This window comes from Chroicocephalus ridibundus, chromosome 5 (assembly GCF_963924245.1).
Source record: "Chroicocephalus ridibundus chromosome 5, bChrRid1.1, whole genome shotgun sequence".
NCBI lineage: Eukaryota > Metazoa > Chordata > Aves > Charadriiformes > Laridae > Chroicocephalus > Chroicocephalus ridibundus.
The window spans coordinates 41,948,108-42,207,920 of NC_086288.1; the positions used below are offsets into that span (position 1 = coordinate 41,948,108).

General features: G+C 64.6%; 23 protein-coding genes across 47 annotated transcripts in view; 14 read left to right on the top strand and 9 right to left on the bottom strand.

The window, feature by feature from the left end:
• Positions 1–1,126: 1,126 nt before the first annotated feature.
• Positions 1,127–11,769, bottom strand: DOK1 (docking protein 1). 2 transcript variants are annotated; one of them, XM_063335169.1, is made up of 6 exons: positions 11,362–11,769; positions 8,949–9,048; positions 7,530–7,826; positions 4,734–4,845; positions 4,413–4,585; positions 1,127–2,669 (listed from the first exon to the last, which is right to left on the bottom strand). In XM_063335169.1, exons 1-6 carry the CDS (start codon positions 11,496–11,498, stop codon positions 1,557–1,559), a joined length of 1,932 nt encoding a protein of 643 aa, XP_063191239.1. In that variant the 5' UTR covers positions 11,499–11,769; the 3' UTR covers positions 1,127–1,556. The 2 variants fall into 2 exon arrangements, with proteins under 2 accessions (XP_063191239.1, XP_063191240.1); XM_063335170.1 differs by lacking the exons at positions 8,949–9,048; positions 11,362–11,769 and adding an exon at positions 8,202–8,934 and having other exon boundaries at positions 1,129–2,669.
• LOC134515796 (protein O-GlcNAcase-like) lies at positions 9,415–28,705 on the top strand. Of its 8 annotated transcripts, none has more exons than XM_063335163.1 (17): positions 9,415–10,367; positions 15,068–15,119; positions 18,374–18,471; positions 18,956–19,086; positions 19,637–19,808; positions 20,151–20,249; positions 20,431–20,715; positions 21,027–21,155; positions 21,664–23,015; positions 23,087–23,261; positions 23,549–23,605; positions 24,535–24,620; positions 24,865–24,969; positions 26,728–26,819; positions 27,141–27,333; positions 27,419–27,590; positions 27,971–28,705. In XM_063335163.1, exons 2-17 carry the CDS (start codon positions 15,091–15,093, stop codon positions 28,105–28,107), a joined length of 3,312 nt encoding a protein of 1,103 aa, XP_063191233.1. In that variant the 5' UTR covers positions 9,415–10,367; positions 15,068–15,090; the 3' UTR covers positions 28,108–28,705. The 8 variants fall into 8 exon arrangements, with proteins under 8 accessions (XP_063191233.1, XP_063191236.1, XP_063191235.1 ...); XM_063335166.1 differs by having other exon boundaries at positions 18,374–18,467; XM_063335165.1 differs by having other exon boundaries at positions 18,374–18,467; positions 18,956–19,082.
• Positions 28,706–29,564: 859 nt separating this feature from the next.
• On the top strand, positions 29,565–49,717 carry LOXL3 (lysyl oxidase like 3). 2 transcript variants are annotated; one of them, XM_063336630.1, is made up of 14 exons: positions 29,565–29,805; positions 37,640–37,961; positions 38,630–38,793; positions 39,958–40,169; positions 43,655–43,874; positions 44,160–44,340; positions 44,674–44,828; positions 45,655–45,828; positions 46,392–46,554; positions 46,906–47,149; positions 47,732–47,847; positions 48,002–48,138; positions 48,642–48,753; positions 49,016–49,717. In XM_063336630.1, exons 2-14 carry the CDS (start codon positions 37,652–37,654, stop codon positions 49,087–49,089), a joined length of 2,262 nt encoding a protein of 753 aa, XP_063192700.1. In that variant the 5' UTR covers positions 29,565–29,805; positions 37,640–37,651; the 3' UTR covers positions 49,090–49,717. The 2 variants fall into 2 exon arrangements, with proteins under 2 accessions (XP_063192700.1, XP_063192699.1); XM_063336629.1 differs by lacking the exon at positions 45,655–45,828 and adding an exon at positions 45,985–46,140 and having other exon boundaries at positions 29,641–29,805.
• Positions 49,718–51,677: 1,960 nt separating this feature from the next.
• HTRA2 (HtrA serine peptidase 2) lies at positions 51,678–59,899 on the bottom strand. The gene is made up of 8 exons (XM_063335959.1): positions 59,489–59,899; positions 57,418–57,622; positions 57,153–57,347; positions 56,847–56,879; positions 56,284–56,392; positions 55,367–55,436; positions 52,343–52,438; positions 51,678–52,056 (listed from the first exon to the last, which is right to left on the bottom strand). The coding sequence occupies exons 1-8, from the start codon at positions 59,830–59,832 to the stop codon at positions 51,891–51,893; spliced, it is 1,218 nt and encodes a 405-aa protein (XP_063192029.1). The 5' UTR covers positions 59,833–59,899; the 3' UTR covers positions 51,678–51,890.
• Positions 59,900–59,999: 100 nt separating this feature from the next.
• AUP1 (AUP1 lipid droplet regulating VLDL assembly factor) lies at positions 60,000–71,739 on the top strand. Of its 2 annotated transcripts, XM_063335957.1 has the most exons (12): positions 60,001–60,282; positions 60,668–60,805; positions 61,337–61,487; positions 62,420–62,607; positions 62,695–62,767; positions 65,712–65,785; positions 66,677–66,743; positions 67,321–67,426; positions 67,767–67,913; positions 68,089–68,252; positions 69,090–69,178; positions 71,596–71,739. In XM_063335957.1, the coding sequence occupies exons 1-12, from the start codon at positions 60,233–60,235 to the stop codon at positions 71,642–71,644; spliced, it is 1,296 nt and encodes a 431-aa protein (XP_063192027.1). In that variant the 5' UTR covers positions 60,001–60,232; the 3' UTR covers positions 71,645–71,739. The 2 variants fall into 2 exon arrangements, with proteins under 2 accessions (XP_063192028.1, XP_063192027.1); XM_063335958.1 differs by lacking the exon at positions 66,677–66,743 and having other exon boundaries at positions 60,000–60,282; positions 65,712–65,780.
• Positions 71,740–71,980: 241 nt separating this feature from the next.
• Positions 71,981–74,315, top strand: LOC134516078 (BCL2/adenovirus E1B 19 kDa protein-interacting protein 3-like). Its single transcript, XM_063335961.1, has 5 exons — positions 71,981–72,097; positions 72,784–72,910; positions 72,995–73,298; positions 73,463–73,584; positions 73,918–74,315. Exons 1-5 carry the CDS (start codon positions 72,076–72,078, stop codon positions 73,964–73,966), a joined length of 624 nt encoding a protein of 207 aa, XP_063192031.1. The 5' UTR covers positions 71,981–72,075; the 3' UTR covers positions 73,967–74,315.
• Positions 74,316–74,408: 93 nt separating this feature from the next.
• Positions 74,409–152,537, bottom strand: LOC134516074 (dedicator of cytokinesis protein 2-like). Of its 4 annotated transcripts, none has more exons than XM_063335952.1 (53): positions 152,434–152,537; positions 150,313–150,396; positions 150,067–150,107; positions 149,808–149,863; positions 149,609–149,702; positions 149,380–149,528; positions 148,791–148,926; positions 148,503–148,657; positions 147,599–147,680; positions 146,255–146,390; positions 144,965–145,040; positions 144,390–144,469; positions 143,949–144,074; positions 143,707–143,831; positions 143,005–143,103; positions 142,420–142,492; positions 141,410–141,513; positions 138,244–138,433; positions 135,561–135,658; positions 134,906–134,995; positions 134,200–134,300; positions 133,874–134,008; positions 127,383–127,494; positions 120,996–121,066; positions 120,253–120,359; positions 118,245–118,372; positions 117,430–117,501; positions 115,311–115,406; positions 88,333–88,431; positions 87,959–88,053; positions 87,253–87,331; positions 87,019–87,119; positions 86,737–86,795; positions 85,737–85,885; positions 84,235–84,320; positions 83,417–83,573; positions 83,086–83,126; positions 82,758–82,848; positions 82,549–82,668; positions 81,912–82,001; positions 81,654–81,758; positions 80,274–80,415; positions 80,006–80,087; positions 79,819–79,903; positions 79,485–79,571; positions 78,232–78,408; positions 78,004–78,087; positions 77,742–77,879; positions 77,325–77,410; positions 76,706–76,856; positions 76,230–76,341; positions 75,573–75,706; positions 74,409–75,503 (listed from the first exon to the last, which is right to left on the bottom strand). In XM_063335952.1, the coding sequence occupies exons 1-53, from the start codon at positions 152,474–152,476 to the stop codon at positions 75,414–75,416; spliced, it is 5,499 nt and encodes a 1,832-aa protein (XP_063192022.1). In that variant the 5' UTR covers positions 152,477–152,537; the 3' UTR covers positions 74,409–75,413. The 4 variants fall into 4 exon arrangements, with proteins under 4 accessions (XP_063192022.1, XP_063192021.1, XP_063192023.1 ...); XM_063335951.1 differs by having other exon boundaries at positions 149,606–149,702; XM_063335953.1 differs by lacking the exon at positions 79,485–79,571 and having other exon boundaries at positions 149,606–149,702.
• Positions 91,386–112,088, top strand: LOC134516075 (INSYN2B protein-like). Of its 2 annotated transcripts, XM_063335956.1 has the most exons (4): positions 91,386–91,532; positions 102,026–103,923; positions 108,212–108,286; positions 111,681–112,088. In XM_063335956.1, exons 2-4 carry the CDS (start codon positions 102,386–102,388, stop codon positions 111,877–111,879), a joined length of 1,812 nt encoding a protein of 603 aa, XP_063192026.1. In that variant the 5' UTR covers positions 91,386–91,532; positions 102,026–102,385; the 3' UTR covers positions 111,880–112,088. The 2 variants fall into 2 exon arrangements, with proteins under 2 accessions (XP_063192026.1, XP_063192025.1); XM_063335955.1 differs by lacking the exon at positions 91,386–91,532 and having other exon boundaries at positions 100,730–103,923.
• A 1,888-nt stretch (positions 152,538–154,425) lies between the features above and the next one.
• On the top strand, positions 154,426–162,334 carry DQX1 (DEAQ-box RNA dependent ATPase 1). Its single transcript, XM_063336848.1, has 12 exons — positions 154,426–154,484; positions 155,126–155,429; positions 157,895–158,088; positions 158,398–158,773; positions 159,074–159,313; positions 159,620–159,719; positions 159,901–160,059; positions 160,277–160,468; positions 160,598–160,723; positions 161,075–161,265; positions 161,352–161,542; positions 161,728–162,334. The coding sequence occupies exons 2-12, from the start codon at positions 155,148–155,150 to the stop codon at positions 161,906–161,908; spliced, it is 2,232 nt and encodes a 743-aa protein (XP_063192918.1). The 5' UTR covers positions 154,426–154,484; positions 155,126–155,147; the 3' UTR covers positions 161,909–162,334.
• Positions 162,335–164,490: 2,156 nt separating this feature from the next.
• Positions 164,491–166,719, top strand: LOC134515835 (interleukin-12 subunit beta-like). Its single transcript, XM_063335287.1, has 6 exons — positions 164,491–164,560; positions 164,959–165,180; positions 165,478–165,586; positions 165,664–165,845; positions 165,963–166,111; positions 166,558–166,719. Exons 1-6 carry the CDS (start codon positions 164,491–164,493, stop codon positions 166,717–166,719), a joined length of 894 nt encoding a protein of 297 aa, XP_063191357.1.
• A 1,081-nt stretch (positions 166,720–167,800) lies between these two features.
• LOC134515828 (alpha-internexin-like) lies at positions 167,801–169,095 on the bottom strand. The gene is made up of 3 exons (XM_063335253.1): positions 168,843–169,095; positions 168,314–168,438; positions 167,801–168,235 (listed from the first exon to the last, which is right to left on the bottom strand). The coding sequence occupies exons 1-3, from the start codon at positions 169,056–169,058 to the stop codon at positions 168,184–168,186; spliced, it is 393 nt and encodes a 130-aa protein (XP_063191323.1). The 5' UTR covers positions 169,059–169,095; the 3' UTR covers positions 167,801–168,183.
• A 376-nt stretch (positions 169,096–169,471) lies between these two features.
• On the bottom strand, positions 169,472–174,370 carry TLX2 (T cell leukemia homeobox 2). Its single transcript, XM_063336283.1, has 3 exons — positions 173,974–174,370; positions 171,252–171,489; positions 169,472–170,763 (listed from the first exon to the last, which is right to left on the bottom strand). The coding sequence occupies exons 1-3, from the start codon at positions 174,368–174,370 to the stop codon at positions 170,547–170,549; spliced, it is 852 nt and encodes a 283-aa protein (XP_063192353.1). The 3' UTR covers positions 169,472–170,546.
• A 9,656-nt stretch (positions 174,371–184,026) lies between these two features.
• On the top strand, positions 184,027–189,160 carry PCGF1 (polycomb group ring finger 1). 5 transcript variants are annotated; one of them, XM_063336936.1, is made up of 9 exons: positions 184,027–184,457; positions 185,259–185,364; positions 185,604–185,756; positions 187,035–187,106; positions 187,292–187,400; positions 188,002–188,035; positions 188,264–188,347; positions 188,437–188,517; positions 188,990–189,160. In XM_063336936.1, the coding sequence occupies exons 1-9, from the start codon at positions 184,362–184,364 to the stop codon at positions 189,035–189,037; spliced, it is 783 nt and encodes a 260-aa protein (XP_063193006.1). In that variant the 5' UTR covers positions 184,027–184,361; the 3' UTR covers positions 189,038–189,160. The 5 variants fall into 5 exon arrangements, with proteins under 5 accessions (XP_063193006.1, XP_063193002.1, XP_063193004.1 ...); XM_063336932.1 differs by having other exon boundaries at positions 184,233–184,457; positions 188,002–188,143; positions 188,261–188,347; XM_063336933.1 differs by having other exon boundaries at positions 184,239–184,457; positions 188,261–188,347.
• Positions 189,161–203,979: 14,819 nt separating this feature from the next.
• Positions 203,980–208,510, top strand: LBX2 (ladybird homeobox 2). Its single transcript, XM_063335252.1, has 2 exons — positions 203,980–204,467; positions 207,802–208,510. Exons 1-2 carry the CDS (start codon positions 204,143–204,145, stop codon positions 208,230–208,232), a joined length of 756 nt encoding a protein of 251 aa, XP_063191322.1. The 5' UTR covers positions 203,980–204,142; the 3' UTR covers positions 208,233–208,510.
• Positions 208,511–212,829: 4,319 nt separating this feature from the next.
• TTC31 (tetratricopeptide repeat domain 31) lies at positions 212,830–219,307 on the bottom strand. Of its 6 annotated transcripts, none has more exons than XM_063335247.1 (17): positions 218,969–219,303; positions 218,150–218,211; positions 217,972–218,041; positions 217,623–217,882; positions 217,330–217,413; positions 216,929–216,997; positions 216,584–216,751; positions 216,357–216,488; positions 216,206–216,269; positions 215,784–215,874; positions 215,555–215,696; positions 215,056–215,157; positions 214,884–214,974; positions 214,555–214,693; positions 214,293–214,367; positions 214,050–214,152; positions 212,830–213,840 (listed from the first exon to the last, which is right to left on the bottom strand). In XM_063335247.1, exons 1-17 carry the CDS (start codon positions 219,252–219,254, stop codon positions 213,715–213,717), a joined length of 2,064 nt encoding a protein of 687 aa, XP_063191317.1. In that variant the 5' UTR covers positions 219,255–219,303; the 3' UTR covers positions 212,830–213,714. The 6 variants fall into 6 exon arrangements, with proteins under 6 accessions (XP_063191317.1, XP_063191320.1, XP_063191316.1 ...); XM_063335250.1 differs by lacking the exon at positions 218,969–219,303 and adding an exon at positions 218,467–218,857; XM_063335246.1 differs by having other exon boundaries at positions 214,884–214,971; positions 217,972–218,211; positions 218,969–219,305.
• CCDC142 (coiled-coil domain containing 142) lies at positions 218,845–223,534 on the top strand. Its single transcript, XM_063335242.1, has 11 exons — positions 218,845–218,974; positions 219,318–219,432; positions 219,744–221,210; positions 221,308–221,394; positions 221,474–221,638; positions 221,763–221,920; positions 222,056–222,208; positions 222,375–222,489; positions 222,575–222,752; positions 222,835–223,046; positions 223,253–223,534. The coding sequence occupies exons 1-11, from the start codon at positions 218,927–218,929 to the stop codon at positions 223,507–223,509; spliced, it is 2,955 nt and encodes a 984-aa protein (XP_063191312.1). The 5' UTR covers positions 218,845–218,926; the 3' UTR covers positions 223,510–223,534.
• Positions 223,535–223,856: 322 nt separating this feature from the next.
• Positions 223,857–228,321, top strand: LOC134515825 (programmed cell death protein 4-like). The gene is made up of 11 exons (XM_063335251.1): positions 223,857–224,014; positions 224,381–224,657; positions 225,031–225,128; positions 225,246–225,359; positions 226,012–226,233; positions 226,878–226,975; positions 227,039–227,153; positions 227,435–227,542; positions 227,627–227,737; positions 227,842–227,981; positions 228,068–228,321. Exons 1-11 carry the CDS (start codon positions 223,961–223,963, stop codon positions 228,117–228,119), a joined length of 1,389 nt encoding a protein of 462 aa, XP_063191321.1. The 5' UTR covers positions 223,857–223,960; the 3' UTR covers positions 228,120–228,321.
• Positions 228,322–228,452: 131 nt separating this feature from the next.
• MOGS (mannosyl-oligosaccharide glucosidase) lies at positions 228,453–231,440 on the top strand. Its single transcript, XM_063335244.1, has 4 exons — positions 228,453–228,876; positions 229,017–229,237; positions 229,344–229,537; positions 229,617–231,440. The coding sequence occupies exons 1-4, from the start codon at positions 228,534–228,536 to the stop codon at positions 231,331–231,333; spliced, it is 2,475 nt and encodes an 824-aa protein (XP_063191314.1). The 5' UTR covers positions 228,453–228,533; the 3' UTR covers positions 231,334–231,440.
• Positions 231,441–231,660: 220 nt separating this feature from the next.
• Positions 231,661–233,879, bottom strand: WBP1 (WW domain binding protein 1). The gene is made up of 4 exons (XM_063336757.1): positions 233,635–233,879; positions 233,389–233,491; positions 233,114–233,275; positions 231,661–232,977 (listed from the first exon to the last, which is right to left on the bottom strand). The coding sequence occupies exons 1-4, from the start codon at positions 233,701–233,703 to the stop codon at positions 232,322–232,324; spliced, it is 990 nt and encodes a 329-aa protein (XP_063192827.1). The 5' UTR covers positions 233,704–233,879; the 3' UTR covers positions 231,661–232,321.
• Positions 233,880–234,543: 664 nt separating this feature from the next.
• Positions 234,544–236,594, bottom strand: INO80B (INO80 complex subunit B). The gene is made up of 5 exons (XM_063336756.1): positions 236,478–236,594; positions 236,153–236,354; positions 235,881–235,999; positions 235,347–235,528; positions 234,544–235,115 (listed from the first exon to the last, which is right to left on the bottom strand). The coding sequence occupies exons 1-5, from the start codon at positions 236,521–236,523 to the stop codon at positions 234,648–234,650; spliced, it is 1,017 nt and encodes a 338-aa protein (XP_063192826.1). The 5' UTR covers positions 236,524–236,594; the 3' UTR covers positions 234,544–234,647.
• A 303-nt stretch (positions 236,595–236,897) lies between these two features.
• Positions 236,898–247,134, top strand: RTKN (rhotekin). Its single transcript, XM_063336195.1, is given in 14 exon segments — positions 236,898–237,258; positions 242,114–242,313; positions 242,427–242,488; positions 242,668–242,721; positions 242,823–242,940; positions 243,135–243,273; positions 243,275–243,360; positions 243,437–243,531; positions 244,309–244,415; positions 244,790–244,921; positions 244,996–245,161; positions 245,646–245,750; positions 246,665–246,906; positions 246,908–247,134. Coding segments are annotated over 14 exon segments (1,722 nt in total). The 5' UTR covers positions 236,898–237,147; the 3' UTR covers positions 247,013–247,134.
• A 102-nt stretch (positions 247,135–247,236) lies between these two features.
• LOC134516234 (drebrin-like) lies at positions 247,237–254,817 on the bottom strand. Its single transcript, XM_063336194.1, has 14 exons — positions 254,689–254,817; positions 252,692–252,744; positions 252,482–252,594; positions 252,286–252,360; positions 251,594–251,734; positions 251,327–251,404; positions 250,990–251,141; positions 250,342–250,396; positions 250,169–250,243; positions 249,940–250,060; positions 248,900–249,799; positions 248,673–248,791; positions 248,195–248,252; positions 247,237–248,093 (listed from the first exon to the last, which is right to left on the bottom strand). Exons 1-14 carry the CDS (start codon positions 254,772–254,774, stop codon positions 247,993–247,995), a joined length of 2,127 nt encoding a protein of 708 aa, XP_063192264.1. The 5' UTR covers positions 254,775–254,817; the 3' UTR covers positions 247,237–247,992.
• Positions 254,818–257,120: 2,303 nt separating this feature from the next.
• LOC134516352 (rho-related BTB domain-containing protein 2-like) overlaps positions 257,121–259,813 on the top strand; it is a 6,392-nt gene continuing 3,699 nt past the window's right edge. Inside the window, exons 1-3 of one of the 2 annotated variants that reach the window (XM_063336445.1) lie at positions 257,121–257,486; positions 257,688–257,791; positions 259,650–259,813. The exon at positions 259,650–259,813 is cut by the window's right edge and continues 22 nt beyond it. In XM_063336445.1, the coding sequence (XP_063192515.1) occupies positions 257,295–257,486; positions 257,688–257,791; positions 259,650–259,813 (460 nt within the window). In that variant the 5' untranslated portion in view covers positions 257,121–257,294. The remainder of the gene's footprint in view (positions 257,487–257,687; positions 257,792–259,649) is intronic. The other variant, XM_063336447.1, reaches the window with a different exon arrangement.

Here is a 259,813-nt window from a genome sequence, read left to right on the forward strand (position 1 = left end):
ACCCAGCAACCAACCATGAGCAGCAGATGCCTGCTGCTCCTGCCTCTCATCCCAGACAGAAACCACCTCAGCCTCCCTCAGATTGCCAGCCCTTCGGCTTTTCCCCTTCTGCAGCAAATCCCCAGTGGGGAAGAGGACCCAGCACAAGAGAACAGCCACAAATTGGTCCTGGCTACAGCTGCGCTGTAATATTACAGGACTGGGGCTTCCCTCCTGCAACTTGGGCATCAAACAAATACCCAGTCAGCTCACCACCTTATCATTGTCTCACCAGTCTGGGGACCTGAACCTGATCCTCCAGACTTCCACAATGGTTTGTGGCTCCCCGGTCTGAGCTGGGGCTGCAGAAGTCATGCTTAGTCCTCTGCACAGCTACATCCTAGCACGGCTTGTCAGCTGGCTGTTTTCCTGCTGTCTGTACCATCGGGCTGGTAAACCGGCAGAAGTCATCGGTAGCGCCGTGCGGACTCGGGGACAGCCAATGCCAAGGTGCCTCGTCTAGTCCCATGCAGAAGGGACATAAAAATCTCTCAAAACCATTACCAGCACCAAAAGGACAACCTGGTTTTCCCCTGCATAGGTTTCTGCCCAAGGCTGGCCACACAGCAACCGCAGCCAAACCCCTGGCCTCAGACCACACAGCAGGGATCACGGTTTTTGCCATTAAGTCAATGGGATCAGACTGGGTCCATCCCAGGCCTTTCAAGAGCCTGGGAGAGAGGGAAATCAGCAGAGGGATCAGGCTGGGGAAGGAGACTAATCAACAGTCACTGAGCTGAAGCAGAGCTGGAGCCTGGCCCTGCCCAGCCTTACACTTGGAGGAGACACACACATTTTCAGGCCATCCCAACAGTTTGTGCCCTAATCAGCACATAAAGGTACCTGTGAGCCCGACCCTCGTATCCATTAATCCCCTGGCATCAGGGCATCCCAGCCACAGCTCAACCTTTCTTCACAGTTTCCTCTTGGCTCAGTAGCTCTGGCACAGACACGAATGTGCCACCATGTGAACACTGCTCAGCCGGGCCACCTGGCTCCGCAGCACTGTGCCAGCATCTCCCCATTGGTACACCTGACAGCCCAGACATGCCACAGGCAAACATTTCATTCTGAGACATAAAGATTTTAATATTAAAATAATCTTGTATAAAAATATTTTTGGAGACTGATGGCAAGCAGTCTTCCGTGCACCGCAACAGGCATCCCTGCCCTGCAGCCTGGTCAGAGAGGGACCCAGCGCCGAGCCAGAGCAACAGGCGCAGGGTAATAGGGCCAGCCCTCCTGTGGATCAGGAGGCAGCAGCCGAGCCAGCTCCAGAGCAGGAGAAGCACGCTGGCACCTGCTCCAGCCACAGCTCTCTTGCTCTCGCTGTGGAAAGGACCTCCAGGGAAAGGCAGCCCCCTAAGCGCTGGTGAGCAAGACGCACTCTGCCTGAGCCAGGACAGTCCCCAGCCCCAAGCCACCCCCGTGACCCGTGGAGGACAGCAGCCGGCAACTGCTCAGGAACGTGCCTGTGCCCCCCAGTCCCTCCCGGGCAGGTACAGAGCAGCAGCACGCTATATCTCTCCTAGGTCCTCGTAGACAGGCGACAAGCTGCACTCATCCACAGACTGCTCCCTCTTCTGCAGGGGCTGGGGCTTCACCACCTGGCTGTACAGCACCTCCACGTTGTTGTTGTTGCTGCTGTTGAGGCTGGGTTTGACAGCCACCTTCTCAGGAGCGGGGTTCCCCCGCCGCCTGCTAAGGTCCCCGCTCCTCTCGCCACCTTTGGGGATAAAGGCTGCCTGGGGCTTGGGGGCAGGTAGCGGCTTGGGGCCCTTGGCCTTGGCCTGGAAGGCAGGTACCGAGTAGTCGTCAGTGCTGGGGTTGTAAGGATACTCGTAGCCGCCCCTGCCATCGTGGCCCTGGGTGCGCCAGGCCTCGCCCGTGGGCCGCGCTTCGTCGTAGATGCAGGTGGGGGGTGGCAACGAGCGGGGAGCGCGACCCTCGGGCTCATCGTAGATGTGCTCCTTCCGCCCGGGCATGGCGGGGGCCTGGCTGCGCCCCTCAGCCCGGACCTGCTCGTATGTGCCCGAGTACAGTGGCGCCGGCAGCCGGAGCTTCGTCTCGTCCGAGGCACCGCTGGGCGCCTTGGTCCCGCTCGCAGGCTTGCTGTCTATGGGGTCCGAGTACAGCGGGTCCAGCCAGGGACGGAAGCCCTTCACCGAGTCCAGGGGCTCCGAGTACACGCTGGACGGGTCCTCGGCCGGCAGCACGGCACGGGGCGCCTTTGGCAGAGGGGAGCGCGGGGGTGTGCTCGGGACCGCCGGCTTGGGCTGTGGCACAGGGAGCTCTGGTAGAGTCCGGGTCTTCAGCAGAGACGTGGCGTCTCTCTCCTCTGCCGCCACACTGGGCCTGGGCACCAGCCCCACTTTGGGTGCCAGGGCGTCATCCCCCTCTGCGGGCAGCTCTAGGCTCAGGGAGTCGGCCAGGGCCTGGCGGATCAGCACCACGCTGGGGCTGTCCGAATCCAGCGAGTCACAGCTTTGCCGGTTCTCCTCCACCTGCGCTTTCTGCTCCCGGATGGAGGCTTCCACCAGGCGGAAGATCTCATTGCCCTGCTTGGTCTCAAAGGTGAAGTTCCCTGGGCCGGAGTCGCAGCGCCTGCCAGCTTCGAAGGAGAACATCACCTGGAGGGGAAGCGGAAGGGTCACATCCTGCCCAGCACCAGGCGGCCCAGCGCATTGTGCGGGCCGTGCTTCCTGCTGAAGGACGCACGGTTGCAGCGCTGATCCTGAGCATCCTGCAAGAGAGACTTCACCGAACATCCCGCTCCTTCTGCTCCCTGCGGCAAGGGCTGCAGCTTAGCAATCACCTCCCTAGGGGCACGCTGCTCTCAGCAGCTGCACAGCACCTGGTCAGGGGGAGGCTGTGAAATCAGAGCGCAGACATTACTGCGAGATGCTCCAGGGTCAGAGCTGCAGGTCCTGCTGGAGAACGGCTGCCTTACCTGAGCAGGGTCAACAACTGGCACCAGATAGTCTAGGAAATAACATGCAGTTAGCACTGAGAACAGAGTAGGGTGAGAAGATGAGTGACAGTTCAGCGGGGGAAACTATTATGGGCATCTTGGATAAGTCCGCATCAGTCAGCAGAAGGCAAGCGATCCAGAGGCAAGAGATAGAAGATGGAGGAAGAAAGCTTTCCACAGGAGAAAGCCAGAAGCAGCAGCTTGGCTACCAATGGTAAGCAAAGCATTTGCCTTATCAGCGTTACTCTGTTAATGGTATAAAGTACTTTAAAGAGAAGTCTTGAACCAAGGCCGTGTTCCTCAGGCCTGAACACACACTCATGCACACGTTCCCACCAGCAGACACCCACACCCTCCATGAACTTCAGTCCCCGAATCCAAGTAAGATTTTCTGCCCCACCGGTTCTCTCTCGCATGCAGCGGCAGTCTCTGGGGTTGCTGCAAAAGCCTCTGGGGCCAGACTTCCCTTTGTAAGTCAATGCTACCAAACACAAGCACAGCCAAGCCATCACTGCTTGGGGACCTGTGGGTGCAGCTGCCCGCTCCTCACACCACATAGCTTTCATCCTGACCCTGGCACGGACCCTGCGGACAAGCCAGATGCCTCCCCAAGAGCAGCTCGGTTTACACTTCTGTTTTGGTAAAGTGCCATAGAAAGCGCCATCAGCGGACTGCAGCTGACACCATCACTTCTTTAAGCAGCCCTGGGGTGACCACTTCCTCCCCATCCAGCGCATCAGGTACCTCTCGTGCTCAATTTAGCAGCAAGACAGATCAGGGACCCGCTGCTGGAGGACACTGCAGAGGTGACAGACCTACATAGGTCAGCCAGGCTAAGAGCAGTACACCCTGTAAGGTGAACACATCTCGAGTAACTGGTGTCTCAAAGAGCCCCTCCTGCTCCGGCCACCATCCTTCAGGAGGGATGGACTGAATCCAGGGCAGAGCCAGGACTACAGGGAGCCAAGGGAGAGCTTGCACGCAGCATGGAAGGACATGCCTGCCCACGGCATGGGCTGGGGAGTGCTGGGATAGAGAACGGGGGCAAGCCAGCTGCAGGGATGTCTGACAGAAGGGCCAGCAGGGGCTGCGATGGTCCCCATGGGAGCTGGGCAAGGACCACACAGAGCGGGGCTCTGCACAGCCATGCCCTCGGCAGGGACGGGTGTCCTGGAGCCCACGCTCCTGCATGGTGGCACAGGTGGAAGCTGAGGACAGATGGCATCACAGATGCCCCTGGGGACCCTGCTGTGGTCACCAAGGGCTGTAGCAGTTCTGGCATTTGGCAGGGTCTGCTGCACAGCTGTCACAGGCTGGTGGAGTACATCAGCTCCCTAACCTTTGGCAAGGGAAAGCCTGCAGGGAAACAGGCCTCAGCACGTGGCACGCAGGGTACCCCCACCTTGTCCCGGCCGTATCTCCGGAGCAGACGGTAGGGCCAGACGTAGAGGATCTCATTTGTCCGTGGGTCCTTCAGGACAAGGCTGTCACGCTCCGCCTTGAGCACGTAGGAGCCACGCAGCTCGCATCGCTCCGCAGCCTCGGTCCGTTGCACCGTCACCCAGAAGGTGTTCACTGTGGGGACAAGGATGCTCAGGGCAGGGCGGAGGAAGACATGTCCTCCAGGCAAGGCCTCACCCTGCCCACCAAAGCCCTTGATGGGGCAGTGGCAGGACAGGCCCCGCAGAAGGTGGCCCAAAGGCAGAGCAGCAGCAGGTCCCACCTTCATCTCTGGAGTAGTAGATGGAGTTCACGGCCATCTCCAGGGCCGGTGCCTCCCCGCTGCCTTCTCTGCCACGCCGGGCCGCCACGCCAGCATCGCTGGGGCCATTTCCCTGACAAGGAAGAGCAGATCAGCCCCAGTCCCCTCTTCCCACATCAGCCCCTGGGTCCCCTTGCAGCCACTGTCCCACCAGTCCCACATCACCAGCGCCCCCCAGCCCCACACAGCCATACCAAGCCCTTCCCTGCCCAGAGCCAGGACAGACCCCAGCCTTCCCCACCCCGAGGCAACATGAACACGGATGAGAGGGCCAGGAAGCGCAGAATGGGGTTCCGTGGAGCTCCTGGCACAAGCCAGCACTGAGACACAGCCTCCTGCAGGGCAGCACCTGGGGGTCCCACTTGCCCACTCTACTGCTGCTCGTCTCGTCTGGCCGCTATGGCTCAGCCATGCGGGTGATCTGGTGCTGAGGCAGGGAATGGCTTTGCCTCCTCAGCGATGTACTCCAGTGGAGGCGACATCGGTGCCCAAAGTATCGCAACGGGCCCAGGCACAGTCTCCCAGAGGTACGAGCAAGGGAGGGAGCTGACGGGATGACCCAGTAACGCAAGGGTCTGTGTCCTGCTTCTGCACAGGCAGGAAGGCGGTGCCAGCACCAGCGCACAGCCCGCAGAAGGGAAGCAAGAACTACTATTTTAGCGCATGCAGAACTGAAAGTGCAAAGCACGCACTCCGTCAGCCACCGTGTCCCTGCAGCAGGGTCCCCTGGGGGCCTGTGGCAGGGGGATGCACCCTCGCTGCAACCACCGAACAGTGAAGATCCTCCTTGCGGGAAGCCCCAGGCAAATCAAAGGCTCACAGATGCCCTGCAAGAGGTGCTTCAGCAGCTTCAACGGACCCTTCAGCACCGTTGCGTGAGGGTTTGGACAGGAGCTGGAAGCTGTTTCTCAGGGTCACGTGGGATGGGGTTGCAGCAGAGCATACGTCTTGCAGAAGGCAAGCTGTCACAGTTTCAGTTTAAAACCCAGCCACATGAGCTTCTTAACAAGAGGCAAGGCCCAAAAAGGGCCATCAGGCCCTTTTGTTTGCCTCCTAAATAGAACATGGACTGATAAAACCCAGTATCCTCAGAGCTGACAGCAGCAGCTCCTGCTCAGATAAAGCACCTAACGCAGCAGGGTTCCAGCCTGGGATCAGGAAGTCAATGGCCAGCCGATCTGACACAGCCTGTTTGACTGCACTTTCCCTCATCTTCAGAAGACAAATTCTGTTCTGAACTCCAAACGATCCCCGGCCCCAGTTCCCAAGCTATTGGACCCCGCTTACCCTCTGGGCAGCAGCAAACAACGTGACACAAAATCACGCTCTGCATGCCAATGACCAGAAGACACAGCTGAGGATCCTCAGCTTTTTACAGAGAGATCCCATGCAGCTCCTGCGCCTCTTGGTCCAGGCCAGGCCTTTCTAGAACACATGCCATCCTTGCAGCCTTTTGCTCACCACTTCCTAAACTGTCAGCTCACTTCTGGACGCCAAGCATACAACTGACAGCTGCCGTGTGAAGGAAGGTATGAGCACACCCCTGCTCTGAGCAGATCTTCCCCTTGCCTTGCCAATACCCTGCACCACTCCAAAGGCACATGCTGTGTCCCGAGCTCATCCCTGAAAGCCACTTACAGGACAAAAGCTGCACCAAACAGACACGGACATGGAGTCATTTCCAGTACTACACCAGTGCCTCTTGGCCTGGTCAGTAGGGCACTTGCTGCACAGACACATTTGGCTTGACAATGGATTGCAGGGAGACGCAAGCAGGGACAAAAAATGGCTTCAGTAAGTCATACTCAGCAAACACCCAGATCCTTGTGGGAAGACCCTGGGATTGTCAGCTGTGCAGCCAGCCATCCTGCGAGGCGGCCCTGCCCAGCACTCCAAGCCTGGAATCAGCTAGAGCACAACCCAGGGCTGCGCGAACATCTCCTAGGGGGACAGCAAGGGACCTGTGGGGTAGGGCAGGCGCAGGCTGCTCTTCAGAGCAGTGTGGATGACCATACTTGTAGGCCACCCACTGTCCAAACTGCCTTGGCAGGGAGGCATCGCGCCAACTGACCACCAGCCCCAGCAAAGGCTGCAGAGCTGCTACGGGGGCGCAGGCAGGGGACGGGGCGCTGGGGGGCTGTGCCGCAGGCACAACTCCAATGGGGTGCTCCCAGCAGCAGGGAGGAGCGAGCCCTGAGGCTGGTCAAGGGGGTGCACTGGCCCTGCAGCTGCTGACGCTGCCGGCCCCAGGAGCCAGGTGGGTCCCGGGGCCAGGCACCACAAGCTCTCAGGGCTCCGCTTCCGCCACTGCTGCGGCAGGAAAAAAGCAGCAGCGGTTGGGCCAAGAGGAAACTCTCCTCAGCCATTGCCCAGCCCCCGCCAGGCCTCTAGAGGGGGCGAGGATGGGCTCCATGCCAGGGGAGAAGAGCCCGACTTGAAATTTGGAATTGCAACCAAGAATTACTGACAGCATACCAAGGAGTCCCATAAACCACTTGGCTGCTGGCACGGCAGGAGCTATCAAGAAGGGACCAGAGTCCCAGGGCCAGGTGCTCTGACCACCTGGAACCACTCAAACATGCCTTGGGGTCCCTCTCCCTGTGCCCCCAGGCCGTCCTGCCATGTAGGAAGGGGTCACACCACCAGCACCACCCCACACACTCCGAGGTCCGCGCCCCCCACCCATGCACGGGCAGCCACAGCCAAGCCCTGGCCAAGGTAGCCAGGATGCCCCCTCCGCTCGCCCCCGGGGCTCACCGGGAAGGCGATCTCGCACAGCTTCGCCACCCACTCCTCGCTCTGCTGCTTCTCCGCCGCGAAGAGGTAGCTCTTGTCGCTGGTCTCCAGGCGGAAGACGGCCGTGCCGGGCCGGGGCCCGCTCTCGGCCACGGGCCCCACGCTGGTGCAGTCGGCCAGCCGCACCACCGTCTTGTCCAGCCGCCTGGTGCCCAGCCGCTCGGGCGGCGCCGCCGGCTCCTTGCAGTCGAAGAACTCCAGGCGGGCGACGCCGTGCTGGCTGGCCGGGTACAGCACGAACCAGCTCCGCTTCCACCTCTGCAAGGCAGCGGGGTCGGGGGGTCACACCGGGCCGCCGCCGGGCAGCAGCGGGGGGGGCGCCTGGGATGCTCCGCCAGCACGGCAGCTCAGCGGGGGCGGCCCCGGCGGTGTCCCCCCAGCCCCTACCCCGGGCGCACCATCCCACCGGAGCCGGCGAGCCGCCAAAGCCCCGGCCCCACTTCCCCAATCGCCGGGCGGCACCCGCGACCCGGCAGCGCGCCCAGCCGGGGCGGCGGCGAGCAGCGGGGACGGCGGGCCCGGCCCGGGCGGCGGTGCGGAGACCGCCCGGTCCCCGGGAGGGAGGAAGAGAGCCCGCCCGGCTCGAACCGACCCGTCCCCGTCCCGACCCCCGCCCGCCCCGCGGAGAGGCACCTTGGTGCCGAACTTGTGGCTGTGCTGCACCAGGAGCGGCCCCTCCTTGGCCGGCGGGTCCATCCCGCGCCGCGAATGCGCCGCCACACGCCGCGCGCTTCCGCCCGCCGCCGCCGCCGCCACCGGGGGGGCGGGGCCGGGGCGGGGCCGGGGCGGGGCCGCACGTGTCGGGGCGGGAGGGAGGGAAGGAGGGAGGGAGGCTGGAACGGGGGGCTCCGGGCGAGGCAGGGAGAGCTGGATCGTCCCCAGCCCCGGCTGCCTCGTGCCGGTGCGGGAGCTGCGGGAGGACGGGCGGCGGCCGAGCGTGCCCCGGGAGCGGCGGGAAAGCTGCGGCCTCTCGGGGAAGGAGCTGGCCCCTGCCGTGCATCCCACGGGAGAGGTCTCGGCTTCCAGGCCCGTTGCAGGACATGTCCCACACTGTTCTGAAGCCGGGAAGGGGAAGGAGCCTCGGCCTTATCCCCACTACCTCTTCCCCCGGCGTGGGGGCCCTCCTGCCCTGCAGCGTTCACATCTCCGGCGAGCAGCCGCTGAGCAAGGTCAAGCTGGGAGCGGGCGCTGGGGGCCACAGCTCCTGAGCAGAGTCGATAGGGTGCCCTGGGAGGTGGGCATCCAGGGCCATCACCCCCAGGACATCATGGTCCTCGCCCCATGTACTGGTGCTGTTATGCAAGTGCCGCAGGGAATGGGCAACTGCGGTGGGGGGTCTTTGTAGATGTCTAAAATGATGATCTGACTGGCATAACCCACCCTGGGGACTGGCCTGTGAAGTAGGGGGTGTAGCTTGTCAAGAAAGAGCCAACACAGAAGAGGAAGATGTTGCTGGGCATGCCCTAGATATGGACTGGCTCTGAGGGAAAAAAAAAAAAGGAAGTGAAGAGTTAGAGGCCACTTAGCTCAACTTCAAAGTCCAAGAAAACCATGGAACCAATAAGCAGGTGCTCCCAGAGACAAGAGGGATGGGGAAGAATCACAACAAACACACCTGTGTATGCACAGCCCTGCCTGACTTCCTTCTCTGACAGTCTTTGTGGACAGGGTAATGTCACCCACATCTCTACCTCTAACTGTGCCATGTGCCTGGGCACTGGGCTGCTCCCAGCACTGCCCCTGCCATAGCCAGCTGCTCCAGTCTGCCCCAACAGCCTTCTCAAGGGCCAGGCTCAAACTGAGCGTGCCCCAGCAGCAAAACTCAGCCGGGGCTGGTGCAGGCCGTGAGGCAAAGAGCAGGCATGAGCATGGCCTGTGCCCAGCAAGCCCCGGTGGTTGTTCACTGCATGTGAATAACCCAACCTGGTAGCTCCAAGCTGGCTTTCCTGCAGCATCATTTTCTGTCCTGCACCCAGCACAGAATTTTTATTGCTCTGTGTGTCTGGTTATGAGTTTTTATTGATGAGTCTGGTTTTATTGCTGTGTGTGAGTCTGGTTATGAGACCCCGGTTGAGGGGCTGAGGCTTTAAGTGCTACGGACTCTCCTTGCTTTGTGCAGCCTCCTCCATGCCATGCTGCTGAGCTTTGGGCAGACCTTGCTAGCCCTTAGTGCACTCTTCCCTGCCAGGTCACTGCTGGACAGTCGTTCTTGGGCTTCTTTGCTGCTTTGATGGCCCAGACACCATGACTCGGCTTCATAGCACTACATTAACCTGCAAAGGGAAGAGGGAGATTCCACAGATCCTGATTTTCTAGGCCTCTGATGGCCTCTTCTCCTGTGCAAGCCCATGCCTTTGGGCCAGATGAAATGGCTACAGGTGGTGCCATCTGCCGGGAGGGCACTTGGAAGTGCCTCCTGCAGGAGGAGTGCACCTCTGCTCTCTCCTGGCTCCATCCCTCACACTTGCATGGTAACAAAGTCGTGTACTTGCTCTCTGGGTTATGACACCATTTGGCTGGGAAAGGCTGTGGGGATGCTGCAGAACATGAGTCTACCTTACAATGAGACTGACAAACAGGAAAAGTGGTCAGAAAAAGCGCAGAGCAACTCAGTGACATCACAGTCCTGCATGTAGGCAGGTACCAGTGACTGTGCAGCTGCAGGATAGGGAACTAATGACGTGGCAGCACTTCTGCAAACCAGAACCTGTGGGACAGAGAAGATCACAAGCCAAACATGTGTTAACAGCTCAGAGCAGTGTGACAAAAGGCAAATAGCAGCCTGACATACGCAAGCAGGTGAGTCAAGTGCAAAACAGTCCTGATCTCATGGACCCGGCGAGCCAGAGAGGCATCACACCCTGGGCCCAGCATGAGGGTACCAGTGGGAAAGGTGCGGGCTCAGCGATGAATGCAAGGGGATAATGACACCCGACCACCGGGGAACAGCGCTGGGGCTGTCGGGTCCTGGGAAGCTGCAAAGGCAGGAGAAATAGCTGCCCTGGGCCTGCATGGGGAGAACACCCGCAGCCGGGGACACCGGGGGACACAGTGTGGGGGGCTGGCACGGGCACCAGGCTGGACCCCGTTGCCAGCAGCACCCCGGCGGCCGGGAGCGCCAGCAGCCCGGGCCGGCACCGGGCTGCGGGTCGGGACCAGACTCTGCACCGGGCCGGCCCCACCCGGTGACCAGGGCGGCGGCGGCTCCGGCCCGGCGGGGCTACCGAGGGACCGCCGAGGGCCCGCCCGGAGCCCCGGCCCCGCTCCAGCAGAAGGGCTCGGGCAGCTGCTCCCGGGGCGATCTACGGGGAGGGCTGAAACGCCCGGACCACCGCGGGGAGGTTTTGCCCGGGGGCTACGCGGAGTCGCCCCCCCCCCGCCCCGCCCCGCGCACTGGCCCCGCCGCGGCCCCACCCGCCGGGGCCGCCCCCTGCGCTGCGGCGGGCGCGTCTCCGCGGGGGAGGGCAGGCGGCGGAGCCGTTCCTCCGCCAGTCCCGCCCGCACCCCTCCATCCCTCCGCCCATCCCTCCGTCCCTCCGCGCATCCCTCTGTCCCTCCGCGCATCCCTCCGTCCCTCCGCGCATCCCTCTGTCCGTCCGCGCATCCCTCCGTCCCTCCGCGCATCCTTCCGTGCATCCCTCTGTCCCTCCACTCATCCTTCCGCGTATCCCTCTGTCCCTCCGTGCATCCCTCCGCACATTCCTCTGTCCCTCCTTGCATCCCTCCATCCCTCTGAGCATCCCTCTGCGCATCCCTCTGTCCCTCCGCGCATCCCTCCGTTCCCCCCGCGCACCCCTCCGCCCGCCCCAGCACCGGCAGGGCCGCTCCTGCGCGGGTATGGCGGGGCGGCCGCGCTTCCTCTGCGGCGTGGTGGAAGGTAGGTCCCTCCGGGGCCGCGGCCGGGGCCGGCACCCGCTTCCCCCCGGGCATTGCAGGGGCTGGCCCGGTCTACCCAGAGCGAAGAGGGGCCGGGAAGGGCCGCCGGGACCCGAGCCGCCCCCGGGATCCCGGGTATTGGGGAGGCAGGGATCCGGGCCCCTGCACAGCACCCTATCTCAGCCCAGGGGTACGGAACCAGCACCCCCCCATTGACGCTCCCCATCTCTTCCCCAGGGCACCGCTATACCCCACAACCATCCCAGCACAGCCAAGCCTCCCTTGCACTGGGGCATGGGGATGCGGTACTCTAGCCTCCAGCACTCTGCAGTGGTTTTTTTCCCCTGCCCTGGGCATGGGGGCAGCATCCCGGTGTGTGCTCCTCCTGCCTCCCTGCCCGCAGTGCAACGCTGCCTTGGGTCGTGCCCAGAGCTGGCCAAGAAGAGCCTGGTCTCTCGTGGCTGCTCCATATGGCTCAGCCCTGTCCTTCTGCTCCCCCCCACCCTCGCCCCCAGCTCTTGTTTCTGCAGTACGGCACCTCTGGAGCTGGGCCAGGCCTTGGCACCCACTAGGCAAAAGCATCTCTACTTTTCCTGGCAGCACAGTACCCCGCTGAAGCACACTGTCCACTGCCTTGCCTGGGAGGAAGCGAAAGCACCATGCAAATAAGCACAAAATAAATAGAAAGTGCAGGGATGGGGAAGTTGATAGTAAAAAGAAATACGAGTCGGAAAGAATCGTTGATATCGGAAAGCTGACGTGGGAAAGGGAAGGACACAGATGCTGCCAGCAGGGTGACTCCGGGAGGAGGAGGTCCCTAGAGAGAGGGAGGAAAGGTGTCCCTTACCCTGGTAGCACAGGAACATAGGCAGGGAACATAGGCTCGTCCTCGTCCTGCAGCGGGCAGGCTGCTGAGCAGGGTATGGCTGTAGCAGGGCCAAGGCAAGCCAGGGGTAGCGTGTCCTAGACAGAGCACCCTGCTCCCTCCTGTCACCCCGGATGTTGCTAACAGCAGCCAGAGTGCACGGACAGACTGATGTCTCTGGGTGACCTCTGGATCTGGATCACCCAGGACAGAGGAGGAGCTGGGGAACAGTTGGGGCTAGGGACTTTACTTCCCAATGCGTCCATCAGGACTGTGCTAACGGTTGTGAAGAAATTGCTGAGGGTCATCCCAGATGGCCCAGAGTTTGGCAAGTAATGGTGTTGACGGGTTACTGATGTAGTGATTTGGGCTATGGGAGAGCCGAGGTGCCAACGCACAGCGTCACTCATCGGTGCTCATCTGTCTTCAAAAAAACAGAGCACCAACGTCACTCCTTTGGAGATGCAGCTGCAGGTACAGACAGGATTTTGCTGGTACAATTTAAGCCAGTTTACTGGGCAGAATACACGAGGATGGCATTTTCAACAGAGCTGCTGCTGGCAGGGCATGTGTGGAGGGTGAGTGTCATGCTTGCAAGGCAGTGTCAGTTCACAGCAAAGTGTGAGTGAGGCACTGGCAGGCAGGTGCTGTACAGGCACTCCTGGACCTCCCTGTGAGCTGAGCAGGGCTTCCTATGGATTGGGAAATGGAAAATCTATTTATGATGGAAATACTTTCTTTGGGTGAAATGTTTGCTGGGATGCTTGAGTGGCCACAAATTTGGCCCCACGCATGTTGGGGCATGGCTAGCAAGGTGAATATATATTGTTTCAGAGTAGATGGAAAAAACATGTAGAAAAGTTCAGGCAGGGAGAAGATCTGCCTGCAAAGAAGATAATGTTCAGTGTGTGCTGTGGTGCAACCTGCCACACCATTGCCCCCCAGGTTGATGTTGAGGGCTGCAGGGGGGGCTCCTGCCAAAGGGAGCAGGGCATTGGGGTCCCCTCCCAGGCAGATGAGCTCCTATGCACTCAGGTGCTCTGGGGAAATGTGGGTGCTTTCTGGCCAATGCTGGTTTCGTGCCAGATGCTGAGAGCTGGTCCTTTCTCCCAAATTAACAGAGTCATTGCGTCTGCCCTTGTGCACCGCCCGGTTCAGTGAATGCATTCACTTCCCTGAGTATCTGCTCCTGTTGGCTTTGTCTGCCAGAAAGTGCATTGACTGATTTAAAAGTTTCCCATGATGCAGAGCCCATCCGAAACTAGGAAGCTGCCTTGATGGCTGATTGCCATCGCTGTTCAAGACGTAAAGTATTTTCTGTGAGACTTCACATTGTAGATGTGCAGATCTTGCAGAGAATTGAAGTGACTGAAGGTCCTTCTCTTGATAAATTTAATGTCTGGGTTGGAATACTTACAGGTTCCCCTCGACCTCCTCTTCAAGAAGCCGTCAAATCTGCATCTCTCCAAACCCACTTACCTGCCTATTCTCCCATTGCCCCCAAGTGAACTGGCTTGCTTTCCACTGGGTATTCTTTCTCGCTGCCTTTGCAGACGACTCTGCCCCTCCCAGGTCTTCCTACATGCTGAAATAGGAAGGGCCCTTCCTTGAAAGCGGTCCCAACAGGGGAATGGGTGCTGCATGTATCCGGTCACAGACTGGTTCCCTGCCATGCAGAGCGCAGGGCAGACTGTCAGCTGCTGCGGTGCTGCAGCCTCAAGCTTGCGTCAGATTCTGATGCCCAAAAACCACCCAACAACCACCTAAATCCTGCAAGCAGCAGAAGTGCAAACGTTAAGAAACACTTGGGAATTTGCTGACTCCAGATCTGTAGTTCCTGCATTTGGTTTTGTTGACGTGAACTTTCTGGAAGGGCAATGTCCTTGCGGCCAGCCTTTTTGCTCGTTGATGAGTGTCTTTGTTAGCAGACAACTGGTGAAGTTGCTCCCTGGTGTGCTCTCCCTCGCTGTATTTTCCCTTTGCAAGCTTGTGGGGATGGTGTTTTCCAGTGGGGGACAGACAAGGTGCCTGTGAAATGTCTTGTGGAGTCACAGTCCCCGCACTTGTGGGCATCCCCACAGGTTGGTTGTGTGTTCCTGATCTAAACGGCTTGCTGTGGGACAGGGATGCTGCCTCAAAGTCCTGCCCTGCTGCAGTGCAGGTTTGTGCTGGCAGGGCGTAGGGGAGAGCTGTGTCAGTGCAGCATTGGTGCCGTTTGAGCGGCGCAGTGATTAAGGCCAGAGAGAGCAGCTTTTATAGCCCATACAGGAGTGATGATGCTTTACTTGACAGAGCCTGACACTGCACAGACACAGAGAGATGCAGAGACACAGAGCAGGTCGCTGTAAAGAAGAAAATCCCCAGGCAGGAAACTCTAGGATAGATGTACAATAGCTCTGTGCTTTGGCACACCCCAAAATCATGCTAGAGTGCCTTAGAACCTAGCCAGCCCTCAGCCATCTCCTCTAGGCTTGGCTTTTACTGTGCCGGTTCCTCCTCCCAGGTTAAATGCGACCTTGTGCAATTCTTCACAGATGTCTCTTTCTGGGAAGGATGGAACCACAGACATTGTACCCACTTGTTTGATTACCAATGCTCAGCAAGACCATAGCAGGGCAACAGACATTTGGAGTGCCCCGAGGTGAACACCTGGTGGGTCTCTGGGTTTAAGAGCAGCCACTTAGGGATAGTACAGAGGACTCTGTTTTAAGGCAGTTACTGACGGCTGCATTTTGGTTGTTTTTTTTCCCTTTTACAGGTTTCTATGGGAGACCGTGGTCTATGGAACAGAGAAAACTTCTCTTTCAATGGCAAGTACCTGAACTTTCCTCTCTGAAAGTACTAGCCTGCGGCAGAGGGACAAGGTGGGAGCCAGAGTGCTGTTGAGGCAGGAGCTGTGAGGAAAACCTGCTGGAGGGAGGCTTCTGGTGCTGCCCTGACTTTAGAACACCGGGGTGATGGCAGCGAAGGCGGGTCAGACTTCTCCCAGTGCCCCTCTGTCCCAGTACTCCTAAACCCCCGGATCCAGCCTGGGGAAAGACACCCCCCCCGGCCCTGGGCCTGGATTTGGCGGCTGCGGGGTGGACAGGCAGCCCAAGGACGCCCGGACAAATGCGGGCTGTGCTGCCCTGTGCCAGCAGATGGTGCTGGGACTCTGCCACAGCCCAGCTGCAGACAGATGTGCCTGGCGGGGGCCTGGGGCAGGGCTGGGCTCTCCAAGGGTATGGGGTCGGGGGATGGGGCCTGGAAGAGGCTGGTCGGGCACCAGCCCCTGCATGCTGGCACTGCCCAGCTGGCACTGGTGCCCCAGTGAGGGTGCAGACCCACAGGGAGCTGTTGGTGGGACAGGGTCGGGCCCTGCTGTCTACGGCCATGGGAGGAGCAATGGCAGCTGGGAAGGGTTTGGAGAGGAGCGTGGGGGCTACGGGAGCCTGGCGATGCTGCCTCTGGAGGCACCAGAAAAGCTGCTCTGCCCCGACTGCAGCATGGCGTGGGTCGTCTATGGCAGCCCATGCGCAGGGGGGGTGTTGGGGAGCAGGCAGAGGGGCTGGGGCTAGCAATGGGAAGTCAGATCCGCATGAGAGAGAACATGGGAGTGTTCAGCAGGCTGGAAGCCCACCTTGGGTGCTGACCCGGCAGGACGAGCACCCATTGCCTCATCTCTGAACCGCGCAGGCATGGGCAGCGCCACGTGGCACCAGCCCCTGTGGGTGCGCTGGCCACAGGACAGCACGCTGCGTGCCTACTACCACTCACTACAAGCGGCCAGCTCGCCCTGCCTGCGGCCACTGTCCCTGCCATCCTGCGCTCCCAGCGAGGACACCAAGCAGGTGTTTCCAGTCAGCCCGGCCTCGCTGGAGCCAGGCTTATCATTGTGGAAACAGATGGCACAGCAAACCCGTATCACTCCACTGTGGACACAGGTGGGCCCTTTAGCCTGAGGCTGCCATCTCTGCCTGGTGTGGAGGGGGCCCCGTGTCCCTGTGAGTCCCCGTGTATGTCTGTATGTCACCATGTGTCCCTGTGACGGAAGGATGTGGGCAGGACCTGCCACCAACAGACTGGGGACACGCAGAGCCTCCTGTGGAGCATCTGGCATGGGCAGCACGCTGGTGATGGTCTGGGCAGCGCACTGGTCAGTGTGGGTACTGCCCTGGTGATGGCATGGGCGGCACGCTGGGGATAGGGTGGAGAGTGTGCTGGTCACAGCGTGGGCAGTGTGCTGGTGACAGTGTGGGCAGTGCACCAGTGATGGCCGGGCAGTGGGCCAGAGCAGGGCCGTGTGCTGGTGACTGTACTGGTGATGGCAGTGGCAGCCACGTACTGTGTGGGAAATGTGACAGTCACGCTGTGAGAGTGCACTGGTGACAGGGTGGGTGGTCACAAATGGAAGTAAGGACCATCGCACAGCAACCAGAGATGCAGAGACAGAAAAATGTAGCTTAGAAAATTTGGGGGAAATGTGCAGGAAGGAAAACAAGGTGCGATGTTTTAAAATATATTAGGAATGAGAAGGTCTAATGATGGCCTTGTCTGGTGCTGGACGGGGATGTATGTTCACGTCTGTACATGTGAGCAGTATGTTCATCCGTGTTTTTCTTCTCTGGAAAGAAACAAGATGAGGCACTTGTATCATGTGGTACACTAAGTGCTTCCCAGTCTGTTCATCGTGGGAAAATGTAAAACATCGTCTACTAAGGAGGATAAATAAAAATAAATGAATATATCAGATGGCTTTCATACAGGAGTGCCAAAAGAGCTGTCTAGGGAGGTGTCTGCCCCGTCCTGATAATTTCCAGTGAGTCCTGGATTGCTGGGGAGATTCTGGAAGGAGTTTGTGCTTTTTGAAGCCAGAAAGGGCCTTATGACGGTGCAATCTGAAGCAGGCAGGCCCTGATGTCTCTCAGACCTGCTTCCTCTCAGCTCTGACTGTAGTGGAGCATCTGGAGAGCTTTCCTCTCCTGTCTCGCCCATATGCCTGCCCCCATGAGTCACCTCTGGACCCCACCATGTCCCAGACTGCCGGGTGTGGCTTTTCTCTCCTCCAGAGCGCTGAGGAGATGAGCAGACTGGGCTCCAAGACTCTGTTGCTTGCAGTCTTTCCACCTCTGTGTGTGTGTGTATGTGGCTCCTTGACAGACTCACTCTAGTTTATCAGTGTTTTTCCCACGCTGTGGCCACTGCTCTGGCAGCATCTGCAGCCAGCACAGAGGTCACCGAATCTCCGTAGCCCTGCCTGACACTCTGCAGTGATTCATCCGAGGCTCTCTGTTATGCTGAGTTACCAGTGTCATTGCAGAGGACACTCATGTTCAACTAATTGCTTGTTATGTTAAGTTCAGACACCATATCTTCTGTATTCTTTTACCTAGGTAGGACTTTATGCTTGTCTGTGTTAAGAATTATACTGCTTCCTGAAGCCCTGCTTAACAGCCAGGTCAAATTGCTGCGTCTGAGTGCTCTATCTGCTCCTTTATTCTCCACTGACTTGGTCTTTGTCACCTGCAAACTGCACGGGTGCAGCATCCTGCAATGGGTTCACGCCTGCCCAGCTCTGCTGCCCACCCTGACAAAGCTCTGCTTCAGCAGTCACCGTTTTTCAGCACTCTGGGGGTTTCCAGACAGGTGACAGGCTGTTTAGGCTAAGCTGGTCCCTCCCACCTGCTTTTTCCGCAGCAAGGGTGTTAACTCAACCCAGCTCCCAGGCGGCAACAAGGATGTCTCTGAGGATGTCTTTCTCGTCCAGATGCACTATCTTTCTGGAGGTCCCTAAAGGGGGATCTTTGCGCTGAGCACTGGGAGCACTGGGTGAGATTTATGTCTTCGTGTGGCCGTCAAAAATACGCAGGGCAGGGCTCCCTGTGCAGAGGAGGAGCTGTGGCTCTGCAGTTTGTGGGGGAGCTCTGTGCGAGAAGAGGCTCGAAGCCTGCAGGACACAGTGCAGCTCCAGGGAAGGAGAGGGCTGAGGAGCTCTTGGTGTTGTGGTCTGGCAATTGCCCGGATGCCTCTTTGCAAAGAGCCTGTCTAGAGCCTTGGGTGACCCCTTCTTCTCCTTACTGCACAGGCTGAAACACCGGGGGCTGAACTGCTACATGTACGCGCCCAAGGATGAGCTGAAGCACCGACTGCTCTGGCGAGAGCCCTACACAGAGCATGAGGCAGGTAGCGGCTCTGCTGGGCCCCAGCACGGGTGGGCTGCAGGCGTCCCGGGTCCTTAAGGGTGAAGCGTGATCTGCATCTCAGCCAGTTCCTGCCAGGAACCTGCCCATTGCAGGGATCCCCACTGATCCCCCACTGCCCAGTGCAAGGAGACGCCCAGACCCTACCCAGTATAAGGAGCCTCCCCGGACTCTGCCCATCACAAGGAATCGCCTAGGAGCCCACCCAGCATGGGGAGCTCCTTGCATGGGTCTCTAGCAAGATGCTCAAATATGCCAGGGTCCACGGACCCTTGCGGAGAGCCCTCTCTGTCCCAAGGGACTGGGAACTCTCTCCCCTGGGCCTCCCCTCCAGAGGCTCTCTCATGCCTCCTGATGCCCTCAGCTCCTTCCTTGCAGGCCACTGTGGTTCCCCCTCCCTCTATCCCTTGTGTCTCTCCATCCCTTGCCTCCCAGCGCTCACAGCACCCCTTCTGCTCTGTCCCCAGCCCGCATGCGGTCTCTCATCGAAGCTGCCCAAGAACAGGGTGTGGAGTTTGTTTTCGCCATTTCTGCCGGCCAGGACATGGTGTTTTCGAGTGCCGGGGATCGGCTCCTGCTGCAGCAAAAACTCAGGCAGGTACCGTGGGGCCATTCCTTCATCCCACTGCTCCCAGGCGAGGGGCACGTGTGCTTGTGCGTGGTCCCCATGCCCACCCCAAAGGCTGGTGTGGGGCTGTAAACCCCTCCTGCTGCTGTGCATCAGGCAGCAGCCCTGTGGGGTGCCTGGTGGCAGAGAGCCGAGGGCTCCGTGGATGGCTGGCTGCTAGCGGGCAGCACTGGGGGCAGGAGGGGACCAGCCAAGCCCCAGGGCTTGCTGGGCAGCAGCAGAGGCTGGTTGCAGGCTGGTGATGAGCCCCCAGTCCCCAGGGAGGGTAAAGAGCCTCCAGCACAGTGGGTTTGCCCCGTGGGCTTGGAGTGGGGTGAATCATGGACGTGGGGCTGTGTGTGGCATCTGCTGGGCAGGCATGGGGGATGCAGCGAGGGCTGCTCTGCCTGCCCCATCTGTCCAGGTGCCCCAGACCTCTGCTGTCCTTACGGGGCCCAGGCGGCAGGAGCTTGTCCGGGGCTCGCTGCCTCCTTTCTCTCTGCTGCCCAGGGATCCTAGCAGCCCATGCCCATGCCCGCAGGTGGCTGCCATGGGGTGCCACTCCTTCGCGCTGCTCTTCGATGACATCGACCCCTGCATGTGCCAAGCCGACAGAGACGTCTTCCCCTCCCTGGCGCAGGCTCAGGCGTCTGTGGCCAACGAGGTGTACCGGGAGCTGGGCCAACCCTCCGTCTTCCTCTTCTGCCCTACAGGTACCAGCTGCAGCCATGCGGCCCCAGATACTTGGGAGCCCGGTGCTTGGCCAGCCGTGGTACCCCACAGCAGACCAGGGTGCCCTTTGGCTGGCTGTACCCAGCACCTGTGTCTGCTGACAGATGACTGCCCTGACAGCCTCTGTGGCTTCCCCCAGCCCCCTCATGCTCCTGTGGGAGGCCTGGAGATCTCAGGACTAGGACAGGACCAGGCTGCAGATGGGCTGGTGCTTCAACATCCCTGCACTGCGCATCTCCCTGGCCCCTGTCCATTGATCCCAGGCAGCCTCTCCCCTCCCGGTTTCTCTGCCCCTCAAGGGATGCTCTGTGCTTTCTCCCCAGAGTACTGCAGCTCTCTCTGCTCTCCCAGCCCCACCAAGTCCTGCTACTTGCTGACCCTCGGCCAGGAGCTGCTCCCAGGGATCGGTGTCATCTGGACAGGTGAGTGCCCAGCCTGGCTCTGTCGGCGTGTGCAGCCCCGGCCAGGCAGGCAGTGGGTCGGGCTGTGGGTCTGCACTCCTTCTGGCTGGGGAGTGTGGGTTGGGGTGACTTGACCCTCGCCTTAATGCTGAGTGCCCAGACGTGTGCATGTCCCTGTTGTGAGTGCGCTGTGATGCTCCAGGCCCAAAGGTGGTGTCACAGGAGCTCTCAGCCACACTGCTGGAGGAGGTGGAGGGTGTCCTGCGGCGCCGCCCTGTCATCTGGGACAACCTGTATGCCAACGACTATGACTGCCGACGCGTCTTCCTGGGCCCCTACACAGGACGTGCCCCTGGCCTCATGCCCAGGCTCCGTGGGCTGCTCCTCAACCCCAACTGCGAACTCCAGGCCAACTTCATCCCCATACACACACTGGGCAGCTGGTTTCAGAGCGAGCTGAGGAGCTGTGCCCACACTGATCACGCAGGTACCTGTCCCCGGCGCCCCAGGCAGCTCTGTGTGTGGGGCCCCAGCACTGGCAGTGGGCTTGTGCACGAAGGACAAGGCCCTGGCCATCACTGCCTATCTTTGCCGTGGCCCTGCAGGCTTTCCTGCACGGCAGCCTGGGTGAGGAGTCTCACCTGGCTGGACACGACCTGACATCCTGGGCCGTGGGATCTGTCCTGGGGACATCTTCTTGGGGCAGGGAGGGGGGTCTGCCCGCCCTTGGTGTTGCATGGGATAGCTCCATCAAGCAAAGAGTGGGGCTGCCCAGGCTGATGAGCTCCGGTTCCTTAGGGATGGAGAGTGCCGCAGCCCTGGGGGACAGCCAAGGCATGCAGGAGGGGAGCTACAGCCCCCAGGAGGCCTTGGAGCTGGCACTGCTTGACTGGGTGGCTGAGATAAACCGTCAGGCTTTGGAGCCCGGTAGGTGATGAACTCACACGGTGCAGCATCCCTCACCCTCCCCTGCCCCCGGAGCACTGGACCAGCTCTTCTGGGAGCTCGGTGGGGTGAGGGAGCCCCATGTCCTGCCCGTTTGGATGGGGCGCTGTGGCTGGTGCTGCCACGGGGTCTGTGTGTCATGGTGGGCAGGCGTGCGTGTCCACTGTGCCATGCTGCCCTGTGGGTGCTCCTGCCCTGGCTGCATCCCAGAGGGGATCGCCTTGTCTGGCAGCATGGGAGCCTGGGCCATGATACGTCTCTGGAAGAGGGGGTTCAGCCCGGTGCGTGCTTGGTGTTTCGCAGAGTTTGCCTCTGCAAAGCCTGTGGCCTCCCCAGCCACGGAGGCCCAAACTTCAGAGTACAGTACTCTGGTCCCTGCCAGCTCGGAGATGGGGCTTCCTGGCATGGCTGTCCCTTGGGCTGTCCTGCCCCACAGGCAGAATTTCCAGGCAGGTGCCAGAGGGGCTGCCCCCTTCATCCTTTCCACCAGGAGGAAGGACCCCAGGACACCCCAGCGTCAGCCTCAAGGGAGGAACAAGGCTGCAGCCCGGCACAGCAGGAGGACAGGAGATTGTGCCCGACCCCAAGCCCCACAACTCTGTTCCCAGTGAGGCAGACCAGCATGGCCCTGAGCCCTGCAGCATGGCACCAGGGGAGGCAAGGAGGAAGGTGACCTCGGAGCCCAAGAAGGGCAGTGGGAGCAGGACCTCTGGTGGTGGTCGGCAAAGCCCCACAGGGGAGGAGGACCAGCTCACCATGGGGAGTGGAGAGAGCTGTGAGTCCTCCTCTGCTCTGCCCAGCCCAGCTGGGAGTGCCCAGTCCACAGGAACCCAAGTGGCTACCGAGACTCCCCACAGCCCAGACCCCACAATGTGCTGCAGCAATGGGGCGAACACCAGCCAGAACCTTCCCCTACCCATGCCAGGGGATGCCATGACAGGGAGTGACAGCCTCCCCCAGCCCCCCAGCGGCACCCAGCCTGAGGCCAGCAGGGCTGACATGCCCCAGACACCCCCAGGGACTGGGGCTGGTGCCAGCCCTGGCCACCCAGCACCACTCACTGATGGGGCTGGCGCCAGCCCTGGGCCCATGGCTCTGCTCACTGATGGGGCTGGCGCCAGCCCTGGCCCCTCTGCACTGCTCACCGATGAGGTTGGTGCTAGCCCTGGTCCCACGGCACCATTGACCCCAGAGGAGGCTGGGTCCAGCCCCACAGCACCGGTGACCCTAGAGGAGGCTGGGTCTGGCCCCATGGTACCACTGACCCCCAAGGAGGCCAGGACCAGCCCCACAGCGCCGGTGACCCCAGAGGAGGCCAGGTCCAGCCCCACAGCTCCAGTGACCCCAGAGGAGGCCAGGTCCAGCCCCACAGCTCCAGTGACCCCAGAGGAGGCTGGGTCCAGCCCCACAGCACTGGTGACCCTAGAGGAGGCTGGGTCTGGCCCCATGGTACCACTGACCCCCAAGGAGGCCAGGACCAGCCCCACAGCACCGGTGACCCCAGAGGAGGCCAGGTCCAGCCCCACAGCTCCAGTGACCTCAGAGGAGGCCAGGTCCAGCCCCACAGCTCCAGTGACCCCAGAGGAGGCCAGGCCCATCCCCATGGCACCACTGAGCCCAGAGGAGGCTGGGTCCATCCCTACGGCACTGATGGCCATCAAGGAGGCCAGGTCCGACACCACAGCACAGCTGACTCTGGAGGAGGTGCGGATGCTGGTGGAGCTGTTCTACCTGCCCTACCATCATGGGCCACAGGCACAGCATCTCCTGGAGCACTTCCGGTGGCTCCGGGCAAACAGCCTCAGCGTGGGCATCCCAGCCACGGCACCCGATGCCTGTGAGGTAAGGCTGCTCCAGGCGCTGCTGCAGGACGGTGCCTGTCATGGTAGTGCTGACACCTGGTCCGTCCCCAGGGCACGCGGTGGCGCAGCCGAGCCCAGTCCTTCCAGCTGCTCTGCGCTCAGACATGCCGCCTGCACAGCCGCTTCGTCAGCAGTGCCGGACGGGCGCTGCTCTACGACCTCCACCCTTACCTCTGGGACATCCGCAACATGCTGCTGGCCGCCAGTGCCTTCGTCCGCTGGCTGGGTAGGTGGCTGATGCCAGCCCTGAGCCAGCCCCTGTGACCTCATAGCATGTATTTGCACCCTGGCCAAATCCAGCCATGTTGAAGTGTAGAGGCCCCCGACCACTGTGGCACACCCGGGGCATCTGAAGCTTGTTCTGTGGTGATCCACTGTTTCTCTCCCTAAAGAGGTGAAGGTGCCCTGGGACCCTCTCCCAGAGGTCTGAGGTCCCTATGTCCAGCCAGGGGTGAACACCCTTGACACCTTCCCCACCACTGACCCTTGCTCACCATCTCACCTCCCTTGCAGATGGCCATCTCCTCTGCGACCCTGACCCCAAGGGCACCTGGGGAAGCTGCTTTGGCTGTAAGTACCAGTGCTGCCCTGGCTCACCCGCCTGGGCGGTGGGGCCCTGGCTGCTGCCCTCCATCACCTCCAGCCCCACAGCAGCAGCCAGCAGTTGCCATCGGGCTGCCCTTTCCCGCGCCCTGCCTGCCGAGCAGAGTGGGAATGGCTGTGGAAAGCCTGGCAGCCCTGGGTGCCCTGAGACGCCGAGGCAGGATGGGGCGCTGCTGCTGGGGACAGAGCGGTCATCAGAGTAGCTCTTCACCATCTCTCACAGTCTAGAGGGAATGCCTATTTCTAAGGCATGTTCCTCAGCCCTTTTAATCCAAGGACCTCTTAGCCTTTCTGGTAAAAGGGATCAATGGGCCATTTGGAGCAGTAATGCCCTGGGAGACAGAGGTGAGGTTGGATTTTTGAATGCCTGTGCATCACTTTGTGAGACCCCGTTCCTCTCATTTAGGATTGCCTGGTTGCTCTGTGAGCCTCATGACCTCTTACAAACCATGAAGTGTTACCAGATGACAACCTGAGAGGGTCTCCAAGTCCAGTGTGGGATGGGGCTGGGTGTCTTGAACCAATTCCACAGGGAAGCAGCCGCACGCAGGGCAAGTTCCCACAGGCACAGGTGCTGCTGTCTGTGCCAGGCTGCAGCTTCCCAGCTGTAGCCAGGGGCCGTGTCTTTACCTTAAACCTTTCATGGAGGAAAGCCCATACCTTTCCCCATTCTCCCATTTCAAGCCCTGTTTCGGAGGGCATGCTGCGACCCCAGTGCATGGGGCTGGCTGCCTGAGCCCAGGCAGGGTCCTGTGCCCAGGCTGCACAGCTGTGGGGGCAGGTCCTTGGAGCTGTGGCCAGTGTGATCGTGATGTGGCTGTGTGGTGGAGGCTGATCTTCCCCTGGCCAGGAGGTTTTTGTTCACCTCACATTTGTCTGTCTCCTGCTGCCTACAGGGTGCCAGAGCATCACTGCCCCGATGCTGCTGGGGGGAGATGCTGAGCCCTGGGCGCGTCGGGGGGGCCTCTTTGGAGAGCTGCAGGTGAGAGCATGCCCATATCTGGAGGGGGTGAAGGAGCCTTTGGGAAACCAGGATCCCAGCTGCTGCTGCTGGCCCTGTCATTGTGCTGCTGCAAGCTTGGGAAGGCAGAGCTGCCGTGGGCCCCTGCGCCTTGGCTGCAGCTCCTGGGGTTTAGGGTGCCTCAGAGGGACACTCCTCCTGCTGCCTTCAGGACAAGGTTTGGAGCCAGGACAACCTGCTCCTTGATGGACTGTATCTCTTCCAGGCACTGCTGCCTGTGGGGAACAGCTGTGATCTCTTCTACCACCCACCTCCGCTCTTTCCGTCCAGCCAGCTGTACCTCCTGCGCCCACTGCTGCCTCTGGACAAGGTGAGAGTCACGGCCCGAAGGGGTGGCCCGCATCACTCAGGCCAGAGCTACCTTTGCATGGCCTGTGCTGAATGTGCGCTAACAAGATACCCGCTTGTCTACTGCTGACCCCCAAGGCTGAGCTTGCAGTGTAGGACGATACAGATGGGAAGAGACCTCTGGGGCCTGGACCCTGCTCAGAGCAGGTGGGGCAGGTCACCCAGGGCTGTGTCCAGCAGCGTGTCAGCCCCATGGGCCAGAGAGGAGGTGTTGTGGCCAGTGGCCTTGGCAGGGACCATCACCTGCCTCCCTGCGACGAGCGCCTTGGCGGAGCCCCTCCTGGCAGGCAGCAGCAGGAGAGGGAGACCTGGCTCAGAAGTGAGCAGCAGACATAGCCACAGATCAACTGGCACAGACTTGGGGTCACCATGTTGCGAGGGCAATCTCCAGAGAATCCCCAGCACTGATCTCCAGCAGTGGCCGCAAGGATGCCAGGAAAGATCCAGAACAGGACAAGTCTGGATGGCGACCTCCTGCAGCATTCATCAGTCTGCAGCTCTGGTTGAGCCTCTTGAGGTTCGTCTTCAAATCAGTCCCTTCTTCAAACATTCATCCAGTTTACAGGATCATTCCCTGCTGGAGAGGCTCTGGTCAGCCTGCTTGCTGCCAGTGCCCCCCACCTCCCCAGCTCTGTTTGACATCCCAGCAGTTCCATGGGATGGGGAGGGAAAGGGAGAATTTGGAAGTGGGTGAACACAGATGTTTAACTGCTGCCAAATCCAGCAGAGCCCTGGGCTCCCCACGTACCACCGAGTCTGCAGCGAACACCCTGCTCCCTCAGCCTGCTGCCTCTCCTAGCTAAAGGAAATGCTAACGCTGCAAATCCAGCCATCACGGACACAACTGCACATCCCTGCTAAATACAGTACCCGGCAATGCCCAGCTGCAGCACTTGTAAATAACAGAGGAGGAGTTGCAAGCACATGAGAGCAGATTATAATATCAGACTGCGGCTGCCAGCAATTCTCGTTGCAAGAGCTTGTTTTCAATTGCCTCTTGTCAGATTTCATCTGATCAGGCTAAACTTGAACAAGCTGAACCTCTGTGTCCACTGAAACTTCGAGAGAAAAATCCAACTAAGCCCTTCAGCCCGTTCTGGGAATGGCGTTCAGAAGGGCACTGTCCTGCCCTTCCCGGTCAGTGTTCAGGGCAGCCTTTCCTTTGAGAAGCAATGCTTTTATCGGGATGTTCTTTTCGCCGATCCCCATGAGCAGCAGCAAACTCAAATCTGACCAAAACGGAGAAATTTTGAGATGTCCACTTTGCACATGCTCCGTGGAGACTTGAGTTTCAGTATTGGTTTCGCTGCTGTTCTGGCTGCTCTGAGCATGCTCCATCCTGGGACTGAGCAGCGTTTCCTCGGCTGCTGCTGCTCTGGGATGCCTGACTGGAATGGCAATTTCTCATTTTGAAGTGTTGCTGTCCTGTGGCAACAAGCCTCGGAGGCCAGCAGAAGGTGGTGCATGGTGTATCACTTGGCATGGAGGCCAGCACCCTTGGACAGCTGAAGCACAGACCTTCATACCTTCCCCTGGCCAGGACACGCTGGAGGCCACAGCCCTGGTTATGGTCCTTCTTTATGGTCAACTGGGGCAGCTGCTGGTACACGGTGCTGCGGTAGAGCCAGTGGCAGGGCAGCAGGCAGCCGAGGGGCAGCAGTGGGGCAGGAATTGGGCAGGGCAGGCAGAGACAGGGCTGAGGTGGGTCTGGTTCTTCCAGGGAGAGCTTTACCGAATGTGCCAGGAGAGTTTGGACTGTGACCCCAAAGTTGCAGAGATCCTTGCAGCCCACCCTGATCTCCTCGGTGACAGGTGAGACGTGGTTCCTCGGGGGCTCCCTCTTGCCAGGCACAGGCTGAGCCCAGCCGTGTGCAGGGCGATGCAGCGCCATGGTGTGAGGCAGCGGCTTCTTTCCTCACATCCCTGCGGGGACCAGCTCTGCCTGCACCATGGCTGGTGGCGGGCAAGAAGGCTGAGGGCTTCAACTGGGGGGGGTCTCAAAGGAATGGTCCAATGGGTGGTGGAGTGCTGTCCCACCGGGGCAGGAAGGAGGAATCTGGCTGGTCTGAGCTTTCCCGGGGGCAGGCTGGGCTTGGGGCGGCAGCTCAGCGCTGCTCCTGCTCTGGCTGGCAGGCTGCTGGGCAGCTTCCTGAGCCTGAGCCCCGAGTACACGTTTGTGCTGGAGGATGAGGGTGGTCCGTGCGGCTACGCAGCCGGAGCACTCTGCGCTGAAGGCTTCCTGCAACAGCGAGACAGCAGCTGGCTGCCGGCCATACGGCACAAGTACCCCCGAGACCTGGGCGCAGGTGCCTCAGCTCTGGGACAGGTGAGGGGGCACCTGGAGCAGAAGGGAAGCGGGTATGGGGGACGAGGGTGGAGGGGGTTCCCTCACTTGTGTTTGTCCCCTGCAGGATGCCCTGGAGGAAGCACTGCTCTTCTTCCACGCAGAGCCACCGGCTGTGCCCCTGCCTGTGCTGCGGCGCTTCCCCTCCCTGGTGCAGCTGGGCACGGCCCCCCGAGTGCTGGACGTGGGGGCCAGCCGCAGCCTGGCCATCTGCCTGCTGAGCGCGCTCAGGGCCAACGGTGAGCATGACCTCCCCGTGCTGGGGGGGGCGGGGGCCCCCTTGATCCAGCACAACCCCATCCTGACTGTTCCTTGCCCACCCCAGAGCCGGGGGCTGGCTCCACCTGAACCCCAGCTCCCGGCACAGGGCTGGGGTAGCCCTCACCGGGGCTCCCCGTCCCCTCTCTGATGCAGTCTGGCCCCAGCTCCCATGCACCGTGCCCTCCCCTTGCACCAGGAGACACGTGGACCTGTGTCTCAGGGCATGGTGAAGGCACCCAGTGACAAAGGGCAGCGGAGAGGCTGACTCCCTTGGGGAGGGGGTCCCAGCCACTGTCCCCCAGCCCCAGCGCTGGGTTTCTGGTGCCAGGGGCCTGACGTCTTCTCACCTCCCTTCCAGGGTCACGGGGAGTGTTTTGCCAGGTCAGTGCCGCTGACCGGCAGCAGCTGAGCTTCTACAGCAAGCTGGGCTTCGTCGCCCTGCCGGTGGCCTGGGGCAACTCCCCTGACGCTCGGCTCCTGGGACGTCTCCTCTGAGCGCACTGCGTCGGGTGCGGGCACGGGGAGGCAGCGCCACGGGACAGGCTGCCTCCCCATCCCGCACAGCATCGGCCTGAGGGAGCAGGAGCAGAGGGGCACCTTGAGCAGGGCAGATACACGTGATGGGGGACACGGCCTGTGTGGGGACACTGGGATACGTGCAGGGCACGAGGCTGTGAGGGTCCTTGGGCGACAGAGAAGTATTTCTGCCATCTCAGGTGATTTGGGCATCAGGGCCTCTCCACTCCTTCCCCAACTGTTCCTGCGTGCTGAGCACCCTCCACGTTTGCTGGGGAGCCAGCAACACCCCCAGGCTGCCTGCAGACCCCCACGGGCAGTATCTAGGGTAGTGGTCTCAGAGCGTGTTAGCGCTAAGGGAGCATCCCTGCCCCACAGGCTGGGCTGTCCACCTCTCTCCATCCTCTGTGTAGCCTTAGCCTGGGCAGCTGGTGCTGGGGCTGGCTCTTGGCACCCAGGACCTTCTTGTCTGTATGGACCAATCCGGTATGGGACACGGTGAGGCAGCCACCATCACTGCTGCCCAGGGGCTGAGGGAAGTGCTGTCCTTGGCAATAAAGCATTTGGTGGACTCTCATCATGGTTCATCTCTTGGGGGAAAGTGTTGGGGTACCAGCGTGTCCCCCTCACACCCTCATGCCCACCTGCCGCGCAGCCCTGTCCGTCTGCCTCACACTGGCTGTCGTTACAGCCGGTCCTGTGTAACCCCAAACGAGGCAGCTCCCCACACATCTGCCTCTCCAGCTGCATCCCTTGCACTGAGCGCCAGGAAGGAGCTCCAGGAGCTGGCAGCGTGTGCTCCCAGCAAGGCTCCCCCCCGAGATAGGGCTCTCTTGAGGGATGGGACCCCCCGGGGCCTGGGCCTTCCCTGTAGTCACGGCTGCCTTGTGGGTCTGGGGGCCGCTGCACATCCAGGACGGCCAGGAGGACCACGGGGGAAGGCGTCTGTCCAGCCCTGCTGCTGCAGCCTCTGGAAAAGTGCTGGGAGGGAAGGGTGGAAGGAGAAAACCATCATTGAAGGTTTCTCTTCCGTGCCCTCCAGAGCCGGCTGGCCCCAGAGGTGAGGAGGAGGTGGGGGCAGGGGTGGCCAAGAGACCAGAAGCGGGGGGGCCCCTTGCCAGGACTATGGCTTGCCGTGCCCCGAGAGCCGCTCGGAAGGGTGGCAGCAGCCCTGTCCCTGTACACGGGGCTGCCGCGGGTCACCCAGACTGGACGGGGAGCTCGGTGCTCCGGGGCCGGTGGAACCCAGTGCCCACGGCCACGCAAGGCTCGGGGACCCCCCACGAGCGGGCGGGGAGGGCTGGGCTGTGCGCAGGAAGGCCCGGGGCTGCCCCCCCCGCAGGGTACAGCCCCCCTTCCCCCCGCCCCAGAATCTCACTCCCGGGGGGCCGGGGCCGGCCCTGAAGCGGAGCCCAGTCGGGACGGGGGCCCCGGTGGGGCCAGCCCCATGCCGGGGCGTGGGACGGGGGCGCGAGGCCCGTCCTCGCCCTAGCGGTTGCGGGGCCGGGCCGGGGCCGCTGGGCGCGGGCCGGCCCCGGACACTTGGGCACGGCGCGGGGCGGGCCGGGGCGGAGAGGGGCGGCTCGGCACGGCTCGGCTGGGCTCGGCTCCCGCCGGTACTCGGCTGGAGGGTCTCGCTCGGCGCCGCCGGAGCCGCGCAGCCCGCGGGGACGAGAGGTACCGCCCGGGGCATCCGAGCGGGACCGGCGGGGAGCGCGGCTGGCACCGTCCCGGCGGCGGCGGGGCTGGGTGCGCCGAGCCGGTCACGGCACCCGCGGGGCCCGTCTGGCCGTGCCGGGACGCGGGCGGGGGTGGGAACGGGGGCGGCCGGGTGCGGGGGTGCCGCCGTGGCAGCGTGGGGCTGGGGGGGAGCGGGGCCGGGTGCGCGGGGTCTGGGTGTCTCCTGTGCGCGGCCGCGGGGCCGGGGCGGGCTGCGTGGGGCCGTGGGAGTGTGCGGGGGGCGCCGGTTTCACCGCCCGACCGCCCCCCCCCGCCCCCGCCTTGGTTGTCGGAGCGTGTCGGGGCCGTGTCTGTGGGGTGCGGGCTTCAGCTTCCCGCGGCTGTGGGGAGGGTGCCCGGCGTTCGCTGCAGAAAGCTCGCTTTGTGCGCTCCGCCGGCGGCGGGGAGCTGTGCTCGCTCTGCCGCCTGCCCCTGCGTGGGAGAGGGTGCGGGCATCCTGCCTTTCCCGCCCCCTCGGCGGGAAGGGGCGCCCAGCAGACCCAGCAGGTCTGTGGGGTGCCGCGTCGGGGCTTGGTGCAGCCACGCCGTACCCCCGAGCGGGCTTCGGGAGGCTTGTTTGCCGAGCTGTGGTTTGCAAAGGTCGGTGGAGACTCAGGGTTTCCATGAAGATGGAATTTGCCGTGGCCCTTGGAAGAGAGGATGGATGAAGGGATGTGAGGCGTGAGGGTTGGGGGTGCGTTTCCTCTTCACTGCTGGCCCTGCATCTTCCCAGCTGCTCTCCAGAGGAGCAGGCAGGCAGCTGAGCCTATAGCTCCCAGAAGCTCCAAGCAGGCTGCCGCTCTGCTGTGGGGTGCCTGGGCACCTCAGACCCCACCGCCTGCCCCTCAGCCTGTCTGGGCTCTCAAGACCCTGTGGCTGATGGCTGCAGCGTCTGCACATTCCTCTGGGGTCTTTCCCTCCCACCTCCAGCTGGTTCCTCCCAGGGCTGCCCCTCCGGAGCCCAGGGCAGCCCTAGAGCAGAGCAGGCAGCCCCTGGCAGAGCTGGTGGCCCTGCTGTGTCCTGGGGAAACTGGGTGGTGTTAGGAACTGCAAAGAGCTGTACTGTGACCTGCCCTGGCTTAGCAGGTGACAGCAGGACAGGGGGACATCAGGTAGCCCAATGGAGCACAGCGCCAGTGTGCAGTCAGTGCTCTGCCCCAGCTGACACCCTGGGCAGCCCCAGGAGCTGGGGTGTACTGTCCACAGCAGTGTCACTGTCGGGGATGGGGCCACACAGCGGGACAGTGTGGACAGGCACCCCACCTTCTCAGCAGTGTGGGGCAGCGAGGTCCCAGCCAGCAGGAGGTGTTGGGAGGTGTCTCCAAGCCTGCCAATGTGGCCAGGCTCCTGCAGCCCTGGGCTGCTCCATGGTACTTCTGGGACCAGTTCAGCTGCGGAGCCCTGCTGCCCTCCAGACTTTGGTTGTGCTCACCCCAGAGCTCTGATCCCATGGGGTCCTGGCAGGCAGGGAGCCAGCCGGTCCTGGCCCAAGCAAGGTGGGGGTGTCAGGGCTCCCCCAGTTTGTGCACACACACTCCTGGCTCCGCAGGGCTGCCGGGAAGCAGGAATAGCGGAGCAGGCCCATCCAGGCAGCCGGAATTGCGAAAGGGACGTTGCTGGGCTGTGCGTCCTGGGGCCCTGGGGAGAAGGGGAGGGATGGAGACCAGCGCCTGAAGCCATGGGACCCACCAGACCTTCTCCTGCCCCGAGTGCTGGGGACGCGACCCACGCTCTCAGGGATGTCCTGGTGTGGGCCTCAGCAGAGTGTGGCTGTGTCATCCCTTAAGCTTCCCAAAGAAAGATAAACAGAGGGAGCTTCTTCCTTCTTGTGCTGGCGAGTTTCCCAGGTCTTCGGTCACTTGTGCTGCTCTTCCCTGAGTCCTTCCAGTTGTCAGTGCCTGGGTTGCTCCATGTCCCTGTGCGTGTGTCCAAAGCTGCTGCTAAGAGAGCATGTTGCTGCTGCATGCAGCACCTGCCATGGCCCTGCTGCTGTGGCCTGGGATGTCATCCCTGTGCTGCAAGGATGCCCTGCGCTTGGCTGCCCTAACACACGCTGATCAAACACGCCAACTTGCTGGGGGCCCCAGTTCATGAGGAGCTGCCCCTTCCCGAGGTCTGTTTGCCCTTCACTGGGGTTTTGCCGGGGCAGACCGATATCCCTCTGAGTCCCTGGTGGATACCAAATGGCACATCAGGTTTGAACAGCCCTTGGGAGCCAGGAGACCCCCCAGGCTCTGTGCACCCCTCATCAGCACCACTCAGCCTCTCTGGCACAGCCGAACCTCTCTGGGAGGTGCAGCCCCTGTGCAAGACGCAGTCAGGGACGCAGAGCCATGGGGGGTCCTGGGGGAGCACAGGAGCCCCCATCGTCCATTGGGACAGGCAGAGCTGGTGGAGCTGGTGTGGGAGCAGGTCAAGCAGTGCTGTGGCCCCTGCTGCCACACAGGGCTGCCCTCGGCACTGAAGGGTCCCTGTGCCCGTGCTGGCCTCGGCAGCATGGCATGGTGCCGAGGCCAGGGGAGCGAGGGGAGCCCCGCGGTTTCAGCCCCGCAGGGCTCTCGGATGCCCGGCTGCCAGCACCAACTGCGCCGTAGGCCAGGATGTGGCTCGGGGCCCTGTGCACGCCCGGCCGGGACATTCCTGAGGTTTCCTGGGCAGCGGGGAGGACCTGGGCTGCTCTCCGGCTCCCACGCCCAGCGTTCGCTCAGGGCCAGCCCGTCCTCCCGAGCCCTTTCCACTTTGTAGCGTGAGGGCTGCTGTGCCTCTGAGCCCGCTCGTGTGCCGAGGTGGGCACGTTCAGCACGGCACAGCACAGGCCAGAGGCTCTGGCAGCAGCCCCAGTCCAAGAGGAGACTGTTCCTGGCTGGAGCAGGCAGCTGGCAGCAGGACGGCCGGGGCGCTGGGGCAGGCATGGCCGGGCAGGACTGTGCCCGGCTCCTGTTAAAGCGTGTGGCGGCAGCAGCCAGGGGACACACCTGGACACCATGTCCCTGTTGATTCCCAGCCCTCTGCCCCTCCGCAGGTGCTGGCTGGCCACCTCTGCCTTTCACCCTCTCCAGGGGATGTGTGTGGCTCCTGCAGATTCCTGGTCTTCTGAAGGCACCAGTGCTCACGTCCTCCCGCTGTGCTGGTGCATAGCTGTTCCATGACAGGGTGGGAGCTGTCACCCTTGTGGGGACCTTTGCTCTCAGCAGGAGTAGCCCAGAATTTGCCAGGCTGGGCAAAGTGGTGCACCTTCCCCTGGCCGAATATGGGAAGGAGATGGGAAATCCCTCTTGGAACTCTTGTGCTGGTTGATCAGCCCTTCCAGGGTGGAGGGACCCCCTCCACCCCCGGTTTGTCTGTCCCAGTCGAAGAGCCCCAGCCGTGTCATGGATCTTGTGCCTTCCTGCCGTGCCAGGACTGCCGTCTCGTAGGGCTGTGCCAGGGCTGGAGGAAAGGGGCTCCAGGTGTGAAACCAGGAAATGCTGCGCAGGGATCAGCCCCGTCCGCCAACCTGCGAAGCTGTGCCGCTGCTCCCTGGGACGGCCCCAACGGGGCTGGGGGTGGGCTCCCCCCCGGAGCCAGGCCTGGCAGCAGAGCGGGGAAGTCGGGCAGCGCCACATGGCTGGAGAAGAGCAAATGCACTCAACGCTGCTTGCGTTTCAGACCGTGGAAAAAGTGATGTGGACAATGAGAGCCCTGTTAGCCTGACCTCCCTGGCACATGGACTCGGAGCACGTTCAGAGAGGGAGATAGTACAGAAACGGGGAAACAGCTCGTGCTGCGCCCCGGGGAGCTGACACTGCCAGCCCCACAGCTATCGGAGGTTATCCTGGGTGCGGGAAGTGCTGTTGGCCCCTGCAGACCTCAGCAGGGCATTTCACTAGAAAATTGTGAGATGAGCAGCAAGAGCTGAGGACAGGCTGAGCTGCGAGGGCAGAGGCAGGGCGGTGGGGAAGAGGGACGCTGGAGCCTGAGCAGAGGAAAGCCATGACCGGGGAGAAGAGTGCTAAGTGTGGCAGCAAGCTGGGGTTTATGCAGGAATGGATGGCAGAAGTTTGAGCAGGTCCACAAGCAACGGAAGGACTGTGAGGAAGAGAAGTTCATGGTGGGCTTTTAAATACAGAGGCCGACGCAGCTGAGCTGGGCGTGCCAGAGTGGGGCTGCAGCAGGATGTCCCTGCCCTGTCCCAGGGCACCTCCTGCCCCGGCTGTAGGGGTTGGAGCCATACGACTCTTGCACCAACCACCACATTCTCGGGACGTGGACATCCTCCCAGCATCAGCTCTTCTGCCTGCGCCCCATGCTCAGCAGGACATGGGGCCAGGTGTTCGTCTGGCAGGGCCGTGAGACTGCAGGCACATGTGGGGCTGCCCCATGTTGCTGCAGGGCTGGGTCTGAGACCTGTCATCAAGCCAAGTGGTCTCACCGACACCGATGATTTCGGTCATCCTGTTCAGTCTGAGCATACCAGATCCTGGAGGTCACACTGCTGGGGCTTGGTGGGGACTGGGGCTCCATTGGGACTTGGTGCTTTGCCGCACAAAGCCCAAGCGCTTTCTCAGGTGCCGTGTTCTGGTCTCAGGTCCTACATGCTTTTTTCCTAAATGCAAAGGCTTAAATTTTTCTTGTAGTGGGGGATATAGGCTACATGATGCCATTTTACCAGGCTGTCCAGGTCTGTTCCCATCACAGGCACGCTCCTGCCCATTTCTGTCTTTGCAGACTGCACCAGGAGAGGACTTTTTTCCTCTTCCAGACATGGTTTTGCTTTGAAAAGCATGTGATCCTCACCAGAAAGCCCACTGAACGGTGACTTCCCAGTTGTAGCCACATGTTAGTTCCAGCAGGTGACCAGTTTTAATCCACTTAGTAGAAGGTGCACTGATTTTGTTGAGTGATAATTATTCATTAAAAGGTGGTGCAAGATGAATTGAATGCCTTCCAGTCTCAGCCTGTTATATCAACACAGTTACTCCGATTAACCAAACCTGTGATCTCATAAAAGGTCACACCAGCTTTCTGACACAGGTTATTTCTGCAGAACCGCGGAGATTGGCATTAATTGTGCTGCTGTCCTTCAGCGTTGTGTTGACCCCGTTGCAAAACAGCCCGGAGCCTGCCTGCAGCCCGCGGCAGCAGAGGTCATCCTGCTCATTCAGTGCAAGTGCCGGTGAAGCTTTTAGTCCTTACACGCTTCCAGCTTTCCCAGTCTTCCAAGGAGTGTTACAATTGGCACCGAGAGGGCCCAAACTTGTGTGTCATTCAAAGTGGTATGGCTCTGAAGATTTATAATGCCTCTTTTGGGCAGGGAGGATGTCCCTTCCGTGACTGATGGGCAGAATAAGAAGTGTTTTATTGCTGCTGTGAGATGGTAAGCCCATCCCTTCGCTGCTTTCCAGCCAGAGCAGAGATGTGGTCAGGGCGTTCCTGCCCTGCCTCCTCCTGGCAAGCCCAGAGACCCCCTTCCCCGAGCTGCTGGCAGGGCTGGGGTGGCCTTTTGCACCTGCCCTCCTCTTTCTCCTGCCATAACAGGCTGATTAAATGGTTCAGCTAAGCGTTTCCCTGCTGCCTGCCCACAAATATGCGTCCTGCTGGGCTTTGTTTTGTTCTCGCAGTGCCAAAGCAGGCAGCTGAGGTGCGGGGAGCCCAGAGCCAGCTCCCACCAACCCCAGGGCTCCTGGGCTGCGCTGAGCCGGGGCGCACTCCAGCAGCACTTGGGTGTCCTCCATGCCCCAGGCTGTGATACAGGAGAGCTGGACCTGGTGCTGATGAGATTGCCCTGAGGGGGTTGATGTGCTTCCCCCCATGATCTCTTGCACCGTCCTGGACCGGTGTTGTTGGTCATTGTTAGCCCTACCCCTTTTCCCTGAGCATCTGCGGCCACCAGGCACTCATCCCAAAGGACTTACTGCTCTTGGTGGCACCTCCGATGTGGCGCATGCCCGAAGGGGCAGGCAGGCAGCAGGGCTGGGCAATGTCTTCAGGAGGTTTTGTTGGTGTGATGGGCATGGAAAAGGGGCTGTCTCTGGTCACTGTCCTGGTTCGTCCTTGCCTTGGGTCCAGGAGGCATCCCCACAGGCTGGAGGAGTGACCTGGCCTCCATCATCTGGAAGAGTGAACAGAGCAGGAACGGGGCCAATTCCTGCTAGCGGAGCTCTGTGGAAACCCTGCCCTGAGAGCTGGTGGGGCAGTGGGTCGATTATGCCGGCCCCCAGCCCTGTGTTAGTGGCCAGGCTGATGGTGAGGCCCCAGAGAGGCTGTGCTGTCCAAGGGCGGACTCCCCAGCCCCTTTGCTCTGTGAGAGCCCCTTTGCTTTGTGAGGACCCCTTTCCCAAAGCAAGGTCCATCTTGCTGTCACCCTGCAGGTGCCGGGGGACCAGGAACAAAGGGGCAACAGGTGGACAGGCCTTAGACCAGGGAAAGGGGCTCCTACAGCGCGGCACCTAGAGAGCAGCCAGGGTCCCCAAAGATGCCCCAATACACCCTTGCACTCCCACTGAACTGGCACGTAGGCAGCGAGTCATAAGAAAGTGGGGATGAAGGCTCGCAGGGCAGCGTGCTGGCTAAGGAAGTGTCCTGGCACCATGGGGAGGGTCTGCGAGAAAGGTCCCGGGGGCACAGCCCCACGCCGGGACCATGTGCGGGGTTTGCATTTGTTTTCCTTCCTCTGTAACCCTGCAGCTAAATGTTGGAGTCTTAAATCACCCCTACTTGTGTGTGAGCCAGACCTTATTCTTTTTAACACTGTCTAACGACAAACCGTGTGACACAATCTGCGTGAGTGCAGCGTGCCGGATCTGCTCTTGGGGTGGGGGATGTAGGACGCAGAGATGTATTTCTGGTGGGCCTGTCCTAGAGGGACTCCCAGGTTTGGGGGTGTGCTTTCCCAGCTGTGGAAGGGACTGGCTGGAAGGGTGACGTGAGGCTGTGGTGGCAGGAGGCAGGCGGGTCACCGTGCCGGTGGTGCTGGGTGGGCATCAGCTTTGCCATCAAAAGCACAGCGAGCCCAGCCTAGAGCAGGGCTGACGCTGCCCTTGCAGAAATGCTGTTCTTGGGCTGCAGCGGCACCCGTGGGGTTAAAGTGGTCCCTGATGGGATAAATGGGAATAGAGCATGGGAAGGCGGTTCACAGAGAAGTGTTTTCACCATTGTTTGCCGGTGGGGCTGGTGCAGGAATACCACATCTCCCTCAGGTATTCAAGGAGCCACAGATGTTATTGGAGGGCTGGAGAAATGCCGCACAGAGTGGAATGTGAAAGGCTCCGGCTGCCCTGCTCCTCACAGCGGGCAGGAGCGTGGGCTGGCAGCCCCTCACCGCCAGTGGCCACCGCGCTGCTCGTGGTGGATCAAGCTCCTGGCTGGTCCAGCTGGGCTTTCCCCGGGCCCTGGTCCCGTTCCAGCTCCCTCTGCTCTGGCAGCCGATCCCCTCCTTTCCGACTGACCCTCCTGGGGGTGACGCACACCCCTTTGCCTGTCTGCCCTCACTGCCCTTTGGCGCAGGAGGTGCGACCTGGCAGTGTGGTGGGATTTCAGTAGCGGCTGTTGGCGGAGGGGTGCGAGGTGCCGGGGAGGCGTCGGGCAGAGCCCTGGCTGGTGGCAGCCCCGGGGGTGCAGGGGTGGTGCAGGGGACTGCAGGCAAGAGCCAGCTGGCTCCATCCGGGGACGAGACTGAGCGTGTGAGCCGGGCGTTTACCCATCTGGATGAGGGGAGCTGGTGTTTCGGGGGTTTACCCAGCTGGATGAGGGGAGCTGGTGTTTCGGCACGGCTCCTCCATCCCACATACCCTGACCCTTTCTGCCCCTGCAGAGCCAGGCTGCCATGGGAAGCTGCGGCGCGTGGGCACGGCAGGAGCTGCTGGTGCTGCTGAGCAGCGTGTGGCTGTGGGTTGGCAGTGCCCAGCCCACCCCCCCAGGCCCCACGCACACCCCCGGACCTCAGCTGAAGTTCCGCCTGGCTGGCTACCCGCGCAAGCACAACGAGGGCCGCGTCGAGGTCTTTTACAACGACGAGTGGGGCACCATCTGCGATGACGACTTCACGCTGGCCAACGCGCATGTGCTGTGCCGGCACCTCGGCTTCGTGGCTGCCACTGGCTGGGCCCACAGCGCCAAGTACGGCAAAGGCGTCGGTAAGAGAGGGGCGGTGGGCACAGCCCCCCCCCATACTGCATGTGCCGGGGCTGTCAGCCCGCTGCCATGGGGTGGTATGCCTGCCACAGCAGGTTTGCATGCAGTGGTGGGGGGGACAGGGGGACAGGCAGGTCTTGTGTTTGCCAGGTGCCCAGCAGTGTGTGTGTGCGTGTGTGTGCGCACGCATGTGTGTGTGTTGCACATGCAAAGCGGGCTGGGAAACTCTGTGTGTTTGCGTGTGAGCGGCTGTGTGTGTACCCAGGGTGGCTGCAGGCACTACAGCCGTGGGGCTGCTCGTGCCCCTGGGGGCTGCAGGGGGGCTGCAGGTCCGGGCTGGTGTGGGCATGTGGTGCTGGGGTGTCATGGGTTGTCCTGCGGGTGAGATGCTGTACAGACCCCGCCGTGCACATTGCATGGGGGCTTTAAGTCTGGCAGAGCAGCCCCTTGGGGAGGTGGAAGCTCCCCATCTGCAGATGCCCCACTCAGGGCTTTACTCTTGGTTTTTCCCCGGCCTTATCTTTGTGCCGTGGGAGGGCTGCCCCCACCTCAACATCCACACTTCTGTTGAACACCTGTGTGGTCCCCGGCTGTGCTCCACGGGCACCTTCCCTGCTCCCGGGGGAAGCTGCATGGGCTTGGCCCCCCCCTCACCCCCGATGTCCGGCAGGGCGGATCTGGCTGGACAACGTGAATTGTGCCGGAGGTGAGAAGAGCATTGGGGACTGCAAACACCGGGGCTGGGGGAACAGCGACTGCAGCCACGAGGAAGATGCGGGTGTCATCTGCAAGGACGAGCGCATCCCAGGCTTCAAGGACTCCAACGTCATCGAGGTGAGGAAGCTGCTGGCCAGGGTGGGCAGAGATCCCGCAGAGCCAGCTGCCGGGAGCCCTGCCGTGGGGCAGCCCAGCCTGGCCTCAGTCCTCCCTGAAGAGTTGGGAGGCAGCATCCCCACTGCACACTGTCAGGCTCCCATGTGCAGGACCAGGGGACTCTGTTGGTGCCTTCCCTGAGCCCTAGCACATGGGCTGTCCCCATGTCCCCAGGGCTTCCCCGCTGCCCTGGCCCCCCAGACCCTGAGTCACGTAAGCACCTATTTCCCTGGGGTGCGCCCAGTCCAGCCAGGCTCTGGGGCCATAGGGAGCAGTCGGCACTGTGGTGGGCCACCCTGCAGCAGGCGTATCCCTCCCCTGCCCTGCATGGGAGCACAGCACTTCCATGGCCTCCCCTGAGCATCCCGAGCTGCTACTTCCCCCAGCAGCTTCTCTGGGCCAGGGGGTCTGTCTCACACCCCTGCAGCCTGTTTTCTTCTTTCTCCCGCCTGCCAGACACCCTTACTCCCAGACTTGCTCCTCCACACTGCACTCCTCCGGCATGCTCGGCTTCTCCCGCCCTCTCTTACAGGCTCTCTGTCTCTCAGACCAACTTTCATGGCTGCCTCTGTCTTTCTGGCTGGGGCCCCTGTCCCCCCCCGCCAGCCACAGTACCTGTGGAGGACAAAGCTCTGCTCAGGATGTGGCTTGAATGTGGGGACATGGCACAGCTCTGGGTATGGGATGGCAGGTCTCCTGCAAGGTATGGACAGCTGGGGCTGTGTCCTGCAGGCTGTGCCCAGTGTCCCGGCACTCCCTGCTTCTGTCCTGCTCTGGGTGGGTGCCTGGGCATGGGGCAGTCTGGGCACCCTGCTTCTGGGTGCAGGGTCCCGAGTCAACGGGACGGCAGCGCTGGCTCTCCTGACCGCTCACAGGAGATGTATCTGGGGGGGCAGGGGGAGGTGGAGCATTGGCTGCACGGGATGGGATTAAGTCCTTGGCTCCCCAGGGCTATCAGATGTGGCCTGCAGGGATGCAGGACCTGGCTGTCCCTGTTCCTCACCTGGAACTTGGGACCCCATCTCCTGTGGGTGCCTGCATCCTTGGGGCATCCCTCGGAAAGGGCTGGCAGGGATCTGGGACGGCGGGGTGCAGTGGAAGCCTGTGCTGACCTGTGCCCTGCAGACGGAGCAGAGCCACGTGGAGGAGGTCCGCCTGCGGTCGGTGGTGTCCGGGGCCCGGAGGCAGCTACCGGTGACAGAGGGCATTGTGGAAGTGCGCTACAAGGATGGCTGGGCACAGATCTGCGACGAGGGCTGGAGCAGCCAGAACAGCCGTGTCGTCTGCGGCATGATGGGCTTCCCTGCTGAGAAGAAGGTGAACAGGAACTTCTACAAGTGAGTGAGGCCAGCAGGGAGCCCACGGGGCTGGGGTGTTGGAGCAGAACTGGGTACAGTGCCAGGGACACGGAGCAATGCTGGGGGGACAGCAGGGGTGTGTGCTGTTGGGCATCGTGGCTCTCCAGCATCCCTCCCATCCCTGTTGCTCACCAGTTCTAGCCCCAGCTGGCCATATGGACACCCGCTAACTGAGCTGGGGGTCCATGGCATGGCTTGGGGAGCCATGGTTGCCCACCTGCCCCATGCACCACTGCAGAGGCTGCTCCAAGAGGGCAGCTTTTGCTCCCTGGCAGTGGTGCACCTCCACATTTCCCCCCAGCGCGGAGTGTGGGGTCCCTGTGACGAGAGGAGGTTTGCAGCTGAGCCAGGCAGGGATGCTCCAGCAGCACCATGGCTGGAGCGAGGGGCCCAGGGGTGTGGGCATGGGCATGACGCCCACGGCGTGGTGCCCGGTGCTGCACCCACCCCTGACTGGGCAGCCGCGGTGTTGCTCCCACAGGCGGTTGAAGCGTGCAGCCAGGATGAAGGGCCGGCGCCTGAAGCCAGGCAGCAGGTAAGGGGCCGGGGTGCCCCATCTGCTGAGCCCTTGGCAGAGCTGGGCTGTCCGTCCCCACCGGTCTCTGCTGTTGGAATGGATCCTGGCGCAAATGGATCCGAAAGGAGCAGACCGGGGGCTGTGCTGGGCAGGCAGGACAAACCCCACCCCGGTGGGACCTGCCTGTCCACACCGGGGTCCCCTGTCCACCATGAGAGACAATCTTTCTCCCAGGCCAGCCATGCCCCAGGTGGAGCAGCCCCCATCCCACATACCAGGCAGGAGTCCTGGCACAGGGATCTGGGACTGCAGAGCAGACCCACTGTAGGCCAGATGCCTTGGGAGGTGCAGAGGGGGCTTCAGCGTCCTGTGCTGTGGCCCCACAGGGACCTGGAGGCCTTGGAAGAGAGCTGTCTCTCCTGGCGGATGGGGAGGGAGGGCTGTGGAAATGGGCTGCTTTCGGCAGAAAGCGGCAATGGGGAAGCTGGAAAGGCTGCGCACCCCTCCATTCCCCGCAGGGTGGGCTGGCGCCAGCATGAGAGCACTTGCTCAGCAGCGCTAGCAGTGCTGGTCACCAGGGTGATGGGCACAGGAGTGCTAGTGGTGCTGGGCACCGGTGCGATGGGCACGATGTGGCAGGTCTTGTCAGGAGTGTTGCATCTGCTCGGGATCTCTTGCACCCTCTGCCCACTCGTTCTTGCTGCCTTTCTGCCAGTCCCAGGGATGGTCTGACTGTCCTTTCCCTCCATCCCTGAACCCCGCTTCCCAATTTGATGGTGGGTGCAGGGAGCCAGAGCCCATCCTCTCTGGACTATGGCATGGCACCTCTTGCCTGAGCCCACTGCTGCACGGAGACATTGCTCTGCCCCCAGCACACGACCTTGCCCCAGTCCCACCGCCTTCCCTGGTGCCGAAGGTGCCCCACACTCTGGACCCATCCCAAGCTCTTCGTTGGGACACTTCCCAGTTTTGTGTCCCCAACGGGCATCCTCGCCAGCTCCTGCAGCCGTGCCTGAGCTGGTGATGGAAATCCAGACAGGGTCAGCCCATGGGATCTCCTCAAACCACCCCCCCCCAACAGGTCCTGCTCACTGCAGTGTGCTGTAATTCATCTGGTTTGGTGCTGGCTGCCCCTTCTCCAATGGGCAGGTATTTCCCCTGCAGCACTGTATGAAATGCTTTGCGAAGTCCATGAGCCTGCAGTCCGTTCCCTTCCCTCTGCCCCCAGCAGGAGCTGTCTCCTGAAAGCCACGCGCTGGTTTGCTGGGGCTGATCAATTTGGGGCTGCACGGCTGCAGTCGTACGTGGGGTCACGGGCTGATCCAGGCTGGAAGGGACCCCGGGGAGTCCTGGTCCGACCCCCTGCATGGAGCAGGGCCAGCTGTTGTCAGCCCAGACTTCATCCAGTTGCCTTTTGAAAACCTCCGAGGATGGAGAGGCCTCGTGGCCTCTGCTCCAAAGCTGAGCAGCCCTCAACGGGGAGAAAGTTTTCCTTACACCAAGTCTGAACCTCACATTGCTGGTCGGGCCGGTTTTCTCTCGTGCTCTTCCCTCCCGTGGCTAGAAGAGCCGTTGTCCCTCACAGCCCCTTGCAGGTCCAGGTCCAGCCATCTCAGCCCCTCTCTGGAACAGCCCCGTGCCCCCATCTCCCCTCCAGCCCTGATTGCCCCGGTGGCCATCCCCAGAGCTCGCACTGCTGAGCTGATGGCTTTCTTGCACTGGGGATCCAGAACTGGGTGCAGGATCCAGACGTGGTTTCATGAGTGCGAATGAGCACTGATGTCCTCCATCCAACCATTTGACTCCTGGTTCCTTGTCAGCTGCCGTGTCCTGGGGCTCGCTGGGCTGTGTGGGCTGACACGGACCTGCTGGCCAGTGGGGTCAGTTGCCGGGCTTGGTTTTGCCTTCTTTCTGGGAGGGGGAGTGTCAGTCCCCTCTGCTCTTCACCCCTTCACAGGGGTTTTGGCCCTGCTCAGCATCTTCCTCCCCGCGTGAAGCAAAGTATTTGAGCCTGTTGGGACTGTACCTACATCACGCGTGTGCCAGGCCCCGGGCAGCCTCCTCTTCCCCGCACCGCTCAGCATGCACCCGGGGAGCTCCCCGCACTAGCTGTGGGTCCTTGCAAGCCTGCAGCCAGTGTCACCGTGCCCCCCATGGCACTGGGGACAGGACCCGCCTCCCGCGCTGCTTGCTTGGTGCTGTGCTTGCTGGGCATCCCGCTCCCCTCGGAGCGCAGCGCAGTGACGTTGTCTGGTGTCTGGATGAGGACGTGGGCACACCTCACTTGCACCCCACAGATCAAATCGTTGCCGGCTGGTGTTTGATCTTTTGCCGTGTGACAAGGCAGCGCAGGATGTTGCTGCATCCGGCACAGTTTCCTGGTGGGATGTGGGCAGGAAACCGCATCATTGCTGTGGAGGGCAGTTCTGTCACATTGCTGGCAGCAGATGATGCCGTTGCACCCATGTGTGACACGAAGGGGACGTGCATGAGTCTCCCTGGGAGGCCAACGTGCCCCGTTCAGTCTTCAGTGACAACCGGGGCAGGCTGTGCTCCCTGCGTCACTGCAGCTGGCGGAGGTGACAGCCTGAGGCCCCAGGCTCCTTGACGGTTGTTTTCTGTTTTCCAGGCTGGCCACCAAATCTCAGCCTAAACAAAAGCGCAGGGAGGACGTAGGGCCCAAGAAGAGGTAAATGGCTCCAGTGGAGAGCCTGAGTGCCAGGAGCCCCGCTCAGTGCCACCGGTGCCATGCATGTCCCCATGCTGCCGGGGGTGTGGGGCAGGCAGACGGCGAGGGGTGGGCGCCCTGCAGGCACAGAGCATCTCTCCCTTGGGGACAGTGCAAGGGACATGAACAGCGAGTGTAGCCGCAGGCAGGGTGGCCATCGACACCTCCGCTGCCGGTTGGCCGTGCCGGTCCTCTCTCAGGGCTCCTCTCTCCTTGCAGGCTTTTCACGGAGCGGCAGCAGCTCAACTACCGCCTGCACTCTGTGTCCTGCACGGGGACGGAGGTCCACCTCTCCATGTGCGCCTTCGAGTTCTACCGGGGCAACACCTCGACCGCCTGCGGGGCTGGCATGCCCGCCGTCGTCAGCTGTGTGCCTGGGCCCCTCTTTGCCACTGGCAATGGCCACAAGAAGAAGCAGCGTCAACAGCAGCAGGGCCAGGTGAGCCCCGCAGGGAGGGGGATGAGTCCTGCGGTGGCCCACAGCTGGCTACTTCAGGGCTCTGTCCCTGGGCTGCACCCAAGTGCAGGTGTGCGGGTCCCTGGGTGACATGGAGCAGGAGGTGGGGGCAGTGTCCGGTCCCTGCACATCCCAGGTGTCATGGCCAGCAACCTCTGTGCCACACCATGCCGTGCCATGCTGCACTGTGCCATACCGTGCTGTCCCATACCGTGCTGTCCCTTACCATGCTGTCCCACACCGTGCCCTGACCCTGCTCCCCGGCAGCCACGGATCCGGCTGAAGGGTGGTGCGAAGGTCGGCGAGGGCCGCGTCGAGGTGCTCAAGAGCAGCGAGTGGGGCACCATCTGTGACGACCGCTGGAACCTGCTGTCAGCCAGCGTGGTGTGCCGAGAGCTGGGCTTTGGCAGCGCCAAGGAGGCCCTCACTGGGGCACGCATGGGCCAAGGTGAGGGTGCTGGGGTGGAGGGGCCAGGCATCGCCCTCCTGCCTGAGGATGAGGCGCTTGCCCAGGCGCAAGGCTCTGCTGGGCTGGGGGGAGCCATGGCTGCGCTTGTCCTGTGGGCTCCTGGCTGCCATTCGCACGTGGTGCAGGGCTTGCCACAAGCATCTCCAGGGGACAGTGGCCACTCAGCCGTGCTGCCCTGGGCAGCAGCAATGGGGGCCAGGAGTGTGCTGAGCTCCCTCGGTGCACGCTGAGGAGCAAGGGCAGCCATGGGGACAGCATGGCCATGGCTGTCCCTATGTCAATGGGCCCTGAGCCCTGCCGTCCCCCCGGCAGGGACGGGGCCCATCCACATCAACGAAGTGCAGTGCCTGGGCACCGAGAAGTCCCTTTGGAGCTGCCCCTTCAAGAACATCACGCAGGAGGACTGCAAGCACACGGAGGATGCGGCTGTCCGCTGCAACACCCCCTACATGGGCTACGAGAACCTGGTGCGCACCGTGGGGGGCTGCCTGCATCCATGGGGCCACGGTGCCTGGCAGATCCTGGCATCGGGGCCCCCAGAGTGGGCTGCTGGGGGAGGGCCCATGGGACGTGTTGTAGGGTGGCCCATCATCTCTCCTTCTCTGCACCCCATCGCACCCCACGCATTTGCCCCTGGTGTGAGGCAAGGGCTGCCCTGGGGGATTTTGCCGTGGGAGTCCCAAGCTGCCCCTGTGAGGAGAGGGGTGGAAGGAGGGCCATGGGGGGGTGTGGGTGCCCCGTGGTATCCCGCTGTGTGGGATGGTGTGGGGCAGCTGCTCCCTGCTGCTCTCCCTGCTGCCAGCCCATGCCAGCTCCCCGGCAGAAGCACCAGAAAAAAAAATCACTGTGGGCCAACCAAAAGAGATTTTTTTTTTTTTTTACTGATGATGAAATGAGCAAATGGAGCCGCATGTTCCTGTTTGCCCTGCCCTGTCATTTCATCTGCTTTGGGCTTTTTAATAATTTTTAACTTTCTCATACCTATCATTTCTGAAATGAGAATGCCATTTCAAAATGAACCATTTTCCCTGCTTTGGTGAGACAGTTCCCAAACTCACAAGCAAATTCTTGGCCCCAAACCCGCCATTTTTGGTGAGGTCCCTGCTGACCAAAGCTGTGCTTGGCTCCACTCAGCTCCTGGCTGCCACCTCCCTGCGTGCCCCAAAGCTCTGGGCTCAGCGCCCATCCAGGTGCGCAGCCAGGTGCTGGGCAGGACCATCCTGTGGGATGCAGCCCCAGCAGCGGGAGCATCAGTTGTGACGATGATGATGCTGCCACTGCCTCTCTCCGCAGATTCGGCTGAGCGGGGGCCGGAGCCGCTTCGAGGGGCGGGTCGAGGTGGCAGTGGGGGCTGGCGATGGGGACCAGCCCCGCTGGGGTCTGGTCTGCGGCGAAGGCTGGGGTACACTGGAGGCGATGGTGGCCTGTCGCCAGCTGGGTCTGGGATTCGCTAACCACGGCTTACAAGTAGGTGCCAGCGCCAGCTTGGCCAGGGCAGCGAGCCACCACCGCCACTGCTTCGCGGGGACAGGGACAGGGACAATACGGGACATGGGACAAGGGATGGGGTGGGAGGTGGCATGGTGTGGGGTCCCTGCTCACGGCCCCAGGGCTTCCCTGCAGATCCGCCTAGCCGGCGGGAGGACAACATTTGAGGGCCGCGTGGAGGTGAAGCGAGGCAGTAAGTGGGGCACGGTGTGCAGCGATGGCTGGACCACCAAGGAGGCAATGGTGGCCTGTCGCCAGCTCGGCCTGGGCTACTCCCTGCATGCGGTGACGGTAGGTGCCGGTGGGGAAGCCCCTGGTGACACCTCGGCAAGCACAGGCACCGGTGCTTCCCCGACGGCTGTGGGGCTCTATGAGGGCAAAGGGATGTGGCTGCTCCGTGCCGTAGGATTGGGACCCTTGTGGGCAGCCTGGGTACGTGGGCAGGGCTGTGCCCTGGCTGGGTGGTGGCTGTAGCCTGGGTGTGTGCGAGCCGGGTGCCCCATGGCGGCCAGCCCTGCCACCCAGCCTGTCTCGCCCTCCAGGAGACGTGGTACTGGGACGCCAGCAATGTGACGGAGATGGTGCTGAGCGGGGTGAAGTGCGCCGGCCACGAGATGTCCCTGAGCCACTGCCAGCACCATGGCACCAGCCTGAACTGCAGGAACACGGGCACGCGCTTCGCCGCAGGTGTCATCTGCTCCGAGAGTGAGCAGCGGGGGGGGAGCTGCGGGCAGTGGGGTGTGTGGGCAATGGGGTCTGCAGGCAGCGGGATCTGCAGGCAATGGGGGCTGTGGGCAATGGGGTGTGGAGGCGGTGGGGTCTGCAGGCAATGGGGCCGGGGGGTGCAGATAAAGGGGCTGTGAGCAATGGGGCTGCGGGCAATGGGGTTCGCAGGTGACAGGGCTGCAGGGTCAGCCTGTGCCCTGCCGGTGGGGAGGGCACGCATTCCCTCGGCTGGCTCAGCCCTCCCTGCCCGCGCTGGCTGCTCGCCCCGTCCCTGCCGCCTGCCAAGCAGCGGGGCAGCCGTCTGTCCCTGAGCAGCCGCCTGCTCCCCAGCCGCCTCCGACCTGCTGCTGCACGCCCCGCTGGTGCAGGAGACGGCCTACATCGAGGACCGGCCGCTGCACATGCTGTACTGCGCCGCCGAGGAGAACTGCCTCTCCAGCTCGGCCCGCCAGGCCAACTGGCCCTACGGGCACCGTCGCCTGCTCCGCTTCTCCTCCCAGATCCACAACAACGGCCGCGCCGACTTCCGCCCCAAGGCCGGCCGGCACTCCTGGGTCTGGCATGAGTGCCACCGGTGCGTGCGCGGCACGGGCAGGGACGGGCATGCAGGCAGGGGGACAGCCTGGGCTGGGGAGGCGGGGGGGGGGGGGGGTCAGGGTGGGGAGAGGGTGATGGTGCTGCTGGGCTGGGCTGGGTGATGGTGACACTGGGGTGATGGTGACGCCGGGTGAGGGTGACGCCAGGTGAGGGTGACATTGGGTGAGGCACCTTCTGCTGCCCAGTGTCCAGTTTTGCCTGCTTTGGCTCAGGGCTGTCCCTAGATGAGCAGTGTTGGGGCTGGGGGGCCTGGGGGGAGCAGGGATGGGGGCTGCAGGCTGTGCCCTGCAGCTGAGCCCCCCTGCTTGCCTGGGCCGTCCTGCTGGGGACAGCCATGTCCCCTCCTAGGGCACGACTGAGCTCTGCCCGACCTCGCGGGACTCAGATCAGGGGCTGTGGGGACCTCCCCCAACAGCGAGGGGCTGGGCAGGCGGCGGGGGTCCTGCTGCAGAGTTTCCCGTCTGCTCCGTGGGGCTCTTCCTCTGCCCCCAGTATCCGCCCAAGCTCCCCCGTGCCAGGGCACTGGTGCAGCTGGGATGCTGCGGGCTCCCTCTCGCAGGCACTACCACAGCATGGATATCTTCACCCACTACGACATCCTGACCCCCAACGGCACCAAGGTGGCGGAGGGACACAAGGCCAGCTTCTGCCTTGAGGACACCGAGTGTGAAGAAGGTGGGCGCTGTGGGGCTTTGCGGCACCGTCCCTGCCCGTGTTCCCACTGTGGGGCTGCCTGTCCCCAGCCACGGGGCCAGGCTGGGGGGGTGACACGGGGGCTGCGCAGAGAGGGCTGCAGCAGGGACGAGCCGCTCTCTCTTCCTCCCCACAGACGTGGCCAAGCGTTATGAGTGTGCCAACTTTGGGGAGCAGGGCATCACTGTGGGCTGCTGGGACCTGTACCGGCACGACATCGACTGCCAGTGGATCGACATCACTGACGTCAAGCCAGGCAACTACATCCTGCAGGTGCTGCAGCTGAGCCGCCCCCGGCCCCTCCTGCATCCCTCCCACCCTCTGCCCCTGCACCCCCAGCTCTCCCACCGCCCCCGCCACCTGGCCCTCTCTCCCGTGCTCTCTGAGTGGGTTTGGAGCATGGTGGGGCTGGTGGGATGTGTGCTGGTGAGGGACAGTGCCTGTCCTCCTGCCCGAAGATGTGCAGGGCTCATGCGGGAACTGCTCGGGCATGCTTCAGCCCGGGTTTCCCTGCTCTGAGCAACACTGCTCGTGGGCACATGGTGCACAGTGACAGGGCCGCCCCCACCACAGCGGCAGCCACTGGCTCTTCAGAGCCCTCCAGCATATCCCAGTGCAGCTGGGGAGACTGGTCCTGACAGGGCTGGGGTGCTGGGGGCCATGCCACAGGCAGCAGCTCCACCGAGGCCGCGAAGGCCAAGCTGACACAGCACAGGGCTGCAGCACTGCCGGGTGTGGGGCAGGGAGCTGCGACCCTCACTGACAGTGCCCCACAGGTTGTGATCAACCCCAACTTTGAGGTGGCAGAGAGCGACTTCACCAACAACGCCATGAAATGCAACTGCAAGTACGACGGGCACCGCATCTGGGTGCACAGCTGCCACATCGGTAACAGCCCCGGGATGCGTTGCGGGGATGAGGGGACGCCGGGGCAAGGGATGTCCTGGCAGGTGTGGCCCAGGAGGAGGGCAATGAGGGGGCTGCAGGAAGCAGTGGGGCTGGGGACAGGCTGTGGGGCTTGGGGCAGGATGGCCAGGCTGCCATGGGGAGGCAGGGGCTGGGGGCAGCTGGGGTGGGAACAGAGGGGCTGGGGGGACAGGCGATGATGTTCAGTGCTGGAGCCCACAGCTCTTGCCCTCTGCCCACCCAGGCGATGCGCTCAGTGAGGAGGCCAACAAGCGGTTTGAGCAGTATCCAGGTCAGCTCAACAACCAGATTTCATAGGGCCCTGGCCCCCGGGGAGACGGGCATCTCCCTCCCTCACCCCACACAGGTGGGGGAAGCTGCTGGGGGGCCGGCGGGGAGGCCTCATGCCTGGCACCGCCACCACCGTGCCCTGCTGGAGACTGCCCAGGACTCTCACCGTCACCAGCCGCCCTTCCCCGCCTCGGGGAGCTGGTGCTGGAGGCACCGCGCACCTGCACCTCCCAGCCTGGGGCTACCACCCCAACCACCGGCCAGAAGACTCTGCGCCCACGTCCCCTGGGCTGCGGCACATGGGTATGGGCCAGGAGGTCCTGTACCCCCCACCATGCCCCGCCTTTGCTCCCGGTCGCTGCCGTCCCAGCTGCACCCTCCTGCTCCCCCATTCTGCCCTGGTTCCTCTCACCCCCACGGCACTCCCCAGGGCTCTGCCCTCAGCTGGCCCCAGCAGAGCCCAGGACCCACCGCCCACGCAGGGACTCGCACCCCTGCACAGCACCCGCAGAGCCCCAGGGAGCCCCTTGTCCCCTGGGGGTGGCGTGGCCACCCCTGCCCTGGCAGCACTGCCTCCAGCTGCCCGGCAGCGGATCCCACACCCATTCTCTTAGTTGTAATTTTATTTTCTCTATAAAGTTGTCAGTTCTATTTCCCCAATGGCTGCCGGCTCTTCTCTAGGGTGAGACGAGGAGGCTGGCAGGACTGGGAGGCACAGCACATGGCTGGCTGGCATCCTCCAGCACAGAGCGCAGGAGCTGCCCCTCCACCATCTCCTGCACCCCCCTCCAACACCCACATGGAGCAAGGAAGCTCCCCCCAGCCCACACCGCCCTGGCTGGGCGAGGACCGGCCTCACAGCAGTTCCCCCTCACCTGGCTGCACCACCCTCAGCCAGTGCTGGGCTAGGGAAAGACAGCACTGGCCCTCTAGGGAGGGCGGGTGAGAGGAAGGGGCCAGCAGGAATCCGAGCACCGCTGCTCTGGCCTGAAGCACCCCCAGGGCACGGCCCTGGAGGGAACAGACGGGGCCACCCTAGCACGGCAGGGATGCGGTGAAGTGCTGGTTCCCCCACACCAGATGCAATGCAAATGGTATTGAGCAGAAATCCCACCACGGGGCTGTGACCCACGAGGGTTGCAGTCTTGCAGCAGAGATGGGCTGCCTCGACTGGCCTGAAGGGAGCAGAGCCCAGCAGAGCCAGGGACAGAGAACGAAGACATGACAGGAGGGCAAAGGCAGGGACACCCCACCTCCGCCAGTCGCTCTGGGCCCATCTGCAGCAGAGAGCAGCACAGAGAGGCAGCTTCAGCCACCTCTGCATCGCTGGGGGATAGACCGCTCCTCCCCGTGCCCGGGGAGGAAGAGAAGGGCAGCCGGCAGCTGGGCTGGGGCAGGCTCTGGCTCCGGGCAGTGGAAAGCACTGTGGTCAGCGCTGCCGGAGCAGCTATGCGAGAAACGCCGCCGGCGTCTCAGCTATTTCCCCTTCAAGCAGCCGGCTGGGGCTTGCTAGGGGAGCAAATTCCTCTGGCGAGGCCAGGGCCGCCTGAAAGGAGGTCTGTTCTCCGGGGCGGGAAGAGCGCAGGGAGGGAGCAGCGGCTCAGAGCCGCCCTTTGCCACAGCACCCCCAAGGAACTGTGCTTCTTTCACCTCCTAAAAATAACAGGCAGGGGCGAGGGCTCGGGAGTCCCGTCACAAGCGGGGTCTGGCTCGACACGCGCATTCCTCCCTGCTGGAGCAGGACCGGACACAGGCCCTCAAGGCAGCCCGCGCTGCAGAGCTGCCTGCCTCCCAAAGCCTCTGGCAGGGGCCAGAACGGAGCAGGAGCTCTTCCAGGAAGGCGAGGAACAGCCATAGCTGCTCCTTCCCAGAAGGGCTGGCCTGGCTCTTGGCCACCAGCTGCAGAGCACAGGGAGGGCCCCAACTGTCCCCAGGGGCCGTGCTGCATGCGTGGGAGAGCAGTGCTCCGGCATGGACAGATGCTGGGCTGGGGGAGGGACAGGCAGGGCCAATGAGGCATTGCCCCAGCCCCAGCACCGGCTCCCACCTTCAGCCTTCCTGAACATCAGGGCCAGCAAGATGCTGCCCCAGCCATCTCGGAGTCCAGCATCAACACCGCTTCCACCATGGCCCAGAAAGCTGCTTCATGGGTGCAGATGTGGATGCAGACCTTAGAGCAGTGCTCCCAGGGGAAGCACTTTGACGAGGCAGACATCTGCCACATCCCTCTGGCCTCGTGGACACAGCCACAACAGCGAGTGCTGCCAAGGGCCAGCTCAGCAGGCACACCAGTGAGGCAGGGAGGGCCGCCCTGGCAAAGCCTGCCCCAGAGCAGCTCCAGGGCCACTCTCACTTGTGGAGGAGGTGCCCTCACAAGCCCCGGCTCGAAGGGTGCCCATGTGTTACAGTCGGAGGAGTCAGATCAGAGCCTGTGTGGATGCTGAGCGGGTGGCAGGGCACCTCTAAAACCGAGGAGATCCCTGGAGGCACACACAGTGTGCTCCTCCCCAGCTGGAAGGACTCATGTGAGGACTGAGAGGAGGGGGCAGGGTCTCACACAGCACAGCCTCCCCTAGGCCACTGCCACGGGAAGGACGCCACACAGCACTGAGGGGTCCCTAGAAAAGTGCTTTATTTCAATACAGAGGGGAGCGGTTGCACCACGAGTCCACCGAAGCACCGGGTTGGTCCCCTCTGCCTGGCCCCTTCCAGTCCCTCACAAGCTCTCTGATTCTCCCTGACCGGCACAGTCACGGCTCAGTCCTGTGTCCTCGGCTCTCGGCCAGCACCGCCAGCCAGCGCCCGCAGCGGCCTGCGCAACAGCACCACTACTCCGTGACCTCAGGGACGACGCTCACCAGCAAAGTGTCGTAGCCACGCCGCACCAGCAAGGCCAGGCTCTGCTGCGTCCGTACTGCCTCATACACATCCTCCGCGTGGCGCGACGCCTGCCCATTGATCTCCAGCACGACGTCACCTGCCTTCATCCCTGCCCTGTGGGGAGAACGATGACAGGAACACACAGCAGGCGAAGCAGACACTCGGCTTCATCTGCCCAGAAGGAAGGGGACACCACACCAGGCATTCCTCCAGCCACACAGGCATCTTGGACAACAAGACACCAAGCCCTGGCAAGGGCCACCAGTTGGTTTCTGCTGCAGACTGACAGCTGTGGGGCCCAAGCCCTGCTGCTCTGGAGCAAAACACTCAGAGCTAAATGCATCCCATCCTGCATAGTTGCTCTCCCATGCCACCCCCCAAGGCACAGGGGGGCACTTACTGATGGGCCGGGGAGCCAATGATCACCTTGTGGATCAGCACTCCATAGGAGACGTCGGGGAAGCTGGGGTCACGCAGCTTCAGCTCAGTCAGGATGCTGCAGAGTGAAAATCAGCATCGTGGTAAGGAGCTGGGAGGCAGAGCAGGCTACATAGCACTAGAGCGGTTGCACCTGGCTGTAGTGGGTTGTTGACCCCTGCTGGCAGGAAGGTCCCCACCCAGTTGCTTGGTCACTCCCCCAGCAGGATGGGGGAGAGAATGAGAAGGGCAAAAGCAAGAAAACTTGTGGGTCTAGATGAAGATAGTTTAACGGGAGAAGAAAGAAAGAAAAGAAAAAAAAAAGAGAAAAAAAAAAGGCAAGTGATGCAAAGGCACTCACTGACCACCTCCCACCAGCAGACTGATGCTCAGCCAATCCCCAGGCAATGCCTACCTTGGAAAAACTTCCCCCCCAGTTTTATTGCTGAGCATGACATCATAGGACATGGTCAGTTGAGGTCAGCTGTCCTGGCCGCGTCCCCTCCCAGCCTCCTCCCTGGGTGCCAAGTGAGAAGCAGGGCAGGCCTTGATGCCATGGAAGCACTGTTCAGCAACGGCTAAAAACGCCTGCGTGTTACCAACAGTGCTGGTCACAGATCTACCACACAGCACCACCTGGGCTGCTATGAAGAAAAAACTCCATGCCAGCCAGACCCAGTCCACAGGTCAGTCACATGAGGGGTCCATCTTCCTTACCACCCTATCACCTACAATGCCAGCTGAAGATGAAACAGTTCCCCAGATGCCCATGGCCTCCAGCTGCCTGGCTCAAGAAGCTCCTGAGCTGCATCTCTGCATTTGGAAAGCCAGTAAGACTTTTCTTCTGTAAAGTTTTCTCGTTGCTCTTTTGAACCCTACAACATCAGCAAGTTCTATCACACAACGTATGAAGAACCAACTCATGTTTTGGACATCCGTCTAGTAACAGCCCTGACCAGCAACACACCCCAGCAGCCGTTTCATGTAGAACCCGTACCCAATAATCAGAGTCTTTCCCTTTGCTGTTTTCAAAGTCTTTTGCTCAGTCCCTACTTACTCCATGCTGCAAGATGACTGCAGAGGGCTGTGCTAGCCAGGGCCCTGACTTTTTGTGGCCAAGGCAAGGGTACCTACAAGCTCTACCACAGCTGAGCTCAAAGCCATTGGCACACCTCCATTCCCTTCAGGCAGCAGAGCAAAGGCCTGGTGTCTCGGGAATCTCCTGCCTGACAGACAATCTGTGCAGCACGACCAGGATGCCGAGGAGCTTGTACCCAACATGGAGCTTCACCTTCTTCCTGTGCTAGGGCAAGTTTCTGGCCTTTCAAATGAGCGTGTCCAGACAGTGTAATCACCCGATTCCAAGGCAAGCAATCCCTTGTTGGGAGATCTTCCCAGCAACTGGGAACAAACAAGACTTGCACTCAGATGGTTTCCAAGGACCAGCTGCCAGACTGCTCGCTGGCTGTGCTGAAGCTGGACCCGCTTCCTAGGAGCCAGGTCCTAAGCATTTCATGCTTCTTCCCTGACAGACTTCTTCCTGCATGCCTGTCCAGTGAAGCAGGAGGAAGCTGGGCTCCCGCCTCCCAGGGTTTTTCTGAGTACCAGCACCATCTACTGGGCATCTGGGCACCTACTGGGCATGCCAGCAATGCTGACAGTGTTCCCCCACCCACCCCACTGCCCCAAATCTCAGGAGGCACAGAGCATCTGCTCCTCCTTTTGTGTCCCAGGCTGGAATTCCAGAGACTGCTCTTGGTGTCCAGAGGCACAGGCAGCCTAAAAATCCAACCAACACGCAAGAGCCATGACAGTTTTGGCAAGGGCAGAACGCAGCCCTGAAAGGCGTTTCTGCCAAGCACATCACTACCACCAACCCCACTAGCACGCTGAGCCCCAAAAGTCAATTAAAAGACTCCTGAAAGAGGGCTGCAAGAGCCAAGGAACCAGAGCAGACACTCTGTCCTTGAAAAGGAGCACTGCTCTCAGAGGTGAGAGTGCAGGTCCAGCACACTCCTAACACATGCGCTTGCTGCACCTAGGAGGCTACAGGCAGGCGCTCAGGTATATATAATCCTGCAGCAATTCCCTGCCAGGGCTGGCAGCCCTGAGCAGAGCTCCGTGCAGGCCTGACCAGGGCTGTCCAGCCCTCAGCAGGGCACAACTGCCACTGCCTGCAGGGCACCTGTTTCAGAGTGCTTGGCTGGCTGGCAAGGCCACAGGCATGTCTTGGGGACCAGCAGAAGCAAGAGCAGCAGGTGATCTTTCCCCAATGCCCTTCCCAAGCCACAGCCATGAGGTTGAAGAGTCTGACACACAGGTCATCGTCTTCCCACTTGGCAGTGGTGTACTGGTCAGCACCATGATGACTTCTCTCCAGAGGCAGCATGCAGCCTTCCTCCTGAAACCCAGGAAGGAGTCTCACACCACCCTCTGGGTGGCAGCCACGCTGTGTGTGCCAACACAGACCGCTCTCCTACCTCTTTACCTCCTCCCTCAGTCGACTCTACTGCAGGGAAACTTGCCATTTCTTATTCTGCAAGTCCCATATTCTATAACTGTTTCCGCACCACAGCAATTCACCTGGTAGATCCCTCCTCCCAGACAGTACAACTTGCCCAGCCGTCTCATCATAACTTTCAATTGGTACATTGCCTACCTATTAATTACACAACGCTTCTGGTGGCTCTTCATTCATGCTGTGCTGCAAGGGCTCTGTATCAAATTCCCCCCTCAATGACAATTACAGACTGATGTGGTATGCTGGGGGGTAGGTTCAGGGACTTTTTATCTGCTTGCAGATTCTGCCACAAGTGTAGAAACTTTCTAATTTACCTCTGACACAGCCTAGAGTCTAAACACAACACGAGCACAAAGAGACTTGAGATGCTTAAGCTGTGAAGACAATCCTCCCCAAAACAGGCACTCATAGTTTGGAACGCCCCATCACACAGCCACCATGCTCCAACAAGACCAGCCTGTTGGCCCCCAACCTTAGAACACATACCTTGGTGTTAGAGTCAGCATCATCACTCCTATGTAACGGCGCTTTGTCTCCGTATTGCCAAACCAAGAGCCTGTCAAAGGAAAGGAGATCAAATGACAAGGCCGAAAACAGACAGGCACTCAATATAGGGCTGGGCTGAGCCAGCCGAGTCACAAAGCCCACACACCTCAAGGCAGACAGCATGCGCAGGGAGTCATTCTGATTCCCTACCGACAGCTTATTTAAGTTCCATTGACCAGTTACAACTTTATTGGTATTGCGTACTTCACTTTCCTGGTTTGAGTTGTCATTTTTTTGACTGAGAATATCACTCAGAGAATGTCAACGTGAGAACCAGATAGCAACAGCCTGCATTACATAAATTATCACAAATGCAAAGGAACAAAACCAGGCAGTATTCTGCAGGACTAAATTAACTACCTGTCCTCTATGATACAGCTGAATCCTGCACCTGCGTTTCCATTAGCACACACAAGGCTAAGTAGCTCCCAGTTTCCAGGTCATCCTTTCCCTTTGAACACCAACAAATGGTCCACTGATTTTCCCATATGTTGAGATTTAATAAAAAGTACCAATGAACAGAAAAAAAAATCCTCACCTACCTCTGGGGACTTAAGTGCAAGCTACCTGGGACACTTTAAAAGTCTTTGTCTGCAGCGGATGCAGGCCAGCATCCTCCTTGCAGTTTGTTAGGCCCCTGTGGGCAGGGAAGCGGCAGCACAGCTTTCCCACGGCAGAGGGGAGTTTCATGCCAGATGGAAGACATCTTCTTACCCTCAAAGACCCTTTCTCCTGCTCTGCTTGCACTTCTCTCAGAAGAAGGGCCTGGAGCCCAGCTGTGTCAGAGTTTCCCTCTTTCATCCTCCTCCTTCCGTGCTCCTTCCCCCAACACCCATGCAGGGAAGCAGCCAACTCACTTTTGCGCTGCTCCTCCTTTTGCAGGAACTTCCGCAGCCGGTCTGAGGGGATGGCAAAAGAGATGCCTGATGTCACCTTCATAGTGTTCACCCCAATCACTTCGCCATCCTGCAGGGGAAAGGGCACTGTGCTATCCAGCCTGCATCATTGTGGAGAGGAGGGGAACTACTGTGCAAGCCTGCAGTCCCGCCTGTGCTGCCCATCTCTTCTGAGCCTGCTGCTTCTGCAGCCTGCTCGACCCTGATGAGGTTGGCCAGAGACCGGTCCCATGGGCTGCAGACCATGTAGCCCCTCTCTCTGCCCTGCCAGCATCAGCCATGCTGGCCTCACCAGGCACGCCGGAGTCCCATCAGCTCAGGCTCCCCAAAACAGACACTGCATAGGGCTCCCACACCGGGCTGATCCCCTGCTCCTCCTCCTGGAGCACGCACAGTCCCTCCCTCCCGGCAGCTGCAGCACCCACAAGTGCTCCCAGTGAGGGACACCAAGCCCCAGGGGGCATAGACCAAAGGGCACCTGGCACACCTCTGCCCCAGCCAGCGAAGGGGCAAGCAGAACTTACCAAGTTGACGAGGGGGCCCCCGGAGTTCCCAAACTGCAGCAGGGGAGAGAGCAGTAAACAGGCCATGAAAGAGACATCCTTGCACAGCAGGACCCGCGTCAGGGAGGCAGAATCCAGAGAACAGGGTCAGGCTGAGAAATGCAGCCAGCGCCCGGGTGACAGGCCAGAATCCCTTTGTCTCCCAGTGCTCTTTGTCTAGCCTCCTCTGACCTCACGGCACCCACAGCCCTTCCCCAGCTCCCCCCTCCCCAAAGAGGGCAGCCAGGATGAGGTGCCAACCCGTTATGCACCGCAACCTCATCTTACATCAATAGCAGCATCAGTCTGGATGTACTCCATGTCAGAGGTGGTCAGGCCCAGCTCCCGGCTGCCCCGCTGGGCAGAGCTGACGATGCCAGAGGTGATGGTGTTCTGCAGGGCGAAGGGGCTGCCCATGGCCACCACGAACTCTCCCTGCCGCACCTCGGAGGAGCGCCCAAGGGGCAGGGTGGGCAGCGGGTGCTGGAAAAGAAGAGGACGGTGAGCGGATGGGAGGGAATGAAGAGAGCGTCTCCCCAGCCGTGCTGCACACCTTAGGCTTGATCTTGATGGTAGCGATGTCTGCAACCTGGTCCACATCCTGCACCACAGCGTCATACTGCTCGCCGCTGGCCAGCTTCACCCGCACGCGCCGCCGGTTTGCCACCACGTGTGCGTTGGTCACAATGAGCCCATCCGGAGAAACCAGGAAACCCGAGCCATTAGAGATGGGCACATCACGGCCTGAAAAGGGATGCCTGCAAGGTGGGCACAGGTCAGGGAGGGGTGGCAGGGACCCTGAGGGGGTGTGGCAGAGGCCAGGCAGGCTGGATGGCTCAGAGTGGCAGGCCCAGAAAGAAGCGTGGGATACTGAGCACGTCTGTGCAACAGAGGGAGACTCCTTCACTTCCCCATGAAAGGTCCCCATCTCAAGAGTCCACACAAACATGCATGCAACAGGGGAAGCAGCAGGAAAAATCAGGAGTCCGAACACAACTGGAAAGGTATGATCCCACTGGGACTACAGGGGCACGGTGGGAAGCCTACATGAGTGGAGAGCTGCAATGGATGGCGCAGGCTCTTGGGGAAAAAGTGGCAAGGAGGCAAGTAGGAAGGGTTGTGATCTGTGCAAGGAAATAGCCTGAACACACAGAGCCTTGTCTCAGAGCAGGTAATAACCATTTGGGTGGTGATGGGTACATCTTCTTTAGAGAGCTAAAGGAACACCCACGATTGCAGGCCCTGGTCCCCACAGGGGATGTCAGTCACCCTGACCTCTGCAGGAAGGCCTGGTGCTGAGTGAGGCAAGGGACCTAGTGACAAAAGACACAGAAAAAGCTGAGGTGTTCACTGCCTTTTTGCCTGGTTCCTTGGGCCTCCCAAGCCCTGTGCTCAGAGGCAGAGTCTGTGGGAATGCAGCATTACAGAGAAGATCAAGGGGAGGGATCACGGAAGCCAACTGGACACGAACAAGCGCATGGCACTAGACACGATACACACGATGGGAATGGCTGATGTCCCTGTGAGTGCTCAAATGTCATGGTGGTAAAGCGGGGCTCCTGATAGCTGGAAAAACGCAAATGTCACACTAGGCTGCAAGACTGCCAAGAAAAAGGGTCCTGAAAATAGCAGGTCAGTCATCTTCGCCCCTGCCTCTGGGAAGTTACAGAGCAAACACTCCCAGAAACACTTCCCAGCACACAAGAAGGGAACTGGAAGCAGCCAGCACAGACTTACCAATGGCAAATCATGCTCAACCAACCTAGCTGGCTTCTGCAGAGGTGAATGGCTGTGCAGATAAGGGGTGAGCAGCAGACATTGTCTACCTTAAGAAGGCTTTTAGTATGATCTCCTGTGGTACCCTTCTAGGCACTTAGGTGACATGAGGGCCGATAATCAGATAAGGTGGATGGAAAACTGGCTGGACCACCAAGGTCCAAGGCCAGTTGGTGGTCTGCTACTAACACCGTGCCCGAGGAACTGAGAGAAGGGCCAACACCATGTAACATCTTTATTCATGAACCAGAGGATGGGACACTGCACACACTCGGCAAGTCTGCAGGTGACACCACACTGGAGGGAGCAGTCAACAAGATGAAGGGCAGACCTACTACTCAGAGGCTGGAGGCACAGGATGGCCAGAACATTATGGAGTTCAAAGGTAAATGCAAAGTCGTGCTCCTGGGACAGAGCAATCCTGTGCTGGAGGACAGCCTGGGGCCGCTGCCTAGGAGGCAGCTTTGCCGAGGCAGTCCTGGAGGACAAGGTGGCGGTGCGGCAGTGGCGTGTCCCCGTGGCAAAGCCTGACCCCATGCCAGCTGCGTGCGCGGACAGCAGGGCAAGGGGACGGATCTGTCCCTGCCGCAGCACTGGTGGGACCCCACCCGGGTGCCGTGCCCGGTTCAGGCTGCCTAGGACACGAGGTGGCCGGGAGACGGCAGAGGGTGGGGGATCCCTCCCCGGCAGAGTGCGGGGAGGATAGGGCCAGACCCTTCTCGGAGGAGTAGGCCGGGAGGGGACCTGGACAGGGGCAAGAGGGAACCTGCCCCGTCGGGCAGCGGGGAAGCCGGCTCCGCGGGGGGAGGCTGAGGGCCGAGCCGGGGGGAGCCGCCCGGTGCTGGTACCTGCCCACGATCTCCACGTAGACCAGGGCGGGCGCCGTCTTCTCCACCACATCGGCGATGAAGTTGAAGGCGGCGCGGGGGGAGGCGGGCGGCGGCGGCGGGGCGGGCACAGCGGCGCGCAGGGCGGGCAAGGCGGGCCGCCGGCGCTCGCCCTCCCGGGCCCATAGCAGTACCAGCGCCGCTGTGCCGGCGCCCAGCGCCGCCGCCAAGGCACGGCCCCCGGCAGAGGGGGGAGGCGGCGGCGGTGGGGGCGGAGGGCCCTCAGAGACCCCGCTCAGAGCCCGGCACCAACGCGCGGCGCCCGGCCGCAGTGGGAGCCGGGCCCACCGCGCCAGCGCCGCCATGCTGCTACGGCGCCCGCCCGCGGGGCACGCTGGGAGCTGGAGTCTCGCCGCGGGGCACGCTGGGAGTCGTAGTCCTGAGGCGGACTCCTAGCGGAAGCTGTAGTCCCGCCGCGGGGCGCTCTGGGAGCTGTAGTCCGGCTGGCGAGACACGCCGGTAGCTGTCGCGCGGCCGCCGGTGGGGGAGGACAGGCAGAGTTTGCGGCGGGAACAGTGTCCCCGCCAGCCGCCGTCTCGCTGATCACCCAGGGCCCACGACAAGGCGGGGAGGCGGCGCGGTGGCGCGGTGCACGCCGGGAAGGCGCCGCATCTCCCAGGCTGCCCCGCGCGGGCCAGGCGCGTCGGCCGTGGGGGAAGATGGCGGCGGGTGACGGGCGGCCCTGAGGCACTGGTAGCGGCGGGGATGGAGCCTCCTGCAGCCCCGGGCCCTGAGCGGCTCTTCGACTCGCACCGGTGAGAGCCGTAGCGGTCTGAGGGACCGCGGGAGTGGGCCGCGGGCTCCCGGGGCGGGGACGGGGTGTCCTGTGGGAGGCCCGCGCAGGAAGCTAGAGGGTCTCCGGCGGGAGGCCTCGGGGGCCCAATGGGAGAAGAGGTATCCCATGGGACCTCCGTGGGGAAGGTCGTGGTGTCCCTTGGGGGGCGACCGGTAAGAGTCCCGGGTGTGCCCAGGAGGCCCGGGAAGGGCTGGGTATCTCGTTGTGGAGGCCGCGGAGGTCATGCAGAGTGGGGGACGCAGGGTGGTCCCTGGGGAGGGCCCGGGAGGGCAGCTGGGCGTCCGACCGTCCTCTGTGTGTCCCAGCCGTGCTCAGGCTGTCCATGCTGCTCTTTGGCCCTACAGGTTTCCGACTGATGGGTTCCTGCTTCTGGCCCTGCTGCTCTACGCACCCGTGGGGCTCTGCTTGCTCGTCCTGCGCCTCTTCATTGGCGTACACGTCTTTCTGGTCAGCTGTGCCCTGCCTGACAGCGTGCTGCGACGGTGCGTGAGCCTGGCTCTCCCCAGGGTGCAGAGTTGCCTGGGGTGGGGATGTGGTGTGCAGACACTGCTGTGGGGCAGCGTGGGGCGGGAGGGCTGCCCTCACCCATTTAGGATCCGTAGCTATGGTGGCTTGGTTCATGCAGAGGATTACGGGCAGCTGTGCTTTCAGGACTCTTTGTCCCCCTCAGGACCCTCGAAGGTGCCTTCTCTGCCAAGACCAAAGCTGGCAATTGCCTCTTGAGTGCTCGAGGACTGATCTGAGACACTTAGATTAGCCGGGTGTTCTGATAAGAAATTCTCTGTGTATCTCGCTGCCCCGTATTTCATGCAGCAGCTCTGCAGGCAGCCTTCAGCCCCAACTGCAGCCCCCTAACAATTCCTGTCCCAGATATCTGTCATATCATTTCTGTTTTGTACCAGTGTCCTTTTTTAAGTCACACGAATTCCTAAATCTGTGTTCTGTTTGTTGGATGTGAAAGCCAGCGATGGCTCAGACTGCAGGACTTGAGGAAACCACTTTCCCACCCCCAGGTTTATTGTACGTGTGATGTGCTCAGTGCTGGGCTTATTTGTGCGGCAAAGTGATCCCCGGCTTCGAGATGTCAACGTGAGGGTATATATCGCCAACCACGTGACACAATTTGATCACAATGTCATCAACCTCCTGACCTCATGTAATACGGTGAGTAACTTGGGAGCCAGAGCATGGCACATCTGGAAACACCTCTCACCAAGAAATGAGCACAGAGGGCTCATTCAGAGTTTAGGTGTAGCCCTGAGCCTCTTCAGTTCTTCCTTATTAACCCAGAATTGCACATGCTTTGGGATTTTTTTTCTGTGTTTTAGTGTCACGCTTTAGGCTCTGCACGTGAAATGGAAACAGGGTGAGGAGGAACAGGAAATGTTACAGTGGGTTTTGATTTTATGGAAAGAAAGTGGGTGAATCCTAGCATCTGTATCTTTTTCTGGCCTTTCAAATAGGTGGTGCCAGAAGCAGCGTTTGCTGTGGGGTTTTCCCACAGCATTGGGTGCCACTTTTGTGGGTGCGGACAGGCTGCTGTGCTGCGGAGGGGTGCTGCGTGGCGGGGCAGTGGTGCTTGGGTTATTGTGCCAGGCTGGTGGTTGTGTAACTTTCCTTGCACTCTTGTGAAATTCCTTATGTGTGGAGAATCAACAGGCTCTAAATGTGCCTGGGAGTGAGTTGGTTGGCCCTATATCCTGAACAGCAGTAGATTTGCTCCTTACCTGGAGAAAAGTAACTCCTGGAAGTAGCGTATCCTTTGCCAAACATGTCAGGAACTACTAGAGAGAACATGGGGAAACACGGTTGTCGCCCAGGACAAGGGGGCAGTTCGTTTCTCGGGCAGACAGAGTACAGTCTGAACTGGAGATTAGTAATCAAATTCCTAGGCAATTCGGGCCAGAGAAGTTACTGAAGCCTGGCAGTAACGTGTTCTCTGCTACTAGTGCTTTTAGCAGACGGGTTGCTCCCTCAGCCCCCGGAGGCATTTTTGTTAATAAGCAGGAACTTTGTCTCACACTGTCATCTGGGAAAGTAGGCCTTGAGGGGAGGACAGGGCAGCATTTCTTCCTTACTCTTGTTTTCCCTTGCAGCCTGCATTGAATGGTGCCCCTGGCTTCATCTGCTGGTCACGGGGATTCATGGAGCTGGGAGTAACAGGAAGCCGAGCAGAGCTGGTGGAGTCCCTGAAGGTGTATTCGTCCCACAGACAAAACCCACCACTGCTGCTGTTCCCAGAGGAGGCTGCGACTAATGGCCGGGCTGGCTTGCTCCGCTTCAGGTACTGGGAATGGGTATTCCTGTGGTGGGGCTGGCGTCACTTTGTGTTAGCTTTGGGGTCATTCACTGCTGAATTCTTCCTTTTCAGCTCTTGGCCGTTCTCAATCTTGGATGTGGTACAGCCAGTTGCCCTACAAGTTCAGAGGCCTTTGATCACTGTGGTGAGTCAGGGACGTAGGGCAAGGAGGATTTGTGGAGGCATGCACTGTGTGAGGAGCTTGGTGATGCTGTTAATTCTGCTTCTGCTTTGAAGCCTGTGGGTAGTGCAGCCTGGCCTTGTGTTCTGTCACCCTAAGGACTAGCTATGCTTCTGTTTTTCACGTGCCTTTCACAGGGAACTTCTGCTAAGTCAATACTCTTTTAGTTACACCAGCAATTTTGATAAACGTTTTAGTGGCTCAGCCACCTAACAATGTGCCGTCTGGCTTGCACGATCGTAGCATCGCTGTGTCTCACTTCCTCTTTGTTAGTCCACTTATTTCAAAGTGCTTTGGAAGAATAGCTCCAGTCACCTTGGAGAGTGGCTGATGTGCCAAAGGTTGTGCAAGGCTCTTTGGATTAGGTTCTCCAACTCATGTCTCCCAAATGCAGATATGTACCATGATGCAATATTAGCTTCAGAAAAGTGGCAAAGTTCATCATGATAATACTAGCGCAGCTAAGTAGATTGCAATAAAATTGTTCTTGGCTTATTTTCAGAGTGAGATTTTGTTGAATTTCCTGTTTCTTGATATGATTTATGGACCTACTTGATTAAAAGACACATTTTATGTTTGTCAGGTATTTTAGTTGATTCTCTGTTGTCTATCTTTTTAAGGTCGTAGGACACAGTGGATAGATTTAAAGCCACTTACCAGCAGGTAACAAAACATCACTGCCCATGCTAAAACATCAGTGTGCAGGTGTTTTTGAAGTGAGATTCTGTTAGGAATTAGTTCTTTGCCCAGTGCTATCTAGCGCTTTTATCGGTGCTGCAGATAATGATATTGAGATCCCTGCTGGTAAAGTTTGGGTTAGTGAATAACAAAGCAGCTAGATTATTGATTTTGATCCGGTGAACTACTGAGAGCTGCCAGTGAACAGCTGTTACTTGTAAGTTTAATGTGGCCTGTGGGTACATAACAAGAGGAATATCTGGTGGGGTGAGGAACACAGTGTTGGCTGCATGTGTGCAATGGTGAAAACTGCGGCTAAAATATTATGCGAAGCTCTGGTAACCCAAGAGCTGCCAAGAAAGTGGGACAGTAGTAGAGAGAGTTCAAGGAGGCCACAAGCATGATGCAGAATCCAGAGAGCAAAACTTAAAGGCACTCAGCTTAATCAGCTTATCACAGAATAGGCAGAGAGATTGTTGTGGATAGCTGCTTGCGTGTTGGAGAAGAGGCTTAAGAGTGGAGAATTATTTATTTTTTTTCTGACAGAGCACACAGCAGCAGTCTGCACATGCTGAGACTAAATGCTGATACTGTACAAGTTCACTTTTAGATTAAGATGCGGTTTTCTAACAGTGAGGATACTTTACATTTTTGAATGGCTATCCCAGAGAAGTGGGAGAGCTGTCCTGTTCTGGACTGTTCATAATGAATATCTTTGTATGGCTTTGGCTCCTCTGAGAAATTCTGTGAGATGTGACAAGTTGCATATTTGTCTGTGTGTCCCTTCCTTCACAAATGTTAGGGAGGACAGCACGCACATAACTGCAGATCTGCTTGAAGATACTGGTTATAGTCACTTCTTGGCTCAGATTTTTGCCTTCAGAGGTCAAGCAGGATTTTTTGCCCTTCACGTACATTGGATAAGTAAATCCTGGTGGATTTCTTATGTAATTTCAAACTTTTGGGGGCTGGAGATGTGATACTTCGAATGGCTTGATCAGTGCTTTGCAGAAAGCTTTCTTAGATGCTTAACGTGATATTTATCAGACACTGGGCTGAGCAAACCACCAAATTTGGTTTTAAGAAGTAATTTTTTCCAGCTCCACTTGGCTGGAATCTTGAAGGAGGGTGGTGTTCTGTAACTGAAGTCTGGCTGTTGGCGTCACTATAAGGCATTTGATCTTAAGTTTCTTAAATCTGTTTATCCGGGAGAGGAGGCTTCTTTATGTTACCCTTGGTAGCTGTGGTTTCTGGGCTTTTCTCACTTACAGCACCTCTTCCGGGGCTGTGGAATAAACCAGGTATGAGGCCTGTCTTGGAGCCACACTGCTTTGGTCAAGGACAAAGCCATGTGTGAAAGAAGCTGAGGCAGCTACGTTGTGAGCTGTAGATCTTGAGATGGTGTTCTCACCAGCTTGTGGAAAGTTTGGGCACTGCAGGATAAAAGTAACCAACTACAAAATATCCTAGGAACAACATCCATTCAATAGCAAATTCTTTAGAATCAGTGAAGGTTGGGGGCAGTCTTTGGAGGTCTTTACTTCAGCTTTCTGCTCTCAGTCACCATGAGTATGGTCCAGCTGCTTGGGGCTGTGTCCCATAGAAGGATGGAGAGCCCACCGCTTCGGAGCGCCTGTTGCAGTGCTCTTTGCTGGCAAGCATCGCAGTACTTCCTATTTCTAAAAATTAGTAAATAACCTTTTCCTAAGAAGAAAGTAATAAGTTACAGCTCAGCTTTAGTGATTTATCTCCAAAGAGAAGAGCTGTTTAAGACTTCACAGTACATCCTGTTTGGAAGTGAAGAGAGAAAGCTTATGGGAGTTGAGACGTTACATGGGCTGTTCCCATCACAATAAGGGAGGACTGTTCATCATTCCAAGGAAGCATTAGTAGGTCTTAAGGCATTTTCGGTCCTTTCTAAAGGCACAGTCTGGTAGAGAATGTGGGGATATTGAGGGAAAATCTTGCTGTCCTAGTGGGAGGAAAAAAATGACTCGGAGCAGTGAAAACTTTGACTCTCTTGCTCTGCCTGGTGAAGACTAAACCTGGGGCTTGTTCTCACTCTGCGCTGCGTTTGCCGTTCCCTCTTTCCCAGTCCTCCACATCTCTCTGCCGGTGTATCTGTTTCTCCCTGCTGTGGCTTAGCTGCGTCTGCCCACGTACTTCTCTGATGGAGACCTGACTAGCTCATGTTTTGTGGGCCGTGATCTCATTGGACTCTCTTCCCCAGAGTGTGGCTGACTCCTCCTGGATTACAGAGCTGCTCTGGACCTTCTTCGTTCCCTTCACAGTTTATCAAGTAAGGTACTATCTCTCTCTCTCTCTTCCATTTGGGGCAGGGTTTAGGGTGGGCAGGGAGCCTGACTTTTTTGCCCTTGTAGTAAGAGATCTTTTGGTATGTGCTAATGCACACCCTCATTGTGATATCTCAGCTTGGCTTTGTTCAGTATTATTGGGCCCATGTGTGGTCCAGCTTCTGGACCAACTTCAGCCAGCTTCTGAAGTAGAAAGGGCGCTTGGTTCCTGCATTCAGCTGGTGAAGGAGAGGAGTCTCTCAGGGCTTTTATGTTAAGTTTGCTGGATATATTTTTGAAGCCAGCTGCTCTGCTGTAATTCACCCCAGGGTTGCTCAGGTCCCATGGGTGATTCCCTGCAGGCAGCTCAGTCCTCTAGTGTCTGTCTCTTCCCTGCAATCCCTTGTGAATTGCAGAGGTGGTTCAGACACTTGTCTAGGGCCCAGATGACCCCAGACTGGCTGAGTAGCATTGCTATAATAAGGGTCCATGGGCAGCAGAAGGGGCTTGGAGTCACATTTATGGGTTGGGTATTTCAGTAAGGAAAAGTCTTGTAGCTTTCCCCAGCCATATCTGGCTCAAGTCTTGCTGATCTGTTTTCTACTTCCATGTAAATGCAGTGTCTCCTCATTTTGGGCCTTTCTGGGAACTTCATTAGGAGATACTTGGCATGTTACACTTGAATGCTAATAAAGATTCTATGAGCCAGTTTTGTCTTCTGAGCCGTGCCTTAATTTTGCAAGCTAGTGTTGAGGTTTGATGCTCGTCTTCTGGGGAGAGATTTGGGGTGAGCACGGAGAGCTGAGATGGGGATAGTACCATTGCACTATTGATCCCAGATGGGGCTGGCTCCGCCAGCAGCCCTTGAAGCAGTCAGCCCAGTGCTGTTGTCCCCATTCAGGTGGATGCCGTCTGTCCCCAGACGAGCTGAAGAACTGAGTGAGGATTTTGCGCTCCGAGTTCAGGAGGTAGGAGGATGACTTGGGAGAGGGATGCGTAGGACTGCTGGAATTTGGGATGGTCACAGAGGAGAGTGGGGTGCAAGCAGAGTTGCAAAGGCATTTCTGGATGGGTGTCTTTCTATGATGGGAACTCTGGCCTGTATTTATTGCCCCTTATAATTATTCAGTTTTTCCATGGCCTATTTGCTACGCCCCATTATCCTTTCTGCCAGTTATCAAGGCTCTCCCCATCTAGTTCAAACTTTTCACTCCCTTTTCATAATACCATAAATCAAATGAAGCGATTGTTTCTCCACTTTTCCCTTATATGCTGGGTGCTTCATGGCTCCTGTACCAAAGATCTTGTATCTCCCTGTCAGCCTGTTTTGGCAGGATGATATTGTCTACTCCTGGTCCTTCATGTGCTCCATGCAACACTGAAATGCATCACTGAGGCCCTGGAGAAATCAGTTCCCAGTCCTCTTCCCCTCGACGTGGCTCCATGCAGGCCTGTACATCTGATACACTCCCCTGCAAGACGGGAATGCTTGGGTCATGCATGTTGTGGGTCATGTACATGTGACTCTTCTCTACATTTCTGCAGCTCTTGGCCATGGAGCTGGGTGTGGTATCCACACGGCTCACTGCAGCAGATAAATCCGAACACATGAAGAGGCTGAGACACACGTCGCTTCTCCCCTTTGCCCCAGGTAGGTGTCCTCGGTAGTATCCTGACTATGGAACTGCCACTAAGGCTTTGCCTTTGGGGAGGCCTCAGTCTGCTCGTGGTTACTCGTGCGTGGAGGGAGAGGAGAAGGCATGTCTGACATCCTCCTGGGGGGCAGGGGCTGCCTGTGTGCTCTAGGCTGGGGGTTGTAGCTGACTGGCGGGGAGAGGACTGCCACTCCTGAGCACAGACATGATGGTGGCGTGCAGGAAGTCTGGCTTTCTTAACACACTACTTCATACTCGAGAAAGCGGAGCTGTTGCAACTTGAAGGCCGTGCACCTTTAGGCCACCTTCTTGTGCCCGCTGTTCTTTCTCTTGCAGCCTCAAGCCAGCCCCTGGCAGCCAGGCCCAGGATGCCTTCCAGCCTGACTGGTGTCGCTCCTGAGGACGTGAGGATCATGGCAATGGCTCAGCGGGTCAAGGAGGTGCTGCCTCATGTGCCTCTGGAGGTCATCAGGGTAGACCTGGGTAAGCAATGCCTGGGGCATTAGCAGGGATACAGGGTCACCTTTCATGCCAGGTCTCTGTGATACCTGAAAGCAGAAACCTTGTCCCTGCTGCACTGCGAAGCACGGTGGCAGCAAGGATGTGAGTGTCCTGATGTAGCAGCTCCCTCTCTAACAGATCCTCTTTGTCCCTGCAGCCCAAACCAACTGTGTGGATACCACCATTGCCAATTTGCTGGAGGGGAGAGTACCCTTCTTCCCTGAAAGTAAGGAGGCTGGTACTGACCTTCCTGCCCCGTCTACCTCCCAGGCTGCAGCTGCTTCTGGCATCCAGGGCTCCGTAGCTGTGCCTTCTTCCAAGGTACTTTGGGTGGTTGTGTTGTCTCCTCTGGTCTGATGGCTTGTCAGCCAGAGTATGATGACCTGTGTTCAGGCCATGATGTCAGGGGAACAGAGTATTTTATATTGGAGTCCAAATTGGCATGCTTTGTGCGCTTGCAGCCCAGAAAGCCAACCGCATCCTGGGCTGCATCAAGAGAAGTGTGTCCAGCAGGTTGAGGGAAGTGATTCTACGCCTCTGCTCCGCTCTGGTGAGACTCCACCTGGAGTTCTGCGTGCAGCTCTGGAGTACTCAGCACATGAAAGACATGGACCTGTTGGAGCAGGTCCAGTGGAGGGCCACAAAGATGATCAGAGGAGTGGAGCACCTATGCTATGAAGACAGGCTGAGAGAGTTGGGGTTGTTCAGCCTGGAGAAGAGAAGGCTCCAGGGAGACCTTATAGCGGCCTTCCAGTACCTAAAGGGGGCCTACAGGAGAGATGGGGAAGGACTCTTTGTCAGGGAGTGTAGCGATAGGACAAGGGGTAATGGTTTTAAACTGAAAGAGGGTAGATTTAGATTAGATATTAGGAAGAAATTCTTTCCTGTGAGGGTGGTGAGGCACTGGAACAGGTTGCCCAGAGAAGCTGTGGATGCCCCATCCCTGGAAGTGTTCAAGGCCAGGCTGGATGGGGCTTTGAGCAACCTGGTCTAGTGGGAGGTGTCCCTGCCCATGACAGCGGGGTTGGAACTAGATAATCTTTAAGGTCCTTTCCAACCTGAACCATTCTATGATGCTATGCTAGGTCCTTGCAGAGCCACTAAGGAGGTCTCCTGGATTTGTCTGTCTCATGATGGTTCTTTTGCTTTCTGTTCCAGCCAGCTACAAAGCAATTTGCAAAGTCCCCTATGGAGCGGCATCTGTCCTTGCAGGAGCGGAAACGAGCATTGTATGACTACGCCAGGAGGTGAGAGTCCACCCACACCTCACCCTCTCAGTGTCCCAAAACCCCATCCCCAGCAGTGCCCAGATATGCCCCAAGAAAGGGTCGGCTCTTGCATTGCCTCATGTCCTCCCGTTCCTCTCCTCCGGCCCAAGACGGTGGGGCTCAGGCAGTGCACGAGGGCTGCAGGAGAGAGGAGGCAGGTGTCCGTCTGCCTTGCCTCTTCCAAACGTGTAGCCCCTTGTCATTCCTGAGAAGCACTCTTGTCTCCTGAATTGCCACGGGGCATCTGGTTTTTGGGGACTAGGTGGGATAGAAGCTGTTTGCCAGAAACACAGCTGCTGAGGAATAGGGCTTAGCAAAAAAACCTCATTTGGTTGTTTGGTGTAACGGATTTGTGTGATAGAAGTCATCACGGGACTACAGATTTCTTTGAAATTCGTATCGGTGCTGTGGAACACTCAGTTTAGGAAGAAGTTTGCTGTTCAGCAACAGGGACAGTGCAATTAATCTTCCTCAGTGTAAGTGGAGAATAAGGGAGAGCAGGGAGCGAGTTTGACCTCTGTGCGTGGTTTTGATGAGGCAAATAGTGGAACAGGCGTCCAGTTGTGGCGTCTGGGACTTTTTTTTTAGAGAAGAGACAGAAAATTCAGAATGAGTTTGGAGGGGAAGTTAAGTTTCTTAAACTTACTGTAAATGAGCTGGCACACTATATATAATTTTGGGTGAAGGAACCGGGTCCTGAAAGGCTGTTTGATCTAGCAGAGAAAAGCAGAACAGTAACTAATGGTTAGAAATTGTAGGCTGACAGACAGACTTTACACAGCTAATGGGGTAGTTGCTTCCGTAAAGGAAATCGATTAATCGGTGGAATAAGCTTCCAGCAGAAACAATGGCTTCACAGTGCCCGGGTGTCTCCTGGTGAGCCTGGATGACTCCTTAGAAGATGCTGTAGAAGATGGTGGAGATAATGGAGCGTTTGTCTCAGTCCAGTGTGACCAGAGGGCTGCTACTGCAGGGTTGGGTCTCCTCCCTCGGTAGGGCCTTGCTGGGAAGGGGAGAACCCAGCCGCTGCTACGGACGGGCGTTGCACTGGGCTTTGCTCCAGAGCACTCTGGGAGTTGGGAGGAGGTTGCGGAGGCTCAGGCATCAGTTAAACCTTTGAGATCCTGTGGCTTTTTGACACTCCATCGGCTTCTTTGTACTACTGAAAGCCTAAGAAATTCCCAGGTCTGGAAGTTGAAGCTAGGCAAAATCTAAGTGCCCATTTTTAAAGTCACCCCCTAGGTGACTTTAAAGAGCGGGTAGCTCTTGGTCACCAGGAATTTAATTTAAATAGGTCTGTTTTTCCAAAAGGTCATTTCGGTTTCGAGGAATTAGACCTCAGAATAGTCGTGTGCCATAGAGAGTGTTGGGCTCCTTCTTCAGAGTTGTCCCCCAGATCTGTTATCCCGAGCACAGAGGTGGCCAAGGGCTCTTGCTGGGTCCACCGGGCAGGATCTGTTCAACAGCGAAGAAAAGGAGGCGGAAATCCTTTCCTGTGGATGCCCCGCCTGACTTCGCTGTTCTTCCGTGCGCCGGTCTTTTGTCTCTCTTTTCTGAGGCTCTTATGGTTGTAGAGTAGGGATCTCTGTACTTCTCTGAGAGGATCCCAGCAGGATTTGGAAAGGCGGTGGTGTCCCTGTCGCTCGGCCATTTCAAGATGAAAAAAGGCTCGTTGAATGTGCCCTCTGCCCAGGCTGCCGAGAGCCCCGGCCATTCCGCGAGAGGTGGCTGGCTTTGGGGGAGGATTTTGCGTTTTGAGCGGGGTTCATTCCTTAGTTTCACGGCAGCGCATGCAGGAGGGGGCGGGAGGAAGCGGGGAGGCTGTCAGTGCGGGGTGGTGCTCGCAGGAGTCCGGTGGCCTTGTGTCACCTCTCCGTTGTTCTCCCAGGCGGAGTCAGTCTTTGCTCTGGCACCTTTTCCCGTCTCGGAGGCCAGGCGCATTGCATGTCTCATCGGAATGGAGGCGTTAAGGCTCAGCTCCCGCGCGGTCCCGCGCGTGGGGACAGTCACAGCTTCTCACCAGCAGCCCCCCCACTTCCCCTCTCCTGTGAGCTTGTCCCAGGGGGACACTGTGGCCGTGGGCAGGTACCGTGCCTGGGCCGGTGGAGAGGGAAACCTTGACACAGGGAACCTCTGTCCCCAAAGCTGGGGGGTCACCCATTCCGGGCAACAGGAGAGCGGGGTGGGGAGCGTGAGGATCACCCCGGGATGGGGTTATGAGGGTCACCCCGTCCCTGCCCTCCCGGCCCATGGGGGTCTTCTCCTCCCTGCCCTCCCCATCCCCTCTCCGGGCAAGGCTCGGAGGGAGCTCCCCGCTCGGTTTTCCGGGCGGAGGCAGGTTCCCGGTGCCGGGACCGCCCCCGGCCGTGACTGAGGCCCCTTTCTTCCTCCCGCAGGAGGTTCGCCGAGAAGCACGGCGCGGCGCGGGCCGGCGGCAGCCCCTGATCGGGGGCGGCGGGACGGGGCCCGGGAGCGATCGTGCCCTGCGCGGCCGGGCCGGGGGCGCCCCCTGGCGGCGGAAATAAACGTCGGCAGCGTGCGGCGCGCCTCGGCTCTGCGGGGGCACCGGGGCGGGGGGGCGGGGACACCGTGAGGGGGCGGGGCCAGCCCGGCTGCGTGCGGATCCACACGCGCCGCGGCCGCCGCCCGCTCGCGCGCCGCACGTAGGCGCCGCTTAAAGGGGCAACGCGGCGGGCCCGGCGGCGGCTGGGCCGGGCGAGGGGCGGGCGGCCGGGAGACGGGGCCCTTTTAAGGCACGAGCGCCCGGTGCCGGTGGTTTTATTTACATTGGGGAGGGGGGGGGGGGTGGTAGTGCTCGCGGGCGTCACGTGACGGGCGGAGCGGCGGGGGCTGAGGGCGGCTGCACCCGCGGGGCCATGGCGTGCGCCGGCGACGACGGTCCGTGCGGCACCGGTCAATGGGGTCCCGGGTGGGCTGAGGTGCACCGGGAGGGGGATGGTCGGGCGGGCCGGCGTGACCCGGGGCGGGGGGGGGGCGGTCTGGGTCAATGGGGTCCCGGGTGGGCTGATGTGCACCGAGGGGGGAGGTCAGTGGGGGGGTCCCGGGCGGGCCGGCGTGACCCGCGGGGGTGGTCTCTGGGTCAGTGCGGTCCCGGGTGGGCCGACGTGCTCCTGGGGGGGCGGGGGGGTCCGGGTCAACAGGAGTCCCGGGACGGGGAGGAGGTCAGTGGGGAGCCCGGCTGGGTACCCTGGGTGGGCTGGCATGCACCGGGAAGGGCTGATTCTGCCGGGGTCCCAAGTGGGGTGGGGGAGGCTGGATCAGTGGGGGTCGTGGAGAGGCAGGGTGACGTGCACCATGGGGGCTGGGCAGAGGCAGATGGGGGTCCCGGGGGAGCTGGGGACACGGAGGAGCAGGTAGGGGTGGGCAGGACGTCCCACGTCGGAGTCTGCTGTCGTGGAACCTGGGTGGTGGTGCGGGATGCACCAGGGAGGGCTCCCGGCCGGGATGGGCCAAGCCAAGCCAAAGAGGCTTCTTGGGCAGGGTGGGGGGCACTGGTGGGCTCGGGGCAGAGCAGCTGGGCAGCGCGGGGGCCAGGCTGGTGCTGGGCTGACAGCCCCCCCCAGGCTCCTGGGTGGAGCTGCGGTGTGGCCCAGGGTGCCCGGAGCCCGAGCCCTCGCGGTTCTCCTCCTGCCACGCTGACGTGGAGAAGATGCTGTTGGAGGCCCAGCTGGAGACAGAGAGCGGCAACAGGTGAGTCCAGAGGAGTCGTCCAGGCACCCGGGGTCCTGCCTGGCCAGGGTGGGTGTTGGGTGACCGAGGGTGTTGTGTTTGCAGTGCCCTGCTCACACTGGGCTCCCCGGCCTGGGATGACGACAGAGCCAGCCAGGCAAGTGAGCAGCCTGGGGAGGGCGAGCTGCTCCCTCCCCACAGCCAGCCCCAGCTGGGCTGCCCCCACCCCCGGCAGGTAAGGGAGCCGGCCCCCTGCGCTGCACCCTGCGCCCGTGCTGGCCGTGCCATGGCCTCACCTGCCCCATGCCTCCTAGCGGGATGTGCCAGAGGAAGCCGAGTGGAAGGAGCGATGCCTACCAGCATCCCTCAGCTGGACCTGTGCCCGCCGCCCTCCGCATCTGTCTCCAAAGTAAGGCCCGTGTCCCCCAGCAGCATGTCCTGCTGTCCCCCGCCCTTGCTGTCTGCCTTGCCGCCCCGTCCTGGTGTCCCCGTACCCTCCTGGGTGCTCTGCCCTCATGCCCCCTTTAACCGTGCACTTTTCCCAGGGAGTTTGCCTTTGTGTGCTCCCCCCAGCCGGTGCTGTGGAGCCTGCAGGGAGGTGCAGTGGGGAGAAAGAAGAGACTTTTCAGTTCAGAGCTGCTGCTGCTCTTCATCCCTTCGCTGCTCCTCAGCCATGTGCTGACCCTGGGACTGGGGTGAGTTTCTGATAGGCCTGACGTGTGCTGTCAAGTGGCCTTGGCCAGAACCATCCCCTCGGGTGCAGGCAGGGTGAGCCCTGTGCTGCCGGGTGCCTGTGTGGTCTGGGGCTCTCCAGGGGCCTCTGGCTGCCCTGACCCAGAGGGCTATCCCCGTGGGAAGTGGAGGAATGCTTCTGGAGTTGGACTGCTCATCCTTTCGTGCTGTCCTACACTGCTTCTCCTAGCAGCCACAGTGTTGGTGGCTCCTGCCCTCTCCCCTCACTACAGGCTCGCTGAGGCCAAGCAGGCTGTCCCCGTGCAGGTGCCTTACAGTTGTTCTCTCCAATCCAGGATCTACATTGGAAAGCGGCTGGCAGCCTCCTCGGCAAACCCGCTGTGAAGAGCTGGGCTCAGCGAGAGACAGGTGGCTCTGCCGCCCCACTCCCCTGCTCGGCATGTGGAGGGAGCCCAGGCACCAGCGCAGCCCATCTGGTCCCAGACTTCGTGTTTGTGGCACAAGGCACCATCTTCCCTTGTCCCTTCTTTAGCCCTGGCCTATGGAGCTGGTCCTACCCTCCCATGTAGACAGGAACCCACTGATGGCAGCTCCCTGCTGCAGGCAGCCCCAGCCTTCCCCATCCCTTGGTTACGGGTCCAGGTTCCTCCTCTTTAACACAAGACTGTAAATACGACTCCTGAGCCTGCAACACCACGTGCTAATAAACAGCCCTGTGCCAGCTTGGGAGGCAGAGCAGCGTGCCGGCAGTCACCGCGCCAGTCACAGCCCAACCAGGGGACAGCAAGCGTGCTCCCCAGCAGCATCGGGTTCCTCCGGGCTTTCTCTGCCGTGGGCTCCAGGCTGCAGGAGGGCAAATCCTGGCTCTTTGGGGTGCTGGGGCACAGTGCCGGCATGGTGCCTGGCTGTGGAAAGGCCCCTGGTCAGGCTGTGCATGGGCAGGGATGAGTACAGAGTTTTTAGCCCCGCTGCAGGGTGCCCAGCTCATGCGTTAGTCCTTTATTAGTGGCCCATGGCCTGCTGCAGCAGGGAGTCAGGGGCTGGAGCCCGGCACGGCTGACCGAGGCAGCAGCACCCGCCTGGCACAGGCAGGGCTGCAAAGCCCAGTACTGTCGGTAGAGGTGGCACTGTGCAATGTGTGACGCTGCCCAGGCCCACTCACACACCTGGCTGGCTCCTGTGCAGTCCCAGTGCCTGTTTGTCCCGGTGCTGCGGGATGGGGTGGGCAGCCGAGGGAGAGGAGCTGCCCGTGGGGTGGAGAGCAGGAGAGGAGGGAAGAGCTCAGCAAATGCTGGTGGGGAGCTGGCTGGTGGGAGCCGGTGGGGACCTGCGCATGGCGGGGTCCATGGCAGTGCAGGGTGGAGGGAGGAAAGTCCTCTTTGGTGCAGTGTGGTCGCAGCGCTAGAGGGGCTGCGTGGATGGGAGCTCAGCACGGCTCTGCGTGGGAGAGACGTCCTGGCACAGGCTGGGACATAACTGCTTTGCCGTAGCAGGAGGGTGAGCCCAGCCTGAGGGCTGATGCAGAGCATGGGGGCTGGGAAGCATCCGGGGGCAGCTGGATCCCAGCCCCAGGCAGGTCACCTGGGGGGTGGCAATAGCCAGAGCGGTGCCCTGTGCCACCCTGAGTGCTGGGGCTCAGGGAGTCCCATGGCCATGCGGGATGCTTCTGGTGTAATACTGCAAGAGAGGTGGGCGAGGGGTGGTCTAGCAGGCAGGGACCGAGCAGGGCCCTTTGTCCATCAGCCAGCCGGGAGCAGGGGCGCCAAAGGCTTCTCCATCCCCGTGTTGGGGTGGCCGCAAGGGGATGGTGCATCTGCGGGTGGGCACCAGGTCAGAGCTGTGACAGTCGCTTGGACTTGGGTGGCGGAGGCGGTGGTGACTTCAGCCCTTTATTTCCATCTGCTGTCGGTGATGCGGATGCCTGCGAGCGGAGAGCACAGTTACCGGGGGTGGGGAGCAGCGGGGGCCGGGGGCCTGGGCTGGGCAGTACCTTCCCTCCAGTTGCAGCATCACTCTGCTCCAGGAACGTCTCGTACACCGTGGGGCTGATCTTGCGGGGCAGCGGCGGGGCCTTGCTGGCACTCTTCACACGGCCACCGAAGCCAGTAGGAGACAGGGACAGCCCTGTGCAGGCAGGGGAGGTGGGCTGGACCGATCACCCAGTCTAGGGGGGACCGTGGGGCCCATTGGGGTGCCCTGGGCTGCCAGGGACAGCCCTCGTGCCTGCGGGAGCATGGTGGGGCTGGGCAGAAGGGGTGGCATGTGGCTGGGGGTGGCGTGGGGCATGGCCCCAGGAGCAGGCTCCTGCTGGGAGCTGATCTCGGCACCGAGACCCAGCGACACGAGGTCTGGGATCAACGACCAGCAGCTCCATGGGGAGCGTTTGGGGGTCATGGGAGCTGTGTGGGGTCTGCCTGTGCTCCCTGCCACAGGACGTGCCTGCACCATCGTGGGGATGGGGCCAGGGGTGAGGGTGCCTGCGCTGGGGGCGCTGGTACCTGCACTGCTGGGGTGGGGACACAGCCCTGCTCCTGGAGCCAAGGGCTGGATGCTGCTTGGGGCTGTAGGGGCTAGGGAAGGTGAGCCCCCCAGCCATGCCAGGGGGGCTAGGAAGGCACCCCGAGCTGGCAGCTGTGGTGGGCAGTACCTGCAGGGCTGGGCTGAGCACCAGTGGAGTCTCGCCTTGGCGGGGGCTGTTTCCCGTCAGAGCTGCCCAGGCTGCTGTCGCTCATGTTGCGGGACAGTCTCTGTTTCTCATCCTGGGATGCAGAGGGGAGGCTCAGCACCTCGTGGCGGGGTGGTGGGGTGTGGGCAGGCTGCATCGCAGGACCCTCTGGCAAGGTGTAATGTTCCCCAGCACCCTGCCCACAGCCCAAAGGCAGCCCCTGCCCACAGCCCTGGGTCTCCAGCCTTGTGCCCCACCAGCCTCCGCTCCTGCCCTCCCTGCCATCAGCCAAGGCCGCCATCAGCCAAGGCCACCACCAGCCCCGCAAGGGGTCCCAACTGCCCTGAGGCCTCATGCTGCCAGCTGGGCCAGGGGCTGCAGGTGCAGCAAGACACCTGGGGGAGCGTGAGCAGGGCCCCAGGGAGGAGGGGAGGCACCAGGGCTGTGCTGAGCATCACCTTGGGCTCTGGCAGCTCCGAGATGGACTGGCGCGTGTCCTGCCGCCAGTAGCCGAAGAAGGTGCTGGAGCGGTTCTCCTTGCGCTCGTTCCTGCGGTCCTCGCTCTCGGAGGTGCGAGGGGCAGGCTTTGGGGTCGCGGTTGCCTCCGTGCTGTGAAGCAACTGTGGCTGGTGAGGGGCAGGTGGACGGCAGAGGGAATGGGGAGCAGGGCTACGCCATGGGCCAGGGGACTGTGGCCAGGAGTGGCTGCCCTCAGCCAGGCACCAGCACCATCTCCGGCAGAGCTCTGTGGTGGATGCTTAGCGTGGACAAGCCAGCAAGATAAGCATAGGTGGCTCAGGTGACAGCGGTGTGCAGGTGAGCGTAGGAGCTGCACATGGGTGTCTCTACTCCATGACACCCCCCGGGGACAGGGCCACTGTGGTGGCATGGCAGGATGGACCCCTGCGATGCAGCTTGGTGTAAAGGGAAGCCAGGAGGGCAGTGGGCTGGGGAGGTGGGAGAGAAGCGTCTGGGGTGGAGGAGAGTGAGGATGGCTCAGCGCTGCGAGGCCAGCAGGGAGGGGTGAGGGCAGTGAGGGGATGGCTTGGGGCCAGCGCTCCCCACCACAGCGCTTGCCTGTCTCCAGCGTGGCTCAGCCGGTCCCAGTCAGGTCCCCAGGCCATGGACCGGGGTCGTCCACTCCGCCGGTCCTCGAAGCAGACCTGAGAGCACAGGGAGCCTGAGAGCGAGCCAGGAGAAGTGAGAGTGCAGAGCCTCCCCTCTCCTTCCCTTGGCTCAGCCAGGGCCAGCAGTGCCCTCTCTGCCCTGCCCTGGTTTTGGGCAGTACCAGCCACCCCATGGCAGTGTTGTCCCCCCACCCAGGGCAGGCAGGGACCCCCAAGGTCTCCAATGCACAGTGCCCCTCACCCTGCTGCTGCAGCTCCGGCCCCATCAAGCTGTTCCCTGCTGCTCCAGACCTGGCCTGTCCGATGTCATCCCACAGGTGCCACAGACTGGCCGTGCCTGCACCGTGCTCACCGCCCTGGCACTCACCATCTCCCGCACCCCATACTGGCTTTCCACCTTGGCCCGCAGCTGCATGAAGCACTCCTCCATGCGCTCGTGGAAGGGCCGCAGGTCCTCTGTCACCTTCCGCCCGTGGATGCGGATCCCCTCTGCCAGCAGTGGGATCTGCAGGAGAACAGGGGTGGGTCCATCTGGGCTTGTGGGGCTCCCCTGGCAGGGGGGCGCTGGGCACTTGGCACCCCAGGGCAGCTGTCCCCTCCGGCCACCAGGGGGATGCTGCAGTCTGTACCTGCCAAGCAATCAGATCCTTCAGCTTCTCGATGTTCCCCTTGTCCGCAGGGTGTTCCTGGAGGTAGGACTCCTGGAAAAAGGCCTGCAACGATCCCCTGTCAGACCCACTGACAGGCTGGCTCAGCTCCACGCAGGGAGGGGACGGCACAAAGCGGTGCCAGTGCCTGTGGTCACCAGCCCCAAGAGTGCCTGTGCCAGCCCCAGCGCAGCACCCACATGTCCTCACCGTCTCATACTTGGCAAAGCCACCCATGACAGCAGGGTCCACAATGCCATTGAGCAGCATGGAGAGCGGGTTCACGGGCAGGCTGGGGTCGTTCTGGTGCCGGTTGATCTCACTCATAATTTTCTCATTTGTTTTCATCATGGTCTCGATGGCGTTTTCCAGTGGGGAGATGATGGTCTGTGCCCAGGGTGGGAGGGAAGGTCAGCAGCTGGCTGACCCAGCGACCTGCCCATCCTGCTGCGGGCCAGCAGGGTGGTCTCTCCCCGGCCCCACAGGAGAGAGGCTCCAGGGCTGCACATCGCACCCTACGAAGCACCTCGGACCCCTGGCACCAGCTGCCTGGAACTGAGCCAAGGGCTCACAGGGGCCATGCTGGTCCCCGGCTCCGAACACAGGCTGGTGGCAGGGTTAGTCCTGCAGGCAAGAGGCCACAGGCCAGGTGACAGGTGACAGGCATGCGGCAGCGGCAGCTCAGCAGTGAGCTTATGGGAAACTCAGGTAAATGTCATCGTCTGGGGGCTGGCGGGGGGAGGGTCTGCTGCTCCCTGCACACAGTCTCCTGCATCCCGCGGAGGAGATGTGCGTCCTGGTGGGTGACCCAAGCAAACCAGTCCCTGTCACCGGGTTGATGCTACCGTCACCAGCCGATGGTGGCAATGCCCTGAGTGCTGGGGGTGGTGGTGGAGGGCGGGGGCAGGTCTCCATGCCCAGTATTGCCAGAGAAAGCCTTCCCCATGGCGTGGGACAGCATTCCCATGCGGCATAGGCCCAAGATAAGCCCTGGAGCTGGGGCAGCAATGCCAAAGGAGGGTCCTCTGGGCAGAAGGCAGGAGGTGCTGGCTGGGCTCTGCGCTGGCAGAGGGAAGGGGGCCATGCTCGCACCCTGCTCTGCAGGCGGAGGGTACGTGTGGGAGCTGGGTCCGCTCTGCCGCAGGCACAGCCCCGGGCCACGCACCTGAGGGACCACAGGGACACGGGAGGGAGCTGGGAGTGGTGGGGTTTGGGGCTCGAGCGCTGGGTGGGCTGGATCAGGTTTGCACTGACAGCAGGGACTGGTGGGACACAGGGACCAGGGCAGGGGCTCGGCTGGGACACCAGGCAGGATGTGATCCCTGCACCCCAGCTTCAGCCACTAGAGCTTGGGAAGCCTGGAAGGGGCTGCGGGCACCGCTCCCACCTGGATCTGGGGTTTGTGATGCTGCTCAGGGAGGGATACCCTGGGAGGCCCCATTCCCCCCGTGCCCCCTCCTCACCGTGGTGGTGGAGGTCACCACGAACCAGCGCAGGATGCCGGGCAGGGGGTAGGCTGTTACGAAGGTCGTCCGCTCAATCCACATGGTCTGCGGGGAGGGCAGCAGTCATCCCACCGCCCTCCTCCCCATCACCCTGGGACACCCCTGGCTGCCCTGTGGGGTGGGGGGCTCCCACCTCCCCCTGCTACGGGCACAGGACCACCACCTTCCCCATCCCAGGGACCCCTGTCTCTCCTGCATCCCTTTCCTCTAGACACCTGGCTCCTCACAGGGGCCCCCCAGCTCTCCCTGTTCCTCCCAGATGGGGGTCCCGGCAGCCCCTGCCAGCACTCACTGCAAATTCATTGTCTGGATCCTTTGGGCCTTTCTTGAAGGGCCGCGAGTAGCTGAACTTCTGGACATGGTTGGCTTTATAGAAACTGCAGAGGAAGGAAGGGGCAGAGCATGGGAGCGGTGTCCCTGTTGCGTCCCCTCCCACATGGAGCAGAGCAGGTGCACCCCCTCCGCACCGGGGCACTCACTTGGTGATCTGCTCTGGGATGCTCCGGTCCTTGAACCGGACCTTGGTTTCCTCCACCGGCTGCACGGTGAAACACTGGATGTCTGTGGGAGTGAAGGAGCCACAGGCACACACCGCAGGGGACAGGGGCTATGGGGGAGAGGGACCCCAGGGCCCGGCAGGAGACAGCCCCAGGGGTGCGTGGCGAGGTGCTGCGGGACCCGCACGGGGGGGCGATGGCAAAGGGAACAAGCTGCCCTCCCAGCTCCGTCCCTACGCTTGGAGGATACACTGCCCCGGGGAGCCAGTGATGTCCTGGCCAGGTGGAGACGTGCTCTTCAGCTTCTCGGCGTTGGGGAAGGGGTTCAGCAGCCGCATCTCAAAGTCCTCCCGGCGCTCGTACTCCTTGCCCCGGTAAATGAAGACCTTGTTCTGTGGGGGAGGAAGAGGGCAGCCCGTCAGTGTGCTGCGGAGCGGGGCTGGGGAGCCTTTGGCCCCATGCTCTGGCTGCAGCAAGCCCCGCTGCGTTTGGGGTGCAGGCGCCAATAAGGCTGAGCCCCGAGCTGAGCAGGAGACAGCGCCCTTGGAAAAAATATTTCCCCAAACCCAGCAACTGGAATGAAAAGGAATTAAAGGGCTGGCTGGCTTGGACAGCCAGGACTCTGGAGCGAAGGTCTTTAGCCAGGCTCACAGCGACCAGGGGCTGTGGTCGCTGGATACAGGAGACAGCATGGAGCCCTTGAAACCCACCGTGACCTCTGTGACAAGGTGTGGGGGTAGGAAAATGAGGATGAACACTTTGGATGGAAGCAGCCCACCAAGGATGCCTGTGAACGGATTAAAATGCTAAGGAGTGTAATAGGAGTGAATGGGGGTGAAACACTTTGCTCACGTCCAGCAAGAGGAGCCCTGCGCTCGCGGGTGGGTGCCAGGAGTCCGTTCAACGGGAACACAAGAAAAGGGAGAGGTGCTGAGCAAACCCCCGCCTGCAGCTCTGCCCTGCAGGGACGGGGAGAGGGTCGGCGGGGAGAGGGTCGGCGGGGAGAGGGTCGGCGGGGAGAGGGTCGGCGGGGAGAGGGTCGGCGGGGCTCCCGCAGTGACCCCAGAGGCACCCGAATCTCTTCATAAACAGCACCGTTGCACAGGCCCATCTCTGCACCACAGGTAGGACACAGCACACATCTGTCCCTGCACTCCAGGTATGACACGGCACAGACACACGTACCTGTGCGCCGCAATCATGAAACAGCACGGGTACAGCCACGCACCAGGGATGGAGCAGATCCCACCTCACCACGGGGCACAGTGGCAGCCCAGCAGGGATACAACGTCCCCGTGTGCTGAGGACACAGTCCAGGAGCCCGTTCATCGTGTGTTACAGAGACCCACACCCTTCCATGCCTTGCTTTTCTTCCCTACGTCTGTCTCCAGCTGTTTGTAATCAGGGACCGTAACCCCCGGTGCTGCTAGAGTGAAGCTCCTGGTTTAATTTGAGAACCTGCCAACCCCTTCCAGCGAGCAGGGATGGAGGTGGCAGACATGGAGGCGAGCACTGAGCACGCAGGGTGACACCCCAAGACAGCTGTAGCCACAAAGCTTGGCCTGGGCAGAGGTGAAGCATGCCAGCTGCTGGCACGGCACTGGCCACAGGGCAGCCAGGAGCCACTTACCCGGAGGAAGGTGGGGAAGCCTTGCCCGTAGTAGCCCACGGCAAAGTAGTCCGGGCTGGGCCGCAACACCTTCAGGATCTTCTCGTAGAACTTGGCTTCCCGCTGCTGCAAGGGGAAAGGGGAAGGAGAGGGGATGGGATGGGATGGGGCTCCACCACGGGACAGGAGCCTTGCAGAACTCCTGTCTCTCCCCACAGCTCGCCGTGCCCTCACCTGCTCTACCAGCAGCCGGCCCCCCCAACCTGGCCAGGCACTCACCAGGATGTCACTCAGCATTTCGTAGTCGAAGACTTCACTCTCATACTGTTCCGCCAGCTCCTTGCAGATGTGGATGGCCTCCTCCCACATCTGCGGGAGATGGGGCCAGGGCAGGGGCCCCATGGTGTGGAATAAGCTGGGGTGGAGGGGCACCGGGGGCTTCCAGAGGAGACCAGCCCCATCTGTGGGCCACCTGCACCCCTGCTCCTCAGCGAGGAGGGAAGGACTTTCCGCATGACGGCTAGTGGTCCAGCTGGGCGCTGGTGGGCAGCAGCAGGACTTCCCACTGCCTCCAGCACCTGAGCCCAGCCCCCTGCCCAGGCGAGACCCTCTGCTGGGGTGCCCCAGCTGCCAGCACTGGGGTGGTGACCGGGCTGAGGCTGGGATGGGATGGGGGAAGGACAGCCGTGGCAGCCAGGCGGTTGCGGGGTTGAACCATCCATCCCAGGCTCGCTGAGAGGCAGCTCAAGCCCCACCACAGTGGTGGGGAGGGCGGACGGGCTGTGCTGTGGCTGGGGGCTCAGAGCTTGGAGCAGAGGGCAGCGGTGGCCAGGGAGCCAGGCTTGCCATGGGACAGCCCAGCTCCCGATGGCTGGCCAGGGCGAGGGAGCTGTCAGGGGCATGCAGCCATGCTCACCTTGCCCTGGTCGAAGTAGTCGATGATCTGGTTGTAGAGAGCCTCTTTCAGCTGGCGCTGGGTGTGCAGGCTGGGGCTGTGCAAGCCCTGCATGGGGGCCGTGTTCGCTTCGTCCGACCACTGCGCGGAGGCAGCGGGAGCCCGTCACGCCAAGCCCTCTGGCCCTAGCTGGGCAGCCCCCGTAGCCCCCGCAGCCTCCCGTGCCCCACCTTGAGGAGCCGGGCGTGCAGCAATAGGGTGTAGGCTCCCTCTGTGTAGTTCTCGTAGCTGACGTGCAGGTCTTTCAGCTTGTACAGGTACCTGGGAGCAAGGGTATCGTGTGTGGGGAATGATGGCCAGGGCAGTTTGTGGTCCACCCCGTGCTCCCCCAACAGGGCAGCCAGGTTGGGGGCAGAGCCCCCGACACCCTGCCCCTCCGGCCGCTCCGCCGTCCCCATCCCATGTGCCTGGGGACAGGGCAGCAGGAGGCTGGGACAGCTCGGGGCCCTGGGACCCATCACCCCCGGGCGATGGCTGTCTCCCTGGGGCTGCACTCACCTGATGTACATGGCCTGGCGGTCGATCTCCTTGTAGAAGTTCTGGGGAAGAGCAGACAAGGCCGTTTTGAGTGGCCCCAGGAGGGGGCACATGCCACAGCCCCTTACGGTCCCACACCTTCCTGCCGAGTCCATCCCCACACAGGGACTGGGCTGCCCTTGGCAGCGGGGAGCTGCACGGTGCCTCCCAGCAAGCACCTCTGGGGGACACCAGGTCTGTCACCACGTGCACCCCATCTCTGCTGTGCTAGGGGCACGGCAGCCCCTGGGGGGACCTGGGGGGACAGGGGGCTGAGCCCTGGGGGGTCTAGGGGGACAGGGCAGGTGCCCACCAGGAGGTTGACGGTGCAGCTCATGCTGTAGGTTTTGTTCTCGTCATTCATAACAGCCCGGTAGTCGAGGAGCCGTTCCAGGAGCCCGGTCACCAGCGCAACGAAGTTCTCCCCAGGCTTGGCCAGCTCAGGGTGTCTCTGGCAGCAGCTGAGCAGGCTGGGGAGGAGAGGAGGTCACGGGTCTCGCTGCTTGCTCAGCTCCACAACGCTCTCACCACTGCCCCGGCTCAGCTCCCCCGAGGTGCAGGGAGATGTGGGGGTGGTGAGGCGGGGACGCTCCCCAAACAAGGGACAAAAAGCAACACCTGGTCTACAGCGAGAAAGAGCAAGCCCCCAGCTGGTACATCAGGGATGGGAGACAGACCTGACAGCTCCAGCCTCACTGCACACGAATTTTTGATGGACATCACAGGGCAAGGGTAAAGCCTGGGCAGGGCAGGGGCATCACCCAGGGCAGGGGCATTGCGGAGGGCAGGGGCATTGCCTGGAGCAGGGGCAGGCTGGCTGCAGACATGTTGCTGCTCGGGCAGCAGTCGTCTTCTTCTCAAGTCCCGCTCCCCCGAGAGGGGTGCTTTGGGTCAGAGCACAGCATGGGGAGGAGCTGGATGGCCAGGATTCAAGGCCAGGCTGGATGAGGCTTTGAGCAGCCTGGTCTAGTGGGAGGTGTCCCTGCCCATGGCAGGGGGGTTGGAACTAGATGATCTTTAAGGTCCCTTCCAACCCGAACTATTCTGTGATTCAGCCGGGGTGGGAGTACGGTAGCCAGCAAAGGGCCGTGCCCTGGAGAGAAGGTTGCGGGGATGTCACTGCACACTCACATGCTCTCAAAAAGCTGCTTGTACTGCTCATCTCCCCGGCCGCCCTCCACCTCACTGTCCAGCTTGCGCAGGATCTCGTCCTCAAACTGCAGAGACGTGCATGAGCGTGGCCAAGGAGCCGAGGATGTGCTGAGCTCAGCCCCAGGCTGCCGCAGCTGCAGCCACCAGGACATGGGGCCACAGCGCTGGGACAGAAGGGACTGCGGGGGCTGGAGCCAGCTCAGTCCCCCAAACAGCCCCCAGGCTGGGCTGCTGCAGCCCCTTCACCCAGGACTGCCCAGCACAGACGGGTCCCTGTCCCCGCTCCCAGGCCATACTGGTCACTGGTGCGGATGAGTCCCCACACTGCCTCAGCACAGACAGGGCCCCATCCTGCTGTCTGGGTCCCTGACCTGCTTCCCAGGTCCCCGTCCCGCTCCTGCACTGGCCTCGTCGCCGTCCCCCAGCATTCTGGGCCCAGATGACCCTGGGGGTCTCTGGACAGTGCCCTCTGCCCCCTGAAGCAAATGCCTTCCCTGCCTGGAGTGGCAGGGCTCTGCCTGCCTGGGGTCCCCCACCTCCCAGGTGATGCTCAGCCTTCGGGGTTTGTGCTCCAGCTGCAGCCAGTGGTCCCAAAAGCCTGGGGGATCCTGCACGTGCACCATATGGGATGGAGGGCTCTGGAGCAGACATCTGATTGCTGGTACCCCTTGCCTCCACGCTGGGTCCCTCCAGGGTCTGCACATCCCAAACTCATGGGACATTGTCCCCCGAGTTGCAGGGGCACTGCCATGGTTGGCTCCTGAGCCGCAGAGCCCCTGTGGATGGCTCAGGGACATGCCGTGCAAAAGCCTCAGGTCCTCTGAGCCGAGCCATGCCCACACCATTCCTCCAACGCAGCTCTCCTCTGGCGGCAGAGCCGGGCGCGAGTGAGGGGCTGGGGAAGGGACTCCAGCAGGACGTGCGTCATCCCTGGCTCCGAGGGCAGTCCCAGCCCCTCTCCTCCCTTGGGACACCCCAACAGGGTGAAAGGCTTCCAGCTCAGAAGAGACAAATGCCACCTAATCACGAACTGGAAAAGCCTTTTGCATGGAGAAAACTCACAGCGATGAGGGAAGACAAGTGGAGATGCAGAGGTTTACACAGACCTCCCCCCTCCCGCTGCGCTCTTGTTTCCAGGCAGTACCAGGACTGGCTGAGTTGGTGATGCCTGACCTGTCCCTGCCCGTCCCTGGGAAATCCCATGTCACCTGGCAGCTCTCCCTGCTCCTCATGTCCCCGCCAGCTCCCTCTGTCCCTCGTCCCTCCCTCCTGCAGCCTCACATCCCAGGATGAGAGGGGGGGGCTGAGCATCGCCTCCACCCACCCCAAAAGTGGCTCTTGTCAGGGTAGGCTAAAGGTTGGACTCGATGATCTTAAAGGTCCCTTCCAACCTCAACAATTCTATGATTCTATGATTCTATAAAAAGGGACGGTCCAGCCCAGGTTAGGAGCAGGATCCAGCCGCAGCCCTGGGCACTCACCCGGCTGAAGCTCTCGGTCAGCTGGTATTCGCAGAGCATCATGTCGAAGAAGATGGGGATGGTGGACTTGCGCAGCTCCAGCTCCGGCACGAGGGTCATCTCCAGGATGGGCCCCACCATGCCCGGGATGAACTCGATCTTGTGATGGCCTGGGGAGGGCAGGGAGAGCTGGTGGGGCTGGGGTCCTGCAGCCTGCTCCCCAGGGCCAGCCCTGGCCTGGGGCCCCATGGCGGCGAACGGGCAGCAACATGTGGAAGAGGAGGGGCAGTGGTGCCAGGAAGATGTCTGCACGCCCGAGGCAGGTGGCCACGGCAGAGCCAGGCAATCCTCCGGGGCAGCCATGCTGTCGGGCAGGTAATGCTGAATGGCCAGGACAGCACGGCCAACACTCGACCATGGGACCATCAGCTGGGGTTGTGCTGGTGTCCTGGAGCCCTGGCACATGTGAACAACCCACGCAGGAGCCTGCGGGCACCCGTCACTGCTCTGCTGCGGGCTGCCCCACACGCTCCCCGCAGCTCCCAGCTCTCTGCTGGGGCATGGGGCAGAAACACGGGATGCTGTGTCCTCCCTGCCTGCCTGGCCCTGGGATGCTGCCGGCAGCGCAACCTGCACCGTGCAGGGGAAACAAGGCAAGGCAGGAGCCCGCAGGGCCAGGGAATGGGAAGGCAGGGCTGCAGGCAGACGCCAGCCTGGTCATGGCACCTGCGGGCTCGTACACCCACAGATGCGCACCTCACACACCCCTGCAGATGCGCACAGCCCACGGGCTCACATATCCCACAGATTGCACATCCCATAGCATCCCACAGACGGCATGTCCCACAGGCTTGCACACCTGCGGCTTCGCAGGCCTGCAGGCTCACACACCCTGCTCACACCTACAGGCTCCCATGCCCCACAGCCCGCTCCCCAGCACCCATTTTGGGGACGGTGCTGATGAATGCCAGCCTGCAGAGACTCGCCAAGCCTCCTCATGGCTAGCCACGCTGCGGCTCACCTAGGTTGTACCACATGTCCCGAATGGAAGCTCCGATCGTGGCTCTCATGTCCCCATACCTGCCAGGGCAGATGTTGGTTAGCATTGCTCTGCTATGGGGTGCAGTGGGGTGCAGTGTCCAGGCCAGGGACGCAAGCACTGCCCAACTGGCTCATCCCAAAATCCCACTGTGTGGCATCAGGCTGGGGCAGGAACCTGAAGCCGAGATGCAGAGCTCAGCCCCGAGGCGATGCCGACAGGCAGTGGGGCCAGGGAGGGCCAGCGCAGACGAGGGTGACTCACTTGGCCAGGATGCTGTTGCGCTTGGCCTGGGAGAAGTTCTCCAGCTGCAGAGAGTCCTGGGTGAGGAAAGCCACGGCCAGGTGGAAATAGTTGTTCCAAAGCTGCAGAGAAAACACAGGGGCGAATGCCAGGCTGGGTGGCACGAGGGGCCAGGGGGCAGCTCACAGAACCGAGGGACAGGCTGGGTCCCCTCCCTGTCCCCCCAGCCCTCACAGGGCACAGGCAGCCCCTCACCTGCAGCTCGAAGCTGCTGTTGCTCAGGAACATCTCCGTCAAGGTCACGGCAAACTGGTTGATGGCGCGCAGGAACTCCCTGTGGGGTGAGCAGCCGTGGGGAGCTCAGCAGACGGCAGCCACACTGCCTGCCCCCCTCCCACAGCCAGGGATGGATGGCAGCCAGGGAACAGCCGGGCTGGCAGGTCCCAGTGATGGCGAGGCAAGGAGCGGTGGCTGGGGGCCTTTGTCCTGGGGCTGGGGCTGTCAGCGTGCTCCTGCCCACATCCATGCTCCAGCTGGTCCTTTCTGCCCACTGAACGCTGCCCGGGTGCACGGGTCCTGCACTCCCGGCATCCCCCTCATGCTCAAACACCCAGGGTGGGAGGGATGGGGCATCTGGCATCGGCTTCCCGCTGCCCCCCTGGAGCCCCTCAAGCACAGTGATGGGACTGCAGAGAGCAGCCCTGCCAGCCAGCTCCCAGATGGGGCCAGGCTGTCCCAGGACAGAGCAGGGAGCCACTGGAGCTGCCCTGAGCCAGCCCAAGCACTGACCCAGGGCTGTTGGAGGGGGATTTGGAGGTAGCTAAGCTAGCCATAAGCTGTCTGGCACAGCCATGCTGCAGTGCCTGCATGCCCTCTGCCCAGGTCCCAACAAGGCTCCCCAGGTTCTAACATCCAGCCCCAACATCCACCGGCAGGTCCCCCCTAGCCCAGAGGTCCTCACCGGTTCTGCACCATGTTCATCACCATCCAGTCGGAGGGGTACACCGTCTTGCCAATCAAGTCCTTGAAGAGGATGAAGGTCTCCATGAGGAAGTCCTGCCACGGAGGAGAAAATGTCAGGAGCTGGGCTCAACCACGGTGCCCTCCCGGGGTGATGCTGTGCTGAGCACCCGGGCTGGGAGCAGCCCTCACCACCCAACAGTGAGAGCTTCACCTCCATGGAGTGTGTCAGGGTCCAGGGCAGGTGGCACCAGTTCCAGGTGCTTGGATGCAGGCAGGGTGCTGGGACGAGTGGGATGCCTCAGCTGAGACATGGGGTGGAGAGACAGGAAGAAGCCAGAGATGCCCAGGTCTCGGTGCGTGGGCAGCACTCACCATCAGCTCGGGCCGGGAGGGGAACGCCTTGATGTAGGAGCTGTAGTGGTCCTTGTCCAGCTGGCTCAGGATGGCGGCCATGCAGGCCACATAGTGACTCTGGGGGAGAGGGGCTGGTCAGGCAGTGCCGAGGCCCCATGGCCAGCACCACAGGGTGTGCTGGGGTCCCAAGGGGCCCGTGCGCCCACCCGTGTTCCTCCAGCAGGTCCCTACCCTGGAGACCCAGTTGCCTTGGAGGCCCCTCACCCTCCACCTGCCGTGGTCCCCCCCTCTCCAGATCTCTTCTGCCCCACTCAGCCTTAGCTCCTGCAGCCAGCCCTTCCTCTCCCGGTCCCACGCATCCCGCTCCAGGGGCGGGACAGCTCTGACACCTGCCATGATGCTGGGGAGCACGCAGACATAACTATATAGCATATTTGCTGCAGCATACATCTGTAATTTTAAGGTAATTTAAAGCAGTATGTGGATGTAAGCACATTTTGAAAATGGCAAGCAGCTTCTTTCTGGAGGCCGATGTGTCTAGACTGCCTCTAGCAAAGGGTCCCAAATTCAGTGCAACGTTTTCTTGACGATACTTCTAACATAAAATCTGAGCCTGCAATAGACTTTAAAGCGCTTGGAGTATTGACTCGCGAAGAGGAAGCTTTGCTCTTGCGACAAAGCCACGGGAAACTCCCTGGGGAACTGATCTCGGGAGTCTCCCCACAGCCAGTCACCCAGGGAGGCAGCAGCTCCGGTCCAGCGCCCACAGGGCAGCAGCGGAGTCAGCGTATGGGAAAGCTGGCTGCTCTCGGCACCAGCCGCCGTCACCGGGGTGCTGTCACCTCACACACCACCACCAGAGCCGCGCACTCCAGGGTGAATACAAACCAACCCAACCACCTTTGGAAGCACCTTGGCGTGCCGAGGACAGGCAGAGCCCCGGGTAGGTCAGGTCACACCCGCGTGATGGGAAACCTGGCACCACCGGGGCTGAAAGGGGGTGAACGCTTGGCCACGAGAGCGCCCGATGCTTCCTGTTATTAAAGACCCAGTTTCCACCAGTGTCCGGTGTAGCCCGCGTGTGACTGCTCAGCCGGGAAGCTGTCCTGGGGGTGCACCCAGGATTATAAACTGCTTCCTCCTAGCTCTTTCCACCAGCTCCAGCATTCCCTCTCTGTGGCAGTGATGGAGCCCCAGCACAGCCCCAGGGCTAGCTCTCCCAGCTTCATGGAGCAGCCAGCAGACAGGGGATTCAGAGGCCAAAGGGGCCACTTGGCTGCTGCCTGTGACCAAGGACCATGGGTTCGCCTCACCCGTCCCTGGGCAGCCCCGGCAGTGTGGCCGGGAATGTCCTTGGGAAGGGCTGCAGCACGCAGCAGGGACCGCCGTGGGGAAGCACTGTGCCCCACGGACAGCCCTGCCCGACATCCAGGGCGCAGGCAGGCTTGCAGGGAATTATCTTTTGAGCAGCAAATGAATAAAAACCCAATAAATCTCAGTCCTTTTTAGCATCAAAGTGAAGCCACAGACCTGAGGTTTCCCTGCTGATCACTGTAACGCAGAGGGTCAGCAGCGCCTGCATGCAGGGAGTCCACAGCCATCCTGCGGAGACACCCAGGTTGCTAGTTGCCCGCAGCTGCCTGCACAAGTCTGAGTGAGCAGAACTTGTCCGCAAAGCTGGAGGCGAGTCCCTCCTCACTGTGCAGCACAGCCTGCTCCCAGGGCTCGGCTCGGGAGCAGGGGATGCCCTGCTTACAGGGGAGCAAGCACCAAGTGCTGGCAAAGCAGGGAAAAGTGCCACAAATGCACCTATGTTGCCTAAGCATCCGTGTGTGCAATGCCACGGAGACCCAGTCTCAGGAGAGAGCCCGTGGTGGAAGCCGGGGTCGCCTTCCCCACTGACAGAGCCTGCTGTGCAGCCACACGGAGCAGGAGCAGCCTGAGCCTTGGCTGAGGTTCTGGGGGGGCATTTCTCACGTACCAGCCAGGGTGCATGTCACCCACCACCACCACAGAGAGAAGCACTGCACGACCCGCACAGCCCCGTGGGGAACGTGGGGCAAGGCAGGAAGGCGAGGGAAGGAAACTCTTGCAGCAAGCCAGTCTGTTCTGGGGATTTGATGAGATTAGTTCAGTCATCTGGAAACAGCTGTGCTGGTGGCTGCTGGAATTAGATCCAGGTGAACTCCCTGCACTGCCTGCTACACCTTCTTCAAGAGAAACTGCATTTACATTTAAATTACATTACTGGGAGCCACACAGCCAGGCATTGATACATCCATATGGGATGTGGTTTGTCCTGCGGATGGCGCGTGCATGGGGAATGAACCCAGGGGTAGCCCAGCACAGTGTGCGGCCCCAAAACCCACTGGGTGGTCACAGACATGGATGGTCCCAGATGGCCCCCAGCCAGGTCACAGTCCTATCACCCAGCACCTCCCAGAGCCACCGCACCAGCTGCTGCAGCCCCAGCAGGGCTGGGACACCCTGCAGGGCCACGACACCCGGCAGGGCCGCAGAAACAACAGGCTCGAGGCTGGAGAAGAGGGTCTGCAGTCTCTGGGGGGGTGCTGCACTCCTGCCTGCTGCTCCCCAGCTCACGGACCTGTCGGGGACCCTGCCTGCTGACTCCTGCCGCCCCGCAGCCCTGCCCGGCGCAAAGGCCACCTTCCCCCCGTGCCCACGGCCACGCTGCCTGTCGCCACACCTCCGGCCCCGGGGCGAGCAGGAGCTTTTCCCGGCCCGGCGCTGATGGGCTGGGGGATAGTGGGGGATAGGGGCTGTGCCCCACCGTGTGCTCGGCCCCGAGCACCGGACTGGCCATGGTGCCTGCACTCCCCCGCCTCGCCCCCAGGGCAGGCGCTGCCCAGAGCCTCGACGGTCCCGGTCCCGGTCCCGGTCCTGCCCTCCCCGCCCACCCGACACTCGCGATACCGGAAGAGGACCACGGGACCGGGAACGCGCAGCCATCGCATGGCCCGAGGAGCCCGAGAGGCTGCAGGTACTGGGGCTCCGGGTCACGGCGTAGCCGAACACCCCGGACCCCGCCAGCACCGCCGCCAGTGCCCACCCGCCGCTCCGACGCCGACCCCGGCTCCACCCCGGCCCAGCCCCGCCCCCGCCGGCTCCGCCCCGGTACCGGCGAGCCCGCGCGGCTCCACCCCGCCGTGCCCCGCGCCCGCCGCTGGTCGACCCGCGCCGCTGCCGCCGAGCACCAGGTACCGGGCGGGCTGGGGAGCGGGGCCGCGACTGGCGGAGCGGAGCGGAGCGGGGTGGCGGCCGGGCCGGGCTCTGCGGGCATCGGCCCTGCGGCGCCCGCTCGTTGCGCCGGGAGCGCCGCGGTGGCGGGGCACGGGCCGGCACCGGGACCCCGGGCGGTGCGGGCACCCGGGGCGGCGTGGTAGCCCCGCGGCCGGGGGCGACGCGGCGGAGGGACCTGGGGTGGGGGACCCGAGGCGGTGTGGAGACCCTGGGGCCGGGAACGGCGGAGCGCTTCGGGGAGCCCCGAAACCAGGACCCCGTGACGGTGCGGGGACCCCGGGGCGGTGCGGGCAGCCGCGGCCGGGAACCCGGTGCAGCGGCCCGCGGGATGCGTGGTGGCCGGCGGGGCCGGGGCAAGGGTGGCCGGGTCGGGTGGCCGAGGGGAGGGTGGTCCGCCGTGCCCCTTCCTCCCCGCCGCCGGCGTGGGATGCCCGGCCCCGAGCGGTCTCGGCCGCCCCGGTGCCCCGTGCTGCCGGCGGTCGCAGCACTCTCCGGGTAGTCCCCCCCTCTGCCCTGCCGCCGAGCAGGAGCTGCCCGGGGAAGTGCGGGAGGTATGGAGGTGGTGGCACCCGGGTGGCTGGTGGCACCCCTATGCCAGGCACCCTACAGCAGGCACCCTGCACCAAGGTGGCCGGTGGCAACCTGCACCGAGCCAAGCCACTGGCTGCCATGGCAGGGGTCTCTGGGGGGCACAGCCATGCTGGAGGCAGTGGCGTGGTGTGCAGCTGAGGGAGATAAATCTGTGCTGAGAGCTGCTGTGATAGAGGGGCCGAAGACCCCCCGAGGGCCAGGCGTCCCTGTGCTGCAGCCCTGCTGCCCACTCCGCTTGCCCTGCTGTGCCGCCCCGGCCCGTGGCACCTCCACTTGCCCAGCAGCTCCGCGCGGGAGATGCGGGGAGGGAGCTGCGCTCCGGCAGCAGCCTGCCTCCCTCAGCCCGGCTGGCTGGCGCTCTGCTCCCCCTCGTTAGGAGACGCGTCCATCAGCCAGGGCTGTGTTTGGTTGACACACGCACACACACGATCCTAGGGATGTCACTTTCTGTACCACACGTCGCGCTGACGCCGGCTGAGGGTACGGCTGCTCGCGCTGGAGGGATTCAGCCCACGTTGCTCCCAGCAGCTCCCAGCGCCGTGCTCTGTGTTCAAGGCCTTTGTGTCTGTCGGTGGGGCTTTGGCAGCCGCTGAGGCAGGAGCGGAGCCGGGTCCAGCGTCTGCTGTTCCCCGTGAAATAGGAAGGCTCTCCATGGAGCTGTTTTTCTGTTCAGAGCACGAGGTGGACACGTATGAGTAATCGCCGGGGCTTTGCCAGTGTGTGCCTGCACGGGGACAGCGGGCATCAGCCTGTGTGCTCTCAGAGGCGCAGAGTGCTCCCTGCCAGCTTGCAGCTCCCGGTGGTCTCATCACCTCCTGGGGGGCATGGGAGTGAGCCCCTTGGGACAGCCGCGGCGGCAGGGGATGCTGGGGACTGCTGGCCGTGCTCCCTGCCTGCTGGTGGAGAGGGGCCGGAGAGCTGCCGGGGAAGTGATTCCCAGGCAGAGACGGGCTTAGGCTGGCACCTGCCGTCCTTTCCCGGCGTGTCTCCTCTCTGCAGGAAGCATTCAGTCCTTCCAGTGCGCTTGGAGGAGTGGAGTGGATTTACCCGCAGAAGCTCCTTTAGACTGAGGTTATCTTCTTTATGAATTATAATTATTATAATTATTTAATAGCATGGTAGCATCCAGAGGCCACAAATAATTAGTGGGTCTATTCCGTTCTGTAGTAACAATGCTATTTCAGTCTTAACTGGTGCTTTTAGACAGGGTCTTTCTTGCGTGGTCTGTATCATCCTGGCTGTTTGGTGGGTGGGTGGGGAAACCGAGGCACACGGCAAAGACAGACACTTGCTAATTCCTAAATTCCCCTGGTAGCCAGTGTTGTCTAAAGCGCATAAAGATAAAGGCGGGCGGCGGGGGGGGTGGCTGCTAGATGGCATTGGAAATCCACTTAAAGGCAGGAATTTGTATTCTGAAACGACGTTCTCCCTATCTGTGCTGGGAGGCTGCAGCCGCAGAGGCCTCCTGTGCTGGCTGCCAGGACTGCGGCCGGGCGAACACTGGTGGGACTGGGGGGCTGTCTGGTGGGGGGGGGGCACTGCCTGCGCCTGGGGGTGAGCCCCCGGGAGTCTGGACTGGGGCATGCAGGGTCGACCAGGGCACTGCAGTCGCCTCTGAACTGCTGGGCGGCGAAGCCTTTCCAGCTTTTTCCAGAAATGCGCTTTGTGGACAGCTTGTGGCTTTCTAATAAGATTTCTGGCATGCGAAGGAGCACACGGAGTCCCAGTCTGTCAGGGCTCCCCAGCTCGGCCGGCTGCTCTGCTCGCTGGGGCGGTCTGACTCCAGATGGGTGCCTGAGAGCATTTCTCCAAGAGGTGGGACGTTCCTCCCCAGGAAGGCGCAGAGCTGCGGGAAGTCTTGTGATGAGCTGCGTCTCCCGTGGCCGAAAGTCTCTGGGCCGTGTCCTACTTCTCTTGTCCTGTAATTGCTGCAGGAATAGCCCGTGTCGGAGGCACCAGCAGAGCCCGTGTGCTTCGGTGCTGGGCACCAGCTGAGCTCTTCTGCTCTCTGGGCTGGATTTCCGCGTCAAGTGTTTTCCTGCGTCCACGCAAGGCATCGTCTCCGGGACTCAGAGGAATGTGATACTGCCCACGCCACGGTCACTGGGAAGGAAGCAGCCAAACAAGGCGTTTGCTTCCTCCCGCAGTGGTCTCTTCTGTAGCCCCTAGGAAAGATGCTGAATCGCAGCACCCAGCAGCAGTTGCAGACCATGCAAGGGATGCTCTCCCGCTTTTCCACGAAGACTTGGGATGTGAAACAAACTCCTCCTGACCTCATCCCGCTCCGTATGGGCTGTTTGCCACGGTCTGCCCATGTTCCCCTGGGTAGGTCACCCTACCTCTTCATGTATCATTTAAAATGGTGAGATCAGTGCTCCTCCGCCTGGCAAAGAAAGGCGGGAAAGCAAGCAGGTAACAGCAAGAACAGAGACACTACTGTCATGACAGCTGTATTAGCATCCATGGGAGACAGAGGAATAATTTGGCTTCCGCAGGCTTCTGAAGGCTTTGTGCAAAGGCTTTGTACTTCACTGTGTCTCCTGACCACATAAAGTCTCCATCTGACAGCACCAGCATATCTGCAGTTGAAAGAGAGAGGAGCGATGCAAGTGAGAGTGGATGACCTCTGCGTGCTGGGAAGAGGGTGTTGTTACTTCTTCCCTAATTGATGGGATCCCTTCCATGGGGCATTAGGTGTGGTGAGGGCAGCCGGGAGCTTCAGGCAGCCCTGGAGAGGTGCCTGCAGGGTGCCCGGGGGCGCTGGTGCTGCGGGGAGGTGGGTGTCAGGGGCTCCCTGCTGCAGCCGGGCAACAAGAGCCTTCTCCTGGGCCCTGTGGCTGTGAGAGTGACTAATTTTCCTGCAGAGCACTTCAGCCAGTGACCTAAATAGAGATGCATGAACATCCCTTGGCTCGTGCGAGCTGCTGTTTGCACCGGGCCCTGGCTGACACAGGGGAGGACCCGTGTGTCGGCGATGCTCCCCGGAGGTCCCGGGCGATGCTCGCTGGGCTGCTGTGGAGCACAAGGAACCCAGGGCATTGCCCCGACTGCAGGGGGACTGCGCCTGGCGTCCTTAGCCGGGCCAGCCTGGGTGTTTCTGGTGGAGCCCCACAGCATTCAAGCAGAGCCTAAGACCTTGCCTTGAACGCTCCCAGGAGGGAGGAGGTGGAGGGCTGCAGGTGTGGGGGGAGGCTGCGAGGATCATCGGAGACAGGGGGAGCTGGCCCTGGGGGACGCTGGCAGAGCCGGACTTGCTGAGCACTGCAAAGCCTGGCCAGAGAAAGAACGTGCGTCCTCGCTGTGAACGCACAAGGGCTGAACGCTGGGAAGAGCTGTTCAAGCGGAAGCACTATATTGGCATGAGCACAGTCGGATATAAACTGGCCATGATTAAGTGCTTGCAGGAAATTAGAAGGTCTATGAGCCACTGAGCAGCCGGGCTCTGGAAGAGCCTCCAAGAGAACCATGAGGGTAGAGCATGAGCTGGCTTCATGGCGGAGCTTCCTCAGCGAGGAACCAGATTTCAGGTTTGCTTGCTGCCTGAGGAGATGCTCTTAGTCCTCCATCCTCAGGTCCCACAGATGCTCCAATCCGAGTACAAACGTGTTGAGTCCTCTCGGAGCCAAAGCAGGATTAAGCTCTGCTGCTGAGTGATGTATCATGAACCTGGCTTCTGCCCGGTCCTCCGCTGAGAGCAAATGCCTCATCCTCTGGTGCCACCCCTCTCAGCATCAGTAGCACCTCTTTCCTTTCCAGAGATCAGGAAAAGTAAAGGTTTTGTCCCAAGAGAAGCTGTTGTACCCAGTGAGTGGAGCTGGGTAATTAGCTGTTCTCTTCTGCGGTTCCAGGAGAATATGACTTCCCCTCTCATAAATCTAATCTCCTGGCTTCCTGCGTCTTGAGGAGAAGATTTATGTGTCTGCTCTGGTTTTCCCTCTGCCACAGACATTACCAGGAGGACAAGGTGGAGGATGGGTGGAGAAAGGGCCGAAGCTGGCAGGGACGTTCATGGGTAGGGATGTTCATGGGTGTGTGGGGCAACTGGATCCTCCATCAGTGCCTGCAGTCCTGCTGTTCGATGGCCATAGCTGGGGTCTGCCCAGCAACCTCGTAAGTCCTGGACTGGTCTCTCCCGCAGGACACTGATGTCCATCGAGTCAGGGGGAAGAGCTGAGCTGGGCCTTGCTGCCCCGGAGGAGGAGGCAGGCAGGCAGCTGGAGACTTTCCCTCCGCTGTGCAGGATTTTCGGTGGATGTAGGTAACTTTCTGGACAGGATGGTGTGAAACAGGTCTCTGTTCCTCCGAGGTCAACGCTGCAGCCCATGAGAGATGAGTCTCAAGATACAAAACCAGAAGATTCAGTGCCCCCCTCTCACAAAATTCGCCATCAATCAGTACTGGCCAAAGAGGAGTGACCCAATCATGGAGCCATTGGCTCTCCAAGGGAGGAGATTCACAAACCCTTTACAGGCTGCAGATAGGAGCTGACAGCGCAAAGCACAGGCTGGTGATGCAGGACCAGGTTTTGGATCCCACCACCCAAAGTGGCATGGCAGGATCCAAAGGGCTCCAGGCTGGGGATGGCTGCTGGGCTGATGCGTCATTCAGAGCCCTGGCGCTACTCACAAATCCCTGTCGTTCTGAGGAGTATTTGATGTTTGCGGGGAGTGAGGACAATCTGAGGACTGTGTGGGATTCGGCACCTGAAGTTCAGCGGTGTCCGTGACCAGGTCATAGGAAGAGGTCCCTGATGCTTCCTTGGCTCCTGGGCTCATTCAGCAGAGGAGACGTCATTCCCAACTGCGCTGAGCACCCAGCTGAAACGGAGAGCCCACCGCTGAAGTACTCGTGTCATCTATTGCATTTTAGTGTTGGCGTCTGGTTTTATCTATGCATCATCTGATGTGACCTGCTGTCTCACCTTACTCATGGAGCTCGTAATTCCCAGATGAACTAGAGGAGAAAAACACTCAGACCTTAAAAAATTGCCAAGACGGAGGATCCACCACCATGTAAATCCTTTACAAGTTGCTCTAGTGCCGACTGGCCTCGCGTTTTAAGAAAGTCGCTCCGCTGACTACGCTGACCCCCCCCGACTTTCAGCCGCCGGGTTTCACTGCGCTTTGCCTGCTCGGCCAGAGAGGAGCCCGAAGCTCCTGCAGTGGAGGCCCCTCCTGCGCAGCGTCCGCTCCGTGCTCCTCTCATGGCTCTGGCTTTGTCTTTTTCCTTCCTTGCCTTTCTCTCAGCCTTGGTATAATCCGCACATTTGCCCAGTGACGAGGTTTTTTTTCCTGTGAGGGCCCGTCTGCCCCTCCGCGGGACCTGGGCAGAAGCACGGCTAATTGGCGATGATCACTGGATGATTATGTCTTGAGACACGCTGGTTAGCCAGTTTTTAATCCATTTAATGCGTGCCACATTGCTTTCGTATTATTCTGCTTTCTTCGTCAAAATGTCAAATGCCTCACAGAAATCCAAGTCTGCTCCATCGAGGCTTTTACCTTCATCGACCAAACTTGGAACCTCATCAAAACAGACAGCAAATTGGTTTGATGAGCCGTGTTCTCCATGGCCTTGTGCTGACTGGCATGGCTGGTACATGCTGCCGTCCTTCAGCTGTTACTAGTCAAGCTCTGAGCCTGTTCCCTCACTGCTGCCTCGGGCTGGCGGTTGCATGCCCCGGCCAGTGTTAGCCCACCTGCACCCTCCTGGCTCCCCCTGGGCCAGGGCCCATCCCACGTACTCAGGCTCTCCTGAGGCCACTCTCCACGGACATGCCCCAGGGGGGACCCCGAGGTCCCCTGTCCCGCAGGTGCAGAGCCCCGTAGGGCACGCAAGAGCAGAGCACTGGGGCTCAGCCCCCCGCCTCCTTTTTCATCCTCAGGAGGTCGCGCAGCCCCGCTCCCTGGCTGAGCACTGGCTGGGCAGGCAGGAGCCGCTGCTCCTCATTGTCACTAGCAGGGATCTCCTGAGAGCCGCCTGCACAGGGCGCCTGCGCAGGGCACCTGAGGACAAGCATCGGCCACCACACAGTAGTTAGGACAGGTCTCCTTCAGCCATCCCCTCCCCTCCCTGACTCTGTCCTCCATCCCCCTCGTCCCCCAGGAAAGAGGAGCTACCACACCCCTGGGCTCCCGATAGACCGGACCCTGGAATGTGCTGCTGCAGGCTCTGGACCCCTTGTTTCTCAACATTGTCTTCCTGACAGCCTCCGGCACTGCAGGACTGGCCAAACCCATAGGTACCTTCTTCTGGGGTAGGGTGGCATTAGCAGGAGACATCCCTACTCCTGCTCCTCCAGTCTGACCAGCCCGGGTCACTGTACTGGGGTGGCCAGCGGAGAGCGCGGCTGCGTGCCAGGCACACGGTTACGTTGGCTGGGGTAGCCAAATACGTGGGGGGTGTGGGTGAGTGCGTGGCCCCGGGAATGGAGGGCTCAGTGCCATTTCCGAGTAAATATGCTTGAGGATAGCAGCTGGAAAACACTGGTGCAGCTGGGTGCTGGGTGCCTCTGCTTCTTGCGCAGCCCCTTCCCAGTGGCCCTTTCTGTGCATCCAAAATGTCCCTGGAGCCGCGCTTCCAGACGGATCCATCGGCAGAGCAGTTTCCTTGGATTCAGCTACTGTATGGGGCTGGGCGGGGGACGACCATCAGATACAGCAGCTGCTGGGTTGCACAGTCCTGATTCCGTCCTACAGCGGGACTCATTATCAGCACTCGAAGAAGCCGGCACGCTGCAAACAGCGCCCGAACGCAGCACCAAATCTGACTGTACCATAAAGCGTACGCAGAGAGATGAGTGGGAGGGTCCTAGCTTTTGGTGTTTGACATCCTCCGAGCCGTTCCCAAATGGAGTTAGGGCATGTATAATTTATGGACTTTTTCTTTGTCCTTGTGGCTTGTCTCTGATCTCTCCAGCGGTGCGGTTCGGGAGGCAGAGGGTGCCTCAGCGGAGACCCCGCTGACTGACAGCCTCGCGTTTGCTGCGTAGGCAGTGGAATGGCCTCGTCTCGCTCTGCCATGGGCCGTGGCTCCACAAGGTCCCCACTGCAGGCTCAGGGGGGCTGCATCTGCACTCAGACCATGCCGGTAGTGCTCCTGCCCCATGCTCGGCTCTTGGAGCGGCTCCTGGTACCCTCTGCCCCATGCCCATTAGCGCTCTCATTAAGGAAACCTCCGGAGGAGGCTGGCCACATGCAGGCTGCCCTCCAGGAGCGCTCAGCCCAGCCACACTGGTCCCAAGCCGTGCTCAGGAGGCCGGTCCAGCGCAGAGATGTGCCAGCTGGCCCTGCTCTGCCGCTCAGCGTGTTGCCTCCCTGGCACAGATGCAGCCAGGGATGCTGAAGCGGGACCTGGGCAGTGGGTCCTGAGCTCCGTGCTGTGGCCCCGGGCGAGGAGAGGTGACCCTGTGGCTGCTGCAGAGTCTTGGGCAGGGGCTTGCCCCACAGCTCCTTGCCATCCCAGCGGGCTCTGCCCCATCCCATGCCCCGGGTCAGGCACCCACTGTCAGGCGTCAACGTGGGGCTGCTCCTCCCGGAGTCACACGCAGCCTGCGGCGAGTGTGGGGCGCGGGGGCAGGTGGCGTTGGCTCCGTCCCTGAGCCAGCTCTCTCCTCCGCCTGTTGCTGTCCATACTAACGAGGTGCCCCATCCCTCCGCTGTGTCTCCGTCGCGTCCTGCCTCACAAACATCTCCCGGTGTCTGGGCACGGCTCCAAGCTCGGGAAAGGAAAGCGCCGGGCGGCTGGGCGGCGTGTGGAGCAGCATCCTGACTAATGCCATGCTGGGGGCGCAGAGGCACCGGGGTATGCGGTGCTGGGGCAGAGGCTGGGGCGGGGGGGCTGCGTGAGCCCCCCGCTCCACAAGCCACTGAGCTGGGGAAGCATCAGACACCGGCGTGCTTAGAACTCGGGAAGTTTGCTCGTTACCAGCACTGGGTGACTCCAGGCCGCTGTGCTGAGTCAGCCGCTTCGTTTCAGCAGGAGCAAGGCAAGACGGCAAGGGGGGCTGGGGGGGCTGGCCGATGCCTTGTATCTGTCCGCAGTGAGGGCAGGAGGGCTGTGGAGCAAGCAAAGGCTCCTGTCTCGGTGTGCCAAAGAGGGCGCGGGGTCACTGGGGGAGCAGTGGGCTGTGGTCCGGGGCAGGGTCTGCCAGAGCCAGCCGTGGGGATGCGGGATGCAGGACATGGCATGGTGGAGTCCGTGCCACGGGGGAGCCCACATCGCTCTGCGGCTCGCCCACACCGCAGGTACCTCTGGATGTCTGCAGACCTCGAATGCTGGGAGACTGAACTGCCAGGCAAAGCAGTGCCGCTGCCCGTCGAGGCTGGCGTCTCCATCTCTGTCACCCTGTCCTTGATGCTGCTTCCCAAAATGAGCCGTTACCTTCCTCTCCATCCCAAGGGGATCCCAAGCAGGGTTCCCAGTGTGCAACCCCTGCTCTGCAGTGTTGTATGCCCCGGCAGCGTGACAGGCCAGGGCAGCAGCTGGTGAGCAGGGTGGACAGAGGCAGAGCCCGGCGGGCATGGGGGCTTGGCGCTGGTGTGGTGGGGGGATATGGCCAGGACGGGGCTGAGGAGGGAGGTTTGCCTGCGCCGGGAAGAGGAGCCCTGCATAGCTGTGCGCAAGCGATGGCAGGGACGGAGACATGGCTGGGTGTGATCCCCCCTGCGTGAGAGCCCCTGCTCAGGGGCAGGGCCAGCCCCCCGCTAGGTCCTGCCCCTCCGACACCTAGGAAGTGCTGCTGGTGTCAGGGACACAACCCTGGGCAGGAGCCGTGACCTCGGTCCTCCAGCCAGGTCCTGGTGGTAGCCCTGTGAGCAGGAGCCGTGCCATGTGCCTGCTCATGAGGCAGGGCGGGCAGAGAGCTGCGGTCGGGCAGGCTGCCTGGGGCCGCGCGATGGCAGAAGGTACGATGCCCCAGGGAGACCTCGCTCTCCAGGGCAGCCCTGCAGCAGAGCCAGGGCGAGAGCTGGAGAGATACCAGCAACCGCCCTTCTCTGTGGGCAGGGAGCAGTCCCCTGGTCTCACCGAAGTCACCGTCTTAGCCACAATGCCTGTTCTCTATCTCGGCTGGTTCTCACATGCCCGAGCTGGCCCACTGTCCCTGAGCCACGGTCTCCCCGGCTGCCCACGGAGCTGGTCCCCCCACGCCGGCAGCCCACCTAGCCCTGCCGCACCTCCGGTGGGTGCTGCATGCAGGACACATCCCCTGTACCCAGTCTGATCATCCAACTCACAGGACGGGTCCCCTGTGCCCAGTCCAGCCATGTGCCCCACAGGACAGGTCCCCTGTCCCCATTCCGGTCATCCCACACACAGGACGGGTCCCCAGTACAGCCCTGCCCCATGCACGACAGGTCCTGTGCCCACTTCAGCCATGACCCGCACAGGTTGGGCGCCCCACACCTTGTCCAGCCCCACGCAGAGTCCATGCCTCGTGTAGAGCGGATGCCCCAAGTCCACCCGTCCCGCGCAGGAGCCCACCGTGGCCAGCCCAGCTCTGCCCAATGCCCACAGGCAGCAGCCCCCCCTGTGCCTGCCCCACTCCCGCCCTCCCACTGCCAGCGCCCCACAAACGCGAGGCACCAGCCCCAGTGAGGCAGAGCTATTTTTAACAGCTGCTTCTGCTTGATTTGAGCTGTGAACTTGTAACGTGTTTATGCTAAAGGGGTTTCTTTTTTTCCTTCTCTCTTTGTGCTGAAGAGGCAGCGCCGGAGATCAAAGCTTGTCTCTTTGCGTTTTGTGATGGTGGGGCTGGGAGGGAGCGGGCAGAGGCCAGCGGCCCCACGGGGGACGCTCCTGTCCTCGGGGGGCTGCAGCAGCGGGGACGGGGCTCACCCATCTCTCTCTGTCCCCACAGGTCTGGGACCCCAGGAGCCATGGGCAGGGACTGCCAGCGCCTGGCGCCCTGGGCAGCCCGCTGCGGGCAGCACTGAGCCAGGGCAGACGGTGACAGGACCATGGGCTGCCAGCACCGCTGGGGAGGCATGGCGGCGGGCAGGGCTGTCGGGGCAGCGTGCCGGGGGCTGTAGGGCCAGGCGGTGGGCAGCATGCCCAGCGGCCCCTTGCCCACCTCCCACACAGCACCCCCTCTCCACGGTGGCACGGGATGAGGCCGCCCGCTGCCCTGGGCAGCTCCGGGCACGGGTGCAGCCCAGGGCTCCGGCCGCCGGTGCTTGGTCCCCCGTGCCCTGCCGCAGCGGCCCCGGGGCCCTGAGCCATGGTCAGCCGCGAGCCCCTTCCCGGCCCGGCTCCCGCCGGCGAGGGCGGCCAGGAGAAAGCCATGACGGTGCGTTCGGTGCTGCTCAACCGCGACTCGCCTGACATCGAGAGCCGCCTCAAGCGCCGGCGCAACCGCACGCAGCAGGTCCGCTTCAAGGACCTGGTGGAGGGCAGTGCGGAGCGGGCAGCCAGTCCCCCCCCGGGGCCCACGGCCGCCCACGGCCCCAACACCCCACGTGCCTCACCGCCCCCCAGGGACCCCCCTGAGCCGGCGGCTCTCTGTGCCTCCCGGCGGAGCTGGCCCCAGGCCCAGCCGGGCTCGCTGACGCTGCCCATGCCCAGGAAGGCGTGCATGAGCACCGCCATCCAGACCTCCCCCAGCATCCAGAAGCCCTTCCAGGCCTCCCAGCCACGCAGCAAGAGCGTCTGCAACATTGCCGGGGATGCGGTGCTGCCTGCCACCACGGGGAGTGCTTGGTGCCCAGCGGGGACCGTGCCCACCAGTGCCAGCCGTGCTCAGCCCCCACGGGCACCCGGCAGCCTCCCCGTGCACGATCATGCCGCAGCCCTCGCCCAGCACGCCGCCGTGTGCCGTGTGCCACCACCACCACCACCCAGGGATCCCTGTCCCCCTTATCCAGGCACAGCTGGGTGCCCCGCTGCCCGCTGCACCTCCCCAGCACAGAGCTGCATCCCTGAGCCCTGCCTGCCGTCCCCTGCCTGCGCCCGGCTCCGTGGGAATCCCGGGGGCAGCCGTGGGGCTGCCCCACGCCCAGCTTCCGTGCCCTGTGGTCAGCCCTGGCCACCCACCGAGCCGCGGGGGCTCGGCCGGAGCGACTCAGAGCGCAGCCTGCCCCATGGGCGCCCACCGCCCCAGCCCTTGCCATACCGCCAGCAGACTTTCCCTGCCACGGACACCCCCGGCCTCCGCCAGCCAGCTCAGGGCAACCCCCTGCGGGACCCCCCACCACCCCAGCACCAGCTCTGCGGCACACCATGGGGGGGGCCCTGCTGCACCTCGCCAGCCCCCATCCCACCAGCGCCAGGCTGGCACGGCTCTGCTGCCGCCGTGCCGGAGAAGACACCAGCTGCGCTCAGCCATCCAGACCCCCATGGTATCTGCAGCCGGCTACGTGCCGCTGAGCCTGGGCACGGCCGGGCAGGACCAGAGGGGCCCGGGGACCCGCTGCCCCTGGCCCCACACGGCCCCGGTGTGGGGACACAACCAGCCATGTGGGCACCGGAGGTCCCCCGGCATGGGCAGCCCTGCCTCACCACCGAGCAGTCGGAGACACTGCGCCACGTCCAGGACCTTCTGCAGCTGGTGGTGGCAGCCAAGGGGCCGCTGGGACCACCAGCGGAAGACGAGAACACCCGGACATCTCAGGGAGAGGGCCCCCGGGGGCCTGGGGAGCAGGGGGACCTGCAGTCCCAGCTTCAGTCTCTGGAAGGGGTGCTGGAGACCAGCCAACAAACCATCCGGGTGCTGCTGGACGTCATCCAGGACCTGGAGAAGAAGGAGGCCCAGCGGGATGGGTGAGCAGGCGGGGATGGAGGCAGGGGATGGGGGGGGGGGGGCGATGTCCCCCGGGGGGCTGTGGATGGAGAATGGGGGGGCCCTGACACAGATTTGGGTGCTGCCGCCTCCCGGACACGTTTGCCTCTGAGAAACTCGGAGCTGCCATCCACGCTTATGCGACACCATGTCTTGATGTGATGTCTCACCTGCCCCAGCTTGTTCTGCGTGTGCTCGTGGTGCCCTCCCCATGCCCAGGAAAAGGGTGCAGGGGGGCACAGGCCAGGGGGACGAGGAGAGCTGGGCCCCCCCGCCCCTGCTCTGATGCGGCTGATGTGCCCATCGGTCACTAGGAGCGGAGACCTGGGATGTCGCATCCCAACTGCAGGATCAGCCCAGCCATGGTGGGTGCCCCAGGGACAACTGCCTTTCCCCAGGGACAGCCTCCCTAATTCTCACGCCTGCTTTCAACCCCATCCTTCGAGTTATCCAAGGCAAAAATTCGGCCCCCAGTGCCCCAATGACTGACGCACCTGTGCCCTGGGGAGGTGCCCACACAGCCCTGTCCTGACCTGCTCCATGGGTGGTGGGGCAGGGCATCCCCTGGGCCAATTTTCCTTGGCCTTCCAGGTAGATTTGCCAAATGGAGCAAAGAGGTTAGTCTGTGATGGCCCAGAGCTGAGACCCTCCAAACTCATCTGACACAAGGGCCACCAACCTCCCTGGAGATGTGAGGAGCTGCTCACCTCGTGCCAGTCCTGGCACCCTCCCGTAAAACCCACTGGGGCATATTCCCCATGGCCCGAGAGAGCCAGCTCCCACCAGGGCAGTGCAATGATCCGGTCATTACATCTAAGGAAGCCTGCGTTGGCTGTAACTGAAGCACTGGCAAAGTGCTGGTGGGAAGGGGCTGCCAGAGGTCTCTGGTCCAACACCCACCAAAGGTGGGTGCAGCCAGGACAGGCTGCTCAGGACCTCGCCCAGCTGTGGTTTAGTGTTCAGGGGGATGGAGATCCGCCACCTCTTGGGCCCCTGTCCCAGTCTGTGACCACCCTCGGGGTGAAAATGTGCTCCCAGTCTCTAGTGCTCATGCAGCTCATGCCCTCTGCTCCTCGCAGGGCAAGAACCGGTGAAGAGAAACGTGCATGCAGCCTTTGTGACACTGAGCAGTGGCTGTAGCTCAGGCCGTTAAGCTCCTGCCATGATTGCCCTGGGTCAGTGTCAGGGAGGCAGCAGCTTTGCCCGGGCGCCCACGCTGGGAGGGAGCCAGAGGGAGCTTGGCCCATCCCATCTGTCTGCGAGGTGGCCCTGGGATGGTGGGGACTTCGGTGCCATGGACCATCCCCCGCACTGCTTAGGGGTGGCATTTCAGGTACAGCCGTGCTGTGCTTCAGCTGCGTGGGGACAGCCTGGGGCACTGGGACAGGAGAGCTTGTCAGTTTGGTGGCTCGTTAGTTTGGCCTCACAGGTGGAGAGGGGCTCAGCCTGCCAGGGACACTGAGCGTAGTGTGTGCTGCAGTGATATTGGTATGTCTGACTTGGCATGCGGTTTTGGGGAGGCAGGGTGGCACACGGGAGGAGATCTGGACCTGCCAGATGGGCAGCTCCTGGTAGTCCTGGCTCTGGTGCCTGCGCATGTGTTTAATTGTTTTACCTAAAGCAAATGACTGCTCAGTACCTCCTTCCAATTAGGAGCAACAGAGGTGGTGTGGATCCCACAGAGGGTTAGCAAGAGCGTGCAAGCCCACATGGGCGTTAAGGCGGAGTGTGCAGCACCATGCTCCATCCCTGGCACAGGCTGCCAGGCCACGGGTGCAGCCCGTGTGTGCCTGTCCCGGCCAGGAGCTGCCAGCAGCCCTGGGGTGCCGGCTCCCACAGACCCTTCCCTGTGCTCTGAGCACCCACTCTCCCTGCCCATGTGGGAGCTGCCTGCCCCAGTCGGCTTTGTGGGTGCCCTGGCCACTCCAGCCCTGGCACAGCACCGCCGGGAGGAGAGCTTGGTCCGGGGTTTGGCCCTGTTTGCCCCAAAAGAGGAGCAGCACTAGCCGAGGTCTCGCCTCTCTCGTGATCTCTGCTGCCACTGCTGGGCATCAGCATGCAGCCCCCTGCACAGCCCACTTGCCCCCCGCCTGTCAGGGTTGCCTGGGGGTCTGCTGCCCCCATGGGTTATGTGGCTGCTCGGAGGAGAAGGGCCAGGGAGTGATCCCCCCGCTGCGTGCGGTGCTGCCCTCCAGGGTGCCTGTAGATCTGCAGCCATGCCATGGCCATGCCGAGCCTCGTCCCTGCGGGGTAGAGCGAGGGCATGTGCAGAGGGGGGCCTGTTGAGAGCTCAAGTTTCTTCCCGCGGTCAGAATTGAGTTTGTCTGCTTGGGAAGCTGATTTAGCTTCACTGCGGGCAGCTTAATTAAGATCTCGGCTCTGTATACTGTTGCAGTCAAATGAGCAAACAAGATGCCCGGAGACATAAGGGATGGGATAGGAAATCGCATAAAAAATTATCCTAGTGTCCTGATGCTGAGGAACAGCATGGCCTCATTTGCCACGGGTCAGCGTCCGGCTCCAAGGTACCCACCATGCACCAGAGCGGTGCCACCAGCCCCGATGCCGCTCACGGTGTTACATGTCCTTGCAGGGTCCAGGCATCTACCGCTGGCAACATCCCACACCAAACACCTATCCCAGGATTAGATCTCATCCTGGTAGAGAGGCGCAGTTTATACAGCATTGGATAACCCCCACCGCACACACATATATATGTACTTTTTTTATATATACACATGATCTAATTTATGTGCTAAGAGTATAATCCCAATTGTAATACATAATTTGGTGCATTGAAAGACCTAGTTTTCGAGGACTGAGAACAGTCATGATCAAGGTCGAGTAATAGGAGGAAGATTTAAACAGGAAAATGTGACTGCTATGTGGGACGGGGGGGTGTTTTCTCAGCTGTCCCCCAAAAGCCGTAGCCTGCACTGCCTAAGAGGGACAATGGAGATGGGGCAATGGAGTCCACAAAGGTGACCAAAAGCATTTTATAGGGCCTTTCTCTTACAGCTCTAAGAGCAACCGGAGTTGGGGCACCACTGGGGAGCACCCACTGGCAGTGCTGGGTGCCAGGGGTCCATGGGCAGCTCCCCGGCACAGCCCCGGCACCATGAGGGCTTGGGAGGGTGGCAAAGCCAAAGGCAGACAAGCTTGTTCAGAGAAGCTGCAGGCGGCTGAGCTAGGAGAGATATCAGTGGACCATTTCCCCAGGGAGGTGGTGGCATTCCTACCAGCAGCCGAAGCCAGGGCCGGCGGTGGAATATGGAGGCTGCTGAGCTCAGGGGAGCATCAGGCTGTGGCCAGGCGAGAGGTTTGCTGCCAGTCCCTGGTGCCCCCTGGGACGCCAGGACACTGGGGCTGGTGGACACCCCACACTCAGAGTGGCAGGAGCTGGGATGTGCTGCTGGCAGGCAGTAAGGACAGCGGGGGCACTCGGTATACATGGGGGGACAAGAGCACAGAGCTGCCCCCCGGGCAGCAGGGCAGGCAGCCGGCGTTCGCCCAGCGGGGCCGCAGGGTATGTGCTCCCTGCGCAGCGTGCAGCTGGCCTGGGGATGCATCGGGACTGGTGTTTGGCACCAGTAGCAGAAACATTTGGGGTGCAGATACCTTCTGTAGAGATCGGGGAGGAGGACTTGCCTTGGGGTTGAGCTGAATGTTGGGGCTCATCGGCTTAATTTGAGTCCCATGCACCTTCCCTGGAGGAGGATGCTGCTCTGGTGCGAAAGCATCAAAAAGATAAATCCCGAGTTTGGCGTAGGCTGGTGATTAGGCTGGAGCATCTCCCTCTGCCCATCAGTCAGGGCACTGCTGTGTGCCATGAGTGCCCCTGCGCTGACCTCGCACTGCCCACAGTCTCGCTCCCTCTGTGCTGCCGTGTGTGGGGAGATGTGGGGAGATGCACGGTGGCCTGGGGTGGCCATGGGCATGAGGTTCAGCTATGTGTTGGAGATGAAAGGAGGTGTGAAGGATTCGGGCCTTCTGCTGTGCCTGTCTCTGGTTTGCAACCATCTGAGAAATCTGCGGAGCTGAGAGGAACCGCACTTGGCCTGGGCATCAAATGGCATCTCTCAAGAGGAGAGGAGCTGTGATCCCAGGGAGGACAGGATCTGGATCCAAGGGAGGAGAGGAGCTGGTTGGCAGCTCCTGGCTGCTGGAGCATGAACTCAAGACGCAGATGAGGTGCCTGGGGGCAGCTGGGGAGGCACAGGCAGACCGAGGCCGGGTATCCAGGCTCACAGCACTTCTGCTCTGTCGCAGGCGACACTCGTACCGGACAGGGCAAGACATCGCCAACTGTGGGACCTGCCGGGACTGTGCCTGCATCATCTACAGGTAAGAGCCAGCTCTGGCTCCCTGCACGTTCCCGGCGGGGCCCCTGTCCTCCTCCATCACTCAGACTCAGACACACTGGTGCCAGCTCTTTCCCCAGTGTGCTGTCGGGGCTCCCGGCACGGGTGCAGGCACCTCACCACTCTGCAGCCAGCTCCTACCACGTGTTGAAAGGCCAGAGCAGGGTCCTGGTGTTACTTGGCCTGAATCTGGTCGCTTTATCTCTGCGGAGAGCAGCTCCCGCTCCCAGGAGTAGCTGGGGTGATTTTCGTGAAGGACAGCTGACTGGCTGCAGCTGGAAGGAATGCTGCTCCAGTTGGATGGCAGAGCATTTATCTTCTATAAAAGCAGTGTATCGGGGAAAGCCTCATTAATGGCTGGTGGGTGGGCTTGCTCGCTCGCTCAGAGTCCAGGCTGCATCTCTTTGTCCCTGTGCCAGCTTTGCATAGATGCTGCAGAGGGGCTGCCGGTTGTGCAGGGAGTTCCTGCCCTTTGCCGGGGTCTGGGACTGCAGGGTCTCGGCTCTGCTTCCCTGGTGTCAGCTTTGGGTCGGGGTGTGGATGTGCTTTCCTCCAATGTGCTCTCTCCTCAGAGCCCATTTGGTCTCGGGAAAAGTTGTCTCACATCCTCCCAGTGTAGGCAGTGATGTGGCCGGGTCCCTCTCCCCATCAGCCCTGTGGGAATTGAGGAGCTGCAGTTTCGCCCGAGTCTTTGCCCGCCCCTCCAGGCATCCATGGGTGTCCATTTGCCCCTCTGTCTGTGCAGCCTGCTGTCTCCCTCTGTGGTCACGCAGGTAGCTGGGCAGGCATGTTCTCATTTTGCTATTAATTAGGTTTACTCCACTAGCACTCAGAAGTGCGGGATGTGTAGCGCAGAGCTGGCACCGGGCAGCGCTCTGTGGTGTGTGCATGGGGCGGTGTAGCCACTGCTGTGCTTTTGTGAGCCTCCGTGCAAGGGATAGACACGCTCTCCTTCAGGCATCTCCGGGATGGGGGGGCCCAGCTCCAGCCACCACTGCGCATCAGCATCCTCACAACCCCTGCGCATCCATACAACCGCGGCAGTGCTGCGTCCGTCTCTCTTGTTCTCCGCTTATTTACACCACAGACTCCCCCGCTGTAGCTCGTGGGGAACTTCAGTGCTAATTGGGTCTGACGAGCCTGTCTCCACGCGGCACTGCGGCGGGGAGAGATGTCACATGTGGAGGGGGGGTGGCTCCCTGTAATTGCCAGGCTCCCGCTGGGGACTCCCTCTGGGCTTCGCTGCCATCCGCGTGATGAGAGGAGAGAGGCTTCAGTGGGACACGGGACATGGTGTGGGGGGAGCAGGGGCAGCGCCAAGTGCAGAGTGCATGGGGTGCAAGGAGCCGGGGCAGCACTCCCAGCACTGGCCCTTGGGAATCCCTGCCTGTGTCCCATCCCAGGGCCATGCAGGAATGCGCCAGCTGTGCACCCCTATAGCAGCCCTGAGCATCCTTCCTCCGCATCTGTGCCGGGGACATGGGGTCCCTCCCCATGCTGCCCCCCCTGCTAGGGGGCTATCTGCTGTGGCTCACCCTTTATCCTAGAAATAGCTGGGGACAATCCGTGTCCTTGCAAAGCAAGGTGACAGGAGGTGAGAGGAGGTGTCAGCATGCCATGGGGGAGCTTGTGGGGAGCTCCCCGTGTGCAGGGTGGCCGTGCCACGTGCGTGTTCCTGGGCACACACCACGGCACCTTGCTGATCCGATGGGACGTGGCTGGTGTGAGATCAGAGCACTTTCCGTGTGAGGAAGCATCATGGCACGTGGCTGCCAGCAGCCAGCCTGTGCACTGTGGGGTGCTGCGGGGACACCGGAGGGCTCCCGCACTTGCAAGAAATCTAAGGACTATGGTGGGGGGGCACCCTAATTCCTCGTGTCACTAGTGGTGCGACAGGCAGCAGCACAGCCCTTGTATGCCTGTGCCACCTCCTGATGCTGCACCTGCCCTCAGGCCATGGGGGCTGGGTGCAGTGCCGGTGGCAGCAGCGGCAGGACGAGGGGCCCTGTCCCCAAGGACCCTCTCCGGTGGGGCTGAGTGTTAACCAGGGTCCCACGGGCCCTGGGCTTGCCCCACTGCGACGGCACCAGTCCCCAGCTAGGGCAGTTGGCTGGCACCCTGCCCTGGACAGGTCACAAGCAAAGTCTCAGCGTGTGTTGTTCTGAGCTGAGAGGGACCCCGCAGTCCCCGGGGGGATGGAGCATCACCACCAGAAGCTGTGTCCAGCTCGGGGGAGCACATCACAGTCCAGCAGCGAGGGAAGCACGCTGCTATGGCTGGTGATTACAGGGTGCCCGGCATGTCCCGAGCCTTCCTCTGCCCTCCCTGCCGTGCTGGCAATGCAAGGATGGCCAGCCCTTGCAGCAGTGCCACTGGTCCCTGCGGGGCACTAACAGGTGTTGTCGCTGATGGCCTGATCAGGGCAGAGGAGCCGCTGCACTCCTGAGCTGCGGACTCTGCCGCAGGAAACACCAATTGCCCGGTGCCTGAGTGCCACCTAAGTGCCACCAGCACAGTGTGCTGGGAACAAGTTCCTGGTACTTCGAGAGGCCCCTTGCAAGCAGATCAGCTCCCCAGAAGGGACTTGGCGTGTTTGTCCTCATTTAGGGCGAAGGAACTCTGGCGAGCGGGTGAAACAGAGGAAAAAGCACAGTCAAGCCCAAGAGAAAAGCAGACGTAGCACCAGGCTTTGAGGCTGGATAAGACAGAAGGTGCAGGAGGACCACCTGAGGGTGACCCAACCCGCAATATCCCCTGCCGCCAGGTCAGGGGCTGTTTGTCAGTCTGTCCCTCCAGAAGGAGAGGTCCCTGGGTGCTCCGGCACAGCAGGTTTAGCTGTGCGGTGCCACGTGCCCAGCTGCAGACCGCAGCGGGACTGCTGTTTGGGCCAGATCCGTCCCCCACCCGCCTCTTACAGCCTCTGAGGGTGAGGGTGGTGGGCAGAAGCTGTTTGAAGGGCATGCCAGCAGGACGTTCCCTTGCAGTGGCACACAGTGACCCCGGGAAGTCTGCCCACCAGGGAATGCCGGGAGCCCTGGAGAAAACTGCCAAAGACCAAAGGGCCACTCTGCACCGCAGGCTCCCAGCCGGCAGCTGCGTGCGTATGAGGCCCCTGCCCTTCCCAGGGGCTCTGTCATCCCCTCCAGCTGCAGGATGGCAGCCACCGAAGCCAGGCTGGCCACGCGTGCCGTCCCCATGCAGCAGTCTCAGGAGCGGAGGGGAGGCTGAGGTCCTGGGGACATGCTGGGGGCTGAGTGCCCTGGGGATGTGAGGGGGGCTCAGGTCCCCAGGGACTTGCAGGGGGGCATGGAGCCTTGGCAAGCAGGGGGGCTGTGGCGGGCGATGCCCTCTAATGCCATCCCCTTCCATGCCCGCAGTGTGGAGCATGATTTCCGGCAGCAGGAGGGCCGCTTCCAGCGGGTGCTGAGCCATATCGAGGGCGACACGACGCCGAGCTCCCCTGTGGCGGTGGCGGGGGCCGTCCTGACACCCAGGCAAGAGCCGTCGCCGGTGACGAAGCTACCTGCCAAGCTGGACGCGAAGAAATCCAGGCGCAAATGCTTCTGGTTCCTGTGAGCCCGCCAGGAGCACGGGGGCACTGTCCCAGCACTGACCCCCTGCCCATGTCTCCTTCCTCCTCTCCCTCCCTCTGACGGTAGGGTTTGGGTAGCACCAGCTTTTATATTTTTAACCGTTCAGTTTAATGTATCGAAGCCCCTGTGTAAATAAGGCGAGGGGAACAATGGCTGTATTTAATGAGGATTCAATAAATTCTACGGAGACGCTATTTTTGTTACATCCTCTCCCGCCTGTGCACTTCTGTTCTGGATGAGGATGAGGGGGACGACAGCCATTCTTCTACATGGGCTGCAGCGTTCACCCAGCCCCAGGCACCCACAGCCCCCTGGTGAGAGCAGGGCTTAGGGCTGCCTTAGGGCTCCCTGAGGGCTGTCTGCAGCCTCGGTGCTCCCAGCCTGCCCCGGCTGAAATCAGCACCTGGCCCTTTACCCCACAGCATGGGCTGCTCGCCCGTCTCCCCCAGCTGCTGCGTGCAGGTTAACCAGGAGCACCGAGGATTTCTCCTGCACCCCCGGTCAGAGACAATGGAAAATGATTGGAGTCTCTGGGAGAGAGGCCTGGCCCCGAGACCTTCCCGGTGGGAGGGCAGGCTGGGTGGGGGTCCCAGGGAACATGCCTCTCCTTCCAGCGAGCATCTCTGAGTAAGGCTGGGGTGCCAGGGCCTGAGCCCTGCACATCCTGCCTGTACCCAGGGCTGACACAGGAGCAGGGGCTGCTTGCAGCCGTGGGGGCTAGAAATTCCCTCTCCCGCTTCGTGGCCGGCTGGCAGGGCCTCCCTGGCTGCAGGATGCGCTGGTTAATTACAGGGAGAATGAAATTAGCAGTTCAAATATTCCAGCTTCTGCAAGACTGCCCACGAGAAGAGAAATTCAGCATCAGTTTAATGAGGGTCCTGGATCAAAGTGGCCGGCGGCAGCAGTGGGTGGCGAACGAACACTGAGCATGGTGCATTAAGTGCTCCCCACGCTCCCCCTAGCCCGCCGGGATGTGCCGTGCCCTGACCACCCTCCACCGCCGTGGAGCCGCAGGGCAAGTGCTCCCCAGAGCCCAGATGCTGCATGCACGCCGCACTGGGGCTCTCGCCTCAGCCTCCAACAGCAGCAGGAGCAGTCACGCCTCTCCCAGCTGGGCCACCGGCCTCGGAGAGGACATTGCCCAGCCTTCTCTGGGAAGCACTGGGCACCCTGGGTCGCAGCAAGCGGCTGTTGCAGACACAGAGGTCGGTCCGGCGAGGGGGAGCAGAGGACGGGAAGGCCTGGCCGATGCCCTACACCACAGTACTCCCAAAACAGGAGCTGACACGATGTTAAACCCCATCCCTTGTGCCAGGGACCCACCTGGTGCTTGCGGGGCTGCAGCAGTGCCGAGGGGGGCAGTGGTCCTGAGGAGTCCCAGCTGCTCAGCCATGGGAGACGCTGCAGCGGCCAGCGCCGGCCCCGCTTGGCAGCAGTCACCCAAATCTCAGCCACAGCCCCTCCTGTGGCAGGTCGTCCCTTCCCAGGAGGGCACTGGGGAGCCCTGTGGGACCGGGCCGAGCTGTCAAGGCAAGGGCAGGAGAGGTCTGAGTTCCTGGGACGGTGAATCTGGGGCGTTCCTCCCCCACAAATTCTGCTTCTTGCCCAGCAGCAACAGGGTGGATGGAGGCTGCCTCCAGCATGGGCACACAGGTCTCTGGTCCCCCCCAGACCTTCCTGGCAGCCACAGCTGCTGGAGCAGCCTGGGCTGAGGGGCCTCGGACCCCGGGGTGAAAGCAGGGGCTGTGGCAGCAGTATGGAAATCATGAATGCACTGGGAAGGCTGCCAGACCGTGTTTATGGAGCCCAGCAGGACCAGTGTGTGGGAAGGGGAACAAGCGGTGGGAGTGAGGCGCAGGCAAAGGATCGCTCCCCTCCTCCTGCACTGTATACGGGGCCACGCTTCAGCACCCAGCGTCCCTCATCGCCTCTGTCACAGCCTGGCAGAGCGTGCCCAGCAGCTCCTTTTGCTCTTACTTCCTCTGGCACTGCATCACACAGCCTGGGAACGAAGGCTAAAAGCAAGATGATACCAAGTGCAACCCTGTATGCGTCTCCTGCCTGAGTCACACGTGAATCATACTCCAACGCCAAGAGCCTGCTGTGCCCGCCCAGCACAGCCCCAGCGGTGCCGCTTTCGGCAGCAGAGCCATGGGCACGTCTGGCGAAGCGGCACTGCCTGGCTACGAGGCCATTTGTGCCTGGGGCTGCACCCGCCATCGACTCAGGCAGTAAAGCCACCCCAGGACAGCGGAGCCGCTGTTGGGAAATGTCACCACGGGGCTACATCACCAGGGCTGCACTGGCCAAGCAAGCAGGGGAGGGCAAGCTGAGCTGGGAGCCTGAGGGAAGACCTCGCGCCTCCCCTGCCCTTTGGGGTATGAGAAGGGGTCATGGGGCAGGGCGCAGCAATGCCTCGGTACATCAGTGGGAGCAATCTCAGCACCTGGGATGCTCACAGACCAGGGCAGCCTCATCCACTGGAGAGCATGGGCAGGACCAGTGAGGATAAAGGTCCTGTCCTGCCCTCTGGCTTTGTTGCCTCAGTTTAGTTAGGTCTTTGTTAACGATAACAAAGAATAGGATGGCAAACCTGCAGGCTTATCCCAAGAAGGCTCAAGCAAAGGGCCGAGCTGCCACTGTGGATGCCCACACCTCCCTGGGCACGGCACGCAGCGCAGCACGGCACAGCACGGCGCTTCCTCACTGCTGAACAGCCCCGCCACTCGGTCCGGGCTCCCAGGACACGGTCGGACCTAGCTCCTCGCCCACCCACGCAACCCAGAGCAGCTCATCAGGCCCACTCCTCGCTGCCCAGCCAAGCACGCTGGGTCTGCCACCACATTCACACCAGAATGCCCGTGAACCCATGCTGGCCACAGCTCTGTTTCCCCCTCCTTCATGATTAGATCATTGCACCCGGTGCAGCTGCTCTGCACAAAGCTTTGGCTGAGCAGATCTCTGACCTGCCTACCCCTCCCACGCGAGGTGGTTGTCCCAGCACGTTCCTCCCATATGTTCTTGGAATGTAAAACTGTGACGGTTCACCGGGTCCAGTCACTTGTTTTTCTGGCGAATACCACCTAAACCCCTCATCTGCTTCCAAAGTTGGCTTCCTGCATCACCAACACCTGCCTGCTCCTCCCAACACACTCTCTGCTCCACACCTGCATGGCTCCCTCTCCCTTGTTTGGCCTTTCTCATGCATGCTGCTGCATTAAATACCTGCGCATCCAGCCCCAGACAGCTGGGTGCCAGGCTGCAGTGCCAGCTGAGGAGCAGCGTTGGTGACACGGTCCCAGACCCCTAAAGCAGCGACGCCTTTTGCATCTCCTGCATCGCCCAAAGGCAGCTGCGGGAAGCGGCGCAGCCCCAATACCCGGCGCAGCACGAGGCAGCAGTGGTGGTACTCACCCGCAGGGTGTTCTCCCGGTCCAGGACGATCACCCTCCGATTGACGGTGTGCAGCAGCCGCTCCAGGATCAGCTGGATGTGCTTCTTCACCTTCACCTGCAAGGCAAAGAGGTGTCACGGCCATGCCTGAGCACCTGGCGCCGCCTGCTGTGGTGCCAAGAGAGAGGGCACAGGTGACAGCGCCATCACTGCAGCCAACAGGAATCACCCCCACGGCACAGAGCTGGCATACGTTTGCCAGTCCTCACCGGTACCTGGTGCTGGCAGGCTGGGCTGGGGACATGCCACCTGCCCGCACACAAGCGATCAGCCCCATGGCATGACCACAGTTACTGTGGCTCAGCAAATAAAGCAGGCAAGGAGGTTGCAAAGTGTCTGCAGTTATTTTTGGCAGAGGACTGGGAGCTGGGACTGGGGGCACAAGTTTCCTCAGCACTCACGGCACCTTGGGAGATGGGAAATCACAAACTGACTCTAAAGATTTGTGATTTATACAAAATACTGAAATAAAAGACTTGTCCACTCCGTCACAGCAAGTATGGCTCGTTTAATCACCGCATGGGGGGCTGGCAGCATCAGGGCGACCAGCTGGAGCTGGAGCTGGAGCAAGGAGATGCACTCCGGTGTAAAAATGGGGCTCGGGGTCTTTGTACAGCTCGGCCTCGTACACCTCCCTGGCAAAGCCGTCCACCCAGCTGGGGACAGCTTCATCTGCACTAGACAGACAAAGGTGGGTTTTAGCTCACACAGGGTTGAAACGAGAGCAGTATCCTCACCGATGAGCACCCTGAGCATCCTCTCCTTAAGGGCTATTTTAGGTGAAAAAATTAAGGTCAAACCAAGACATTTCAACCACAATTTCCAAGCTTTGCCTTCCACTTCCTGGGCTTCCCAGTGCCATGGGAATTAAGCAAGCCACTCTCCACAGCCACCTTGCCCACCCAGGACATGGTGGCATGTGTCTAATTCAGCTTCCACAGCGCCGATGCCCAGAAAGGGACGCCAAAGCACAGACCAGCCTAAAAAGGACAGAAATGGAGGAAGTATCCTGTGAGGCAAGAGCACAGATCCCTGTGCTTTCCCAAAACGTTGCAGGAACAGCCACCACCACCAGCTGCCATTCAACTTTCAGCCGCTTGGCCCCACTGTGGGCGGACTGGGGCTTGCGGGGAGAGGTGGTGATGGGCTCACCGGTGGCCTGTTGGGACATGGCCCAATGCTAGCTGCAGAAAGGCAGGTGGATGGAGGCAACACAGGGAAAGGGGGATGGCTATTGAGGTATGGACACACCTGGTCCCCCACGGCCATCAGCCTGGCACCACAGCGACATGACCCAACATCCCACATAGCGCTGGGGTGGGATGTTGCAGGAAACAGAGGAGAAGAAGGGTGACCCAGGTAGGGAGCTGACAGCACAGCTGCGAGGGCTGTGCTCATGCCTGTGTCTTCCACTTGCTCAGCCCAAACACCCGCGATGCCAGGGCAGGAGCCTACAAGGAGACCTACAACCGCAGGTCATGCTGCCGGGGCCATCGGCAGTCACTGGTTGTGCTCTTTCTTTTGTATGCTGCTTCTAGTTTTGTAAGCCCACGCCTTATCCTTCCAGCACTTGGGGAGCAGCAAGTCCAGTGGGCATCAGTGGGGCTGCCACCATGCTGGTGGGGCTGTGACCCAGTGTGGACTAGCTCTGGAGCTATCGGGCCACCCTGCTGCCCCTTGAGAGCCACAAGACCTCACTTGCTTCCCACCTGAGCAAGAAGCTGGAACAGCCCAAGCCCACCCACCAGTGCACAACGAAGCACCGAGGACACAGGGGGCCAGGGCGAAGGTCTGGGCAGAGACACCCCCCACCCCAGAGTGGGACATGAGGCACTGGGGACTCACAGCAAGCCTAAAGCCACACACGCCCCCAGCCTCCCAGCCCTGCAGGGCACCTCCCAGGCCTGACCCCGTCACTGCAGCATCCCCACCAGCAGCCCAGCTCCACGTGTTGATCCCAGGTGACCATACAGGGTTTGTCACCATAGTGAGACGCAGATGAGCCCTTCCCGAATGCACAGGGGTGCCTGGCTCCTTCCCGCCATCCACCAAGTGCCAAGGCCACCAGAGAGGCACTCACCAGCTCTGCATCCCCACGGTCCTTGTGCCGTCCCTCGCCTGTGCCGTGCTGCGCTCGCAGCTCCTCCGCTCTCTGCAACAAACAGCGCACCGGAAAGTCGGGCAGATGCCCAGCAAGGACAGCCCTGTCCCACCAGAGGCCATCCTGGGACCAGTCATGTTTGGGCAGTCAGGCACCCACAGCAGGACCATGCCCAGCTGGACACTCAGCCCCAAGTGCAGCTGGACCAGTGTATTACTGTGACCTCTTGCTTTGGTATCCCACACCAGCGGGCAGTGTGGGGGGAAAGGGATACATGGGGCTCCCCCGCAACCCTGGGCATGGTCAGCTCTCTGCTGCACGCTGCTGGGCTGGACCTCCATGGCGCGGGGCTCTGGCTCACATTTAGGGCCAAGACTGCTAATTTTGGAGTGCAATGCTGCCCAGGGGCCAGCAAGCAATTGCTGACTAACTGCCTTCTCCCGGGCCTGCAGAGCAGGGACAGCAAGAGGTATGGCCGGTGATGCACCCCATTGCCCTCAGGTCAGTGCTGACCCTTGGCTTGGAGGCCTCTTCCTCACCTATGGGCACTGTCAGGAATTCGCCAGAGACCAGCTTAGGTGGAAATCCAAAGGTTTTTACCACCAGTTTGGGCAGGTTCCCACTGGGATGGTGGGCACCAACAGCCCCCTTTGACTTTGGATGGACCAAAACTAGTTCCAATCATCTCGTGGCCAGTAATTTGTGCTTAGCCCTACTCAAATGGCTTTAGTTGGGTCATTTCCAAGGCGGTTACTGGAGAGGGAAAAGGAGGCAGCAGAGAAGACAGGATTTACCTTCCGGGCCTTGTACAGCACCTCCAGGATGTTGCTGAGCAGCTCAATGCAGGCATCTTCCTCCTCCCCCTTCTCGATCAACTCCTGCAGGATGGGCACTGCCGTCTGCAGCAGCAGCTCCCGGCACTCTGTTGGGGTGGACAGGGAGGCGTGGGGCTGGCGGGCACCGGCATCACCCCAGCACAGGAGAGGACCAGGAAGGGAAGGGACCAAGGGGATGGACAGGACCAGCATGACTCCTGCTCTGGGCTGCCACCCACACGCACGGAGCTGTCAGCTTCCTCCTCGGATGGAGCAGGGGTTTTGGAAAAACACTAAATCCTGGTGGGAAGGCTCCAACACAGAGAATTCATTGCACCCTGTTACACAGCTACTTATCCTCTCTGCTAAAATAAACTAAACAGAAAGAGAAAAGTTTCATCTGAACCTCTCTCGCTTCAGCTTACGCCGACGGACTTTTTTCTGCTTCTCTGCTCTGTTAAAGGTGCTTACGATTTAACTAAATAGATGGACACTTTTTAAACTGGACACCATCTAGATAAACTAGAATCTCTGGCGCTGAATATATGAAAAACCTGTGCTCTTCCTACTACATATTACTCTGTTCCTCTGCGCAACGCTGCACTGACGGTGCCACGTTGCTGCTTATCACTACGGCGGCACCATTAAAGTGGGGACAAGTGGAAGGAAAGTGGGGGAAAACGCTTCTCTGTTTTCTTGCTGGCACGACCACCTGCCATTGTGGAGTGCGGAGGAGCAGTGTTGTACCTTCTCCCGGGGGTGTGGGGAGGGATGCAGGGAAGGACCCAGGGGGGATGTGGGGAAGGATGCGGAGAAGGATGCAGGGAGCGCTCACGGGATCGTGGTGGCTCAGAGTAGAGCTGGGGCAGGCGGCAGGAGGTGACCTGCCACCCGCACTCGATGGCTGAGTTAGACACATTTACGTTGCCTGCTCTCAAAGTCTCCACAGGCAGAGACACAAAACGGCTCCTGCTGCCCACAGATGAGCTGCTCCCCTGCTCCCCTGAGCCTCCCTGCTGTGGCTGAAGCCCAGCTCCCCACTGGTCCTTCTCTTTGAAGACGCTTTCTGGATATCTGGAAGCTCATTGCATCTCCCCTGTGCCCTTTCCTGCCCCGAACCCCTCAGTCGTTTCTTCCTCACCCTGTCTTCTCTGCTTCTCTCACTGCTTTCTTCTGGACTTTCTCCAGTTTAGCCACAAGTTTCTTGTGCCACCCGAAACCACACCTGGAATTACGCCCAGCCGAGGCCTTGCTGATGCTGAGCAGGGTGCAGGGCACTCTCATGTCCAAGGGATGCTCTCTCCATGAAGGCTGCATCGCCGAGCCCCTCTCTCCCTGCTCCCCCAGCCCCAAACCCCTCCTGCAGCACTGCCGCCACCCTGGGCTCCGTCCTCTGCTTGCTCAGTGATTGCTTTCACATGAGTTTTTTTTAACTTAAATATGGTCTATATCTTTCAAAACCTTTTCTCCAACTTGAGGTGATTTTAAATCCTGAGTCTGTCCTTCAGCGTGCCTCCAGTCGCTTCTGCCTTGCAGGGCAAAATTGGCTCTTTTTTCCATCATCTAGATTACGCCCAATAATACCAAAGAGCATCAGAGTCAGGGCAGCGCTGGGGAATCCTACTCAGTACGTCCCTCCAGCCTGACACCCCCTCCCTGAACACCACTCCAAAACCACCCTCACACTGACTGCGCATTGCTTCAGCTAAACCCTATTTCCCTCTGCAGCCTGGCAGCGTTGCAGGCAGCAGGAGATGGTCACTCCAACAGCACCGGCTGCGCCCTGGTGAGGGACTGGGCAACGCATGGTTCCATGACAAGCTAGAGGGAATTGCCTCCCCCTGCAGAGCCGCTCCGGGCACGGGCGCTGTCTCAGAAGCAGAGGAGGGGTCCCTACGGCAGGGACTTGTCCCCATCCGATGCCCTGGCCCTCCCGGAGAGCTCAGTATGGGCAGTGCCCCCAGGACCCCCCGTTGCCCCTTCTCACCATAGGACAGGAAGATCTTGCTGTTGACGATGTCGGTCAGGGACTGCAGCTTCTGCCTCAGCAGGCGCTGGGGCGGCAGGTTCCCAATGAAGTCCCGCAGCAAGGCCCTGCCGTCCAGGCGAGAGGATTTAAGGAGTGTTAAATAGGGGGCTTGCAAGAACCCCGCTTGTTTTGCAGTCCCGAGCACCTGCAGCCCCTTTTTCCTTCTGCAGAAGACAATTGCAGCAGCGGGGGGTCGGGTACCGGTTGCCCCCACGTTTCGGTCAGGACGGGGCTCCTGGGCAGGGGGCATCCGCTGGGTGTGGGCAGAGCTGTGCGGGGAGGTGCAGGGCAGGGTGGTCCCTCTGCACAAAGCCACAAGGTGGCCCGTGTCCACCACAGATGGCCACACGGAGACACCCAGTGTAAAAACCCTGCCTGAATGCCCGAAACGGACCTGGCTGGGACCGAGGGTTTCCAGGCCCAGTCCCTGCCTGAAGCACAGGCTACTGCTAAAATTGAGCAAACCCCTCTCCTGGTTTTGAACTGAGAAGGGGATAAGGAGGCAATTCCCAGGCATCAGGAAACCCAGACCCCTCTGCCCGCCCTTGCCCTCGGCTCAACAGCGTCAGCCTGCATCCCTGCTGGCAGCTCCGGGATGGGGGGGTTGCCGTGGGATGACAGCTGGGGCAGCGGTGGCTGGGGCAGGTGCCAAGCTTGCCACAGAGCAGGGCTGGGGATGACGGGGGTGACAGGGACCCTACCCCAGCGCAGAGGAGTTGAAGATCCCAAACACGTCCTCGAGGATGGAAGGCAGGTACTTCAGGGCTGCCCCCTGCAAAGAGACGAGAGAGCTGTCTGCGGCCAGCCCTGCTTCCCTATGTGCCTGTGGGGCAGGACGGACAGATGGATGCCACCCGGGCATGGAGGTGACCCCTCCTGCTTACCCCAAGGTTGTGGGTGCTGAGCCAGCACCATCCTCGTTCAGCCCCCCCTCTTGTTAAAGCAGCGCTGTGCTCAGCCTGGCCCGCAGCCGCAGCCCATCACCCTCGCCGTCCCTGGGGAAGGGGCATCCAGCCGGGAGCAGCTTCCTCTTGCCAAGCCACCAGCATCCAGCAAAGCACTCAGAACCAGTACGGTCACATACCTCTACCATTGTCAATAACTATCTCCAGCTTTTACTTTGAAACCACATGAACTCCTACAAAATGTAGGCCCTGGCTTGTATTGCTTTTAAAACCTTCCAGCCCCGCAGCCGAGGCTGCTGGAGGAGCAGGGCTGCCCTGTACCCAGCCCAGCTCCACACCATCGCTGGAAGGCTGCAAGGGTAGGGGACACATGGCTATTTGTTTTTTGGAACAGCAACCACACCGACCACATTTTTTTCTGCATTAAAATCTACTTCGTTATGTTTATGATGTGACTAAGTTGCATAAATGACTTGCCAAGCTCTGCTCGTCTCTAGCTTTGCCAGGGTAGCTGGTCCTTCAGGCTTCCCCGGGCTTCAAACTGTGCCAGGAACCGTCCAGGCTCTGGGTGCAGACAGGTGCCAGAGGTGGTCTCCACACACTTCTGCACTTCAGCATCAGTATCAGGAGGTCTGATGCCTGCAGATCCACACTGGGCCGACCACTACACGATTCAGCTCCAGGAATTTTTACACAGTGGTTTCAACACGGAGCCTGTCATCTTCCTCTGAGTTACAGTAGGAATTGGAGAGATCAGCACCTATTGCAAATTCACCTAGTTTTGAAAAGTGCCTGGACTAGTTGGCCTTGGACACATCCCTCGGAGCACAGCGAACACAGAGATTATGGGCACAGGCCGGGCGAGTCCCTGGAGGGGTTTGCCCTGGGCACACTTTTAATGGACCAAAACCCCTGCTTGGCTCTGACCCCTTGCTGGGTGACTGCCGCCCGTGTCAGGGCAGTAATGGGCAGGGCGGACCCTCGGCCCAAGCTTGGGCAGCTCTGTGAAGATCTCCAGATGCAATTAAAAACTCCATTCCAGAGGCCCTGGCAGCCCAGAGCCGGCTCTAGTGGTGACGGTCGCCCATCCTGCCGTCCAGCGCCACATTCCCCGTGAGCTCAGTGATCTCCAGCCCGGTTTGCCGGAGTGGGCTCCGCCGTTGCCTGCGGCACTAAGCGACGCTCCAGCAATGTCTTCTCCCTCTGGATTTGCAAAGACTGTGGTTGAATTCTCCACCACCCTCTTCTAGCTGACTGAAATAGCGTTAATTTCCATCAAACACACCAGACCCCGAGTCATTTCTGCGGCTCTCACAAACCCTTCTCCAATACTTGAGATACCTGTTGGAGCTGAGGGCAACAAGGCTGGGTGCATCGTCCACCAACAGCCTCCTCCGCATCGTGTGCTCCTCCAGATATTTCCATTTAATGCCTCTTTGTGTAGAAACCCAGGGACTGACTTATTTCTTTGCAATGACGCCACGCTCAGAGTCGCCTTTGGCCACTCACTGCTGGCAGCTCCTGGCTCTGCCCCTAGCTGTGGCTCCGCAGCCCCCTCCCCGGCACCTCTCTGCCCGCAGAGCCCGGGCACAGAGCAGAGGCTTCCCTGTTATCCGGCACTGCCACTGTCACTTGTGCCCCCTGCACCGGCCACAGCCACGGCCACGTCTGGCAAATCAGCAAACACACGGGGTCGTCTGAGCTGGGAGCCGATTCCCCTGGGACCCAAAAGAAATGCCCATCCCAGCACGACAGTTCTCCATTCGTAACGCCTTTTTTTTTTTTTTTTTTTTTAGAACTGAGAAGATATATATTAAGGAGATTAAAAGTAGTTATTTTAATAAACTTACACAATGCTAATTTTAAATCAGAACTCTGTATAAAGTCAGACACTTGTTAGTCTCGCCTATTATGTCAGCTATCTTAGTCAGTCACATTCGTAACTTCAAAAAAGTAACAGCTACATTTGATATTTTTTTTTTATTAAACTCCACGCTTAGTAAAGCCAGATTGATTAACGTTAATTATACTGCCATCCTTTAACTCTGAATTGATTGCATCTTCTCCATGACTGAGCCGGGATCAATGGTCAGCCTCTTTGTTCTACAGTTAGCAAGGTCATCTGATTCACCTTTTAAAAAATGAGCTAATATAGAATTTTTCCCACTCCCCAGGATTTTTTCTAGTCTTACAAGACTTCTTAAATATTGGCATCTAGCCTCAGAAAGGATTCCTTCCAGAAACTGGTTCTGGCTTTTATTGCAGCTCCTGAGGTAACTGCCTGGCCTTGCAGAAACTGAAAACCTCTTTCTTTCACCGCTGAGGATGAGCCCCCTCTCACTGATTTTTCACGGCACGAGTGTGTCAGCTGGGCCATGACATACAAATTGTGTCCAATTTCTCTCCAGCTGCAGAAGAACAATGTTTGTTTGAACCAGGTGCCCTGTCCATGCTGTCACCGGTGATGCTCTGGTGGAGCTGGATGATGGACCGCTGGGTCCGGTGGTCGTGGGCAGGGATATGGCCGGCAGGGAGCCCAGTGCAGACAGGGATGGGCACAGAGCCCAGCGGTCACCGGCCTGGGGCAGGACCTGCCTCTGGTGTGTGTGGCAGCAACTGTCACTTTTGCGTGACGCTGGTGGCAGGGTGTCCTGCAGAAACCCACCCATGTGCCAGCAGCCACAGGGGAAGAGTCAGAGCAACCTCAGAGAAGCTCCAACTGTGGATGCACGTGAGGACCCCCCAGGAAAACACAGGCCCTGATCCAGGCCGTGAAATGCAAATGCAAACCCAAACCCAAATACTCCAAGGGGCCATAGATGGCTAGGGCCATCTCCTCTGCTCTACCCCACTGAGCTGCCTGGACCTAAACTGAGGAAAGACGGAGGGCAGCAGGATGTCCTTGTCAAGGCATGAACAAGGGGAAATGTGCACCCACCACGAGTAGTGACCTGCCGTCACTGCATGCCTGTGCGGGCTGTCTCCAGGTGCAAGACCCATTTTGGGTCCCCTGAAGCACACTGTGCTGGCAGCAGCGTGATGCTCTGCTCTACTTTGCTCAGCGCCTTGGCAGCTGGAACAACCCTAATTGTTTCCTTAAGTCTGTACCGCAGTCCCACCTCAAAACTCAACTTCTTTGGGTCCAGAGAAAATCAGGGCTCCAGGAGAGAAGCTCTTCTCAAGGGCCCTCTGGCTCTGGCAGGGAGCGGTTGCAGCAGAAGCCCTCATGTCCCAGCTGGAGATGTGCAAGGCAGCTGCACACAGGGAACAGGTACCTTCCACCCCCTTCACAGCAGGGGCACCCTCCAGGTCACAACATTTATTGGGGATGCTGGAAGTGTTTGACTGAAGGGCTGCTCCTGCTTTCTGGCTAGGACCACGCCGTGGGTTCTTCCCTGGCCCCCAGCCTGACACTAGTAAGCAGAGCCAAAAGAGACTCAGCCTCCTCTCCACGGCTCCAAGTAGACAAAATAGTACAAAACCTCCAAACCTGAAGTAGTCCAACAGGGGAACAGCTCTCTCCACAAGAGAGGTGGCCTTTGCAGGAGTGTTGCAGCTAAGGAGCTATTATCAGCTCTGCCTTGGGCTGATCAGATAATTGCAGCTTTAACAAAAAGAGTAGGCAGAACCGGATGAAGCTGCAAAGCTTACGTCAGCCACTAACAGATCTTTCGGTATCACCTTCAGCTGCTAGATGGGAGGTGGTCGTTGCAGATGGAGATGCAGAGGGCCCACAAGTTCTGTAAAGCAGCCACAAAGTCCACTTAGAGAACATGGAAAAAAAGTTCTCTCCTTGGAGTACCTGCTCAAGATGTTCAGGAGGGGCTGGATATAGCAAGACCCAGTGGCTGAGGTCCAGCAGGAACCAGTGCAGGATGCAGCACAAGAACTGTGGCCAGGGTGACCATGGGTCAGGACACCAGGGAAAGCATGGGACCCTCTGGATGGGGGAGCAATGGCAAGGCCAGGCAGAGGCACCAGGAGCCAGGCAGCACAAGGTCAGGCACTTGGTCTGTGGCTCAGAGGGGAAGAGTATGGAGCCTTGCTGGCTCACAAGCCCACAGTGGTGCTTCCCACGGTCAGGGCCTCTTGAGTCAGAAATGTCTTTATATTTAAATAATCTTGGGTAGATTTTTCTTCCACAGATGAGTACAGCTGTTTGCAAACTTGCGCAAACTTTCAGCACCCACACACTGCTCCAAGGAGCAGATACAGACCATCACAAGGGGCTCGACAGCTTCACCACACAGTAGATAAACGAGCACTGCCTTTGCCCGTTTCATGAGATGCTCCCTCCTTCCTGAGTCAGGAGAGACCTTGAGCAACCATTTCCATCTCCTACTCAGATGCCTGGGGGGCTTCTAAGGGGGACATTTCACCTAAAGAGAACGCACAGACTTGCAAGAGAGCTTCAGTCTCTCCTGCTTTCTCTAACAAAGTAATAGCAACCAGAAAAGCTATTTTCACAGGGAAAGCTCCTGCTTGGCAGCTGGGATCCCACTACAGAATTTCCAGGAGAAAGAACGGTCAGACTCAACAAACCTGGCAGAAGCAGGCAAATTTCCAAGCCCCATTCCCAGCTTCCCCTAAGCTGCTCTGGGCAGAGGGTGGCTCCTGCCAAATCACCTCCCTGAACTAAGGGATCCTGCCCCAAAGTGACAGCAGTGCAACGATATGTGAGGAAATACCGTTTTCCAGTCTGCTTTTGAAAGATGTTCGGCTGTTGCACACACCCACAGTGCCTTGAGCGCACCGGAGGAACGGCAACAGTGCTGCAACTGGAAAATTGTCCCGCTGAGACGGGCAGCTGCCGCTGGCCGTGTGACGGGGACTGACCCGGACTCCCCCAGCACCAAGACACCAGCCCAGCTGAGGTAACTCCAGCCTCGTCTCTCCCAACTAATGCCAAGGCTGAGGCCTCAGGGGGCACTGTCTGTGCCTCCTGGCTATTATTTGCCATTGCTATTGCCTGCTATTCCTGATCTTAGCCACAGGGCAGCTGCAGGGATGCCTTTTCTGGTGATGCGCGGGGCAGACCTTTCCCCTCTGCCCCGGACAGTGGCCGCTCTACTCTGAATGCGTTTGCAAGAATTATTTTCCGCAGATCTGAACAAGGTGCTGAGAGATGCAGAAATGGCACAGGTGAATGTGCAGCAGTCGGGAACACGGCAGCGCGTGGGGTTACCATAGCACGGAGTCTCTAGAGCAACGGCGTTGAGATGGAAATCAGAATAATGATCCGTGTTTAGATGAGAGAGGGGATAAGGAAGGACAGCCTTCTTCCTCTCCATGAGGATAGCTGTCGTGTTGGTCTTCAAACTACTTTTTTAAAAAATTAGATTAATTTATAAGGGATTATCTAAGAATGCCATGAAATAATGCAACACAGGAGCTGCCAGCTGTCCTGGGGCCACCGCACCTCCCAGCCTGCAGATGAGGTCCCTGCCTGCAGATGAGGTCCCTGCCTGCACTCTGTGGTGCCTCTGCCCATCTGGGAGACCACAGGTGCAGCGTGTGGCCCCATCCTCACCCCCTGGCACAGCACCAAAGCGAGACCGACTCAGCCCCAGCACCAGCTCCTGCCTCCTCTCATTAATTGACTTCTCAGAGCACACGTGGCTCCATCACATCCTCCATTCAGCTCCCACCCCCAGTACCATCACACCAGCAGCTGGAGGACCTCGACACTGGCTGCCAGTAAAGGACACAGCTGTGCCCATGGGGACCCACAGTGCAAAGGGCATCATTTATGCTCCCCCCAGACCCCCCTGGTCCCAGGGTGCAGGCGCGGAGCCAAGCCAGCTCCGGGATGGGGATGAGGCCCAGGAGCCCTCCTGAGACCCTCTTCTCCAGGCATCAACACAGCCATGGCCGGGAGACCATTTGCCTGAGCTGCTGGCCCCAACCTACACCGTGGTCCCTGGCACGACCACAATGCAGGGCTTTGTGGTCTGCAGCCTCAGGAAGCTTTGCACCAGGGGCAAAAGTGGGGGTCCCCGGGGGGAGCGAGTCACCGCGGAAGGTGGCAGCTCGCTTTGACGCCCCGTGCGTGGGGACGTCTCCATACAGAACAGCCGGTGTCACCCCTGCACAGGCACAGCTGGTGTCACCCCCGCTGGGACATCGTCCATCCCACCACACACCAGAGCTGAGCCCCCCATGCAGCACTTGTCCCCAACGTACCTGGGAGAGCAGCGTGGGACCCTCCAGTGGGGACTTCATCAGCTGGTTCAGGCAGAGGAAGAACCGCTGCAGTGAGCGCTGGAACTCAGCCGTCTCCTTCCCCTCGTAGAGCCTGCAATGGCCAGAGTCACCGCACTGCCACCCCACAACACGCCTTCCCCCAGGGACTGCGGGTGTCACCTGCAACCCCAATTAATTACACTCCTCGGTGACCGTTTTCCATAGCTGGCTCTAGCAGCGAGCCCCAGCGTGGCCACTGACCCAACATTGCCACTGCCTGGCCCCAGGGCCGGCCAGAAGCAACGCTTCAGATGCGCAGAATTACCCATATTAAAGACTGCTATCTGCTCGCTTGCAGTATTTATATACGCCACTTATACATACTCACATATATACATTTTTTTAAAAAAATACTCTTCTACGTGATTTTGTACACTGAAGTCCTCTCAAAGGAGGTTAGTATCTTCCCACCTGAGCAGGAAACCTCCTGCGCCCTCCAGCCTGAACAAGACCTGCGTGAACCAGCCGCAGAACAAACCAAACACCTGCGAGATTTTAGCCACGAGACCCACAAAACTGCGAGAAAGTTTCAAAGCTGCTAAATAAATGCATAACCATAAGAATAAAGGGACCGTAACAACTCATTGTGGAAAACAGGTTCTATTGGAGGTAATTTGCCCCATCCATCGACACAGCGAATGGAGCAGTGAGCCCTGCTGGGGAGAGGTTTGCAGGTACAGCTGGGGGAAAATGAGGGATAAAATGCTGATCTCCCCACGGCCACGGAGACAGACATGTCCTCCAGCCCGAGCTGCCCCCCCCCACACCGACCACCACCGCGGCAAGCGAAACGTGTTCAGTTCTTAATTGTGTTTTGGTTTCTAATTGTGCGTACAGCAGCAGAACAAACCAGGTCTGTCATTTTTTGCTTAACAGCTATTTTTATTGAGTCTAGGCCTCGTAAAAACTTTGCTCCTTTGTTTCGTATAATTACAGTTGGCTAGTTCTCCTTTCAAATTCATCTTTCCTGTCTGGTAAACGAGCCCAAGGGAACATACGAAACACGGCAGGTTTGGCAGCAGTAACAAGCCTGTTGATCTGCCCGAGGCATCTCAGATGTGCTCAGACAAACGCATCGGCTGAGCAGCGGCTGGTTTACAGTCCTTCAACGACTTCCGAGCCAAAGCAAAGCTTAGACCCACTCAAGAAAGGTCCCTCCCTCTCATCCCCTATGTTAAGTTACACAAGAGTGGGAGCCCCCAGCAGCTCCCCACTCCTCGCAGCCCCATCCCGCAGCCGTGGAGCCTTTGCCCCACCAGAGGCCGGGAAATTTAAAGAAGTCTGCATGTGTTAAAATGAGCAAAAGGAAATGAAGGTCTACGTACAGGTTCTACTCTCACAGCAACGATACCATGCAATGAGCATCAATTATTCGAGATTTGTTAGATGTTTCACCGTCCGTCTTTTTAACGCATCTACCCACGACCGACTGGCACGGATTTTCCAGCTCACCTCCACCGTAAAACTCTTGCCTACAAAAGTCTGTATTTATCTTAAAGAGGGCATGCACGAGTACGATACGCTATTTTAACAATTGTAAGACATATTGTCAACACTGATTTCTGAACTTTTAAGCGTGTAATGGCTCAAACCAGCACCGTATAAAGCAGTCAGAGCGTGGAGCTCAATTAAGCCAAGATAACGGCTGATTTGCATCGCTGCAGCAGACATGGGTCAGCCCGGTCTTTAATTTATCACTGACCTATTGGTTTGGAGGATTTCATCAGGAAAACTGTCAGGCAGAGCCTGGTCCTTGAGCCTGATGCCTCTTGGCTGTAAAGACACCAGGCACGCTCCCACCTCGGCTCCTGCAGCTTTGGGCTCCAGCACACAACCGAGCTCAAGGCACGGCACAAAAATCCCGCAAGCACCATCAGTGAAGTGGCAGGAAAAATTATCCGGCCACCGCCTCACTAAGCAAATCAGCACGGACTGCGATAAAAACCGTGCTGTATGTGATTTACCTGGGAAGGGTCAGTGCGGCTCTCAGGAAGGGACACCCTGCCCACCAACCCCCGGAGCTCTTCCGCAGGAGCCTCCAGCCAGGCAGCAGCTGGAGCCCAGCAGCCTCTGGGGACCCCAGCAGCCTCTGGGGACCCCAGCAAAGTCCCCACAGGAGGGACACCAGTGGGGACGCGGCACAAGTGACTGGCTAGAGGGCAGGGAGGGTGAGGGGCTGGTCCTTGCAGGGGTGCCGGGCTGCCTCGGGGACAGGAGAGGGGACAAACAGGGCCACAGCAGAGCCCATGGGTGCTGCCTGCAGGAAGCAGGGGGCCTGAGCGAGGCTGGGCGAGGGGGCTGCGAGTTGCGAAGCAGGTGGCTGTAGAGGGATGCTAGAGAGAGCAAGTGACCCCAGGTCCCCCCGGTCCAGCAGGAGAGTGGCCCCCGCGTGGGACGAGCTCCGAGGTGACGACAAGCACTTTCAAGAAAACTTTGCCGCCCTCGGTGGTAGCCAAAAAAGCAGAAGCAGCCAGAGGAAGTGTCAAGGAGGAAGCAGCGAGCAGGAGACCACGTCACCCTGCTGTCAAAGCCCCAGCCCCCTCCCTGAGGCAGTGGAGCCATACAGGCGCCAGGGGGGGTCTGAGGGGAGTTGGGGTTACTACCGCTCAGGCAGGGGACAGGAGAGGTCCCCAACATTGGGAAGGGCGCAGGGAGCTTTGGGGGGCTCCGACGGACCCCATGTGCCCCAGCACGGTGTGGGAGGTGCCAAAGGGGAAGGTGGCTGGGGATGTGGCATGGCATTTCTCTGCGGAGCGAGGGCTGGGGGCACGTTCCCACATTTTGGGCACAGAGCTCCCACGGCCAGTGTCAGGATCCGGCCCCTTCACAGCCCACCGGCTCCCACGCCTCCTGCCCAAGGCAGATGAGGAATCAGGGAGCCTTTTCCCCAGGCAGTGGCCACAGAGCTGCTGAAGGGGCTCGGGCAATGAACTCCTGCCCCATACCAGCTGGGCCCGCTTCGATCAACCTCAGAGCAACCTGGGACCTTTGTATGAGCTACTTGGATGAGCTACTGCTCATCTAATTCCAGCAGCAGCACACATAATCAAATAAATACAGCAATCTGCAATAACTTATTATAATTACAATCTAATTTCTTTAAATTATAGACTGTGTACAAATTGTAGCACTGTTTAAAGTATTTAGAAGATCTGAGGAGTCCGTGTTATCACACTGTTAAGATCACTAAGATAAAGGGAAGATGAATAAAAACACTAAATGTCTTCAGGGATGTCTTCATTCCAATGCAAACTAATTCACAGGGCTGTTTGCAAATGCTCCACATAATTAATTTTCTCTGCCAGAAATTCTATAAGCTGGGGTATTTGCTCTGTATTTTCATATATGATGAGAAGGTAGATACCTCGGTCAAATTCTGGAGCACCCCAGAGGTCTGGAGTGGCTGCCTGGCCATGAATGAGACCCTGGGAAGGACTGGCAGATGAGAGCGATAAGAAAGGACAGACAGGGCACGCCGGCAGACCCGGCAGCATGAGCTACACGGGGAACACCTGGCAGACAGCAAAGCGAGATGGCAAAGACAAAGTGGGGGCAAAATGAGGTCTGAGAGTCCCTGTGGATGCCGGGAACCCAACACAGCTCCTCACTGCAAGCGGGGCACAGAGCTTCCCAATGGGGACACTGACACGCGTTCTGGCACCTCTGCGCAGCGCTCAGGATTTTGGATGGAGGAAGCAGACCCTGGGCTCCTGCTCCGCTCCCTGGAAAATACCCGCCTGCCGAAAGGTGGCCCCACATCACAGGGCAACCCTGCTGTTTCCCCAGTGCAGGCTGGCGATGCTGTGTGCAGAGGGAACTCGCCACCCGCCTCTCCCTTGGGACACTTCAGCTTTTGGTGCCAGGTACTTGGAATGAAAGAGGAACGTAACTTGCTTTTTCTGGTAACTCTAATCGGTTGTGTTTTCGGTTTTCCACTTCAGCCCAGCAGCACAGCCGAGCTCACCCACGCCTGCCCAGGGGAGGCTTGTTTGTCCCTTTACACCAATTAGGACAGGAACCCTGTGCCCACAGGGAACAAACAAAATGAGGTCCTGGGAGGACTCTGACCTTATCGCCAGCAGCAACGAGGAGCCATTGAGGCTCCCAGCCCCTTACCCTGCTTATCACAGGATCACAGAAGAGTTTGGGTCAGAAGGGTCCCTCAAAGATCGTCCAATCCAACTCCCTGCTATGGGCAGGGACATCTTCCACTAGATCAGGTTGCTCAAAGCCCCATCGAACCTGATCTTGGACATTTCCAGGGATGGGGCATCCACAACTCCTCTGGGCAACCAGTGTCTCACCACCCTCACAGTAAAGAATTTCTTCCTTATGTTCAATCTACATCGACTCTCCTTCAGTTTAAAACTGTTACCACTTGTTCTGTCACTAAAGGATGGTGTGGCGGTGTGCTCTCCCCTTTTTCCCCCCCGGCTCCTGCTCAAGCCATGGCCATCAGCGGCAGTTGTTATGAGTTGCTCTTGAACTGCGGAAGATGGCTGACAACATAACCAAAACACTGCCTGGAGTGGGAACCTAGGTATCTTGTTCCCATGAGAATATGACTATAGGTCAATTATCTTACTCCATAAATAGCGGACAGCCCAAAAGCCCTTTGAGGTCTCCTGCACGGCAGCGGGCTGCACGACAGGATCTCCCCTTGAGTGGGGACGCTCGCTTAAGGTTCTTCTCCTCGAGGCCGAGAGATTCCTTGCCGCAACAGATTCTCGGTGAGTGACTAATAGCATGCTAAACTTTGAAATCTTAGCTAAGTGATATAAGGATTGATTGCGCATATATAATCCTTTAGACATAAACCGTTGACCAAGTCTGGGACTAGGATTGGATCCAGCCGCACCTAGACTCCTCTCTGAGAAGGAGTTTAGAAAGCGAGGGGGTCCTTTCTGAACCTCGTGACTCAACGGGAGGGTCTCCCTGAGAGCTTATCTGACCCTGGCCTCTATGCAGTAAATAATCAAGTGTACCCTGGCATCGAATCTCGTAAAACACTGTCGCATTCACTACTAACTTTGTTAAATCACTGTTTTATGTTAATAAACGTTTCGCTACTCTCTTACAAGTGAAGTTATTCACTCTGCCCGCGACAGATGAGTAAAAAGTCTCTCTCTCTTTCTTACAACCCCCTTTAGAGCTTGTGCCAAGCGGGAGGATGAGCACCTGAGCCAAGACAAATACGGTAGGTTGGCCCAGGCCCCCCCGGCCCTGGGGCTGGCACTGTGCCACCTCGTTTTGCTGCAGCACGAGGGACCCCCCAAGACCAAATTCGCGCTTTGCATTGGAAATGATTTGAAAGCCCAGTGAGCGTCTGAAGCATGAGAGCAGCCCAGGAGCTGCGTGTGCCACTGGAGCTGCACAGGTAGAGAGCGGGAAGAGCAAGGCTGGATGCTAGAAAACCTTTCCAGCCACAGTGCCGGCCACACAGGGGAGCAGGCTGCCCAGGGAAGTTTTGCCATCTCCATCGTGGGAGGTTTTTAAGAGCGCGTTGGAAAAACCCACCCACCAGGGGCAGCTCGTGCAGAGCCAGCCCTGCCTTAGGCAGGAGGTCACTGCAGGTCCCTCTGGCCTTACGCACATGGCATTTGGGTTAGCTGTACTCAAAGGAGCTGGGCACTTCCCGATGCCAGGGCAGAGCCTGACCACACAGTGACGGAGCAAAGCCACCGGTGCCACAGGGAGGGAGCATGGGCTCCGTGCCAGACTGGGGCTCGTGGGCAACCCCGCAGCTGTGGCACCAAAGCTGATCTCACCAGTACCCCGCACCCAGGCTCTCGATCAGCACACACGCAGGAGGAACCAGCAGCAATTAGCCTGATGGCCAGTAAACCACAGGCTTGCTTCATGCTAACATGGGTGCGTTGCCTCACCACCAAGGCACTTTGCAAACGCTGTGACATGCTGCTCGTCAACCAGAGAGCAGTTTGTGCAACACCACCCATCCTGCCACAGCGCCTCACACCACAGGAGCTCTCCTGCCCCGAAATGGATGGCACTGCCTGCCACCCGTGCCAGACCATGACTGCTCCAGCAGCAACCAGAGGACGGCGTGCAGCAGAAAACTGACGGAAACCTCAGGGAGAGGAAGCGTGGTGGTGGAAGAGAGCCTGGCTGGGGACCAGCCAGCACAGCAGCACGCCCGCAGCGTGCTGGGAGCCATGGGTGCCACCCCTGGGTGCCGCAGCTGACCCAAGCGGCCAGCAACAGGCAGGTCAAGGTGCCAATGCCGCATCCCCAGAGCCAATGGTTGGCACCAATTGGTGTACTGCTCCCGTGGCAGAGGGCCCCCCCATGGGACCTTTCCTTTCCTCCCTCCCACAGACCCCATCCCCAGGGATCGACACTCCAGTGGCGCTGGTGCAGCCGCCCAGCAGAACGCAGCACCTGGAGCAGTGGAAGAAATCGCTGGTACTCACTGGGCAAAGAGGTGTCGGGAGCGGACGATGAACTTGAAGACATACTCCAAGGCCTTGAAGGTGCGCGTGAGCGGCTCGCAGGGCTCCCCCCGGCTTGCTTGGTCCACATACTGTGTCAGCACTGAGATCAGCTTCCTGCAGGACGGGGACGCGTGTGGCCAGGGCTCAGCAGGCTTCCCAGCCTCGGCCAAGCAGCCTTCAGGTCAGCCACTCATTGAGCCATGCCATGCTGCCCGCCAGGCACTCCCCAGGCTCCGGCCCCTTCCCTCCCCATGCCTGCTATCCCAGTCCCGTCTCTCCCTGTGCCACAGCCATCAGATACGCACTTGTAGGCGAGTGTGGCACTGAAGTGCTGGCGGATGTAGGCCTCCAGGACGGCGTTGAAATGCTGGAACTTCCTGTCGGCCACCAGCCCCACGATGAAAACCTGGGGGGAGTGGGCAGTGGGCACGGTTCAGTGCGGGCAGCGGGATGCCCGGGAACAGCCGAGTGCCCGCAGCCACAGCCAGAGCGGCATTGATCCCTCCTGGGGGCTGCTGGGGTCGTCAAAGCCCCCTGCACGCCCAGCTAGCCTGCCAGGATGGGCACACGTCTAAGGCAAAAAGCCCAAAATGAGCCCCAAGCCCAGCAGCTGCAGGACTCTTCATGGCCAGCTTGTGCAGAGTTCACACCATCACCGACCCCGGCTGTCCCACAAGAGCCACCCTGACCCCAGCGCTCCCCTGGTCGCGTCACTGGGGTCATTTTTGTCTCAGTGTAGGAGAAACATCTTTGAATCTTGCTAGAATTGTCCCCTAGAGTGACAGTGTCTCTGCAGAGCCACAGCCCTACCCTGTGCCACGTTGGCTGGGCTTTACTGTTCCGAGGCACTGTGGTAGAGCCGGAGGTGCTGCATGGCTCTCAGCACAGCTTGTCTGGTCATATCAGTGAGCTCCATCTCAAACCCACCCTAGTCTGACCTGGGCCCATCTTGCACTGGTCCGTGGGGTCAGACTCCTGCTCAGTGTGTGCAGGGAAGCAAGTCCTGCTTACCAGGGCATCAAAGACAAGCGTGTCATAGACATCCGTGTCCGAATTCTCCATCATGATGGAGAACAAGGCATCCAACGTGTCCTGGAGGAACTGGGGGATACAAGAGGACTGTGAGGGCTCAAGTGTTAACTCCCAGCATCGTCCCAGACCCAACTTCTGAGTGTGGGATTGACCTGCCTGGGCACAGAGCTCCTGTGCCCACCCTCAGCCTTTCTCAGCCTGGGGCATCCAGCCCATTGCCAGAGCGACACCCCAGCTCGGCCTGTCCCCTGGCAGGCAGCCCGGCACCGCTTCTCTGGCCACCTGCTTGCCCCAGCAAGCCCCAGCAGGGCTCCCCGCGGTCAACAGGGCAATCACCACAGGCACAGGCAGCACCTCTCCCTGGGGAAGAGGCGCTGAGGCCATGCAGGATGCTCCCAGTGTGCCCACTCCAGACCCAGCCCAGGGTGGCTCCTCGCGCTCCAGCAGCTGCCCAGGCTGCCAGGAAACCCCTGGTGTCAACTGTCACCTCTGGGAGCTTTCACATCCCTCTGCCCCGCAGGGAGCAGCCACCTGAGGACATGGCTGGAGACAGACAGGAGCACAGGAGCAGGGAAGGGAGGAGCTAGGGGGAAGATCCCGGCATGGGCAGCGGGGGGTAAGGTCTTGGCTGTACCTTGATGACCTCCCCTCCGTCCACGTTCATCAGTTTTTGGAGGTTCCCGGCGAGGAGGCTGGGCTTGGAGCGCCACTTCAGCAGCCCCAGCAGGTTGACTGGGTGGGAGGAAGAGGAGAGTCAGCACAGCTTAATTTGCTGCCAGACCCGAATGTTACTGACCCCCCCCACTCCCCCATCCCACCCTTGCTGCCCAGGACAGCCAGACAGAGAAGCCCCATCCTGGGTGCCGCTCACTGCTGACGCCACGCCAGGGGAAGCAAAGGGTAAGCACCCATGGTTCCTGAACTCCCAATTTTCTGTCATGCGGCCGCACATGCAGGCACTGCCACCCTCTTTACACCCCCCGCGAGAGAGAAACCGAGACCCGAAACAGCAGGACTCGGCGTTGGAGCTGGGGCTTCCCCACGAACCCATGAACCTTTCGGAGAACAGACCTCAGCAGGGGGGCCATGGGTCACTCGTGCCCTCCCTACACCTGTGCCCTCCACTGCTGGACCATGTTGGGACCCAGAGAGGGTTCCCGCACCCCTTGTGCCTGCCCCACTGTCCCAGCCATATGCCCGCTCACAGTGGCCACTCCTGTGCCAAGCAGAGCCAACTGCTGGCCCCAGATGTGCACGGGGCCCTGTGCCGACGGCCCAGCACCGCTCTTGGGGAGTATCCGCGGCACATGCAGAGCACAGCCATGGCACCGGACCGGCCGGTGGTCAGCACAGCGCTGCCGGGAGCAGCCAGGACCCCACTGACCTCCGACTCCCTGCGCAACTGCTGCTCAGCACAGAAAACTTCCTGACTGCAGTACCATAAAAGCACAAAACTCGGCGAAATAAAAGATTGTTACTGTAGAAGCTCTAATTGTGCTGCAGGAAGGGAATTAAATGAACACCAGTGGCCCTGAGCCCCACTCGCACTGAACCGCAGAGGCCCCAGACCCTGCCAGCGCGGCAGCGATGAGTCACCGTGCACTGCGTCCCCTGAGCTGCGAGGCTGCGGTCCCCAAGCCCCCAACCCCGCGCCAGGGCTGCGGTTTCCCCAGCTGTGTCATTGCACTTCAGCAAAAGCAGGACGAAGTGCTTCCATCCACCGGCCTTGCAGAGGCAGCGCTGCTGGCCGGGAGGGAACCCCGGCTTTTCTGCCTGCTCTTCCCCTGGCCAAGCACCACTGCCACTCGCATCCCGAGCGCGGTGCCCGCTGGCTGCCAGTGCTCCTGTGCAGCGTTTAACTCTCCAGGCAGCTGGAAACATTACCTCTAGGCATTCATGTCACCCACCCTAAGGGATGGGCAGCTGCGGGGCTTTCTGCAGTGACACAGACACCCACTCTGAAAAGGTGGCCGTGGCCCAAGGGCTGGCACTGCCACGCAGCACAGCGTGGTTAGACCTGGCAAAGGGCCGGGCTGCTTGTCCCCATTACGGTGGAGGTGTGTGCGCCATGGTTCCCCCAAGCTGGACGCCTGCAAGGGCACTCAGAAAGCCCCATCAGCCCTCCCCTCCCGCAGGGCCGGTGCCAGGCTGCTCGCTGCCAGCCCCACTCTCCCCGCTCGCTTCAGGGGGACACGTGCAGCAGTTTGGTCACCGCCAGCACCCGCTCAAGGTTGCCGACACCTCTTTGTTCTGCCAGCTCCCAAAACATGTTGTACAAGGCAAAATCCCATCTGCAAATGCTGATGCGTCTTGTGCTGAGGTGGCACGTAGGCTCTTGGCTGCCCTGCAACGAACTGCGCAAAGCACCCACACCAGCTGACTGAGCACAGGGTTTAAAAACAGGGAGTCCCAATTCCCACTCTGATTTCAAAGGGTCCAAGGAAGGTCATGGAACCCTCAACAGCCACTCTCAGAAAGTCGCTCCAGCTCCCAGATTGGAGGCAGCGGCTCAGTCCCCCGAGGGCACGAGCAGATTAATTACCATCTGCAAGGGTTTGCACCAGCCAAGAAACTGCTAACTACCCACCGCTGCTGGCAGCGGCTCCACACCCCCAAGGTGGGAGAGCGCCTGGAAACACTTGCAGCCTGTTATTGTTTGTTCTCATTCCCTCGCCTTGGAAAACTAATCTGCCGCTAACTCAGGAGGGCTCAGGAGACAGATAAGCCAAAAGACAACCTTATTAAAAATGAGGGAAAAAAATGAGAAACTCCCTGAGTTACAGCCCAGAGTTATCGACCCAGCGATATGCAAACAGAGCCTGCAGCAAACCACATCCCAACTGAGCAGTGCGGGCTCTGGGGCAGAACCTGGATTGCCGGGAGAGAACCTGGATTGCTGCAGGGCAGCACCATCCGGGCCACAGGCATTCCTGCTCACTGCCACTCCTCTCCAGGGGACAGCAGTCCCCCAAAGCCCCCGGGACTGTGCTGCCCCACCAGGAACAGCCACTAGCCTTGGCAGTCCTGACCACGTCAAAACGCTAATTCATCGCTCGCTGTTCCTGCTTTCCCTGCATTTTTGGCATGCTGTCCTGGTGCTGTTTGTGACAGGAGTGAGCCCCAGTCCGGCTGCGATGTGCCGGAGGGGGCTGGTGCCAGCACAGCAACACCAGCACCATGTCCCACGGTGGCTGGCACATACTAGCAGACGGCGGCCAGAAAGCCGGCCGCTGGGAGAAGTGCGGTAGCGGGTAGAAACACACTGGTGGGGTGGGGGCACAGAACCACCACCACCCCCATGGAGAGCTGGGACTCACCGTTCTGGGTCAGCTTCGTGGAGCAGACGAGCGTCGAGATTTGGAAGCTGTCCCGGGCCGACACAGTTAAGCCTGATGCACCTGCGCTCACACGGAATGAGGAGCCAGAGAGGAGCTTCGGCTCCGACAGGTTCCTCGTGGAGGGCAGGGTCAGGTACGTGCTGGCATCCTCCAGCTTCCTGCTGTCACCCTGCAAGGCAGAGCATGGCTCACACAGGGCAGCACAGCCCCGCGAGAGCCCCATGGGACAGGACTGTCCCTTGGGTTCAGGTTTCACTCCACATCAAGTCCCCTGCGTGGGGGACTTTGCTGTGCAGAATGGGGCAGGGCAAGGAGGTCAGCAGAGCCACACACAGGTAATGGCGGCTCCCACTTAATGGCATCATTATGGCTTGGTAACCTCCAGCTTGCGGGAGCCGCTGGGATGCGGGAGCTGGCCCAGGGGAATCGCTGCCTGCAGTGCAGAGCCCGGCACAGGCAGCGCAGCCGGCTTGCCTGACATTCATTTTAACAGAGCATCCAACAAAGCTGCTCCCTGTGGGACTCTGCGGGGACCTGTGCTTGGCTGGGACAACCGGCTGGGAGAGACACGGGATCCCAGCTGGTGCTACTCAGACAGGACAAAAGAACTGGTGGGTGGAAAAGCCTGGGGGAGGCCAGCGACACGGAGGAGCCTGGGGCCAAGCAGCAGGGCGCCAGGAATAAAACATGCACCTGAGCACTGCCGTGGGGACTGACATGCAGCAGGACATTGTCCAGGTGGCCGGCACAGTCCCACGGCACCACTGTCACCAGCCCAATGGTTCATTTCCTGCCTGCATGGGCACACCTGGATCTCTCCTTACCATGGCAAAACAGCCATGTGTATCCTCTACTCTTAAATTGAAGAATTAAGAGGAGATTACACCTAGGAGGACTCACTGGGGTGACTTTCTTAATGATCCTTCCATGGTCGTTTACAAGACTGGGATGCGGTGGATGTCCAGAGCTGGACAGACATGCGATGGTCAGCTGCAACCAGCGGCTGGGGCTCTTGGGCCAGGACGTACCCCACACGGCCCCCTGCCCCACGACCAGCACCAGGCGAATGATGGACCACAGCTGTGCTGCCCCGAGCTCACCCGTGCTCACTTACAGGTTGGAATAGGGCATTTATCTTCCCCCACCTGCAACCTTGCACAATAAACTTATTTCTGCTGAAGGTCAGACAAAGATCGCAAAATTGTTTGTTGTTGGGTTTTCTCTCCACCGAGCGTACCCACATCAGCCAACTGACTCGCAGGAGGCACTGCACTTCTTCCGAGGGCAGCTAAACCCTCGTAGGTTAGACTGGCTTAATTTCAGACATTTCTCGACCAACGTGAGATCAAGAGGTCTGAGGAGCTAAAAGCATATCATTCACATTCCTCTGGCAAACGAAGATAAAACGATGAAATAGCTTCTGACTCCCAGAATCAAGCCCAGGTCCTTGCCGGGAAGAGCAGGAGTCAGCCGGGGAGAAGACAAAGTGGAGCACGTCAGCTTTCACTTGCTCAGGGCTGGAGGATGCTCGCGAATGTGACAGTTCAGCGAGGGCAGCAACAACCCTTTAAGGAGGAAATGCATCCAGGAGGGAGGTGCGCAGGGTTTGATCTTGCTGCCCCAGCCTGAACCGGCAAGTCCCGAAGGTGCTCGGTGCTCCTGCCACTACGCAGGCTGTGGAGGGGACAGTCCCCCAGAGAGCCAGGGATCATGTCTGCAGCTCTGCAGGCCACAGCATTATTTAAAGAATTCGAGTGTTTTGCCCAAAAAGAACAGGGAGGAAGGACACAATAACAATTTCAAATGTGTAGGAGCTGCTGAGGAAGAAAAGCGCGGGTCTGTCCCTGTCCCCAGGCTGGGCAGGGCACACGGGCTCCCTGCGGGAGAGAGGTCGGGCATCACAAGAGCAATAGATGAGGACCAGTAAGGGCAGCACCGGGACAGACAGGCTGGCTGGGTGGGGGTGAGCCTGTCCTGTCAGCAGAAGCATGCCTGAGCAAGAATGGGGCAGGAGGTGGCCAGGGCTGCCCTGGTGTGGATGGACAGACGGACAGCAGAGACCTGCAAGGGCATGCAGGTGGCTCCCAGTGAGGCATCTATGTGAGCGCAGAGCAGGAGCGCTCCAGGATGACACAGCATCAGACCCACAACACAGTCTGACGTGGGACGACAGTGAGCACAGCAGGTGCTGGCAGCAGCCCATCTGCTGCCAGGACATTACGTAGCTGCAGAAGCAGCATTGGGGTGCTAAGAGGGCTTCCCTAAAATTAAAGGAAATGCGGTGATGAAGAGAAGGAGCTCTTCCATCAAGCTCATGGGAAGCAGTGGCTAAGGCCAACTGCACAGCTGCCACAGCATGTGGGAGACAGACCTGCTCATCCCAGAAAGACGCAGAACTTGGGAATGGAGATGGGTCCACCTCGAGTAACTGTGGTCTCATCGCCAAGAGCAGCAAGGAAATTAAAAAAACTTCAGTTAAATACCAGAGCAGCCAAGGGGCTGAGGTGGGAAGGTCACCATTGCTGGCAAGGAACAATAAAGCAGTGTGGACACACAGAGGAAGAGTCCTAAGATCACCCTTGCAGCAGGGACCAGCTCGCACCCTCCTGGTTCCCTCGCCACGGCCAGCCCAGGGTGACACCAAAACAAAGCGAGGCAGCACGTTTATGGGGTCTTTCACACTCCGGCATCAGGAACAACTGCATTTTTGCCAAATGAATAGTGAATTTTCCTTCCTCACTTTCTCTCTCTGCTCTCTCAAAAGAACAACCAAGCAGTTTTAAGCAGAAAAACGCTGGTGAAATCAGGTAAAGTCTAGCAAATACCTTCATGGGGACATTCCCTACCAAGTCAGATATGTTTAAGTTACCTTTTTCTAAACAAAACTTGTCATTCGCAAAGGAGCGGCACGGAGATTAGAGATGCTGTGTGCAGGGAGCTGTGGCAGGAGCCCCCGCCACCAAGGACAGAAAGGACAGGGGGGAGGGAGGAACTGGAAACCCTCTGGGGGACTTTGGGTACGCGTCACCTGTGCAGCAGCTCCAGCAGGGACTGGGACCCCTGCCCTGCTCAGGCAAGTGCCAGGAGAGCTGCCATCCTGCAGCCTTCCCACTTCGAGGAGGGGGGTCTGCCTGAACCCCCATACCTTGTACAGAACCAGGTCGTGCTCCCCGTCACGCAGCGTGGTGCCGTCCGGTCGCATCAGCTTCACAAAGGCCATGGAGAAAATCCGCTCGCTTTTGTCTTTGGCTGGGAGAGACAAAAAAGGGGCGAGGTGAAGCTGGCTCAGGAGGAGCCCAAGGACACACTGTGTGGGCAGGGAAAGGGAAGGTCATCCGGGGGATCCTCCTGAGTCGGCAGCCAGAGTGGGTCCGGGAGGGGGCTGCTGGGGAAATTGTGTTTCTTTTCCTGGAGTCCACCAGCTGTGCCCATGCACAGCGAAACCCTCCCCAGGGCACTTGGGAGAAGCGGCTGCTGCGGTGCTTGGGAACCTCATGGGGGTAGAGACAGCAGCAACAAGCTGATGGGTGGCCAGAGGAGCTGCCGGGCTGCCAGCATGTGCTTCCTGGGGCAGGCAGCCATCGGAGAGGTGCCTCTGTGGGAACAAGATGGGTTTGGGGCAGGCAAGGCTTGGCTTGCGCAGGATCAGACCAGCGAGCAGCATCCTCAGCTGCAGGACTCCACAGTGGCCCTGGGGAAGGTCCTCACAGTCACAGGACATGCCACAGCGCATCCCATCACGTGTGGTTTTCAGCTCAGCGAAGGCACTGACAGAAGCACCCCTGCTCCAGGAGCAGCATGTCCTCCTGGCCACACACTGCAGCTTTGCTGCAGCCAAACACCGTGGGACGCAGAGCCAGGGCTCCAGAGAGCCAAGCACAGGCACCCGGGAAGCAGCTGCATGCAAAAGGCAGCGGTTTCCCAGAAATCTGCTGCCCACCACGGGCAGCAGGGACAGAGCAGAACAGGAGTGACAGCTTCCTTGCCCCCACACATGAATCCAGCATCGCTGATGGATCCCCACCCGGTGTGAGATGAGGGCTGCTCACAGGGCCCTCCTGCTCCCACAGCTCCTGACCTGCAGAGAGCCCACCTCCATCGCAGCCCTTGCTGGGAACATTAGTGGAGGAAGACGTGAAGAAAGGAGATACTTACAGTCACTGGAGGAGCGATGCCGGAAGGTGAATCTCAGGTGGGTCTTGTGGACATCTTCAATTGGAACAGCAATCTGAGAGAGAGAACACGTGCCTGCGTGAGGACAGGAGGGCATGGGCTGAGTGACCTGGCTGGCCAAGACCCCTCTGTGCTTGGGTAAAGGCTGTGCTGAATTGTCGGTTGCTTAAATCCAAACCCACATGCTTTCCTTTCAATTAATGAATTAGAGACACGGGTGTCTGTGCAGGGCTGGCGGCATACATCCATGAGCCTGCGGGAAGAGGCAGGAGTGATGCAGCGCACCCAGAGCCCCTGCATTGCTTATCGGCAGAGGCGGCAGACATCACCTCCCTGCTGCGGGACCTGCTGCAGGTTGCCCTGGGTCTCCATCCAGGAGTTAAGCCATGACATCAGCAGCATCTCCCATCTTCCCTGAGCCGGGGACTTTTCCCCCTGAAAAGCCAGCCCTGGTGGGGAGCTACCCTGTGGCAGTTCAGTCCTGCTGCGCAGGAGGGAGGGACGCAGCCTTGGTGGGTCACAGCCCCTGTCCCACCTCAGTCCCTATGCCCCATGGCTTGTACAGACCTTCACCGTCTCCATCCACCGCTGGTGCCGCTGCTGGTAGTAGACGACAGAGCGGTACTCGCTTGCTGGCTTGTCCCCTGCGCCATGGTAAATCACATTCTGCAGAGAAAGCAGCAGCAGAAAAGATTCTTTGCAGTCAGCTCCTGAGATTACTTGTTACAGATCAAATAGACTTGAAGGGCCGAAGAATTTTGCATCCCCTGCTAACCTGGGCCAGCCCCTGAGCGGTCCAGCCCCCCCACAAGCTGCTGTCCCCTGCCCACACCATGGCAGCTCCCGCCCAAGCCCCCCCAGCACAGGCGCCCCTTTACAACAACCCAGCCGGCATGGGGACATCTTTCTGACTGTCCCTTCCCAGCTGGGCTCAGAGGGCAGCGAAAGGCTTCTCCATCCCCTCCACCTCCACCAGGCATGGTTCAGCCTCCAAAAGGAGCCAGCAAGGGACATGCAACGTTCTGTGTCACAGTCATGGCTTGGCTTCCATTGCCCCATGGGAATAGCATTATCAGGGAAGGAGACGGAGGTGGGGGCTGCATCCCTGGGGCAACTTCAGGGGCTCCAGTAGCCAAAGAGGCTACTCCACCTCGTTTGTGCCAGCATCAACACCAGCATCTGCACACTGTGGAGCTGCTGCCTCTGCCCAAGACAGGGTTATGCAGAGGACAGTCCCTCGCCCCAAGGCTCATGCAGTGCCTGCCATACCTGCACAACGTTGCCTGACTCGTCGCAGACGCACACCGTCACTTCCACATTCTTCTGTGTCTTCTTGTTCCCCTTGTCAAACTCGCCCTGCACCAGCGTCAGGTAGATGTCGTTCCTGACATCTCCTGTGGGGACAGCCCTGTCAGTGAGACTGGGTCCACTCTGCAGCACAGCACCCTGTAACCCCACACTGGGACTCCCAGAGACCATCCAGGGATGGTCCAACCCACCACCCTGCTTGCCTGGCATGATGACCTCCGGGTAGCCCAGTTTGCGTGCCACCACTGTGCTGCGGTCCACCAGGTGGGGATGGTCCTTCCGCACTTGGCTCAAGTCTCCCCAGAGCATCTTCAGGGACACCCAGAAGCCTGCCGGGACAGAGTGCGGGATGTCACAACCCCATACAGCTCCGATCCTCATTGCTGGGATAATTTGCACACCAAGCCCTTGCTGCGGGAAGGGGCCCAGGGCCGGCCAGGGACTGGAGCAAGCCCACAGACCCCGTGAGGAGCTGCACGGGGGGACTGCCCCAGTGCGGGGGCCAGGGGGCAGCCCAGGTCACTGAGCACAAGCAGCAGCACAGGAAAACGTGGGATGGGTCAGGGAGGGGTCTCACCCCGTCCCCCACCATGTACAACAGCGCAGAGCGGGCAAGCAGAGCAGGGGACAGGTCGCGGCTCTACCTTGTCCCTTGTGGTTGATGTCCTTTGCCTCCACCGCTTTCCTGATCATGTTGTGAAGAAAATCGTTGTCAGCAGCTGCCCTGCAAACACGAGAGTAGGGCGATTCGGAGGGGCTCCTGGCCAGGCGCAGACGGGGAACCCCCCATGGCTGCTGCCCATGGCCTGGCACTGACCACCAGCAAACCCAACAGCAGCCTGGATCTGGCTGTGGCTCCCCAACCTGCTGGCCTCCAGCCTGCCAGGAGGGAGGTGCAGGATGGCACCCACAGCAGACCTGGGATCTTAAGCCCATGTGTGCCCCAAGGGGCTGGGAGGCAGAGATCCAGTGGGGGCTTCAGTATCTCGGAGCATGTTGCTGCCCATAGAAATACCCCTTTTCTAACCTCACTGAGGTCCTGGACCCGGTGACGTTGTGTCCCAAGGATCCACAATCCCTTTGCAAAGCCACATTTAATGGAGAAATCTTTTCTCTTTGATCCTAGCACCTCTTGCCCCTTCACAGACACTGTCCCGGTGCCTGCCCAGCCCATGGAAAGCTTCCCCCCCTGCCCGCTGCCCAGCCCCACAGGACTCACAGGTGCACAGGGATGAAGTGCTGCTTGTCCTCGTCGCTCTCACACTTCCCCTTGGTGATGTCCGTGATGTCCATCACTGCAGCAGCACAGAGGCGGCAGCGTGGAGCGGCTGCCATGGGTGCTGGCAGCCCCAGCCCCCAGCGCCAGAACCCTCTGTGCCAAATCCTCCTGGGACCAGCACCCAGGACAGTTTTGTCACATCGTGCAGCCACCACTTTTCCTGTGTCTCCAGCACTGACGCTGCTGTGCCCTGGCCGGTGCTCCACAGGGAGGTCATTGTGCCCCACCAAGACCCCTCTGCCACCCCACACCAGATGGCACCAAGCTGCACAGGGCTCTCAGCAGGAAGAAATCCAACACCCACATGGCTCCATGGCGGATGGACATGCTGCCAACACAGGGTGGGATCTGGCAGTCACCAGACAGTCACCACAGGTGACCTCAAAGCTCCAGCGCAGATTTTAGCCAAAACAAGCCACATCCAGAAACTCTCCATCACTCACAGGCAGGGGGTTTGGTGCAGGATGGACAGGGAACTGCAGAGTGGGCACCAGGACAATCCATCTGTCCTGATGCACAGCCCAGAGTGCAATTACATGCCGATATGTTCACAATTCACCTGGTAATTCTTCTGTGGCTGAGGTCCTAGCACACACTAATCAGCCAAGTAAAATCAATACTTTCCGAGTGAGCCCATCCAATGAGGATCAATACCCAGAGCAGGACCATGGGAGGTGGAGGAGGGGCCCAGGGCCGCTCCTGGGGGCACCTCTGGCAGTGCCGGGCTGGGGGGTCCCCTGCACCACACAGCAAGGCTGGGCCACCCCGGTCCCTCTTATCCGCTGGGTAGGGCAGGGCCAGCCCGTGGGCAATGACACAATGGAGTCAAGGGAAGCACTTGGTTCCAGTTGTCACAGGAGCACAGATTTTCCTGACGAACAGAGCAGTTGTGCCACATCCCTGCCCACACTCCAGCACCAGACTCGCATGGGGAAGACCCTGCACCCCCATGGGGGGTTGTGGGTCAGGCTGATGAGGGGGAGACAGGGCAGCGAGCTCAGGGGGATGGGGAGAACGTGGTCATGCAGAGGCAAGCAAGGGTTGGTGTCCATGCTTCGGATGAGGCTGCCTGGCTGGAAGCAGGAGCAGCCCTGGGACGTTGCTGCCCCAAACCACTGTACCCCATGGCAAGTGAGCCCCATGGTGGCTGAGAGGTGGGTGCTGGGGAGTGCTGGTGTGGGCAGCACTGGGGGGTCTCCTCCCAGCACCTGTGGCAGACCTTGCTCTCACCTGAGATGCCAAAGGGCCGACGGAGGCCCGTGCTGAGCTTGCGGCTGTAGGACTCCCGGAGGTCCATGCGTCCTACCCGTATGATCTGGCACACCAGGAAAAGCTTCTCCCGCTTCAGGTCTTTGCTACCCAGGTCCTGGGGGGAGACAGGGACTGTGTAAGCTGGGCACCAGCAGCACTGTGCTGGGATGCGCCTCTGGCGGTGCCGGGTAACCACAGGCCACCGGGACTGTGCAGGAGCATGAACCAGCGGGTGCAAAGCCACCACAGGCCCCTGTGCCCAGCACCCCGGCTCTGCCTTCAGGAGCTGGGGAGTCCCCCTGCTGCTGTACCCCACAGAGGGGCTCAGATGGCAGGCACACAGCCCCGCTGCCCCAGGGAGCCTGGGGTTTCTGTGCACCCCAGGAAGCCCCAAGCCCAAGGAACAGGGACAATACCAGGGCTGGTAAAGACCAATCTCCCCATGGGGCACTCACAGGCCAGGCAGCATAGCCAAGGGGGGCACACTGCCTTGGGAGGGAGCAGGTCTGACATGGCGTAGGGCTTGGTGGGGTGGCCACACACCCCAGCTCCGGAGACCCTGCGGGGACCAAGGTCCCGCGGGTGCTGCCCCTGTGCAAGAACCTTCCTGTGGGGCTGCAGCACAGGGCAGGGTCACAACGTCAGTGCATGGGGACATGCAGCCAAAGCCAGCAGCGGGCAGGGGTCAGAGGTGGGCGAGAGCCGGGGGAGCTGGATCCCTGGGGCTGGAAGTGCTGATGCTGCTCATTAGCATTGATTTTCCCGGCTCATCTGCATATCGATGGCCCCTCTTGGGCCATCCTGAGGGTCAGCTGAGCTCTGCTGGTGCAGCGGGAAAAATGCTGGGTCAGCAGGCACTGCCTGCGCCTCCTCCTGCCCTCGGCCAGGGACCACTGAGCCCGGCTGCAGGCGAGGGCTGGAGAGGAGATGGGGGCACAGGCACCACAACATCCCCAGCAACATTGCACCTGGGAGAGGAGGCCACAAGGGGCAATCCCATGCCAGGTGCCCACTTCCCGGTGCCAGGACTGGGGTCTGCACAGGACCTGTGGGGTGGGCTGGGTTGGGGGGCACAAAAGAAACGAGCAGCATGGAGACAGCAGCTGGGAGGAGCGGGCGGATTTGGCTGCTTGGAGGGGGATACAGGCTGCAGCAGGGCCTCAGGGACACCGTGCGCTGTGCTGGATGCATCCAAAATGCTGCGGGGTGGGGGGGCATCTCTGCAGGCAGCAGGGAGGGGAGGAGGAGCAGGCGGCAGCTCTGCAGGAGGGGACGGGCAGGCAGCAGCAGCAGCAGCGCTGCTCCTGAGGGGTCTGCGCTCACCGTGAAAACAGCTTTGAGGTTGTTGAGCAGCTCGATGTCCTGGGGAACACCCGTGCTGGCCCAGTGGATCACATAATTCTCGCTGCAAGAGGAAGGCAAGGGAGTGAGGAGCCCGCAAGCCAGGCTCAGGCACCAGGACAGCAGAGCCGGAGCTCGGTGGGTCCCCGCACAGTGCAGGGCCGGCCAGGCAGGGGCTACCAGCAAGCCGCCCACAAGGAAACACAACGACATGGGCTGGAGCCCTTCAGCCACGGGCAGGGCGCTGCTCGGGCCCCCATTTGTGTGCCCAGTCCATGACAGCTGCCACCACACAGACCCCTTGTCTGACCAGTGGCCCCAGTCACAGCACGCGGACTGGCCAAGTCTGGCCACCCCCAGCAGCTGCTTGCAGCTGCTCCAGGCACACCGGCTTGCTGGCCCCTTGCAGGGGGGCATACTGTGCCAGTGATACCCAGGCTCTGGCGTGGGCTGAGCTGGCTCCTGCCTGCCATGGGGCCGCGGGCAGATCAGCACAGGGCAGCACACCACAGCACACCTGCAACAGGCCACAGCGCGTTGGGCATGCACAGCCCCGAGCACAGCTGTCCCACGGGATGCAGCTGCACACCTTGCACACTGCTGATAAATCCTCCGGCTCCAGAGGAGACAATCTGGCTGGAAGGGACAACCCTCTTTCCCCTCAGTGAGATACACCAGCTCCTGCTGAGCTGGGCAGACAGCTGGGCTAGGGATGATGGGCAGCCTGGGGATCCGGGCTGGGCAGCCAGGCACAAAGGGGCAGAGGCTTCCCCACACAGGGGGAACAAGACTCGGGGACGCTGCATGGAGCGGCGTGACGGGCACCAGGCTGAGCCGGTGGCAGGGGTCGGGGAGTGAGGCCAGTCCTGCACCGCTGGGGCCCCACCTGATCATGCGCTGCTCGCCGGGGTCGTAGAGCGCCATGAAGAGCTGTGCCTCCTCGCCAATGTTGCAGACAAAGTTGCGCACGCAGAGGTAGAGGCTGTGGGAGGGTGAAGCCGCCAGACGGGCACTGCAGCGCAGCGCGCTCTGCTGCGGGCTCTGCAGGGTACAAGGCCACTCAGCCCCCCAGCTCAGCCCCACAGTACGGCCTGTGTCATGGCACAGCCACGCAGGGGGCAGCAGGGCCTTGGCACGGAGGGGTCGGTGCACCGAGGCCAGCGCTGGCTCTCACCGTCTCCTCCTGGATGCGCTCTGTGATGGTCTGTGCAGCCTTCTTGTGTGCCTGGAAGAGGCTGATGATGCTGGTCCTGTCGGGGTCCAGGATGTTTTCGTCCTCATCCCGCACCACCAGGTCCAGCGCAAGAATCCTGCAGAGGCCGGAATGGGGTGAGGCAGGACCCAGCACATCCCACCGGGACCCTCTTGCCCTTGCATGGGCTGGCATGGAGTCTGGGGGTGCAGGCATGGTGTAGGGGTAGGACAGATCCTGATAGGTCCTGCCCAGCAGCAGAGCCCTGGCAAAGGGACAAGATCCAGGCAGCACCACGGATGCTCTCCTGTCCCAGCCAGGGCTCATCGGCGATAGCATAGCCCTTGGCCAGGTGGCTTGCACACCCACCAGCACACTCACTGTCCCTGGCCACCATGGGATAGCCAGCCAGAACAGCAGGGACACAGGACGCCCCAAGGACACACAGCCAGGATGATGAGGACACAGGGACGCTGCAGCAGAGGGGCCAAGCACCTCTTGGCATTGCACAGCCTGTGCCTGGGGCAGGGGCAGATGTTCGGGGAACCCCGCTTTCCATTCCTGCTCTCACTTGTTGCCGTAGTCGATCTTGCCGGTCACCTCTTTCTTGAGCTGCAGGAGCTCGTCCTTGGGCAGCGTCCCCGAGAGCAGCTGCGAGCGCCGCTCCATCAGCTCATACATCATCTGCATCACTTGCTGGTACCGCTCCGTCTGCCCTGCCTGTGGGCAACAGCGCAGGGTCACCGTGGGCATCCCACCAGCCCAGGACCCCCACCCTCCCGGCCCCCGGCTCTCACCACATAAAGCTGCTTCCAGATGGTGGCCCACTCCCGCAGCGTGGTGGTGATCTCCTGCACCATAGGCATCTCGGCGGGGACCACGCTCTCCGCCGCCCTGGGGAGAGGAGCAGGGAGCCCTGGAGCCCCGCAGCACCATGCGGGCCCCCACGCTAGGCAGGTGGATGGGGCCAACCCACCTGTGCCCATGACAGGTACCTACCCACTGCGCTCTACCACAGCGCCCTTCAGGTGGATGAGCGAGGCCGGGAAGATGCCCTGGGGGAGCCAAAGCTGTCAGCACACACGAGCTAGGCCAGGCACAATACAGCTCCCCACAGGGGGCCACAGCCAGGGGCCCCCACCCCAGGACCAAGGGTCCCACAGAAGGACCCAGCCTGGCAATGACCCCAGCAGGATGAACCACTAGCCATGCCCGCACCCCCCGACCATGCCACAGTCCCCAGCAGCCCCTCACCTACCCGGGCAGCCCTGTTCCTGAGCGAGTACCCGCGGTACCAGCCTGCAAGGGGAGGGAAGGGGACACCATCAGCCGGGCTCGGGACCCAGCAGCCCATGGCAGGGCAGGGCAGGGCTGGGTGCCCGCCTGCAGCGCAGACAAGAGAGGGTGCAGGAGGACCCATGTCAGGATGCACCCCAGTATCAGCCCAGCCTCTCCCCAGCAGGGGATGGCATGGGGCCTGGCCAGGGCTGCTGGACCCCCTTACCCTCGGAAGCCTGCAGGATGTGCACCGTCTCCCCGATCTGCAGCGGGAGGTGATGCTCGCTGGTGCGCGGGAAGTTCCACACAGCTGCAGAGAGAGGAGCCAGGAGCTGTGCATAGGGGTCCTTCACCTGGACCCCTCCTCACCCAGCACAGCCTCCCTGGGGCCCTGCGTACCCATGCCCTTCAGGGCAGTGTGCCCCACAGCTGGCCTTCCTCCATGGGGCAGAGCAACCTCAACCAACGTTGCTCATCCCCAAGAGACAGTGCAGGGTCCCAGCCCCACACAAACGGCATGAGACCCCTGAGGAGGTGCGGTGCAAGGCAGAGCAGCACTTGGCCACAGCAGGGCAGGGTTGGGAAGGGGACTCCAAGCCCCAGGAGAGCTGCACCACAGCCTGCATGGCGCCAGGCACAGCAGGAGCTGTCAGCCCCCCCTCCTCCAGCGCATGGGGGTCCCCTGCCTGGCATTGTCCCCATCATGCTGCCTGTCACCCGCAACCCATGTGAGTCTGGTGGTCCTGCTCCCATTGTAAATGGCACAGGGAGGTAAACGCTAGCTGAGCCCCTGCCTGGAGCTGCAGCACTGCCCTCCTGGGGCTGGCAGCTCAGGGACATGCAGGCCAGTCCCTAGGGACAGTAGGAGCTGGTGGTGGGGGAACAGGGTGGTGGGGGCAGTGGGGTGATGGAGGCAGTGGGGTGGTGGCAACACAGGAGCTTGCTGTCAGACAGACACTTCTTGCTGCTGCATGGGCTGCACTGGGACAGGCTGTGGTTAGTCCTGCTGCTATTTCTGGTCCTGGGGACAGTGACAGCTCTGTCTGGTGGAGGCAGCTCTGGCTTGGCCCCAGGACTGGCCGCGTTCTCCACCAGCAGACAAGTCCCCTGCAGCCATGCCTGCACCCGGGGGTCCCTGCTAGGGCACTGCCCATGCCCACCACCAGCCCCGGACAGGGCCAACCCACACTGTGACACCCCCAGACCCTCATCGCTCATTGAGACCCCTCATGCTGGCCTGGCACACCCTGCAGCATCAGGAGCCCTGAGGTCCCACAGTATCCCGTCTGCCACCCTGCCATCCGCAGGAGGACCCTGAGCTAGCCCAGAGCAGCACCCAGCCCTTGTCCAGGCTTGTTCCCCTCCAGCCCCTTCCCAACCCCCCCAGGCCCCAGCTGGGCCAGGCTTCCCCCACAGGATGGTTAGTGCCCATCGGGCACAAGCAGGAACTGAGATGAGACCCTGCTCCCAGTGCTGCCCAGGACCCCGCAGGGGCTCAGCCCTTGCTCTGGGTGCTGCTGTCAGTGCAAGATGGGGGGCACGGGAAACAGCCCTGGCCAGAAACGGGAAGAGGTGAAGGGCTGCGAGGGCTGGCGCAAGGTACAGGGAGCGTGTGTTCACCGGGGGCTGGGGGGTGGTGCGGGGAACAGGGCTGCCCAGGGCTTTGCCATGACTGACGCAGACGCTGGGAGCAAAGCCCCAGCCAGGACCAGGGGCAAATTACAGGGGTGGCTCTGGGCTTGCCAGGCACCTTCCTGAGAGCAGGTCATACATGAGCTAACGATCCCTGATAACAAGCTAACCACCCCTTGGGTGGAGGGTTCCACACTTCAATAGCCAGGCTGAGCCCAGACCCCTAGCTCAGACAGGAGGATCTTGTGCCAAGCACTGGAAACACTCAGCCCCTCTGGCTCAGCCCCAGAGCTCTTCATCCCCACCCAACACCATGCTCAGCTCTGGGTGCACAGGTCCCGCTAACAACTGCCCTGCTCAGCCCTGGTCCCACAGGGCATCCCATCACAAGCCCACCCAGCTCATTCCTGCATCCCCCAGCCCACCCAGTGCCGGCACTGCAGGGACCCAGCCCCCACCTTGCACCGCTGAGCATCGCCGCCAGCCCCACCCAGCCCGGCACCACCAGCACCGTTCACCCCGCAGACCCACACCACCACCCAGCCGCCATCGCCCACCCCTCTATAGCCCACTGCCACTGAGCCACCGCAGCCAGGGGGCAACAGCAGTGCCACCTTGGCCACAAGCGCCCTATCCTGCCAGCCCCACACTCCTCCGCCAAGCCAAGGAGCCCAGCGAGGCCTGTTGGCCGCTCAGCCCTGAAGCCTGCACTCACCCACGCCATACTTCTCCTCCTTGGTGGGCAGCCACGGGGCCATGGCCAGCTGTGCCGCAGGGGACCGGGGCCCTGCGTGGGGCGGCTGCTGGTTCCTCCTGCCGCGCTCCCCAGGTCACGTGTATCTCACCGGCTTGTGCAAACCTCCGCTTCCTCAACGCGCAGCTGGGGGCTGCAGGGACCCATCCGACCGCCTTGCACCCCAACACACACCAGGGCAGGGGTGGTGGAGATGGAGTCCCTGGCATCCCACCACGCCACCCTCCTAGGGGCCCAGGCTTGGGTAGGTCACTGGCCTTGCCCATGGGGCACAATGGGACTGCTGGCCCCGGGTGATGCTGCAGCACCACTGAGCCCCTTTGGCTGAGCACCGCTGCCAGAGCTCAGCAGCCGGTGGGACACAGGGCTGGAGCCTGCAGCAAGGACAGCCCCAGAGACCCCATGGCACAGGGAGCTGCAGAGAGCTGTGTACTCAGGCCAGCTGCACCACTGTGGACCAGCACCACTGGGGCAAGGCCTCTGCCTCCTCTGCCGGGACTGGCCCATCTTCGTTCCTTGGTGCACGAGGCTCAGCAGCACGAATGCCAGCACGGTGCCCAGACCTCCGCAGGCCCATGCCCAGCTCTCTGTTCCCTGCGGCACCAGGAGAGTAAGCGAAGCAACAGCTCAGCATCAACCACTTCCTTCCTCATGCTGCAAACCGCATCTGTCCGGCACCCATGGTTCCACAGGGTCTGGATGCTCCTTCTCTGGCCCTGCTCAGCCTCGAGCCAGTGTGGGCCAGGCCCTCTCCTCCTGCATGGCCATGCTGCTGTGGCACCCCCTGCTCCCCGAGACCTGCTTATGGCCAGCCCAGGCAGGGCTCCTGCAGCCAGGCTTGAACCACATCTCCATCAGCCCCTTTGAGGCAGCATTAGGCTCCTTCCTTGTGCTGCCCATACCCCCTTTTCAGGCCCTCATCTCCCCCTGCCAGCCTGAGCCTACACCGGGGTCACCTTCGAGTGCAGCTCTCCCATCCCATGGGTCATGCCCAGCTCCAGGGCAGTCACCCCTGTCCCAAAACCCACTCCAAGCTGCCCTCACAGCCCCTCCAGCCTGAGGAAAAGACGATGGAGGCAGACGGGGAGCACAACGGGAAAGGGATCTTCAGCAGGTTTCGGTGAGCTGGGCGTACAAGGGGAACCCAGAGGCAAAGAGGTGGCCAGGGAGGTTTAAGGGCCTCTGAGCACAAAGGCTGTGGACAAAGCCTCTGCCCAGATTGCTGGCAGGGATAACCCGGAGATCACCCCTCCGCCAGCACCCTCCCCGCTGCCTGGGCAGCTGCTCCCGGGCGGTGGCACGGTGGGCTCCCTGCCCGGGCTGGCAATACCCGGTGCCAGCACAGCGCGCTGGGGCAGCACGCAGGGCCGTGCCAACGCTGAAGCCGGCAGCAGGGGCCTTCGATGCGGGAGAGCCGCTGCCCAGGGCCGGGGCCGGCGGGTCACTGCCGGAGCTGCGGGGGCAGAGCGGTAACTGCAGGCGGCTTCGCAGTTTCGCTTTCCGCCGGCAGCCGGGACTCCCGGACCCCGCCGGCGCGCAGTCCCGGGGCCAGCAGGGACGCCACGGCCCGCCGCCGGCCTTTCCCCGCTGCCCGGTCCCCACGGCCCCGACGGGAACTCCGCGCTCGGGGGATGCCGGGCCGGGCCGTCTGCCGGTCTGGCAGCTCCACCTGCCGGTCCCGACCGGCCGCACGCCGGGAGCCGCCGCGGGCTGAAGACGCCCAGTTCGGGTGCAGGGTCCCGGGGACGGGATGCCCGGCACCGGTACGGGATATCAGTGGGCTCGGCACGGGGAAGCTCGTCCCTTCGCTGCCCGGCGGCCCCGAAGCCCGTTCTGGCCCGGCCGGGTCGCCACGCAGGCAGAGCCGCGCCTAGCAACGGGCCGCGCGCCGGCGGGCGGGGAACGCCCCCGCGGCGCTGATTGGCGGCCGCGGGCAGGGCCACGTGACGGCGCCGCGGTCACCTGACGCTCTCCCGAAGCAGGGCCCGAGGTGGCGGTGGCGGCGCGCGCAGGTGAGCGGCGGCCGCGGCGGGCCGGAACCGGAACCGGAACCGAGAACAGGAACCGGAGCCGCGGCTCGGGGGGCTGAGTCGGGGGACCCGTCCCGTCTGGTGTGGCCCGCCCGGTCCCGTCCCAGTGCTCAGGTGCCCGGGCCGGTCTGGTCCGTCCCGTACTAGTGCCCCCCCGGACCGGTCCGTCCCGTGCCATTCGGGTCCGTCTGCTGGGACCGGCCCTGTGCTGCTCGCCCGCCTCCAAGGTGTCCGCCCTGTCCCACACCCCCTGCCCCCCGGACCGGTCCCCCACGCACAGCCCGGTCCGGTCCCCTGCGCTCTGCTCGGTCCTGCCGTGCTCTCCCCAGTCCTCTGACCACCCCCCCGGTGCCCTGCCTGCCCCCGATCCCCCATACCCCAGCCCTGTCACCTGCCTGTCCCTGCTCCCCACGCCCAGGCCGTGTCAAAGCCCTGCCTGTCCCTGCCCCTCTCTGCCTGCACCTGCCTGCCTGTCCCCGTCCCCTGTGCCCCACAGGTCCCCCCCACCCCAGCGGGACAGGACGGTGGGACGCACCAGGCTGCCTCCTTCCAGGGACACGGGTGAGGGTAGGTCAGTGACAGACTCCCCCAGGTCCCGCTCCACCTCCTGCCTGCCCTTGCAGCACCGGTGCTGGCATCCCCGCCATGGCCAGCTGTGGGGCCCCTGGCTCCCCACCCCGGCAGAGCGGCCCTGGCTCCACGTTGGAGGAGGAGGAGGAAGATGACGACCCAGCCCTGGGCTGCGATGGTGACCTGGAGGTGAACCCCTATGATGGGCTGCCCTTCTCTTCCCGCTACTATGAGCTCCTGCGGCAGCGCCGGGAGCTGCCTGTCTGGACCACCAAGTACAGCTTCATGGAGCACTTGGAAGGCAACAGCGGCATCATTCTGGTGTCTGGTCCCCCCGGCACTGGCAAGAGCACCCAGGTGAGTAGGGGGCCATGTCAGGGCATCCGTCCCTGCTGGGGGCTGCGTGCAGCTGGGCAGGGCCATGCTGCTGCCTGGAGCCCAGCACAGGGCTGTGGTACCAGCTGTCCTGCTGACAGACTCTCGCCGTGCCTGCTGGATTCCCAGCTGAGCGTCCTGTCCCTCCCTCTCAAAACACCTGCAGTGCCGCTGTAGGCAGCAGCTGGGTGGTGCCTCGAGGCTGAGCGAGCCACAAACCCTGCGGCACAGGAGCCACTAGGCTCTCGCCCCTGACAGAGCAGTGTGGGCTGACAGGCCGTGGGGTGGAGTGGGGAGGTGGGAGCCTGGGCAGCTGTGGGCAGAAGCATGGAGATGGGACTGCAGTCGAGAGGCAGCTCCCTGACTCTATGTCAGCATCTGAGCTTGTGGGGGGGACAGAGCAGACAACAGGCCCCACAGGGTTTCGTCTCCACCACGGTACCTGGGAGTGTGCCACTGCGGTGAGCCTGGCATAAGGCAGGGCTAGTGTGGAGCCAAGCGGTCGCATGCCAGGATGTGCCGGGGCAGGCGCTGGGGCCCCGGGCAAAGCCACGGCACGAGCCGGGAAGTGCTGCCATGACCGCCCCGGGAGTGGCTGCCGCAGCAGCTCAGGGTATCAGGCAGGTGCAGGATGTGGTGCAGGGAGGGGAAAACAGCCCCTTCCCAGAGCTGGGCCCAGGTGTACAGGGTGGCGGTGGGTGGACAGTGGTGGGTCCGGGGTGCCAGGATCCTGCCTGCCCGCCCCAGGGAGCTGCTCCCATCTGACAGCCCCTGGTGCAGCAGCCGGAGACGTCATCATGCAGACTTTGACCAGGGGAGGGATCACCTGGAAGCTGTGGGGACAGCCATGGCCTCCGCGGCGCTGGACACGGGCTGGATCACTGCGCGGCAGCTGCCAGCCTCTGGGGCTATCAGGGTGTTGTCAGTGGGCTCGGGGCCACTTGCCCGAACCACCTCCCTTGGGTGTAACCCTGCTGCAGCACGGGCCTGGGCTGCAGCACCGGCCAACCCACGGGGTGCTGGATTTGGGGAATAAAGCCCTTGCGTGGGCCCTGGCCTGGTCTGGCCCCAGCGTCGGGCTGCTTTTGCGTGCAGACACCCTGACTGCAATCCCTGCGGGGGCCTGGGACCACCGTACGCGGAGCAGACCAGGGGATGTGACTTAATCCACATGGAGCATCTGATCCTGCACATTAGTGTACCAGCACCCCTCAAACACGGTGTTGCCACCCAAAGTGGGAAGAGCTGATGCACAAGCTGGGTCCCTTCACTGTTCTCATGGCCGAGGGCTGGCTGTGTCCTGTGCTGCTGCCCTCGCCAGTCTTTGCAGGCAGCAAGGTGGTGGAAGGGAGGGTGCAGAGCCATGCACGGAGACACAGCTGAGCACAGCTTATCCATGGGGCAGTCGTGGGGTCAGGTGGAGAAGCAGAGTAGGCTGCATGCCCACCCGTGGTCACTGCCAGGCACATGGGTGACCCGTCTTCTCCCACCTGGCTGTGAGGTGGGCTCTCTGGAGGCAGCCCCTGGGCAGGACCCTGCCTGACTGTGACTTCGGGTGCTGGGCAGACACGGGGGCACCGGCACCTGCTCTGGGGGGCACATGGGGCAGGAGGAGTGAGAAAGGGGAGCATGTGTGTTGGAAGCAGTTAAACAGCAGATTTCTGGTCCCCACTGTTCAAGGGACATCCGCATGGCCCTGGGACTGTCACACACCACCTGGCCAGGAGCTCAGGCAGCTCCCTGGTGCTTCCTTCCCTGTTTCTCACCGTGAGGTTTCCTGGGGTGGTGTGTGATCCCTCTGGCCCCATGCGAGGTTGCTCGTGCCCCTCCCCTGGCCTGTGGCTGCTGCAAGGTCTGGGTCTCGTGGACCTAGCCAGTGACCAGTGCTCTGTGCTGAACCTGACCGGGGACCTGCCCAGCTTTCCCTGGAGAGGAGTAGGGGGCCTGTTAGAATAGATCAGGATGGCTCCAGTCCGAAGGGCCCAGTAGCCATCGTCTGGTCCAACTGCCTCACCACTCCAGGGCTGACCAAAAGTTAAAGCATGTTATTAAGGGCATCGTCCAAATGCCTCTTAAGCCCTGGCAGGCGTTAGCTGGAGGCACTGCTCTGTCTGAGCTGGCAGCTCTGGCAAAGGCAGCGCAGCACGTACCCTCCAGACCTATTTTTCCTGGCAAGGTGGAGGCAGAGAGGAATGTTGTCCCGTGTCCTTGCTGTAAGAGCCGGGGCCGTGGCATCCCATATCAAGGCAGAAAGCTGCAGGGATGGGGTGATGAGGCTGTGGGGTCTGTGTCATGGGTTGCTGGGGCTCAGAAGTGATCAGAAGGGTCCCTCTGCCTTTTTTGAGGGGCATGGCAGGTGCTGCTCCATGATGGGGAGAGGAACGTCCTGGCACTCCTGGCTGTGGCCATGCTGTCCGCGTGCCCTGACCAGCGTTCTGTCCCTGCAGATCCCGCAGTGGTGCACGGAGTATGCCCTCTCCCTGCAGTTCGCCCACGGCCTGGTGGCCTGCACCCAGCCCCACAGCCTGGCCGCCCTCAGCCTCTCCCTGCGCGTGGCAGATGAGATGGACCTCAACTTGGGCCACGAGGTTGGCTACTGCGTGCCCCATGAGGACTGCTGCACCATCGAGACCATCCTCAGGTACAGGGACGGGGGTGCCCCCCCCCCGGGCTGCCTGTGCCGACAGTGCCCATTGCACCACACTTTAATCCCGCTGAGCTCCCCAGCGGCAACGTAATCTCTTAATCCAGCCTGGCCTCATTGGGGGAGTGAGGAACTAGGCTGCTGGCTGCCCAGGCCCTCCTGGGGCTGCGGTGAGGGCTCCTGCCATTGGGGAGGGGGCAAGTCATGCTCCCCCAGGGCTGTGTGGAGGGATGCCCGTGGGGGTGCAGCCCACGGTGCTGGGGGTCCCCACTGCTGCCCTACACTGACAGGGCTGGTCCATGGCAGGTACTGCTCGGATGAGATGCTGCTGCGGGAGATGACGTCAGACCCGCTGCTGCGGCAGTACGGGGTGGTGGTGCTGGACGAGGCACAGGAGCGGACGGTGCCCACTGACGTGCTGCTGGGGCTGCTGAAGGACGTGCTGCGCCAGCGCCCGGCGCTGAAGGTGGTGGTGGTCACCTCGCCAGCCATGGAGGAGCGGCTCCGCACCTTCTGCGGGGACCCCCCGGTGGTGCGGGTGCCAGGACCCGGTCCCCCTCCCCAGCTGCTCTACAGGGACCCACCAGCCCGTGGCCACGTCGCAGCTGCCTGCCAAGCTGTGTTGGACATCCACCGGCGGCAGGAGCCCGGCCACATCCTGCTCTTCCTGGCCAGCGAGCAGGTGGGCTGCAGGCTTGTCTCCTGAGGGACTCGCCATGCCACAAGGCAGGAATGGGGGCAGGGGGAAGGTCTGGGGATCTATCTCAGCTGTGTGTGGGGAGCCCTGAGGACAGCAGGGGTTGCTGCTGGGGAGTAAACTGCAGGAGCTGGAGCTCCTTTGCAGAGGTGCCATGCGCATCGTGTGGGGTCTTTCTCCCCAGGGCACCAGGAGGCAGCCGCAGGGCACGGTGCAGCACCTTGTCCTGGGGATGGGGCCGCTCCAGTCATCGACGGACTCATGTGCCCCTGTCCTTCCCCACAGGAGATTGACGAGTGCTGCAGGGCCATCCAGACCGAGGCCATGGCGCTGAACCCGGGGCTGGGCCCGCTGCTGGTCCTGCCCCTGCACCCCGGCGTGGGCCGCGCAGCGCAGAAGGTGTATGAGGTGCTGGAGGAGGGCAGCCGAGAAAGGCGGGTGATCGTCACCCACTGGCTTGCCGACTCGTCCTTCTCTCTGGGCACAGTGCGCTTTGTCATCGACTCGGGGCTGGAGCTGCGAAATGTGAGTGTGCCAGCCTGCACCAGGGGTACCAGGACGGGGAGCCGAGTGGTGGCTCTGCTCTGGGGCACAACCAGCAGCATGGGCTGAGGCGAGTCTGGGGAGGGGGCGATGGGGCTGCAGCAGTCTGTATTGTCTGCTCAGCCCACATCCTGCCAGCCTCCCCCTTCAAGCTGGGGGACACTGTGCGGAGGGCAGGATCTGACCCACGGAGGTGGCAGTGGCAGCACTGCACCAGTGGGGCAGAGGGGCCTTGGGAGAAGGCAAGGGCTTGTCTGCAGGTGTCTCTTCTCATGGCCTCACCTGCAGGTCTACAACCCCCGCATCCGGGCAGAGTCCCAGGTGCTGCGTCCCATCAGCAAGAGCCAGGCAGAGTCGCGCATGCAGCGAGCCGCAGGCAGCCCCCCAGGTGAGAGCCCCTGCCCGCGTGTCCCCTGAATGTGCCTCCTGCGGGAGAGGGCTGTTGTCCCACCCCGATGGGGCTCCAGGCAGCCTGTGGCCCAGCACGCTTCCCTGCCCACCCGTGCTTGCTGCCCTGTCCCTGGGCTCCATCCCTCCCACCATCGTGGCTCACGGCCCCTCTCCTGTAGGCACCTGCCTGCGCCTCTACTCAGAGGCCTTCTACGAACAGCACCTGCCCCCCAACCCCGCGCCCCACGTCAGTGAGACCAGCCTCAGCCGCCTCGTGCTGCTGCTGAAGCGCCTGGACATCGCCGACATGGGCCAATGTGACTTCCTCGACCGGCCAGGTAACGCCTGCGGGGCATGGAGGGGCTGTGCATGGCATGGCGGGGCTGGAGCAGAGAGGTGCAACAGGGGAAGCCGTGTGGGAGGAGATGGAGGCTGGGCATGGCTGCGGCCATCACTGCAGCCCGGGTTGTCTCTGGAGAGGGGCTGGAAGGTCCCAGGGGTGCAGGAGGAGGATGGGCTGCCTGGTCCTGACAGCTGGCTGACATCCTGCCCCAGCCCCGGAGTCGCTGATGCAAGCGCTGGAGGACCTGGACTACCTGGCCGCCCTAGATGATGATGGGAACCTGTCAGAGGTGGGGATCATTATGTCAGAGTTCCCCCTGGACCCCCAGCTCTCCAAGGCGCTCATCGCCTCCTGCGAGTTCGACTGTGTGGAGGAGATGGTCAGCCTGGCTGCCATGCTCACAGGTACCATGCCTAGGGGCTTGGAGCCTGCTCTGCTGCTGGCGCAGGCCATGATGCAGCCCACAGAGAGCCAGCACTGGCAGGGTCTATGCTGGCGGGCACGTGGTGACCTTTGCTCTGTGCCATCCCCAGCTTCCCCCTGCTTTGTGCCCCCTTCCACGCACCTGGAGGAGGCGGTGACCATGCGCCGGCGCGCCCTGCTTCACCCGGACGGAGACCACTTCACCCTCATCAACATCTTCAACGCCTTCCAGCAGCGTGAGTGCCAGGCAGGGGCTCAACTGCTGGCGGGCTGCACACCCTGCGGGTGTCCCACAGCTCCCTCGCGCGTCCCCTGCTCCTTTTAGGAGCAAGCAAGCACTGCAGCCACGTTTGTGACCCCATCCAGGTGCCCCAGCCTTGGCTGTGAAGGGGTCCCAGCCCCAGCCTGGGGGCCGTGCTCTCTGCACAGTCCCTGTCCCCACTGCACTGAGGGGACGCAGTCTAAGGGTGCAGCGGTGCCTGGTTTCATGGCCTGGGAGCCCCCAGCCCAGCCAGACCACCTGCTTCCGTGTGGGGTCTTTGTTCATCCACCCCGTCCCCGCGCTGCTGACCCCGCTCTCCCCGCAGACAAAGCGGACGAGGGCTGGTGCCGCAAGCACGCGGTGAGCGGGGAAGCGCTGCGGCTGGCGGGCATCGTGCGGGCAGAGCTGTTGGAGGTGATGCAGCGCATCGAGCTGCCCGTCTCACCCCCCGCCTTCGGCACTGACACCAACGTGCTCAACATCCAGAGAGCGCTCATCTCGGGCTACTTCCTCAAGGTTTGCCGGGGGGCTAGGGGGGGGCTCGGCTGCGGGGCCGGGGGTCGTGCCAGCCAGCCCTGCTCCCCTCGTGCTCCACTCCCCAGGTGGCACGGGACATCGACGGCTCCGGCAACTACGTGATGCTGACGCACAAGCACGTGGCCCACCTGCCCCCCGCCTGCTGCTACCTGTTGCGGCAGCCCCCTCAGCGCCTGCCCCCCTGGGTCCTCTACCACGAGTTCACCATCTCGCAGGACAACTGCCTCCGCATAGTCTCAGAGATCCAGCCCCAAATGTGAGGATCTTGGGGATGGGGAGGGACAGGTTGTGCCCGGGCTGTATCCGTGCATGGCTCCGGAGCTGGCATTGGCCAGCTGGCCTCTCCTGTGGGCAGGTGGAGCGTGTGGGGGAGCAAAGGAGGCTGTTCTAGGGAGGACCCTGGAGCTGGCTGCCCCTCCTTGACACCCTCTGTCCCTGCAGGCTGGTGGAGCTGGCACCCCAGTACTATCTCAGCAACCTGCCACCCAGCGAGAGCCGTGATCTGCTGATGGAGCTACGGGAGAAGGTGGTGGCCGTGGAGGATGTGCCGGCAGTGCCAGAGCCGCTGGGAGAGGCGGCTAGTGAGGAGGATGAGGAGAGGGAAGTCTGCGTGCTGCAGTGAGCTGGAGCCACCGGAGCTCCTGTGTCGGGGCTGCCTGGGCTTGGCTGTGACCGCCAGGGACAGGAGAGCCCCGGGGGGGGGCTGTGCTGCTGTGGGGGCCGACCCGATGCCCAGGGAGGTGCAGGTAGAGCCTGCTGCTGCCACAGCTCTGTGCCACAGTCGTCATGCCAGTGGCCACGGGACCGGCCCCCGGCATCTCCCCTGGGGACAGAGCCCAGTTTGGGGGAGCGCTGGCCCCAGACCTGGGGAGTCGTGCATGCCCTCCACAACTGGGCTCCTTCACCCCGTGTTTCCCCTGGGGCTGCTGCGGGGCTGGGGCTGCCGGCCCTGCCTGTCCCGCTCCCCCCACGCCGAGGTGGGGGAGCAGCGCCCCGAGGCTGAGGGGCCGCTTGTGGGTCTCTCCTGTATAAAGTTTTGTGATCTTTGCTCCTGGCTTCACGTCGTGATTGCGGCCGAGAAGAGATCCAGTGAGTGCTCCCCCCAGCCCTCACGCCCCTGTGGGGCAGCTCTATGCCCCCTACCCCGCCCCCACCAAGACTCCCTTCTCCCAGGGGGGTTTCTGAACATGAGGCATCCCTGGTCTTTCTAACCTCCCGCCTCCGGTTCTGGGTTAGCGTCCCACTGTCACCGGCCACGCCGACACGCCGAGGGGCAGCCCTGGCCTTTGCGGTGGGTCTTCCCCTCCCTGGTCGCGCGCTTTTCTGCAGAAGTGAAGGGGAAGCTGCGGCCAGCGGCGGGAGGGGGCGCGTGGCAGTCTGGATGTGCAGCCAGTTTCTGCTCCCCCCAGGATGGGACAAGGCACGGATGGTCTCCCGGGGTGAGGTGCTCCCCTCCCTCCCCCTCCTCAGGGTCCCCCTGCCTGCCCTGGGGTCCTCTCCAGCTTTCCTGCAAGTCCCACTCCTCTTGCAGCTCCCTGGCACCACAGCCAAGGGATGAGTTTCTGCCTGGGGGGCTGGGGGTCCAAGCATGGGTGCTGTGCTCCAGCCCCTACCCCAGGACAGACCCCTTGTCATGGGCATGGGGCTGCTCCATCCCAGCAGCTGAACCCCGTGTCCCTCTCCTTTCCTTCCTCCTTCCCTCCGCCCTTTCCTCCCCGCAGCCCACGTGTGGGAGCTCCACTGTTCTCGGGAAGGGGCCCGGAGGCTCCGCTGCCCTGTCCCTACCCGCAGCGCCTCGAAGTTGGGGTGGAAAGGTGCAGGCTGGGCCTCCCCCCAGGCTCCTCAGAGCCCAAACTTCCCCTTCGCTTTCTAGGAACTGCAGAAAGTACGTGAGCGGGAGCAGCAGGGCGCAACTCACGCCTCCTCACCCTCGGGCCGCCTGCCCTTGGGATGGGGGGGCTGCCCTGTGCCCTTTCTTTGGGCTGGGGCCGCAGGCGGTGGGGGCCGGGGCCGGTGCCCAGTGTGGGCACAGGGGCTGTGCCTCGCCGGGCTGAGCGGAGGCAGCCGTGCAGCAGAGCTGGGCTAGTGCTCCCAGGGACGGCGAAGAGAAGGCTGGTGGCTGTGGCTGCCTCTGTCCCCACGTCCCTGTCCCGGCACAGCGTTCTGTGGGACAAGCGGCCAGCGCAGCTGCGTAGCCCTGGGAGGGAGGGAAAGGGCCAGACAGCCAGTGCTACCCGTGCCTGGCTGGGTGCAGCACGCTGAGCCTCTGCAGGGACCCCTGTCCTCAGGGACACACCACAGCCCAACTGGCCAGGGCCAAGGACCACGCCTGCCCCTCTTCGGACCTCCAGGATAGGCTCTGCTGGACTTCGGTGGTCCCTTCCCCACGCCCCATCCCCTGCTCCGCCACAGCAAGGGGCTGTGGGTGCTCCATGTGGCACGCAGTGATGTGAAAACCCTAAAAGCTCAGGACCGCTCTGTGGGAGCTGGGAGCACCCGGAGCTCCGTCACTATCCCAGTGCCCAGCTGTTCCAGGGAGGAGACCCATCCTCACTGCCCCCATGATGCCCACGGTCAGGGCAGGGCCAGCGGGTCCCCGGAGCCCCCCGGCTTGGGAAGTACCCATGGTGAGTCCCAGAAAGGCTGGGGCTGGGTGGGTCGGGGGCTGAGCATGGGTCCTGGCTCGCAGCTCCTCCCCGTGCAGCTTTCACCTCTTCTGAGAACTGTGATGCTTCTGCGGTTTGGCTTCACCTTGGGGCAGCCCCGCGGGGTCCCGGCTCAGTATATACCCAGCTGCCTGCCACCCCCAGCCCATGCAGAGCCCACCGGAGCAGCGCACACCACGGCCACAAGGTAAGCACAGCACGGAGGGCTGCCGGGGGCGCGCTTGCACTGCAGCCCCGGGAGGGTTTGGGCACCAGGGACCCCCGGGAAGGTGCTGCTCCAGGCGGACACTGCAGCCCCCTGCCAGGGGGGACACCCAAGGGGGCCACAGTGGGAAGGGTTGGGGTGTCGCATCGGCTGCCTGGCCCTGTGTGGGGCTCTCCCCACACTGCACCGCTCCCCGTCTTACCCTGCCCTTACTGGTCCTGCTGGCTGCATCCCATCTTGGCCGGGTCTCCTTCCCCTGGGGTACGGCTGTCCACCGCTCCCCGGCATGAGGCTGCCCTTCCCCTTCCCCTACCACTGCCCTTCCCCTCCCAGATGCTGGTGCTGGTGGGGCTGATGCTGTGCCTCGCTCCTGCGGACGCCCTGACTGCCTTCCCCCCAAAGTGTGAGTCCTGCCCCACCTGGGCACAGGGGAGGCCTTGGAGGGGAGACACCCCGGGGAGGGGGGCGGGGGGACAGACAGACAATACAAGACCCCCACAGCAGCTGGAGGGAGCGGGGAGCGCCGGCATCCTCCATCCCTCTGATACGGGGCAACATGAGCCCATCGGGGCAGCCCTTCTGGTGGGGTGCGGAGGTAGAAGATGGGCATGAAAGCGCATGAAAGGTGGGGATGGGGTGGATGTGGGGTGATGGGGCAGGGTGGGATGGATGTGGTGTGATGAGGAAGGGTGGGGACTGTGGGGAAGGATAGATGCGGTGTGTCGGGACAAGATGGTGTGGGAGATAGGCTGCCCACACCATAGCCGATCTCTGACCCCAGTCTCTGCCCTTCACCTCCAGTTCAGGTGGGGAAACTGAACGGGAACGTGGTGTTGAAATGCAACACCTCGGAGCAGCAAGTAACCTGGAGACAGAACGGGGACACGGAGCTCATGGCCGAGTTTGACGCTCAGGGACAGACTCTCACCATCTCTGGCTTGGACCTGCCAGCCACGGGCAACTACAGCTGCTGGGCTGGCACTGTCCTGCTGGATGCCACCTACCTGGTGGTCAGCAGACCCCGTACGTGGAGCTGGGCATGCACGAGGGGGCTGGCATGGCCGGGTGGGGGAGCCGCGACTGAGGAAGCAAGGGGGTGGATGGGGAGTGATGGGGCAGGGAGGGCGATGCAGGGAGTTGGGGGCAGGCTGGGGACCAGGAGATGCTCTTGGCATCTGCAGATGTTTGTGCCCAGCCCCTGGGGCTATGGGGATGCACTGGGCAGGGCTGAGGGGGGCCAGGGGGAGCCCAGCCATGGGGCAGCCTCACCTGTGCCAGGGAAGAGGCAGCCCCTGAGGTGTTGCCCCTTGGCCCCACCAGGCGAGAAAAGGATGAACGTCTCCTGCCAGGCTGAATCCTACCGTGGCTCCTTCCACTGCTCCTGGACTGGCCCCCACTCCGCCGTTTTCCGCGCCCGCCTCACACGCAGGTGGGTGCCACAGAAACCCCCCAACCCAGCCCCAGACCCGTGGCCACCCAGCCCTCACATCTGCCTCCCCCCAACAGCGACGGCTCCTCGGGGGAGTGGGTGCCAGCGACTGGCCGCCATGGCCAGTTCAACGCCAGCTTTGTGGACCCCTCCTTCTGCCCTTTCGCTGAGGAGCTGCACCCGCTGGAGCTGCACCTGGAGGGGCTCTCAGACACCTCCTACCTCAACTTCTCCATCCACTTCTTCATCCGTGACATTGGTGAGTTCAGACCAGTGGGGGGGGTGGGTGGTTCTCGGGGCACTGAGTGCCCCGTGGGAGGGCTCAGCCCTGGGGCTGGGCAGTGCTGCCCCATGCTGAGCCCTGCTCTGCCCGCAGTGCGGCCCGACCCGCCACGGGAGCTGACTGTGCAGCGGCGGGGGGAGCAGCTCTACTTGGCCTGGGCGCCCCCGGCCTCCTGGCCGCTCCCCAAATCCTACTTTGCCCTGCTCTACCGGCTGCAGTACGAGCTCCCCAACGGCACCCAGGTAACTGCGGGATGCCTGTGCCTCGCTTGTCTTTGCGTGTGCCACCCCATGTCCTCACTCTGCTGTGCCCATCCTCTCCCTGCCCCAGCCCCAGCCCCAGCCTGGACTCCTCCCTCCACCCAGGGGTGCCATTGGGAACAGGGACTTGCTGGGGGGCTCAGCAATGGCCCCCTCCCCACTGCGCTGCTTCCTTCCCTCCTTGGGGTGGTGAGTTGTCACTCCTGGCCGTCACCTCTGCTGCCCACCCCTCCCTGCAGTGCCCACGCAAAGCAGCATCACTGCCCGGGTTGGGGAGGTGCCGGTGTCTCCCACTCCTTTGCCCCCAGCACCAAGCCCTGCTCCTGCCCTCTCCCACCTTCCCCGCAGCCTCGCCTCCCTCAGTACCCATGCCAGATACCCCCGGTGCTGGGGTGCTCCCTGAGGCCACGACCTGCCCTGCTTTGCAGGTCGACAAGTACATGGAGGGCGCAGAGGAGACACAGTTGCAGGAACGTGCGCAGCGGGTGCGCATCAGCTGCCAGGACCCTTACATCAACACCGCCTGGAGCCCCTGGAGCGCCTGGCAGGATGTCGATGCTGCCCAGCAGCGCCAGCTCCGAGGGCGCTGACCCCCTGCACAGACACCCCCTTCCCCCTTGTGCCCATCCCCTACCCCACTGCACCCTGTGCATGGGGACACCCAGGGCTGGGGGGGCACCACCCGTGTGTGGCAGCCACAGGCAGCCAACACCAACCTTCCCATTCTCTTGTGTGGTTTGGAAGAGGCATTTTACCTCTGATAAAAAGAGCTGTGTTTGGCTTTACTACGACGAACCTTGGTCAGTCTTTGTGTGGGGTGGGGGGGGGGTGCTGGGCCACCTGGCCCCCAGACTCTGTGGACTCCAGCTGGGCACACCACAGGCAGGGCTCCTGCCTGCCCTGCCCTTCTGCTCAAGGTGCCCAGACTGGCCCCTGCCCCACGGCGAGCCACAGGCTTGTGCAAGGACACCACTGCCCCCTGAGGGGCCCCCACTCCCTGAGGCTGTTGGGCTCAGCCTGGGGGGTCCCTACACACGGCTGAAAACAGACATGTAACACACAAGTGCACACACTCCAGCCCAGCTGGGGACAGCCCAGGTCAGACGGTCCTATCCTGGGTGGGGGGACCCCACATCCCTGCCCAATTGTCTGCCGGGCCACACGGGCTCTCTGGATGCCCTTTTTCCTCATCAACCCCCCAGGTCTGCCTCCTTTCTGGGGGCTGCTCTGTGGCAACCCCCTGCTGAGGTGCTGCCCTACACCAAGGGGGCATGCCCTGGGGGGTAGCACCCTGTCCCCCCATCCCAGGGTGCAGGATTCCTGCCTGACCCTAGAAATGCCGATCCTGGGGCAGGACACGGCCATGGTGGGGGTGTCACCCACCAGCATTGGTGGAGCACAGTCCCTTCCACCACATGGCCAGACCCCCGCTATGTGTCCCACTTGGCATCCCCATGGGGTGGCCAGTCTGGGGGTAAGGGGCTGCAGCCAGGTGGGAAGGAGTCAAGGCCCCAGAGCCAGGCAGCCCCCGTGGGACACGGGCCGGGCACCCAGGCTCCCACGGAGCCACTCCAGGCCCCTGCTCTGCTGCAGACCCCGAGAGTGCAGCGGGGTGCCCCGAGAGCAGGGCCCGGCCGGGGGATGCTGCCCCACCACCAGAGACAGGCTGGCTCCAGGTAATGCCACGGGGCTTTATTGAGGTGCTTCCGCACGGGCCAGGGCCAGGACCCCAGCCCCGCTGCTGCTCCGGAGAGGCTGGTGAGAGTGTGCGGCCCCGTGGGCGCTGCCCTCCTGGGGAGATGGGGCCTCCAGGGGTGTGAGTCTGGGGAACCCAGGTAGCCAGGGGTCCCAGGAGTCCAGGGGTCCCATGGCACAGGGGGACAGAAGGACCAGGGCACCAGGATTCCAGAGGGTCCAGGGGTCCCATACCCTGGGCATCCAGGGGTGGAGGTCCTAAGGCCCAGGTGAGTGGGGACTCGGGGGACCCCAAGGGTGCAGAAGTCCGAGGTCTGGTGGCCCGGGCGTGGGGTCCCGCAGCGGTGCCGGGGGTCCCGTCACGGTGGGGCCAGGCAGCCCAAGCGCAGCTCTTCACGCTCCAGCATCTCCCTGCAAGAGACAGGCTCGGGCTGAACCCCGCGCCCACCCCCGCCCCGCCCACCCCCCCCCACCCCCCGCCCCGCGTACCGGTAGGCGGCGATCTCCGCCTCCAGCGCCATCCGCAGCCGCAGCAGCGCCGGGTACTCCCGCAGGCACCGGGCCATCTCCGCCTCCGCCTCGCCGATCTCCCGCTCCAGCTCCGCCACCCGCTCCTGCCGGCCGGGCCGTCAGCAACGCCCGGGACCCCCCCGGCCCGCTCCGCACGGACCCCGGGCCCCTGCACCGACTCCAGCCCCCCACGGAACCCCGGACCCCGACCCCCGCATCGCACGGACCCGGCTTCTCAGCCCCATCCCGACCCCCATCCCGCTGCCCTGCCCGGAACGGCGTCCCCTGCCCTACTTGTACACACACCCCCCCTTCCCCAGTTCCATCCGGATTCCCAGCCCCATCCCGACCCTCCCTCCGCACTCCTCCGGGCATCCAGGCTCTGCATCCCGGTGTCTCGCCCCCCTCTTCCCCCCAACCCAGCCATGTGCCCCCTCCCAAACCGCCCGAGATACTCCCCCCAGGGCACCACCCCATTCCCCCACCCACACACACACACCCCCCGCACCTGGTACTTGGCGAGCTCCCCGCTGCGCCGGTCCCGCAGCCCCTCCAGTTGCCGGTGCAACGCGCCCACGGCCCCGCGCAGCGCTTCCACCTCGGCAGCGCGGGCGCGCAGCAGCCTCCGGTACCCGGCAGCCTCGGCACGGGCACGGAGCACCGCCTCGCCGCCGCCGCCGCCGCCCCCCCACCGGGACCGGGGCCAGCCCTCGGCCGCGCTCATCCCGGCGGCTCTGCGGCGGCGCCGCCGCAGCCGTTCCCCGCCCCCCCCACACACCCCCGGTAAAAACGGGGCCACGTCACGGAACCGCAGCCAATCCCGCCGCCGGGGAACCGGCACCGGTTGCCCGCCTCCTCCTCCCGGTAGCCAGGGCGGGGGTGGGGGGCCGGCGGGAGCCTGCCCCCGCCCGCAGCCCTTGGGCTGCGGGCGGGGGCAGGCTCCCGCCGGCCCCCAGGCAGCGTCTGCAGCACCATGGACAGCGGCGGGGTCGGAGGGAGGGGGGGTGGTGGGGTCAAGGTCAAGGTCAAGTTTAGGGTCAGAGCCATCGCTATTGACCCCACCCACCCCCTCCATCATCAACCAGGGCCCCCAGCCGGAGCTGGAGTGGGGTTAAGGTATAGGAGGGGGTCCCCGTCCAGTGCTGGGCACACTCAGGGCATCATCAGGGAAGGGCGGGGGGGAGGGGGGGAAGACATTTGCTGGGGGGGGGTGGGTGTTCAGCCCCCAGTGGACCCCTCTGCCTCCCCACGAGTGTGCTGTGGGTCACGCCAGATCAAGGTTCAGTCACGAGGCCAAGGTGAAGGGCGTCCTGGGAGCCAGACAGGCACTGGCGGGGGGAAGGCAGGCACAAGGGCAGCCCCGCTCGGGGCGGGGCTGGTGCAGTCCTTTGGTATGCAGGGGCACCCCAAGTCCATCGTGGGGTGCTGCAGGGGCACGTCCAGGCCCAGGGCCGCAGGGAGCTGGCAGACTGGTGGGTGCGGGGGCCAAGAATGCCAGGGAGCCCAGCCCACGGGGCAAATGAGCCCAGTCCATCAGTCTGTCACACCGCTGGGGGGACTGGGGGCTGCGGGGCCAGGTTCCTCGTCCAGCCTGGTGGCCACTGCTGGAAGCCAGAGCTCGCAAACTCCAATCAGGATAAGGCAAGTGTGCGCGGGTGGTGCAGACCCTGTGGTGGCCACCAGCGAGGGCAGGGGGAGCCCCCATCACCAGGAATGCGGGGGCCCACCACGCACCCCGCTCAGCCCACCCTGGGTGAGATGAGGGCTGTGGCTGCCATCGGGGGAGAGGGGCCTGGCCCAGCTGGGAGAGCCGCTGATGGGCAGGCAGCAGGTCCTGAGCAGGGACCACCCGAGGAGCTGCCCCTGGAGCTAGGGGCCCTGGGGAGGGGGAATTGGACTTGCAGAGGCCCACGTGGTGTGGGGGACCCAGCCCTGGGCTCCCGGGGGGGTCCGGGCAAGGGACTGCCCGCAGCAGTGCTCCAGGCAGAGCTTTGAGTCCAATGGCAGGGGAACGTCCGCCCACTCGGAGCTGCGGGGTGGCTGAGGGGGAGCCCAAGGGGGCTGGCCTGCGGCAGGGAGGGGGCTGCCAATGGGGAGGGTCTCCCAGGAAGCAGCAGCCCCCTCCCCGCCGCGGGCCAGAGGTGCCAGGCTCAGACCCCACCGCGGGCACCCACCGCCGCCTCCCGGCATGTCCACAGCTCTCCGGGGGACCTCACACCACAGAGGCCACCCCTGAGACGGACGTCACCTTGTTGTCCTCAGCCCAGGGCTGCAGGTTCTGCAGGGCGTAGAGGGAGGAGTTGTGCATGCAGAGCGGGTCCTGGGGCAGCGGTTGGCTCAGGCTCTTCTGGAAGGCCTCCTGCTGCAGGTGCAGCATCAGGCGGTTGGCCTGCTGGCGCTCCGCCTCGCGTTCCTCCGCCGTCTGCCTCCTGCCAGCACACACGGCCCGTCCGGCACTGCCCCGCTGACCCATCCCTCTCTTGGCACCATGGTGTGCCGGCACGGCGATGCCCCATAGCCTCTGCCCCGCAGCAGCGACCTGCAGCCTCTGCCCACAGTCCGTCCTGCTGCTGGCACTGCCGTGCACCAGTCCGGCAGTGCCCCACAGCCTCTGCCCCACAGCCCCATCCCTCTCTCGGCACTGCTGTGCACCAGTCCAGCAGTGCCCCACAGCCCCATCCCTCTCTCGGCACTGCTGTGCACCAGTCCAGCAGTGCCCCACAGCCCCATCCCTCTCTCGGCACCGCCGTCCCTCACCCAGCCACACACAGGGGATGAAGCGGGGACAGAAACCCCATCTCGCCCCAGCCCAGCCTCTGCCGGGGGATGACAGCCATGGGAAGCAGTGGTGCCGGAGTGGGACAGCAGGTCGGAGCTGTGGGGGCTGCGGCGGCCACCCCAGGCCTGGCCCCGTTACCTCCACTTGGTGCGGCGGTTCTGGAACCAGGTCTTGACCTGGGCGTCCGTCATCTTGAGGGCCTTGGCCAGGGTGGCGCGCTCGGCCGAGGCCAGGTACTTCTGGCGGTGGAAGCGCTTCTCCAGCTCGCAGATCTGCACCCGGCTGAAGGAGGTGCGCGGTTTCTTCCGCTTGGGCGGCGTGCGGTTCTGGTAGGGGTGCCCGATCCGCCGGGTCGCCGCAAAGGGCGACAGCGCGGCTGCGGGCAGAGGGGGGGTGAGGGGTGGCTCAGGGAGGCCCACGGGATGGGCAGAGCCCCCACTGAGGGCAGGGCGGGAGCGGGCACAGCCCCGGCAGCGCGGGAGCCCAGGGGGGTGCTCGGGGCCATGGGGACAGGAAGCTCCGGGGGGGCCGCCAGCGCTGCCTGGCAGAGAGGAGGGGAGGAGGAGACCCCGAGTCGTCCCCAGCTGCACCAGGGACACGTGGTGCAGCTCAAGATGTGGCAAGAGGGTCCATCCCCAGCCCACGGCCATGTCCCCATTGCTCCCCCAGCCTGGCGGGTGGGGAACAGGACCAGTGGGGCGGCCGGGTAGACCCGGTCCCAGAGCTGATGCGGAGCCAGCGAGGCTCCTGGCATCACAAACCCCCCCTTCCCCATGTGCTGAGCCCTGCTGCAGCCCCAGAGGAGCCTCCGCAGCACTGCCGGGGCTTCCAGCCTTCCTGGGGAGGAGACAGGGCCCCAGAAGCCATCAGGAGGCGACCGACATATCCCTCCATGCTGGCAGCATCCGTCTGGCCACTGCCAGCTGCCCGGGGGCTGGGGAAGGTATTGTCCCTGCACGGCCGGGGTGTGAGTTAGGGACGGCGTGGTCAGTGTGCCACATTCCAGCCCCAGATGCAGCCAGAGCCACAGGGAGCTGGAGCCTCCCCGCCAAGCTGCGGGGAGGAAGGCGAGAGCTTGGAGGGGTTCAGCCCCCAGCTCCCACTCCCCTCCTGCTCCAACGGTGGCCCATGGCCAAGCCACAGCCCCGCAGCACGGCGGCCCTCGTCGGTGCCAGCACTGCACATGCAGGGCTGCACATGGCCAGGCCAATGGGGCCACCATGGGGCCCCACCACCCCACGCTGCAGGGACGTGGGGCAAGACCCCACAGCAGCCCCAGGGACAGCCCGGCGCCCAGCAGACCCTCCCCGTGGGGCCGGACCCTCCCTCCTGCCAGCACCCAGGCAGGCAGCGCGGGCAGGAGGCCAGCCTGCCCGCCGGCGGGGGCGGACACAGTTGACGCAGGTGGAGCCGTGCAGTCGGGGGGACGAAGGCCCCCGCGCCCCCTCCCTGCGCGGGGCGGCCCCTCGCCGGGAACAGATGCTGACAGCCCGCAGACCACCCCAAGGCCAGCGGCGCTGAGTGATGGCTGTGGCTGGGAGACCCCGTGCCGGGGAGGGGCCGCCCCGTCCACCCACCGCTGGCGCCAGGCAGGAGACGGGGACGTCACCCGCCACCCCTGCGCAGGGACGGTGCTTCGTCACCGCTGGGATGGCGGAGTGGGCCAGGAGGCGAACCCGGCTCTGCTGGCGCCCAGGCTGGGCCCCCATGGCCCCCAGCCTCCCACCCCACATGGCCCCAGTGCCCCTGCAGCCAACGCTCGGCCTCCAGCCCTGCGTGGCCGCCGGCCTCGTCCCCGCATGGAGCCGCGCATTGCGGACGTGGCAGTGCCGCCATCTTGGGAAGGAGACGAGCTGAGCCGAGCCGAGCCGAGCCACGTCAGGGCTCCCTGGCACCCGCCCGCGGCCGGCACGCAGCCCCAGTGCCCAGCACCCCAACCACAGCAACCCACGCCTTCTCCTCTGGGGTGCAGCAACCAGCACCCTCACGCCAGCACTGTGTGCTCCAGCCCCCACCTCGGGCACTCAGGTCCCATCTCTGCCGGCAGCACCGGGCCCCCACACAGCCTCTCTGACACCTGCGTCGCCACCCAGCCTCCCCAGCCCCAGCACTCACCAGCCCGGCCTCTCCCACAGCACCCGCACCCCGTGCCCTGCGCCCGTCCCCACATACACGGGCCTCCAAGTCCCATCCTCCCACGTCCGGGCCCCACGGGGACCCCCACCGCCTGCCCCGTCGCCAAGGGGCACACCGGACAGGGGGACCTGCTCCCCACACCAGCCCCACACGCAGATGGGTTTTGCCCCGCAGCCCCACGGCGGGTCCCTGCATCCTGCTCCCGACACAGCCGCTGCCTCCAGCCTGCATCTCACAGCCCCCGGCAGCCTCCCTGTTACGGGTGAGACGGAGCCGGCTCCCGGTGTCCCCCGGGCCCAAGGAAGGGACCAAACACGGAGCCGAGCCCGAGGCTGGAGCACGGCGGGACCCCTCGGGCGCTGCTCAGAGCCGGACCCCGGCCAACCCCTGCCGGGAGCTGCCGCGAGCCGGGGCGGGACGGCGGCGGAGCTGCCGAAGCCAGCGCCAGCCCCGAGCCGCTCTCCGCGGGCCCCGACGGCAGCAGCTTCGCGCGGCGGAGAGAGCCCGGCCCGGGACACGGCGGCGCCCGGCGGAGCGCAGCGGGGCGGGGGCGGCCGCGGCCGGCGGGCGAGGAACCGGCGGAGCGCACGGCCCCCGGACAACGCCGACCGGTACCCGCGGGCGGCGCGGCCCCTGTCTGCGCCCACCCCGGCCCCGCTCCGCGCCCGCCGCGCCGCCGCCGGTAGCCGTCGGCAGCCGTCGGTAGGCGTCCCGCCGCGCTCACCTGAGAGCCGATCCTTGGCGATGCGGCGCGTCGTCTCCATCCAAGGGAAGGTTAGCCCCGAGAGCCCGGGCACCGGCGGCGGGGCGGCGGGCGGCGCGGCGGGCGCGGGCCGGTGCGCCGGGACGCGGATGACCCCGGCGGGCGGCGCGGCGGGCGCGGGGGTCACGTTGACGCTCACGTTCATGCTCATGTTGAGGTTGTAGGAGCCGAGGGAGCAGGCGGGCCCGTAGCCGCCGCCGTAGAGCCCGTAGTCGGGCTCCCCCGCCGCCCGGGCCGGCCCGGCGCCGCCGCCCGCGGGCTCGGGGCCGCCGAGGATCTGGTCGATGCCGAAGCTGATGGGCTCGTGTGGCGGGGGGCCCTGGCCGCCGCCCTCCCTCGCCAGCGCCGCCACCTCCATCGCCCGGCCGCGCTCAGAGCCGGCAGGGCGCGGGCATGGCCGGGCCGCCTGCGGCCGGGGGGCGGCGGGGGGCGGCGGCGGGGGGCGGCGGGCGGCCCCGGGCGGGGACGGGAGAGGGGGCGGCTGGCTCCGGGCGCCCGGTGCGGGCCCGGCGGGGCTGGGGCTGGGTCCGGGGCAGGGTCCGGGGCAGGGTCCGGGGCAGGGTCCGGGTCCCGGGCATGGCCCGCGGCTGCTGGCGGCCCCGGCGCGGGAGCGCGGGTGCGCGGCGGGCCCCGGCGGCGCGCGCTTTTCTGCCCCGCTCCATCTGGACCTGCCAAAATCCCGGCCGCTCGCGCCCTGATTGGCGGCCGCCCCCCGTGATTGACAGCCCCGCGCCCCCGGGGGCGGGGGCTCGCGCATCCCGGGGCTCCGCCCCTCCACCGGCGCCCCCCCTCCGCCGCGGCACCGGGGCCCCGGCCCGCCCGGGGCTCCCGCACCGGCTCCACCGCGGCCCGTCGGGCCTCGAGCGCACGACGCCCCGCACGGCCTCGGGACGCCCCCCGGCCCCGCCGCACTCCGACCCCGTTCTCCGCCGCCGGGGCAGCCGCCGGACGTCCTCCGGCTCGCAGCAACGAAAGGCCGCCGCGGGGACCACCGCAGCCGCCGCGATAACGGCGCCTCTCCGCGCACCGGCTTCCCCCGCGGCCCCGTCGGAGGCTCCGGCGGCGTCGGGGAGCCCAGCCGGGGCCGCGCCGTCCTCCCGGGCGCACACGGCTGCACGTCCCGGCGCGCACGGAGCCGACCACGGCGCCGTTATCCCTGATCCCGGGGCGCACGGACCGGCACCGCGCCCGCCGCTCCCGCGGCGCACAGGCTTCGTTCCCCGGAGCCGCCGCTGTCCGGGCGCACCGAGCCCGATCCCATCGATCCCTCGCACCGCGGAGCGAACGGACCTCCCCGTTCAGAACGACCTCTTAGCCGCCGCTCCCGGGACACAGACACACGGTTTGCCCTGAGCCGCCGCTCCCGGACGGACTGCGGTCCCTCCGAGCCGCCGCTCCCAGGGCACGGACCCATCCGCCGTTCCCGGTGCTGCGTAGCCCGCTTCCCCCGACCCCGCCACTCCCACGACACGGACCAATCCGCCCTTCCCGGTAGCAGGGACCCGCGCTCCCGGGGACACGTATTCCGGTTCCCCCGACCCGCCGTTCCCGGGGCACGGACCCATCCGCCCTGCCAGGTGGTACGAACTCCGCTACTCCCGACCCGCCGTTGCCGGTAGCACGGTCCCCGCTTCCCAAGAACCCGCCGTTCCCGGGACATCGACGCCAGTTGTGCCGACCTTCCGTTCCCGGGCCATGGATCCCGTTTCCCCTGGACCCGCCGTTCCCGGTAGCACGGTCCCCTTTTACCAGAGGCCCGCCATTCCCTGGTCACGGATCCTGTTCCCACCGAGTCCGCCGTTCCCGGGTGATAGATCCCCGTTCCCCCGACCCGCTGTTCCCGAGTCACGGACTCTGGTTCCCACGGACCCGCCTTTCCCGTTAGCATGGACCCACCGTTCCCGTTAGCGCGGACCCGCGGTTCCTATTAACCAGCCGTTCCCGGGACACCCACCCCGGTCCCCCCGACCCGTCATTCCCGGGCACGGAACCCAGACCGGCCCCGTCGGGACGCTCGTACCCACCGGGTGCCCGGGCGCTGGGTGCGACCGTGCCGCTCGGGGCTGGCTCGTCCCCGGCCCCGACCCGCGGACCGGCCCTGCTCCGCCGGCGGGCGGTAACGGCCACCGGAGAGAGGCCGGGCCGGGCCTCCCGGAGACTATCGCGACAGCCACGCCGTGAGTGAGGGGTCTGCCCGTGGGTCGCGGCTGTGGCGGGTCGGTCCCCGCGGCTCCCGGGCTGGGGGTCCCGGCTCCCGGGCGGGCAGTGGCTCGGGGCGGCGGGTCACGGCTCCGGGGCAGGGGCCGGCGGGGGGGAGCGGCCGCCCGGCCACCCTGGCGCCACCGGTCTGGGGCAAATGACATTACCGGGGCCTACGCCTGTAAATCACGGCAGCACCGGGAGCCGCAGCTGCCGCACCCCGGGGGCACTGAACGCCCCGGGGGCACTGTACATCCCGGGGGCACTGCACACAATGTACTGCACGTCCCAGAGGCACCGCGCGCACTGGGAGCACCAGGTGGACCCGGGCTCAGCCAGACCTGCCGCAGTGTTGGGTGACCATCCCTGCACCCACAGCTCCTCCGGGCTGTGGGGCCACGGGCAGCTGGGGCTACACACAGTGCACACTCACCCGGCGGCATGGGGTGGCAATGCATAAACACACATCCCAGCAGGGTACAGCTGCCTGCACATGTGTGTGTATGCACAGCCTACAGCACAGCTGCACACACACTGCACAGCATGGATGCACCCGTACACACATACACACTTCCATCCCTGCCCAGGCTGGGGGCACGCTGCCCTGCCCGACCCTCACGTCATGCTGAGCTGGCCATGCCTGCATCCCTTCGCAGTGCTGGGCAGGTGCAGAGCTGCCCTTGTCCATGCCTGGGGCACTTTCCCTTCCCACTGCTCTCAAGGAAGGCCCATGCCAAGGGTGCGGGTCCCCGTATGCCTCAGCAGGGGAGGGGGACGCTGCACTCCAGCCTGCAGCACCACGACCCTGCCCTGACAGGGCCTTGCCGGGCTGGGCCCTGGGGGTTTCCCGGCATTTCTTTGCTCACGGCCTGGTGAGTGCTGGAAGAAACCTGCCTGGTGCTCCAGCTGCGTGCTCACGGCACGGCTGTAGCTTTTCCACCCAGAGAGAGCCACCAGCTGTGGGCCTGCCATGGCAGAGGGGCTCGCTGTGACCCTGTGGGGTGCAGCCAGCATTGGCTTTGGCACTGGCACTTGCGCTGGTGCTGGTGTTGGTGCTGGCGTTGGCCCAGGCTCCATCAGCGCCTGCCCCGGCCCCCGAGCAGTGGTGGGGAGGAAATGCCTGGTGCTGGGGGAGGGAGGCGGCAGCAGGTTAATTAAACCTGGAGCAGGAGGCAGATGTTTGTCGTGCCCAGGGGCTGGAATGCTGCCGATCCCAGGAGATGGATTGGGGGGCAGGTGATGGGGCCGGGGGCGGCGCGGGCTCATGCGGCGCCTGCCTGCGCCACGGTCCGCCCCGCGCCCACGGGGGTCTGCTGGGCAGCACCCCTAGCCGGGGCCTCACTGGGTGGGTGCTCCCCCCGACCCCTGCTCAGGGCAGGACCCCAGCGCCGGGCACTGGCTCTGGAAGGATGGGCGGTCTTTGCAGCCGGGGACTGGGACGGGCACCACCAAGCAGGGGGGCTGGCAGCACACACAGCCCCTCAGCTGGGGCAGACACCCCTGCCCAGCTCCCTCCAGCACTGTGATTAGGGCCGCCCCGAGGTGGCGCAGGGCGGGGAGAGCCCCGAGGGCTCAGGGGGAAGGTCTGAGGGTGCTCCAAGAGTCGGCGAGCCCCGTGCTACCACTGCTATGGGTGCAGGGGGTCACTCTTCCAGCGACCCCGCTGGCCCCAGGACCCCCTGCTGTCACCTCCTCATGCTGCTGGCCCTGTCTGCCCAGTGACCCTCACACCACCAGCAACCGGGACAGGGCCATCTCCCCTTCCCTGTCCCCCAGGTCCCCAGAGGGTCCCCAGAGTGCAGCCTGAACAGGGGGGGACACGCAGACTCCCCTGGCTCTGCCCCCAGCCTGGCACCACATGGCCAGCGAGGCCTTGGGCAGGGATACCCCCACGCACCTGCACTGGGAGGGGTGCAGCCCCCCAGCACACCAGTACAAACCTGCTCCTCATTTCTTGGCCACTGCGAGCACCCCTGTGGTCCCTGGCTCGTGTTCCCTCCTGCCCACAGGACTGCACCTGGGGGTCCCCACAGGGCACAGAGGACTTATCCCCAGGCCAGGGCAGGAGTGTGACCTGGCATCTGGGTGTCAGGGAGAGCTCGAGGGGATATGTCAGAAGAAAAGGCATTTGCCTGATTCCAGGTGGGAAATCAGCCTTTGGCCACAAGACTCTGCCTGTGGCCACCGTGGGACCTGGCCCTGCTGTACCAGCTCCTGCAAGGTGTGGAGTGCAGCTGCATCCCAGTATCCCACCGCTCTGGACCCCCCACGCCACTCCAGGGCCCCCCAGCACTCCTGAAAGCCGACTTGGGAGGCAAGGGGGTGGGCACATTGGGGTCTGGTTCCCACTCCACGACAGGGAACCTGTCGGCGGCACTGCCTGTCCCCGCAGCCACCCCGTGAGCTGCCGGGCCTCCCGTGGCACCCTCCCCTCCACCACCAGCTCCTCATCGCATCCCCCACTGTGCCCATGGGTGCCCGTAGCCCCGGGGCTGCCGATCACAGCCATCCCTGCGGGCTGGCCGTGCCGGTGTCCCCAGTCCCCCGCGGGGACTTCTGCCAAGCTCAGGTGTTGCTGCCGGGGCAGGAGTTATTAAAACGGGTCCCTGCCTGCCCCTCACCGCTGACAGCCCGCTCCCCGCACGCCGGCCAGCGCACGGCAATTAAGCGGCGGAGGCCTGGAAGGGCCCCACGTTACCACCGGCAAGATGCTGCCAAGCCGCCCGCTCCCGCCCGCTCCCCCCCGTAATCTCATTACCGCTGGACGTCCCCTTCTTCCTCCTGCTTCCCCCCAAACCCGCTGGCAAACTGTAGGGACAGTCAGCTCCTCTCTGGCTGCTGGGTTAATTCTGGGCTAATTAGATGAAGCCAGCCCAGATTGGATTACTTTAGCCTGCATTTGGTCCTCCAGTCCTTGGCTTGCGGCTCCCGGGGGAGCTGCTGGCGCCTCCTGCCTCAATCAGACACTTCTTAACCGCATGAAACACTCCCGGTGCCCCCCGCCGCCCGCCCCGGGGTGGGCGCCGGCACCCGGCCGGGGTGCGCGGGGTGAGGCGGGTGGGGCCGGGACGGGGCCGGGACGGGGCCGGTGCAGCTGCCGGGGCAGAGCGCGGGCAGCACCGCGCAGGGCGAGAGGCGGCCCCGCCGGCCGGACCGCGGGCTCCCGGGGCCCCGACGGCCGGAGCCGCCCCGGCCGCACGTCACGGTGGCCGTCGGCGTCTGCGCGGCCTCCTCGGGGAGGAGGAGCCGGGTGCCACGGGGACGCGCAGGTGGCTGCGGGGTGACGCCGGCCCCGAGCTGCTTGGGAGGGGGGTTGCTCCCCGCCGGGTGTCCGCAGGCCGCAGCCCCCCCGAGGTGGGGGACAGCGGAGCCGGGGGTCCGGGCAGCCCCCTTGGCCCGGAGAGCGCTGGGAGCCCGGGCTGGGGGTGCAGCGTGAGCCCCCCCTGCAAACCCACCCCCCGATCCTGGTTCCGGCAGCTCCCCTGGGCTGCGAGCAAGGGGACGGGGAGGCTGGGGAGGGGCGCAGGCAGGGGTTGCTGCGCGGGCTGGGGGAGCCCTGCCGGTGGGGGGCACCCGCCATGGTCAGCTCTTACAGCAGGGTGACAGCCGAGTCCCCGGGCCTTCACGGGAGCGACGGGAGTGGGGAGCGGGAGGGGGTCCTGCAGGAGTGGGGAGCACACACGGTCCCCGTGCCCCTTTGGCTGCAGGCAGCTGGGCAGGCACGGGGGCTGGCAGGGCGGGATGCTCCGACCCCACTGCCTGACTCGGCTCCTCTGCCCTGGTCCTGCAGCACAGCGGGGCCGGTGCACGGGAACTGCGGGAGCTTCGGGCAAACGCACTGAGCTGGGCCAGGGCAGCTCCATCCTGGACCTAGTGTCCCGCCGGGATCCTCTCCCACCCTCCAGCCTCCTCAGCCGGGACAGGTGGCCCTTGGGGTGCCCACGCCCCCAGTTCCAGCCCCATCTGCCCTGGGGCCTGGTGCTGGCCAGGGGGCTGCTGGGGGGTCCTGCCCGGCACGGGGCTGCAGGTGCCGGTGCTGCCCATCCCCGCGGGCTGGGGTGCCAGCGGGTGCCGGTGGCCACGGCTGTGGCTGCCACAGGGCCGTTGACAGAAGCCGTCGCTCAGAACCTCGTTATCAAAGGCCGAGGGCAGGTAATTGGATTCTGCAAATCCAATCAGGTGCATTAGGCAGGAGTTCAGTCCATAACCGCCCAGCCCCCCGGCCTCCCGCACCGCAGCCCACCCTGCCCGGCCCCAGCACCCGCTGACACCAGTCCTGCCCTGGTCCCACTGGCTCTGGAGCCACCGTGGGGCCAGGACCCTGCGCGTGGGGCTGGGACAGCAGCTCCAGCCATGGGGACTCCCCCGTAGGGATGCCGGGGTGAGATCCTGGCTCTGGCTGCGGTGCACCCTCCCCAATGCCCTGAGCCGGGTCTGGCTGCGGTCCCCACTTTGCCTGGCCTGGGAGTGGGGGCTGGTGCGCTGCTGCCCTGCACCACTGTGGTCACGAGTGCGTCCGGCCTGAGCCCCAGCCTCGCTCGGCCCCGATGAGGGGCTCGGCCGGGAAAGCCCCCAGCAGGCGCTTACCAGAAGGAGCCGCCCAGGCCCCACGCAGCTCTGCAGCGGAAATGGAGCTGAATATTTGAGCAGGTCTTTGCTAAAAGCACCGGCCTGCCCAGCCCCGGAGCTTCTCTGAGGCTGGAAGAAGTGCCGGCTGCCGCCCAGGCATTAATTATTTACGGAGAGATGGAGCTGCGTGGCCTCACGTGTGCCAGGCTGGCAAGCATGGCCCTGGGGAGTGCCAGCTGCCAGGCTGCCCGGCCACCATGCCTGGCACCAGCAGGGAGCACGGTTGGGCACCCTGCCTCAGCGTTGTGGGACCCCCAGCCCCTCTGCAGCCCCCCATTCCTGTGGGTCCTGTGCCCAGATGGTGCTAGAGCTCCCCCACAGCCTGGGGGGCTCACAACACTGGTGTCAGGCTGGTGTGACCGTGCAGGGGGCACAAGCAGGGGCAGCATGCGGGTGGCACATGTGCTTGTGCACACAAATGGGTCCTTTGTGCAGGGAGTGTCAGTGCAGGTGACAGTGGGTGCAGATGTGCAGGGACCCGCTGCCATGAGCGTGGGGGTGTGCATGAGGGGGGTCATGCAAGGAGATGGCATGCAGGGAGCCCCGTGCCGGCGTGAGCAGGTCCTGCAGTGACGTGCACCAGCAGGCGTGACTGCCAAGGGTCACTGGCCATGTGTGCTGCCTGGCACACGCTCATGCCCATCCCTGCCCCAGTGCCACCTCAGCAGGGATCGGTCCTTCCTTCCCAGCAGCGCTGCCTCACTCTGCCATCACCACCACAACCAGCCCGTCCTGCTGGTCTGGGACGAGCGGGGGACACGGGGGTGGCACAGGGCATGCGCAGGGCATGCATGGGGCTGGCAGCGGGCAGGCTGCGCTGGCTGCGGTGCCCATACTCACAGCTTTCAGTAGTGCCGGTGCCCAGTGCAGCGCCAGTGCCGGTGCCGTGCTTGACGGGGTGCTGGTGCCAGTGCTTGCTGTGGTGCCAGTGCCCAGCGTGGTGCCAATGGTCAATATGGTGGGGTGCTGGTGCTTGGTGCAGTGCTGGTGCTGCTGCTCGATGGGATGCTGGTGCCAATGCTTGGCGCAGTGCTGGTGCTCCACTGCGGTGCCAGTGCTCAGTGCGGTGCCGGCACTGGTGACAGTGGTCAATATGGTGCAGTGCTGGTGCTCAGTGTGGTGCCGGTGCGGGGTGCGGCACGGCGCTGGCAGTGAGCAATGCTGCCCTGCCCCAGGGCTGCACTGGCCTGGCTGTGACCCCCACAGCCCCCAACCCGGCCGTCCCTCCCAGGAACTGCTGCTGGCAGGTACAAATGGGGCCGGGCCCTCCCTAGACACGGGGGTCACCCTGGCCCCAGCCTCATTTCTCACCTGCCGGCAAGGATGGGATGAAGGGGCGGGCAGGCTCCGGCCGGCAGTGGGTGGGCAAGTTGCAGGGGCCGCGGCCCCCCCCAGGGTAGGGGGGCTGGTCCTGCCCCCCCCCGCCCACGGGCACCCCAGCACTGGGGAGGGGGCCAGTGCAGCTCCTAGTGGGGTCCCCTCCGTGGATGCAGGGGGTGCAGGTGCTGGAGCCCAGCCATGCACCACGCCTGGCCCCAAGCAGGAGGCAGGGACAGAGGGACTGGCACTGTGGGGACACACTGGAGGACGCCGGGGCTCAGCCGGTGACGGCTGCACCGCACAAGGCCAAGCTGAACTATTCTGGTTAGTCGTGGGGGGCTGAACCAGCCTGGCCAGCTGGACTGGGTCACACTGGGCTGACCAGGACCAGGAGGAGCTGAGGTGACAGGGGCTGGGCCACAGATGCTCTGACCAGGACCAGGAGGAGCTGAGTTGACCGGAACCAGGATTGGGACCGGGGTCCGGGACCAGGACCCACCCAGGAGCACAGGAGCCGAGGGGTCAGGCTGCCGCCGGCTGGTTGGTGTGCCGGGGAGGCTGGCGGTGACAGTGACAGTGACAGTGCCGCCTCACCCCGGCCTCCCACACTCGATCGAGGGGAGCGGAGGTCGCATCCCCGGCGTGGCCACGATGAGCCAGGCTGCTCCTGCGGGCAGTGCTGGGATGGAGCCCCGCGGGGGACCAGACCCCCCCCGTTAGTTCTGCCCCTGCCCGGATGGGCCCGGTGCCCGTGCCGGAGCGCAGCTGCCTGCCGAGGAGCACCGTGCCGGGGGTTTGCCCGGGCCAGGCCGGTGGGACGGCGGCATTTCGGCTTCGCCGGCATTTAATCACTTCCCGGGAGCCCCCCCCGGGAGCGCGGAGCGACAGCTCGGCCCCTCGGCCGATGAAAGCCGGGTCGCCGGGGGGGGGAAGGGGCGGATATTATCATCCGGGCAGGGGGTGCCAGCCCCCGCCCGGGGGTCCCGCCGTGCGCCCCCACTCCGCGCCCGGCAGCAGCCCCCACCCCGCGCCCGGCCGGCCCCGGGGTCCCGGCGGGGGCCGCGCGGTCTCGCCCGCGCCGGCTGCCCCCGCCGTCTCCCCAGACGGCACTTGTTGCTCGGGATTGGAGCAATAATCGTAACCATAACGAGCCATTACGGCCTTTAACGGCTTCTGCTTTGCATTAGCGGGGCCGCTCCTTCCCCTCCAGAGCCCTGATCCAATCACCCCCCCATTAGCGCGGCTCCAGGCTCCGGCGGGCTGCGCCAGGGAGACCGCCCGCCCGCCCCGCCGGCACCCCCCGCCCCGCCAAGCGCCGCCGGCACCCCCAGCCTGGGACCCTGCACCCCCCCCGCCCCCAGCGCTGCCCCTGCACCCACCGCCCTCTAGCCCGGGGCCCCCGTCCTCCAACCCAGCCCTCTGCCCCCCGCCGAGCCCCCTCCACCCACTGCCCCCAGCACAGCCCCTTCCACCTCCCGTCCCCCTCGCATCCACCCGCCCCAGTAGAACCCCCCCGCGCCCGCCATCCCCCAGCTCGCCCCCCGATGTGTCCCCCCCGCGCCCCCCACGGTTCCGTGCGGACCCTGCAGCCCCCGGGGTCACTGCTCGGGGGGACTCGCCCCTCGGCACAGCGGGGCCCCCCCTACTCGCCCGCACGGGGGTGGAGGCGAAACGGGACCCCCCCACACTGCCGACCCCCCCGCCCTCGGTGCCCCCGCGGTGCTCTGCTGCCCCCTGGCGGCGTCCCGTGGCACCACGCCCGCGCAAGGGCCTCTGTGATTGGCGGCGGCTGCTGTCTGTCAAGAGAGAGCTCCCCCCACCATTGGCCACCAATTGGGGGTGCCCACCCTCCCCCCAAAGCGGCTCCGGGCAGTTCCGCGGCCGTTGCCCGCAGACGGACGGCACCCCGCCGGTCCAGACCGGGCCGGTCGGAGGTCCCCTCCCGCCGAGCGCTCCGGACGGGCCCTGCGGGTCGGGGTCAGGGCCAGCACCGGGGTCAAGGTCAGCGCCCGTGCCAGCAGCGGGCTGCGCTCCCCGCCGCGCCCGGCAGAGGGCGGCCGCGCTCCGCGCCGGCCCAGCCGTTCCCGGCATGCCTTGCGGCGCGCGGGGCGTGGCGGGAGCTGTAGTCGGCGGCGCGGGCGGTGCCGGCCGCGCCCCGCCCCGAACCCGGAAGTGCGCGGGGAGGCGGAGGAGGTTCTAAGATGGCGTCGCCTCCTCAGGGGGGCCCGATGGCGATCGCCATGCGGCTGCGGAACCAGCTCCAGGCCGTCTACAAGATGGATCCGCTCCGGAACGAGGCGAGCGGCGGCGGGCGGCGGGCGGCGGGCACGGGGCTGGCGCATGCGTGGGCGGAAGAGGGCGCCGCGCCGCCGCTCGGGGGGCGCCGGGGCCGCGCAGGCGCCGTGCGGGCCGGGCCCGCGCATGCGCCGGGGGGGGGGGACGCCCACGCCGCGGGAGGGCGGAGCCGCGGGGGGGCGGGGCCGGGACACATACGAGGGGCGTGGTCAGTTGGGAGGGGCGGGGCCAGGCGCGGGGAAGGGGGGGCAGGGGGCGGGGCCAGGCGCGGGAGGGGCGGGGCCAGGGCTGGGGTGTGGCACAGGTAATTTACGCCCAGCCCCGGCCGGGGGTGGGACCGGCGACGGTGGGTGCCAGGTGGCCCCGTCCCTGCAGGTGCTTGGCCCCGCAGCTGGAGAGAGGGGCCAGCCCCAGCCCCGTCCCCCCACCCTGTCACAGTGGCAGCTCCGTTACGGGCTCCGAGGCCGGGCCGTGGGGCAAAGCCATGGGTGAGCTGGGCCACGGGGTGAGGCTGGGGACGGGGTGGCTCTCAGGGCTGCTGACCCAGGAGCCAGGTCCCTTTGCATCGACCTGGGGGGATCCCTCCACCCGTGCAGGGGTGGGAGCTGCCCACAGTCCTGTGTGCCCCCCACCCTGCTGTCTCTGCGGGACCTGCCCCTGTGTCCCAGGGGGTTCCTGCTGACCGTGGGGCAGGCAGGGGCTTCTGCGGAGGGCAAAAGCCTGGGGTGGTGTGGCCCGCCGGTGCAGGGTGCCCCTCAGGGTGCCAGCCCCGTGGGCCAGGTGACGATGGTGCATCTCTGCAGGAGGAGGTGAAGGTGAAGATGAAGGAGCTGAACGAGCACATCGTGTGCTGCCTGTGCGCTGGGTATTTCATCGACGCCACCACCATCACCGAGTGCCTGCACACGTGTGAGTCTCCATGGGGCGGCAGCAGCTGCTTGTGTGGCTCTGGCAGTGTGGGGTCCCCCTCCAGGCGGGGGCCAGCAGAGCATCCCCTACCTGCTGGTGGGTCCAGCGCTGCCCTGGGACCGTGGCTCCTGCCTGGAGGGCCAAGGGGGACATATCCTCCTGGTCAACACAGGGTGTCTGGGGGTGTGGGGCTGTGCCACCGCCCTGACTTCCCCGACACCCCCTCCCTCTGGCCACAGTCTGCAAGAGCTGCATCGTGAAGTACCTGCAGACCAGCAAGTACTGCCCCATGTGCAACACCAAGATCCACGAGACGCAGCCGCTGCTCAACCTCAAGCTGGACCGCGTCATGCAGGACATAGTCTACAAACTGGTGCCTGGCCTGCAGGAGAGTGAGTGTCCTGGCATGTGAGGGGAACAGGATCTGGCGTCCCTGGCACGGGTGTCCTGTGGAGGCTGGGGAGGAGCTGTGAGGGGAAGGGCCCAGGGCAGGGAGAGGAACGGGACTTTTGGGAGGTGCTTCTTTGCTGGCTGTGGGACACTCTGTCCGTGGGTCAGGGTCTTCAAAATGCTGCTGACTGTATCTGTGGTGGCTGCTGCAGCCTGGCTGGGGAGGTGGGGCCGAGTGGGGGCATCTTACTATGTAAAAATAGCCCTAGAGTGAGGGAGAAGGCATGACAAATGGCCCCCACTCACAGAGGCGGCTGTCAGGGGGCTATGGGTACCGTGCCCAGGAAGCATGCCGGATTTCTCAGGGATGGGGAGCAGAGCAAGGCGGATGCTCAGCGCTGGCACTGCGTGGTTTGGGAGGTTCAGGTGCAGGGACCGGGGCTCTGCACCGTTCCCTTGGCCGTGCTGGTGGGTGGAGCAGCTGCAGAGCTCAGTGGGGAATGGAGCAGGGAGGTGGGTGCTTCGTCAGGGTGTGTTTAACCGGCTCTGGTCCCTGCTGTCAGTGCTCGGGCTCCAGCAGCCGGCCCTGCTCGGCACAGCGGGGCTGGGCTGTGGGGACGGGAGCTGCGCGAGTCGGAGCTGTCTCCACAAGCAGTGTCCCTGGGGCCAGGCGCTGAGTGACGGCGCGATGAACCGACAGTCAGTGGTGGTGAATGTAAAGCAGCATGCGGGGAGGGCAGCCCCTGCACCGCAGGCGCAGCGGTGGGCTTGAGATTAGCCACTGTCACTCAGGACGGGGATGGGGACGGCGCTGGGGACACCTCTCTAGAAATCTCAGCCTGCTGTGTGGCCGCGGGGTGCTGGGCACTGCCACGGAGGGATGGAGGCCTGGGCTGGATGGAGGGGACACAGGGGCACAGCAAACACACAGCGTGGGTCCTGGTGCCCTGTCCCACAGCAGAGAGGGGAAAAATGGGGAAACGTGTGAGGGACAATGACAGCAGAGACATGTCTGCATGGGCAGGGACAGGGCTTGCTGGCCTGTAGTGGGTGTTGGTGGAGACCCCCGGGGACACAGAGGAGACAAATGAAGAAGGGTCTGGCCACAAGAGCCGCTGGCTGTTGGCTGTGTTGCCAAGCTGAGGTCAGAGCAGCAGGATGGGACGGGGACAGCCTGGGAACCCCTACATCTGGGCACTATGGTGCGGGAAGTCCTACTGGGCTGGGGGGGACATGGGGCAAGGGGGTGTCCCTGAGCAGCACTCGCCTCTCGTCCACAGGTGAAGAGAAGAGGATCCGGGAATTCTACCAGTCCCGCGGCCTCGACCGGGTGACGCAGCCCAGCGGCGAGGGTGGGCACGCTCGGGGGGTGGCGTGGAGGGGTCTGGGGGCAACCGGCTGCGGGGGGAGAGCGGGGTTGGAGCTGGGGGGGTCACACTGCAGCGTCTCCGGGAGCCAGCCATGGCAGTCAGGCAGTGCCGTGGTGCCGGCGGGGCGGAGGCGGGCTGACTCCTGCCCCCTCCCCACATCTCCCCAGACACGGTTGGGGGCGACCCCATGGGGCTCCCCTACAGCACCTTCGATCACTCCCGCGCCCACTACTTCCGCTACGACGAGCACGTCTCGCTCTGCCTGGAGAAGCAGAGGTGAGTGCTGGCAGCGCAGGCAGGGCTGTGGGGACGCCGGCAGAGCTGCTGCCCCTTGGCGTGGTGGGGAGGGGGGCCGGGGGTGGCATCGGGAGCTGGCCTGCGCTTGGGGCGTTGCAGCATCCTGTGCCCCCACCTCTGTGGCACTGGTAGAAGGGGGACCCGCCTGAGCCAGGGAGGGTCCTGCCACCCCCCTGGAGCTGCCCAAGCTCTGTGTGTCGTCCCCCCCCCGAGGCCACAGCCCTGCCTGGCGGCTGCCAGTGTTAATAGCTGTCGGAGCGGGCGCTGCACAGCTGCCTGTCGGCTCCGACAGCAAAGTCAATAAGCAGCAGCTCTGGGGGCTGTAATGGGATCGATGGCTGCAGCTCAGCTGCCAGTCCGGGCTGCCATGCCGGCCTCGTGCTGCCCAGCCGGCCTCAGCTCCGTGCGTGCGTGACGGGCTGGCAGGGGGAGCACCATGGTGGGTGGGGGGCACCCAGCCCAGGGCAGCCCACACCTCTGCACCAGGGTGTGCCCAGGGAAGGGGCAGGGGGGTATGTCCCGCCGCCCCCCGCCTCCCTGCGCCGTTGCTGGCAGGCTGCCCCTTCTCTTCCCTCCACAGCTCCAGTAAGGACAAGAGCAAGGCCGTGCTGCAGGTGAGCGGGGGTCCGTGTGGCTGCCCTGCCGGTTTACCGGGCCCCGAGCCCCCAGGCTCTCCCCAGGCCCAGACCTGGCCCCACAGCCCTTGCTCTGGCCTCGGCTTGGTGCGTGGGGTCCCAGGTGGGGTGGGCAGAGGGGAGCTGGGACCTCGCTGCCCGTCGGCGCTGGTCCCACGGGGCTGGGGGCACCCACACCCCCCTGACCCTCTCTGCCTCTTGCAGCAGAAGTACGTGAGATGCTCCGTGCGGGCACAGATCCGGCACCTGCGGAAGGTCCTGTGCCACCGCCTGGGGCTGCAGCTGCAGCATGTGAGTGGGGTGGGGAACGGGTGGGGGGGTCACGGGCCCTGGGTGGGAATCATGGGCCCCCCCCCCCGACACAGCCTCCCCGTGTGTAGGTGCAGATCCTGTTCAACAACGAGGCCCTCCCCGACCACATGACGATGAAGCAGCTCTGGCTCTCACGCTGGTTTGGCAAGGTGGGTGTCCTTCCACGGGACGTGCGTGACTGCTACCCGTGCTGCTGTGGCCCTGCCACAGGGGGAATTTGCACCTAGAGGCCCTATCCCGGGCTGGGGGGCTCAATGGCATCCGGCAGGGGGGAAGCCTCCCCGAGAGGCGGCTTGGGGCAGCGCTGTGCTGGGGACACGGCGGCGGAGCGAGGAATCGGTGACTCAAGGATGATTAATGTCGCTCGCTGGAGCGGCGACACAGGGCGCCCACGGCCATGCCGCAGCCATCCCTGCCCATGGTTCCCGCACGGGTCAGGAGGGTGACGGGTCCCAGAAGGGGTTGGACAAGTTCATGGCGCAGCCCCAGGCCTCTCCATGCTGCATGCCCTGTGGGGAGGGGTCGCTCCTGCCCCCCACCCCGGGATTCTGGCCTGGGGTAGGGGGTGTCTGCCCTGGGGTGGGGGTGCTGGCAGCCCTGACCCTCTTCCTTGCTTTGCAGCCCGCGCCCCTCCTGCTGCACTACAGCATCAAGGACAAGAGGAGGTAGGGGCTGGGGGCAGGCGCTGCCCCCCCGGAGCGCAGCCCTGCTCCTGCACCCCCTGCCCCGCTCCCCCTAACTTAATACACCTCCTCCTCGAGTTTATTTTTTGAATAAAACTGTGGAAAATCCCCCCCGCGTCCTTCCTCTGTCCTGGGGGCGATGTGCTGGGGGGTTGCTATGGGGTCTTTCGGGGGAGGTGGCTGGGCTGGGGGACCTGCTGAGTCCCCCTGACCCCCAGCAGCGGGGCTGTATTGGGGGAGGACAGTGCCCCCCCCTGCAGGGCTGCTGCTGGGGGTGGTGTAGGGTGCATCTGCAGGGTTGGGGGGGGGGGACACCCACACTGGGTGAGGAAGAGCTATGGGGTGCGCTATGGGGGTGTGCAATGCGGGGGGAGCCCTGGACAGTGGGTGCAGCTTTCTGGGGGTGGGCGGCTGGGCTGTTGGGGGGTGCACCAAGGGCAGCGGGTGCAGCGCTTGGGGGGGTATTGGGGCCGTGGTTTGAGGCAGGGGTGGGATGCAGCCCCCTCCCCCGTTCCTCTGCAGCGTGGGGGCGCGCAGCCCCTCAGCCGAGCGCAGTTGTGCGGGCGCTCGGCACAGATTAATCACCGTCACGGCTGCCTGGCGCATGTCCCGGCCCCCCCCCCCCCCCCCCCCCGCTCCTAGCCCCCCGCCCCCCCCCCCCCCCCCCTCCCGCCGCCGCCGGTGCCAGAATCCCAATGAGGAGTGATGGGGAAATAACACGCCTGTCGCCTCGGCGCAGGCTGCGCGCCCCCCCGCCGCCCGCACATAATGAGCCGTAATAAAGTCATGGGCCCTTTGATTGCCTGAGCGGAGGGGGGGGGGGACGGGGGACGCGCCCCCCCCCACCCCCCAGCTCCCCAGCGCTCGCCTAATTAGCCCGCTATTGTGGGGACAATATCGCAGCCATCTGGGCCGCTGCCGGAGCGCGGCGGGGTCGGGCGTGCGGCGGCCCCGGGCCCAGCTGCCGGCGCGGGGCGGCTCCGGGGTCCCCCGGTGCGGGGGTACCCCGGTGCGGGGCCGGAGCCGGCGCCGTGCTCCCCCTCGCCCGGGCGCCGCAAACACGATCCGGCGGCTGCGTCCCTATTCCCGGAGGAGGAACAGGTGCCGGCTCCCGCTTGTCCCGGGCTCTCCCTGGAAAGCGGCTACGGAGGGGCCCTGAACACCGGCAACCGGTGCCCTTGGAGCGGTGTCCTGGAGCTGGGCCGGACGTCCCCGCGGTCCTGCTGGGGAGCCCCGCACCGTGTTGTCCCCTACAGGCGCCCCGCGCCCCCTCCCGCAACCCCCCACCCCGGGGGTCCCCAGCCCCGCGGCCGTGGCCCGTCCCTCACCCCCAGCCCCGCACCGGGGCTGACCCCGCGCCCGGGACCCCGCGAGCCGCCGCCGCCGCCGCTGGAGGATCCGGTTACCGGCCCCTCTCCCCGGCCCAGCTGTCGGCCATCCCTCACTCGGGGGCGGCCGCGGCCCCCCCGTGCCGAAAGCCGCTGCTAAGTACGTGGTGAAACGCGGGCAGAGGCCAAGGGTCAGCGGGACACTCGTCCCGGGACGGGGATCCCTGGCCGGCCGGGGGTCCCCGGGCTGGTGGGGAGCGGGGGAGGGCTTTGTGCCCCCACCCGGCCCCACAAACGCCCCGCGGTGCCGGGGGCCTCCCCAGGACGGGTGCCGCCCGTCGGCACCCAGGTACGGCTTGGCCGGGCATAGCCGCCGCCCTGCCCCGCGGCACAGGGGATGGCCGGGCTCCGCGACACCACCCTCCGACGCCCACCGGGGCTCCAAATCCCCTCCCCGGGGCAGCCGGAGGGGCGCGGGGTGGGGGTGCAGGCGGGGGTCGCAAGCTGGGGAGCGGGGAGGGCAGCGCGGGCGTGGGAGCGGGCGGGTGGGTGGACGGACGGATGGATGGATGGATGGATGGCGGGACGGCGGGGGCGGCGGGCGGCCAGGCGGGGGCCATCCCCGTGTCTTTCAGCAGCGGCTCTGGCAGCCGGTTACAGACGGCAGAGCAGGAAGCGGGAGCGGGGCCGGGGAGCCCCCCGCACCCCCCCCCCCAGCTCCGCGCCCCCCTCACTTATCAGCGCCGGCCGCGGAGGAGCCTAATTCAAACCAACTGCGGGGCTGACGTTGGTAAATGAGCCCCTGCCGGGACGGGAGCAGGGGCTAGTGCGGGGGTCGGTGCCAGCAGGCCCCTGCCCGCAGCCCGGCCCGGCCCCATCGCCTGCCGGGGCCTGGGGCTGCACCGTGCCCGTCCCCCCCCCCCGTCCCCCCCCCCCGCCGCCGTGGGGTGCCGGAGTCCAGCAGGGGCTGGGGGCAGCTGGTGGTGGTGGGGCACCCCGGAGTGCAGGGTTTGCAAGGGGAGCAAGGGGAGATGGGGGGTTCGGGGAAGCCCAGGGGGCAGGGAGAGGCTGGGGATGCAGGGGGAGCTCCAGGCAGCCGTGGAGATTGGGGTTCACAGGGGGAACGCAGTGGGGGGGGCAGGAAGAGCTTGGCTGAGGGATGCATGATGAGCCCAGGGGAGCAGAGGAAGCCCGGGGGTGAGGATGGACTGGGGGGTGTGGGGAGCCCCCGGTCCCTGATGCTTGTCCGCGGCACAGGCTGAGGCCACGGGCAGTGCCAGGGGGCAGCGGTACAGGGACAGGTGCCAGGATGGGGTCCCACACCCCTGGTCTGGTCGTGGGGTCGGTGGGGGCCAGCTGCGAGCCATGGTCACGCCGCTTAGCACGGGGTGAAGGCACTTTGATATCCCGTCCCCCGTCATGCTCCGAGGGGGCTAATGGCCCCAGGCTCCATCCCGGCAGAGAGGGAAACCTGAGCCCCTCGTTCCACCGGCCCTAACCTGGGGGGCGGCACAGGCTGCGCAGCCTTGCTCAGGAGGACCTGGGCAGGGCCTGGTCATAGCACAGCCCCCAGCATGGCTCCCGATGGCCAGGGGACTGGCACCCTTGGGGCTTCCACTCACCTGCCCTCAGGTCCCTGGGGCGACCCTGGCTCTGCAATGGGGACACTGGCATCCCCCAGCCCAGAGGGTCCTGGGTCCAGGGAAGGGATTGGAGCCGGGTGAAGGGACAAACGGCCCCACCTCAACCCCTGGGGTGACGCCAGGGCAGGGATGTGCTGCCATGGGTTGCCCACCATGCTGCAGGGATGCTCCAGCCGTGCCAGGAGCCTGTGGGTGCAGACAGGTCCTGCAGCCCCCGTCCTGGGCGGGCAGCAACAGGGCAGCTCAGCAGGAGGACTAACTCATCACAGGGCTGCCAGAAGGACGTGAGGGACCCCTCGGAGGGACACCTCACCCCCACGGTCCCCACAGCCCTGCAGCCTGTGTGGCTGGGGGCCACTATGGAGTGCCAGGGTAGGGGACACTGGGGGCATGGCAAACCCCAGGGGAATGGCATCACCACTACCATCGCCTATGCCAAGGTCCCCAAGCACCCCATCCTGCTGCCCCCCTCCTGCCCCACGGCCTCTCCCCACCACCCTTTGCTGGGACTCATCCCCCCTTTCCTGCTGCCCCTTGGCATAGACGATGGGTGGGACAGTGGGACCTTGGGGAGCTGGTCCCCACGGGGAGGCTGTGGGGTGGTGACCCCCACAAGACTCTGTAGGTGCCCAGCAGAGGGGCACAGCACAGCCCCCTCCAAAGGGCTCATGTAAAGCAGCTGCCCCATGAGTGCTCACCCCAGGGGTCCCACGGGTGGGCACAGGGGCCAGACTCCCAATGCCACCTGGGCAGCCGGCACATGGTGCTGGCACCGGCCGTGCCACAGGCGAGTGGGGCTGCCACAGGCATGCTGAGCATCCCCGGCTCCACGGTCCCCACCACGCTCCGGCAGCACTGTCTCCCGCGCGCTGCCTCCTGACAGAGACAAATGAGCCGCCCGCGCCTGCCACCACCTTCACACCCCATTGCCGGGGTGAGTGGGGCAGCACCCGGGGACCCGGTGCATGGGGCCAGCCCCGTGACCCCCACACACGGCATCACCATGGCCTCCCGGCTCCAGCCCAGGCACTGCCGGCATGGCAGCACCGTGCTGCCAGGCCAGCTGCCGGGCCGCACGGCAGGGCCCCGCTCATCTGCCAGCCCGCGGCACAGCGGGACCTGCCAGTGCCTCTCTGCGGGGCGCAGGATGGATGGGCACCGTGGGGACACATGTGACAGGGCCCAGACAGCATCACCCCACACCCTGACCCCCGTCCCATGCTGCAGCCCACCCTGGGAGTGCCCACCGGACCCATCGGGGGACATGGCCGTCCTTGCCGGGCACCCCGGTGACCACCAACGCATGGCACGGGCATGCTGGCATATGGCTGTCATGGTGGGAATGAGCTGTCATGTCGGCACGGGGAAATTACCCCGTAACGAGGCACGCTGGAGATTAGGCTAATGAGAAAATCAAAACACAATTTAATTCCTGTCACCGCCTGATCGTCTTTAAACGACGCCGTGCGGTTCTGACGGGCCGGCATGCTGTGCCCGCACGCCCTCCGGCACCGTGCCGGCACCGACTGGCCCCCACCATGCCCAGCGCGGAGGCAGCGGGACCGGGGCGGGCGGAACAGCAGTACCCAGCTTCCTGCCGGCTTCCCGCGGATATGGGCACCGGCGCTGGCACCGGGACACCCCACCACCGTGGGAACGTGGAGCAGGGGGGCACCTTCCTGTGGACGGAGTAGCTGCAGCGGGTCCTGTCCTGGCCCTGGGGGATGTGGCTGTGGGCATCTGGGAAAGTGGCGTTAGCCACAGGGAGCCCCCTCACCACTTGGCAGCCCCCACCAGCCCCCAAGACCCTGACACCTCCCGCAGCCATGCTGTCCCCACCATGGGACAGGGGGCTGGGACTGGTGTAGTACCCAGGGGAGCTCGGGCCAGCCTGGGCTGGTGATGGGAGCAGCCATGGCACCCAGACCCAGCAACCAGCTCTGCCAGTGTCCCCTTTGGCGTCCCCAGCCCCGGCTGCAAGGAAGAGCCCGGGCCCGGCATCCTCCAGGTGCTGGGTGGCGACAGGGCGGGTGCCCCCAGCAATCTCCAGGCGCGGACGCGCGGCAGGGCCGTGGGAGCGGGGGCGGGAGGGCACCCCCTCACCTTTCCCGGTTTATCTTGGACGGCGGCGTTTCCTCCGGCCCTTTGTCTGCGAGGCTGCGGCTGCCCGCGCCCCCCCCGGCCTTCCTGCGTGCCGTCGGGCACAGTGCGGAGGGGATGCATGCCGGGGCTGTGCTCACACCACGGGACCACCGCCCCGGCACGCCCCACCGGGCTCTGTGGGATGGGACCACCATGGAGGGGGGGTCTCAACGCCCACAGGGGGGCCCCACAGCCAGCCCCGTGCCCTGACCGTCTGTGCGCATGGGATGCACACGGGATGCACACGGGATGCACACATGGGATGCACAGGGTGGGCACAGGGTGCAGGTGTGGGGTGCTGGCAGACAGGGAGGTGCCACCCAGGTCCCCAGGGCTGGGACAGCATCAGTGCCATGGCGTGGGTGCCATGGTGTGGGTGCCACGGCACGGTGCTCACTGGCCCCGCTATTGTTGCGGCCGCAGCCCCGCGCAGCCTTTGAAGTTGGGCGACTTCCTGCCCCGGTTTTATGGCCCGATCTGTCTGCGCCGCGCGCTTCCCCCGGCCATAAATCACTTGGCGCTGGGAGGCTCGGGGGAGCTCGGCGCGGCTGACCGCACGCCCACGGCCACGGCCCTGGTGAGGGGCACCGGCCGAGCCCATGTTCACCTGGGACCTGCCCGGGGCAGGAGAGGAGCCCAGCCTGAACCTTAGGGCACTGCCGAGACAGCGCACGGACACACACCGTGGGATGGCATCTGGTGCCCTCAGCTCCAACCGGCCACACTTCGCCCCCAGCAAAGGAGCCGTGGGCACGGGCAGCCGGCTGCCCTGGAGCCATCGCAGCCAGGGATGCTCCCCTCTCCCCTGAAGGGTCCCAGGGCATGGCTGGGGGGGGGCGTTCCACAGCCCCAGGCAGGGTGGGAGACGCAGGATGGGTGCTCCTGCCTCCCTGCCCCCTGGCCCCGTGCATACTCCCATACGTGGGGCTGCGCACCCCCGGTGCCGGCACCCTGCCCCGGCACTGCGGGAACAGACAACACCAGCCATGGTCTTTCCCCACAGCCCCACTGGACCCCCCTCCTCCGCACTGACCCCCTGCCAGTAAAACATGCTGCAGTTCAACGGGAGAGACCCACGGTCAGGGTTTTTAGGGCAAATCACGGCAAATTTGGGAACACGGGCAGCCAGTGAGGGCTCAGCCCAGCCCAATGCACCGCGCGGTGCTGCCGGTGCTGGGGTTGCCAGAGGGTCCCTGCTGCCCCGCTCCCTGTCCGGCCGCCCCCAGCACCCCGAGGCTTCCGGCTGGGCTCAGTGCCGGCGGCGCGGGCCCGGCGCAGCGGTTACCTTGGCTATTCAGAGCATTTCCTGGGTTTTATTGTCTTCCCCTCCTTGTCCCACCTTCCTCGCAGGAAGCCCTCGGTCCCGGTGGAGCCAGCGGCTCCGTGCCCAGCAGGACGATGCTCCCGTCCTGCTCCCTGCTGCGCCACAGGCAGAATCATGGACGGCTCCCCGGCATTCCCACTCCTGGCCGGCAGCTACCAGCAGCAGCGCCCACCTGGGGGGATGGGGCACTGGGATGTGCCATGAGACCCCCAGCCCTGCCAGGGCATCACCGGGCTTAGTGATCACGGATGCTCCATGCACACACCAGGCTGAGGCCCCACTGCAGCCGTGCTGGCATCAATGCCCTCCCCAGTGTGCCAGCATCATGGCGTGCTGGGGCCCAGCAGCATCCATGTGCCCTTTCCCGGTCCAGCCAAGGCTCTGCCAGGCTGTGACAGGGCTGCAGGCAGGGTCCAGGCTCACTCCCACCACAACAGCTCCATCGTCACCGTCCAACTGGGAAGGCAGGAGCGGGATCCCTGGCAGTGGGTAGGGGATGCTGAGCAGGCAGATCCCTGCCTTGCCACGGCGCATCCCTAGGCGGGGGGGGTGTGAGGGATGCCCGACCCCCATGGGGCAGAAAGACCCCTGGGCGATGCCAGGCTGAGGGTACCACGGGAGGGCAGCGAGCCCCACCTCCAGCCCCCCATTAATGCTGCCCCTTGCCCATGCTGGGCTCCAGGCCCCCCCGCAGCCCATCCCCAGCCAGGGCAGAGGGTCCTGCTGCCCACGGGGCGGGCAGGGTCCGGTGGGTGTCCCCGGAGCCCCGTTCCCAGTGGGGACAAGGCTCATCTTGCGGCGGCTGCCACCCGCCCGGTCCCGCTCTCCCTAAATCAATTCAGTGCGTTATTGAAACGCCGCGTCTCCGTCTGGCGGCTAATTGCATGTGATCCCCAATCACGCGGGCGGCGCGGGCCCCTCTCCCGCTCCACGATTACGCAGCACCCGCACCCGGTGGTTCTGCCAGCAGCTCGGTGGCACCGCGCACCCGCTGCAGTGCAGGGGCTGGGGGGGCAGGGAGGGTCCCCAGCGCGGCGGAGGGGTCCTCCCAGCGAGCTGAACTGGTGAGCCCCGTCACCATCCTCATCCCCATCCCTGTCCTTGTCCCCATCCCCAGCTCAGGCAGGCACATGCCCATGCCACCTGCCCTGGCCAGGCTGCCGTCACCCCACCAGTGCCAGGAATGGTGCGGGGGCTGAGGGGATCGCACCAGTCCCCATCCATCATCCTGCTCTCCTGGCCCACTCCTGCTCCCGTGCCGGGCTAGCCACTGGTCCCTGCACCACCGCCCCAGCCTGTGTCCAACTGAACCCCCCACACCCTGTGGGGCCTCGGGCGGCAAATTCCAAAGGGCACCCGGGAAGATTAATCGCGGGGCCGACAGCCGGGCCAGCCAGTAACCAGATCGCCCCGCTGGGAGCAGGAATGCGGCGCTGCCGTGCTGACCCCACCACCCCTGCCATGGCCCAGGGACTGCCCCACCACACGGGGGTCACCGCGGACCATCGTGGACAGACAGGCCACCGTAGACCTGGTCATGGTGGGTGCCCTGCCCCACAGCCCCTGCCCCAGGCTGGGGAACAGCCCCCTGGCCCCCAAACCCAGTGAGGCAGCGTTCCCAGGTCCCCAAACCCACAGCAGCACATCGCCAGGATGCCTGGACAAGCAGGGTCTCCAGTGTCCCCATGACAGGAGTGACGCTGTCACCACAGTCCCCATACGGGCATAGGTGCCATCTCCTGTCCCCACATCAAGAGGGGCACCATCCCTGGAGGTGTCATCACCCCCACCATGGTCCCTGTTCGGGGATAGGTGCCATCCCCTGTCCCCACATAAGGAGGGACACCATCCCTGGATGTGCCGTCCCCCCCACCACATGCTTCCTTTCCCGCCGCCCCAGGGGCTCTGCCTCCCTCCCCATGCCCCCAGCTCTGGGGGACAGAGGACCCCCCCATCCCCCCACAGCCAGCCCACAGGACGGGGACAGGCCAGGGGACATCTGGCAATGCTGGGGTCTGTGCAAGGGTAGATACCAGTGGGCAGGAGGGTCCGATCCTGCACCGGCATGCTGGACGGCTGGCCCCCACCTCCGTGCCATGCCGTGCCGTGTGGTGCCATGCCGTGGGGGCTGTGGGACAGCTGCCGGGTCTAGAGTTACGGTGGTGGCTGGGGGCAGGGAGCGGGGAGGAATGGGGTCCTTGCAGTGGGGTCCCCCCCAGCCTCCCTCCCGGAGGGTCCCGCTGGAGCGCAGGGCCAGACCCTGCCTGGGCAGGGAGGATGCAGGACAGACCGGGGCTAAGAATAGAGCTGGGCTGGGATGGGAGGAGGAGGAAGGATGGGGCTTCCTCTGCGACGGCTCTTCTTCCTCCCACGTGGCGTGGCATGGCGTGGCACGGCCCTCACCATGTCCCTCACCAGGATGGCTGGGTCCCCCTGGCTCTGGGGCACACAGGTGTCCCCATGCCCATGTGTGTCAAGTACCCAAATGCGTACACTGATGGTCACGCACACACACACAGACACACAGCCCCCCACCTGGGCACCCCACACATGTGGGACAGGGCCAGCCTGGGTGTTACCTGCTCCCCCCACAAGGTCCCGCACCCCCAACCCCCTACGTGACAGCCTGTGCTGGGACATGCAATCAGCGGCAGCCCCAGCAGCACCGTGCCCGCTGCCCGCACCAGTGCCGCCGCGTTGCACACCCCCCCCCCGCCCCCCCCCCCGCCACCGCTGCCGCGTTTCATTGCACTTTTCTTTTTAATTAACCTCTGAGCGGCGCGGCCGGGCTGCCTCCCTGAGGTTAATGATATCGGTGACCCAACCCGCCGCAGCCCATCGATCCCCCCAGTCCCGTGCGCTGCCAGCTCGACGGCCGATGGATGGGTCTGGGGGCGCAGGCTGGGATGCTCTCACGGTGGGCACCCCAGTCGGCCCCAGACAGGGGTCCCTGCTCCCACAGGGTGACACGTGCCAGAGGAATGGGCTGTGCTGCTGCAGCCCTGCCATCCCTGTGTGTCACCCTGCGCGGGACGCTGCCAAGGGTGCCCTGCTCACCCTCACCCTCGCCCACCCATCGCCTGGTCCCGTGAGGCCATGGGTGCCCATCCCCGGTGTCACATCCCCCTACCCCTTGGGCCATCCAGGATCCTCCTCCCGGCCTCTCAGCGGCCCCTCGGCAGCGCCGGGGCTGGGGTGTACCCCCGCCCCCGCGTCCGCCCCGTCCGTGCTCCTCGCTCAGGTGCGCCCTGTCAGCGTGCGGAGCTTTAATCCGGCGGTTGTTCATCTTGGGCGCGGGGCCGGGCTGTCAGCGGCTCAGACGAGCCATTTCCTCACCGCGCTGCCCGGCGCGGGGCCGAGCCGAGCCCCCCGCGCTCACGCCCTAATTGAATCCGCATGGCCTGGCCGCATGGTCGTGCCGGCCCCGCCACCCTACGCCCACCCCCAAGGCCAGGGACGTGCCCACTCCCCATGGAGGCTGGGTTCCCCCAGGTGCCCTGGTGCCATGGGGCCATCAGGGGGACAGGGTGTCCCACACGCAGACACCCCTCGGACCACATCCAGACCCCCCCTACCCCGCTCCAGTTGTGCCCAGTGAGAGCAGGCCAGGGTCTCCAGGGGCTGCCAGGGGTGGCACAGCAGGAGAGTGGTCCCTCGGTGTCCCCCTGCCCCGCGCAGCCCCTGCTCCGGCCGCCCCATCCCGGCTATTTGCGGCACGGGGAAGGAAGCGGCGGCGGTGAGACGGTGCTGCCTGCCCGCTTCCTGCCACAAACAGCCCCCCTGCCTTCGTGGCCAGCGGGCGCACGGCCCCACACAATGGCTCTGCCCCGTGGCGGGACGGGGTTCCCACGGCCCACCACCCCAGCCTGCTCCCCCCGCCAACACCCGGCGTGTCCCCCCGCAGCTCCTCTCCCCTGGCCAGCACAGCCGCGAGCCCCAGATCAACACCGGGAGGAAGCCTGACCCCTGCGGGGGTCCCAGTGTGGGACCACGCAGGGGTCCCCGGTTTCTGCCCCAGGACTCCTGGTGGGGGCTGTTCCCATCACCCCTGGGGAAGGGGGACAGGACCGTCCCCATCAGCCCTGGGGAAGGGGATGGGACGGTCCCCGCCAACCCTGCCGTGCCGGGGTCAGGGGGCGCAGGCGGGCGACAGCCCGGCGGGGGGGCAGCAGCGTTTGCTCCAGCCGGAGGCTTTGAAATGCAACCCCCCCCACTGGCCCATTTGGCTGGAGTTTGTCCCAGGCCCATATGGAGGCCCTGGAGTGGGGAGGGGGTCCTGCAGGGTGGGGGCGGGTGGCAGCTGGGGATGGGGACGGCGGGACCCCCTGACCCTGGCACAGTGCTGGGTGGGGGTCCCCGCGGTATCCTCCATTGTCCCTGCACGAATGCCCCCCCAAGGCCTGTGTCTTGCTCTTGCCCCCGGTGTGGCCAGTCTCTGGCGCCTCGGCACTGGCGTGTGTGCCACCACACGTGTGCGTGTGCCTGCACTGGCATGTGACAGCTCTGCACGTGAGCTGGCGTCTTGGTGCTCTCTGAGCACCTCCCTGCATGGCCGCTGCACGCCTGCGCACGCCTGTGCATGGCTGTGCCCACACACGCAGCTGGGGGGGTGTCTGCTGGGGGGGGGGGATGGTGGTTGTGCACACACAACACACCAGGCACATGGGTGTGAGCACCCGCCTCCACCTGCACTCGCCGGCACACGCGTGTGGGAGCAGCTGAGACGCGTGCTGTGCCCCGCATGTCACGTGTCCCCAGCCCCACCACCACCCCGGCACTCCCGGGGGGCACAAGCCCCCCACACTCCTCACCCCAGGCCATCCCTGTCACCATCCCCATCCCCGTTCCCACCCCCGCCACCGCTCCCCTCCGTGCTCGCTGCGTAATGAAGCCGGGGTCAGCCCCGCTCTGGTGCGCATGGTGAGGCCGGCGCGTGTTAATGAATAGATCATTTGCCAACAACCCCTGGCGGGGGATCCCCGGCGTCCCCCAGCTCCCGGCACATTAATCCCCGTTTACCGGGGCGAGGTGTAATCCCATTAGTCGTGGCTTCGCCCGCGGCCGCCGGCCCTGCGAGCGGGGTCAGGATTTATTGCCAATAATTGGCCGGGTCTCCTCCCCCGGCACGGGATGCGGCACTGCCGGCGGCTCCCCCGGTGATGCCCCGCTTGCCTGCTCTACTGACGGTTTAATTTTGCACCGAGTTATTCGCCTTATTAAAGGAAAATTCATTTGCAAGCAATTTCCATGTGCAAACTGCTCTGCAGCTCCAGCTCCGGCGCGGGGCTGGGAGCGCCCCTAATCGAGTTACTGCCAGGCGCTTCGGCACGGAGCCGCGTTATTGAAATGGATCCGCTAAATAATAGATCAGGGGCAGAGCACGGTGCTGGGGCATAAGCGTATTAGCAGGCTGAGCCGCCGCCTCCCGCCCCTAATCATGTTACCCCGGCATGGGGAATTGCAGGCACGGCACAGGCACCCCAGCGCGGTGTGAGGTGTCCCGCCAGCCTGCTCCGGGGCTGGCTGCAGTGGGGCTGTGGGCACACAGGGGTGGGTGGCCCCTGTGCCACCAGCGTGGGTGCCTGTGAGCTGGGACACATGGAGCTGTCGGTGCCTGGAGCCGTGGGTACCCCTGAGACGGGGTGTCCTGAGTGGGGGGACAGGGCAGCCTCAGCCACTGGCAGGGACGGTCTCCAGAGCATGGACACCCTCCTCTGCGCCTCATCCAGGTGCTGCCACCTACCCCCCTCAGCTCACAGCAGCCATGGCAGGCTGGGGGATGGCCAGGGAGCCAAGGGCCTTGGCCTTACAGGCAGTCCCAGACCCTCAGAGGACCCACAGGGACCACCCCCGGGGGACCTGAGCCCCAGCAGGATGGAGGTCTGGGAGCCAAGGTGGGGGCTGGCAGTGCCATGCCGGGGTGCACAGCCCTGCAGTGCCCCCGGCTCCTTCCAAGCAACCGTGCCCGTCGCCGTCCCTGCTGTCTGCGGGCGCCCGGCCAGCGCAGGGCGCTCTGCCCCGCTCCGCAGGAAGCTCCAGTGTTCCTGCAAAAATTCAGAGCGCTCTTTTTGTTTTCCACCATGTGTCCTGCTTTAGGGGTGAAAAGCGTTTCCCATCCTGTGTTCCCGGCAGCTGGAGCTGACGCTTCCCCTGCCCGGCGGCGAGCTGGGGGCCGAGGCTCACCCCGCACTGGGGCTGGGGGCCAGGGGGTGGCTGCGGCAACTGGGGTGACAAACCTGCCACAGGGGTGGGGAGCACTGCTTTGGTGGGGGGCACGCCTGCACTGTGTCCCTCCAGCTGTGCCTGTGCCTGTGCCTGTGCCTGTGCCTGTGCCTGTGCCTGTGCCCTCGCCCTGCCCATAGTGGCTGCGGGGGGCTCAGTGCTGGCTGGGGGCCGGGCAGGATCAGCCCACCCTGGCACTGCCCTGGGCTGCCTCACTGGGCAGCTCAGGGGGCATGAGTGGGGGTCAAGGAGCATCTGGTCCCCCGGAACATCCCTGGGCACCTGGCTGCTGCGCAGGGGGTTCACCCCAACTGCTGTGGAGAGATGGGCAGGGGAGACGGGGCAGGGGAGATGGGGCAGTGGTGGTGTCACATCCCATCAGGGTGAGCACTGCAGCTGGAGATCCACCTGGGTCCCAGCCCGGCTCCTGCCTGCCCTGCCCGGTGCCCAGGGCCCAGCCCGGCTGGAATGCTCCAGGCAATGCCGGCCCAGGACACTACAGCAAAGCTCCCTCTGGTCCCCGAGCAGCTGGAGTTGCAGGGGGGGTTTGCTCCGTGGGGCAGGATGGCTGGGAGTCCTGATCAGCGCGAGAACAAGGAATTAGCCTGAGCGGCAATTTCCTGGTGCGTGTCACAGGGCATTAGGCTGGATGGAGCCCAGGGCGCGTGCGCCAGCCAGGGCTGGGACCAGGGGGAGAAGGGCTGTGCACGGGCTGTGCCCCTTCCCTGCCCCTGCCTGCTGGGTGCCAGGGGCCTCGTGTCTGGCACGGTGCCCTCATGTCGTGCGGTGCTGCCTCAGGGAACCGCGGCTCATAGGGGTCCAGCTGAGCCTGGGTCCACTGGCAGCTCCTGTGGGGCCAGCAGCCGGGACGGGAGCAGTGGATGTGGCTTTCCTGCACCCCAGGACACGCACCGACTCAGACAAGCGGTGGGAGTCGGACACATGTGCAGCAGTGGCAGCTCCACCATCTTCCCTCGCCTCCCCGCATCGTGTTGCCACCGGCCATGCGAGCGAGCGAGCCCTCCGGAGAGGACAAAAGCCGCATGCGAGGCAGCCGTGCAACCGCCACCGTGTCGGCCTGCTGTGACCCACACGCCAGCGAGCGAGGGGCCCTGTGTGCCCGTGGGAGCATGGCCCGTCTGGTGACACCACATCGGGACAACCGCGCTCCCTGGCTGGCACTTCCCGGGTGCCTCTCCCAAATCAGTTCAATCCCGGGCTGCCGGAGCCCCCTCCCCACCCCCGCCCGCCACCCGCTCCGGCATTTAATTGCTCCGGCTGCTGGGAAATTTCAAGGTTGAATTTGTCTAACTCCAATTTCCAGCCGGGGGATCGCGTTCTGCCTTTGTCAGCAAGATTGGAAGCCCCCAACCCCTCCCGGCACCGGCACTGCCGGGTCCCCCTGCACCTGCTCCCCCAGCCCGGCACGATTCTCCCACCGCCCCCCACCCACAGGTTCATTTTCTCTCATTACTGCCATGACCCCTGCGCCCTCCACACCGTCACTGTGTCCCCCCCCGCCCCCGGTATCCTCTTGCCAGGCCCAGAGCATCCCAGCAGCAGACCCATGGGGGCCCTGGGTGGGATCACGCCCCTGGGGCGATTTGGCATCCCCCGGACCCGATCCCACCAGAGGATACGGACCCAGTGTCGACAGCCGGGGCTCACCTGCGTGTGCGGGCGTCCCCAGGATTTTTACGAGCGATTGGGATCCCGGAGCTATTTGTACCGGGGAGGGCAGTGCGAGGGGGGGGGATTTATGACCAGGCCGCGCTCTGAAACCCAAAACCCACCCGAAGCGGCCTAATCACTCCCAGACGCAGCGGCCCCTGCGCTTTTATGGGGCATTTTAGAGCAGGGGAGCTAATAAATTTTTCGCGACGGTAAAAGCCCCGCTGAGGACGCGGGGGCTGGGGGGGGGCGGCCGGGAGGGGGCGGCGGGCACCCACCGTCCGCCCCCCGCGAGGGGGGGATTAAAATCGCTGTACAAGGGCGAGGCGCCCCGTCTACATCCCGGTAGCGGCGGCGGAGAGGGAGCAGTGCCCCCCCCCTCACCCCCTAACTCCCCCCCCCCGTCGGTGGCTCCTCCTCCTCCCGGTGCCCAATTTGCCGCCCCGGCCCCGGGTCTTTAAGGCTGCGGCACCGGGGCCGCGGTGGGGCTGGGGGGGGCGGGGAGCGGCGGCGGGCGCGGAGCTGCCCAGCCCCGCCGAGCGGCTCCCGGCGCCGGGAGGCCGAGCGCTCCCCGCCGCCGCCGCCGCCGCCGCCGCCGCCGGGCCCCCGCCGAGGGGGCGGGCTGCGCCCGCGGGGTTTAAGTGCGGCCGCGGCTTGATGCGCGGGCGGGACGGCGGCGGCGAGAGGGGGGGGGACCCCGGCGGGATGAGGCGGACGCGGTGCTGAGGCGGGTGCTCCCGGTGCGGGAGCGGGGACGCGCCATGACCTCGGCGCGGGAGGCGGCCGGTTCCCCCCCGCTGCACCCCCCGGGCGGCGGCCGCCGGCGGAGCGCCCTGGACCAGCTCCCGCCGCCCGCCAACTCCAACAAGCCGCTGACCCCCTTCGGCATCGAGGACATCTTGGGGCGGCCCCGCGGCGGGAGCCCCCCCGGCCCCGGCCCCGCCGCGCCCCCCGCCCGGCTCCCCGAGAAGGCGGCCGGGCCCCGCGGCGGCGGCTGCGCCCCGTCCTCGCCGCTCTGCGCGCTGGAGGAGCTCGCCAGCAAAACCTTCCAGGGGCTGGAGCTGGGCGTGCTGCAGGCGGCCGAAGGTACCGGGCGGCGCGGGGCGGCGGGGTCTCCGCCGGGACCGGGGGGACACGGGAACGGGGCAGGGGCAGGTGCCGGTGGCGGTGGCAGCGGGCGGGGAGGGGGCGAGGCTGCGCCGCCGCCGGGCCCCTGGCGGGGCCGGGGTCTCTCTTCGCCCTCAGCCCGGCGCGGTCCCGGTAAGTTTCCTTCGTGTCCCGGAGGGGCGAGGTCGGCCGAGAGACCCGGCGGCCGCAGGCCGGGAAGGGGCCGGTGCTCGCCCGGGGCCGCGGGTACACGGCAGCCCAGCCGGGGCAGCCCCGGCACCGCTCCCCGGAGCCGTACCGACGGCCGAGGCCCGCAGGGAGGCAAGGCCCGGGGCCGGGCACCGGGAGCCCGAGCGAGCCCCGGCCGAGCCCGCTCCCCGGCCTGCAGCGGCGGGTGAGCTGCCACCAGGACCGAGACAACGGGGCGAGCAGCCGGGAGCTCCGGGAGGACCGGCCGGCCCGGGCCCGGCAGCTTTACCGGGAGGCGCGGGGACCGACCCGGCCTCGGGCCGCGAGAGCCGCGGTACCGGGCGGTGGATCAGTCCCGCGGCGGCGGCCGGGCTGCACCGAGCACAGCGGGGCACCCGGCCCCGCCGAGCCGTGACCGTGACCGTGACCGAGCGCAGGGGCAGAGCTGCGGATCGGTCCCGTCGGCAACGAAAACCCGTTACCGGCGCCGGCGTCCCCGAGCCCCGGCGGGCTCCGGCGCTGGGAACGGCGGATACGGACGGGCCTCGGTTCTTGGGCAGAAACCCGTTACCGGCGGGCCCGGGGAACCGGCGCGGTTCTCGGCGGGATCGGGCAGCCGCTCCCCGCTCACGGACGTTGCGGCGGCTTCCCCGAGGCACCGGGCCCGGCAGAGCGGCGGGTCGCTGTCCCCGCGGGAACGAACTGGCCTCGCCGGTCCCCGGCTCGACCCCAGCGGGGAAACCCGCCGTGAGGGCGGACGGACGGACGGACGGACCGAGCGGCAACCGGGCGCCTGCCGCCCGCCCCAGACAAAAGTCCTCCATCGACCGGACAGACGGACACAGTCGGGCGGAGGGCGGTGACCGCGATTAACGAAAAATCCCTTACACGGACAGACAGAGCGGAGCCCCCGCCGTTAACGAAAAAAAAACTTATCAGGACGGACAGACAAAAACGGACAGACAGGACGGGGCTCCGTAATTAACGAAGAAACCCCCACCACCTTAGCCGGCCGGACAGACGGGCACGGACGGGCACAGCGCGGCTCTCGCCGTTAACGAAAAAACCTTTGCCCCGCCGGACAGATGACACGGATAGACAGAGCGGGGCTCCCGTTATAAGCCAAAAAATCCCTTACCTAGACGGAGAGGGACGAGCAGAGCACTGCTCTCACGGTTAACGAAAAAACCCTTGCCCGGCCAGACAGACGGACACGGACAGATAGAGCCGGGCTCTTGTAATTAACGAAAAAAAAAATCCCTTCCCCGGCCGGGCAGGAGCGGGCCGAGCGGCGCTCCGGTAATTAAAGAAACCCCCTTACCGGAAGGACAGACGGACACGGACGGAGTAGGGCTCCCGTGATTAACGAAAAAAAAAAATGCCCTTACCCGGCCGGACAGACGGACACGGCCGAGCGGATCATCGCTCCTGTAATTAACGAAAAGAAGCCGTTACACGGACGGACAGACGGACAGAAAGGGGACAGCTCGGGGCGCACGGAATTATGGTAAAGAAAAAAAACGTTATCCGGACGGACACACGGACACGGCCGGGCGGAGCTGGGCTGCGGTAATTAACGAAAAGAGCCGTTGTCCGGCCAGACAGACGGACAGGGACGGGAGGACCGGGGCTTCTGCGATCAACGAAAAAATCCCCTTACCCGGCCGGACAGACGGACAGAAACGGGACAGAGCAGGGCTCCCGGAATAGAGGTAAAACCCCCGATACCCAGCCGGACAGACGGACACGGCCGGACAGAACGGGCTTCTCGTGATTAGCGAAAAAAAAATAAAATCCCTTCCCCGGCCGGGCAGGGCGGGGGGCCCGCGGCTAACGGCGAAATGAACCGGGAGCCACGGACACACGGACAGAAAGAGAACAGATCGAGGTTCCCGTAATTAAGGTAAAAAATCCCGTTACCCGGACGGACAGGCGGACACGGCCGGGCACAGCGGGGCTCCCGTGATAAACGAGAAAAAAAACACCTCTTTGCCCCGACGGACAGAAACGGGGCAGCGGGGGTTCCGTGAGTGAGGCAAAGCCCCGTTACACGGCGGACCCACGGACACGGCCGCCGGTAACGAACGACCCAGGCCGCTGCACGGACGGACCCACTCGCAGCCCCCGGCGGGTCGGGGCGGCGGCCGGGGGTCCCCGGGATGCGGAGCCCCCGCCGCGGGCAGAGGGACGGGCTGGGCGGCCCTGGGACCCCTCAGCGGCGGAGGGAGCTGGAGCCGTAACAGGGGACGCACGGACCGACCGGATCCCGTCGTAACGGGAGCCGCGTTACCGAGCGGCGGATCGGTCCCGCCGGCAGCAGAGAGGTTCTAACGGGCTGGCACCGGGAGCCTGCGGCCGCTGTGGAGCGTTACCGACGCCGCGGGCGGAGACGATCCGCGTCTAACCGGAGCTTTCTCTTCTTCTCCACCGGCAGTAGCGCCGGAGCGCGGCCGGATCGGGGCCTCGGTGCTGCGACGCGGCCGTGCCGAGAGCGGCGGCGGGGACCGGGCCCCGGGGGACCCGCACGGACCCGGGTCCGCCGGCACCAGGGCTCCTGAAAATCGTTGAGCCGAAAGCACAGGCGGCGGCCCCGGCTTCGTGCTGCCGGTCCGGCCCCGCCGCCCGGGGCTCCGCTCCCGGCTCCTCTCCCGGCTCCCGGTACGGGCCGCGGGGCAGCGGGCCGGGATCACGGACCGATCCGACGCCCGGGTCTTGGGGAGCCGCCGGCGGGGAGGAGACGGACTGGAGCCCCGGGAGCCCCGGACGGCGCCGCCGGCGGGACACGGGTGGGCTCGGCCCCGCGGCGCAGCGGGCGGCGGCTCCGGCGGGACCGGGGCCGCTGCGGAACGGGGCGGGGGCGGCGGGCCGGGAGGGAGGGAGCGGCGCCGGGCCGGGCCGGGCTGGGCCGGGCGGCTCGCGGCTCCCGGTACCAGGCCCCGGGCGGCGTCAAGGGCAGTGCCGGGGCTCGGCTCGGCTGGGGTCGGTTCGACCCGGCTCGGCGTTTCGCGGCTGGGAAGGGGCCGTCGCCGGGCGGCCGTGGGTTGACGGGGCGGGACGGGCCCGGCTGGGCTCGGTGCCGGGTGCCGGTGCCGGTTCCGCCGCGCTGAGCCCGCTGTCCCCGCAGGTCGGGAGCCGCTGGGCGCCTTGGGGCAGCGCCCGGCCTGCAAGAAACGGCGCAAATCGCGGACGGCGTTCACCAACCAGCAGATCTACGAGCTGGAGCAGCGGTTCCTGCGACAGAAGTACCTGTCCCCGGCGGACCGGGACCAGCTGGCGGCGCGGCTGGCGCTCAGCACGGCCCAGGTCATCACCTGGTTCCAGAACCGCCGGGCCAAACTCAAGCGGGACCTGGAGGAGCTGCGGGCCGACGTGGCCTCGCTGCAGGCGCTGCCCCCCGCCGCCCTCCAGCAGCTGGCGGCGATGCCCGAACCCCCGCCGCCCCCCGGACCCGGTCCCGGTCCCGCTCCCGGTCCTGGTCCCGGACCCGGACCCGCACCGCCGCCGCCCGCCGCCGCCGCCGAGCTCTCGGAGGAGGAGATCGACGTCGGGGACTGAGGCGGCGACGGTGAAGGCCGGGGGGGCTACCGAGACTGACCGAGTCCCCGGGCTGGACGGGGCGGCCGCGCTGCCCCCGCCCCGGGGGCAATTGGTGCAATTTTTCGCTTTTTTTTTTTTTTTTTGTCCGTCTTTCCTTTTTTTTTTTTTTTTTTTTTAAATTTTATTTTCTATCGTGTCTGTCCCGCCGGCTCGTCCGCGGCCCCGCCGCCCCGAGAGCCCGGGGCACGGAGTTGGGGCCCGGCCCGGCCCGCCCGGGTGTAAATATTTGGAATAAAGGCGACACCTTATTAAGGACAGCGGAGGGGCTCTGGCGGCGGGCGGGACGGACGCACGGACGGGACGGACGCACGGACGGACGAACGGTAATCCCCGCATCCCCCAGACCGTGAGCACACACCGGGGGGCTGCTCTGCTCTGCCGGCTTACCCGGGCCGGGGGGGGCCTCGCCGGAGGACGGGGCACCAGAGACTCCCCCCGGCACGCTGCCCCGGCTCGGCTGCGCCCGTCCCCCACCCCGGGCTGCAGACCCCCGTGCACCCGCGCTGCCCCGTGTCCCCCGCTACCGAGAGCCGAAGGGGCCCCTCATCGGGTCCGGAATGGCCGGGGGGGTCACTTGATACGGGCCCGGGCGAGGGGAGGGGATGAAGGGTGCCGGCCCCGCGGAGCGGGAGCAGCCGGGCCGGGGTGGGGGGGAGAGGGGGGCGCTGCCGGCAGCTGCCCCCAAACGCGCTCCGTGTGTACCGAGCCGGCGCTGCACCCCGGCTGCGGGTGGGGAGTGGGGGGCGGGTGTGTATGGGGTGTCTGTGGGTGGGTGGGGGTGTGTCTGTGTGCGTTGGTGCGTGTCCGTGTCTCCAGCCCTACGTGGAGACCCTCACGCCGGCTGCAGGGGGGGCGCAGGACCCGCGGGGACGGCGGGGGGGTTATGAGGGGAGGACACACTCCAGAGGCGGGGAGCAGCACTTGCCCCCCCGTGACGGATCCACTCCCGCGCCGCTGCCCCACGCGTAACCCGAGTGGGGCCCGGGCAGCGCCGGGTGTCAGTACCTCGCTTCCCTCACCCCCCCCCCGCACCTGCCCCGGCCCGTGGAATCCACACCGCCCCTCGTGACGTCATGCCCCGGTGACGTCACTGCGCGAAGCGGTGATGTCACTCTCTGATAAGCGGGGCGGTCCGGGGAGGGGGGGGGGGGCGGGGAGGGGACCCGCGCGGGGGATGGCGGGGTGCGGACAGCCCCGGGGGGGATGGGGGGTCGGCCCCACATCCCCCCCCCCCCGCCCCCCCCGCCCCCCGATGAGCCGCTCCATCGCGGGCAGCGCCCCCCGCCCTCCCCACGGTGCCCCATCGAGGCGCCCGGAGTCCGCGGTGACGGGCGGCCGCTGGAGGTGTCGGGCAGCTGCCTGCTCCCTGCCCTTGGCGGGGGGGGGGATGGGGGTGGGGGTGTCCCCCGAGGCCCCTTGTCACCGCAGCTATGCGTGTGTCGCGGCTGCCAGTCCCTCCAGCATCCATATGAGCCCTCGCTGATCTAATTACGCCGGTGCAAACTTCCGAAGGCAGAGCTTCCCCCCGCCTCCCCTCCTTCCCCGTGTCGTGTCCCCCCCCCCCCCCCGGTATTTTCTCCGGTTTTAATTGCATTGTCTCGCCCCTCCCCCCCGCGTCGCAGCCGCCCGGCTGAGGGGGGGGGGGGGGGAGAAATGAGATTTAGCCTGAAAGTGCCTTTGAGCATCACCCGGGGGGAATCGCTTTTAATTTGACAGGTAGGAGCGGCGGCCCGGGGGCGACACGCGTGGGGCATGCGCGGCTGCAACGCCCGGTGCGGGCAGCGGAGCCGGGGGGGAGGGGGGGCGACCCGCACCGGGCGTTGCAGCCGCAGCCGTGGGGTTTGCAGACAGAACGACAGCGAGTGACACCCCCCCCCGCCCGGGGAGCCCTTGCTCCCTGCAACCGTGTCACCCCACGGCCTTGTCACCCCGTAGCTCCTGGCCTTGGCAGAAACAATGGCCCCGGTCCCCGCAGCAGAGCTGAGCGTGGGGCTGCCGGCCCCACATACATGTGTGTGCACGCACACGCGTGAGGGGCTGTACGTGCGTGCGTCCCCAGGCGTGTTTGCGCGCCGCCGGGGGCGGACGGGGCCAGCCCCGGAGATGAGCTCACGGCTCCGGGCCCGTTTCCATCAGGCTGATGCGAGGGAACAGCTGGCGGGATCACACCTCCGCGCTACGGGATGGACCCGACCCCACACTGCTGCCTCGGCCCCCACCACACTGTATAGAGCTGGGCAGCCCAGACCCCTTAACCGCACCCCCCCAGGCCTGCTCAAGTGCAGTCAGGACCCCTCAGCCCCACACCCCTGCACCCCACAGGCTGTGTGAGCAGTGTGGGGCAGGGATAGGGGGAACTGTCTCAGAGGAGGGGGCTCAAACCCCTGGGATCTCATCCCGTCCCCACAGTGCGAGCCGGTCCCAGCACCTCCAGGTGCCTCTCGGTGCAGGGCGTCTGAGGGACATCAGGTTACCCAGAGCAGGACCCTCACCATGGCCTTTGGGCTGCTGCCTCCCCAGCCCCGGCTCCACCACCCCCTCCTGCCCCACGCCAGGCCACCCCCGTGCCAGCCTCCCCCGGGGCAGCTAATCGCAGGCGGAATCATCGGCCAGGGCAGGCAGCGTCTGGCGTCGCCCCTGGCTGCCCCACGGGACGTTTTACTGTGGGACACGGTGCAGGCACTGGGCACGCTGCCACCGCCAGCCCTGCGCCCCGCCAGTTCCCACCGCTCTGCGCAGCCGCACAGCCAGGCCCACTGGCCTGCTGGGACCACCATTGGCATGGCCAGCCAGCCCGCACCGCCAGCACGGGCACAGCATCGGGAACACACACACACACACATATGGACAGACACAGGGACAGGCACACAGGAGCTGTGTGCCCAGCGTGCACACGCCACAGCACAGGGACCTGGAGCTGCCACCGTGTCACAGCCATGACCAGGCACACGCTGGTGGCGGTGCGTGCAGCAGCACATGCGTGTCCTGTCACACGCATGAGCACGTGGCCTGAGCAGGGACCCCTCCACAGGGCTGCAAGACACTGCATGCATGTGTGGGAGCGCCCATGGTGGGACAACCTGCCCAGCACCCACCGCAGACGCGTGTGTGTGTCCCCAGCCAGCAGCCCCCACGGCTCCCTGGAGACCTGCCGGGCCCCAGAGCAGACCGTGCCCATCACCGGGGCCTCGGGGCAGCGACCTGCCGTGCCCCAGGGCAGGCCGTGCCCGCCACCGGGGCCTCAGGGCGGCTCTTGCGGCAGCGGGCGCTGCCACCGGGGACTGTGTCAGGCTCAGCCCCCCGCTTCTCCCCTCCCCACGCACGCTCGTCTTTTTCCTCTTCCAATTTTCCGGATGATTAACTCGACTGCTGTTTCCTGACAACCTCTGCTGTTGGTATTAATTTCTTTTAACTAGTGATTAATTACTCGCTGTCTCCCGCGCTCCTTCTCCCTGTTGCCTATTTGCATATTAATCAAATTCTACTTGATGGCCCGCCTGTCACCTCCCTGCCACGGCCCCTGCGACTCCCGTCACCTGCAAATGACATTACAGCGGGGCCGGGGGCGCAGGGCTCGCACGGCGTGTCCCCGTTGCGACAGCCCCCGCCTCCCGCCAGACCCCCACCCCCCCCCGCTGCCGGGGACCCCGGGAACGCGCGGGCCGGTGGGGGAGAGGAGGAGCTGGGGTCCCCCCGCCCCGGGTCCGCGGCAGAGGGCGGCAGGAAGGATGCGCCGCGGCCATCACCGCTGCCTCGGGGCCGGCCCAGCCCCGCAGCCCGGGTGCCGGGGCTGGGGCGGTCCCTGGGAGCGCTCCCGGCTGCAGGAGCTGGGGGTCCCCGTTAGCTCCCGGGCTAAGGCAGCACCCCGGGGTCCCCGTGCAGGACCGGGTGGTCCCGGTCTCCGGGCAGACCCGTTCCCCCCGGAAAGGCCGGGGAGCTGCGGGGCTGCCGCGGCCCTGTGTGGAGGGGTCGTCCGGTGGAGAGGGCTCGGGGGACGTGTTCCGGGGGGCTCTGCAGTGGGGGGTGCTGCACACCCAGTGCTGGGTCTCCGGTACCGGCGCCCGGGTACGCCCCAGGCCGGGGCACGGCGCGGAGCCGTATCGGGGCGGGGGCCGCCGCCGCCGCCCAGCACCGCCCCACACGGGGCCGGGACGGATCCGGTTCCCGGAGCCGCCGCCCGGGCCGAGGCCGCCCCCTGCTGGCCGCCGGTGGGACCGGGACCGGCCGGAGCGGCGGGCGGGCAGCGCAGCCGGAGCCCCAGGAGAGTGTTCCGGTGAGCGGCCGGGGGGGAAGCAGCCAGGGGCCCGCCCCAGGCACCGGCAGCTCCCGGCACTGATCCTCCCCCCCGAGCCCCAGCGGATGCAGAACCAGAGCCCGGGGCGGGGAAGAGCAGCTTCACCGACACCGGGAGAGGAGCCGTCAGGCTCCCGGGCAGCGGAGGTCTGCGTCCCCGAGCCCCTGGGGCCAGGGTGGCAGCTCTGGCTGCAGGAGGCTGGCTCTGGGGTGGCTCTGGGTGGTTGGAGGGCTGGAGGGAACAAGGGAAGGACGAGACGGCTGCCGCTGACTCGCAGTTTTATTCAGAAAAACCCAAATCAGGTACAAAATCCCTGAAGGAGGTGAGGGTGATGGCTGTCCCCAGACACAGCCCCATGCTGCTGCCTGCGGCCCAACTCCCCCTGGCATGAGGCGCTCCAGGGTGGGCACCGACCCACTGTGGCCTCCAGCCCCACGGGACTTGGGAGGAGGCAGGACGCAGGTGTCCCCTGGGTAGGGCTGGGACAGGAGGGGAGGGGGGGTGACAGGACAGGGGGGGGGTGACAGCACAGCCCCCTGCCAGGGGCAGCCCCACAAGGCGCAGCCCCTTGAGGCACTAGGAGCAAGGGGGACCCCCACCCACAGAGGGGGCAGGAGGGGGGCAGGTCCCCCAAGGGCAAGGCACAGGCAGGGCAAAAGCAGGCTGAGGCCCCTGCAGAGGCCCCAGGAGCCACGGTAGCAGGGGAGGGGGGGGGCAGGGTAGGGGTCCCGCTGCCAGCCCCCACCCCAAGACCCCCTGTCCAGCAGAAGGCACCTGGCACCGGGTGCCCCGGCTCCTCCTTTGCTGGGCACCAAAGCCCAGGGTGGGGCCAGGAGCCACCGCTCATGGTCCAGGCCCCTGGGGGGGCAGAGCAGGCAGGCCCCAGGCTCAGGCAGGAAGGAGCAGGCTCCTCTGGTTGGGGGTCAATGTCCACAGTGGCTGATAACTCCATGGCAGGAGGGCTGTGCAGCTGGCAGGCACCATGCCAGCACACCCAACCCGGCATGGGACAGGCAGGGAGCCACACTGCCCCATCTCAGCCATCCAAGGTGCAGCGAGGGGGCCCAGCTCCTCCACAGCATGCAGGCAGGAAGGCACCACGCGGGGTCCGGCTCCACTGCAGTGTAGCTGGGGAGACCCCCCTGGCTACAGGAGCCCCCTGGGGAGGGCACCCACCTCACCGCGGGGCTCCGAGTGCCACCGGGGGGACGGGGTGGCGTGGGAGGGGTGCTTGAGCTGCAGCACCAGCCTGCTTCCTTCCACCTCGGCATCCTGAGGGGAAGTGAAGGGGGAGCTGAGCTGGCAGCAACAACCCCCCAAGGCAGGGACGGGGAAAGGGCAGGAGGGAGCTGAGGAAAGGGCAGGAGGGAGCCGAGCCCAGGACAGGCATGCCCATGTCCCATGCCCGGCACTGCCTGACCCCCTCCTCCGGCCCCGAGGGGCTGTGGGGCTCCATGGCACGGTGCCCACCACTGGCTCACCTGCATGGCCACGTAGGCTGCTTCCGCTGCCACTTTCCGTGTGTAGTTGATGAAGGCACAACGTCTCTCTGGCAGCATCCGGATGAAGCGGATCTCCCCAAACCTGCGGGGCAGAGTGCTAGAGACCCCCCTGTGGCCCCCTTGCAGGGCTCGCCTCCCAGGCCAGAAGCGCTGGGAATGGGGACAGGCACAGCACTGGGGGCACGTGGGGGCTGGGGGAGCTCAGCATGGAGACACACTCACGGGCTGAAGGAGCTCTGCAGCACCTTCTTGCTGATCCTGGGGGTGATGTTCCCCACCCAGAGGGGATAGCAGTCCCTGCCAAACCGCATCAGCGTCACCGTCAGCCAGCTCTGTCCTGCACCAGCTCAAGGACCCCTCCAGCACCGCCAGCTCCATGGGAGCTCTGCAATCCACCCGCTGCTGCCCACCACCCCCACTAGGGCACAAGCCCCTGTCCCAGCCAGGCATGGGGCCACCCTGTCCCCACCAGCCCCAGCCCTACCTGGCAGGATGGGTCCGAGGCAGTGTCTGCTGGCTACTGCTCGGGGCCTGGCCCTGGCCCCTCGCCTGGCTCCTGGAGCTCACAACGGTCACAAAGCCACTTGTGTCTGTGTCCTGGCAGCTCCCACTCGCCCACTCCCCTGACGAGAGGCAGGGACAGACTCAGTGGGCTCCATGGGCTGGCGTGGCACCCACTGTGGGCCAGCCCCAGTCCCAGCATCGCCCTGAGACATTCCCCAGCTCCGAGATCACAGCCCAAGTCACCCCACACCCCCCAGCTGCCAGCTCTGCCAACAGCCCCAGAGTGAAACCGTCAACGAGGTCCCTTACCAGAGGGAGACAGTGGTGGCTCCCCAGCCTCCAGCAGGGACGGGGACACAGGGACCCCCCCTGAGCTGCTCTGGCTGCGGGGGCTGCTCTGCTGCAGGAGGAGAGAAGGTCAGGCTCTGTGGGGCAGCAGCCAGGGATAGTGGGGCCATAGATGGCAGGGCCAGGGACTCACCCGCAGCAGGGCCCGGCAGGCTTCCAGCTGGGCAGCCGCCTCGGCGTTGGCACCATCCAGGCGCAGCAGCTCCTCGAAAGTGCTGGCAGCCTCAGCATAGCGCTGGGAACCAGCAAGAGAGGGGCTGAGCTCTTGCTACCCATGCTGGCCCCTTGCCTGGCCAGCGTCGACACCCTGCCCCTGGTCCACTCCACGCAGGGCTCTGCCCAGCCCCTCTAGCACCCTGCAGCCCCCCCACCCAGCTCACCCATCTCCAGCACCCCACAGCCCCGCTGGCATCCTGAAGCCCTCCTACCCAGCTCACCCAGCTCTGGCACCCTGCAGCCCCCCTCCTGCCCAGCCCCACTGGCACCCTGCAGCCCTTCCCCAACCCCCCTGGCACCTTGCAGCCCCTCCCCAGCCCCAGCACCCTGCAGCTCCCCACCCAGTACCACCAGCACCCCACAGCTCCCCTCCTGCCCACCCCTGGCACCTTGCACCCCCCACCCAGCCCCAGTACCTTCAGCCCCTGCAGAGCCTTGCCCTTGCGGAAGAAGCCTTTGGGCCACCCGGGCTGGAGCCCCAGCGACACCTGCGCATCCCTGAGGGCCTCCTTGTAGCGCTGAAGCTTCTCGTAGCAGTAGGAACGGTTCCCAAAGAGCCTGCAAGGAAAGCAGGGTCACTGCTGACCGCAGCCAGCCAGAATCCAGAGCCCCCTGGAAATGTGTCTCCCCAGCCCCATCGCTCACCGGTGCTCCCTGGGGTTCAGCTTCATGGCCTCCGTGAAGGCCTGCACCGCCTCAGCGTAGTGGCCCTTCTGGGCTGCCTCGTTGCCACGGCCTGTGGGGAGAGCGTTGCTTGCCGCTGACCCCCCAGCCCAGCTGGGGAGCAGAGCTGTGTCCCCTGCCTGCAGTGGGGACATAAGCGTCTGCTGGGTACAAGCAGTGGGGGCTGCAGAGGAGACAGCGGCTATGCCGTCACCCAGCCTCAAGGGAAAGGCACCTTGTGGACAGCCCAGGGCCACAATGGCCTGCAAAGAGCCATGATGGCAAAGCGCCCTGGCACAAACCCTCCTGGGGCAGAGCTACCCATGGAGCTGGGAAGCAGCAAGGCAGAGCCCCCATGTGCCCACCCACTTCTCTCACTGCCTGGGCGGGACTAAGACACTGACCTGCGAGAATCAGGCTCTGCTGCACCACATTCGTGTCCAGGGGTACAGGCTCGGGCTCGGGTGCCTGCAGGGTGGGCAGGCAGGGCAGCAAGGGCTTGGGTGCCACGGGGCAGGCAGGTTCCTCCCCAGGGCCTTGTAGGCTCTAACTTACCTTCCCCGGTACCCTCTTGCCTGGCTCTGTGTTGTCTGTCCTAGCCGGCTTCTCCTTCCCAGGTGCCGGCACCTTCACGCCCGCTTTCTGACGGGCTTTGAAGACGAAGGTGCAGCTCAGGTCCAGCTCATCCTGGGAGAGGCAGAGTGGGTAAGGCAGGCAGAGTCCCAGGCCTGTCCACAGGGCAGACCCTGTGCCAGGCTGGCACCTGCACCAAGAGTCCTCACCTCCATCTCCCCCGCCTTAGCCTCCTGGCCTCTTCCCTCCTCTCCCGAGGAAGCTGCACTGTCCCCAAGGCATGGGGAGGGGCTGGGGCTCAGCCAACCCTCCCCTTCCTCAGCATTGCTCTTTTGTGGGTGCCCAGCTCCCACAGCGCTGTTCAAGGATGAGGTGTTCTGGAAGGAGAGGGCAGGAGATGGCAGCCAGGGCTGTGGGGTTCTGCCTGCCTGCCCCTCTCCCCACAGCGTCCCACCTTCAGAGACCTACAGGACCCCCGAAGGCCACGTGGCCTGGCTGCCGTAGCACCCATGGCTGGGCAGGGACTGAAGCAAGGGCCCGGCACAGTCACTCACTGACTCGTCCTCCTGCTTGCTTTTCAGCTCTTGTCCCAGTTTCTCTCGTTTCTTCCGGTCTTTCTGCTTCTGGAAATGGGAAAGCGAGCCGTGAGCAGGCACCAGCCAGGACAGCGCAGACCTGCACCCAGCCTGATCTAGTTAAAGATGTCCCTGCTTACTGCAGGAGAGTTGGACTAGGTCATCGTTAAAGGTGCCTTCCAACCCAACAGATTCTACGATTCTATGATGCTGCAGCTCTGCCTCGGTGCTGCTGGGGGTAGGAGGGAGCAAGCTCCAGACTGGCCCCAAGATGAGCTTCCCCGCCCAGGGCAACAATGAGGCTCAGGAGGAAGGGAAATGCAGGCAGCTGCCCACACGCTGCAGGCTGGCAAGGTGAACTCCCTGTGGGGCGCACCCACCTTCTTCTTTAGCTTCTTCTTCTCCGCCTTCCTCTTCATCCGCTCCTCCTCTGCCACCAGCTCCTGTGCGTTCTTCTCTGCTTCCTGGGGGAGAAATTCTGTGAGCGCCAGCAGCCGGCACTGTGCCGTGGCCGAGAGAGTGAGATGGCCCCGGGCACGCCAGGCCCCAGCCCCCTGCTTCCCCGAGGAGGCGGGAAGGACTGGAAAACGTGACTTGGCTTAAGTAACAGTCTCGTGGGGAGCAGAAACAGGCAGGAGACCGGCAGCCCGTGGGCAGGGAGGGTGCCCCTCACCTCAGCTGTAAGCTGGTGCCTCCAGGGTGCAGGCAGCCTGTGCATCTTCACCTCAAGAGCGCTTGGAAGCGGATGAGCGGGCAGAGGCTCCTGACACAAGAAGGACTTCTTGAACCCACAGAAGTTGTAGGGGGCGTCGCTGTTCTCACTCGACGCGTCCCAGTGCTGGCTGAAGCCAATCCATTCCTCCTCCTCTTCATACTGCTCTTCCTCCTCGCTGGACTCCTCCAGCCGGCTGGGGGAGTACCAGAAGCCCGGGCCTGCACAGGGAGAACTGGGATCGTCAGCGACAGCTCCCGAGTATCGGGACCCCTAACAGACACCTCAGCCCGGCGACTCCCCGACTCACCGTGGCCGAAGTCGTCCCCGGTCCCGGACGCTTCCCTACTCGCGCCGCGGTTCACAATGCGGAAGGCTGTCTGCGGCGGCACCGGGAGCTGCAGCGGCGGCACCGGCCCGGGGGAGGCGGCACTGCCCCCCGCGGGGCTCCCGGCCCCAGCCCCCGCTGCCCCCAGCTCCCCACGTACCTGCCGCCCGCTACTCTCGGCCTCGGCGGCGCCGGGCAGGCAATGCCGGGGACAGAAGGGCGCTGCGGGAAGCGGAGCCAGCTCTGAGCCATCGGAAACGAAACCGAAACGCAGCGGCGGGGCGGGGCCGGACTCTCCCCACCCCCGGCACCCCCCCCCCGCCCCACCGAGCACCGGCCTCGGCCCCGCAGGAGTCCCCAGCGCCGGCGGGCCAGCTCACAGTCGCCGGCCTGGCCGCACCGGGACCCGCCGGCCCTACCCGCGGACACCCCCCCACTCCGTGATCCTCCGCTTCCCGGCCCCCTCTCGCCCCGTACCGACGCTCCAGCCATTCGGGTAGAGCACGCAGCCCCAGGGGCACACGAAGGGGTCAGCCCAGAGCCTAGAGGCGCCCAAGCCCGGCCCGGCCGGGTCCCGCGTCCCGCCAGCCCCCCTCATCGCCCCGGGCCACCACCTCCGGACTCGCCGGAAGTGGGGCACAGCGCGAGCCGGAAGTGGGGCAAGGCGCGGACTGAGGCTGCCCGGGCGTCATGTTGGGTGTGGGCAGGACGGCGGCCCGCAAGGCCCGCACCAAGCAGGGACCGGGGCTCCGCGTCCCCTCCCGCCGTCCCCTTGAAGCCGCTGGGCCCGGCCGCCTCCCGCTTCTCCCGGGAACCCCTCCCTCCACCAGGCGCGGCGGCGCTGTCCTCCCAGCGGGTCAGCCCTGCCCGTTCCTCCGGATTAGGGCGGGCGCGGCCTAAGCCTATTTCCTCCCGCCGCCCCCGGGGATGGCCCAGCATGGAGGACGGCGGCCCTGAGCGTCGCGCCGGGGAGCCCTGCCTGCAGGTGAGGCCGCGCACGGACGAGGAGACCCCCGGGCTCTGACACCTCCCCGGGGACAACGGCTGGGCCTCGGGCCCGGTGCCGCCAAACGGCCAGGAGCCGCCGTTCGGCGGTACCGGGCCCAAGGCCACTCTAGGCTTCTCCTTGACAACGCCCCCCTCCCATCAGAGAGGGCGTGGTCTGACGGGGGGCGTGGCCTAGACGGGGCCACTCCGCGATTACCACTAGAAGGGGCGGGGGCAACACAAACAGACCACGCCCCCTCGCCTCTATCCCCGCCCATTCGCTGGTAGCCACGCCCCCCGCCTCGACGTGGGGGTCCTGAGCCGTCCGCGGCCCCTCGTAGGTGGGTGAAGGCGATGGCGCCGGTCTGAGCGACCTCATCCTCCTCCTCCTGACGGCCCGCCCGCCCCTGCCCGCCCCGGGGGATGGAGCTACCGGCAGGGAGCCCGCCGAGACAGGTGAGGGGTTGGACCAGGCTGGGGGGTGGGGCATCCTGGGAGGGGTGGGTGGCTGCAGGGGGCAGGACAGGTGACAAATGAGCACGTAAGATGTAATTAGCATGTAACAAGTATGTTACATGCAGCCCGCTGGGACAGATCCTGCACCAGGAGGGGTTGGGGGCTCCCCGGGCGCCCATGGGGGCAGTGGGTCTCAAGGTATAGGAGGTGGCTGTCCTGTTGTCCCCTGTGGGTGCCAGGGCAGAGCTGGGGTAGCCCTGGGCAGAGGCTGCCCCAGCGTTGCCCTACACCCAGGGTCCTCGCCCCTGCAGGCAGCAGCTCCCTGGGGGGCCTGGCCCGCTCCCTGCAGAAGGCGGAGGCCATGCTGCGCAGCTGTGTCAGCCCCGGCCTGCGGCGCCTGCTGCCCTCATGGCCCCGCGAGCGCAGCTACGGCAGCAGCGAGGATGAGGAGGAGGAGGAGGAGGAGGAAATGCCGGCCCTCCTGACCCTGCTGGAGCAGAGCTTCCCAGGCCTGCACCGCTGCCTCTACGTCTGGGAGAACCCCCGCACCGAGACCTTCCGGGGCCATGTACGGCCCCAGCCCGGTGACAGCGCCGCCGCCACTGCCTTCTCCTACCACCCCGTCCACCCACGTGTGGCTGAGCGCGGCGCTGCCCTGCACGCCCTGCTGCAGCACCGCCACCACCTCCGCCTCGTCCGCGACTACAGCCGCCGGCTGAAGGCTGCCTCCGACTTCCTCCGCCGGCTCCTGGTGCTGGTGGAGCGGCCGGAGCCGCCGGCAGGGGAGCTGGGGGCCACCCAGCCGCTGCGGGGGCTCTGCCAGGAGCTGCGGACGCACGCTGGCCACTGGAGCGGGCTGCGGCGGCGGATGCGCAGCGACCCGTGGCTGCGGCCGCTGCTGCTGCGCCGGCACGAGTCGGTGGCGCACATGCGGCGGGTGTTGCTGCTGCTGGCACTGCACGCTGCGCGGCTGGCTGAGCGCCATGTTGAGGCACGGCTGCGGGGGCTGGCGCGGGCCAGCCCGGCCACTGCTGCTCCCCCGGCGCTGCTCTCCGACCTCTTTCAGGGCCTGGAGATCTACAATCAAGTGGTGGGCAACCTGGCCCTGGAGCTGGACATCGCCAGATGCTTGCCCACTGGCATCGCCGGCTGCCACGGGGCTACTGGGGACCGCTCCAATGCCTTCCCTGTGGCCAGGGTGCTGGGGATACTGGCGGCTGAGCGGGGGCAGCTGGTGGCCGAGCGGCTCCAGCCCCTCCTGCAGCTGCGGGATGGTGGCAGTGGGGCAGAACATGTCTGCTGGGAGGACGCCACAGTGCCTTCGCCCCCAGAGCATGGCACCACAGCAGCGGATGCAGGACCCTCTGGACGGGAGGAGTCGCTGGGCCTCGCTAGGGAGCTGCAGGCACTATGCAGGGAGGACGAGGAGCTGATGGGCCTCGTCCTGGGGGCGCTGGTGGCCTCCGCCGACAGCCTTTGGCACCACATCCTCCATGGGCCCAAGCAGGAGAAGCTGGCGGTGGCAGATAGCCCGGAGTCCCTGGAGCCACCGGCCGCCAGCTTGGGCATGGCCACCAGGCCAAGCTCTGCCGGCTGGAAGTCGGTGCGGTGGCTGGACGCCTCCCGTGCACCGGCAGCCGAGGCCCTGCACGCCCAGTACCGCCCGCTCTTCTGGGGGGCCACCAGCACCGTGCTGGGGCACCGCCTGGGGCCACCGCACTACGGGGCCAGTGGGGCCACGGCCGCCGCATGGGAGCTGAGCCGTGCTCTCGCCCAGGGTAGGTGGGGGCCGGGGCTGGGGGATGGTGGTGCAGGGGAGTGGCTCCCTGGTGCCTCTGTGGGGTGAGCTGGCTCTGACACCCTGTCCCCCCACAGCCCGTGTCCCCCGGGAATGCGAGGAGGAGCTGGGGCGACTCTGCCTGCGCCTGCTCTGCCGGGGCGTCCTCCGGAGCTGGGAACAAGGTACAGGGTGCGGGGCGTGGGGTGTGGGCTACCACCAGGAGGGTGTCACGGGGCTGCTGACCAGTGTTGGCCCCCGCAGACTTTGCCCGCACCCTGGGCTCGGGTCTGTCCGACAAGTGCTCGGGGGAGCCGGTGCCGGCAGCAGGGCCGGTGTGGAGCAGGACGGCACGATGCCTGCAGCGGCTCTACCCAGCCCTGGCCTTCGCCCTGCGCTGCCTGCGACCCCTGCCCGCCCGCCTGCCCGGTGAGTGGGGCCTCGGCGGATGGGGACTGGCACCCTGGGGGTCCGCTCTGGGTGGACCCCCGCCTGCCGGGTGCCGCTCCCCTCCCTGACCCCAGTGACACCTCTCATCGCCTGCCTCCCCCAGGCCACCCCCCCGGCTCGCCCTGCCTGCGCCTGCAGGTGCTGGGCTGCTGCCTGGCCACGGCACAGGCTGCCTGCTCCTGGCTGATGGGCAGAGCCTGCCGGTACCTGGCGGCCTGGGCCCTGCCCCAGTTCCTGCTCGTCACCCAGGGGGACCTGCAGGTACGCAGCGGGCAGGGCTTGGGGACCCATGTGTGGGGCTGGGTCCTGCCCCGGGGGGTCAGCCAGCTCCCTGTGGGGGCTGTGGGGCTGGGGCTGGCCACCGGGCAGGATTTCTCTCACCCCTCTTCCCTGTAGCTGCTGAAGACAGAGACAGACAGGCTGGTGGTGCTGGTCAGTGGGACCTTCCCGGAGCCTGGGGATGCCCCCCCACACCTGCTCCCTGCCCTGCTGTCCCACCAGGAGCACCAGCTGTGCCAGCAGATTCGCTCCATGGCTGCCAGCATCCAGGTACAGCCCAACCACGGCAGGTGGACCTTTGGGAGCCAGCTAGAGCTGTGCCGTGCTGTGCCAGGGGAGACCCCGTGGTTCTGCTCCAGCTGGGCACAGCCTGGGGAGCCGCAGAGTGCTGTGGCCTCAGCGTGCCATCCCCGCCTCCCCTCACTTTGTCCCCCAGCTCTTCTCAGGGGACGTGCTGAAGATGTTCTCCACCAACTGCAAGCGGATGTCGGCGGAGATCTTCGACCAGACCATGCCGCTGGGCAAGCACTGGAGGGTCGGCCTCCGCGCCGGTGGGTAGGGGTGCCTCGGTGCTGGGCTGGCCTGTGGGCAAGGCTGCGGGCAGGGCTGACTGGGTGTCTCCCCGCACCTCCGCAGACCTGCCCAGTTCCCCCAGTGAGTACGCGGCGGCAGCGGCCCAGGCGGTGCTGGGCCAGGTGCTGCAGGGCGTCCAGCTCCTGCCCCGGGATGCCCAAGCACCCGCCCTGGCCCGGGTGACCACGGCCTTCCTGGAGGCATGGATGGACCACATCCTGGCCCAGAGGATCAAGTTCAGGTAGCAGGCAGTGGCGGTGGGGCTGGGCTAGTGCGGACAGTGCTGGGGTAGCCAGGCTAAGTGCCACCGGTGCCCGCCCCAGCCTGCAGGGAGCCTTGCAGCTGCGGCAGGACTTCGAGCTGGTGCGGGAGCTGGTGGGCTCCGAGCGCTACGGGCTGGCCCCCGAGACCCGGCAGTCGCTGCTGTCCCTCCGCGTCTTCCAGCAGATGGACGGGGCGATCCTCTGCCTCCTGCAGCAGCCCGGCGGGTTGGCTGGTGTGCCCCCCCGCCCCTGGCACTCCCTGCGCCACTGCTGTGAGTCACTGCGAGGCGGGGGAAAGGGGATGGCCACGCTTGGCTGTCCCATGGGCTGTGGCCATCCCAGGCTCCGGCAGATGGCAGGGCTGGTGTCGGGAAGCGTAGGGTGGGGGCAAGAGCTACCTCTCGGGGTGGCCGCCACCAGCAGGAGGGTCTGGAATCCCCATCATGGACCCTGACTCCTGTCTCCTCTCCCTGCCCAGGCTCGGACAACGGTGCCCAGCCGCAGGAGCCGGCCGCGGGCAGCCTGCACGGCCTGGAGACCCTGGAAGTACCGGGGGCAGCAGCGGGGACCCCTCCGTCCACCCCCGACGCCGAGGTGCCGGGGCGGCTGCGAAGCGGCGTCCCCGAATCCTACCTCTCGGGCAGCCAGCAGCAATGGCTGTCGCTGCGGCTGCACCGGGCCCGGCGCTGGCGTGTGCCCGGTTTGCCCTGCGTCGGTAACAGCCCCGAGACCTGACCGGCAATAAAACGGTTGCAGACGGTGTCACCGTGTCCGTCTCCATCCCTGTTCCCCCCCAAGAGATGCAGGGGGGGAGCGAGCCCTGGGGGGCTCCAGCATCCCCAGCACGGCCAGAGCATCGCTCCCACCTTCCTGCCTGTTGCTGCCTGCACCCGCTCCTGCCTGCAGCACGCGCTAACAGGCCCCGGTTCCCGGTGGGGTGGCCTCTGCCCGACCCCCCCCCACCCCCACCCCGCGGTCCGGGCCACCGGGGTTCGGCAGCGGCACGGTGGCCCGGGCCGGGGGAAGTGGGGGTCCTGGGCTACCGGAGCCCCCGGTGTGACTACGGCTCCCATGATGCCGCCGCGCCCGGTCACTTCCGGCGCGGGGCGGGGTCGGGCCGAGCCGAGCGCCCCTTCCCGGTCCCGGTCCCGGTCCCGGTCCCGGTGCGGCCCCGGTGCCGCCCGCCATGGCCGTCCCCGCCGCCGAACTGGGCGCCGCCGACCGCGCCCCCTTCTCCACGGCAAGTAACGGCACCGGACCGAGCCCCGAACCCAGCGGCCCCCACCCCACCGGGAGGGACCGGGGAGGGGGCGGAACCGGCGGGGGCGGGGCGGGGCGGGGGTCCTTGGTGGGGCTGGGCGGGGGGTCCCGGGGGAAGCCAGGGGGCGCTTGGGGGGGTCCATCGGGGTCCCGGGGTGCATGGCGGGGGTCCCTCGGGAGGACGGGGATCCCGGGAGAGGCCGGGGGGACATGGTGGGGGTCCCATGGGTGTCATGTGGGAGGCCAGGGGTACGCGGTGGGGGTCCCAGGGGTGCGTGGTGGGGGTCCCATGGGGGTCCTGGGGGAGGCCACGTCGCATCACGGTGATGGTGGCCGCGTTGCGCAGGGCCCCTGCCTGGTGGGCACGGAGGAGGAGGAGGACGGGGACGAGGAGCTGCTGGGGGCCGGGGGTCCCCGCACCTGGACCCCCCAGGAGAAGCTGCTGCACGAGGCGCGGCTGAAGGCCAAGGCCAAGCGGCGGCTGCGGCGCACCTCGTCCCGGGACTCGACCCGCGAGTCGCTCTCCGAGGGGGGCGAACCCGGCCCCGAGCCCGGCAGCCCCAAGGGCAGGGCCCACGACCGCAGGTCCCGCATGGGCAAGGGCCGAGGGCTGCCCAAGAAAGGTGAGCCCCCCCTACCCCCGCCGTGGGGCTGGGACCCTGCGTCATGCCACCACTCCCCGTGGACCTGCGACCTCTCCTGAGTCCCCCATGGGGCTGGAACCCTGCATGGCTCCATCACTCCCCGTAGGGCTGAGACCCCTTCTGTGTCCCCGTCACTCCCCATGGACCTGGGACCCCTCCTGCATCCTCCATGGGGCTGAGACCCTGCATGGCTCCATCACTCCCCGTGGGGCTGGGACCCCTCCTGCATCCCCTGTGGGGCTGAGCTCCCTCCCCGTGCCCCAGGCTTAGTCCCTGCCCGGCAGGGGCCCACTGGGACCCTCAGTGACCCCCACCGCCAAGCCCCCACTCACCCTGTGTGTGCCCGGTGCAGGTGGTGCCGGGGGCAAGGGTGTGTGGGGTGCCCCTGGTGTGGTCTACGGCTACCAGGAGCCCGATGCCCGTGACCCCAACTATGATGAGGCGGCTCAGGTATGGATCTGTCCCCTCCACCCCGGCCCCACACCATCCCCTGCCCTCACAGGCAGCCCCTGCCGGGGTCTGGCTGGCAGCGGTGCAGGCAGGGGTGGCATCATTCCGTCCCCGTAGGGCGACACTGTCTACGCCACCGTGGTCCCCGAGCTGGAGGAGGGGGAGCTGGAGAAGAACGTTCAGCCCATGGTGATGGAGTACTTTGAGCATGGGGACACCAGCGAGGTCATGGTGCGTCAGGGTGGGGGTCTGCAGGATGGGGTGGGCTCACATGGGCTGGGGTCCTCGGGGAAGGGACAGGGGTCCTTCGGTGACATGGACCCTCGGGAATGGCACAGGCAGGGCTGGGGTTCCTAGGGAGAAAACAGGGGGGTCTTGGGAACAGGACAGGCTGCTGTGGGGCGGGGTCCCTTGCTGGGGGGGACAGGGGACCCTCAGTGACAAGGACCCTCAGGGATGGGGCAGGCTGGGATGGGGAAGGGTCCCTTGGGGAGGGGATGGGGGTCCATTGCTGATGGCGACCCTTTGGGAAGGGACAGGGTCCCCTGGGGAGGGAGGTCACTTGGTGGTGGGGACCTTCAGGGGTGTCAGGCTGGTGTGGAGGAGACAAAGGGGGTCCCTTGGGGTGGGGAGTGTTCCTGGGGGAGGGAAGAGGTCCCTCAGTGACAGGGACAGACTGGGATGGGGAAGGGTCCCGTGGGGAGGAGCTGGGCATCCCATGGTTGTGGGGATCTTTATGGGGGCCAGGCTGGTGTGGGGCAGGATCCTGGGGGAGACAAAGGGGGTCCCTTGGGGATGCGATGGTGTCCCTGGGGGAGGTCAGGGGTCCCCTGAGGAGGGGCTGGGGGTCCTCGGGTGACAGGGGGTGACGTGCTGGGCGCAGGAGCTGCTGCGGGGGCTGAACCTGGGCAGCCGGCGGCACGCGGTGCCCTCGCTGGCGGTGGCCTTGGCGCTGGAGGGCAAGGCCAGCCACCGCGAGCTGACCTCCCGCCTGCTCTCCGACCTGGTGGGCCACATCGTCACCCCGGAGGACATCGCCTGGGCCTTCGACAAGATGCTGCGGGACCTGCCCGACCTCATCCTCGACACCCCCGAGGCTCCCCAGGTGTCAGCAGGGGACGCGGGGATGGGGATGTGCTGGTGGGGGAGGACATGGCTGTGCTGAGGGATGCTCTGAGGGGATGTGGATGTGCCGGGGGGATGCTCGGAGGGGACACGATGGTTCTGGGGGCAGCATGGCTGTGCTGGGGGATGCTCTGAGGGGATGTGGCTGTGCTGGGGCGATGCTTGGAGGGGGACACGGTTGTGCTGGGGAGGCCATTGCCACACTGGAGGATGCTCTGAGGGGACACGGCCGTGCCATGAGGGGCCATGGCCATGCCGGGGGATGTTCTGAGGGGACACGTCTGTGCTGGGAGGAGCCATGGCCGCTTCGGGGGATGCTTTAGGGAATGTGGCCATGCTGGGGGGATGCTCTGAGGGGATGTGGTTGTGCTGGGGAGGCCATGGCCATGCTGGAGGATGCTCTAAGAGGATGTGGCGGTGCGGGGGGGGATGTTCTCAGGGAACACCACCGTGCCAGAGGGGCCATGGATGTGCCAGGGGATGGTCTGAGGGAAGACGGCTGTGCCGGAGGGGCCATGGCCATGGCAAGGAATGCTCTGGGGTGACATGGCCGTGCCAGGGGATGCCTGGTGGCTGCGGGGCACGGACGGGCGGTGGGGCCAGGCTCTGACGCTCTGTCCCCAGATGCTGGGGCAGTTCATCGCCCGGGCAGTGGCCGACCACGCGCTGCCCCTGGACTTCCTGGAGCGCTACAAGGGGCGCGTGGACTGCGAGCACGCCAGGTAAGCGCCGCCCCGGCCCCTGCCACCTTTCCGGCCCGCCGCCCTCACCCGCCTCTCCCGCAGGGCTGCCCTCGACCGCGCCGCTGTCTTGCTCCGCATCAAGCGCGACGTCAACCGGCTGGACAACGTTTGGGGCGTGGGGGGCGGCCAGCGCCCTGTCAAGCACCTCGTCAAGGAGGTCGGTGCCCGGCCACCCACGGGTCCTGTCCTGTGCCTCATCCCTGCAGCCCCCCCCCCCCCCCCTCCAGATGTGCCCCCAGATGTCCCACGGAGACCCCCTTGCCATGTCCCTCTGGATGTGACCCTGGACGTGGTGTCCCCCTCATGTCCCCGTGCCTACTTGGGGCAGTGGCAACTGCTGGCTGTCCCTGTGCCCCCCCATGCCGTGTCCCCACGCTGTCCCCCCCTGTGCCACCCTTGTGTCCCTGCTGTCCCCACCCCAGCTCCCTCTGTCCCCAGATGAACCTGCTGCTGCGGGAGTACCTGCTCTCCGGGGAGGTGTCGGAGGCCGAGCACTGCCTGCGGGAGCTGGAGGTGCCCCACTTTCACCACGAGCTGGTGTACGAGGTGAGGGCTGGGGGTCCCGAGTGTCCCGGGGAGGCGGGGGCGGGGGGGGCCCACCATGTCCCCACTGATGCCCACGGCCCACAGGCAGTGGTGATGGTGCTGGAGGGCTCTGGAGAGGGGCCGGTGGCCATGATGGTGACGCTGCTGAAGGTGCTCTGGGAAACGGGGCTGGTGACGCTGGACCAGATGAACCGGGTGAGTGTGGGGCACGTGGAGGGGGGGGTATGTGTGTCAGTGGGCAGCCCGCCCTTGGGGCTGACACTGCCGTGTGTCCCCCCAACACCGTCCCCCTCTCCCAGGGCTTCCAGCGGGTGTACGAGGAGCTGGGGGACATCAGCCTGGACGTGCCGCTGGCCCACAGCCTCCTGGAGCGGCTGGTGGAGCTCTGCTTCGACCGCGGCATCATCACCAAGGCACTGCGGGATGCCTGCCCCGCCAGGTACCGGGGAAGGGGGGGGGGACCAGAAGAGGGGGGCTGGGGGGGTGGCTTCCCCCCTTCATCCTCATCCTCATCCTCCTCTGCAGGGGCCGGAAGCGCTTCGTGAGCGAGGGCGATGGGGGACAGGTCAAGCAGTGAATGGAGCCAACCCGGGGCGTTGCCGGCCATCGACCCCACAGCGGGGTGGCGGCTGGGGGGGACAGGGCCTGCTGCCCCCTCCCCGTGAGGCAGGGGCAGCCCCGGCCCCTCCGCGGGACCCCCGCCCGGCCGTGGGGCTGCCCTGGGACCCCCCCCGGCTGTGGGGCGAGAGCAAGGGACACAATAAAGCGGCTTCTGAGGACGTGCTGAGTCTGGCCTGTGTGTGGGGGGGGGGGGACTCGGCGGGGGTCCTTGTTCCCTCGGGGCCGGGTTTGGGGTGGGGGTCGGGGGGGGCGGTCCCGTGGAGGCCCGACCCAGCAGTTTGCCCTCCCACCCGCCAGGGGGCGCCACAGCGCGGCGCCGCGTTCCCCACCGGCCGTCGCGCCGTGATGACGCAAGCGGCGCGGCCGGGCCATGGCGGGCGAGCGGCGGCGACGCGGCGGGGATGGGCTGCGGGAACGGACCCGGGAGCGCGGATCCCGGCGGGAACGGGAACAGCAGCGGGGCCCGGGTCGGGGTCGGACGGCGCTGGTGGTAACGGCGGCGGCGGCAGCGCTGGCGCTGGGCCTGGCGGCGGCGGCGGCTGAGTGGAACCGGTGGAGCGCGGCCGCCCGCCTCGTTACCCCTCACCCCGCTCCCCCCGCCCTCCCCCCCGGTTCGACCGGGCCCCTCGCCTCGCCCCACCGTTTCTGGGGGACTTACCGGCCTCACGTCTACTTCGGGATGAAGACGCGCAGCCCGCGGGCTCTCGTTACCGGTGAGGGATAGGGGCGGGAGCGGGGGCAGGCCGAGCCCCGGGGCAGGGCTTTGCCCTGCCCCGGGGCCTCGGCCTGCCCCGCTCCCGCCCGGAGAACCGAGGCTGACCCGCCTCCCCCCCACCTTCCCCGGTGTCCCCAGGGCTGATGTGGCTTCAGCAAGGTGAGGGAGGAGGCAGTTTACGTCACACCTGCGAGCAGGGCGACGGTCTGTCGCGATACGGTTGGCTGATGCACGACGGGGAGAATTTCGGGGTGCAGGAGATCCACGACGGGGGTTTGTTCCTGAAAACCGAATTCGTTAAGCGACCGGGAGGCGAACACGGAGGGGATTGGAGTTGGCGCGTCACCGCACGGATGGAGGTGAGCGGCGGCGGGGGGCGGGGGGGGCTATGTTTGCCGGGAAAACAGCCGGAGCGCTGGGCAGCCCCCCCTTCCTCACATCTCCCCCCCTCCTCTTCCTCCTCAGGGCACGGGCGGCCCGGCCCCCCTCCTCTCCCTCTTCTTCTACGTCGCCACGGATGGGCAGGGAACGCTGGAGCCGCACCTGGAGAACAAGTCGCAGCTGGCTGCTGTGACGGGGACGTCGGAGGAACTGGGAGACTTCACCCTCACCTTCCTCCGCCCCACAGCGGAGAACGGGGAGGACCCCAAATATGCCAGGTGCCTCACCGCAACAGCCCCTGCTGCTCCCCACCGGTTCCTTGTCCCTCATCCCCTGACGCCGTCTCTCCATTTGCAGCTACAACTACCTGGATGCAGCGAGCCCGGGGCTGCACCGCCTGACCGAGGTGGTGCGCAGCAGCCTGAGCAACCGCTTCGTCTTCGCCCCGCCGGGGAAACCCCGCCGCCGCTTCTTTGCCGTCGACACCTTTCGGGGGCTGCCGGGGGCGGTGGGAGAGCCCCCGCGCGGGCGCCTGCTGCTGCACCAGGTGACGCTGGAGCCTTCCGGGACAGTGGAGGTGACCTTCGAGTCGGGCAGCGTGGCAGATCGGCCTGGGCGGCTGGCAGGGGGAGCACTATCTGCGGCACTGGCGCAGCACACGGCTGCCTTCGAGCAGCGCTTCGAGGAGACTTTCGGGCTGGGACGCAAGGGCTTCCCTGCCTCGCAGCGGCGCTTCGCCCAGGCTGCCCTCAGCGACATGCTGGGTGGGATGGGCTACTTCCACGGGCGCTCGTTGGTGCAGTCCCCGCTGCAGGAGCACCCCGTGCCCGCCCCCGAGGCCGCCCTCTTCACCGCCGTCCCCTCCCGCTCCTTCTTCCCTCGCGGCTTCCTCTGGGACGAGGGCTTCCACCAGCTGCTGTTGGCCCGCTGGGACCCGGCCCTGAGCCGCGAGGTGATCGCCCACTGGCTGGACCTCATGAACGCCGAGGGCTGGATCCCGCGGGAGCAGATCCTGGGCGAGGAGGCGCGGGCCAAGGTGCCCCCCGAGTTCCTCCTGCAGCACAGCGAGACGGCCAACCCCCCCACCCTGCTGCTGGCGCTGCAGCGGCTGCTGCCGGACGCCCCCCTGCCCTACCTGCGCCGCCTCTTCCCCCGCCTGCGCGCCTGGTACGACTGGTACAACCGAACGCAGGCTGGACCCCTGCCCCTCACCTTCCGCTGGCGTGGCCGCGACCCCCACCCCGAGCGTTTCCTCAACCCCAAGACGCTGGCCTCGGGGCTGGATGACTACCCCCGTGCCTCCCACCCCTCACCTGACGAGCGGCACCTGGACCTGCGCTGCTGGATGGCACTGGCCTCCCGAGTGCTGGGGGAGGTGGCCGAGCGACTGGGGGAGCCGTCCGGGCCCTACCGGGAGATGGAGCAGGCACTGAGTGACAACAGGCTGCTGGAGCAGCTGCACTGGGCACAGGAACTGGGCGCCTTCGCTGACTACGGCAACCACAGCTCGGCGGTGGGGCTGCGCTGGCAGCGGGTGGTCCCGGCAGCTCCAGGGCGGCCCCCTCCGGACCCCCAGCTGGTACGGGAGGTGCGGGAGGCCCCACGGCCCCGCTTCGTGGGAGCCCTGGGCTATGTCAGCCTCTTCCCGCTGCTGCTGCAGCTGCTGCGCCCTGACTCGCCGCGGTTGCCCACCGTGCTGGCCACCATGCGCAACGAGCGGCAACTCTGGACGCCCTTCGGGCTGCGCTCCCTGGCCCGCGACAGCCCACTCTACATGCAGCGCAACACCCAGCACGACCCCCCGTACTGGCGTGGCCCCGTTTGGGTCAACATCAACTACCTGGCGCTGCGGGCGCTGCACGGCTACGCCAGCGCCAATGGGCCGCAGCGGGAGCGGGCGGCGGAGCTTTACCGGGAGCTGCGCCACAACCTCGTGGCCAACCTGTACCGGCAGTACACCGAGAGCGGCTTCCTCTGGGAGCAGTACAGCGACAGCACCGGCCGTGGCCAGGGCTGCCACCCCTTTGCTGGCTGGTCCGCACTGGTCGTGCTGGTGATGGCCGAGGACTACTAGGGTGGCTGGCCAGCCGAAGTGTGGGCAGTTGCCTGCAGGGCTGGCCCTGCCTGTCTTTCTCAGGTGCGGGTGGAGGTGATGAGCCCACCTCCTCCCCCAAAATAAACCTCCACCACCATAGCCTGTTGCTGCCTGTGTTGGGGACGGACTTTGTGGCTCTGTCCTGCCCCAGCCGCCCCCTTCCTCCCCCCTGTGCTGTGCACTGGGACAGGGCACTGTCCCCCACGCCGTAGCAGGTCCTTGTCCCCCTCCCTCCCTGTGGAGGCCCAGCTCAGCCCCAGTAACCATGTCCCCCCAGGATCACCCGCCCAGCATGCACAGAGCTGCTGTACTTCCACATCTCTTTAATGGTGAGAGAACGCTACGTGAACTGCCCGTCCCCCAGCAGAGATGGGGACCCCCCCACAGGCAGTGGCCCCAGTCCCAGGGCCTGCGGCACTGGCAGCGCAGGGGTGGGGACGGGGCAGGCGTGGGGGCCCAGTAGCTGCGGACCCTGGAAGCAGTTCAGAAGGGAGGGGGCTCCAGCAGGACCACACTGAGAGCAGGGCCACCACGGGGCCCAGCCGTGCCACATGAGGTACTGGACATGGTGGGACACAGGGGAGGGGGGTCTGTTGGGGCAGGGGGCCCCCGGGGGCTCCACAGCTTTGAGTCCAGACCCCAGGGACGCTGCCCCAAGCCCCCAGCAGCGGGGCAGCACCAGGAGCGGGAGGGAAGAGGCAGCCCCCCGCTGAAGCACTGCCTGTCCCGCTCTGCCCCGCACCAGGCGCCCTCTGAGCAGGGGGGGGTCACACCCATTGCACCCCCCACAGCTGCTCCAAGGCGGGGGGAGGACAGAACGGGCTGGAACGGCACAGCCGTGGCTCAGGGCCCTTGGCACAGCCACCTGCCCCCACCCCGGGTACAGGCAGGGGGAGCAGGCAGCGGGACAGGGCCAGGCAAGCTAGCAGGCAGCGGGGAGGGCAGGGCTTGACTGGTGGGCACAGGCTCAGACAGGCAGTGCGGGCGAGCCAGGCCCCTCGCTGTCCCCCTGGCCCGGCAGCCCACAGCGCGGCGGGTGTGTGGGACCGGCCTTGCCCAGGAGGTGGGTGCCCTCACCCTCGCCCTCCTCCTCCTCCTGGCAGCGCCCCACCTCGATGCCTGAGTCCCCCGTCAGGCGCCGGTGCCGGAAATGCTCGCTGCTGCTGCCTTCCTCCTGGGCTGCGCCGCCCTCCTCTTCCTCACCCTCCTCGATGTCGGAGCAGGGGTGGCAGTCGGCCTCAAAGAAGTCCACGGTGGAGGAGAAGAGGGCGTGCTTGTGCGGGGCCCCGCGGGCCGGCGCCTCCTCAGGGGGCAGCTCCCAGCTGGCGCCGGTGCCGGTGCTGCTGGTACCTCCCTCCTCGCTGGGTGTGCTGGCCCGGCTGTGCTCCGTCTCATCCGTCACCTGCACCGAGAGCGAGGTGCTGCTGGGGGAGGTGGCGCAGCTGGACTCGCAGGAGCAGCTGGTGTAGTTCTCTGAGCTGGGCGAGAGGGTGAGGCTGCTGGAGCCCAGGCGGCTGCGGGGCCCGCTCAGTTGGGCCAGGATGGAGCTGTAGGGCGGCGGTGGCGTGCTGGGGCGGTGGGCCACCTCCTCGTAGGCAGGCAGCTTGAAGGAAGCCAGCATCCCTGTGGAAGAGGGGGAACACGGGTCAGGGTGGCTCCCCAGGCCCTGGGCTGCCACTGGGACCTGGAGTGTGCAGCCTGGCACAGGGCTCAGGAGCAGAGCAGACACACACAAGGGACTGGGGTCCCCCTCACTCACTGAGGTCCATCATGGAGGTGGGGTAGTTGCAGGCACCGTGGTAGGCGATGAGGTTGATCTCCCGCTGCCGCTGCTGCTGCTGCAGGCGCAGCTTGGCCCGGCGGTGCCGGTAGGCGCAGCAGCAGCTGAAGAGGATGAGGATGGTCCAGAGGAGCCAGAACCCTGCGGGGAGCAGAGCAGGGTCACCCTCCCCTCAAACCCCCCTCCCACGGGGGAGGAGGCCACAGCCCCCAACCTCCCTAGAGCCCAGCTCCCCCCTGCCCCTCAGCACTCACACCACAGCTCGTAGTAGTAGGTGCAGCAGCCAGTCTCCCCGCAGCAGTGCCCGGTCTCGCAGACGTAGGGCTGGTTGTTCACCCCCGGGCAGTACTCCCGGGCCTGCGGGTACAGCCATACCATCACCCCAGCCCGGGAAGGGGGGCTGCCACCCCGGCCCCGGAGGACCACGTCCCAGCACGCTGGCAGCGGCTCCTGCCCGTCGCCGGGCCCGGCCCCCCGGCCGCCCCCCCCACTGCTCGTACCTGCTGGTGCTGCCGGCCCAGCAGCGCGGCCCAGGCCCCCTCGGCGCCGCCGCTCCCGGGCCGCTCCATGGCGCCGCCTACAGCCCGCCGCGGCCCCGCGCCGGCTCCGCCCGTTCGGCCGCCCCGGCCCCGGCCCCGGCCCCCGCCGCCCGCAGCAGCAGCCGCTGCCCCACCGCCGCCGCCGCCGCCCCCATTCCGGCCGCCCGGCCCGCCGCCGCCGCCCGGGCCGCAGCCTCCTCCGCCGCCATCACGCCCGGGCCAAAGATCCCGCCCCCCACCGCCGCCGCCGCCCAATCCGCCACTGCCCCGCCGCCGCCCGCCAATCGGCGCCGCCGCCGCCGCCCTGGCCCCACCAATCGGACGCCGTCTGCCCGCGCCTCACGCCCAACAACAGAGACAAAGGGACCGAGCCCCGCCCCCGACAGGATTGGCGGCCGCCGCCACCAACCGGAGGCGGAGCCCCGCCCTCCTGGCCTTGACTGACGAGCTTGCCGGCCAACGGGCACCTCGCCCCGGCGCTGCCGCTCCTGCCTGGCCGGGGCCCCACCTCTGGGGCGGGCGTTGGGGCTAGCCTGGCCAACGCGCGGCGCAGACACATGATTAGCGGAGCGGCCGACCAACCAGCGCCGCCGCCCTGTGCCGGGCAGGGCCCCAGCCAATGGGCGCTGCGGCTGGGCTCTGCGCGGTGACCCGTCCCCGGCATCGGCGGGTCGTACCATAACGCACCGGTTCGGGGGAGCGCGGACTGTACCACAGCGCTCCCCGGTGTGTCTGTCGGTCTGTCCCCACGTCCCGGCGGACCCACACACGGCTCCTTTCCCAGCAGCCTTTAATCAGCTCCGCAGCACCGGGCGGCGGCACCACCGCGGGACCAGCCCCGGCATCACCCGGGACACCCCCGCTCCCCCAGAACCCCCCCTCAGTCCCCGCTGGGGCCGCCCCACAGCCCCCGGCCCCCTCTGTCCATGGCGGAGGGGCCGGTCCCCGCCTCACGTCCCGTCCATCCCCCCGGCCTAGGCCGCGGCCTCCTGCAGCTGGAGGTTCCTCCTGTAGCAGGCCAGGCTGCAGAGGGGCAGGCCAGTGCGGGAGCAGGAGTAGCGCTTGTGGTTGGAGCAGCCGGTGACACCGCAGAGGACGACGGGGGGTGGCAGGGCCGGGGCCGGGGTGGGCAGCAGCGGCAGGGCCACGCCGGCCGGGAAGGAGACGGTGATGCGGTCGATGGCGTTGCAGTAGTGGACAACGGGGCAGGGGGCCTGCTTGGCCTTGCGCTCCCGCAGCGTCTTCACCTTGGCCTTGTTGGTCTTGGTCAGGCGCTCGATGGTCTGGTTCTTGTTCTCCTCCGCCTTCTTGGCTGCCTGCAGGCGCCGCTTGCGGGCCCGCTCCTCCCGCTTCACCAGCATCTCCTCCGTCAGCTCCTTCGCCTTGTAGCCCATGGGCAGCTCCAGCAGCGGCTGGCTCTGCTGCTTGTGCAGGAGGGCTTTCTGCAGGGACGTGGGAGACACTGTCAACCCTGGCCCTTCCTTTCCTCCAAGGCCTCCAACCCGGCCCCCCTCTCACCAGTTCTGGGGCCTCTGCAGCACCCCATCTCACCTGAGCAGGCAGCAGAGCCAGGTCAGTGTTGGGGCCACCAGCCCCATGGCTCCAGCAGGCCAGGCTGCATCCCTCAGCCCTGCCCCAGTTGGCTCCGTGGACCCCCCACCTGCCCCCGTCACCTGTCGGGCCGTCAGCAGGGACTCGTCCACCTCCTTCTTGAGCTCCCCGTTATCGTCCAGCTCGCCCTTCTCCAGGGCGTCGAGCCAGCGCTCTTCCTCCTCCTCCTCTTCCTCGCGGGCAGGAAAGCAGCTCTCCGAATCCAGGTCTGGCAGGGGTGAGGGGTCTAGGTTGCTGTCCTCATCTGGGCCGGGCAGCAGGGGAGAGAAGAGTCACTGGGGGCAAGGGGGGAAGGTCACCCCATCCTGGGGTCAGGCCGCCCTCGAAGCCCTGATGGGGCGACTCACGCTGCCCTGGGCAGCAGGGCCAGGACAGCATAACTGTCCCTAGCTCCTCTGCAAGGCACTGGGTGCTGCCCAGCCTGCCCCGGCATGGGGGGCACAGCCACACTCACAGCCTCTTTAGAAGGGACCAGAGCATCCCTGCAGGCTCCCCCTCCTGCTCCAGCTTTCCAGTGCTCCCCACCACCCTCCCCCTTGGAGCGCCCCCATCCCGGCACTGCCCCCTGTATCCCTTGCGCTGCCCCCAGGGCTCACCCAGCCAGGCCCGGTACTGCTCGATGGGCACCCCCTCCGTGGGCTCCTCCTCCTCGTCCACCACCATCAGCGGGGAGGGTGAGCGTGGCGCCTCGGGGACCACCGTGAAGGTCGGCACGCTGTGGAGAGAGAGCACGGGGCGGCCCGTGAGGCCGGGATGGGGCCAACTGGGGCCTGGGGGACATGGCCCGGCCCCAGCGAGGCTGAGACGTGGGGACAGGTGTCCAAGCGAGGGGTGGGGGAAAGAGGCCGGCCGCCCCCCCACCCCTCACCTCTTGGTGCCCAGGATCTGCCCCCCCAGCTTGATCTTGAGCTTGAGCTGGGGCTTGCGCAGGCCGGCGGTGGGCTCGGGGGCCGCGGGGGGCGGCGGCGGCCCCGCCGCCTCATGGTGGTGCTTCTTCTTGTGCTTCTTCTTGTGCTTCTTGTGCTTCTTCTTGTGGGAGCCGTGCCCGCCGCCCGCCTCGGCCTCCTCCCCTGCGGGGGACACACACACAACCATCAGCCCGTCCCGGCGGCGCGCCACCGACCCCGGCGGGGCCGGAGCTGCGAGTCCCGGACTCCCCCAACCCCCACCCCGGGGATCGCCACCCTCCTCACCGTGCTCGCCGCCCTCCATCCTGCCGCGCCGCCAGGCCTTGCTCATCCGGCGATGCCGCTGCTGGCGTCCCGCCGTGAAGGCGGCGGGGGGGAACCAATTCCAGGGCGGACCCACTTCCTCCCGGCGCGGCGGAACGCACCCAGTGTGGGCGAGGTGACGCCGGCGCCGCCATCTTTGAAGTGGGCAAAGTGGTGGTTGCTGGGAGCGCTGCCCGCGCGGAAACCGCCGCCGCGGGCCCTAAGGGCCCGCGGCGGCGGTTTCCGCGCGGGCAGCGCGTGCCACCGGGGCATGCAGGCAGCTGCACTGGCACGTGCACACCACCCCCCCCCCATGTTCCCCCCCGCCATGTCCCCCCCCCCAACACCATGTCGCCACAGCTGCCTGCGCTGAGTCAGGCCATTGTCCTGCCCGTGCCAGGAGCCACCCGGTACTGGCCCCGCTGCCAGCCCCATTCCTGCTCCGGCTGCCGCCAGGCATCCCAGTGCTCCCCGCAGCCACTCGGGTCGGGATCGGTGCTTCCCGGTGCCTCCCGGTGCGTCCCGCCCCCCCTGCCAGGTGCGGCAGTACCGGGGAGGGGTTTGCTCCGGGCTGGGAGCCCAGGAACATTCCTGTGGGAGCCAGAGCGTTCCCGGGACCAGCCACCAGCACTGGCACCGACACCGGCACACAATGTTTTGCCGTAACCAGCGGAGCCGGGTGACGGTGGCCCGTGGCTCGGCGCTGGAGATGGAGATCCGACGTGGCCGATGCCGGCTCAGCCTCCTGGCCGACTCCCCGCAGGTACGGCACCGGCACCGGCATCGGCACCGGCACCGGTACCGGCAGCCAGGCCGCGCAGGCAGGGCGCCGGCAGCCGCTCCCCGCCTCCCCCCGTCTTGGAACCCGCCGCCCTCGTCCTGCCCGTCCTGCCCGTCCCGCCAGCAGCACCGGCCGCCACCGGCCCAGCCGGGATTTCCCGCCACGCCAGCCAGCTCTCGCCCCGGCAGAGCGGGAAGCGCCCGCGCCCCCGGCATGGCCGCCCTCGCCACCGGCAGCGTGCCAGGCCGGCGCGGCGGGACCGTGGCCCCGGCACCCCATGGCTCCCACTGCTGCCTGGGGAGGCCCGGTGCTGGGGGCCGGTGTGGGGCGGGGGGACACCGGCACCGGGCAAGGGCCGGATCCACACCGGGACCCCTGGTGGGCTCTGTCGTGGCAGGGGCCACAGGACAAGGAAGGACCCTCGCCCCTGCTGGGCACGTGGCCCCCGGCCAGGCACGAGGCACGGGGGGGGCTGGTGCACCCGAAGGGGGTCCTGGTGTGCTCTGTGGGGGTCCTGGTTGCCCCAGTACCGTCTGCACATGGTGGGGGGGTCACCGGTGCACACGGGGGGTCCGGGTGCACTCAAGGGGAGGGTCCCAGTTTCCCCAGTACTGGCTGCACACGGGGAGGGGGGTTACAGTGCACTTGGGGGGGGGGGTGTCCCGGTGTACTCGGGGGGGGGGGGGGGGTGTCCCGGTGCACATGAGGCTTCCTGGTGCACCCGGGGGGGGTGTGTGTTGTAGTGTACGCACAGGGGTCCCGGTGAGCACGAGGGGGGGGGGGGGGTGTCCCGGTGCGCTCGAAGGGGGGTCCCGTTGCACGGGGGGAATCCCGGTGTTCTCAGGGGGGGCGCTTCCCAGTGCACGCACAAGGCTGCCGGTGCACTCGGGGAGGGGGTCCGTATGCACTCAGTGCAGGGGGTCCCGGTGCACGGAGGGATGGGGGGGTCCGGATACACTCGTGGCAGGGGCGGTCCCGGTTTCTCCGGTACGAGCTGCCACATATAAGGGGGGGTCCCCAGTTCCCCCAGTACCGTCTACACATTGCGGGGGGGCCGGTGCATACGTGGAGGGGGCCCGGTGCACAGACGGCGGGGGGGGGGGGGGGGGATATCTCGCCGCTAGGGGGCGCCCCCCCGCCGCTCCCCCCTCCCGCCATCCTTCCCCACCCCGGTATCCCGGAGCCGCCGTTGCCGCCGGTCCCGCCGTGGGTGGGGGCGGGCGGGGGGGCGGCCCCTGTAAGCGGAGCCGGCGGAGGAATGGCCGGGGGGGGGTGGCGGTGAAAGGCGGCGGGAGGGAGCCGGGGAGGGGGGGGGTGGGAGAGGCGGGCCGGGGGCGGGCGGGCGGGCGGGCGGCCGCCGCCTTCCTGTACGCGCCGCGGCGGAGCAACGGAGCGGGAGCGGCGGAAGGTACCGGAGGCGGTGTATGTGTGGGGGGGTGTTGTTTCGCGCTGCTGCGCCCACCGGGGCCGGTAGGGGGCGGCGGCGGCGGCTGGCACCGGGACCGGCGGGGGGGACGGATGGAGGGGGGGGGGGACCGGGCCCCCGGTCCCCCCCCCCCCCTCCATCCGTCCCCCCGCCGGTCCCGGTGCTCCGTCGCCTCCCTGCACCCCGATCCGATCTCCTCCGTCTCAGCCCGAACCGGTCCCGGTCCCCGGCACCCCCCGTCCCATGCACCCCTTGTCCTGTCCCCTGCACCCCTTTCTCTTGTCCCCGCACCCTCCGTCCCATCCGTGCACCCCATCTCCCGTCCCCGGCCCCCCCACCCCGCGCCCCATCCCTGCACCCCCAACCCTGCCCCCCTTGTCCTCCTCCCGTCCCCTGCGCCCCGTCTCCTGTCCCCTCCGCCCCATCCTGTCCCTGCACCCCGTGTCCCCTCCCTCCTGTCCCCCAATCCCTGCACCCCTTGTCCCGCCCCCCCCCATCCTCAGCACCCCTTATCCCATCCCTGCACCCCCCCCATCCCCCTTCCTCGCCCCCCCCCCCCCCCCCCAAGCCGCCCCCGCTGCCCTTTCCCGCACAGTGTCCGGTTGTTCGGCGGGAGGGGGCGGTTGGTACCCGGTGGGGAGGGAGTCGGGGGGGGGGGGGGGGGGAAGCAGCCGGTACCCGCGGGGGGGCCGATGAAAGGGCCCTTTTCTCTCCGCAGGCGTGGGGTTGGGGGGGGGGGGACGCAGAAAGACCCGACTCTTGACCGGCGCTGGATGCGGTGGGGTCTACGAGTGGGGAGCCGGGGTGGATGCGGGAAAGTCCCCCCACCCCCCCCAGCCCCCCCAGAATAACCGGGGGGGTCCCGGTGGTCCCCATGGAGGTGGCGGGGAGGGGGCAACGCCTTCAGATGCAGGAGAAGCTGCGGATCCTGGAAGATCTCAACATGCTCTATATCCGGCAGATCGCCATTAGCCTCCAGGTAGGAATTGGAGGACGCCCCCCCCCCTTCCCAACCAGGACCCCCCGGAACCTCCCGGACCCCGCGGAACCCAGGGTCCGGGTAGTGGCGGGGGGGTCCCAGGAAGGTGGAGAGTGCTCCCCACCGATCCTCTCCTTGGGGGGAGCATCCCCCCATATCCCACTGGTGGTGGTGGGGGGGGTCTCTCCAGGAGGATGGGGGGGTGGTCTTGACGCGGGGAGGGGGGGGGGGGCAGTTCCTGGTTGCCACCCCCCCCCTCGCCCGCTGCTCGGGGTTATTTATAGCAGGCGGTGACGTCACTGCGGCTCCATGGGCAGGGGGCCCGGGGGGTGCAGGCAGCGCGGGGGGTGCAGGCAGCAGCCGGTACCGGAATGGAGCAGCAACCGGTACCGGCAGTGAGTTGGAGGGGTGGGGGGGGGTGTATGTCTGGGGGTGTCCGTGGTGCCTGGGGTGCATGGCACGTCTTGCGGGGGGGGAGCGTGGTGCATCCGTGGGGGCACGTGGTCCCCCTGTGGGGTGCATGATGGATCCGTGGGGCGCGGGGCACGTCTGGGGGATGCATGGCACATGTGTGGGGTGCGTGGCACATCCGTGGGGGGGCATGGTGTATCGGTGGGGCGTGCCATTCCCCCGTGGGGTACACGACGTATCCGTGGGGTACGGGGTTCCCCTGGGGGTATATGACATATTTGTGGGGCGCGTGGCACGTCCGGGGGATGCGTGGCATATCCATGGGGCGCATGGTGTATTTGGGGGGGGTATTGTCATTTCCTCGTGGGGTACACAATGTACCCCACGTTGGGGATGTGGGGTACATGCAAGTGGGGTGTGTGACACATTTGTGGGACGCGTGGTGTGTCTCTGGGGCGCGTGGCACATCCATGGGGGGCATGGAGTATCTGTGGGGTGTGTGGCTGTGTTGTGGGGCACATGATGCATCTGTGGGGTGCATGTCAAATCTGTGGGGCACATGATATATCTGTGGGGTGCATGGTTGGCCCGTAGGACACATTATGTATCTGGGGGGCGCATGGCACATCTGTGGGATACATGGCAAATCCGTGGGGTGTGTGGCACGTCTGTGGGGTGCATGGTGTATCTGTGGGGTATGTCATTCCCTCGTGCGGTACATGATGTACCCCACATTGGGGATATGGGGTACACGCATGTGGCGTGCGTGACACATTTGTGGGATGCGTGGTGTGTCTGTGGGGCATGTCGCACATCCATGGGGTATTTGTGGGGTGCGTGGCTCTCTTGTGCGGCACATGATATATCTGTGGGGTGTATGGCAAATCTGTGGGGTACATGATATATCTGTGGGGTGTGTGGTTGCCCTGTGGGACTCATTATCTCTGGGGTGTGTGGCACACCTGGGGGATGCACGGCAAACCTGTGGGGTGCGTGGCGCATCCGTGGGGTGCATGGTGTATTTGTGGGGCGTGCCGTTCCGCTGTGGGGTACATGATGCGTCCGTGGGGTACGTGGTTCCTCTGTGGGGTACATGATGTATTCGTGGAGCGCATGGCACATTTGTGGCATGCATGGTGTATCTGTGGGGTGCGTGGCACATCCATGGGGTGCATGGAGTATCTGTGGGGTACAAGGCTCCCCCGTGGGGTACATGATGCGTCTGTGGGTTGTGTGGCGCATCTGTGGGGCTGTGTCTGTGGGGTGGGGTGGTTCTCCCATGGGGTACATGATGTATCTGTGGGGTGCATGGCTTCGCTGTGGGGTACATGATATATCTGTGGGGTGCATGGTTTATCTGTGGGGTGCATGGTTGCCCCATGGGACACATGTATCAGTGGGGCATATGGCACAACTGGGGGATGCGTGGCAAATCTGTGGGGTGTGTGGCACATCTGTGGGGCGTGTGGTTCCCCTGTGGGGTAGACGATGTATTTGTGGGGTACGTGGCACATCTGGGGGATGCATGGCACATCCGTGGGGCGCATGGTGTGTCTGTGGGGTGTCTTTCCCTTGTTGGGTACACGACGTGTCTGGGGTACGCGGCACATTTGTGGGGCGCGTGGTATATCTCTGGGGTGCACGGGATGGGGGACCCCGGCGGGCAGCTGTGGGGGCCCGGGAGGGTGACCCCAAGGAGCCGGCAGCTACGTGGCCCTGGGGGGGGGCACAGGGTGTTGATTTGGTGGCTGCAGCAAAAGCTGGTTTGGGATGGGGGGGTGACAGAGGTGGCCATGGGGACCGTCCCCTGCTGTGTGTCTCTGGTGTCGTCCCCCCCTTGCTGGGCGCCCCGAGCTGCGCTGAGCCAGGGGTGCGTGGCTGGGGACCCCCCGAAATGTGTGCGTGGCTGGGACACACCCCCCCCCCCCCTCAAGGGGTGCAGAGCTGGGGGTGGCCGTGATCCGTGGAGCCGGTGACAGCCCCCATCCCCGTGTTGTCCCCCGGTCTTTTTGCCTTGCCAGGACACGGAGATCCAGCGGAAGATGGAGCGGGAGCTGCGGCTGCGGGAGGGGGCCTGCAAGCTGCTGGCCGCCTGTAGCCGGCGGGAGCAGGCGCTGGAGGCCGCCAAGAGCCTCCTGGTCTGCAACAGCCGCGTCCTGGCTTACATGGCCGAGCTGCAGCGCAGGAAGGAGGCGCAGGTGTTGCGGCGGACGGCCAGGCGGTGAGCACCCCCCCCCGGGCTTGGGGCTGGGGGGGCGGAAGATGGCGGGGCAGCCGTCGCAGCCCCCCCATCCATCCTTGCTTCCCCCCCCGCCCCGCCTTCGCCCCCCACAGCCCTTCGGATGCCGGCCCCACGGACGAGCGCCTGCCCTGCCGGGGAACCGTCTGCATCTCAGGTATGGTGGTGGTGGCGGTGGTGGTGATGGGGGGTGTGTGTGTGGGGGTGTCCCACCACGTTTCCCACCGCAACCCGTCATGGTGGGGGGGGCTGGTGGGGGGGGAGGGGTTCCCCGCGGTTGCGGGGTGGGGGGGATGCTCAGCCCCCCTCGCCGCCCGCTTCCCCCCGCTTTCCCAGACCTGCGCATCCCGCTGATGTGGAAGGACACGGAGTATTTCAGGAATAAGGGAGGTGAGTGAGGGGGCGGGGGGCGGGTGCGGAGGCGGGGGGGGCGCGGGGTGGGGGAGGGCTGCGCTTCACCCCCCCACCGCCCTGACACCCCATCCCCGCAGAGCTGCACCGCTGCGCCGTCTTCTGCCTGCTGCAGCTCGGGGCGGAGATCCACGACACCCCCATGGTGCTGGTGGACCGGACCCTCACCGACATCTGCTTCGAGAGCGCCGTCCTCTTGTGAGCCCCCCACCCTGGGGGGGGGGAACCCCTGCCCTCCTCTGCCTCCCCCCGGGGGGACCCCTGCCTCCCCCCGGGGGGAGATCCTGTGGGGGTGGCCCAGAGGGTCCTGAGGTGAGATGTCACCCCGTCATGGCCACCCCACTCATCCCGTGTTTTGTCCCCCCCCAACCCCCCCCCCCACCCTCCACCAGCTCGGAGGCCGGTCCCGACTTCGAGTTGAAGGTGGAGCTGTACAGCGCGGGGTTGGCAGGGGGGTCGGCGCAGGGCAGCACCCCCAGGAAGCTGGCCACCCGCCTCAGCACCTCCCTGGGACGTTCCTCCGGCAAACGGTGTGCGCGCCGCCATGGACGGGGCTCCCGGCAGCCCCCCGGGCAACGGGGGCACCAGCCCCCTCCTCCTGCCGGCCCCCAGCGTGCCGTGAGTACCCCCATCCCCACCCCCCTCCCTTCCATGTCTCCATCATCCTTTCTCCCCTCACCTGCCGTCCCCCCAGGGGTCCCAAATTCCACCTGCTGGCACATGCCGTCCTCTCCCTGGCTGAGGTGCAGGATGGCTTCCGCACCCACGACCTCGCCATCGCCAGCAACGGTGAGCCCACGTGGCACGGCACGGCACAGCGCGGGTGGTGGGGCTGGGGGCCGGGCAGGGTGGGGAGAGAGGGGTCTGGGGACTGGTGAGGTGCGAGGACAGGGGTCTGGTGGGGTGGAGGTCAGATGGGTCCGGGGTCCTGGCTAGGCTGGGGGGTCTGGTGGGATGGAAGTCAGATGGGTCTGGGGTCCTGAGGGGTCTGGGGGGTCTGGTGGGATGAAAGACAGATGGATCTGGGATCCCGGGGGGTCTGGTGGGATGAAGGACAGGTGGGTCTGGGGTCCTGGCTGGTCTTGGGGGTCTGGTGGGATGGAGGTCAGATGGATCTGGGGTCCTGGGTGGTCTAGTGGGACGGAGGTCAGATGGGTCTGGGGTCCTAGAGGGGTCTGGTGGGATGGAGGTCAGATGGGCCTGGGGTCCTGGCTGGTCTGGGGGCAAGATGTGTGCGGGGTCGGGGGGGGGTGGGGAGCTGGTGAGCTGGGGACAGGGGACTGGGATGGGGTGGAGTGGGGAGAAAAAGGCACGGTGTCCTGGTGGGGCTGTGGGAGAGGGGGGGTTGGGGGGCTAGCAGGGTGGGAGGGAGGGATCTGGGGGACTTGATGGGGTGAGGAGAAAGGAGTCTGGGGGGGGTCCTGGCTGGTTTGGAGGGGAGAGATGAGTCTGGGGGCCCGGTGGGGTGGGGAGAGGGGTCTGGGGTCCTGCCAGGGCAGGGAACGGGGAAGCGGGGCGCAGGTGGGGGTCCATGCCAGGGCACCCCAGGCGACTGTGCCCCCCCAGAGGAGAGCTCCTTCTGGCTGCCCCTCTACGGCAGCATGTGCTGCCGCCTGGCTGCACAGCCCCGCTGCATGGCCGCCCCCGTGACCAGCGGCTTCCTCCGGCTGCAGGTGAGCGCGGGCTGGGGACGGAGATGGGATGGGACAGGGATGGGAATGAAGATGGGGACATGGATGGGGATGGGACAGGGACGAGGACGGGGATGGGACAGGGATGGGGACAGAGAGGGGGACAGGGATGGAGATGGGGATGGGATGGGTGGGTGATGGGGACAAGGACAGGTGGTGGCACGAGCCCGCTGGGTCTCGGCAGTCCCTGCCAGTGGGCTCTGGACTGCGGTGGGGATGGAGACCAGGGGATCCCCATGCTGGGGAGGGGGCTGCCCCCATTCCCCCACACTGGGCAGGGACGGGGTGCGGTGGGGCTGGGGATGACCCCAGGGGTCCGGGGTCAGCCGCACTGATGGTGCCGGTTCCATGGGCAGCAGCCGGGGGCCGAGGCGCAGAGCGGGGCCCGTCTGTACTGCGTCCTGCGCGGCACCGACCTCCTCTGCTACCACGACCCCGGCGAGGCCGAGGCCGGGCTGGAGCCGGCCCTCACCATCGCCGTCAACAAGGTACAGCCGAGGTGGGGGGGCTGTGGGGGCTTTGGGGAGCTGCAGAGGGCTGAGGGCTTCTGCCGCCGCCGCAGGAGACCCGCATCCGCGCGGCGGAGCGGGAGGGGCGCGGGCAGCCCCACGGCATGGCCGTCACCAACCGGTACGGCGGCGAGGAGGTGACCCACACGCTGCTGGCCGAGAGCCGGGCCGAGGCGCAGCGATGGATGGAAGCCTTCTGGCAGCACTTCTACGACATGAGTGAGCGTGGGCGGCACGGCAGGACCCCCATCCCTGTGGTGTCCCCATCTCTGGTGGGACCCCATCCCTGTGGAACCGCAGCCCAGTAGGAGCCCCCCATCCCGGTAGCACTCCCCAGTGTGGTGGGACCCCTAGCCCTCTAGGACCCCATCCCGGCAGGACCCCCATCCCAGCAAGACCCCAGCCCAGCAGAAGCTCATCCAGGTGGGACCCCCAGTCCAGCAGGACCTCATCCAGGCAGGACCCCCATCCCAGCACGACCCCTGTCCTGGGTGCATCCCTATCCTGGCAGGAACCCCATCCTAGGGGGACCCCCATCCTGGCAAGACCCCAGCCCAGCAGAACCTCATCCAGGTGGGACCCCCATCCCAGCACGACCCCTATCCTGGGTGCATCCCTATCCTGGCGGGAACCCCATCCCAGTGGGACCCCCATCCCGGTGGGATCCCATCCTTGGGGTGCTGACCCCCCCTTGTGCCCCCAGGCCAGTGGAAGCAGTGCTGTGACGAGCTGATGAGGATCGAGGTGCCACCACCACGCCGGCCACCCGCCATGCTGCCCCGGCAGGGCTCGCTCTACCACGAGATGGGTGAGCACTGAGGCTGCTGGGGGGGAACATTGCGGGGGGCTCTGCCTCTGTCTCCCTCCTCTCTGCTCTCCGCTATCTTGCCGCCGGGTGGCCCTGTCTCTGCCCCCCCCGGCACTTCCCTAACACTGCTGTTCTCTCCACTGCCCTTCTGCCCCTTCTCTGTCCTCTCTCTGTCCCCCCCACCTTTTTCTGTCCCCTCGCCTGCCTTTCTCTGTCCCCTCTTGCTCCTCTCTGTCCCCTCCCTGTCTCTCTGTCCTCCCTGTCCCTGTCCTTCCCCCCATCTCTGGCGGCTGCAGCCCTGCCTGGCCCGGCCGTGCCCCCCTCCGCCTGCGAAGGGCTCCTGCTGCAGGATAACGCCGTCTCGGAGGAGATCCGGGCTCTGCTCTCCTCCTATTACAGTGACAGGTGACGGGCGGGGGGCCGGCGGGGCGAGCCCACCGCGCCACAGCCCACGGCACCACTGGGATGGCCGTGGGGATGGCTCGGACACGGGGCACATCCCGGCTGCCCTGGCTCCGGGGCACATCCCAGCTCCGGGGCACGTCCCAGCCACCTTGGCCATGGGGCACATCCCAGGAACCCCAGCCACAGGACACGTCCCAGCTGCCCTGGCTTTGGGGCACGTCCCAGCTCCAGGGCACATCCCAGCCACCTCGGCCATAGGGCACATCCCGGCTGCTCTGGCTCTAGGGCACATCCCGGCTGTCCCAGCCATGGGCCATGTCCCACTTGCCCTGACTCCGGTGCGCATCCCAGCCATGGGTCACATCCCAGCCACGGGGCACATCCCGGCTGCCTCAGCCACGGAGCGTGTCCCAGCCACAGCCTGGCCCTTGGCTGGTCCCGTCCCCCTGGTGCAGGAGCAGGGTGGTGGTCCGGGGGGGGGTCCGGCTGACCCCCGCTCTTCCCCACAGCTATTGATCCGTCCGACGACATCGAGGCGGTGACAGACATCCTCACGCAGCGGGCGGGGGGCCGGGTGCCGGGGACCCCCCCGTGGCTCTCCCTCTTCGAGGAGCCCCCCCTGCACGCCACCCCCTCTGGCCGGGCGACCAGCCCCAGCCCCCCCGCCCGCCGCCCCTGGGGCCGCCCCCGCACCCTCTCCCTGGACGCCAAGCTCAGCACCCTGAAGGGGCGGGGGGCCCGGCGGGCGGCCCCCCCCCCAGCACCCCTTGCCCCACGGCTCCAGCTCCTCCAGCAGCGGCAGCAGCAGCCCGGCCATGGAGCACGACCACCCCGGCCCTCTCCAGTCCCAGGTCTGAGCCTCAGGACCCTCGGGGGGGGACATGGCACCCTCCAGCCCCCAGGGTGGCTGTGGAGGGGTGACACGGCAAGGGGTCCTGCCCCAGGGCGGGGTGGGGGGGGAGGGGGTGCTGAGCCCAGGGAGGGCGGGGGGCTCCCAGCTTCTTTTCTTGGGGAGAAACTGGAATTTCTGCCACCCTGTGCCTGGGGGGAGGGGGGAGGCGTGGGGACAGGGTAGGCTCAGGGCAGACCCCTGCCAAAGGGGTAGGGGGGGCTGTTGCACCCCCCAGGGTGTGTGCTGGGGGTTGACACTCCCCCACTCCCACCCCCCAGTTGCAAGGTGGGTTCTGGGGGCTGAACCCCCCGCTCCATTGGAAGGTGGGTGCTGGGGTCCCCCCCAGGGTGGGTGCTCAGGGCAAACCCCCACATACAGTGGGTGTGGGTCTAACCCCGGGGGGTGCGCAGGGCCCCCCCTAGCTCTGCTTTACCTCTCTTCTAACCCTGGGGGTTGCCTGCCTCAGCCCCCACTGCAGCCCCCCCACCTGCCACCCTTCCCGGGGGGGGCAGCGCCCCCCGGCAGGGACCAGCCCTGGCCCCCTCCCCGGGGCCGGGGACCCAAAGCTGCCACCTCATTAATATGCATTAAAAATTTATTTAACAGCCACTGTGTCTGATTAGGGGGAGGCTTGGGGTAGTGGGGGGGTCCCTGGCCTGGCCTCCCTGGGGTGGGGGTCCATGCCCCCCACACCCTGTGCCACCACCAGTGAGGCGGGGGCGGGGGGCCTCCCAAAGCTGCTTATTGGGGTGCAAACGGGGGGCTGTGGGGGGGCTGCAGCCGCAGCCCCGGGGCTGAGAGTGAGTGTGTGTGGGGGGCTGTGCTGGGGGGAGGCCATGGGAAGGGTCTGTTGTGTGTGGGGCAGGGTTGTCGGGGGGGAGACAGGACTGGCAGCTGAGGTGCCATCCAGGTGCCCCCCAAGAGGGGCTGCTGCGTCCCCCCCGGCTACACGGCGTGGGGGGAGAGGTCCTCGTCCTCGGCGGGGGGGCTGGTGCCCCCGGGCAGCTGCGGGTGGGGGGCGTCACGGGCCAGCAGCAGGGCAAAGCCTGGGCAGAGAGAGAGGGTCAGGGGCTGAGCCCGGAGGGGGAAAATGGGGGGGGTAGAGAGGTGGGGGGGGGGTACGGGGGTGGGGGCGTTTGGGGGGTACCTGGCTTGTCTTTGTGCAGGGGCTGTGGCAGGAGGATGCTGTCGCTGGGCTCATCCCCCTGCAAGACAGAGCCCTGAGGGGTCCCCACCGCCCCCAGCCGTACCCGGCCCCCCACCCTGGGGACTCCCCAGCCCCTTTGCCTCCAGCCCCCCCAGCCTTGTCCCCTGCCCTGTCCCCCCCCCCAACCTGAGCCTCCAGCCCTGTCCTGTCATGCCCAGACCCATCCCGTCCCCCAGCCCCAAAACCACTCCCAAGTCTTGTCCCCCACCCAACCACTTGACCCAGTCCCAAAACCATCCTTCCCCCCTACCGCGCCCTCCCAGCCCCATCTCGTCCCCCACCCCCAGCCCCAAAAACACCCTTCGGTCTTGTCCCCCAGCTTTCCCCACCCCAACCATGGCCCCCTGTCCCAAAATCATCCTCCCCCAGCCCCATCCCATTGCCCCAAACCCCACACTGACCCAACTCAGTGCTGTACCTGCCCCGGGAGGGTGTCCTGCTCCCAGGGGGCCGGCCAGCCCCCCTCCTCATGGCCCTTGATGCCGTTGTGCCCCAGGTTGCCCAGGGCTGGCTCCTGCCCCGCCTGCCCCACAGACCCTATGGGGAGAGGAGCAGGCTGAGCCCCACGCCGGCTGCAGCGCCCAGGCAGGGGTCCGGGGTGTGGGACCCCCCCAAGCCCCAGACAGAGGGGTCCTGGCCACCCACCTGTCTGTGGTTCCTGGTGGGGAAGGGCCGGATCCCGCGGCAGGCTGGGGGGGCTGGGGCTGCGCGGGGGGGTCCTGGCCTGAGGCATCAGGGCAGGTGTCAGCCCGGGCAGGGGGGACCCCCCCTGGGAGGCTGGGACCCCCTTGTCCGGCCCCACCAGCAGTCCTGGAGACTCCCATGCCGGGGGGCTGGGGAGGAGGATGGTATCCAGAGGGGGCCCGTCCTCATCCTGGGGGGTGCCAGAGGGGCTGGGGGGAGGCAGAGTTATGGCCTCCTTGGTGCCCAGGGGGGGCTGACAAGGGGGGCTGCTGGGGGGCCCCAGCCCAGGAGTGCTGCAGGGGGGCAGGGGCTCTGCCCCACAAGTGCTATCAGGGGAGCCTGACCCGGGGGGGCCGGGGGGACACCCCATCCTTGGGGGACTGGCAGGGGGCAGGGGCCCTGGCCCAGGCATGTGGGGCGGGGACCCTGCCCCTGCCAGGCTGGGGGGACTCCAGGTGGCAGAGGGAGGGGGGGAGCCTGTCCCTAAGGGGCTGGACAGAGGGGGGGGCCCTGTACCCACAGGGCTGGGGGGGCTCCCCGTGCTGGCACAGGAAGGGGGTCTTGTCCCTATGGGGCTGGCAGCAGGGGATGCCCCTCTCCCCGTGGGGCTGGTGGAGGCACAGGGAGGGGTCCCTGTCCCCGTGGGGCTGGTGGGGGTCCCGGTGGGAGCACAGGGAGGGGTCCCCCTCCCCGTGGGGCTGGTGGGGAGGGGAGGCTGGGGTCGGCGGGGGCTGGGGGGGGGCGCAGCCCTGAAAGCCCCAGGGTGGAGGGGTCCAGGTGAGGGTGGAGGGTCCGGCCGGCGGAAGATGAATGCCGACTCCGTCAGGCTGCGCTGGTACCGCAGGAATGGCCGCCGGGCACCTGGGACACAAGGAGGGGGTCGGTAGCTATCCCTGCCCACCCGGCGGGCAGCAACCCCCACCGCTGCCCCATGTCCCGTGACAGGCAGCACCTGCACCCCCAGACCCGGCATCGTCACCCCCTGCCATGGGGGCACCTACCGGGCCTGGTGCCGAGGGGGGAGGCAGGCAGCGGGGTGCCGGAGGTGGACCCTGAGCGCTCCCGCTGCCGGAAGAAATCCCGTGGGTTCTGCGAGCGCTGGGAGACCAGGACAGCCGCCTCCTGCCGGCACCCAGAGACCCATCAGTGGGGCCACGCCATGGCCATGTGGCCCCACGGCGTGGCCACGGCCACCCGGGGCAGGACAGGTCGCACGACCCCGGCACTCACGGCCGCCTTCTCGATGGACTCGCTGCGCCGGCTGCGTTCCCGCATGGCCTCCTCGTGCTCCCGCTGCTGCTGCTCCTGCGGGGACAGAGCACGGCCGGGCAGCCTGACACCGGGGTGCTCCCATTCACGAAATGCGGCCCCTCCCAGACCCCCAGCCCGGCCGCCCCACTCACCCATCGCGCCTTCTCCTTCCTCCGCTCCTCCGCCTCCAGCCGCGCCTGCTCCTTCCTGCGAGGGCAGGGAGCGTCACGGGGGTGTGGGGGACATGGGGGCACAGGAGCTCTCGGAGCCATGTGGGACAGGGAGTGATGGGCATGGGGAAGCTGAGGGTGCAGGGGACTGGGGGTCCCATCATAGGAACCCATGGCGAGGGTGCTGATGGGGATGCTGGCACTGTGGGGTGCAGGGGGCTGTGGGGCCCACGGTCAGAGCACTGATGGGGCTAGCGGCACTGGGGGGTGCAGGGGGCTGTGGGTCCCACCATGGGCACCCATGGTCAGAGCACCAATAGGGCTGGGGGCATTGAGGGGGTGCAGGGGGCTGCGGGTCCCATCGTAGGAAGCCATGGTGAGAGAATTGATGGGGGTGGTGGCACTGTGGGGTGCAGGGGCCGTGGGTCCCACTGTGGGCACCCATGGTCAGCACCGATGGGGCTGGGGTCACTGTGGGGTGCAGGGGGCTGTGGGTCCCACCACGGGCACCCATGGTCAGAGTCCTGATGGGGGTGGTGGCACTGTGGGGTGCAGGGCGCTGCGGGTCGCACCATGGGCACCCGTGTGGTGGCCGGGCTCGCGTGTCCCGTCCCACGCCCCTGCCCTCACCGCTGCTCCTCGATCATCCGCTCCTTCTCCCTGAAGCGGAGCTCGCGCTCGGCCGCCTCCCGCCTCTCCTCCTCCATCCGCTCCCGCTCCCAGCGCTTGCGCTCCTCCAGTGCCCGCCGCCGCTCCTCCTCCTTGCGCTGCTCCTCCTCGCGCTGCGGCCGCACCACGCTCAGCATCGGGACCCTCACCGGCCTCGGCACCGGGACCCCCACCAGGCTCGGCCCATGGCAGCCCCTCGAGGCCAAGCCAGCAGCCGTGATCCCGGTCCCGGGGATGCCGGGGGGGTCGTCGGGGATGCAGTCAGCACCCATGCCCACCCATGCCCCCCACCCCTCACCTCGGCCTGGGCCCAGAAGGAATCCCGCTTGGTCCGGCGTATCTCCAGCGCCGGGTTGGTCTTGCGGTAGTTGGTGCCCTGCGGGGACCGAGCTGGGGTCTCAGGGCAGGACCCCCAGGGGTCGAGTCGTGTGTGTCCCCCCCCCCAGTCAGGGACCCCCAGGATGGCACTGGGAAGGGTGGGCGAGAGCCTCATCACCCCACCGGGTGCCCTCCTGGCTGGTCGCCATCCCTGCCGGCATGTCACCCACCAGGACCCCCCACTCACCACCAGCTCCTGGGCATCCGGGGGGGGCATCCTCCTGGTGAGGGCGGGAGCGGCGGTGGGGGCCAGCTTCGCCAGTGCTCGGCTCAGTCCCTCCTGCGTCACCTCCTCGGCACGGCGGGCGCTCAGCACCACGCTGGCCTCCTGCCGCCAGAGACGGGATGGCGTCACCCCCCCACCTCCCCCCCCACACCCGCCCCAAGCACCCACAGCCCCCCCACGGGACAGATTTGCAGCCTCCCCAGGGAATCCTGGCGCCATTCCCTCGCACGCGCTCGCCATGCTTCAGATGTGGGGCCGGATCCAGATGTGGGTGCCAAATCCAGATGGGGAGCCGGATCCAGATATAGGACCCAGCTGGATCTCCAGGGGCTGGGACATGGGAGCGGAGGGAGGGAGGCCGGGGCGGGGGGGAGGGGGGGGGGCAGGATCCCACCAAGCAAGGGCAGGATCCGGCTGGGGAGGGCAGGGAGCCCAACCACAACCCCGGCTCGTCGGCCAAGGCTGGGAACTGGGAACGGCAGCGTCTGAGTCAGCAGAGCCAGGAATGCACCCGGCGCAGCAAGCAAAGGTCGGGGCTGGCCGGGATGAGGTGGGGGACACAGGAGGGCGCACGGGACCCAGTCCCCAGCCCCCCCCGCCCCCTGGGGCGGGGGGGGCTGGGGACTGGGTCCCATGCCCCCCCAGAAACTCACCCTAAAGAAGGCTCTGATGGCGGGCAGATGCCCGGCACACGCCTCGCGTTGGGACTCCGGTGCCTTCTCCCCGACCTGGCACCGGCACACACCGCTTAGGCTGGCACCCCATGCCATGTCCCTGTCCCCCGGGACCCCGGGTGGAGGGGTAGGATGCTCAGAGCCCCCCTCCCGCCCAGCCAAGCCCTGTGCTCACCCAGTTGATGAGGACGACGCGGTGAGCGCCGGTGCTGGGGTCTTGGATGCGGCACAGCCCGTACATGATGCTGGCGGTGGAGAATTTTTCGGCCAGCTCATCCGGACCCCCAGCTACAAGGAGGATGTTGGTCGGCAAGGGCGGGGGAGTGAGCACAGTGGGACCCCCCCCGGCACCCCCCCCCCTCCTTCAGCATTGCTCCCCTGTTACCTCCAGAGTCCAGGAGCTTGAGGTCATGGTGCTTCTCATAGCCAAAGACAGCCCTGGGGGGGGCAGAAGGGGAGGGGGGGTCAGGATTGGAGGGGCAGCAGAGCAGCACGGGCAGCTGCCCTCGTCCCTACAAGGTCACCCGTGACAGGCAGCGTGGCCACTCGGACGTCCCCGGCTGCGGCAGGCGGTGGCCACCGACCTGCTCCGGGCAGCACTGGCCGGCGGGTGCTCCCCCCAAGGGCAGTGGGGCCAGCGGCAGTCGCTTTCCTGGGGGAGTCAGGAATTGCCCTGGGGAGAATCTGGGGGCAGGGAGGACGGGGGGGAGGCAGCCTGGAGACCTGCCAGCCCGGGGGCACCCTCTGTGCCCCCTGCCGTGCCCCCCCTGTGCCGTCTGCCTGGGCTGAATTCGTGGAAGTGCCGCCGGCAGCATCCGCCCTGGGGACAATGGGGCCGCGGGAAGCGCCACAGCGGCACGGCCCACCCCCGGCCCCCCGGGCTGTCCCCAGCCCAAGCCCCTCGGGGCAGTGGTGGCATCTCCCAGCACCGGGGCTGGCACCGCACACAGTGTCCGGGACCCCTCACGCAGACCCTGACCCCGTGGCCCCCACTGGCCCCGTCTTCCCCCTGCCTGCCCAGAGATGGGGAACAGCCCCGGCCCCCTGGCTGTGCCGGGACCCCCTGCCTGGGGCTGGGGGGCCGAGAGGGGGCCGGGGACGCCTCGCTGGCAGAGGCCCTGGCTGGGCATTCCCCGCCGGCTCTGCTGCCTCTTTGTCTCCGCATGGCTCCGATTACAGGCGCATGTGGCGGCATGCTGTGTTCCACGCCGGCTGGGACACGGCATGGCACGGCACGGCTCCGGGAGCAGGCGTGCAGCGTGGCACGGCACGGCACGGCACCGCATGGCAGGACATGGCATGGCACAGCAAGGCGTGACATGGCATGGCGCGGCATGGCAGGGCACGGCATGGCACAGCCAGGCATGGTATGGCATGGCATGGCGTGACACGGCACAACATGGCACGGCACGTCATGCTGGCTGCACGCGGCAGGCCTGGCCGGCGGCAGGAACAGGCCCTGGCCTCGGGCCAGCCAAGTTCCGGCACGCTGGCCGGGACAGGGGACAGAGGGCATTGCTCGGGCGGCCGGTGGCCTCGGGGCCGAGCCCTGCATGCTGCCGCAGGGCTGCGAGGCGAGGGGTGGCCGTGGGGGATGGCGCAGCTCCGGTGCCATCGCCCCCAGCACCGGCGTGGCACCGTCCCGGGACCCCCACACCCCGGGGCAGGGCAGGACCCCGCTTTCCCACCACGGTGCGGCCCGGGGAGGGTGGGGGGCACAGCCGCACACCCCCCTCAAGCCATAGGGCGCAGCCGGGCAGGGCGCCCCGATCACCCCGGGCACCTCCGGCCCCTTCCCCATCCCCGGCCCACCCGGTGACCGGCAGCAGGAGCCGGTGCCGGGGCTCGACTGCTCCCCCCGGCCCCGGCACTGTCCCCCCGGTGCAGCCCCCCCAGGCCGTGCCGTGCCCCGGGCGGCGGCGCCGCTCCCAGCCCGGCGGCGGCGGGACCGGGCGGGGCGGGGCGGGACCGGGCGCCCGGTTCCCAGCGCGGCTCGGCGGGCGCAGCGACGGGCGGGGCTCAGCCCCGGGACGTCGAGCCCGTCCCGGCACCCCCCTGCCCCGGCACCCCGCGGCCCGCGCTCCGGCCGGGACCCCGGTGCGCCCCGGACCCCCCCAGTCCCGCTGCCGGTGCGTTTCGGACCCCCCCGCCCGCGTCCCGCCGAGCCCGCAGCCACCGCCCGCACTGTCCATGCCGGTGCCCGGTGCCGATGCCCGTTCCCGGTACTAGTTCCCGGTGCCGATGCCCATGCCCGGTGCCTATGCCCGGTCCGGCGCTAGTACCCGGTGCCCCTTCCCATTCCTGGTGCCGGCGCCCCGTTCCCTGGTATCCAACCGTGTTCCCGGTCCCGGTGCCCGTTCCCGCTCCCGTTCCCAGCCTCACCAGTTGGTCCCGGCCCGGGGGTTGCCCACGTCCTCCTTGGCCGCCAGCAGCGCCAGCCGGTGCCTCTCCAGCCCCGGGGCCGCCATCCCGCGCCCGCCGCCCCGCAGCCCCTGCGCCCGCCCCGCCCCCGCCGCCCACGGGCGGGACCGGGCGGCACCGGGCGGGGCGCGGGGCGGCGGCGGCGCCAGCCGGGCGGGGCGGGGGGACGCGGGGCGCTGCCGGGGCCCGCTGGCCGGGAGCAACCGGGACACCCGGCACCGGGACGCGCCGGGTCCCACTGGGACGCGGGTGGGGTGCGGGGTCCCACACCGGGATGCGGGTGCCGTGCGGGGTCCTGCGCTGGGACATGGGTGCAGCGTAAGGATCCTGCACCGGGATGTGGGTGCAGGGCAAGGTCCCACTGGGATGTGTGTGCACGTCCCAGGGTCCCAATGGCTCGTGGGCGCTGTACACAGGGTCCTACACTGGGACATGGGTCCTGTGCCAGGATCCAGCACTGGGAAGTGGGTCTCACACTGGGATGTGGGTGCTGTGCAGGGTCCCACTGGACTGTGGGTGCAGGATCCCACTGGGAGGTGGGTGCAGGTGCCAGGGTTCCAATGGCTCATGGACGCTGAACAGAGGGTCCTGCACTGGGACATGGGTGCTGTACTAGTGTCCCACGGTGGGACATGGGTGCTCTGCCAGGATCCAGTACTGGGAAGTGGGTCCCGTGCTGTGAAGTGGGTCCCACACTGGGACGCGGGTGCTGTGCAGGGTCCCACTGGGATGTGGGTGCAGGTCCCAAGGTCCCAATGGCTCGTGGGCACTAAACACAGGGTCCTGCACTGGGATGTGGGTGCTGTACTGGGGTCCCGTGCTGGGACATGGGTGCTTTGCAAGGATCCAGCACTGGGAAGTGCATCCCACATCGGGATGTGGGTGCTGTGGCAGGATCAAGCACCGGGAAGTGGGTCTCGCACTGGGATGTGGGTGCTGTGCAGGGTCCCACTGGATTGTGGGTGCAGGTTCCAGTGTCCCCATGGCTCGTGGGCACCGTACCCAGCGTCCTCCACTGGGACGTGGGTGCTGTGCGTGTCCCAGGGGAGCAGCACCCGGGACTGCGGGCAGGATACGGGAGAGGGATGCAGGATGCTCAGCTCGGGCTGGGGCTGGCGTGGGGGGGGGGGGTCCCGTCCCCCCGTCCCCCGTCGGGCGCCAGCTGCCCTGTCCCGGCGGAGCCGCGCTCGGCCCGTTCCCTTATTTGGTCACCGCGGCCTCCAAATCCCAAAGCCCCAGAGAGGGAAAATATTTGCAGCAGCTGGAAAACGGGGCCTTGGGGCTGGGGACGTCCCCGGGCCCCCCCTGCCCAGGGTGGGCAGGGGGGGCCCGGGGACGTCCCCAGCCCAGGGCCAGGTGCCACATGCCACCCTCCATGGGGGTCCTGGGGGTACCAGAGGAGGGCCACGGGTGCTGGTGTGCCAGGGGTGGGGACACAGTGCTGGCGCAGTGGGTGTGGGGGGGGTCCAGGGACCTGGCAGCATGTCACGGGGTGGGGGGGGGGGACAGGATGGGACCCACGGTGGGCACAGCCCGCTCCTGCCCTGGGTCCTGGGCGTGGGGCCATGGGGCTGGGAGCAGTGCTGGGGGGACACAGGGGAGGGCTGGGGACACGGGGCAGTGCTGGGGGACACGGGGCTGGGGACGTGGGGCAGTGCCGGGGGGTACAGGGCAGTGCTGGGGACATGGGGCAGGGCTGGGGGACATGGGGCAGTGCCGCAGGCTGACGGTGCTACTGGTGTCACTGGTTTGTACTGGAGCGCTCTGATGTCACTGTTTTCACCCGCGCATACTGGTACTGGTGGTTCATACTGGTGTGCACTGGTGTCCCTGGCGTCACCGTGGTGAGTGAGAGGCGGGCGCTGGCTGCGCCGGTAGTCCGGTCTGCGGGGGGTGAACGGTGTCACAGGCGCCGCTGGTGTCACAGCTGTCGCTGGTGTCACTGGGGTTGCTGGTGCCGCTGGTGTCGCCGGTGTCGCCGGTGTCCCCGGTGCCGCCGGTCCCTGCCCACCCCGCTCCCGGTGCCCCCGGTCCCCCCGTTCCCCCCCGCCCCGTCCCCGTCGGGGGTGGGCGGGGCGCGGAAGAGAGGCGTGTCCCAGAGACCCCGCCCCTCCCGAGGGGCGTGGCCTCCGCGCGCGGCCGGCCGCGAGGGGTGGGGTAGGGTGGTGGTGGAGGGGGGTGGGGGCCCGGTCACGTGGCGCGCGGCGCCCCCTGGCGGCGCTCCTTTGTCCGCGCGCGGGCGGGGCCGCGGCGGGGCGGGCGCGGATTGGCGGGGGGGTGGCGGGGCGGGGCGGGGCGAGGCCGGCGGCGCGGTCGCGGATTGGCGGGCGGGGCGGCGGGGCGGTGCCGGCGGGGCGGGGCGGGGCGGCGGGACGGGCGCGGATTGGCGGCGGGGCGGGGCGGGCGGGGTAACGGGCCCGGGCGGCGGCGGCGGCGGCGGAGCGGGCATGGGCGGGGGGCGGCGCTGAGCGCGGCCGCTCCCTGCGGGGCCGCTGCCCGGGGGCCCGGTGTGTCCCCGCCGGTGCCCGGTGTCCACGCCGGTGCCCCCGGTGTCGCCGCCGGCGCCGATGGACCTGGACGTGGACTACGAGCGCCCCAACGTCGAGACCATCAAGTGCGTGGTGGTGGGCGACAACGCGGTGGGGAAGACGCGGCTGATCTGCGCCCGCGCCTGCAACGCCACGCTCAGCCAGTACCAGCTGCTGGCCACGCACGTCCCCACCGTATGGGCCATCGACCAGTACCGCGTCTGCCAGGAGGTGCGGGGCACCGGCGGCACTGGGGGGGGCGGCAGGCACCGGTGGGGGGGGGAGGGGGGGGGCGGGAGCGCCGAGCAGCCTGAGCGGGGGTCGCCGGGGCCGGCGGCTGTGGAGCGCTCCGGGGGGTGCCCGGGGGCGGGGGGCGGCTCTGGGGGGGGTCGGGACCGGGGCGGTGACGGCGGCGCTGCCTTGTCCGGGCAGGTGCTGGAGCGCTCCCGGGATGTGGTGGACGAGGTCAGCGTCTCTCTCCGCCTCTGGGACACCTTCGGGGACCACCACAAGGACCGGCGCTTCGCCTACGGCAGGTGGGACCGCGGGTGCCCCGACTCCCTTCACCGGCACCCCGAGCCCCGCCACCGGCACCCCAGTCCCTGTAATTGACACCCCGACCCGCCTCTGGCACCCTGATCCCTGTCACCGGCACCCCCACCCACCATTGTCACCCCGATCTGCCACCGGCACCCCCACCCCATAGCCCTGCCCCAGCCCTGCCCGTCCTGGGGGACATGGAGCCGAAGGGGCCCTTTGGGCTCTTGCCAGCGCCCAGAGAGCAGCTCTGGCACCCCAAATCCTCGGGGGGGGCTGGGAGTGCCCCCACCCCCCCAGCTGGGGGGGCTGCTTTCGGCACCCTGGGGGCATCATGGCTTCAGCTCGGGCAGCAGCGGGGCTGTGCGCCCCAACAGCCCCCTGCCCCGGGTGCTCATGGCTTCCTGGGAGGACCCGGCACCACCCATGCCAGGGCTGCCTTTTGGGGTAGGGGGAGGCTCTGGGGTGCTGATTGGGGTGCCTGAGGCCCCCACCTCCCTGGGGGGCTGGGGGGGGGGGCAGACCCTGGGTGAGGGTCCCATCCCTGCAGGGGCTGAGCCCCCTATGCCGTGGGGCAGAGCCAGGGGCCCTTTCAGCTCGATAAGTCACCCCACAGAGGGTCCTCAGGGCTGGGTCCCTCCGTGGGAGCTGCTGGCACGGCAGTGGGAGAAGCCTCCGGGCTGTGGCGGAGCGGTCACTGGCCCTCTGGCCCCCCCTGCTCCCTGGGCTGTAAACACCCCTGTTCCCCGTGGCCGCTGACACGTCCGGGCTCTTATCACCCGCTGCACTGTGCCAGCGCGGCTCGGTGCGCTCTAATCTCCCCTCAACACTGCCCCGGGGCCAGGGGCCACAGTGGCCCCACAGGCTGGGGGCACCCCTCGCTGGGGGATATGGAGGGCTGCCCCTTCCTGGGCAGCCCAAGGTGCTTGGTGCTGCCCGCCCCACCGAGGCTGCCGGTTCCCACCCTGCAGGGTGGTGGGTGCCACGTCCCGGCCCTGGCTGGCATCGCCTGTGGGTGACCGGCAGCTCCTGTGCTGGCCGGGGGCCCGCGGGAGGCGGCGGGTGGCGTCTATCTTGGTCCCTGACACGGGCCCGTCTCCAAACGCGCCTCCTGGTCATGTCTCGGCAAGGCGCAGACTAAAAACAAACCAGGTCTGGGGACACGTGGCTGCTCCCGGCCGCCTTATAAGGCGCCGGGGGTGGTGGGGACCTGGGCGCTGCTGGCACCTCCCGCATGTCCCCTGTCACCTTGCCCAGGGAAGCTCCCCTGAGCCACTGGCAGTGCCGGCGCAGGGCTGGGATGATGGGGACAGCGCGACAGCCCCACGCCGGGTGCCGGGAAGGGGCTTGGGGTGGCCGGGCAGGGTCCCTGCAGCCCTGTCCATGCCGGTGGCTGGCACCTACTCCAGCCCTCACCCAGTCGCTCTCTGTGGGCTTCTCCTTGCACCCACTTGTGCTCGGCCACTGCCCCAGCACTCTGTGGGGTGTTTCTGGGGCCAGCACAAGCCCCATGCCGTGCTGAGACAGTCCTGTGCTGTACCCAAGCCGGGGCAGCCCTTTGCTTGGCTGACCATGGTGACTCAGAACCCTCAGCTGCCTCCCTAGTCCCAGCTGCCCCTGTGCGTGGCCGTGGGGCTCCCCATGGCCGTGGGGCAGAGGGGTGGGGGTGTGGGGTCCTGGGGTGGGGGCAGCTGGCTCCAGCGATGGGTGTCCCTGGACAGGGATGGGACCTCAGTACTGTTTCTTGAGCCAGAGGAGGTGCAGGGGGCGGCCTGGGGACACAGAGTGACAGCAAGTCACGCGGGGGCAGGGCTGCCCTCACCCTCCTCCTCCTCCTCTTCCTCCTCCCGGCCGCAGGTCGGATGTGGTTGTGCTCTGCTTCTCGCTGGCAAACCCCAACTCCCTGCGCCACGTAAAGACGATGTGGTACCCTGAGATCAAACACTTCTGTCCCCGGACGCCCATCGTGCTGGTGGGCTGCCAGCTGGACCTGCGCTACGCCGACCTGGAGGCTGTCAACC

Bases quoted from the DNA above. Each gene is read 5' to 3' on its own strand.
- TTC31 (XM_063335245.1), bottom strand. From the start codon at position 219,254: ATGGGCGGGGATAGAGGCGAGGGGGCGTGGTCTGTTTGTGTTGCCCCC. The intron at 218,212-218,968 runs GCAGGGCTCCCC...CGCTTCCCGCAG, and splicing joins GTGCGCGGCCTCACCTGCAG to CGCCCTTCTGTCCCCGGCAT. The intron at 215,158-215,554 runs GTACTGGGGCTG...GCTGGTTCCCAG, and splicing joins AGGCTCTGCAGGGGCTGAAG to CGCTATGCTGAGGCTGCCAG.
- HTRA2 (XM_063335959.1), bottom strand. From the start codon at position 59,832: ATGGCGGCGCTGGCGCGGTGGGCCCGGCTCCCACTGCGGCCGGGCGCC. The intron at 57,348-57,417 runs GTGTGCAGCACG...CTTCTTTTCCAG, and splicing joins CCATCAAGATCAAGCCTAAG to CACCCGCTGCCCACCCTGCC. The intron at 55,437-56,283 runs GTGAGTTGGCTG...TTCCTTTGACAG, and splicing joins AAAGGAGGAGCAGCGCAAAA to GCTCTTGGTTTGGCAATACG.
- LOC134516234 (XM_063336194.1), bottom strand. From the start codon at position 254,774: ATGGCGGCCCCGGGGCTGGAGAGGCACCGGCTGGCGCTGCTGGCGGCC. The intron at 252,745-254,688 runs GTGAGGCTGGGA...TGCCCCCCCCAG, and splicing joins CCCCGGGCCGGGACCAACTG to GGCTGTCTTTGGCTATGAGA. The intron at 251,735-252,285 runs GTGAGTTTCTGG...CTCTGGCGGCAG, and splicing joins CCATCAGAGCCTTCTTTAGG to GAGGCCAGCGTGGTGCTGAG.
- LOC134515828 (XM_063335253.1), bottom strand. From the start codon at position 169,058: ATGAGCGCGGCCGAGGGCTGGCCCCGGTCCCGGTGGGGGGGCGGCGGC. The intron at 168,439-168,842 runs GTGCGGGGGGTG...CCCGGCCGGCAG, and splicing joins GGGAGCTCGCCAAGTACCAG to GAGCGGGTGGCGGAGCTGGA. The intron at 168,236-168,313 runs GTACGCGGGGCG...TGTCTCTTGCAG, and splicing joins GCGGAGATCGCCGCCTACCG to GGAGATGCTGGAGCGTGAAG.
- LOC134515796 (XM_063335161.1), top strand. From the start codon at position 11,406: ATGGCGGGGCGGCCGCGCTTCCTCTGCGGCGTGGTGGAAG. The intron at 23,262-23,548 runs GTAGGTGGCTGA...CCTCCCTTGCAG, and splicing joins TGCCTTCGTCCGCTGGCTGG to ATGGCCATCTCCTCTGCGAC. The intron at 24,621-24,864 runs GTGAGAGCATGC...TATCTCTTCCAG, and splicing joins GCCTCTTTGGAGAGCTGCAG to GCACTGCTGCCTGTGGGGAA.
- LBX2 (XM_063335252.1), top strand. From the start codon at position 204,143: ATGACCTCGGCGCGGGAGGCGGCCGGTTCCCCCCCGCTGCACCCCCCG. The intron at 204,468-207,801 runs GTACCGGGCGGC...CTGTCCCCGCAG, and splicing joins CGTGCTGCAGGCGGCCGAAG to GTCGGGAGCCGCTGGGCGCC.
- TLX2 (XM_063336283.1), bottom strand. From the start codon at position 174,370: ATGGAGGTGGCGGCGCTGGCGAGGGAGGGCGGCGGCCAGGGCCCCCCG. The intron at 171,490-173,973 runs GTGAGCGCGGCG...CTCTGCCCGCAG, and splicing joins CGCCAAGGATCGGCTCTCAG to CCGCGCTGTCGCCCTTTGCG. The intron at 170,764-171,251 runs GTAACGGGGCCA...GTGTGCTGGCAG, and splicing joins AACCGCCGCACCAAGTGGAG to GAGGCAGACGGCGGAGGAAC.
- PCGF1 (XM_063336932.1), top strand. From the start codon at position 184,362: ATGGCGTCGCCTCCTCAGGGGGGCCCGATGGCGATCGCCATGCGGCTG. The intron at 184,458-185,258 runs GCGAGCGGCGGC...GCATCTCTGCAG, and splicing joins TGGATCCGCTCCGGAACGAG to GAGGAGGTGAAGGTGAAGAT. The intron at 187,401-188,001 runs GTGAGTGCTGGC...TTCCCTCCACAG, and splicing joins CTCTGCCTGGAGAAGCAGAG to CTCCAGTAAGGACAAGAGCA.
- MOGS (XM_063335244.1), top strand. From the start codon at position 228,534: ATGGCGGGCGAGCGGCGGCGACGCGGCGGGGATGGGCTGCGGGAACGG. The intron at 228,877-229,016 runs GTGAGGGATAGG...CGGTGTCCCCAG, and splicing joins CCCGCGGGCTCTCGTTACCG to GGCTGATGTGGCTTCAGCAA. The intron at 229,238-229,343 runs GTGAGCGGCGGC...CTTCCTCCTCAG, and splicing joins GCGTCACCGCACGGATGGAG to GGCACGGGCGGCCCGGCCCC.
- AUP1 (XM_063335957.1), top strand. From the start codon at position 60,233: ATGGAGCCTCCTGCAGCCCCGGGCCCTGAGCGGCTCTTCGACTCGCAC. The intron at 66,744-67,320 runs GTAGGAGGATGA...ACATTTCTGCAG, and splicing joins TTGCGCTCCGAGTTCAGGAG to CTCTTGGCCATGGAGCTGGG. The intron at 67,427-67,766 runs GTAGGTGTCCTC...TTTCTCTTGCAG, and splicing joins GCTTCTCCCCTTTGCCCCAG to CCTCAAGCCAGCCCCTGGCA.
- LOC134516075 (XM_063335956.1), top strand. From the start codon at position 102,386: ATGGTCAGCCGCGAGCCCCTTCCCGGCCCGGCTCCCGCCGGCGAGGGC. The intron at 103,924-108,211 runs GTGAGCAGGCGG...GCTCTGTCGCAG, and splicing joins AAGGAGGCCCAGCGGGATGG to GCGACACTCGTACCGGACAG. The intron at 108,287-111,680 runs GTAAGAGCCAGC...CCATGCCCGCAG, and splicing joins TGTGCCTGCATCATCTACAG to TGTGGAGCATGATTTCCGGC.
- INO80B (XM_063336756.1), bottom strand. From the start codon at position 236,523: ATGAGCAAGGCCTGGCGGCGCGGCAGGATGGAGGGCGGCGAGCACG. The intron at 236,355-236,477 runs GTGAGGAGGGTG...TGTCCCCCGCAG, and splicing joins GATGGAGGGCGGCGAGCACG to GGGAGGAGGCCGAGGCGGGC. The intron at 236,000-236,152 runs GTGAGGGGTGGG...CTCTCTCCACAG, and splicing joins CAGATCCTGGGCACCAAGAG to CGTGCCGACCTTCACGGTGG.
- LOXL3 (XM_063336630.1), top strand. From the start codon at position 37,652: ATGGGAAGCTGCGGCGCGTGGGCACGGCAGGAGCTGCTGGTGCTGCTG. The intron at 37,962-38,629 runs GTAAGAGAGGGG...GATGTCCGGCAG, and splicing joins CAAGTACGGCAAAGGCGTCG to GGCGGATCTGGCTGGACAAC. The intron at 47,150-47,731 runs GTGCGTGCGCGG...TCCCTCTCGCAG, and splicing joins GTCTGGCATGAGTGCCACCG to GCACTACCACAGCATGGATA.
- LOC134516074 (XM_063335951.1), bottom strand. From the start codon at position 152,476: ATGGCCCCGTGGCTGCCCACCAAGGAGGAGAAGTATGGCGTGG. The intron at 83,574-84,234 runs GTGAGTGTGCAG...TCTCCTCCCCAG, and splicing joins AAGCAGCTTTTTGAGAGCAT to CCTGCTCAGCTGCTGCCAGA. The intron at 76,857-77,324 runs GCAAGCGCTGTG...GTTGCTTCACAG, and splicing joins CTGAGCCACGCTGGAGACAG to CACGGAGGCAACCGCGACCC.
- WBP1 (XM_063336757.1), bottom strand. From the start codon at position 233,703: ATGGAGCGGCCCGGGAGCGGCGGCGCCGAGGGGGCCTGGGCCGCGCTG. The intron at 233,492-233,634 runs GTACGAGCAGTG...CTGTACCCGCAG, and splicing joins TGGGCCGGCAGCACCAGCAG to GCCCGGGAGTACTGCCCGGG. The intron at 233,276-233,388 runs GTGAGTGCTGAG...TGCTCCCCGCAG, and splicing joins CTACTACTACGAGCTGTGGT to GGTTCTGGCTCCTCTGGACC.
- LOC134515825 (XM_063335251.1), top strand. From the start codon at position 223,961: ATGGCCGTCCCCGCCGCCGAACTGGGCGCCGCCGACCGCGCCCCCTTC. The intron at 227,738-227,841 runs GTGAGTGTGGGG...CCCCTCTCCCAG, and splicing joins CGCTGGACCAGATGAACCGG to GGCTTCCAGCGGGTGTACGA. The intron at 227,982-228,067 runs GTACCGGGGAAG...CCTCCTCTGCAG, and splicing joins CGGGATGCCTGCCCCGCCAG to GGGCCGGAAGCGCTTCGTGA.
- CCDC142 (XM_063335242.1), top strand. From the start codon at position 218,927: ATGGAGGACGGCGGCCCTGAGCGTCGCGCCGGGGAGCCCTGCCTGCAG. The intron at 221,395-221,473 runs GTACAGGGTGCG...TGGCCCCCGCAG, and splicing joins CCTCCGGAGCTGGGAACAAG to ACTTTGCCCGCACCCTGGGC. The intron at 221,921-222,055 runs GTACGCAGCGGG...TCTTCCCTGTAG, and splicing joins TCACCCAGGGGGACCTGCAG to CTGCTGAAGACAGAGACAGA.
- DOK1 (XM_063335169.1), bottom strand. From the start codon at position 11,498: ATGCCCGGGGGGAAGCGGGTGCCGGCCCCGGCCGCGGCCCCGGAGGGA. The intron at 9,049-11,361 runs GTGCGCGGGGGG...TTTTTCCCTCAG, and splicing joins GTGCTGGGGCGGGCGGAGGG to AGCCAGTCCATATCTAGGGC. The intron at 4,586-4,733 runs GTGGGACCTGCT...TTGTCCCCACAG, and splicing joins CTACTACTCCAGAGATGAAG to TGAACACCTTCTGGGTGACG.
- LOC134515835 (XM_063335287.1), top strand. From the start codon at position 164,491: ATGCTGGTGCTGGTGGGGCTGATGCTGTGCCTCGCTCCTGCGGACGCC. The intron at 165,587-165,663 runs GTGGGTGCCACA...TCCCCCCAACAG, and splicing joins CGCGCCCGCCTCACACGCAG to CGACGGCTCCTCGGGGGAGT. The intron at 166,112-166,557 runs GTAACTGCGGGA...CCTGCTTTGCAG, and splicing joins AGCTCCCCAACGGCACCCAG to GTCGACAAGTACATGGAGGG.
- LOC134516078 (XM_063335961.1), top strand. From the start codon at position 72,076: ATGGCGTGCGCCGGCGACGACG. The intron at 73,299-73,462 runs GTAAGGCCCGTG...TGCTCCCCCCAG, and splicing joins CCTCCGCATCTGTCTCCAAA to CCGGTGCTGTGGAGCCTGCA. The intron at 73,585-73,917 runs GTGAGTTTCTGA...TCTCCAATCCAG, and splicing joins GTGCTGACCCTGGGACTGGG to GATCTACATTGGAAAGCGGC.
- DQX1 (XM_063336848.1), top strand. From the start codon at position 155,148: ATGGCCAGCTGTGGGGCCCCTGGCTCCCCACCCCGGCAGAGCGGCCCT. The intron at 155,430-157,894 runs GTGAGTAGGGGG...CTGTCCCTGCAG, and splicing joins GCACTGGCAAGAGCACCCAG to ATCCCGCAGTGGTGCACGGA. The intron at 160,724-161,074 runs GTGAGTGCCAGG...CTCTCCCCGCAG, and splicing joins CTTCAACGCCTTCCAGCAGC to ACAAAGCGGACGAGGGCTGG.